This window comes from Hyperolius riggenbachi, chromosome 4 (genome assembly GCF_040937935.1).
Source record: "Hyperolius riggenbachi isolate aHypRig1 chromosome 4, aHypRig1.pri, whole genome shotgun sequence".
Lineage (NCBI taxonomy): Eukaryota > Metazoa > Chordata > Amphibia > Anura > Hyperoliidae > Hyperolius > Hyperolius riggenbachi.
The window spans coordinates 343,665,581-343,953,938 of NC_090649.1; positions in this window are offsets into that span (position 1 = coordinate 343,665,581).

Below are 288,358 nucleotides of genomic sequence, written 5' to 3' on the forward strand. Positions count from 1 at the left end.
TGGGTTCCTATACTGTCCTGGCATTTTAGGGGCCCTAAACCGTGAGGAGTAGTCTTGAAACCAAATGTCTCCAAATGACCTGTGAAATCCTAAAGGTACTCATTGGACTTTGGGCCCCTTAGCGCAGTTGGGGTGCAAAAAAGTGCCACACATGTGGTATCGCTGTACTCGGGAGAAGTATTATAATGTGTTTTGTGGTGTATTTTTACATATACCCATGCTGGGTGGGAGAAATATCTTTGTAAATGGACAATTGTGTGTAAAGAAAATCAAAAAATTGTCATTTACAGAGATATTTCTCCCACCCAGCATGGGTATATGTAAAAATACACCACAAAACACATTATACTACTTCTCCTGAGTACGGCAATACTACATGTGTGGCACTTTTTTTGCACCCTAACTGTGCTAAGGGGCCCAAAGTCCAATGAGCACCTTCAGGCTTTACAGGGGCGCTTACAATTTAGCACCCCCCCACTTGCCAGGACAGTTAACAAACCCCCAAAATACCCCATTTTGGAAAGAATACACACTAAGGTATTCCATGAGGGCCATGGTGAGTTCATAGAAAATTTTATTTTTTGTCACAAGTTAGCGGAAAATGACATTTTGTGAAAAAAAAAAAAAAAAAAAAACAATTTCTGCTAACTTGTGACAAAAAATAAAATCTTCTATGAACGCACCATGCACCTCACGGAATACTTTGGGGTGTCCACTTTCCAAAATGGCATCATTCGTGGGGTCTGTCCTGGCATTTTAGGGTCTCTGCAATCATTACATGTATGGCCAGTATTATGAATTTCTGCTATACTCCTTATATTGGGCATACGGGTAATGCACTCTGGGCTGAAAGGAAAAATGACCGTCAAACAATCAATCAATCAATCAATGTGGATGAAAAAATATCTGGCAAAAAAGTGAAAAAAAAAGAGGCAAAGGCGTCTGCCAGGACATAGGAGCTGCCAACCAAAAACGTCAACCCACTCAGCTCGTATGCCCTGGCAAACCCGATTTATCCATTCACACCGATCAATGTGGATGAACAAATCATTGCCAGAGTTCTTTTTTCATACAAAGTGATTGCCAAAGCATAGGAGCTCCAACACCGCCCCTCAGCTCATATGCCTCAGCAAACGTATCTTTTTTACCGTGGAGGAGTAATCTCGTCCTGCAGCGCTGCATGCACCAATTTTGTGTAACGTGCAATGCTTCTGTCAGGATGCACCATCAGTGCTGCAGCTGGTTTGTTCGGTCGCTTGGTCCACCTGGAAGGGTAATGGATGGAAAAAAAGAGAAAACAAAAAAAAACAAGCAAGCAGCAAAGCAATAACTTCATTAAAATTTATAAACTTCTTCAAACAAAACCTTGATATTGTGAACCAAAAATTAACTTTTTTGCTCACCTGTTTTTTGTTTTTTTTTAACTCACCTTCCGAGAATAAATCTCTCCTCCCCCATGGGACAATGTGCAAAGTGCAAATCACACAGAGTTGTGGTGAAGTACATTATGCATTTTGTCCCAAGTGAAAGGAGAGGTTTCCGGCAACCCTGTGTATTACGGCCTCTCGAAACCAGATGTTTGGTTTTACACTGCATATTGACATATCCGGTGGGTCGAGCCCACCGCACCGTATCGTCCAAAACAGACCATCAGGGAATACCACAAGAGTAGCATTCGACCTAGTAATGAACTGCGTCGCCATAGACTAACATGACTTCCGGGCCGACCGAAATTGCTGCAGAAGCCACGCTGTAACGTAGGCATGCACTAGCATTAAGTCAAGCACTTCCGGCGTAGGGGGGGGACCGCAAAGTGTGACTTTGCTAGGCATTTTGCCCTAACACATCGCAGCAGTGTGAAATAGCACTGAGAGACCCTTGTGTGCCTACCGCTGTGTCTGGAGTTCCCTACTCTCTAATAGTGTACCTGCTCGTGGTACCTCTCAAAACACTCCCCTAGGCATAGGCCAGGCTGGTCAGGGCAGGTAGGACAATAAACAGTGGTGTCACATCTTATTCCAGCCCTGCTGCAGACACAACAAAGTTTTCTTCGGATACGGTGACCTGGGGTACTCGGAATTGGATAGGCGTAATGCCTTCCATGCAGCCGGCTAGTTGCATCTTGGGGTTGGGCCACGGCACCTCCTGGATACAGGAGATCCATCACGATCTGTTTCTGAAATCGAAGAAATGATCCAGTTCTCCCAGCCTTACTGTAGAGAACAAAGCTGTTGTAAATTGCCAATTGAATGAGGTAAAAAGACACTTTTTTATACCAGCGTCTTGTTTTTTGGGAAATTAAATAGGGCGTTAACCTCTGGTCATTGAAGTCCACACCCCCCCCCCATGTTAGTATTATAGTCGTGGACGACAAGGGGTTTTATCAATTACCTCAGTTCGCCATTGAATTTCAACTGTCGTGTCTGCGTGAATGGTGGACAGAAAGTAAACGTCCCTCTTGTCCTTCCATTTCACCGCGAGCAGGTCGTCAGCACACAAGGCGGCCCTCTGCCCCCGTTCAAGTCTGGTGGTAATGAGCCGTTGGGGGAAGCCCCGGCGACTAGGCCGCACGGTGCCACAGCATCTGATTTGTTCTATTTTTAAGTGCTGAAAGAGGGCCACACTTGTGTAATAATTGTCCACAAAAAGATGGTACCCCTTCTGGAACAAGGGTGACACCAAGTCCCACACAACCTTTCCATAGTGTTTGGCGAACACCTGGATGTTCGCCGAACATGGCCGCGATGTTCGGGTGTTCGCGCCGAATTCCGAACATAATGGAAGTCAATGGGGACCCGAACTTTCGTGCTTTGTAAAGCCTCCTTACATGCTACATACCCCAAATTTACAGGGTATGTGCACCTTGGGAGTGGGTACAAGAGGAAAAAAAAATTAGCAAAAAGAGCTTATAGTTTTTGAGAAAATCGATTTTAAAGTTTCAAAGGGAAAACTGTCTTTAAAATGCGGGAAATGTCTGTTTTCTTTGCACAGGTAGCATGCTTTTTGCCGCCATGCAGTCATAAATGTAATAAAGATAAGAGGTTCCATAAACAGGGCCTGGAAACGCTAACCCAGCAGCAGCACACGTGATGGAACAGGAGGAGGCGCAGGAGGAGAAGGCCATGCTTTCAGACACAACAACCCAGGCCTTGCATGAGGACAAGAAGCGTGCGGATAGCTTGTATTTTGCCGCCATGCAGTCATAAATGTAATAAAGATAAGAGGTTCCATAAACAGGGACCGGAAACGCTAACCCAGCAGCAGCACACGTGATGGAACAGGAGGAGGAGCAGGAGGAGAAGGCCACACTTTGAGACACAACAACCCAGGCCTTGCATGAGGACAAAAAGCGTGCGGATAGCATGCTTTTTGCCGCCATGCAGTCATAAATGTAATAAAGATAAGAGGTTCCATAAACAGGGACCGGAAACGCTAACCCAGCAGCAGCACACGTGATGGAACAGGAGGAGGCGCAGGAGGAGAAGGCCACGCTTTGAGACACAACAACCCAGGCCTTGCATGAGGACAAAAAGCGTGCGGATAGCATGCTTTTTGCCGCCATGCAGTCATAAATGTAATAAAGATAAGAGGTTCCATAAACAGGGACCGGCAACGCTAACCCAGCAGCAGCACACGTGATGGAACAGGAGGAGGTGCAGGAGGAGAAGGCCACGCTTTTAGACACAACAACCCAGGCCTTGCATGAGGACAAGAAGCGTGCGGATAGCATGCTTTTTGCCGCCATGCAGTCATAAATGTAATAAAGATAAGAGGTTCCATAAACAGGGACTGGAAACGCTAACCCAGCAGCAGCACACGTGATGGAACAGGAGGAGGAGCAGGAGGAGAAGACCACGCTTTCAGACACAACAACCCAGGCCTTGCATGAGGACAAGAAGCGTGCGGATAGCATGCATTTTGCCGCCATGCAGTCATAAATGTAATAAAGATAAGAGGTTCCATAAACAGGGACCGGCAACGCTAACCCAGCAGCAGCACACGTGATGGAACAGGAGGAGGCGCAGGAGGAGAAGGCCACGCTTTCAGACACAACAACCCAGGCCTTGCATGAGGACAAGAAGTGTGCGGATAGCATGCATTTTGCCGCCATGCAGTCATAAATGTAATAAAGATAAGAGGTTCCATAAACAGGGACCGGAAACGCTAACCCAGCAGCAGCACACGTGATGGAACAGGAGGAGGCGCAGGAGGAGAAGGCCACACTTTCAGACACAACAACCCAGGCCTTGCATGAGGACAAGAAGCGTGCGGATAGCATGCATTTTGCCGCCATGCAGTCCTAAATGTAATAAAGATAAGAGGTTCCATAAACAGGGACTGGAAACGCTAACCCAGCAGCAGCACACGTGATGGAACAGGAGGAGGCGCAGGAGGAGAAGGCCACGCTTTCAGACACAACAACCCAGGCCTTGCATGAGGACAAGAATCGTGCGGATAGCATGCATTTTGCCGCCATGCAGTCATAAATGTAATAAAGATAAGAGGTTCCATAAACAGGGACCGGCAGCGCTAGCCCAGCAGCAGCACACGTGATGGAACAGGAGGAGGCGCAGGAGGAGAAGGCCACGTTTTCAGACACAACAACCCAGGCCTTGCATGAGGACAAAAAGCGTGCGGATAGCATGCTTTTTGCCGCCATGCAGTCATAAATGTAATAAAGATAAGAGGTTCCATAAACAGGGACAGGCAACGCTAACCCATCACAGATGGTCATTGTTCATGTTACTTGGTTGGGGTCCAGGAGTGTTGCATAGTCGTTTCCAATCCAGGATTGATTCATTTTAATTTGAGTCAGACGGTCTGCATTTTCTGTGGAGAGGCGGATACGCCGATCTGTGACGATGCCTCCGGTAGCACTGAAACAGCGTTCCGACATAACGCTGGCTGCCGGGCAAACCAGCACCTCTATTGCGTACATTGCCAGTTCGTGCCAGGTGTCTAGCTTCGATACCCAATAGTTGAAGGGTGCAGATGGATTGTTCAACACAGCTACGCCATCTGACATGTAGTCCTTGACCATCTTCTCCAGGCGATCGGTGTTGGAGGTGGATCTGCACGCTTGCTGTTCTGTGGGCTGCTGCATGGGTGTCAGAAAATGTTCCCACTCCAAGGACACTGCCGATACCATTCCCTTTTGGGCACTAGCTGCGGCTTGTGTTTGCTGCTCTCCTGGTCGTCCTGGGTTTGCGGAAGTCAGTCTGTCGGCGTACAACTGGCTAGAGGAGGGGGAGGATGTCAATCTCCTCTCTAAAGTCTCCACAAGGGCCTGCTGGTATTCTTCCATTTTGACCTGTCTGACTCTTTCTTCAAGCAGTTTTGGAACATTGTGTTTGTACCGTGGATCCAGAAGGGTATAAACCCAGTAATTGGTGTTGTCCAGAATGCGCACAATGCGTGGGTCACGTTCAATGCAGTCTAGCATGAATTGAGCCATGTGTACCAGAGTCCTGCCAGAATCCTCATCATCCTCTTGTGAGCGTTGTGATAGTTGTTGTGATGCATCATAGTCGTCACTTTCTTCCTGGTCTGCTTCTGCTGACCATTCGCGCTGAATTGTGGAAGTCCAACGTGCACCGCTCTGGCCCTCGTCAGTGGTGGCATGAAATTCCTGCTCCAACTCCAGCTGTTCCTCCTCCTCTTCTTCGTCATAGCTGCTGGGGCCAGCGTTTCCTGAGGCGGATGGCCTGATGTTGGTACCATCACACTGATCGTTTTCTCCTTCTGATTTCCCCCAGTTGCATCATGACAGCTGTTTCCTTGATTTTTAACATTAACTTCTTCAGTAAACACAGCAGTGGTATGGTAATGCTGACTGAAGAGTTGTCACTGCTCACAAGCAACGTGGATTGCTCAAAATTTTGGAGGACTTGGCAGAGGTCCAACTTGTTGGCCCAATCGGATCCACAGAAGCTTGGCAGCTGTCCGGATGCACCTCGGTACTGCGCCGTCATGTACTGGACCACTGCACTCTTATGCTCGCAAAAGCGGGCTAGCATGTGCAGCGTAGAATTCCAGCGCGTAGGGACATCACACAGCAAGCGATGGTGGGGGAGATTGAAGCGCTCCTGCATCTTGGCGAGTGCCCCCGAAGCAGTACTGGAATTTCCACAATGTTTGGCCACTCGTCGCACCTTCAACAGAAGATCGGCCACGCCTGGGTATGTCCTCAGGAACCGCTGAACTACTAGGTTCATCACGTGCGCCAGACAAGTGATGTGTGTCAGCTTAGCCAACCTTAAAGCGCGAATGAGATTACTCCCATTATCACACACAACCATGCCCGGTTTCAGGTCCAGCGGTGCCAGCCACAAATCCGTCTGTTCCTTTATTCCCCTCCAAATTTCCTCCCCTGTGTGCTGCTTATCCCCAAGGCAGATCAGCTTCAGCAACGCTTGCTGACGCATGCCAACAGCTGTGCTGCACTGCTTCCACGATCCTACTGCTGCTGGGTTAGCGTTTCCGGATGAGGTACAGCTTTGAGATGCGTTGGAGGAGAAGGAGTCAGAGAGGTAGGTGCTGCTGTTGTTATCCAGTGGGAGGGACGGCGGTGCAGCTGTTTGCGGCGTGGTCAACACCCGCGCTGTAGCAGGTGAGGAATCGCTGCCAGGCTCCACAAGGTTCACCCAGTGCGCGGTAAGGGAGATGTATCGACCCTGGCCGAACGCACTCGTCCAGGTGTCAGTGGTGAGGTGAACCTTGCAGGCAACGGCATTCTTCAAGCTTCGGGTTATTTTGCTGACCACGTGCTCATGCAACTCAGGCACTGCAGAGCGCGCAAAATGGTAGCGGCTGGGAACCACATAACGTGGGATGGCCACTGACATCATGCCCTTGAAGCTGTTTGTCTCCACCACTCGATATGGCAGCATTTCACAGGCCAGAAGCTTGGCTATGCTGGCTGTTAGTGCCACAGCCCGGGGGTCATTTGCTGGCAATTTCCTCTTGCGCTCAAGCATCTCCAAGACAGACAACTGAACCGTAGGGCTGCACACTGAACGGCTGTTGGTTGTTGTGTTTGATGACTGGGAGACCTCAAGAGCACTATTCCGGAAAGTGACAGTGTCAGCGTCGTCTGATGTTTGTGAATGTTGTTGTGAACCACGCAATGGCTGGGCTACTGCTGCTGCTGAGGAGGGTCTGGTGGTGAGTCTGGTGACCCCAAGAGAGGCAGTGTTGCTGCTGGTACCCTGTCCTGGCGGCCACAGAGTGGGATGTTTGGATACCATGTGGCGGGTCATGCCGGTGGTGGAGAGGTTGTTAATATGTTTCCCCCTGCTTAGGCGGGTCTTGCACACCTTGCAAATCACCATGGTACCATCCTCACTGCAGTCTTCAAAGAAAGGCCAGACTTTGGAGCACCTGCCTTGCTGGCGATTTCTGTTTGCGCCTCTTTTTTGTCTCACTTGAGACAAAAAACGCTTGTGGTGCCTGAAATTTCGCGCCGCCTACCTTGTGGCACAAGTCGAACTCGTGCAGCAGTGGGTTCTTCAACAGACTCATCTGTGCTGCTGCTACGATGGCGATGTTCTCCTTCACATACAAAATCTGGGTCTCTGTCAACATTGTCCATACCCTCCTCCTCCTCTTCCATCTCCTCAAACTCGTCATATGTGATTGTGGGCCGCCGCCGTGGAGTAGAGCTCCCCACAACAACCTCTGCACAGCACACTCCAACATCGTCTTCAAGATCTTCTCGGCCGACCTCCTGCAATTGAAACCCCTCCTGCCCAACTTGCTCTGGGATTTGGGTTTCCGAGTCCTCCTCGGACTCGCCTTGCATTTCAGTGCGCGGTGCATTTTCCAAAGTCAATGGTTGTGAATCTGGGCACAAAATTTCTGGCAGATCCATTGACCTTTGAAAGGTGGAAGTTTGTTGGGCTGGGAATAGCTCCTGCGAATACCCCATTGTGTCCTGAGGAAATTCTTCGGACTGGTTATTTGGCAGTTGTGTGCGTGGTGTCGCTGCCGGTTGGTTTCTGCTTTGTGCCCACTGGCTCCTTGTAACTGGCTGAGGACTCGGACCTCGTGCGTGATGTGCTGGTGCTACTTAACCCACTGCTGGATGCTTGAGAGGTCATCCAATTATTTATCTGGTCCTGTTCTTTTGGATTTGTGAGGGTTGATTTCCTGGACAACATGGGCGGTATTGAGTGGGTTTTCTTCGGTGCTCCACTGTGGCCTGTACGTGAACCGTCAGGGGGAACACCTCTTCCCTTGCCCCTACCTCTTTCACAGGATTTCTTCTTCATTTCACTTATCCTTAAAGTACACGCTGACTGGCAGCAGTACAGTGGCAGTACAGAAATGCTATACAGTGGCGGGTGAGCGGTGTACTACTATTCCCAGCAGCGACACAGAGCACAATGCTATACAGTGGTGGGTGAGCGGTGTACTACTATTCCCAGCAGTGACACAGAGCACAATGCTATACAGTGGTGGGTGAGCGGTGTACTACTATTCCCAGCAGCGACACAGAGCACAATGCTATACAGTGGTGGGTGAGCGGTGTACTACTATTCCCAGCAGCGACACAGAGCACAATGCTATACAGTGGTGGGTGAGCGGTGTACTACTGTTCCCAGCAGAGACACAGAGTGGCAGTAAACACAATGCTATATAGTGTGGCTGAGCGGTGTACTACTGTTCCCAGCAGCGACACAGAGCACAATGCTATACAGTGGTGGGTGTGCGGTGTACTACTGTTCCCAGCAGAGACAAAGAGTGGCAGTAAACACAATGCTATACAGTGGTGGGTGAGCGATGTACTACTGTTCCCAGCAGTGACACAGAGTGGCAGTAAACACAATGCTATATAGTGTGGCTGAGCGGTGTACTACTATTCCCAGCAGCGACACAGAGCACAATGCTATACAGGGTGAGCGGTGTACTACTATTTCCAGCAGCAAAACAGAGCACAATGCTATACAGGGTGAGCGGTGTACTACTGTTCCCAGCAGACACACAGAGTGGCAGTAAACACAATGCTATATAGTGTGGGTGAGTGGTGTACTACTATTCCCAGCAGCGACACAGAGCACAATGCTATATAGGGTGAGCGGTGTACTACTGTTCCCAGCAGAGACACAGAGTGGCAGTAAACACAATGCTATATAGTGTGGGTGAGCGGTGTACTACTATTCCCAGCAGCGACACAGAGCACTATGCTATACAGGGTGAGCGATGTACTACTGTTCCCAGCAGAGACACAGAGTGGCAGTAAACACAATGCTATATAGTGTGGCTGAGCGGTGTACTACTGTTCCCAGCAGCGACACAGAGCACAATGCTATACAGTGGTGGGTGAGCAGTGTACTACTGTTCCCAGCAGAGACACAGAGTGGCAGTAAACACAATGCTATACAGTGGTGGGTGAGCGATATACTACTGTTCCCAGCAGCGACACAGAGTGGCAGTAAACACAATGCTATATAGTGTGGCTGAGCGGTGTACTACTATTCCCAGCAGCGACACAGAGCACAATGCTATACAGGGTGAGCGGTGTACTACTGTTCCCAGCAGCGACACAGAGTGGCAGTAAACACAATGCTATATAGTGTGGCTGAGCGGTGTACTACTATTCCCAGCAGCGACACAGAGCACAATGCTATACAGGGTGAGCGGTGTACTACTGTTCCCAGCAGACACACAGAGTGGCAGTAAACACAATGCTATATAGTGTGGCTGAGCGGTGTACTACTATTCCCAGCAGCGACACAGAGCACAATGCTATACAGGGTGAGCGGTGTACTACTGTTCCCAGCAGACACACAGAGTGGCAGTAAACACAATGCTATATAGTGTGGCTGAGCGGTGTACTACTATTCCCAGCAGCGACACAGAGCACAATGCTATACAGGGTGAGCGGTGTACTACTGTTCCCAGCAGACACACAGAGTGGCAGTAAACACAATGCTATATAGTGTGGCTGAGCGATGTACTACTATTCCCAGCAGCGACACAGAGCACAATGCATACAGGGTGAGCGGTGTACTACTGTTCCCAGCAGAGAGACACAGAGTGGCAGTAAACACAATGCTATATAGTGTGGCTGAGCGGTGTACTACTATTCCCAGCAGTGACACAATGACCGGGGGACCCTGGCTAGCCTGGCTGGAGAGAGAACTACCCTGCCTGCCTACCCAAAGCTAAACCCACAGACAAATGGCGGAGAAATGACGTGGATCGGGTATTTATTTACCCGAACCACGTGACCCGTTCGGCCAATCACAGCGCTAGCCGAACGTTCGGGGAACGTTCGGCCATACGCTCTTAGTTCGGCCATATGGCCGAACAGTTTGGCCGAACACCATCAGGTGTTCGGCCGAACTCGAACATCACCCGAACAGGGTGATGTTCTGCAGAACCCGAACAGTGGCGAACACTGTTCGCCCAACACTACCTTTCCACTGCTCCCTCATAGACCCTAAAATAAGATGTATAGCCTGTGGCCCTTTCACAGAGCTTATACAGTGTCACCCCATACCGGGCGCGCTTGCTTGGGATGTACTGTTTGATGCAAAGGCGCCCGGTAAAACGTATGAGGGACTCGTCTACACAGATGTCCTGTTCAGGGGTATAAGTACCTGCAAATCTGGATGACAGGTGGTCTATGAGGGGCCGAATTTTGTGGAGCCGGTCATAAGTAGAGATGTTGCGAACCTCCGATTTTCGGTTCGCGAACTTCCGCGGAAGGTTCGGTTCGCGGAAAAGTTCGCGAACCGCAATAGACTTCAATGGGGAAGCGAACTTTGAAAAATAGAAACATTTGTGCTGGCCAGAAAAGTGATGGAAAAGATGTTTCAAGGGGTCTAACATCTGAGTTTTTGCATGGATGAGTGGGATATATACCAAAAGGGAAAATCTGGATGTGACGCAAAGCAGCATTTTAAGGGCAGAAATCACATTGAATGCTAAATTGCACGTCTAACGTGCTTTCAAACATCTTGCATGGGTATACATCAATCAGGGAGTGTAATTAGAGTTCTCCTTCACACTGACACACCAAACTCACTGTGTAACGCACCGCAAACAGCTGTTTGCGTAGTGACGGCCGTGCTGGAGTGGTGCGCACCGTGGCCAGAGTGTAGGCCGTGGTGTTTTTCAAGCCCATATGGTCGCCGGGCTGTGGTAGCTCAATGATAGAACAACAGTGACTGTCCAGCTGATCAAATTTGGTCTGACCACAATGAAGCAACAACCTTATTATCTTTGGTGTGCCACCCCCACCCGAGACACTCAAATAGCCGGCGGTCATTGCTTCATTGTGATACGCAAGCCCCTTCACCGCGGCAAGGTAATGATCACGAAGGGGGATGGGCACATGTACATGCCTTTTGTGTTTTTGTTGCAGCCGCCCACAGTGCAGCCAGAAAAATTAGGCAGGCATGTACACGCACCAGAAAAATTTGTCAGCGGCCTTAAAAATTCAGGAATCCGCCTAGAGTCCTGGACCCTGTTGGCGGTGGCGGAGAAGGCAGTCAAGCGGCCTGCAGGCAGAGAAGCTGTGTGTGGGGACTGAATTAGTCTTCGGTCATGCAGTAGCCCTCCGTGATCCATTCCTCATTCATTTTGATGAAGGTCAGGTACTGAAGGTACTGAACACTGTCGTGACTTAGGCGACTTCTCTTCTCAGTAACTATGCCTCCAGCTGCAGTGAAGGTCCTTTCTGACAGGACGCTTGCGGCAGGGCAAGAGAGAAGTTGTATGGCAAATTGGGACAGCTCTGGCCACAGGTCAAGCCTGCGCAACCAGTAGTCCAAGGGTTCATCGTCGTTTTTCGCAGAGTCTACATCCACACTCAAAGCCAGGTAGTCGGCTACCTGCCGGTCTAGGCGTTGGTGGAGGGTGGATCCGGAAGGACTATGGCGAGGAGTTGGACTAAAGAACACCTGCATGTCCGACATCACCCTGAGATCGCTGGAGCGTCCTGTCCTTGCCTGTGTGGACTTGGGAGGAGGAAGGTTACTGCCAGTGGTACCTTGATTGCGTTGTGCAGCCACATCACCCTTAAACGCATTGTAAAGCATCATCGACAGCTTGTTCTGCAAGTGCTGCATCCTTTCCGCCTTGTGTTGACTTCGTAACAGCTCCGCCACTTTGTGCCTGTACCGAGGGTCTAGTAGCGTGGCCACCCAGTACAGGTCATTCGTCTTGAGTTTTTTGATACGGGGGTCCCTCAACAGGCTGGACAACATGAAAGAGGACATCTGCACAAAGCTGGATGCAGACGTACTCTCCATCTCCTCTTGCTCTTCCTCAGTGACGGGATGCAACTCCTCTTCCTCCCCCCAGCCACGAACAATACCACGGGAACGTGGAGCAGCAGAAGCCCCCTGTGACGGCTGCTGCGGTTGTTCTTCTTCCGCCGCCTCTTCCTCCTCCACAGAAACACCTTCCTCATCATCACCATCATCAGAGTCTGACTCCTCTCCTTCCCCACACGACTCCTCTTCTTCCTCCTCCTCCTCCCCCCTCTGTGCTGCCGCAGGTGTTGTGGGAACATCGGGTTCGTGTGTAAATGGCTCCCACGACTCCTGCTGCCGTAACTCTTCTCGTTCACGCTCCTCCACAGCTGTATCCACCACTCTACGCACGGCACGCTCCAGGAAGTAGGTGTAGGGGATCAAGTTGCTGATGGTGCCCTCATCGCGACTCACCAGTTTGGTCACCTCCTCAAAGGGCTCCATGACCCTGCATGCATTTTGCATCAGTGTCCAGTTGTTGGGCCACAACATCCCCATCCTCCCAGATTGTGTCCTTGTACTGTAATGATACAGGTACTGGGTGACGGCTTTCTCCTGGTCTAGCAGGCAAGAGAACATCAGCAGGGTGGAATTCCAGGGAGTCGGGCTATCGCAAATCAGGCGTCTCACCGGCAAGTTGTTTCTACGCTGAATGTCTGCAAAGCGTGCCATGGCCTTGTAAGAGTGCCTGAAATGCCCACACAACTTCCTGGCCTGCTTCAGGACGCCCTCTAAGCCTGGGTACTTGGACACAAATCTTTGCATGACCAGATTCAGCACATGTGCCATGCTGGGTATGTGTGTCAGCTTTCCCAAATTCAACGCAGCAATGAGATTGCTGCCGTTGTCACACACCACGTTGCCGATATCAAGCTTGTGCGGGGTCAGCCATTGCTCCACCTGTTTGTTAAGAGCAGCCAGGAGAGCTGCTCCAGTGTGACTCTCCGCTTTCAGGCAAGACATGTCTAACACTGCGTGACACTGTCGTACCTGGCATGCAGCATAGGCCCTGGGGTGCTGGGGCTGTGTAGCTGGAGAGGAGATTGTGGCACCAGCCAAGGAGGAGGAGGAGGATGACGACAGCGAAGCGGTGGTAGCAGGTGGAGAGGAGGTGGCTGGAGGCCTGCCTGCAAACAGTGGAGGTGTGACAAGTCGGTCCGCTGCGCAGCCACGTACTCCCTGCTTGCTGCCATCGCTCACCAGGTCGACCCAATGGGCTGTGTATGTAATGTAGTGGCCCTGCCCGTGCTTGGCAGACCAGGCATCCGTGGTCAGGTGGACCCTTGACCCAACGCTGTGTGCCAGAGATGACACCATTTGCCTCTCAACTGCACGGTACAGTTTGGGTATGGCCTTTTGTGAAAAATAATTGCGGCCTGGTATCTTCCACTGCGGTGTACCAATGGCCACAAACTTACGGAGAGCCTCCGACTCCACCAGCTTGTATGGTAATAGCTGGCGAGCTAATAGTTCCGCCACGCCAGCTGTCAGACGCCGGGCAAGAGGGTGACTGGCAGACATTTGCTTCTTACGCTCAAATACTTCCTTCACGGACAGCTGGGTACTGCTATGGGCAGTGGAGAAGGAACCGTTGAAGGGAAGAGGTGGTGTGGAGGAGGGTGGCTGTGAAGGTGCAAGGGAGAAAGTGGATGAAGACGATGCACCTGAAGGAGGAAGAGGAGAAGGAGGGTGGCTTGTCTTTTGAGGGGTGCTGCTTTTCCTCAGGTGTTCTTGCCATAGCTGTTTGTGCCTTCTCTCCAGGTGCCTTCGTAAGGCACTTGTCCCTACGTGAGAGTTGGCCTTTCCACGGCTCAATTTTTGCTGGCAGAGACAACAGATGGCTTTGCTCTGATGTGAGACACACACGTGAAAGAATTTCCAAACCGCTGAGCCGCCCTGGGCTGATGGCGCTACGGTGGCATCAGCAGCTGACGTTGAAGGGCATGTGTGCTGGCTGGCCATAGCTGGCGATACATGGCGCCGGACACTGCCCCCAGCTGTTTCTGAGGACGAGCTCCCTCTGCTTCTATCATGGAGTCGTCTCCTCCTACTCCTCTCTGACTCCTCCTCTGAACTGTCCCCCTGGTCATCTCCTCTACCGGGAACATATGTGGTATCCGTATAATCGTCATCATAATCCTCCTGGCCAGCTGCGCTTTCCTCAGACACCTCCTCAAGTGCACCAACTTCAGGTGGCCCACCATCATCCCCATCCATACACGTTACGTCCATACTATCGCCACCTAACTCAGACGTATGAGGTGGTGTACCTGCGCCTTCTTGTTGTTGTGACAGTAGTGGCTGGGAATCAGTGATTTCACCACCACCACCAAATAACTCCTGCGAAGTGTCAAATGCAGCAGATGTGGTGCTTGTTGTAGTGCTGGTGGCTGCGGGAGATGAGGTGTTCTGTGTTAAATATTATCAAAAAAGTTTAAGGATAAAAAATTGAGGGATTATGAGTCAAAACGACCACAAAAGTTTTTTTTATATATATATATAAACATATCAAAAAAGATTATTTATTGTTATTCAAAAAACATACACAAACACTAACATACATATATATAGAAGAACTTGCCAGGTGGCCACCCAACCTCCCCAGGCGCCGTCAAACACACCGCTCACTCATGCAACTAGCCAAACTTATTGTCATATGTAGATCTAAAGAGTCCAGCGAATAACACAGGTAATGTCCGAAGCAATGTAATGATGCTGGGTTGACCGATAGCAAGCTGGTATCGTCAATTAAGATAATGAGCAAAAGATAACAATAGCACATAGACATCTATAGCACATACAGGCCGCAATGGCAAAGATGAATCAGTTCAAGGGTACTCCATGCAGCATAACAGGAAAAATTCACAGTGCAAATGAAGCAAACATGCAGCAGCCCATATGGAGGTAGTGAGATGCAAAGCGGGCAGACAGCAAAGCAAAGCTGATAATGTTCAATCTGTATGCTATGCAAACAGCATAGCTCTTACCCTCCGTTGGTATATCGGACTGTATCAAGGTGGTATTCAGAAAGTCATTGTATTCAGAATTCCTGTGGTTGCCTGTGCATGGGATCCAGCCATAAATGGCTACCGTCCAGGTGGATTATCAAGCAGTCCTGTGTGTAGACATCAGGCTACAGTTACAAAAATTCCCATCCAGCTGGTCGGTGGTCCGTGCAGAGAATCTGGAGCACCCAATGGTAATGCAGTGAGTGGTCTGTGGCAGCGATGGGGGGGAGGAGGTGCCAGTAGCAAGTTCAGAGTCACCACGCCGGGAGACCCGACATGTTTTGCTGGCAAGCGGCCAGCTTTCTCAAGGGAGGCGTGGTAAATGCAACAACATAGCCGGTGAGCTATCTTATAGGATGCCGTCAGGTGTCCGTAAATGCGCACAGCACGCTCCATGTGTCGCCGCCCACCAGCTCCCACCCGACCCAGACGCGAGGAACAATGGACACAACGTGGCTAGGAAGGGCAGGAGCCAGGGAGAAAAGGCGAGAAAGACCCCATCCGTATACTTCCACCGCGTGGAACGCAGGAAATACATCCACCTGCGCACACACCACGGGGGAAGAGGAGACCGTCCCTGAAGCTGAGGCGCCTATAAACGTAACAGTAAATACATGTTTAAACTTATATGGATCAGACAGAAAACACTAATAAGATGTATATATAAATTGTAAAAGGCTATAGATCTATTTTGCTTGCAGACAGCATAATTTGGGACAATTATTATAAACCTGGAGTGACAAAAAACCAAACCAGAACGCAGCGTGCAGACAAGCTGCTAAATAACCCTTAAAGGGGCCCCCATAGGGAAAAACCAAAGTACATGAAAATGGGACCCGGAGCAATGCAAGCACATATATAGAACATGGCATGCAGATACATGCGCAGCGCACATATAATACAGTGGGACGTCCTAACACACACACACGTGGAGAGGAGCTCCCCAGATCACATTAAACAGGCAGGAATGGTGAAAAGCCAAAAGAATCGTTTAGGCCAGGTGGGATGGTTGCTCGAAGTTCATAGATCCACTTGGCCTCTCTCTGTAAGAGGAGGCGATCAAAGTTGCCTCCCCTTATATTTGTGTGGATCCGATCAAGGCCAATAAAGTGTATCTGGTCATATCTGCCTCCATGTACGGCCCTGAAGTGCCGAGCCACCGGAGTTAAGGCAGTTAGGTCCTTCTTTTTTTTATTTGTTTTACTAGAGATGCTCGTAATATGTTCACCAATTCTTGAACGTAGCTCACGCTTGGTTTTTCCAACATAAAATGCACCACAAGGGCAGATCAACAAATAAACTACCAAAATTGTCTCACAATTGACGAAATGCGCCAAGGACCACATTCTGCCATCCGGTAGCTCCACACTCTTACCAACCTGTACGTAGCGGCAGACTGAGCAGCCCCCACAGGTGTAGGTTCCTGTGAGGCGGCAATGTTTAGAGCCAGGGCCCGAGCCCCGGAAGTGGCTACTGACCAAATGATCCCTTAATGACGGTGCTTTGTGAAATGTTAAGAGGGGTTTGGGTGCCAACAAGGGACCCAGATAAGGATCGTTGAGGAGGATGTACCAATGTTTTTTCAAAATATGCTGAACCTCTAAATGCTCGGCACAATAACGCGTCACAAATCGCAACGCATTATCGTGAGATTGTTTCCGAGCAGATGATTTGCAGATCAAGGAATCTCTATTAGAATGGCGTACCCTTTCATATGCCCTCCTCAGGCCCCTATCGCCGTATCCCCTCTCCCTGAACCTGGAACGAAGCCGATTGACTTCTTGTTGAAATGATTTCTCGTCAGAGCAATTCCGTCGTATCCGGAAATATTGACCGGTTGGAATTCCCCTGATTGTATGCGGTGGATGGAAGCTATCAGCTCTTAGAAGTGAGTTGGTAGCAGTACTTTTCCTAAATAAGGTAGTGGATATCTCACCCTTCATATCCACTGAAATCAACAGGTCGAGAAAGGGGATACGGCGACATGAGAAATCGGAGGTGAAACGCAGGTTTCGTTCATTTATGTTGAGAGTCTCGATGATCGCGTTGAGAAGAGTTGTGGTACCTGACCACAGAATGAGGATGTCATCTATGTACCTGTGCCACGAGAGTATGTGGCACAGGTACATAGAGAGACCCTCACTAGAAAAAATCTCTCTCTCCCACTCCCCCAGGTACAGGTTAGCATATGACGGGGCACCTCAAGCACCTCCTCACGATTTTGGGAAGTGATGGCACGTGCCTTCTTCTGAGCACTGTATTTTGGGGCATGTCCGCACGAAATCAGAGCAACACCACTTCGCACAGACCTGCCGGTGCCTGGTGGCCTTCCTCTGGGTCTGCCTCTACCTCTTCCTCTACCTGGTTTGTCCATTTTGTCCATCTCGGGGGGGTGCTAGCTATATGCAGTGAGGTGGGTTCTCACTCAACACAACAGCTAGTTAGATGCAGTGAGCTGGGTTCACTCAACACAACGCTAGGTATATGCAGTGATGAGGTGGGTTAAGTATACACAACAGGTACTGGGTAGTTAGATGCAGTGAGCTGGGTACACTGAACAGTAAAGGTACTTAAGATGCAGTGAGGTGGGTTCTCACTCAACACAACAGGTAGTTAGATGCAGTGAAGTGGCCAGGTGGGTTCTCACTCAACACAACAGCTAGTTAGATGCAGTGAGCTGGGTTCACTCAACACAACGCTAGGTATATGCAGTGATGAGGTGGGTTAAGTATACACAACAGGTACTGGGTAGTTAGATGCAGTGAGCTGGGTTCACTGAACAGTAAAGGTACTTAAGATGCAGTGAGGTGGGTTCTCACTCAACACAACAGGTAGTTAGATGCAGTGAGGTGGCCAGGTGGGTTCTCACTCAACACAACAGCTAGTTAGATGCAGTGAGCTGGGTTCACTCAACACAATGCTAGGTATATGCAGTGATGAGGTGGGTTAAGTATACACAACAGGTACTGGGTAGTTAGATGCAGTGAGCTGGGTTCACTGAACAGTAAAGGTACTTAAGATGCAGTGAGGTGGGTTCTCACTCAACACAACAGGTAGTTAGATGCAGTGAGGTGGCCAGGTGGGTTCTCACTCAACACAACAGCTAGTTAGATGCAGTGAGCTGGGTTCACTCAACACAACGCTAGGTATATGCAGTGATGAGGTGGGTTAAGTATACACAACAGGTACTGGGTAGTTAGATGCAGTGAGCTGGGTTCACTGAACAGTAAAGGTACTTAAGATGCAGTGAGGTGGGTTCTCACTCAACACAACAGGTAGTTAGATGCAGTGAGGTGGCCAGTTGTGTTCTCACTCAACACAACAGCTAGTTAGATGCAGTGAGCTGGGTTCACTCAACACAATGCTAGGTATATGCAGTGATGAGGTGGGTTAAGTAAACACAACAGGTACTGGGGTATATGCAGTACTGGGTAGTACAATGTGCAGCACACACAGGTAGTCACTGAATGTGCTGGGCTGCTGGCTGTGGCACACACACTATCAATTAGCAATGTGCATGCAACAAAAATGTCAGTTTGACACACAGAAAAAAAAAAAAGTACAGGATGAGCTCTGACAAGAGCTATTGAGGGGTGCTATAAAAGCAATAACTATCAGCCAGGAGCAAGCTAAGCAGCCAAGAACCTAACTAGAAGAACAAGTCTGCAGCAGTTCTCCCTAGTCTGTCTAATAGCAGGCAGACGAATGACTGTAATGGCCGCCGGAGGCTGCCTTATATAAGGGGGGGGGGGGGAGGGGCTTCAGGGCTTAGTGTAGCCTGAATAGGTACAATGTGCCTGCTGACTGTGATGCAGAGGGTCAAAGTTGACCCTTAAAGTGCATTATGGGGCGAATCGAACTTCCGCAAAAGTTCGCCTGGTGCAGGCGAACGCGAACCCCCGAAGTTCGCCTGGAACCGTTCACCGGTGAACCGTTCGCTACACCTCTAGTCATAAGCAGGGTGGTCACTTCGATGACAGGTTTCATTGTTATTGAAGTGCAGGAAGCGCAGGATGTTCTCAAATCGTGTCCTGGACATGGCAGCAGAATACAAGGGAACATGATATGCTGGGTCCGTAGACCAATAAAACCACAACACATTCTGCTTTACTAGTCCCATGTGAAGGAGAAGGCCCAAAAAAATTTTAATTTCGGAAACTTGGACTGGTTTCCACCGAAAAGGCTGGGCAAGGAACTTATTCGGATTGGCAGTTATATATTGTGTGGCCTTACGGTTGGTCACTGCCACAATTAAGTCTAAGAGATCCTGGGTGATGAACAGATAGAAAAAGTCTAGGACTGATCTTAGATTATCTGTCTCCACCTGGACTCCAGACTGGGCGGTGAAAGGGGGAAGTACGGGTGCGGCGGAATCAGGGGATTGCCAATTTGGATTTGCCAGCACCTCTGGTAAACTAGGGGTAGTACAGGCCCGTCTTCTTGGTGGTTGCGACTGGGATCTTACTGCACGTGCCACCGAACCAGTTTCAACTTCCATGCTGGTGCTCGCCACTTCACCAGGGTCTACAGAAGTACTGGTGCTAGGTCCAGGAGATGCTGTGCTGCTGGTGCCTGCCCCACCATGAAATCTCAGACCAGCACTAACACCACTCTGCTGCTCTTGAGGCTGATCCTGCGCCACCTGCGGTCCAACAACATGGGGTGTGGTACGCCTGGCTCTAGCCGGGACCTCAACCTCGTCATTACTATCGGTCAGTGAGCCACTGCTCCCTACAGGTTCAAACTCTGACCCAGAAGATTCGTCGAATGAGACGTCCCAATCGTCCTCATCCGACTCGACCATGTACCTGTACGCCTCATCATCGGAATACCTCTTTCTTGCCATGGTGGACTGCTAAATTTAGGGGGTATTCCTCTGAGACTACCCAGAAAAAAAGCAAAAGCTAGCAAAAGGGAGTATTTGAGAGGTAGAAAGCTGCGGTCACTGAGTTTTGATTAAAAAAAAAATCAAAACTGATCTTTACAGTGCCACAGCTATTGTACAGTGTTTTTTGCAGTGATCAGAAAAAAAATTCTGTCACTGCGGAGGGGCGGGCTGAACGCAAGTGCAGGCGAACAATCAGGCCTGATCGGGCAAACACTGTGTTTTTATGTGGATCCTAGTGACCCTAATATAGATCTATCTGCGATCAGTAATGATCACTTACAGATACTATATAGTACTAATGTTGATTAGCGACAGTGATGACGCTAATTAGTGACTGTGGTGCAGTGGGCTGAGCACTAACTGACACTAACAAAGGGGCCTAACTGCTAACACTAGTGATACTAAAAAAGTGACAGTTTTCACTAATCACTGTTTTTAGATCACTAGGATAGTGACAGGGGGGTGGTGGCGAGTGGGGAATCAGAGGCAATCAGAAACAATCACAGGACAATCAAAGCCAATCACGAGAAAACAGAGCCAATCAAAGCCAATCAAAGGGCAATCGCAGGCCAATCACGGGACAATCACAGGCCAATCACGGGACAATCAAAGCTAATCACAGGCCAATCAAAGCCAGTCACAGGCCAATCACAGGGCAATCACAGCCAATCACAGGGCAATCAAAGCCAATCACGGGACAATCAAAGCCGATCACGGGACAATCGAACCAACCACAGGCCAATCAAAGCCAATCACAGGGCAATCACAGGGCAATCACGGCCAATCACAGGGCAATCACAGGGCAATCAAAGCCAATCACGGGACAATCAAAGCCGATCACGGGACAATCAAAGCCAACCACAGGCCAATCAAAGCCAATCACAGGGCAATCACAGGGCAATCACGGGACAATCAAAGCCGATCACAGGACAATCAAAGCCGATCACGGGACAATCAAATACAATTACAGCACAATCAAATACGATGTCAGCACAATCAAATACAATGTCAGCAAAATCGAATACAATGTCAGCACAATCAAATATGATGTCAGCACAATCAAATACGATGTCAGCACAATCAAATACGATGTCAGCACAATCAAATACAATGTCAGCACAATCAAATACAAGGGGCTTGATTCACAAAGCGGTGCTAACCTACTTAGCACGTCTAAAGTCTTTAGACGTGCTAACCAGTGTGCTAAGTAGGTTAGCACCGGATTTCTCAATCAGATCGCGCACTAACTTTGCGCGCGTAAAGTTTTACGCGCGCAAAGTTTTAAGCGCGCTAAGTCCCATAGGCTTTAATGGGCACTTCGCGCGGTGCGCCCTGCGCTCTGTGCAGTACGCGCGTAAACTTTTACGCGCATAAAGTTTTGCGCGCGTAAAGTTTTATGCGTGAAAAGCTTGTTTAGACGTGCTAAGGGGCTTTTCACAGGCATGCTAACAGTTAGCACCGCTTTGTGAATCAAGCCCAATGTCAGCACAATCAAATACAATGTCAGCACAATCAAATACAATGCACTGGGAAGGTGATGGGGGGGGGGCGGGTTTGAGGGCTATCTGAGGGTGTGGGGGGTTGATTAGGTGCCCGCATGGGGCAGACTGGGTCCTGATCTGATGGGTGGCAGACACAGGGGGTGACGATGGGAGATCAGTGAGGGATTACAGGGGAGAATAGATGTAAACAATGCACTGGGGAGCTTATCAGGAGGGGGGGGGGGGGTGACGCCAGGCGATGCCCAGTCGTCCAAAACGCACAAAAATCGCAGATCCAGCAGTCGTTTCTGATCACCTCAATCAATCGCACATCTATTGCAGGGCTCAGAATGACAAACTTTGGTTTTAAGGTAGACAGTTCTGGGAAAGGAAGTTAATTGCGTTTAACACCTAGCTGTAACAAGCTGGTTCCCCGGCCCCCGGGAGAGCTAATGGCCCCTTTCAGAGGATATGCCAGCTGTTTCAGCTCTGATAAGGAGGCCTAGATTCAGCCTGGCAGGCTACGAATCCCCGGAAGGTCTTGACACCTTGCTCCCTGGGAAGGATCAAGGGGAGCCAGTTGCCAGCACACACACTGAATGACCTGAGGCTCATAGCATAATCCATAACTTCCCAGATCTGTCATATTTCTGGGGTTCCTGAGATGGCAGCTTCGCCAAACGTGGGGAAAGTGTAGCATGAGTCCCGGTGCTGGTTCTGTGAAATTCCCAGAACTCTGTCCCCTAAACTCTCATAGCAATATGCGTTTGAAGAGACGTGGGGGTAAATTCTCATGATAGACCTGTCATATTTCATGTCCTAGGATTCGTACAATCATGCTGCATGTTGCAGTATAGGTTTTAACTGCCCCCACGTGCACCCCAAGATGGGCCGAACTAGAATTCTGCCAGTCTGAGGGTCTGTAAGGATGGGACAGCCCCTGCTCCATCCTCCTGAGGCTGGACTTGTGCCTGTCATAGCCACTTCCCGCAGCGAGGGGTGATAAAACTAGTGACAGGCTGAAACGCAAGGGTCCTCCACCTTGAAACTCCATCTTGATCACATCTGTGCCAGCTTGAGGATATGCTGGCATCCACCTGGTCTGAATTCTGAACTTTGAACTGAAACAAAAGGACTTTACCAAGGACTTTATGATTCTTCCCACAAAAGGACATCTTTCCATGAAACTAAGTATTTTTTCTCCCGTTCTTTTATTTTTCATACTGGCTATTAATGTTTCAATAATTGTTGATTTTAATAATTGTCTGTATATATTAATTATTTATATTGCCCGTGAATAAAGATTTTATCAAAGTCATTCACTGTTCCGCTACCCTGTTTCTCAGCCGCACAAACTGAACCAGACTTCTGAAGAAACGCTACTGTTGTTACTAGCCAGACAGAATAGAGTGTGTTTAACCGTTTTTATTTGCAGGACCAGTCAGTCAGTCTGGTCCACTGGTCCATACCAGTGGTGGTGGCAGATACCCTGAGATAGTGTGTAAGTTGTAATTACCGTAACCTCACAGGCTCCCTTCTGGTCGGGCTGCTGCCCAAACTTCTGTCGGTTTCTGCGCAAAGATCGTGACCACAATTTGCATGGTCTGTGTGCTGAAACCGATTGGAAGGCAATTTGCGGTCTGACCACTAGGGCTCCTGTGAAAGGGGGGTCTGAGGGCAATCTGAGGGTGTGGGTGGGTGATCAGGTGCCCCCAAGGGACAGTTTAGGGTCTGCTCTGATGGATGGTGGTGACAAGGGGTGATAGACAGGTGATAGATAGGTGATAGACAGCAGGCACGTGCAGAGGGGGGTGCTCTGGGTGCCCAGGCACCCCCCCTTTTTAAAATCAGCAAAAAAGGCCCCTCTGATCGCGCAAAATAAGCCCCGCTCCTACCGCGGTAAGCCCCGCCCACCCGCGAGAAGCTCCGCCTGAGGCACTTTCAGGTGAAGAGGCCTGGATAGGAATCCTAGTGTGGCATACTGACCTCACCCTCCACCTAGGACCCATACTGACCACTACCTCCCCAAGCACTCATAGTGACTTCTCCCTCACCCACAGGGGCCTCACCATCCACCTAGCACCCACAGTGACTTCTCCCTCCCCAGCACCCACAGTGACCTCTCCCTCCACCTAGCACCCACAGTGACCTCTCCCTTCCCAGCACCCACAGTGACCTCTCCCTCCACCTAGCACCCACAGTGACCAATCCCTCCACCTAGCACCCACAGTGACCTCTCCCTCCACCTAGCACCCACAGTGACCTCTCCCTGCACCTAGCACCCACAGTGACCTCTCCCTCCACCTAGCACCCACAGTGACCTCTCCCTCCACCTAGCACCCACAGTGACCTCTCCCTCCACCTAGCACCCACAGTGACCTCTCCCTGCACCTAGCACCAACAGTGACCTCTCCCTCCACCTAGCACCCACAGTGACCTCTCCCTCCCACAGTGACCTCTCCCTCCACCTAGCACCCACAGTGACCTTTCCCTGCACCTAGCACCCACAGTGACATCTCCTTTCCCAGCACCCACAGTGACCTCTCCCTCCCCCAGCACCCACAGTGACCTCTCCCTCCCCCAGCACCCACAGTGACCTCTCCCTCCACCTAGCACCCACAGTGACCTCTCCCTGCACCTAGCACCCACAGTGACATCTCCTTCCCCAGCACCCACAGTGACCTCTCCCTTACTCATCACCCACAGTGACCTCTCCCTCCACCTAGCACCCACAGTGACCTCTCCCTCCACCTAGCACCCACAGTGACCTCTCCCTCCACCTAGCACCCACAGTGACCTCTCCCTCCACCTAGCACCAACAGTGACCTCTCCCTCCACCTAGCACCCACAGTGACCTCTCCCTCCACCTAGCACCCACAGTGACCTCTCCCTGCACCTAGCACCCACAGTGACCTCTCCCTCCACCTAGCACCCACAGTGACCTCTCCCTCCACCTAGCACCCACAGTGACCTCTCCCTCCACCTAGCACCCACAGTGACCTCTCCCTGCACCTAGCACCCACAGTGACCTCTCCCTCCACCTAGCACCCACAGTGACCTCTCCCTGCACCTAGCACCCACAGTGACATCTCCTTCCCCAGCACCCACAGTGACCTCTCCCTCCACCTAGCACCCACAGTGACCTCTCCCTCCACCTTGCACCCACAGTGACCTCTCCCTCCACCTAGCACCCACAGTGACCTCTCCCTCCACCTAGCACCCACAGTGACCTCTCCCTCCACCTAGCACCCACAGTGACCTCTCCCTGCACCTAGCACCCACAGTGACATCTCCTTCCCCAGCACCCACAGTGACCTCTCCCTCCACCTAGCACCCACAGTGACCTCTCCCTCCCCCAGCACCCACAGTGACCTCTCTTTCCACCTAGCACCCACAGTGACCTCTCCCTGCACCTAGCACCCACAGTGACCTCTCCCTGCACCTAGCACCCACAGTGACATCTCCTTCCCCAGCACCCACAGTGACCTCTCCCTCCACCTAGCACCCACAGTGACCTCTCCCTCCCCCAGCACCCACAGTGACCTCTCTTCCCACCTAGCACCCACAGTGACCTCTCCCTCCACCTAGCACCCACAGTGACATCTCCTTCCCCAGCACCCACAGTGACCTCTCCCTTACTCAGCACCCACAGTGACCTCTCCCTCCACCTAGCACCCACAGTGACCTCTCCCTCCACCTAGCACCCACAGTGACCTCTCCCTCCACCTAGCACCCACAGTGACATCTCCTTCCCCAGCACCCACAGTGACCTCTCCCTCCACCTAGCACCCACAGTGACTTTTCCCTCCACCTAGCACCCACAGTGACATCTCCTTCCCCAGCACCCACAGTGACCTCTCCCTCCCACAGTGACCTCTCCCTTCACCTACCACCCACAATCACCTCTCCTTCCCCAAATCTAGCAGTGATCCTGCCTACCCCAGCACCCACACTGACCTATCCTTCCCCCAGCACCCACAGGGACCTCTCCCTCCAATTAGCACCCACAGTGACCTCTCCCTCCCCAGCACCCACAGTGACCTCTCCCTCCACCTAGCACCCACAGTGACCTCTCCCTCCACCAGCACCCACAGTGACCTCTCCCTCCACCTAGCACCCACAATGACCTCTCCCTCCACCTAGCACCCACAGTGACCTCTCCCTCCACCAGCACCCACAGTGACCTCTCCCTCCACCTAGCACCCACAATGACCTCTCCCTCCACCTAGCACCCACAGTGACTTCTCCCTCCACCAGCACCCACAGTGACCTCTCCCTCCCACAGTGACCTCTCCCTCCCACAGTGACCTCTCCCTCCACCTAGCACCCACAGTGACATCTCCTTCCCCAGCACCCACAGTGACCTCTCCCTTCACCAGCACCCACAGTGACCTCTCCCTCCACCAGCACCCACAGTGACCTCTCCCTCCACCTAGCACCCACAGTGACCTCTCCCTCCACCTAGCACCCACAGTGACCTCTCCCTCCACCAGCACCCACAGTGACCTCTCCCTCCACCTAGCACCCACAGTGACCTCTCCCTCCCACAGTGACCTCTCCCTCCCACAGTGACCTCTCCCTCCCACAGTGACCTCTCCCTCCACCTAGCACCCACAATGACCTCTCCCTCCACCTAGCACCCACAGTGACCTCTCCCTCCACCAGCACCCACAGTGACCTCTCCCTCCACCTAGCACCCACAATGACCTCTCCCTCCACCTAGCACCCACAGTGACCTCTCCCTCCACCAGCACCCACAGTAACCTCTCCCTCCCACAGTGACCTCTACCTCCCACAGTGACCTCTCCCTCCACCTAGCACCCACAGTGACATCTCCTTCCCCAGCACCCACAGTGACCTCTCCCTCCACCAGCACCCACAGTGACCTCTCCCTCCACCAGCACCCACAGTGACCTCTCCCTCCACCTAGCACCCACAGTGACCTCTCCCTCCACCTAGCATCCACAGTGACCTCTCCCTGCACCTAGCACCCACAGTGACCTCTCCCTGCACCTAGCACCCACAGTGACCTCTCCCTCCCACAGTGACCTCTCCCTCCCACAGTGACCTCTCCCTCCCACAGTGACCTCTCCCTCCACCTAGCACCCACAGTGACCTCTCCCTCCACCAGCACCCACAGTGACCTCTCCCTCCACCTAGCACCCACAATGACCTCTCCCTGCACCTAGCACCCACAGTGACTTCTCCCTCCACCAGCACCCACAGTGACCTCTCCCTCCCACAGTGACCTCTCCCTCCCACAGTGACCTCTCCCTCCACCTAGCACCCACAGTGACATCTCCTTCCCCAGCACCCACAGTGACCTCTCCCTCCACCTAGCACCCACAGTGACCTCTCCCTCCACCAGCACCCACAGTGACCTCTCCCTCCACCTAGCACCCACAGTGACCTCTCCCTCCACCTAGCACCCACAGTGACCTCTCCCTCCACCAGCACCCACAGTGAACTCTCCCTCCACCTAGCACCCACAGTGACCTCTCCCTCCCACAGTGACCTCTCCCTCCCACAGTGACCTCTCCCTCCACCTAGCACCCACAATGACCTCTCCCTCCACCTAGCACCCACAGTGACCTCTCCCTCCACCAGCACCCACAGTGACCTCTCCCTCCACCTAGCACCCACAATGACCTCTCCCTCCACCTAGCACCCACAGTGACCTCTCCCTCCACCAGCACCCACAGTAACCTCTCCCTCCCACAGTGACCTCTCCCTCCCACAGTGACCTCTCCCTCCACCTAGCACCCACAGTGACATCTCCTTCCCCAGCACCCACAGTGACCTCTCCCTCCACCAGCACCCACAGTGACCTCTCCCTCCACCAGCACCCACAGTGACCTCTCCCTCCACCTAGCACCCACAGTGACCTCTCCCTCCACCTAGCATCCACAGTGACCTCTCCCTGCACCTAGCACCCACAGTGACCTCTCCCTGCACCTAGCACCCACAGTGACCTCTCCCTCCCACAGTGACCTCTCCCTCCACCTAGCACCCACAGTGACCTCTCCCTCCACCAGCACCCACAGTGACCTCTCCCTGCACCTAGCACCCACAGTGACCTCTCCCTCCCACAGTGACCTCTCCCTCCCACAGTGACCTCTCCCTCCACCTAGCACCCACAATGACCTCTCCCTCCACCTAGCACCCACAGTGACCTCTCCCTCCACCAGCTTCCACAGTGACCTTTCCCTCCACCTAGCACCCACAATGACCTTTCCCTCCACCTAGCACCCACAGTGACCTCTCCCTCCACCAGCACCCACAGTGACCTCTCCCTCCCACAGTGACCTCTCCCTCCCACAGTGACCTCTCCCTCCACCTAGCACCCACAGTGACATCTCCTTCCCCAGCACCCACAGTGACCTCTCCCTCCACCAGCACCCACAGTGACCTCTCCCTCCACCAGCACCCACAGTGACCTCTCCCTCCACCTAGCACCCACAGTGACCTCTCCCTCCACCTAGCACCCACAGTGACCTCTCCCTGCACCTAGCACCCACAGTGACCTCTCCCTGCACCTAGCACCCACAGTGACCTCTCCCTCCCACAGTGACCTCTCCCTCCCACAGTGTCCTCTTCCTCCCACAGTGACCTCTCCCTCCACCTAGCACCCACAGTGACCTCTCCCTCCACCAGCACCCACAGTGACCACTCCCTCCCACAGTGACCTCTCCCTGCACCTAGCACCCACAGTGACCTCTCCCTCCCACAGTGACCTCTCCCTCCCACAGTGACCTCTCCCTCCACCAGCCCCCACAGTGACCACTCCCTCCCACAGTAACCTCTCCCTCCACCAGCCCCCACAGTGACCACTCCCTCCCACAGTGACCTCTCCCTTTACCTACCACCCACAATCACCTCTCCTTCTCCAAATCTAGCAGTGATCCTGCCTATCCCAGCACCCACACTGACCTATCCTTCCCCCAGCACCCACAGGGACCTCTCCCTCCAATCAGCTCCCACAGTGACCTCTCCCTCCCCAGCACCCACAGTGACCTCTCACTTCACCTACCACCCACAATCACCTCTCCTTCCCCAAATCTAGCAGTGATCCTGCCTACCCCAGCACCCACACTGACCTATCCTTCCCCCAGCACCCACAGTGATCTTTCCCTCCCCCAGAGGCTACCCTCCTGTCCCCTGCAGCACTTACAGGGACCTCCAATCCCAAAAGCAGCGCCCACACTGATCTCTCCCAACACACAGCATCCACAACTACTCCCTCCTCCAATAACTACAATGACCTCTCCCAGCACCCACAGTGACCTCCCCTTCCTCCAGCACTCATACTGACCTCTTCCTTCCACAGAACCCACAGTGACCTACCCTTCCCCCAGCACCCACACTGACCTCTACCTCCCCCAGCACCCACACTGACCTCTACCTCCCCCAGCAGCAACTATGCTATTCATAGCAGTACCCACAGTGACCTCCCACTCCCTGCACCCACAGCAATCCCACCAATATTCAGCGACCACATTACACTCAACCAGTAACCCCCACTATAGCAAGCACCCAGCACTTGCACCAAGCAACTTTCACCCAATACTTATATCCGACCTCCATATGGCACTTAGTACTTGCATCATTCACCCTATAGCTGGCACCCAGTACTCACACCCACTTGGCACAGTACTTGCACATTATCTGAACTCACATAAACCAGTACTAGCACCCAAAGTACCTGCACTCAGAATCCACATGACACACAATGCCCACCCATAGCTAGCACCTAGTGCAGGCAATGCACCAAGTAGTCGCACCAATGTACCTGCACCCAACACCCACATGTTTCATCTGCAGTAGTTCCAGTTGCACTAAGCCACCACTTGGTGCCCAGCACAAACACCAAACACTCACATATGACATCCAGTACTTGCACCCAGAACTCACAAGGGCTTGAGTAACTGCAATCAACACCTACATGATGCTTGACACCAACCCATACAGCCAGAATCCACATGACACCCTGTGTCAGCACCCAGAACCCACATGGCACCCAGCATCTGCATTTAGCACTCACATGACAACAAATACCCCACTAGCCAGCACCCATTACCCAGATGTTACCATGTACTCGCTCCCAGTACCCACTTGGCACTCAGTATTTGCACCTAAGACCCACATGACACCCTATAACCCCCATAATCAACACCCACATGGCATAGTACTCACACAGCACAAAGTTCCAAAGCCATTATATGCACCTAGTACCCATCCATGGCCAGCACTCAAATAGCAACCAGTACCCACCCTTGGTCTGAACCCATATGAGACTCAGCTCTCTCCCATGGCACACATCCAGACCACACATGGCACTCCCTGCTCACTCATGTCCAACACTCACATGGCTCCCTGTACCAATTAGCACTCACATGGCACCCACTATTGTTTATCGCCTTCTGCTACTCATTCAGCACCCAATACAGCATAGCATCCACTGCAAATAAAAACACAATACAAACTGGACCTTGGTACCCACAGCAGCTTGACACGGACTGTACTTTGGCAAATCGGCACCCACTGCAAATTAGCACAAACTGGACCTTTGCGTCTTACCACCCACTGCATCTGTGCACCCACTCCACCTTGGCACTTACTGCAGTTTTGCATCTACTAATGCTTAGCAACCACTGCATATTGGCAACCACTGCTTCTTTGCCTGAAAAGAAGCTTGGGTGCTGATCTAGAGGGACAGAGGTCCCAGTAATGAAAGGTGAATCCATGCCTACATCAGGCTCCACTGTGCCCACACTAATAGTGCGCACCTATGACTGCTGATTTGAGGGTGGTGGCACCAAAGAAGTTGGTTGGAAGAAGACACAAACGCTGCCTGATACTTCTATAAAGGTGTGTGTGTGTGTGGTGGGGGGTTAAGACTGCCTAGTGCTTTCTGGAGAAGGGGTATGACATACACAATTTAGCACGATTTATCGATTAGGGCCCCTTTTTCAAATTTGAGCACCCCCCCCCCTTGAGAATCCTCTGCACGGCCCTGCTGGTCTGCCAAGCACGGTCAGGGCCGCTACATTACTTACACAGCCCATTGGGTCAACCTGGTGACCGATGGCAATTAGGGAGTACGTGACTTTGCAGCGGATCAACTTGCGACACCTCCACGGCTTGCAGGCAGGCCTCCTGCCACCTCCTCTCCACCTGCTACATCCTCTTTGCTGTTGTCATCCTCCTCCTCCTTGGTTGGTGCCGCGATCTTCTCTCCAGCTACACAGCTCCAGCTCCCCAGGGCCCATGCTGCATTCCAGGTACGACAGTGTCAGGCCATCTTAGACATGTCTTGCCTCAAAGAGGAGAGTTTCACTGGACCAGCCCTCCTGGCTGCTCTTAACAAACAGGTGCATCAATGGCTTACCCAGCACCAGCTGGAGATCGGCAACGTGGTGTGTGACAACGGCAGCAATCTCCTTTCCGCTTTGAATTTGGGAAAGCTGACACATGTACCCTGCATGGCACATGTGCTAAATCTAGTCATTCAAAGATTTGTGTCAAAGTACCCAGGCTTAGAGGACATCCTGAAGCAGGCCAGGAAGTTGTGTGGGCATTTCAGGCGGTCTTACACGGCCATGGCATGCTTTGCAGACATTCAGCGGAGAAACAACTTGCCGGTGAGATGCTTGATATGTGATAGCCCGACTCGCTGGAAATCAACCCTGCTCATGTTCTCTCGCCTGCTAGAACAGGAGAAAACGTCACCCAGTACCTCTACAATTTCAGTAGGACACAATCTGGGGATATGGGGATGTTGTGGCCCAACAACTGGACACTGATGCGAAATGCATGCAGGCTTCATGCAGCCGTTTGAGGAGGTGACCAACCTGGTGAGTCGCAGTGAAGGCACCATCATCGACTTGATCCCGTACGCTTACTTCCTGCAGCGTGCCATGCGAAGAGTGGTGGATCAAGTTGTGGAGGAGCATGAAGAGGAACAGTTACGGCAGGAACAGTTGTGGGAGCAATTTACATCAGAACCAGATGTTTCCTCAACACCTGCGGCAGCACAGAGGGGGGAGGAGGAGGAAGAGTCATGTGGGCGAGAGGAGTCAGACTCGGATGATGAGGAAGGTGTTTCTTTGGAGGAGGAGGAGGCAGCGGCAGAAGAACAACCGCAGCAGGCATCCCAGGGGGCTTGTGCTGCTCAACGTTCCAGTGCAGTAATGCACCACTTCGGGGGCACCCGATGCGCCGTTATCGTCACACCGGGTGCAACATTTATGGGCAATTTGAAGTCTGCAAGATTCCAGGGCAAGGGTGGGAAGGATAAAAAGCTAGGTGGCCATGCAACCCTTCCTGCTAGGGACGGCCTTGCCTTTTGTGTGCAACAGTTGTCCGAAGAGAACCCCAGATAGCCATTTAGAAGCAACTACATACACACAGTCTCAGTGACACAATTGGTTAGTGCGTTTGGGTGTTAACCGAAAGGTTGGTGGTTCATGCTCACCCATGGGTGGCCTTACTTTTTGTGTTCAATAGTTGTCCGAAGAGAACCCCAGATAGCCATTTAGTAGCAACTGCATACACACAGTGTCTGTGGCACAATTGGTTAGTGCATTTGGCTGTTAACTGAAAGGTTGGTGGTTCAAGCCCACCCAGGGATGGCCTTGTGTTTTGTGAAGGGAATGTACCCTTCTTAAACTTGAAGATTGTATACAGATGTAAGCAGACTGCAGAGTGGCGCAGCAGAAGTGTGCTGGGCCCATAACCAAGAGGTTGATGGATTGAAACCATCCTCTGCTAGGCATGATTTCATTTTTGCACCTCACTTTATCGCATGGGCAAAACAGTTTCCATAGCCCTGTAAGAGAAAGTGTAATAAGGGCCCTGCCGTAACATAGATATTACGGTAGCTAAGACTACTCCTGGGCCTTTCTTGTAGTTGAAGAGATGAGTGAAATGGCTGGCTTCAGCCTGTAATGTTAGTTGACATGGGTTTGATTCCTGGCCAATGGTGGTATAGTGGTGAGGAGAGCTGCCTTCTAAGCAGTTGATCTGGGTTTGATTCCTGGCCAATGTATGTAAGCTTGCTTTTTAAAGCCTACACATCCCTGGAAGACAAAATCAGAGAGAGAGAGGGGAAGAGGATAGAAGGCGTTTTTAAAGGTTAGAAACGTTTTAAAGCATTTTAAAAGGCACTTCCGGTTTCTCTATCCGGATATCCGAATAGGTCGGATATCCGCCGATAATGCGTTCGTATATCTGCGGATAATGTGTTCGGATATCCGAGTTCAAGCGGATATCTAATCTGGATATCTGGATCCGGATGAATTCGTATTTTAAAAAGTACTATCCGAGCATCCTTGCGCATGCAGGTTCATGCGGCCGTTTGAGGAGCTGACCAACCTGGTGAGTCACAGTGAAGGCACCATCAGCGACTTGATCCCGTACGCTTACTTCCTGGAGCGTGCCATGCGTAGAGTGGTGGATTAAGCTGTAGAGGAGCATGAAGAGGAACAGTTACGGGAGGAAGCGTTGTGGGAACAATTCTCATCCGAACCAGATGTTTCCTCAACACCTGCGGCAGCACAGAGGGGAGGGGGAGGAAGAGTCGTGTGGGGAAGAGGAGTCAGACTCGGATGATGAGGAAGGTGTTTCTTTGGAGGAGGAGGAGGAGGCGGCAGAAGAACAACCGCAGCAGGCATTGCAGGAGGCTTGTGCTGCTCAACGTTCCCGTGGTATTGCTCATGGCTGGGGGGAAGAGGAGGACTTACCTGACGTCACTGAGGAAGAGCAAGAGGAGATGGATAGTACGTCTGCATTCAACTTTGTGCAGATGGCGTCTTTCATGCTGTCCAGCCTGTTGAGGGTCCCCCTTATGAAAAAAACTCAAGGGGAATGAGCTGTACTGGGTGGCCACGCTACTAGACCCTCGATATAGGCACAACGTGGCGGGCATGTTACCAACTCACCTGAAGGCAGAAAGGATGCAGCACTTGCAGAACAAGCTGACAACTATGCTTTACAGTGCGTTTAACCACTTGCCGACCGCGCACTCATACCGCGCGTCGGCAAAGTGGCAGCTGCAGGACCAGCGACGCAGTATTGCGTCGCCAGCTGCAGGCTGATTAATCAGGAAGCAGCGGCTCGGGCGATCGGCTGCTTCCTGTCAATTCACGGCGGGGGGCTCCGTGAATAGCCTGCGGGCCGCCGATGGCGGCTCGCAGGCTGAATGTAAACACAAGCGGAAATAATCCGCTTTGTTTACATTTGTACGGCGCTGCTGCGCAGCAGCGCCGTAAGGCAGATCGGCGATCCCCGGCCAATCAGCGGCCGGGGATCGCCGCCATGTGACAGGGGACGTCCCGTCACTGGCTGCACAGGACGGATAGCGTCCTGTGCAGCCCTGATCTCCGGGGGGGAGCAGGTAGGAGAGGAAGGGGGGAATTTCGCCGCGGAGGGGGGCTTTGAGCTGCCCCCCCCGCCAGCCACATGCAGGCATGAGAGATCGGACCCCCCCAGCACATCATCCCCCTAGTGGGGAAAAAAGGGGGGTGATCTGATCTCTCTGCCTGCTACATGATCTGTGCTGGGGGCTGCAGAGCCCACCCAGCACAGATCACTCAGCACAGCGCTGGTCCTTAAGGGGGGGTAAAGGGTGGGTCCTCAAGTGGTTAAGGGTTATGTCACAGCACAACACAATAAAGGTACCACTGCCAGTAATCCTTCTCCCATGTCCACACAGGCAAGGACAGGACGCTCCAGCGATCTCATGGTGATGTTGGACATGTGGACATTCTTTAGTCCAACGCCTTGCCTTAGTGCTTCCGGATCCACCCTCCACCAATGCCTGGACCGGCAGGCAGTTGAATGCCTAGCCTTAAGTGTGGATGTAGCCGCTGTGAGCAGCGATGAACCCATGGACTACACGGTGCGCAGGCTTGACCTGTGGCCAGAGCTGTCCCAATTTGTCATCCAACTTCTGTCTTGCCCTGCCTTAAGCGTCCTGTCAGAAAGGACCTTCAGCGCAGCTGGAGGCATTGTCACTGAGAAGAGAAGTCGCCTGAGTCGCAAAAGTGTTCAGTACCTCACCTTTATCAAAATTATTGAGGCATGGATCCCGGAGGCCTTTTGCCCACGCCAAGACTAAGTCAGTCTACACACACAGCATCTTTGCCTGTACGCCGTGTGATTGCCTGCCTCAAGACTAAGTCGCTCCCCACATAGCACCTCTGCCCGCAGTGCGCTTGACTGCCTTCTCTGCCACCACCAACAGGGTCCAGGACACTAGGTGGATTCCTGAATTTTTAAGGCTGCTGCTATCAGGGCCGCTACAATAATTTTTCTGGTGTGTGTACATGCCTGCCTAATTTTTCTGGCTGCACTGCAGCTGCAACAACAAAACAAAAGGCATGTACATGTGCCAATTCCCCTTCATGATCATTACCTTGCCACGGTGAAGGTCACAATGAAGCAATGACCGCCGGCTATATGAGTGTCTTGGGGGGGGGGGGACTCCCAAGATAATAAAGTCGTTGCTTCATTGTGGACAGACCAAACTTGATCAGCTGGACAGTCACTGTTCTGTCATTCAGCTACCTCAGCCCAGCGACCATATGGGCTGGAAAGCTGCCATCACCTGCACTCTTGTCATGGTGCGCACCAGTCCAGCACGGCCGTCACTGCACAAACAGCTGTTTGCAGTCACTACATACCTTTCACTGCATCTGTGACTGCACATTGTATTATACCTGGCAGTCAGTGCATACCTTTCACTTGAAAGGCTGGCAGGATAGTGTACTGGTTAAGGGCTCTGCCTCTGACACAGGAGACCAGGGTTTGAATCTCGGCTCTGCCTGTTCAGTAAGCCAGCACCTATTCAGCAGGAGACATTAGGCAAGTCTCCCTGCCACTGCCAATAGAGCGCGCCCTAGTGGCTGCAGCTCTGGTGCTTTGAGTCTGCCAGGAGAAAAGTGTGATATAAGTGCTTGTCTTTGAATGGATGGCAGACTTGCCCTCCATGACATATTCTCGTTACAAGTAGTAAGTCGATCAGTGTCATATACAGCAGGGCCTCGAAAGTCCTCCTGTATTGTAATTTTTGGTCACTACTTCAGGACGTGCATGCCATGCCTGCTACCTTCCTTGGATGTGTGGTGGTGGTAGTCGTTTCTTAGGCTCCCACTCTGGACCGGAATCGAACCCTGATTCCCCGGCCATTACCCGTGGTCACCATGCTACTGAGAAAGTACCATAGAAAGTTTCACACAGTTGAATGAATGGCAGACTTGCCCTCCATAACACATTTTTGGCAAATGCTTTCGATTTGGTTCGTCTTGCACTGGGTCAAGGGTCCATCTGACCACAGATGTCTGGTCTGCAAAGCACGGTCAGGGCAGGTACATTACTTATACAGCAAATGGGTCCTTACTTGGATGTGCGGTGGTGGTAGCCAGTTCTCAGTCTCCCACTCCGGACCGGAATCGAACCCTGATTCCCCGGCCATTACCCGTGGTCACTCACAATGGCAGACTTGCCCTCCATAAAAGATTCTCGTTGCAGGTACTGAACAGCAAGCAGAACAAGTATTTAAAAAAATAGATGCAAGCTTTAACAATAGTAGAGAAAGAACCATCGAAAGCAGGGGTGCCTCTAGCCATTTTGTCACTCCAGGCGGGAAAACCTGTGCCCCCCCCCCCCCGCGCCAACCCCCCCTCCCCATGGTGCCAACCCTTAATGTAGCCACCCCCCCCCACACACACACACACACACACATGCTATATTATACAATAATGATTATGTTCCACGTTTTATATTTTTTCTATACTTTTCACGTTTTATATCTAACATGTTCCTCACAGATCAAATGCAGATATGTCAGCACAGATCAAATGCACATTACACGTCCCCCACAGATCAAATGTAGACATGTCCCCATACATCATATGCACATAACACGTCCCCCACAGATCAAATACACATAACATGTCCCCATAGATCAAATGCAGATATATCCCCATACATCAAATGCACATAACATGTCCCCCACAGATCAAATGCAAATAACACGTCCCCCACAGATCAAATACAGATATGTCCCCCACAGATCAAATGCACATAAAATGTCCCCCACAGATCAAATGCACATAACATGTCCCCATAGATCAAATGCACATAACACGTCCCCTACAGATCAAATGCAGATATGTCCCCATAGATCAAATGCACATAACATGTCCCCATAGATCAAATGCACATAACACGTCCCCCACAGATCAAATGCAGATATGTCCCCATAGATCAAATGCACATAACACATCCCCCACAGATCAAATGCACATAACACATCCCCCACAGATCAAATGCACATAACACATCCCCCACAGATCAAATGCACATAACATGTCCCCATAGATCAAATGCACATAACACGTCCCCCACAGATCAAATGCAGATATGTCCCCATAGATCAAATGCACATAACACATCCCCCACAGATCAAATGCACATAACATGTCCCCATAGATCAAATGCACATAACACGTCCCCCACAGATCAAATGCAGATATGTCCCCATAGATCAAATGCACATAACACGTTCCCCACAGATCAAATGCACATAACACGTCCCCCACAGATCAAATGCACATAACATGTCCCCATAGATCAAATGCACATAACACGTCCCCCACAGATCAAATGCAGATATGTCCCCATAGATCAAATGCACATAACACGTCCCCCACAGATCAAATGCACATAACACGTCCCCCACAGATCAAATGTACATAACATGTCCCCATAGATCAAATGCACATAACACATCCCCCACAGATCAAATGCAGATATGTCCCCATAGATCAAATGCACATAACACATCCCCCACAGATCAAATGCACATAACACATCCCCCACAGATCAAATGCACATAACACATCCCCCACAGATCAAATGCACATAACATGTCCCCATAGATCAAATGCACATAACACGTCCCCCACAGATCAAATGCAGATATGTCCCCATAGATCAAATGCACATAACACATCCCCACAGATCAAATGCACATAACATGTCCCCATAGATCAAATGCACATAACACGTCCCCCACAGATCAAATGCAGATATGTCCCCATAGATCAAATGCACATAACACGTCCCCCACAGATCAAATGCACATAACACGTCCCCCACAGATCAAATGCACATAACATGTCCCCATAGATCAAATGCACATAACAAGTCCAGATAGATCAAATGCACATAACACATCCCCCACAGATCAAATGCACATAACATGTCCCCATAGATCAAATGCACATAACACGTTCCCCACAGATCAAATGCAGATATGTCCCCAAAGATCAAATGCACATAACACGTCCCCCACAGATCAAATGCACATAACACGTCCCCCACAGATCAAATGCACATAACATGTCCCCATAGATCAAATGCACATAACACGTCCCCCACACATCAAATGCAGATATGTCCCCATAGATCAAATGCACATAACACATCCCCCACATATCAAATGCACATAACATGTCCCCATAGATCAAATGCACATAACACGTCCCCCACAGATCAAATGCAGATATGTCCCCATAGATCAAATGCACATAACATGTCCCCATAGATCAAATGCACATAACCCGTCCCCCACAGATCAAATGCAGATATGTCCCCATAGATCAAATGCACATAACACATCCCCCACAGATCAAATGCACATAACACATCCCCCACAGATCAAATGCACATAACACATCCCCCACAGATCAAATGCACATAACATGTCCCCATAGATCAAATGCACATAACACATCCCCCACAGATCAAATGCACATAACACATCCCCCACAGATCAAATGCACATAACACATCCCCCACAGATCAAATGCACATAACATGTCCCCATAGATCAAATGCACATAACACGTCCCCCACAGATCAAATGCAGATATGTCCCCATAGATCAAATGCACATAACACATCCCCACAGATCAAATGCACATAACATGTCCCCATAGATCAAATGCACATAACACGTCCCCCACAGATCAAATGCAGATATGTCCCCATAGATCAAATGCACATAACACGTCCCCCACAGATCAAATGCACATAACACGTCCCCCACAGATCAAATGTACATAACATGTCCCCATAGATCAAATGCACATAACACATCCCCCACAGATCAAATGCAGATATGTCCCCATAGATCAAATGCACATAACACATCCCCCACAGATCAAATGCACATAACATGTCCCCATAGATCAAATGCACATAACATGTCCCCATAGATCAAATGCACATAACACATCCCCCACAGATCAAATGCACATAACATGTCCCCATAGATCAAATGCACATAACACGTCCCCCACAGATCAAATGCAGATATGTCCCCAAAGATCAAATGCACATAACACGTCCCCCACAGATCAAATGCACATAACACGTCCCCCACAGATCAAATGCACATAACATGTCCCCATAGATCAAATGCACATAACACGTCCCCCACAGATCAAATGCAGATATGTCCCCATAGATCAAATGCACATAACACATCCCCCACTTATCAAATGCACATAACATGTCCCCATAGATCAAATGCACATAACACGTCCCCCACAGATCAAATGCAGATATGTCCCCATAGATCAAATGCACATAACATGTCCCCCACAGATCAAATGCACATAACATGTCCCCATAGATCAAATGCACATAACATGTCCCCATAGATCAAATGCACATAACCCGTCCCCCACAGATCAAATGCAGATATATCCCCATAGATCAAATGCACATAACACATCCCCCACAGATCAAATGCACATAACACATCCCCCACAGATCAAATGCACATAACACATTATGTGCATTTGATCTGTAGGGGACGTGTTATGTGCATTTGATCTATGGGGACATGTTATGTGCATTTGATCTGTGGGGGACATGTTATGTGCATTTGATCTGTGGGGGACATATCTGTATTTGATCTGTGGGGGACGTGTTATTTGCATTTGATCTGTGGGGGACATGTTATGTGCATTTGTGTTATAGGCGTTAAAAACCGGCGTTACAACACAGGCACAAAGAGAGTTGTGAGAGGAAGTAGGTAAGGACTAAAAAAAAAAAAAAAAAAAAAAAAAAACCTTCAACCAATATTGCGGTTTTTTGCATTGGTTAGAATGTGCTAGGCACGTTGTGGTGTAGTCTTTAAATTTTGAGGACTCCACCCCAACTTCACTCACTCCACCTCCACTCCTCCACCCCTCCCGCCCCTCCTCCCCCTCCCCCCCCCCCTCCCCCCCCCCCTCCTCCTCCCCTCACTCCCCTCACTCCCTAACTTTACTTACTCTCCCTTTCCTCCTCCCCAGCTACACTCAATCTCCCGTTTCATCTTTTACCGCCACAGTTTACTTTAAATAATTTTTCCCCACACAAAAGTCATCATGTTGGACTATGCTGTACAGTGTACATCCTGCAACATGTATGCATGCCTTGATCAGCGGATTGAGGGTGTTTACTGTTGCCCTGGGTGTGTGCGTGTTGCTCAGTTAGAGGCGGAAGTCGCAGAGCTAAATAAGCATCTCGCAACACTGAGAAGCATACACAACATGGAGAAGAGCTTGGATCTCACGATCCAGACACTGGATGGAACCGTTGAAGATGAGGAGGGTGGAGTACAGCCGGACCAAGAAGCAGAGGCAGCCGCTAGTTGGGTCACAGTTAGAAGGGGTAGGGGAAAAAGTCACAGGGAGGCTAGTCCCGAGTTGTCCCTCACTAATAAGTATGCTTGTTTGCGTAATATTGGGGAGGATGATTCAGGAGTAGCAATGCTGCAGCAGGATGTGCTCCTTAGCAACCAAGGGGCAGACTGCTGTAACGAGAAAGGGAATAGGAGTGCAGCTAAGGCTAGACAGGTACTGGTGGTAGGGGATTCAATTATTAGGCGCACAGATAGGGTAATCTGTCGAAGAAACCGTGAATGCCGTACAGTCTGTTGCCTCCCGGGTGCTCGGGTTCGGCATGTAGCGGAAAGAATTGACAGATTACTGGGTGGGGCTGGGGAAGACCCGGCTGTCATGGTACACATTGGCACCAATGACAAAGTTAGTGGGAGATGGAAGGTCCTCAAAAATGATTTTCAGGTACTTGGAGATAAACTTAAAGCAAGGACCTCCAAGGTGGTGTTTTCTGAAATACTGCCAGTGCCACGTGCTACATCTGAGAGACAGAGGGAGCTTAGGGAGTTAAATAAGTGGCTGAGAAATTGGTGTAGGAAGGAAGGGTTTGGGTTCCTGGAGAACTGGGCAGACTTTGCAGTCGGCTACAGGTTCTACAGCAGGGATGGGCTGCACCTTAATGGGGAGGGTGCAGCTGCATTGGGGGAGAAGATGGCTAAACGGTTGGAGGAGATTTTAAACTAGGATCTGGGGGGAGGCGGAAGGATAAAGTCTCAATACGTAGACAAGATGAGGTAAAAAGACAGTGGGAACCTATCATTATGGAGGGTGGAGAGGGGGGTGGGGACAGTGTAAAGATTAAGGAGGTTGGTAAAAATTCAAGTAGCCATTTCATGTAAACAAAATTGGTAAATGTGGTGGTAAAAATATAAAGTGCATGGTAACCAATGCTCGGAGCCTTGCAAATAAAATAGACGAACTAGAGTTCATTCTGAATGACAAAGGCTATGACATTGTGGGAATAACCGAGACATGGATGGATGAAAGCCATGACTGGATGGCTAATTTACATAGTTACATAGTTACATAGTTATTTTGGTTGAAAAAAGACATACGTCCATCGAGTTCAACCAGTATAAAGTACAACACCAGCCTGCTCCCTCACATATCCCTGTTGATCCAGAGGAAGGCGAAAAAACCCTTACAAGGCATGGTCCAATTAGCCCCTAAAGGGAAAAATTCCTTCCCGACTCCAAATGGCAATCGGATAAAATCCCATGATCAACATCATTAGGTATTACCTAGTAATTGTAGCCATGGATGTCTTTCAACGCAAGGAAAGCATCTAAGCCCCCTTTAAATGCAGGTATAGAGTTTGCCATAACGACTTCCTGTGGCAATGCATTCCACATCTTAATCACTCTTACTGTAAAGAACCCTTTCCTAAATAAATGGCTAAAACGTTTTTCCTCCATGCGCAGATCATGTCCTCTAGTCCTTTGAGAAGGCCTAGGGACAAAAAGCTCATCCGCCAAGCTATTATATTGCCCTCTGATGTATTTATACATGTTAATTAGATCCCCTCTAAGTAGTGTTGGGCGAACACCTGGATGTTCGGGTTCGGGAAAGTTCGCCGAACATGGCCGCAATGTTCGGCATGTTCGGGCCGAACCCCGAACTCCCCGAACATCCCGCTTTTGGGGGCCCTATGGGGTCGCAGGCATAAGGGGGGAGCATGCCCCGATCGCGGGGGGGGTCGGAAATTCCCCCCACCCCCTCCGCTAGCGCTCCCCCCTCTGCCCGCTTCCCCATTCAAAAGTTAGGAAGTGAAACTGTACCTGTGCGGCCGGTAGTGGGTGGCTGGCAGTGGGCGGCACTATGGAGAGACTGAGGAGGAGGAGGAGTCCGGAGAGTGACGCGTTGAGGGAGGCCGGGCAGCGGGCGGTTCAGCAGTAGTACCGTACTACTGCTGATCCGCCCACTGCCCGGCCTCCCTCAACGCGTCACTCTCCGGACTCCTCCTCCTCCTCAGTCTCTCCATAGTGCCGCCCACTGCCAGTCACCCACTACCGGCCGCACAGGTACAGTTTCACTTCCTAACTTTTGAATGGGGAAGCGGGCAGAGGGGGGAGCGCTAGCGGAGGGGGTGGGGGGAATTTCCGACCCCCCCCGCGATCGGGGCATGCTCCCCCCTTATGCCTGCGACCCCATAGGGGGCCAGTATTCGGGCGAACAGGGCCCTGTTCGTGCCGAACAGGGGCCCTGTTCGGCCAGGCAATGAGCCGTTCGGGCGAACCCGAACAGTTTGGCCGAACACCACCAGGTGTTCGGCCGAACGCGAACATCACCCGAACAGGGTGATGTTCTGCAGAACCCGAACAGTGGCGAACACTGTTCGCCCAACACTACCTCTAAGGCGTCTTTTCTCTAGATTAAATAAACCCAGTTTATCTAACCTTTCTTGATGTAACGATCGGTGAAGCACAGAGAGAATCTGATTACCGGTGATCTGCAGTATCACTGGGAATACAGATTATTAGTGATCTGCAGTATCACCGATAATCCGATATACCAGCTAACCTCTGTTCACCTGAGCAGCTATATCTATTCTGCCTTTCCGCGCGCACGCGCGTCCTCCTGAAACTGAAGGGACTACGAGTCCCAGCCACAGCAGCCCCGCTCTGCCCATTTGTCTGTGGGTGGTAGCCTGACGAGAAAGACAATTTCATGCCCATTTGGTGGCAAAATGTCCTCCAGAATCCAGACACAAATTGGACTCCCCTATCTGACACAATGTCTTCCGGAATGCCATGCAGCCGGAAGACGTGAATGATAAACAATTCGGCCAGTTCTTGAGCCAAGGGGAGTCCTTTCAGGGGCACAAAATGGGCCATTTTGCTAAAACGGTCGACTACCACCCAAATGACCGACATGCCTTCAGACCTGGGCAATTCCCCCACAAAATCCATGGACAAGTGGGTCCATGGCTCACTCGGGGTGGGCAAAGGCTGCAACCTTCCTACAGATGCCAGCCGGGAGGGTTTACTCTTGGCACATACTGCACACTCCCTGACAAACTCCTTGCAGTCTGTTGCCAAAGAAGGCCACCAAGCACACCTGGCAATCAGATCCTGCGTTCTGGCAGCTCCTGGATGACCAGCATTCTTATGGCCGTGAAAGAGTTGCAGGACTTGTAAACGAAATGGCAGTGGGATAAACATGACCCCTTCGGGTTTTCCTTCAGGAACATCCTGCTGAAAGGGACCCAAAACCTCTGTCCAATCCTCCCAAGTCTCCATGGCGGCTAACACTAGTTTCTGCGGGATGATGGACTCAGGAGCGGGGGGGCTGTGCTGTCTCTGGTTCAAAACACCTGGAGAGGGCATCTGCCTTGACGTTTTTGCTGCCTGGAGTGTACGTGATTATAAACCTGAACCTCGTAAAAAATAAAGACCACCGGGCCTGATGGGGACTTAGCCTCCTAGCCCCCTCGATGTATTCCAAGTTCTTGTGGTCGGTGTAAACTGTGATCGTGTGTTCTGCCCCCTCTAACCAGTGGCGCCATTCCTCAAACGCCAATTTAATGGCCAGACGTTCCCGGTTGCCTATATCGTAATTTTTTTCTGCAGGTGAAAACCTACGGGAAAAGTAAGCGCACGGGTGTAATCTGCCCTGCAACCCAGACCGTTGAGACAGCACCGCCCCCACCCCAACTTCTGAGGCATCAACCTCTACGATAAAGGGAAAGGACGTGTCCACATGCCTCAAAATTGGTGCTGAGCAAAATAATTCCTTCAAATGAGAAAATGCTGCCACGGCTTCAGGGGACCAGTGGTTGGTATCTGCCCCTTTTTTCGTGAGACTGGTAAGGGGGGCAACTAACGTGGAGTACCCCTTAACCACTTGCCGACCAGGGGATTTTACACTGATCGGTGCTGCGTGGGCTCTACAGCCCGCAGCACCGATCAGGAGTGCAGCAGGGCGATCAGACTACCCCCCTTTTTTCCCCACTAGGGGGATGTCCTGCTGGGGGGGTCTGATCGCCGCCGGCTGCAGTTGCTTAGCGGGGGGGGGGGCTCTTCAAAGCCCCCCTCCGCAGCGCTTTCCGCCCTCTCGCCAGCTCCCTCCCTCTCCCTTCCCCTGTGTGCTGCGCAGGACGGATTTCCGTCCTGCGCATTGAAGGATAGGCTTCAGCCTATCATATGCCGGCGATCCCCGGCCAATCAGAGGCCGGGGATCGCCGATCTGCCTTACGGCGCTGCTGCGCAGCAGCGCCGTATGATGTAAACAGCGGGGATTTCTTCCCCGCCTGTTTACATTTTGCCGGCGAGCCGCCATCGGCGGCTCTCCGGCTGTTCACGGAGACACCCTCCGTGAACTGACATGGAAAGGATCGAGCGGCCGTTTCCATGGTAACCCACAGACGACCAGTTTACGCCAATCGGCGTTAGCTGGTCGTCAAGAGGTTAATGAACCTCCTGTAATACTTCGCAAAACCTAAAAATCTGTGTAGGGCCTTCAACCCCACTGGCTGTGGCCACTCCAACACAGCTGTGACTTTGGCAGGATCCATTGAGAGACCCGAGGTGGAAATTACGTACCCTAGGAACGTGACAGTGGTCACCTCGAAAATACACTTCTCCACCTTAGCATAAAGCATATTTTGTCTTAATTTGTTAAAGACAAACTTCACGTGGACCCAGTGCTCGGAGAGGTTATTGGAATAGATTAGTATATCATCAAGGTATACCAGCACGAATCTACCCAATACCTCCCGGAATACCTCATTGATTAATTCTTGGAAGACGGCTGGCGCATTGCACAACCCGAAGGGCATCACTAAGTACTCATAATGCCCGTCGGGTGTGTTGAAGGCCGTCTTCCATTCATCGCCCTTCCTAATGCGGATTAGGTTGTATGCCCCCCTCAGATCCAACTTAGAGAAGATCTTTGCAGTTGTGACTTGTGTGAATAAATCGTCTATCAATGGTAACGGATAGCGATTTTTCACCGTGATCTTATTGAGACCCCGGTAATCGATACAGGGTCGAAGACCCCCGTCTTTCTTCTTAACGAAAAAGAAACCGGCCCCAGCAGGTGACCGGGAGGGCCGGATGAACCCCTTGGCCAAGTTGTCACGAATGTATTCCTGCATAGCCATCTTCTCTGGACCGGACAAGTTATACAGATGACCCCTAGGGGGCATACAACCAACACGGAGATCGATGGGGCAATCGAACGGGCGATGAGGAGGTAATTGATCAGCAGCCTTGGGACAAAATACATCAGAAAACTCAGAATATTCCTCGGGCACACCCTCCACGCAAATCTTGGTCTGACCCAATGTCACCTTCCCTAAACACTGTTGGTGACAATGATCGGACCATCTGGTTACCTGACCCGTAGCCCAGTCTTTTTGTGGAGAATGGATTTGTAACCACGGCATGCCTAGGATGATAGTGGAGGTTGACATATGCAATACAAAAAACTGTAGTTGTTCCCCATGCAGTACCGCTATCGTGACCTTCACCTGCGGGGTCTGTGACAGGGGACGATTCCGTTGCAGAGGGGAATCGTCTACTGCCGTGACCTGAATGGGGGGACTCACAGGAGTGAGAGGAATACCCAACTCCTGAGAAAATTCAACGTTCATAAAGTTAGCCGCTGAGCCAGAATCAATAAAAGCCTCAGTGGCTACAGACTTATTACCCCATGTAATCGTACAGGGGAGAAGCAATTTTTTCTCTTTTTGGGGTGAGAATGGTGTGCCTAGGGTGTCACCCCCCACTACTCCTAGGCAGACCCGTTTCCCGGCTTGTTAGGGCAGTTTCGCACTCTATGCCCCGCTTCTGCACAGTACAAGCACAGTTGTTCAGTTATTCTCCGCCTTCGTTCCACCTGGGTCAGTTTTGATCGACCAATCTGCATTGGCTCTGGTGGAGGTAGGGCCGGAGAGGGTGTTACTAAGGGTGCAGCGGAAGGTGCCACATAAGATGTCACCCTGACACGTTGACTGCCCCTAGTCAGTTTCTGATGGCGTAGCCTACAGTCGACTCGAATGGCCGATGAGATGGCCTCATCGACTGTCTTGGGCTCGGGTAAGGTTAACATTAGGTCGGAGACCTCCTCCGATAACCCAGACAGGAAGTAATAGATCAGGGCATAGGTGTCAAATCTGGCGGTAACTGACCACCTACGAAATTCGGCCGCGTACTCTTCGACTGGACCTGTGCCTTGCCGTAGGAGCTTGAGTTTCCGCTCCGAGGTCGCAGCAAGGTCTGGGTCGTCGTAAATTATGGCCATGGCCTTAAAGAATTCCTCTACTGAGGTCAGAGCTGTATCAGTGCGGGGCAGGTTGTATGCCCAGGACTGGGAGTCACCAGTTAGCAAGGTTTTAATAAAAATGACCCGTTGGGTCTCAGTCCCCGAGGATCGGGGTCTCAACTCGAAATATGATAACACTCTACTCTTAAAATTCCGGAAGTCAGACTTGTGGCCGGAAAATTTATCAGGTACGGGCATACGTATGTCATCACTAGGAGGAGATCGCACCGAATCAACTGACGTCTGAAGGGTTCGCACAGAGCCTGACAGGGCATCAATTAAAGCTTTGTGCTGGCCCAGTGCTTGATGGATGTTATCCACCGAAGTGGCAAGCACATTCAGAGGGTCAGCGCGTGCGTCCATCTGTTTTTTGGTCTGGCATTCTGTAACGATCGGTGAAGCACAGAGAGGATCTGATTACCGGTGATCTGCAGTATCACTGGGAATACAGATGTATACCAGATTATTAGTGATCTGCAGTATCACCGATAATCCGATATACCAGCTAACCTCTGTTCACCTGAGTAGAGTGTAGTGTTTGGTGTAACGGTAACACTAGAGGACTAAGCCTCAGCGCAGTAAGGCGTACTGCACGGATTCCTTCCGAAGACCTGGGCTCCCCAAGACGGGAGGAGTCAGGCTGAGAGTAGGAAGGATTGTCTGAAAGTAACACTCTAGAGGAAGTGTCACAAACAGAACGGGGAACCGCCTCTAACAGTAAGGTCGGTTCTCGAGGTCGGACAAGCCAGGTCGCACACACACGGACAGATAAAGTACAGTATCAGGAGGCAAAGGCGGAGTCTGGGTACAGGCAGGGTTCTGCAACAGGGTATCAGAATTATTGAGGTACAAGATCAGAGTTCAGGAGGATAGTCAGGCAGGCAAAGAGTCATAACAGATAATCACAATCAAACTAGTGCTTTAAGCTATCAACAGAATCTAGCTAAGTGTAGGATTACAGCTCCAGCTGGTCCCGGCACACTTGCGGATCTGACTATGGATCTGGGTGCTTCCACATATGTGATCGCAACACCAGACACCAGAGAAATGACCAGCCAGCCGTATATATACACAACCCTCTTCCCAGCACCTCCCTAATTGCTGAACCAATGAGGAGAGGGAAAGAGTCAGCTGACCAGCCTGGTCAGCTGACTCACTTCTGGCAGCTATATCTATTCTGCCTTTCCGCGCGCACGCGCGTCCTCCTGAAACTGAAGGGACTACGAGTCCCAGCCACAGCAGCCCCGCTCTGCGGTGTCTCCGCAGCGGGGACATCCGCGCTCCGCCATGCTCTGCACGGGGACAGCCGCCTCAGCCTGAGTGGAGGCGGCAGCCTCCCCGTGCTTGGCCCCATCCAGTGCGGAAAGAGCCGCCTGCCGCTGACTCATGGCGGGGGCTCTTCCGCGATCTCTGACACTTGATAAGTGAGACCTTCCATCCCACGTATCAATTTTGTTGCTCGTCTCTGCACCTGCTCTAAAACTGCAATATCTTTTTTGTAATGTGGTGCCCAGAACTGAATTCCATATTCCAGATGTGGCCTTGCTAGAGAGTTAAACAGGGGCAATATTATGCTCGCATCTCGAGTTTTTATTTCCCTTTTAATGCATCCCAAAATTTTGTTAGCTTTAGCTGCAGCTGCTTGGCATTGAGTACGATTATTTAACTTGTTGTCAATGAGTACTCCTAAGTCCTTCTCCAAGTTTGATGTCCCCAACTGTATCCCATTTATTTTGTATGGTGCTAGTCCATTAGTACATCCAAAATGCATGACTTTACATTTGTCAACATTGAATTTCATCTGCCATGTATGTGCCCATATAGCCATCCTATCCAGATCCTGTTGCAATATGACACTATCTTCCTGAGAGTTGATGATTCTGCACAATTTTGTATCATCTGCAAAAATAGCAACATTGCTCACTACTGCATCTACTAGGTCATTAATAAATAAATTGAAGAGCACTGGACCCAGAACAGACCCCTGTGGGATCCCACTGCCAACAGTCTCCCATTTTGAGTACAATCCATTGACCACAACTCTTTGTTTTCTGTCCATTAGCCAGTTCCCTATCCATTAACACAGACTCTTCCCCAGTCCTTGCATCCTCAACTTTTGCACCAGACTTTTGTGGGGAACAGTGTCGAAGGCCTTTTCAAAGTCCAAGTATATCACATCTACAGCATTCCCAATATCCATATTAGCATTCACTACCTCATAAAAGCTGAGCATGTTAGTCAAACAGGACCTGTCTTTAGTAAACCCATGTTGATGCTGAGAAATAAGATTATTTTCTACTATGAAGTCATGTATAGTATCTCTTAGTAACCCCTCAAATAGTTTGCATACAACTGATGTTAAGCTTACAGGTCTATAATTTCCTGGATCTGATTTTTTGCCCTTCTTAAATAATGGGAAAACGTGGGCTGTACGCCAATCCACTGGGACTCTGCAAGTTGCAAGAGAGTCACAAAAGATAAGATAAAGGGGTTTAGCTATAACTGAACTTAATTCCCTTAGGACCCGAGGATGCATGCCATCCGGGCCAGGTGCCTTGTCTATTTTTAATTTATTTAGTCTTGCCTTCACTTCTTCCTGCGTTAAGTATTTAATATTACAGTTAGAAGATTGAGACTCTTCCGCCTCTGTAGTTTGCAACAGTGCTGTTTCTTTTGTGAAGACAGAAGCAAAGAAAGCATTTAATAACTCTGCCTTACCTTGGTCATCCACCATTGAGTCCCCCCCCCCCCCTCATCCTTTAGGAGTCCTATACAGTCAACCTTTCTTTTTTTAGAGTTAATGTACTTGTAAAACTTTTTTGGGTTAGATTTGATATCCTTAGCGATTTGTTTTTCAGCTTCAATCTTTGCCTGCCTAATTTATTTTTTACAATTTTTATTGCACTCCTTATAATTGCTTAGTGCAGCCTCGGACCCCTCCTGTTTTAAGACCTTATAGGCATTCTTTTTCCTTTTCATTTTATTTTTAACCTTTCTATTCATCCATAGAGGCCTTTTTTTATTCCTAGACATTTTGTTTCCATATGGGATATACATACTACAATATTGATTGAGTATAAGTTTAAAAGCTTGACATTTCCCTTCAGTGTCTTCCCCTTGTAGTACATTATCCCAGTTCACCAAACTTAGTGCCTGCCTAATTTGATTGAACTTTGCTTTTCTAAAATTCATAGTTTTAGTGGTCCCGCTGCCCCGTGGCCTATCAGTCACCAGATCAAACGTTACCATGTTGTGATCACTATTTCCCAAATGTTCTTGAACCTGCACATTTGATACATTATCTGGTCTATTAGAAATGATCAGATCCAGTAACGCATTCCCCCTAGTTGGTTCAGTTACCATTTGAGTCAAGTAATTGTCCTGTAGTGCTGCCAGAAATCTGCTGCTTTTACCAGAATGGGTAGCCTCAATACTCCAGTCAATGTCTGGAAAGTTGAAGTCGCCCATAATTATGACCTCATTTTTACTTGCAGCTTTTTCAATCTGCTGTAGTAATCACAGTTCTGCAGCTTCATTAATTAGAGGTGGCCTGTAGCATACCCCAATAAGCAATTGGCAACTTTTATTTCCACCATGAATATTTACCCAAACGGACTCCACATCTTCGCAATCTTCCTCCATCTCATCGTTGAGGACAGCTGTAAGAGAATTCTTAACAAAGAGACAAACCCTCCACCTTTTTTCCCTGTTCTATCCCTCCTAAACACATTGTATCCTTTTAAATTAGCCATCCAGTCATGGCTTTCATCCATCCATGTCTCGGTTATTCCCACAATGTCATAGCCTTTGTCATTCAGAATGAACTCTAGTTCGTCTATTTTATTTGCAAGGCTCCGAGCATTGGTTACCATGCACTTTATATTTTTACCACCACATTTACCAATTTTGTTTACATGAAATGGGCTACTTGAATTTTTACCAACCTCCTTAATCTTTACATTGTCCCCACCCCCCTCTCCACCCTCCATAATGATAGGTTCCCACTGTCTTTTTACCTCATCTTGTCTACGTATTGAGACTTTATCCTCCCGCCTCCCCCCAGATCCTAGTTTAAAATCTCCTCCAACCATTTAGCCATCTTCTCCCCCAATGCAGCTGCACCCTCCCCATTAAGGTGCAGCCCATCCCTGCTGTAGAACCTGTAGCCGACTGCAAAGTCTTCCCAGTTCTCCAGGAACCCAAACCCTTCCTTCCTACACCAATTTCTCAGCCACTTATTTAACTCCCTAAGCTCCCTCTGTCTCTCAGATGTAGCACGTGGCACTGGCAGTATTTCAGAAAACACCACCTTGGAGGTCCTTGCTTTAAGTTTATCTCCAAGTACCTGAAAATCATTTTTGAGGACCTTCCATCTCCCACTAACTTTGTCATTGGTGCCAATGTGTACCATGACAGCCGGGTCTTCCCCAGCCCCACCCAGTAATCTGTCAATTCTTTCCGCTACATGCCGAACCCGAGCACCAGGGAGGCAACAGACTGTACGGCATTCACGGTTTCTTCGACAGATTACCCTATCTGTGCGCCTAATAATTGAATCCCCTACCACCAGTACCTGTCTAGCCTTAGCTGCACTCCTATTCCCTTTCTCGTTACAGCAGTCTGCCCCTTGGTTGCTAAGGAGCACATCCTGCTGCAGCATTGCTACTCCTGAATCATCCTCCCCAATATTACGCAAACAAGCATACTTATTAGTGAGGGACAACTCGGGACTAGCCTCCCTGCCACTTTTTCCCCTACCCCTTCTAACTGTGACCCAACTAGCGGCTGCCTCTGCTTCTTGGTCCGGCTGTACTCCACCCTCCTCATCTTCAACGGTTCCATCCAGTGTCTGGATCGTGAGATCCAAGCTCTTCTCCATGTTGTGTATGCGTCTCAGTGTTGCGAGATGCTTATTTAGCTCTGCGACTTCCGCCTCTAACTGAGCAACACGCACACACCCAGGGCAACAGTAAACACCCTCAATCCGCTGATCAAGGCATGCATACATGTTGCAGGATGTACACTGTACAGCATAGTCCAACATGATGACTTTTGTGTGGGGAAAAATTATTTAAAGTAAACTGTGGCGGTAAAAGATGAAACGGGAGAGTGTAGCTGGGGAGGAGGAAAGGGAGAGTAAGTGAAGTTGGGGAGTGAGGGGAGTGAGGGGAGGAGGGGGAGGGGGGGAGGAGGGGGTGGGGGGGGGGAGGAGGGGGTGGGGGAGGGGAGGAGAAGGGGTGGAAGGGGTGGAGGAGTGGAGGTGGAGTGAGTGAAGTTGGGGTGGAGTCCTGAAAATTTAAAAACTACACCACAACGTGCCTAGCACATTCTAACCAATGCAAAAAAACGCAATATTGGTTAAAGGTTTTTTTTTTTTTTAGTCCTTACCTTTTTTCCTCTCACCACTCTCTTTGTGCCTGTGTTGTAACGCCTGTTTTCAACGCCTATGCCACTTGTGTCGCAGCCACTTAGTGAGCAAGCCACAGACTGAGAAAGCTCAGTGCTGAGTCCTGAAGCTGACCAAATACCTCCTGTTACAGCTTGTTCCTCCCCCTAGCTAATTGCCTGCTGCAAAGCAAACTAGAGGGAAAAGAAAAAGAAATTGTACTTTTAAAAACTGACACTTGCTTGCTTAATATCAGATGAACCACAATAGACAATCCACCAGATATCGCAGCAGCAAAAAACAATATACAAATAGCAATGTAATATAATTAGTGCTCACAATTCCCAGCAGTGAAGTGAAGCAGCCCTCCACCAAGATTAGAGCTTTGGCCTACACTTCCTGTTTAATTTAACACCTGTGTTGCAGCTAGTCCCTCCCCCTAGCTAATTGCCTTGTGACGATGATTGTCATTGGACCATAAGGAAGGACAGTCAGTGACATCTCTGACAGTGACAGACAAAGGGAGAGCATACAAACTCTGCGTAGATAGCACCCTTGCTAGAATCAAACCAGGAACCTAGTGCTGCAAGGCGAGAGCGCTAACCACTACACCCCTGCGCTGCCCCGTAAATAAACATAGAGTGAAGGGAAGCCTCAGGAGCCCATTGAAGCCTGATGTCCCCTGACAAGACATTGCCATTAATCATATCGGGGTGGCGCACCTCCTCTTCCTTCAGCATGGCTGCGCAGTGGCCACAAGAGCACACCAGCGAATGCGCAGTAAGCTAGAGCCGTGGGCTTCATGCTACTGCACATGTGCGGCCGTGCTTGCGTGGCTACTGCACGGCCACGCTCATAACAGAGGACGAGTGCAACACTGATCTGCAGGGGGCCCCACTCAGCAACGGGGGACATTGGACCACCTCTAGTGACAGCTCACTACACCCCCAGTGACAGTTCATAGCCTCCAGACACAGGTTACTGCTACCCACAGTTTACTGACCCGTGCACTATGAAGGCTAACCATAAGACATTGTTGGACTGTTTTAAAATGACCCAGAGATCACGAATTTCAAAGTTTTATACTTCCTCCAGCCTCTTAAGAATGGATGCGTCCCTCACCGTCCTCCCGTTGCCCTCCATTCAGCAGTAATCAGCCCCGGTAACTCACTGAGTCGGGTCCAGTCTGAGTCAGCCGGGGTCTTCCGCACATGCGTGGACCTTCTTTGCATGCGCAGAAGACCCCAGCTGACCTCACTGAGCTGAATACTGGAGCTGACTACCGCTAAATGGAGGATGGCGAGGGACGCATCCATGCTTATGAGGCTGGAGGAAGCCCCGGGTAAGTAAAAAACCGTAATTTGTGATCGCTGGTACACTTTAAAGTGAACCTGAACTCAGAACGTCTTCTCTGCTCTTAAAGGACTTATGAGGTGATAAGTGACATGATGAGATGGAGGAAGATTGCGAAGATGTGGAGTCCGTTTGGGTAAATATTCATGGTGGAAATAAAAGTTGCCAATTGCTTATTGGGGTATGCTACAGACCACCTCATATTAATGAAGCTGCAGAACTGCAATTACTACAGCAAATTGAAAAAGCGGCAAGTAAAAATGAGGTCATAGTTATGGGCGACTTCAACTTTCCAGACATTGACTGGGGTATTGAGGCTACCCATTCTGGTAAAAGCAGCAGATTTCTGGCAGCACTACAGGACAATTACTTGACTCAAATGGTAACGGAACCAACTAGGGGGAATGCGTTACTGGATCTGATCATTTCGAATAGACCAGATAATGTATCAAATGTGCAGGTTCAAGAACATTTGGGAAATAGTGATCACAACATGATAACGTTTGATCTGGTGACTGATAGGCCACGGGGCAGCGGGACCACTAAAACTATGAATTTTAGAAAAGCAAAGTTCAATCAAATTAGGCAGGCACTAAGTTTGGTGAACTGGGATAATGTACTACAAGGGGAGGACACTGAAGGGAAATGGCAAGCTTTTAAACGTATTCTCAATCAATATTGTAGTATGTATATCCCATATGGAAACAAAATGTCTAGGAATAAAAAAAGGCCTCTATGGATGAATAGAAAGGTTAGAGATAAAATGAAGAGGAAAAAGAATGCCTATAAGGTCCTAAAACAGGAGGGGTCCGAGGCTGCACTCAGCAATTACAAGGAGTGCAATAAAAATTGTAAAAAAGAAATTAGGCTAGCAAAGATCGAAGCTGAAAATCAAATCGCTAGGGATATCAAATCTAACCCAAAAAAGTTTTACAAGTACATCAACTCTAAAAAAAGAAAGGTTGACTGTATAGGACTCCTAAAGGATGAAGGTGGAAACTCAATGGTGGATGACCAAGGTAAGGCAGAGTTATTAAATGCTTTCTTTGCTTCTGTCTTTACAAAGGAAACAGCACTGTTGCAAATTACAGAGGCGGAAGAGTCTCAATCTTCTAACTGTAATATTAAATACTTAACGCAGGAAGAAGTAAAGGCAAGACTAAATAAATTAAAAATAGACAAGGCACCTGGCCCGGATGGTATGCATCCTCGGGTCCTAAGGGAATTAAGTTCAGTTATAGATAAACCCCTTTATCTTATCTTTTGTGACTCTCTTGCAACTGGCAGAGTCCCAGTGGATTGGCGTACAGCCCACGTTTTCCCATTATTTAAGAAGGGCAAAAAATCAGATCCAGGAAATTATAGACCTGTAAGCTTAACATCAGTTGTATGCAAACTATTTGAGGGGTTACTAAGAGATACTATACATGACTTCATAGTAGAAAATAATCTTATTTCTCAGCATCAACATGGGTTTACTAAAGACAGGTCCTGTTTGACTAACATGCTCAGCTTTTATGAGGTAGTGAATGCTAATATGGATATTGGGAATGCTGTAGATGTGATATACTTAGACTTTGCTAAGGCCTTCGACACTGTTCCCCACAAAAGTCTGGTGCAAAAGATGAGGATGCAAGGACTGGGGAAGAGTAGTCTGTGTGCTTGGATAGGGAACTGGCTAATGGACAGAAAACAAAGAGTTGTGGTCAATGGATCATACTCAAAATGGGAGACTGTTAGCAGTGGGGTCCCACAGGGGTCTGTACTGGGTCCAGTGCTCTTCAATTTATTTATTAATGACCTAGTGGATACAGTAGTGAGCAATGTTGCTATTTTTGCAGATGATACAAAATTGTGCAGAATCATCAACTCTAAGGAAGATAGTGTTATATTGCAACAGGATCTGGATAGGATGGCTATATGGGCACATACATGGCAGATGAAATTCAATGTTGACAAATGTAAAGTCATGCATTTTGGTCGTACCAATGGTCTAACACCATACAAAATAAATGGGATACAGTTGGGGACATCTAACTTGGAGAAGGACTTAGGAGTACTCATCGACAACAAGTTAAATAATCGTACTCAATGCCAAGCCGCTGCAGCTAAAGCTAACAAAATTTTGGGATGCATTAAAAGGGAAATAAAAACTCGAGATGCTAGCATAATATTGCCCCTGTTTAACTCTCTAGTAAGGCCACATCTGGAATATGGAATTCAGTTCTGGGCACCACATTACAAAAAAGATATTGCAGTTCTAGAGCAGGTGCAGAGACGAGCAACAAAATTGATACGTGGGATGGAAGGTCTCACTTACCAAGAAAGGTTAGATAAACTGGGTTTATTTAGTCTAGAGAAAAGACGCCTTAGAGGAGATCTAATTAACATGTATAAATACATCAGAGGGCAATATAATAGCTTGGCGGATGAGCTTTTTGTCCCTAGGCCTTCTCAAAGGACTAGAGGACATGATCTGCGCATGGAGGAAAAACGTTTTAGCCATTTATTTAGGAAAGGGTTCTTTACAGTAAGAGTGATTAAGATGTGGAATGCATTGCCACAGGAAGTCGTTATGGCAAACTCTATACCTGCATTTAAAGGGGGCTTAGATGCTTTCCTTGCGTTGAATGACATCCATGGCTACAATTACTAGGTAATGCCAATGATGTTGATCCAGGGATTTTATCTGATTGCCATCTGGAGTCGGGAAGGAATTTTTACCTTGTAAGGGTTTTTTCGCCTTCCTCTGGATCAACAGGGATATGTGAGGGAGCAGGCTGGTGTTGTACTTTGTACTGGTTGAACTCGATGGACGTATGTCTTTTTTCAACCAAAGTAACTATGTATGTAACTATGTATGTAACTATGTATGAGATGGACATGGGTATGTACAGTGCCTAGTACACAAATAACTATGCTGTGTTCCTTTTTTTCTTTCTCTGCCTGAAAGAGGTAAAAATCAGGTATGTAAGTGGCAGTTCCTGTCCGGGTCGGGATCGGGTCGGACTCTAGCGTAACCCTCTCTGATAAGCAATTGCAGCAATAAAACATTTTTGTGGCAGTAAATGGCTTTTAGGAGCAGGAAAGAGATAAACAGGATCAATAGTTCATATACTTTAGCCCAGGCATACGTCAATTAATGTGTCATTGAGAAAAGGCCATGAAACAGTAAGGCCCCGTTCACATTACAAACGCGGACGGGCACGCACGAGGAACGCAACGCGTACGAACGCACGCCATCCGCGTTTGTATGCGTTGCGTGGCTGATCCCATCACTGTTAGCGCTTTGAGTCCGCAAGGAGAAAAGCGCAATATACATGTTATTTGTCTTGTCTTGTCTTGTCTTGAAAAGTGAATGGGACAGCCATGCGTTTTGGTAAAAAATGCGTGCAGCATGCGTTCCCGGACCGCACAGGTCCGGAACGCATGCAGTGTGAACATCAGACATTGCACTCTATGCAATGTCTGATGTCGTGCGTGTCGGCCACCTGCACGTGTTTCCAAAACGCGGCTGGAAACGCGTGCAGTGTGAACGGGGCCTCAAAGCTTAAAACGTTGATTTAAATATAAAATAAAACTGTGGGATACCTTTAAAAGTCATTTTTAGAAGTAGGACAGATACAATGGTTTATCTCAGCTTTTTTTTTTTTTTGCCTCGGATGTCCTTTAAAGATATGTGGCTGCATAAGAACCTTAACATTGAACCTGAGACGAGAAGAGTCTTAAGTTCTATACTTACCTGGGGCTTCCTTAAGCCCCGTTAGAGCTGGTCGTCCCTCACAGTCTCCCTGGGTGACTCCTGTCACCTGCAGTTGTCCCTTAAAACATGGTCGAGTTGCGCTCCATTGCACATGTGCGGCCCCACCAGGTGTGCTCCAGTCCCTGTACTTGTACTGCGCATGCGCAGATAGCTCGCCTAACAGAGCGCGACTCGGCCAGTCAATTGCGGGTGACAGGAGTCACCCAGGGAGATGGCAAGGGATGAGCAGCCCTAACGGTGCTTAAGGAAGCCTCAGGTAAGTATTGTACAAAAGATGCTTCTCGTCTCTGGTACACTTTAAACAAAAAATATTTCTTTGTTACAGGTGACACAAATCTAAAAATAAATCCGCACTATTTCTACTTCCTGCTTTCATGAAAGGGAAGCAGACATAGGGCCTGATTCACAAAGCGATGCAAACTTTTTCGTGGACTTTTGCGCGCGCAATTTGCCGCGATTCGCGCGATCGCGACAAATTGCGCGCGCAAAAGTCCGCGAAAAAGTTTGCACCGCTTTGTGAATCAGGCCCATAGTGTCAACATCCTGTGCTTTCAAAAGTGCTGATCTGCGACCGCCATGGCAGTCAGATGCAATTAAAAACAAATGAGGGGGGGGGTGTATATATATATATATATATATATATATATATATATATATATATATATATATATATATATATATATATATATACTGTATATATGATACAGGGGGCATTTCATTGTTTTTTCTTTCTGACCCGTGCAAGAGTTCAGGTTCATTTTTTTGAATACATTTATTTTTTTCCTGGGATGTGGGGGGCTTACCTTAGGCTGCCTGCACTCAGGCTGCAGCCACTTGTTTGGGAAGGCGGGGGGAGAGGGGAATGCACGCACACACACCCGCAGCGGCAGGGCCAAGAGGGGGAAAGGGGGCACAGTCAGTGTCTCGGTCGTTCTCCCAGTATTCAGCACCTGCCGGATAGTCACGCTGCCTTCAGGCGGGGGGCGGAGTTAGAGGCGGCGCCGCACGGACGCAGAAAACAAACCGCGCGGCTGCTGCTATGGAGGGGGGTGGGCCAGGCGATGAGGAGGAGGTGGAGTGGGTTGGAGCTAGTGACATGGGAAAGCAGTGTGCTTCACTACATTTCCTGTCTATTGGCTGAGCGAGGGGGGCGGGCATAGAGGCAGCGGCACGTGGTGTAAACAAATCACGATCCCAGGATATGACAGGACAGAAGGAGGCAGCGCAGCTAATAGTAGTAGCGGTGGTCAGCCGCAGTCTCCCCGCGCGGCAGCGCCCACCCCTTTCATGCCGCTCCAAGCCGCTGCTTGTACCGCCAGGCGGTTAAGGCATTCCTGATTGAAAGCTGATAAGGCAGTCAGACAGTACCTGATTTCACTGAGGAAGAGCAATCTCGCCATGGTGCGCACCAGTCCTGCACGGCCGTCACAACACAAACAGCTGTTTGCAGTGCGTTACACAGTGAGTTTGGTGTGTCATTGTGAAGCACTACTCTAATTACACTCCCTGATTGATGTATACACATGCAAGATGTTTTAAAGCACGTTAGGCCTGCAATTTAGCATTCAATGTGATTTCTGCCCTTAAAACGCTGCTTTTCGTCAAATCCAGATTTGGCATTTATCTCACTCCGCCATGCCCCCTCCAGGTGTTAGACCCCTTGAAACATCTTTTCCATCACTTTTCTGGCCAGCATAAGTGTTTCTAATTTTCAAAGTTCGCCTTCCCATTGAAGTCTATTGCGGTTTGCAAAAGTTCGCACGAACTGAACTTTTGTGGAAGTTCGTGAACCGAAAATCGGAGGTTCGGGCCATCTCTAATGGTGTGTGACAACGGCAGCAATCTCATTTCGCCTTTGAATTTGGGAAAGTTGACACATGTACCCTGCATAGCACCTGTGCTTAATCTCGTAATCCAGAGATTTGTGTGTAAGTACCCAGGCTTTCAGGAGGTCCTAAAGCAGGCCATGAAGTTGTGTAGGCATTTCAGGCGGTCTTACACGGCCTTGGCATGCTTGGCCAATATTCAGCGAAGAAACAACTTGCCGGTGAGACGCTTGATTTGCGATAGCCCGACTCGCTGGAAATCAACCCTCCTGATGTTCAACCGCCTGCTACAACAAGAGAAAGCAGTCACCCAGTATCTCTACAACTACAGTAGAAGGACATGCTCTAGGGAGATGGGGATGTTCTGGCAGAAGAACTGGACACTCATGCGAAATGCATGCAGGCTGACGTGAGTCGCAGTGAAGGCGGCATCAGCAACTTGATCACGTATGCCTTCTTCCTGGAGCGTGCCATGCGTAGAGTGGTGGATCAAGCTGTGGATGAGCATGAACAGGAACAGTTACAGGAGGAAGAGTTGTGGGATCAATTCTCATCAGAACCAGCTGTTTCCTCAACACCTGTGGCAGCACAGAGGGGGGAGGAGGAGGAAGAATCGTGTGGGGAAGAGGAGTCAGATGATGAGGAAAGTGTATTTTTTGAGGAGGAAGCAGCAGAAGAACAACCGCAGCAGGCGTCACAGGGGGCTTGTGCTTCTCAACCCCCCCGTGGTATTGTTCGTGGCTGGGGGAGGAGGAGAACTTAACTGACATCACTGAGGTAGAGCAAGAGGATAGTACGTCTGAATCCAACTTTGTGCAGATGGCGTCTTTCATGCTTTCCAGCCTGTTGAGGGGCCACCATATGAAAAAACTCAAGGGGAATGAGCTGTACTGGGTGGCCACACTACTAGACCCTCGGTATAGGCACAAAGTGGCAGACATGTTACCAAGTCACCTGAAGGCAGAAAGGATGCAGCACATGCAGAACAAGCTGGCAAGTATGCTTTACAGTGCGTTTAAAGGTGATGTCACAGCACAACGGAATAAAGGTACCACTGCCAGTAAACCTTCTCCCAGGACCCGACCATCGGCCCTGCTCCACGAGGTCCCAGCCACCCGACCACCGGCCTGGCAACACGTGGTCCCAGCCACCCAGCCGCCCGTCTGCCCGCACCGGTCTCCCCCTCTCCATCGTCTCACCCTGCCTCTGGCGTTGCCGCTCGCCCTCTGCTGCAGCTACGCGTCTGGGCCACTGCCTGCATGCGGGAGGGCTGTCCCGGCTCACACCATCGGCAGGCGGGAGGACCTGCCCTTCTTGCCGCACGGAACTCCGCCAAGAGGGGATGACCAGCCAGCACAGCTGAGCAGCCGACACCGCAAACGGACCACCTCCGGGCAGCACGGCCTCCTGCCGCGCTGCTCCCTCTGCAGTACCGCCGGGTAACCTGCTCCTCTGCCACTGGTTGTGGCCTCTGCACGCGGCCGCAGAAGTGAGGTGGACGCCTGCTCCTCCGCTGCTAGCTGTTTTCGGCGCTGACCTCAGGCTTCACCGCTACTGCACACGTCCCCTGGCCTCCTTTTTAGGCAGGGAATCTCTGATCCAGCCACCCCACCACTGCTGCCAGGACGCTGCAACCAACCACCAGGTGAGAGCTCTGCTCGCTGGGCCCAAATTCCAGGCGATGATGCTTTATTGCACTGCTAACGGATAGGACTGTGTTGCACTGCCATTGGGTCAGGCTGTATTGCACTGCACACATGATGGACTGTATTACACTGCACACACGATGGACTGTATTGCACTGCACTGCTCATGAAATGGACCGTATTGTATTGCATATATGATGGACTGTTTTGCACTGCTCATGTGATGGTCTGTATTGCGCTGCTCATGTGTTGGACTGCATTGCACTGCTCATGTGTGGGACTGTATTGCACTACTCATGTGTTGGACTGTATTGCACTGCTCATGTGATGGACTGTATTGCACTGCTCATGTGACGGTCTGCATTGCGCTGCACACGTGAGGGACCGTATTGCACTGCACATGTGATGGACCGTATTGCACTGCACATGTGATGGACCGTATTGCACGGCACAGGTGATGGACTGTATCGCACGGCACAGGTGATGGACTGTATTGCACTGCACATGTGATGGACTGTATTGCACTGCACATGGGACGGACTGTATTGCACTGCACATGGGATGGACTGTATTGCACTGCACATGGGATGGACTGTATTGCACTGCACATGGGATGGACTGTATTGCACTGCACATGGGATGGTTTATACGGCATCACACAAGGGACGGCTGTCTTGTGCGGCTCACAGGAGGGACTGTATTGCACTACTACTTGCTGATCGATTATTGCACGAGGCCACAGCGACCGCGAGGTGACTCTACACCCATGCCTCCCATGCCCCCTCAACCCACACGCATCACCTACACCATGCCCCCTCAACTCACACGCACCACCCACACCAGATCACAGCTCCTAAAATGGTAGCCTAGCGCAGCCCTGCACCCAGAGGATAGGCTCCTGTTTGACTCTGTCTGGAGCCACGTCCAAAAAATCACTGCCCCTGGGTCAGGGCCCCGCTGGGGCCAGCGACGGAGAGGCTGTCGTGCCGGCGTCCATGCGAGACTGAGAAGGAATTGACTGCGATCAGCCATCCCCGCTGTCCTCCTGGCAAATGTCTGTTCTCTCCCAAACAAGTTGGACGAACTGCGGCTCCTCAGCAGCAAGAGGGAACTTCGCAGCAACACCCCAGTCCTCTGCTTCACAGAATCATGGCTGCACGACAACATCCCTGACAGTGCCCTCCATCTCCCTGGCTTCAGCATCATCCGGGCAGACCGGGACAGCGCACTCTCTGGGAAAAGCAAAGGGGGTGGCATCTGCTTCTACATCAGCTCTGCCTGGTGCCCCAACACCTCTGTTCTTGCCAAGAGATGCTCCCCAGATCTGGAACTCCTTCTGGTTAACTGCAGACCTGTATACTCACCCAGGGAATTTTCCTCCTATGTCCTTGTTGGGGTGTACATTCCTCCTGACGCTGAAGTCAAAACGGCCCTGCGCGTGCTCAGCGACACCATCACACAGTGGGAGTCGTCCCTTCCGGACTCGTTATTCATTATCTTAGGGGACTTCAACAAGGCCAACCTATGACATGAACTTCCGTGCTACCACCAGCACATCACCTGCCCCACCAGGAACGCCAACACTCTGGACCACTGCTATACGTCCTGAAAGATGCCTACAAGGCAACCCCGCGAGCTGCACTGGGCTCATCGGACCACTGCATCATTCACCTGATACCCACCTACAGGAGATGCCTGGAAACTGCAAAACCAGTCCTAAGATCCAGCAAAGTCTGGTTGGAGGAGGCTAAACAACAACTTCAAGCCTGCTCCGACTGCACGGACTGGAAGGCTCTGGAAACACCGAACTTAGATGAGTGGGCAGACGTTGTATCCTCGTACATCAGCTTTTGCGAGGAGCAGTGTGTACCAACAAAAATCCGCAAACACTACCCGAACGACAAACCTTGGTTCTCCAATAAACTTCGGCATCTGCGCAGAAGCAAGGAACTGGCATTCAAGTCTGGCAACCAGGAGGAGTATAGGAGGGCAAAAAACACCCTAAACAAGGAACTGAGGGCCGCCAAAAAGAACTACGCTGTAAAACTGTAACAGAACCTCTCCTCAAGGGACACACGAACTGTCTGGAAGGGGCTCAAGGCTGCCACGAACTACAAGCCCCCTCCGCAGCATGCAACTCCCAGCATCGAGCTTGCTGAGAGCCTCAGTGAGTTCTATTGCAGATTTGAGAATCCAGCAAGGTCCCCAGAGCCTCCAGCCACCTCCTCTGACTTAGAACCTCCACATCCAAGCCCCCCCCCCCCCACAGCGGTGTATGAGGAGGATGTCAGGAAACACCTGTCAGGGATTAATGCAAGGAAAGCCTCAGGCCCAGATGGAGTGTCACCAGCTTGTCTGAAAATCTGCGCACAGCAGCTTGCTTCTATTCTCTCATCCATCTTCACCAAATCCATCCAGGAAGGCAGGGTCCCTGCTTGCTTCAAGAGGTCTACAATCATCCCGTTCCCCAAAAAACATGGTGTCTCAGACCTCAACAATTTCAGGCCGGTGGCTCTCACCTCGGTCATCATGAAATCCTTTGAAAGCCTGGTTTTGCCTTCCCTCAAGCAATCAACCGAGTCCCTGCTGGACCCGTTTCAGTTTGCATATAGAGCAAACAGGTCTACTGACGACGCCATAAACATCTGCCCGGAGCTTGTAAATGAACACCTGGACAGACCTGACTCATACGCCAGGATCCTTCTACTTGACTTTAGCTCGGCGTTTAACACCATCAGCCCCCTAATACTTCAAGAAAATCTTGCTGCCCTTGGGGTCCACCCCACCCTCCACCTCTGGATCACAGACTTCCTAAGTAATAGATCCCAGGCCGTCAAGCTGGACACTATCATCTCTCAACCAAGGACCACCAATACAGGAGTCCCCCAAGGATGCGTACTGTCGCCGTTCCTATTCTCCCTATACACCAACAATTGCAGGTCCACCGCGGACTCCGTCAAAGTCCTCAAGTTCGCTGACGACACCACCATCATTGGCCTCATCTCTGGGAATGATGAGCAGGAGTATCGCCACCAGATTGACAGAATTTGCCACTGGTGTAGGGAGAACGGGCTGGTCCTCAACACTACAAAAACGGTTGAGATGATTGTCGATTTTAGGAAACGCACTACCACTCCACCCCCGATCAGCATTGACGGCACGGTAGTTGAGAACATCCCCTGGGCACGCCTCCTTTGCACGACAATCTCTAAGGACCTGACTTGGAAAGCCAACACTACCTCAACCCAGAAAAAAGCCCAGCAGAGGCTATTTTTCCTACACCAACTAAAGAAGTTCGGTATGGCCCGTGAGCTTCTGACGAGCTTCTACACTGCCACAATTGAATCTGTCCTCTGCTCCTCCATCCTGGTCTGGTATGCTGGCTCCTCCGCCAGCGACAGACACAAACTGCAGAGGGTCATCAGATCAGCAGGGAGAATCATCGGGAAACCACTCCCCTCTCTTGACCAAATTTTCAACTCTAGACTGCGCTCCAGAGCTAAAAAAATCGCTAATGACCCGTCCCACCCAGGTTTCCGATTATTTAGTAGGCTCCCCTTAGGCCGGAGATTCCGATCCATCTACACCAGGACCACAAGGCACAGGAACAGTTTCTTCCCCTCAGCCGTAAACTATCTTAATTATCTGAACTCTTAGAACTCTCCTCATCCAACCACGACAAGTCTGGTAGCCTCTAGCCTGACTGCATGGCTGCACACTTCATATATACGTGTTCAAATGTGTCCAATGCTGTAACTGTATCCTTTATATTGTCTGTCTGCTTACATGTATGTACTGTATGCCCTGCTCGTTCTCTCACTAGCCCTGTACTTGCCAAACCCAATTCCGGGCACGGCCCAGTCGTGCTTGGTGAAATAAAAGATTCTGATTCTGAGGACAGGACGCTCTAGCGATCTCATGGTGATGTCGGACATTCTTTAGTCCAACGCCTCGCCTTTCCCGGAGGGCTACTGCCCGCCCGAAGACTAAGTCAGTCTCCACACACAGCATCTCTGCCTGCAGGCCGCTTGACTGCCTTCTCCGCCACCACCAACAGGGTCCAGGACTGCAGACGGATTCCTGAATTTTTAAGGCCACTGCTAGCAGCGGCCGCTATAATAATTTTGCTGGTGCATGTACATGCCTGCCTATTTTTTCTGGCTGCACTGCAGCTGCAACAACAAAACAAAAGGCATGTACATGCAGAGCAGGGACAAGGTCCTCCGGCACCCAAGGCTGAGACACCAAAGTGCGCTCCTCCATCCCTCCCACCTCAGCTGTCACACACGGATTGCTATTAGACTAAGAGGGCCACAGGGCCCACAACCTCCCCAACACCTTAATATCTAGTTATCTGGCTTGCAGGCACTGCTATGTATCCCCTTTTCTTATTTCTTTCTGCTTCATACACAATTAGGAATGACAGCTGAATGAATTGTGCGCCCCCTCCTACACTGCGCCCTGAGGCTGGAGCCTCTCCAGCCTATGCCTCGGCCCGGCCCTGTGTACATGTGTCAATTCCCCTTCGTGATTGTTACCTTGCCGCAGTGAAAGGGCTTGCATATCAGTGCAGTGCAGTGCAGTGCAGCCAGAAGCAATGACCGCCGGCTATATTGGTGTGTTGGGGTTGGGGGGCACACCTGACCCAAGAAGATAGATAATAAGGTCATTGCTTCATTGTGGACAGACCAAATTCAATCAGCTGGACACTCAGTCACTGTTGTTCTGTCATTCAGCTACCTTAGCCCGACCATATGGGCTTGAAAACCGCCATCGCCTGCACTCTGGCCATGGTGCACACCAGTCCAGCACAGCCGTCACTACACAAACAGCTGTTTGCGGTGCGTTACACAGTGAGTTTAGTCTTTCAGTGTAAAGCAGTACACTAATTACACTACCTGATTGATGTATACACATGCAAGATTTTTTAATGCACTCTAGGCCTCCGATTTAGCAATAAAATGTGATTTCTTCCCTTAAAACGCTGCTGTGCGTCAAATCCTGATTTTTCCCGGGGACTTTTGGCGTGTATCCCACTCCGCCATGCCTCCCTCCAGATGTTAGACCCCTTGAAACATCTTTTCCATCACTTTTGTGGCTAGCATAAATGTTTCTGGTTTTCAAAGTTCGCCTTCCCATTGAAGTCTAATGCAGTTTGCGGAAGTTCGCATGTTTGCAAACTTTTGCGGAAGTTCGCATTCGCGGTTTGCGAACCGAAAATCAGAGGTTTGGACCATCTCTATATAGTAATAGGCCAGTCAAAGATATATTAATAAACCATGGTCAATTAAAAAAAAAATGTAACCAAAAGGAAAATCAAATCACACAGTAATTTACTGATCATCAAGCACAAAATGAATATATAATAGGGATGGTCGGAAATGGCAATTTCCGATTCCTCAGAAATTCCGATTTCCACCAATGCCGATTACTGATTTCACGGATTTCCAATCGGTTTCCGATTTTCAAGATTAGAGTCTCAATTATTATTATTATTATTATTATTATTTTTTATTTATATAGCGCCAACATCTTCCATAGCGCTGTACATAGTACAAACAAATAATGGGGAACAAATATACATAAGAAATACAAGACACTGTACCGTCATGACATTGAATAGAGTAAATACAGATACATACATAGTTGATATGTGGTTGGTACATGTACATATGTTAAAATAACAGCAGTATGAGAAACACTAGGAGGAGGTCCCTGCCCTTGCGGGCTTACAATCTAGAGGGTAGTGGGGAGGAAACAAAAGGGAAGGAAACACAAGGATTAGTGGGTGAGCCAGTGTGCCTTCAGTGCTGCCTATAGCAAATTATAGGCTTGTCTGAACAGGTGTGTTTTCAGAGTACGTTTGAAGGTTTCCAGACTTGAGGCATGATGAACCGGCTGAGGGAGAGAGTTCCAAAGGAGAGGGACAGCCCGTGAGAAGTCTTGGATGCGAGAGTGAGACCAGGTGACTAGGCTGGAGGACAAAAGGGTCTCCTGTGAGGAATGGAGGGTCCGGGCGGGGAGGTATCTGGAGATTAAAGAGGAAATGTATGCAGGCGATAGCTTGTATAGAGCTTTGTATGCAAGTGTGAGAAGTTTAAACTGGATCCTTTGGGCAACTGGTAGCCAATGGAGGGATTGGCAGAGAGGGGCTGCCTCAGAGAATCTAGAAGAGAGGTGGATGAGACGGGCCGCAGAGTTTAGTAGGGATTGGAGAGGTGCCAGTCTGCTTTTTGGTAGACCACAGAGTAGGGTGTTGCAGTAGTCAAGGCGGGAGATGATTAGGGCATGTACAAGCATTTTAGTTGCTTCTTGTGAAAGGAAGGGACGGATTCTGGAAATGTTTTTGAGATGGAAGAAGCAGGAGGTAGTTAAAGTGTTAATATGTGGTTTAAAGGAAAGCTCAGAGTCCAGAGTTACCCCTAGGCAACGAGCTTTGGGGGTTGATGCTATTGGAGTGTTATCTACATTGATTGTGACAATGGGAGGTGGAACAGAGAGCGAAGGTGGAAATATCACAATCTCCGTTTTGCTCATATTGAGTTTAAGGAAGCGGGATGACATAAATGTAGATACAGCGAATAGACATTCGGGAACTTTTGATAGTAGTGTGGAGAGGTCTGGGGCAGAACAATACATTTGGGTGTCATCAGCATACAGGTGATATTGAAACCCAAAAGAGCTTATTATCTGTCCCAGGCCATGGGTGTAAATGGAAAAGAGAAGGGGTCCAAGGACGGACCCTTGTGGTACTCCCACAGACAGTGGGCGTGGAGAGGAGTTGGTATTGGCATAGGAGACCATGAAAGAACGTCCAGACAGGTAGGAGTTGAGCCAGGAGTGTGCTAGGCCCTTGATTCCCAGTGTTGAGAGGGTCTGGAGAAGTAGGGTATGATCAACAGTGTCGAAGGCAGAGGACAGATCTAGGAGTATTAGTACCGAAAATCTGCCTTTCGCTTTAGCAGCTAGGAGGTCATTGGCAACCTTAGAGAGAACGGTTTCCGTAGAGTGTTGAGGGCGGAAGCCAGACTGGAAGGGGTCCAACAGGGAATTAGCAGAGAGAAAGTTAGACAACTCTGAGTAAATGTGGCGTTCCAGCAGTTTGGAGGCAAAGGGAAGGAGAGAGACTGGGCGGTAATTAGAAAGGGCCGTAGAGTCTAAAGAGGGTTTTTTGATTAGTGGTGTTATGATAGCTTGTTTAAATGAAGAAGGGAAAGTGCTAGTTGAGATGGAAAGGTTAAACAGTGTTGTTAAAGCAGGAATGAGGGGGGAGGAGACCTGGGGGATAAGATGAGAGGGAATAGGGTCTGAGGCGCATGTAGTAAGATGAGCTTTAGAGATTAGTGAAGAAAGACGCTGTTCAGTTAAGACTGAGAAGATTGTTAGCGGGGAGGAGGTATGAGTGCGTGAGTGGTTATGTGGAGAGGGATAGTTGATAGTAGGGGAGCTGCCGGAAAGAGAGGAAAAAGGAAGAGGTGATTGGACCTGTGAAGAGGGTTGCTTTAGAAAGCTGTTCTGTAGTGTTTCAATTTCGCTCACAAAATATGCTGCAAAGTCTTCTGCAGACAAGCTTGTGGTTGTAGGGGGAGGCGGGGGTGGAGAAGAGAGCTGAAGGTGTTGAAAAGTTGTTTAGGGTTATGGGATTATGAAGAAATAAGTGTAGAGAAGTATGACTGCTTTGCAAGTGAGAGAGCGTCCCTGAGCTGGAGCAGCGTGTTTTTATAGTGGGCGAAGTTATCTGCATTGGTGCTTTTCCTCCACTGCCGTTCTGCTGCCCTGGACTGTCTTTTCAGTTGTTTGATCGGTTCAGTCAGCCAGGGCTGTCTGTTGATGCGGCAGGGGCGGAAGTTGGTGAGAGGGGCGGCTGTGTTCATGACAGCGGTGACTGTGGTGGAGTAGTAGATGGATGCTGACTCCGGGTCAGTGTAGGATGACAGGGAGCTCAGGGGTTTTAGAGAGTCAGCTAGGGAGCAGAGGTCGAGGTTGCGATAATTCCTGCATAAGCGTGATGGCTGCACTACTGTAGTTGGAGGAGGCAGGGAGGGGAGTTGGAGTTTTTTTGGGTCATTTTTTGCGTTCTCTGATTGGCTAAATACTTCCAAGTTGACTCTGCATTCTCTGATTTGTCCAGTGCTTCTGAGTTCTGTGATTGGGCTAAAATTACTGAGTTGTGGTAATGCAGTATTTCTGCAGAAATCCGATTTCCGAGTTCGGATTTCCGAGTATTGTTTTTTTGTCATTATTTGCATTCTCTGATTGGCCAAATACTTCCGAGATGTTTTTGCATTCTCTGATTGGTCCATTGATTTCCAGTGCTGTAATTGGGCTAAAATTACCGAATTGCAGTAATGCAGTATTTCTGCAGAAATCCGATTTCCGAGTTCCGTTTTCCAATTTCCGAGTTCCGATTGGAAAATTTGGAGATTTCAACTCCGTGAAATCCAAATGAGCATCCCTAATAATGAGTAAAGTAAATAGATGATAGATGATACAATCAATTACATGAAAAAATAGTGTGGCGGCATGCCGGTACTGCAGACCCAATCACCTAGCTAGCCACAAACAGGGAGGTGCTCAGGTATGGATGGGCCAGGGTCAGGGACACACAAACAGCTGAGTCAGGATGCACTGCCGAGTGCTATTTAGATTGTTGCGGCAGCGTGCATGTTAAACGCTATACAAATTACCCTGTTGGCACACTCTGCCACAGGGTGAATTAAACATGAACTAGTGCGCAGGCTCCTCTGAAATGTAAGCAACATTTTTCATTTGTATTTTTTCCCTGTCTACAATATCCATTAGACTCCTGTATGCTCCACATTTGCTCAGAGTGCTCTATCTGTTTGACCCCTAAGTAAATATAAATGATGTCTTTACATTTACTGAACCATTATAAAATGGCCTCAAATTAAAATGTCATTTTTTTAAGTCATGTGATATGCAGTGATGTCAATATGTGAAGGGAACACACTTTCTCTAAAGTAATATGCCTTTTTTTTATTTCACAGAAAGAAATTCTAATATCTGACCTTATAATCTGCTCAGTGATTGCTGTTTTAATATTTGCAATCAGTGCCAGCACTGTATTTCTTGTTGTAAAGGTAAGTGATGTGAATGTCTATGTTTTAGTGGAGGTGTGCCAGTTGACTCAATGCCAGAGAATGTAGTATGGAAAGGTCAAGTGTTTCTTAAGGTGAAGGTCCAACATCCAAGCTAAAAAAAAATAAAAAAAAAATTCCACTTACCTGGGGCTTCCTCCAGCCGCTGGCAGTCATTCTGTGCCCTCGCCGCAGCTCCGGTAGCTCCCGGTCTTCCCTGCTGCAGAAGCCGACCTCGCAGGTCGGGTTCCGGGTCGGCTTCTTCGGCTTCTTCTTCGCTCCATGGTGCGGGTCACGTGGTCTGCCCGACGTCACCAGGATTATACTGTGCAGGCGCATAACTATTACGCCTGTGCAGTACAACCCCGATGACGTCGTCTGGACCACGTGGCCCGCGCCGTGGAGCACACAAGAAGCCAACGGAAGCTGACCTGGCAAGGCTTCTGCAGCGAAGGACACCGGGAGCCACCGGAGCTGCGGCAGGGGCACAGAATGACTGCCAGTTGCAGGAGGAAGCCCCAGGTAAGTGGAGTTTTTTTTTTTTTTTTTTTTTTTTTTAGCTTGGATGTTTCCTTTAAGTGTATTATGTATAAATGGTGATGGTCATAATTTAATAAGTTATGCCCCTGAATGTAGGTCCAAGTCCAGAAATGCAGCCGCTCATGCTGTCTGGACATAGGACCTACATGCAAGGTTAAAATTGGCGCTGCATATCCACGGCAGCACCAGTTGAGGGAAGGGAACATGTAGTCCCTGAATCTGAGTTAACCCACAGTGCACAGCATGATGACGAGCAGAGCACCCGTCATCTGGAGTGTCCATCTAAAAATGGCGCAGAGAGAAAAATGGCACACCGTTCTGCTAATAAATGTATTATAAAATGCTATTTACTGTTTTAATGTAAGTACATTAAAACAGTAAATAGTGTTTTCTGATACATTTATTTCAGAACGGCGGGCCATTAAAAAATGCAGGGGGCTGGCTAGTGTTAGAGATGGCCCGAACGGTTCACCGGCGAACGGTTCCAGGCGAATCTCGGGTGGTTCGCCTTCGCCGGCGAAGGCGACCTTTCTTGGAAGTTCGATTCGCCCCATAATGCTCTATGAGGGTCAACTTTGATCCTCTACATCATAGTCAGCAGGCACATTGTAGCCAATCAGGCTACACTCAGTCCTGTAGCCACTCCCCCACTCATATAAGGCAGGCTCCGCCGGCCATTACACTCACTCGTGTGGCTGCAATAGTCAGAGTAGGGCGAGCTGCTGCAGATTGTTTCTCCTAGGGAAAGATTAGTTAGGCTCTTGGCTTGTTAGCTTGCTCCTGGCTGAATCTTATTGCTTGTAATGATTTGCTCTGCTGTCTGCACAGGTAGACAGCTTTTTGACAATTTTTTAGGTCTGAGTGCTGCAGGTCTCTGGAAAAGAGACCTGTCTTCACTCTGCAAGTTTCAGAGTTGCTCTGCTGGTGAGGAATTTGCATCCACTTGTCATGCAAATTGCTTAGCTGCTTCCTTTGATGGCTTGCAGTATAAATGCCATTTCCTCCCAGAATTCCCTGCTGGTCATGATGGTTTGTTCCTGCTAACTTGCCTGGAGTCTCAGCCCTCTGCTCATTGTTGGCTATTATTGCTAGCTTAGAGTAGATACCCTTTGGGAGTGCGCCTTGCATTCCTATTAGTGCAGTCAGAATTGTGTGTATTTGTACTGCCTATTCTGTCATGTCTTGTCCTTGCGATTGCACTGTCGCCAGCGGTTGGCGGTAGTGAATCGTTCTGTCTGTTTGGATCACACGCGCCCTAGCGTTAGAGGTGGTGGATCTCTCCGTATTCTGTCTTGGAGTTTAACCTCGGCTGCGGTAGCTGCTGGTTACTCCTTCTGTCTGTCTTGTTGTACGGATGACACTCGCTCTTGCGGAAGAGCAGTGGATTCTTTCAGTCCTGTTCCTGTGTACGGATCGCACTCGCTTTTGCGGAAGAGCAGTGGAGTCTTTCAGTCCTGTTCCTGTGTACGGATCGCATTCGCTCTTGCGGAAGAGCAGTGGATCCAATCTGACTTGTTCCTGTTGTCTGTTTGTCTGAAGCAAACACTTGCTGTTGCCTGAGGTAAGGCAACCGATTAGCAAGCGTTTCTGTTATTTGTTTGTGTTTCTGGGTTCATTTGTGTGAGAAAACGTGGAAAAGCCGCCGCGTGTACTCTGCACAAGGCGGCTGATTCCGCGTCCAACGCGGCGGTTGGCACACGTAGGCCTACATCTAGTAGTATGGCCAAACGCGGAGAAACCGCCGCATGCCTTGATAGCGGTGCGGCGGTTTCCGCGTCCAGTGCGGCGGGTGCTTTACATCACATGTCTGGTGTGGCTGGGACTGATAGTCCACACAGGTTCAGAAGGACGTGCGCGCGCGCTGAGAGGCAGAACTTATATGATAGCCAGAAGGGAGTCAGCTGACCAAGCCAGTCAGCTGACGGCAGTACCACTTCCCATTGGTCCAGCACTTAGGGGAGGCGCTGGAGAGCGCTTTGCTATATATACTGGGTGCTGGTCATTCTCTGGTTGTCTGCCGTTGCAATCACTACGTGGTAGCATTCAGACCTGTTTGTCAGTATCTGTGTTATTCTCTAGACTAGTTCCAGGGTGTTGATGACTACGGAGCTCACACCCAAGACTAGGAATACTGTGTATTATCTGTGTTATCATTCAGACTAGTTCCAGGGTGTTGATGACTACGGAGCTCACACCCAAGACTAGGAATACTGTGTATTATCTGTGTTATCATTCAGACTAGTTCCAGGGTGTTGATGACTATGGAGCTCACACCCAAGACTAGGAATTAGCTTTACCATCCTGTTATACTTCAGACTAGTTCCAGGGTGTTGATGATCAAGGAGCTCACACCCATAGACTAGACATTGTTGATTATTTGTTATGACCTTCTGCTTTCCTGACCTCTCTTCTGATTTCTGATTTGGTACTTCACTTTATCTGATACTCTGTTGCCAAACCTTGCTAGCCTTAGGATCCCGAGTCTGTCTCCTTCCTCTGTACCTTATCTGTCTGTCTGTTGCCGACCTGGCTTGTCCGACCTCGAGAACTATCTCCTCTGTTTAGAGATAGTTCACAGATCTGTCAGTGACACTCCACCATTGGTGTCACTCACACTCTGGTCCTTCCCATTCTCAGCCTGACTCCTCCCCTTGGGGAGCCTCAGGCTTTTGGAAGGAGCCTGTTCTTTGGGCAGTACCCTTACTGCCTTGCACCCTCAATACGGGTGCTCTCCTCAAAGTATTACTGTTGCACCAAACACTCAACTTACTCAGGTGTCCAGAGGTTAGAGATATATCTGATTATCGGTGATACTGCAGATCATCAATAATCGGGTATATATCTGTATTCTCGGTGATACTGCAGATCATCGATAATCAGATCCTCTCTGTGTTACACCGATCGTTACTGAACGGCAGACCAAACGCAAATGGACGCACTCACCGGCCGTCTGGGCACACTTACTACTTCGGTGGATAACATCAACCAAGTGCTGGGTAGTCACCGGGCGTTAATTAACGCATTGTCCGGGTCTATACAAACCCTCCAGACGGCTGTGGATGAAGTGCGATCTCCTCCTAGCACAGACATACGTATGCCTGTACCTGAAAAGTTTTCTGGTCACAGATCTGACTTCCGAAATTTTAGGAGTAGAGTGTTATCATACTTTGAGTTGAGACCTAAATCCTCAGGAACCATGGCCCAAAGGGTCACATTTATTAAAACTTTGTTATCAGGTGATTCTCGGACCTGGGCGTACAGTCTGCCCGCCGGAGACTTAGCCCTAACCTCTGTAGAGGATTTTTTAAAGCCATGGCTATAATTTACGATGATCCAGATATTGCCTCGACTTCTGAGCGGAAGCTCAAACTGTTACGTCAAGGCAAGAGTCCGGTTGAGGAGTATGCTGCTGAATTTAGGAGGTGGTCAGTATCAGCCAGGTGGGATACCTTTGCCCTTTTAGATTGTTTCCTATCAGGGTTGTCAGATGAGGTCTCTGATCTTATGTTAAGTCAGCCTGAACCTAAGTCCATCGATGAGGCCATTTCATCGGCCATCAGAATAGATCGCTGGCTGCGCTATCAGAGACAGACCCGGCGTAGAAACTATGTGAGAATGGTGTCCCACGCTGCGCCCCCTGTGACTCCACCTCTTCCCGTTTCGCCTCCACCTGAACCAATGCAGATTGGCTGGTCAAAGGTGTCTCAAGTGGAGCGGAAACGCAGGATAGCCGAGCAGCTTTGTCTTTATTGTGCAGAGGGTGGTCATAAAGTACAGAATTGCCCTAAGAAATTGTGAAACGCTACTAACTAGGAGTAGTTGGGGGTAATACCCTAGGCGTACAATTTTTACCCCTAGATGATGAACGATTGCTTCTTCCTTAAAGTATTTCATGGGAGGATAAATCTGAAGTCACTGAAGCCTTTGTTGACTCAGGCTCAGCGGCCAATTTTATGGATTACGAATTTGCAAAAAAATTGGGTATTCCGCTCACCCCGATAAAACCACCTATCCAAGTCACGGCAGTGGATGATTCTCCTCTGCAGACTAACAGTCCTTTGTCGCAGACTCCAGAGGTGGGAGTCACTATAGGGGTGCTGCATAGGGAGAGTTTGCATTTTTTGGTGTTACACATGACAACCTCCACGATCATTCTTGGCATACCCTGGTTAAAACTTCACTCCCCTCAGATTAATTGGGCCACTGGTCAGCTAACGAGCTGCTCGTCCCATTGCTTTCATCATTGTTTAGCAAAGGTAACCTTGGGCCAGACCAAGATTCACATGGAGGGAGTGTCGGATCAGTATTCTGAATTTTCAGGCGTGTTTTGTCCAAAATCAGCCGATAAACTTCCTCCACATCGCCCTTTCGATTGTCCCATCGATCTCCGGTCTGGTTGTATGCCCCCTAGAGGTCATCTCTACAATTTGTCTGGGCCGGAAAAAATGGCCATGCTTGATGTGTGATTGGTGACCAAGTGTGGCTTTTTGGCAGGTTACATTTGTGCTTTTTTAATATGTTTAATTATGATATTAATAAATTTTTGTAAATTTTCACTTATTCTTGGATTTCGTTATTTGTGGCATATGCTCCCCGACCCTCCCTTTTTCCTTACATTTACGTTATACTTTATTTGGGGGGCAATGTCACTTAATATTATTTTTTTTTCTCGTGCGGCCGCATGTCCTCCATTGAGGAAATAATACCTTTTTGAGATAGGTTAAGCAGGGCAATTAGCCCTGGTGGACATGTTGCATGCATGATTAATTAGATTTACTCTGACTATTGCTGTCTTTGCTCTGAGTCTTGCTGTGCGGCGATGCTGCAGTGGGATGACCTGGTCTCGCAGGTCGAGAGTGATTGCTCGCAGACGCGGGGGGCGAGAGATTCTGAGCAGCAAATTAATGGGGCCTTTCGCAGACTTACCAGATTGTACGAGAAAAAATCTCGTCTTTGGTGGAATGTGAAATATAACAAAATTTATTTAGAGGAACATTACAGTCCCATGTGGCTCCGCTTTCAAGTTTTTCCTCACAGAAAAAATATTTCTGAGGATTTTAAAAAACGTTGGGAAACTAACTTTGAGAGCTGTGCGAGGGTCTGTCTGGGTCTAATGAATGAATTGGACGGAACTGACCTTACCAGCACAGAAGCCGAGATAGTTAAGACAACCTTATCAATTGAACCTTTCAAAACCGATCCCTTATACAAAAAGCGTAACCAAGAGCTTGAAGCTCATATTAAAAAATTCAATAAGGATCTTGTGATCCAACGCGATCAGAAATTATTGAGAGATCGTGTGGCTTACAAGACAGGTTCTGCTTATAGGTGGGGCTACCGCCCATCTAAACCATCCAAACCTAAGGGTGGCAAACCTATCCCTGTCCGGGTGCCTCCTGTGCAACCGGCCCCCGTTGAATCCGATTCCTCAATTGCGAGTGGAAGCTCTGCTCCAGTAGGAGATACGGTTCCTCCTCCCCGTAGAAGTCCTAAAAAGTACAATCTTAGACAGAACAACACTAAAAGGGGCCAACGCCCCAAACAGAACAAAAACCCACCTGGAGGAGCTACCGGTGGGATATGTGGCGAGGGCTCGGACCTCACCCCGGCGGAGGACGAGGGAGACTGCCCTTCTTCTGGGCCCTCGTCTTCGCCTTTTTTGGGGTGAGTGGGCTGACGGAGGGGGACGGTCGGGTTGTTGATGCTCCTGATGGGGGTGGTACTGAGTTGCAGGTCTTCAATCTTACAGGCGAAATACTCTCCGAGTCTGTGCGTTCACTCTTGGCCAGAGGCCTGGGGTTCTGCCCGACATATGATTCTGACATTTTCGAAGTTATAACAGATATACACATCTTTGGACGCAAGATCCTTATGAAATTGCTCCATGATGGTTCTACGAGAGATGTCATACCGTCTCCGCCTAGAATTGAGTTGTCGGGTCAGGACCGGCGGGCACTGGCCGATTTGATCGATTTACAGACTGATGAGGACCCCCAATCTTTGGGCGAAGGCTCTTTCAGCTCTCTACCTGATACATTACCTGTAACATACCAACCCATTTTAAATGAGCTTGAGCTTAGGAATAGGTCGCACCGATTCCCGCCCTTCTCCGTCAGCCCTAGCCTAAGGACGTTCATCTCTGTGGTCGAACGTGATATTAAACGCCTTTCTGGCAGAAGCTCTCGCTCCCATAACCTCTCTGCCGAGGAGCTGGCAGCGTTGGGTGAGCTGGGGCGGCAGACTAGGTGGGAGATTAAGCCCTCTGATAAGGGGGGCAACGTTGTTGTGATGGATGTGCAGGCCTACAGGGATATGTGCCTTGACATACTAACTCGGCAGGAGTGTTATGTGCGCGTCTCCGCGTCCAGGGTCGCAAGGTGCCAAAAGCAACTTTTTACCATCATTGATGACGCCCTTAGGCGGAGTGTTATAGGGGAGGATATTGTACAGTTTTTGAAAGTCACACACCCCATAACACCCACTTTTTATGCTTTACCAAAGATTCACAAGTCCAGGACAAATCCCCCTGGCCGTCCCATCGTTTTTGGCCGGGGTTCCCTGACTGAGCGGGCGAGCGTGTACATTGACCGGCATCTTCAGCCTCATGTGCAGGCTCTGCCCTCTTATGTCAGGGATACCATGCATCTGCTGAGGATTTTGGAGGGGGTGTTCGTCCCCCCTGGTGCATACCTTGTTGCTCTGGACGTGGAGGCGCTGTACTCTAGCATTCCACACGACCTTGGCATTGCTGCTGTTGAGACCTTCCTGTGTGAGCTCGACATTAGACAGACGGCCCACAATATCTTTCTATTGGATTTACTGAGATTTTTACTTTTGAATAATATTTTTGTTTTCGACGGGTCGCACTACCTCCAGGTGCAGGGGGCAGCTATGGGGACCACCTGTGCCCCCTCTTACGCCAACCTGTACCTGGGGGAGTGGGAACGTGTCACCTTCTCGGATGATGGTCTCTCGATGTACCTGTGCCACGTGTTGATGTGGCACAGGTACATCGATGACATTTTTATCGTCTGGACGGGGACCTCCTGCGAACTTAGACAATTCGTCGATATCCTCAATAAAAACACAAGGAATTTACGTTTTACGATGACTTTTGACTGTAGTAGGATCTCGTTTTTGGATATGTGGATCATCATTGATGATCATGGCTGTCTGTCCACGGGCTTGTACAGGAAGGAGACTGCTACGAATGCCCTTCTTAGGGCCGATAGTTTTCATCCTGGACATACTGTCAGGGGCATCCCTGTAGGCCAATACCTCCGCGTTAGGAGGAACTGTTCCTCTCTTGAGAACTTTGAGGAGGAGGCTGTGACTTTAAGATCACGATTTAGGGATCGGGGATACCCCGATCGCATTTTGCGACAGGCGTACCAACGGGCTCGGATGGCTGACCGAAGTGCCCTACTGGCCTCTGGCGGGTCTCGGAGAGATGTGGCGGAATGTGCACGCCTTTGCGTGCGCTATTCTGCGCAGTTTAAAGAAATCACACGCGTTTTACAACGCCATTGGTATATTCTTACCAATGACCCTAAAATTGAACCATTAGTGACACCGGAACCCAAGATCACGTGCAGGAGCGCGCCGTCTCTCCGCGACCTGATCGTCAGGAGCCACTTCCGGGGCACTGAGATCACGCGCCCCCATTGCACGGTTACCGGGACATACGGCTGTGGTGGATGTACTGTTTGCCGCTTTTTACTTATTGGGAGGGAGGTTGTCCTCCCCAACGGTCATCACTGGCGTTTACAACATTTTGTGAATTGTAATACCAAATTTGTGGTCTATCTCCTATTGTGTCCCTGCGGCGCATTCTATATAGGGAAGACCGGACGTGAATTGAAGTCTAGAATTGGCGAACATATCGCCAATATCAAAAGCATTGCATCCACCACACCCGTTGCGAGGCACTTTAGATCTGAGCACGGCGGTAGGCCCTCTGGTATACGTTTTGTCGGTCTCGACCGTATACATACTACGATCAGAGGGGGCAACTTTGATCGTTTACTGTTACAGAAAGAATCCAGGTGGATCTACGAGTTAGAGGCCACTGAATATCCTGGCCTTAATGAAACGGTCGGTTTTGCGGCCTTTCTGCCTAACTGATGCTTATCACTTTTTTTCTATTGGTCCTGCTGTCCCCTTTCCCTGCCCCCTTCCGCTGCTCTGTTCCTCCACTGCCCCCTGTGTCTGCGGGCTTGTACATGCTCCGAACTGTTGCCTCCATGTGTTCTCCCCTGTGACATTCGCCGTCTATAGCTGGCATATGTTGTTGCTCAGTTTTCTTGCTCTTTGAGTGCGCTGATTTCTCGCACGGTTTGGATCTTGGCACTGTGTTCTCACAGTCTCCCCTGACCCAACCTCTTTAGTCGCTGATGTTAGTAAGATAATATTTGCTGACTCTGAGCTATGTGTTATATATATATATTTTTTCTTGTTTGCTTGCGTTTGTTGTGTTTGCATGATTTTGCACTATTTTATTTTTTGTTTGTTTACATATATATAAAGAAACTCTTGTATCCTTGTGTGCCGCCATATGGCCCCCTTGCCCCTCGCCCCCGCCTTGCCCTCTCACGTAATTTTTCCATCTTACGCATCAGGCCGACCTAGTTGTCTGGCCTGCCTATTGGGCTCTGGTGGGGGCGAGGCTGCAGCTGCGTGTCCGTCGCCGCGTTAGTGCGCATGTGTACGCGTGCGCGTCGGTTGACGCGTACATAATTACGCATGCGTGCTTGCGCGCGGCTGATGACGCGGCCCTATAAGGAGCCCTCGGCGGCACACATCTCTAGCCACGCCTCCCTTCAAAAAAGCCGGTAGACCCGGCGAAACATGTCAGGGCTGCCGGCGTGGTGATAGCACATGACTGCCTTGCTCTGCCACCCGTCCACCCTCCGCATCCACCCTCTGCTGGCCTGAGGCACTTTTTTGTTCTCCACCCGGAAAGGCTATCCAGCTTCCTGCACACATGGGACTTTGCCTTATGGGACTCTGCTTGATCATCACAGCCATCACAGCCTGCTATACCAGCATATTGGACCTGACCTCTCTACTGGATTCTTAATCGCTCCCCCTGCCTTGGGCTTCTACATAGGGGGCTGAGCGACCAGACAACCTGCAGGAGCTAACTGGACTCCGCATCGCTGTACCAGGATTGGGTATAGTATGGCTCATGCTTCATGCCATTCCTTTTTGATCTGTGCTTGTTGCTACTTGTTGCTACTTGCATTTCATCTCTTCATGCTGACTGTGCTGTTTCATCTGAACTATTGATTTGCAGATGCCATATTGGCTTTCTAGCCTCTGCTGGATGCACTGACTCTTTTTGCTTCTGTTATCTGTACCGGCTTGCTTCAACCATCTTTTTCCCATTACCCTCATTTTTTTGACTAGACACTTGTTTAGGCCTATCTTTTATTTGGGATCCCCGACCACACTAGGTGGTCTCAGGCAGTGGTGTGTTTGATGTGTGATTGGTGACCAAGTGTGGCTTTTTGGCAGGTTACATTTGTGCTTTTTTAATATGTTTAATTATGATATTAATACATTTTTGTAAATTTTCACTTATTCTTGGATTTCGCTATTTGTGGCATATGCTCCCCGACCCTCCCTTTTTCCTTACATTTACGTTATGTGAGAATGGTGTCCCACGCTGTGCCCCCTGTGACTCCACCTCTTCCCGTTTCGCCTCCACCTGAACCAATGCAGATTGGCTGGTCAAAGGTGTCTCAAGTGGAGCGGAAACGCAGGATAGCCGAGCAGCTTTGTCTTTATTGTGCAGAGGGTGGTCATAAAGTACAGAATTGCCCTAAGAAATTGTGAAACGCTACTAACTAGGAGTAGTTGGGGGTAATACCCTAGGCGTACAATTTTTACCCCTAGATGATGAACGATTGCTTCTTCCTTAAAGTATTTCATGGGAGGATAAATCTGAAGTCACTGAAGCCTTTGTTGACTCAGGCTCAGCGGCCAATTTTATGGATTACGAATTTGCAAAAAAATTGGGTATTCCGCTCACCCCGATAAAACCACCTATTCAAGTCACGGCAGTGGATGATTCTCCTCTGCAGACTAACAGTCCTTTGTCGCAGACTCCAGAGGTGGGAGTCACTATAGGGGTGCTGCATAGGGAGAGTTTGCATTTTTTGGTGTTACACATGACAACCTCCACGATCATTCTTGGCATACCCTGGTTAAAACTTCACTCCCCTCAGATTAATTGGGCCACTGGTCAGCTAACGAGCTGCTCGTCCCATTGCTTTCATCATTGTTTAGCAAAGGTAACCTTGGGCCAGACCAAGATTCACATGGAGGGAGTGTCGGATCAGTATTCTGAATTTTCAGACGTGTTTTGTCCGAAATCAGCCGATAAACTTCCTCCACATCGCCCTTTCGATTGTCCCATCGATCTCCGGTCTGGTTGTATGCCCCCTAGAGGTCATCTCTACAATTTGTCTGGGCCGGAAAAAATGGCCATGCAGGAGTACACCCGTAAAAATTTAGCGAAAGGGTTAATTCGCCCTTCCCGGTCACCTGCTGGAGCAGGTTTCTTTTTTGTAAAGAAAAAAGACGGAGGCCTACGGCTATGCATTGATTATCGGGGTCTGAATAAATTCACAGTAAAAAATCGCTATCCTCTGCCTTTGATAGACGATTTATTTACTCAGATCACCAATGCTAAGATTTTCTCAAAATTGGATTTGCATACAACCTGGTGCGGATCAGAGAGGGCAATGAGTGGAAGACAGCCTTTGACACACCCTATGGGCATTACGAGTACCTGGTGATGCCCTCCGGGTTGTGTAATGCTCCGGCCATCTTGAGGTGTTCAGGGAGGTTTTGGGTAAATTTGTCCTGGTATATCTGGATGATATACTAATCTTCTCAGATAACCTCTCAGAGCACAGGGCTCATGTCAGATTTGTGTTACACAAGCTAAGACAGAACATGCTTTATGCTAAATTGGAGAAATGCATTTTTGAGGTAACATCTGTCGCCTTTCTGGGGTACATAATTTCTACCTCGGGCCTTTCTATGGACCTTGCCAAAGTCTCTGCTGTCCTGGAGTGGCCTCAGCCAGTGGGACTGAATGCTCTCCAGAGGTTCTTAGGGTTCGCAAATTACTATAGAAGGTTCATAAAGGGGTACTCCACAGTCATTGCACCCCTCACCAGTCTCACTAAGAAAGGGGCAGATACCAACCACTGGTCCCCCGAAGCTTTGGCTGCTTTCTCCACTCTGAAAGAACTATTCTGTTCTGCACCCATTTTGAGACACGTCGACACATCCTATCCCTTTATCGTAGAGGTGGATGCCTCAGAGGTCGGGGTGGGGGCTGTGCTGTCTCAGCGTTTTGGGTTGCAGGGAAGATTACACTCGTGTGCCTATTTTTCTCGTAGGTTTTCACCAGCAGAGAAAAACTACGATATAGGCAACAGGGAGCTCCTAGCCATTAAATTGGCCTTTGAAGAATGGCGTCATTGTGTTAAGCTTGGAGGTGTAATCTCCACAGTCAGCATACAACACATAAGCTGACGTGAAGGAGGTACACACACCAGCACAAGGGATCAGGATATCCCCAGTTTAGTGGAGGAGAGGACTGACTCCAATAGGAGATTGTGGTGCACAGAGCCGGTGCAGATCCGAACAGCCACAAACAACACTTTCGTAATAACGTCTCAGCGCAAAGTAGCGCTGAGCGCATAAACCAGGACTGAGGAGATCAGGACAGGTAGACAGAGTGAACGCTTGCTTAACTAGCCACTACTTAGTGACAGCAAGCGTCCACAATAAAACAGACTGGAATGAGGTAGCCAATGCGTTTGCAGCAATGGCGTGCCTCACAAAGACAGGACAGGATAGTCAGGAAATAGCAGGATCAAGATAGATGAACGAAACACAGATAAATATACAATAAGTATGATTTCCTAGCGTATTACAATTACAGCTATCAATGAAACTATTTGTAACGTCTGACTAACATATGTATATATCGGCAATGAACCGATATATGACATAAGCAGGAACTCTGACTAAGACTGGAGTAATACAGGGAACAGGACTCAGAAGGATTCACTATCTCTTCGCAGAGATGAACGCAATCCACAAACAGGACCAGGAACAGGATAACTAGCTCAGCGTGCTGGAACGCTGACTAACGGAACACAGGATATAAACAGTTCGTGTACGTATATATCAGCGACACTGATGTATCAACGTAACACGAATACAAGGAAAATAATAAACGTGCAAGTATGCGTATATATTGGCGATGAACCAATATATGACACAAGACAAGCAAAGTAACAACTTCTAGAAACAAGAGCAGAACTAGGAGGACTCGCTGACCCCTTCGCAGGAGTCAGCGCAGTCCACACGGACCAGGAACGAGGTGGGGCACGAGCAGAGTAACAGACTGAATCTGAGACTATGGTAGCCCATCAAGCATTGCAGGAAGCAGTTCTTCATACTGAGGTCATCCAATGGGAGCAGACCTGCAGATTCCCACACAAGTGAATGGTAATTAATCACAGGCTGACAGCAGGAAAAGGCAGACAATGATATGCAGCCTGCAGGAAAGGGACTTCCCCTCCACTGCAGCAGACAAAGTCCGTTTACACAAAAGCACATTAAACTGTCATTAACTTCAGAGCGACTGCAGATGGAATCAGCAACTAGTTTAAGTGCAAACCAAACTATGCAAGAAAATGTATGTAATGACATCAGAACTGCTTGGGTTACAATACCACTGCAGCCAGCAGTAAACGCTGCAGACATGATCATAACACATTGGCTAGAAGGAGCAGAACATACAATTACAGTTTACACTGATCACAAAAATTTGGAATACATTGAAGGGGCTAAAAGATTGAGTCCCTGTCAGGCCCGATGGTCACTGTTTTTCTCGAGATTCAGATGTGTAATTACGTATACTCCGGGTAGTAAAAACATTAAAGCAGATGCTTTGTCCAGATGCTTTGAGCCAGAGACAGCACAGAACTCAGACCCAGAGACTATTATCCCACAGAAAGTGGTATTGGCAGCCACAGAGACCTGGAAGAAATGGATGGAGACTTTAAGTCCCTTCCAGCAGGATGTTCCTGAGGGGAAGCCTGAAGGGGTCATGTTTGTACCATTGCCGTTTCGTCTCCAGATATTGCAGATGTTCCACTCCCACAAAAATGCTGGACATCCTGAGGCCGCCAGAACAAAGGACCTTGTTGCTAGGTGTGCTTGGTGGCCTTCATTGGCAACTGACTGCAAGGAGTATGTGAGAGAATGTGCAGTGTGTGCAAAAAGCAAACCCTCCCGTCTGGCACCTGTGGGAACATTGCAGCCTTTGCCCACCCCGAGTGAACCATGGACTCACTTGTCCATGGATTTTGTGGGTGAGCTCCCGAGGTCTGAGGGCATGTCGGTCATTTGGGTGGTAGTCGACAGATTCAGTAAAATGGCCCATTTCGTGCCCCTGAAAGGACTCCCCTCGGCCCAGGAGTTGGCCGATCTTTTCATCATGCACATTTTCCGGCTACATGGCATCCCGGAAAATATAGTGTCAGATCGGGGAGTCCAATTTGTTTCTAAATTTTGGAGGGCATTTTGTCATCAATTGGGCATGGGACTGTCGTTTTCGTCGGGCTACCACCCACAGACCAATGGTCAGACCGAGAGAATTAACCAGTCACTGGTACAGTTTTTAAGGTGTTATGTCGCGGATGCGCAAAATGATTGGGTCAAGTTCTTGCCGTTTGCAGAATTTGCACACAATAATTTGAAAAGCTCTACCTATGGATTCTCTCCATTTCAGGTGGTAACTGGAAAGTTGCCTAAGTTCTCCCCACTGCCAGTAGCTTCCACTCCGTTTCCAGCTTTGGAGGCCTGGCAAGAGTCATTTAAGAAAGTTTGGGGAATCGTGAAAGAAAATCTAGAGAAGGCTTTTCAGAGTCAGAAAGGTCAAGCTGACAAGAAACGTTCCATAGAGTGGAAGTTCCGGCCAGGAGACTTGGTCTGGGTGTCCACTCGTCATTTGACTTTAAAACAGCCTTCGCCCAAGTTAGGACCCAGATTTGTGGGCCCTTTTCCAGTAACCAGGAAAATCAACAATGTTACTTATGCCATTGATCTCCCTGCCAGCATGCGTGGGGTAAGATCGTTCCATGTATCCCCGCTTAAGCCAGCAGTACATGTAGGTTCCACTCCTCCTCCTCCTGTGATGGTGGATGACCAACCTGAGTATGAAGTGGAAAAGATTTTAGACTCACGTATAGATACAGAACACGGTACAGTATTTGGTTCACTGGAAGGGTTATGGCATAGAGGAAAGAACACGGGTACCTGATTGCCGCATGCATGCGGATGAATTAAAGAAGGAATTCCACACCCTACATCCTGAGAAGCCGGGTAGGAGCTGTCCGGAGTCCACTCCTCGGGGGCGGGGGTACTGTGAGAAAACGCGGAAAATCCGCCACGTGTACTCAGAACAAGGCGGCTGATTCCGCGTCCAACGCGGCGGTTGGCACGCGTAGGCCTACATCTAGTAGTATGGCCAAACGCAGAGAAACCGCTGCATGCCTTGATAGCGGTGCGGCGGTTTCCGCGTCCAGCGCGGCGGGTGCTTTACATCACATGTCTGGTGGGGCTGGGACTGATAGTCCACACAGTTTTAGAAGGACGCGCGCGCGCTGAGAGGCAGAACTTATATGACAGCCAGAAGGGAGTCAGCTGACCAAGCCGGTCAGCTGACGGCAGTACCACTTCCCATTGGTCCAGCACTTAGGGAAGGCACTGGAGAGCGCTTTGCTATATATACTGGGTGCTGGTCATTCTCTGGTTGTCTGCCGTTGCGATCACTACGTGGTAGCATTCAGACCTGTTTGTCAGTATCTGTGTTATTCTCTAGACTAGTTCCAGGGTGTTGATGACTACGGAGCTCACACCCAAGACTAGGAATACTGTGTATTATCTGTGTTATCATTCAGACTAGTTCCAGGGTGTTGATGACTACAGAGCTCACACCCAAGACTAGGAATTATCTTTACCATCCTGTTATACTTCAGACTAGTTCCAGGGTGTTGATGATCAAGGAGCTCACACCCATAGACTAGACATTGTTGATTATTTGTTATGACCTTCTGCTTTCCTGACCTCTCTTCTGATTTCTGATTTGGTACTTCACTTTATCTGATACTCCGTTGCCAAACCTTGCTAGCCTTAGGATCCCGAGTCTGTCTCCTTCCTCTGTACCTTATCTGTCTGTCTGTTGCCGACCTGGCTTGTCCGACCTCGAGAACTATCTCCTCTGTTTATAGATAGTTCACAGATCTGTCAGTGACATTCCACCATTGGTGTCACTCACACTCTGGTCCTTCTCATTCTCAGCCTGACTCCTCCCCTTGGGGAGCCTCAGGTTTTGGAAGGAGCCTGTTCTTTGGGCAGTACCCTTACTGCCTTGCACCCTCAATACGGGTGCTCTCCTCAAAGTATTACTGTTGCACCAAACACTCTTATTACTCAGGTGTCCAGAGCTTAGAGACTAGGGCTGATCGGAACAGCTGAATTCCGATTTCGTCAAAATTTCGTGTACCGCATGCGAAAACCGAGTTTCGTGCTCCGAATTTTTGTGTTCCGAGTGCATTTCTATTGAATTAAATAGTGTTAACTTCTGCAGTTAATTGTAAAGCCCCCGTACATGCTATCATCACCAAATTTGGCATGTATGTTAAGCAGATGAGTAGGAACATGGAAAAAAAAAATTGTGAAAAGAGCTTATAGTTTTTGAGCAAATCGATTTCAAAGTTTCATAAGAAAAATGTTTTTTAAACTGTGTAAAATGACACTGCTGCAGAACAGGTTACTGCATTCCGAGTTCTGTATATATATTGTATACATTTCATGAAAACAGACAGCGTGGGGTCCCCCTTCCCAAGCCTCCTTAACCCCTTGTCCCCATGCAGGCTGGGATAGCCAGAATGCGGAGTCCTGGCCACGTGGGGCTTCGCACCCTGAGCTATACCAGCCCGCATGGTCCATGGAATTGGGGGGCTCTGGAGGAGAGGGGCGGCCAACCTCTTCCTCTCCCCCAGAGCCCTTGTCCAATCCATGGACAAGGGGCTCTTCCCCACCTCCGGTGCCCCAGGAGGAGGTGGGGGCCGCCAACGTCCTGGGGGTTCATGGTGCCATCTGGGGTTCCCCTTTAACAAGCGGACCCCGGAAGCCGCCCCCTCCCCAGGAGAAATGAGTATAGGTGTACACGGTACCCCTTACCCATTTCAGCAGAGTTAAAAAAATAAATAAAAACACGACAACGAAAAAAGTCCTTTATTGTTCTAAATTAACCAGGGATACTTACCTTGGGATAATCTCACGCCAGTAACCTCAGGAGTGGTCCCACGCCAGTATCCTCTTAGGACATCTCACCACCCTCCCACACTGACGAACTCCCACCACTGAATGGTCACAGTCAGCCTCTGCATCTGTATAGCAGAGGCTGAGAACACGAAAATTTTGCCTTTAAAACAAGAAATTTCGGCAAACAGTGATGCAATCAAAATGGCCACTGGGAAATCCCCGATCGCTGGAGGCCACACTAGAGTGGCGAAACCAGTGATTTTTCACATAGATGGTGGGTCCAGGTGACCAGAGCAGGAGGTGCCCTAATCCCCTGGACCCACCCATTCATGTGAAATAACGCGTATTCTGACACTCTGAGGTGGCCTCCGGGGGAACGGGGATTCCCCAACAGCCATTTTGTTTATGACACTGTTTGCCGAAAATTCTTGTTTTAGCAAACAATTTTCGTGTTTCTAGCTTATGCAATACAGATTGCAGAGGCTGTCTACAGCCATTCATCCCCAGGAGTTCTGCAGGATCGGCAGGTGCGCGGGACCTCCTAAGAGGATAGAGGGGGGCACAGCGCAGGAAGGTGGGAAAGTGGGCACAGAGCGGCGTGGAGGGGGGGAAGCCTCCCCTCCCTCACCTAGGGCCCCCCCTTGCGCACTCCCCCCCCCCACCTCCAGAATTCCAGTCAGCCAGCGGAACGGCTTACCGAGAGCGATAGCTCTGTGTGCCGCTGGTCTGGTATACTGCACTGACACTGTCCAATCACGCTCTCGCAGTACTTCCTGTGAGAGCGTAATTGGACAATGCAATGCAGGAGACCAGACCAGCAGCGGCACACAGAGCTCTTCTCTCGTTAAGTGATTCCCGCTCGCTGCCGCTGCTGGCTGCAATTTGTTTTGTCGCTGTTGCGCTTTTCATGCAGGGACCGCGCTTAGCGAGTGTGTTTGTTATTTTCCTTGGTGTTCTGATCATTATTGTTTGTTGTGTCTCTCTTACTACACTTATGCTCTGTCTTTGCTCGGTCTTGTGTCGCTGTTAGCAATCACCACTCTTGTAATTGCTTTCCCACTTGGTTTTCGCTGTTGTGTGTTCTCCGTCGCCAGGTGGCGACTGGATTGGTGGACATACATACATTCTATCTCTGTGCTCATTCAGTCTTGTGTCACTGTTTGCAATCGCCATTCTTGCGATTGCTTTCCCACTTGGTCTTCACTGTTGTGTGTTTGCCATTGCCGGGTGGCGACTAGATTTGTGGACATACATACATTCTGTCTCTGTGCTCATTCTCTTTCACAGGGGGCTATCTTGCCCTGTATTGCTTCCCCTCGTACAATTCCTATCTGGCGTCTGTGGTAGTACAGAGGCTTTGTTCCTCTGCACTCCACAGCTCCATCTGCCGGTGGGAATTCCCCTCTACGGGTGCATTGCACCACAGCTGGGTTCTGTTATTCAGGCGTTTGTGGAGGATTTCCACGGAGATATTCCACAATCGTTACATTGCTGTAATAGCACCCCACAACAGCTCTTTTCAGAGCTAATCCTGTTCTTGTGATCTCTTTTTTTTTCCTTCTGTGTGTCCCACTGACACTTGTGTTGCATACACAGCCTTGATAATTCATACTGTGTGTGTGCCACTGCCAGCGGCCCAGCACATTCAGTGACTACCTGTGTGTGTGACAGGGAGCTGCACATTGTAATATCCAGTACTGCATATACCTAGTACCTGTTGTGTTTAGTTAACCCACCTCATCACTGCATATACCTACCTTTGTGTTGATTGAACCCACCTCACTGCATCTACCTAGCTGTTGTGTTGAGTGAACTTACCTCACTGCATCTACCTACCTTTTGTGTTCAGTGAACCCATCTCACTGCATATAACTACCTTTTGTGTCGAGTGAACCCACCTCACTGCATATAACTACCTTTTGTGTCGAGTGAACCCACCTCACTGCATATAACTACCTTGTAACGATCAGTGTCAGCAAGATTACAGCTCTCTAATTATTTCCAGTTTACAAGATAGCGCTCAACTGTATTCTGAATCCACCACCATGCACCCCGTGAGGGATAAAACTCACCCAGCCAATTTGACCACTGTCAGACTGGTCAATAAGCGTCCAGCAATGTGCGACTCCAGCACTTTAGGGTTGCCAACTCCTTTTAAGTCACGGTGTCCTGAATGGTGTATGCTGATAGATGCGTCCTCACATAAAAAGAAAAGCTTCCATAGCGTGATTCAGCATAAAAGTTTTAAATTTTATTAAAAGTTTGCACTCACAATTTAGTTGCAGGTAACAAGGCACAGAGTTTGAAAACGGGCTCTCCCCAGTTTCCTCCCGGGCAGGCTAGAAGGTGTAATCCCACTCTCGCCGCTGCTACTGCATCAACGTGGTTTCCTGGACGTCAGGCAAGCTCCACCCTACGAGGTTCGTCACTACGAGTGACTCATCAGGGGCGTGGTTAGCTTGCCGACATCAGATCTTATACAGATTCGTAGCTCCCCCCCTTCCGCTTATGCTCAATGTGAGCTATGCGGATCCAGCTTCCGTGCGCTCCATCGCATGGAAGCACAGAATCTCGATTCAGCAACACCCAACTTTATTAAAAACATTACATCATACTGGCAGTCTTAGTTTTTAAATAAAAAAACGAAAAACATTTTTAAAACATTTTTAAAAACGGAATATAGAGGAATATAGAGGAAATAAAAAAAATGAAATTAATGAGGTATTATTGTCTATATGCAGATGGGGGCCATTACGCCACATACCCCTGCCAATCCCAAGAGGCATCAGGTAGATCACCCATTCGCTAGAGTAGCACATTCACACATAACTCAATACGAGTGCCATCTAGTGGTTCATAGTTATATTACAGTTAGCTCCCCACATTATTCCCATACAGTACATAGAATCATCAATAGCATAACTGTGCAATACCAGAGTCAGCCATTCGCAATATAGCAATTTAAGTCTATGTCTATATTCAGTCCCCTGGGTTTCAGGGTGTTCATTTTATATATCCAGCGAGTCTCCATTTGAGAAATCATCCCAATTCTATTGCACCCCCTCCATGAGTACCTGGCCTTCTCTACACCACAGAATTGTAGACAGCTAGGGTCTTGGTTGTGGGACTTTCTAAAATGGTCTGATACACTATGATACACTAGAAAGTGCCACAACCAAGACCCTAGTTGTCTAAAATTCTGTCCCATACCATGTCTCCTGGGTTAAAGTCCCATTCAGGTGAACGCTTCCTATCAGCCTGCCTTTTTTGTACATTAAAGGCTTTTTCCAGAGTGGCTTTTACCAACTACCAAGTTCTCTTACATGATTTCTGCCAGTCGTCTAATGCTGGCAAAATTTAGGTGACTTTCCAGTAACCACCTGAAATGGAGAATACCCTGAGGAAGCGTTTCGGAGATCATTGTGGGCAAACTCCGCAAAGGGAAGGAACTTTACCCAGTCCTGCTGCGAATCAGCCACATAGCATCGGAGAAACTGCTCCAGTGACTCCAGTGACAGCAGTGCCCGCCAGAACTTAGACACAAATTGCACCCCTCTATCTGAGACTATATTAACCGGTATTCCATGTAAACGGAAGACATGAGTGACAAAAAGATCTGCCAACTCCTGGGCTGAGGGAAGCTTCCTTCCTACCATTTTGCTAAAACGATCTACAATAACCCAAATCACTGTATTCCCCTCAGAATTGGGGAGTTCTCCCACAAAATCCATGGATATGTGGGTCCATGGTTCTGTGACTGTAACATACCCGCAGGGGCCTCTCTGGATGGCTTACTGCGAGCACAGATGGGGCAGGATGTAACAAACTCCTTACTGTCATTTGTCCATGAAGGCCACCACACACTGCGAGACAAGAGCTCCTCAGTCCTGCCTATTCCAGGATGCCCTGCGTTTTTGTGGCTATGAAACATCTGCAACACCTGCAAACGCAGATGCAATGGAACAAACAATATACCATCTGGCTTCCCCTCTGGAGCCTCAGACTGATACGGCTGCAGAGTGACTGTCAGGTCCCGCATGGTTTCTGTGGCTGCAATCACGATATGTTCTGGCAAGATGTTTACAGGGAGTGAGGGCTGTACTGTCTCAGGTTCAAAACAACGGGATAATGCATCGGCCTTCACATTTGTATTACCTGGTTTATACGTAATTATGAATCGGAACCGTGAAAAGAAAAGTGCCCACCGAGCTTGTCTCGGATTGAGAAAACAAAGACAAAAGACCGAGAGCCCAAATGGTGTAGTAAATCTAGACAATGTAGCCACAATAGATCGAAAGAATTTATACTCACAAAGGAGGCCTCCCGCTTATTAGATAACCCCCTACACTATGCCGTTTTGGATCATGACCCAACAGAGGAATATAACAACACATTGAAAGCTTTCATAAATGACAATTTTTTCAAGGGTATCCTTACTAAAAACGAGAGGAGCTTCCTTATCAACCAACATCCGAGAACCCCATTTTTTTATTACCTTCCTAAGATACATAAAACACTCAATAAACCACCGGGCCGTCCTATTATATCAGGCATTGAATCCACCACAAGTAATTTATCGGTCTTTGTTGATCATCACCTTCAGCCCCACGTTCGGACACTTCCATCCTACCTCAAGGACTCTCAGCACCTTATACAGCTGATAAAAGATATAGCTTGGCAAGAGAATTATCACTGGCTCACCTGCGATGTAACATCATTATACACCAACATTCCCCATGACTTTGGATTGACAGCCATTGACCAATTTTTAAGCAACAACGCACATATGCCCATAGCCCAGAGAAATTTCATTACGCAATGTGCCGAGTTCATCTTAACGCACAATACCTTCAGTTTTCAAGAAAAATACTACCACCAGCTCACCGGGACGGCCATGGGCAGTTCGTTTGCGCCGTCCTTCGCAAACCTGTCCATGGGCCTCCTGGAACGTCTAAAATTTCATCCGCAACACCCCTTCCAAAGTAATATTATATTCTATAAAAGATATATCGACGATCTTATCTTTATATGGCATGGTGATTCCAATAGCATCACAGATTTTGTTCACTACCTAAACAATAACACAGCTGGCCTTCAATTCACAGCCCAACACCATTGCACCACCATAGAATTTCTAGACTTGTCCTTATATGTTGATGGAGACAAAATAAAAACTAAAACCTTTTTCAAAAAGGTCGATGCCAACAATTATATTCATTTCAAAAGTCACCACCATAAACCCTGGACCACCAATACTCCCTACTGCCAATATAAACGCATCTTCCGTAACTGCACCGATTATAAAGACTTCCATTCACAGTCTGCGATTCTGACAAATAAATTTATTGAACGTAAGTACCCCAACAAACTGTTGAGAGATGCCAGGCGCAGAGCCACCTTAACAGACCCTACCAAACCGACATTAGCTACTACCCAGGAATCATCCTTTCCACGATTCATCACGAGATTCAGTGCCCAACACAACACTATCAGGTCAATATTACAAAATAGATGGGACCTCCTGCTCCAAGATCCCTATCTAAAATCGGCAATCCCCGATAGACCATCTTTAACATACAGGAGAGCCCCGAATTTACGTAACCTACTGGCCCCAAGTAAGCTTAAGAACATGCAGTTCAAAGGCCACACTAGACCCGGATCTTTTCCATGTAAAAAAGCCCCGTTGTACAGCTTGCCAGTTTGTAAGTGACACCAACACCTTCCAATCGGTTGTCACATCAAGTACATACCCTATTAAACAATATATCAATTGCGACTCCCGGTACATCATTTATCTCATATCCTGCCCTTGCGGCCTCCAATATGTGGGCCGGACGACCCAGGAGGCTCGCAGCAGGGTCGGCCAACATAAGAGGAACATTATCAACTGCCTGGCAACTCACAGTGTCTCTAGACATTTTGGCACGCACCACGATAGAGATCCCCGATTATTTCACATCACTTTCATAGAGGTGATTCCCCCGCACACCCCTAACATCTTTGAAGCGCTGCGCCAGAAGGAGATATACTGGATCAATATCCTAAAAAGTCTGGTCCCGAACGGTCTTAATGAGGTCCTAGAAAAAGCGTTCTAGACTAAATTATAGTTTTATACCCATACGATATTGTATCTATGGTGCTGTTAGTCGCACGACGATTGATAGTGATATTTGGTTTTAGTACACTTGTCCTCTCTTTTATCTATCTTAATCCATCAAGATTATGATGTTTTCCGCTGTTTGATGAATTTTTATAACAATCAATTTATATTTATTTTATGATTAATGATCTTATGTTAAGCATATGTATAGATTTTCTCTGTTTATTGTGCTAAATATGATTTTTATGTTTATGTAATATACCAAGAAAAATTTGAATGCTGGAATTGTTGTAGTAAAAATTCCTTGATTTTCCTATAATATTATGTTTTAAAAAACTCCTTCCCCTATTCCCCAGGCTACAGCGGCCATTATTCTCAACGTCCACTACATATAAAGGCAATTTAATGCCTTAGCGTTCTGTGAGTTGGTAGGCGCTTATAGCGCCAGCATTGTGCGTGTGGTCGCGTCACATGGACGCAGATAACTGACGGAAAACCGCGTACAAGCGGAGCCCTGTTTGCCAGCACTATACCACATCCAATATGGCGCCGATACCCTCCGGCGCATGCGCCAAGCGTCACTTCCGCACAGCGCGGCGGAAGTGATGCAGCCCATTGCGGAGACGGCGTTCTCCGCTCATTCAAGCTATTTCTAGGGCTCAGTGCACCTCGTTCTCCACTGAGGCGCTGAGCTCGTTTCAGACCCCCAACTGGTAAGTCCCCTCTTCATTTTTATGCACACTGTACTTGTTTTTTTATGCACATTGTATTGCAACATTATATCTGCATTATCCCGGGTCAAGGGAACCCAGACACTCTCACTACTGTTAAAGCCCAGCATATATTGTTTACAGCCATCACGATTCAGCCTGGCATGTTAATCATTTAGTTTTCACCTTCCCCAACAGTTTTATATTTATATTTTTACCTCTCCCCAACAATTTTACTTTTGCAGTATTGGCACAGGTAGATACTCGAATGAGTCCCAGTGATTGAGCTTTTTTAGATGATCATGTATTAAATACATTTACTTGCACTATGATTTGCACCTTGATCTGTGAAGCATGAATTTGGTTGTTAACTATTACAAGCTTTTGGGGTCTTTTATTTATGGATGTTTTTTGTTCTGTATCTTTTATAGCCTGTACTCCTGTATAATTGCCTGAGGAAGCGGGTTAATCCCGTGAAACGCGTAGCATCTGGGAGTATCAATAAATTGCTGATTTTTTGATCAAGCACTGTGTTTTCTATTGGTTTTTGGTCTGTTAGATGGGTGGTGAGCACGTCTCCCCCCATTTTTTATCCTTACATTGTTTTTACTCTTTTTGGCGCCTCTGGTCCTTATCCTCATCACATTGTCTCGGATTGAGCCTATTAGCACCCTCAATATATTCCAGATTCTTGTGATTTGTGTAAACTGTAATAACATGTTCCGCCCCCTCCAGCCAGTGTCGCCACTCCTCAAATGCCATTTTTATGGCCAAGAGCTCCCTGTTACTGATGTCGTAATTTATCTCTGCTGGGGAGAACTTGCAGGAAAAGAATGCACAGGGGTGTAAGCACCCTTGAGACCCTGAATATTGGGACAGTACAGCCCCTACTCCAACCTCTGAGGCATCTACTTCCACAATAAACGGGCGTGAGAAATCAACATGATGTAAGATGGGAGCAGCACAGAACAGGGACTTGAGCTGTGTAAAGGCCTCACAGGCCTCCTGAGACCAATTGTAAGTATCAGCCCCTTTTTTCGTCAAATTGGTGAGGGGTGCCACCACTGAAGAAAATCCCTTAATAAACTTTCTATAGTAGTTTGCAAAACCTAAGAAGCATTGGAGCGCTTTCAGACCAGCAGGCTGTGGCCACTCCAGCACTGCGGAAACTTTCTTGGGGTCCATTGGCAAACCATGCGAGGAGATGATGTACCCCAAGAAGGCGTTCTCAGACACCTCAAATAGACATTTTTCTAGTTTTGCATATAGGTGATTCTCTCCGAGTTTACTCAATGCAAATTTCACATGATCCCTGTGTTCCTCGAGGTTGCGAGAAAAAAATTAGGATGTCATCCAAGTATATAACAGCGAAGTGCCCCAGAACATTCCTAAAAATTTCATTGACAAATTCCTGGAATACCGCGGGGGCATTACACAACCCGAAAGGCATCACCAAGTACTCGTAATGCCCATCGGGTGTGTTGAACGCGGTCTTCCACTCATCCCACTGACCAATTTGAATCAAGTTATATGCCCCTCTCAGGTCCAGTTTGGAGAACACTTGCACCCCAGAAACTTGAGAAAACAAGTCGTCAATTAAGGGCAGCGGATAACGGTTGGGTATCGTAATTTTATTAAGCGCCCTATAATCAATACACGGGCGTAATCCACCATCTTTTTTCTGGACAAAGAAAAAACCCGCCCCTGCCGGTGACTTGGCAGGGGATAAACCCTTTCTCAAGGTTCTCCTTGATGTAATCTTTCATGACAAGTTGTTCTGGACCTGAGAGGTTGTACAAGTGCCCGCTGGGAGGCATTGTACCCGGCCTCAGATCAATAGGGCAGTCAAACTCTCTTTACGGGGGAAGCTTATCAGCAGCTTGTGGGCAGAAAACATCTGAGAATTCTAAATAGGGGAAGGAACACCTTCCATTTCAACCTCAGTGGAACACAAAGTAATTTTCTCAAGACAGGAAGATTGACAAGCGTGGGACCAGGCCAGTAATTGCCCTGTGTTCCAGTCAATCTTAGGTGAGTGTTGACGTAACCATGGGAGTCCCAAAACAATCATTGCGGACAACATCTTTAACACATAAAATTGCAGTTCCTCCCTATGCAAAACTCTCACATGACAGGTGAGAAGAGGAGTTTGCGAGAGGGGTTGCTTGTTCTGCAGTGGAGAGTCATCTATAGCGGTTACGTATATCTGCCTGTCTAAGGGAAGAATAGGAATTTCCCACTTAGAAACCAGACTCAAGTCAATAAAGTTAGCTGCAGAACCCGAATCCACAAAGGCCTGCGTACAAAAAACTTGACCCTTCCACGTCACAGAACAAGGCAATAACATTTTGGAAAACTTCGGAGGTAAAACAGGTTTGCCTAGGGTAGTACCTCCAACTACACCTAGGCGGAGAAGTTTTCCACCTTCTTGCTGCAATTTTGTATGAAATGCCCTTTCTCTCTGCAGTACAAACAAAAGCCCTCCTTGCGCCTTCGGGACTTCTCTGTCTCCAACAACTTTGAATGACCGAACTGCATTGGTTCATCCAGAGTAGTCATGACTTGTGGGTTAGAGACAACAGTTCTGGGAGTACCTCGTGACCTGCCTTGTTTATAGTACCGTACCCTGCAATCAATCTTTATTTCCAAAGCAATAGCTTAGTCTAACGTTTTGGGTTCAGGGTGACTGATCATGATGTCAGAAACTGAATCAGACAACCCTGACAAAAAACAGTCTAGTAAAGCGTAATGTTCCCACCTGGAAGAGACCGCCCACTTCCTGAACTGAGAGGCGTAATCTTCCATGGTACCATGCTTTTGGTGTATATGCAGAGCTTCTGTTTGGGTTCAAGGTGCGTTTGTAGTTCCTGGGGGGGCTCAGCGCACCTCTGATTGGAGGCCATTCGGGGGCGGCCTGGTGTTGCGCTGATCCACCTTTTGCGCAATTTTCGATTTTTTAAATTTACTTGGTAGCGCACCCAGGCTATGCATATACATAGGTTAGGATTTAGTTAGTGTTAGGCCCCTCCCATGGAGGATTGACTTCTTCGCAGTGGGAGGGACGAGTACTTAATAGGTTGCATGCAAGCTGTTACAGGAAACCAACATCCTCCAGTGGTAGACAGGTCATGTGTATGCTCGGTGTGTATTCGACCCCACAAGTGGGGCTTGCACTCTTTTGCAGGTAGGCACTTGTCTGTTTTTAAGTAGCGCTGCTCATTTCCTTGCTATGTACTAATTTAATTCGTTTTTGGTCAGCTGCTCCCACTTAACAGCCATGCTTTTGGTGTATATGCAGAGCTTCTGTTTGGGTTCAAGGTGCGTTTGTAGTTCCTGGGGGGGATCAGCGCACCTCTGATTGGAGGCCATTCGGAGGCGGCCTGGTGTTGCGCTGATCCACCTTTTGCGCAATTTTCGATTTTTTTATTTTACTTGGTAGCGCACCCAGGCTATGCATATACATAGGTTAGGATTTAGTTAGTGTTAGGCCCCTCCCATGGAGGATTGACTTCTTTGCAGTGGGAGGGACGAGTACTTAATAGGTTGCATGCAAGCTGTTACAGGAAACCAACATCCTCCAGTGGTAGACAGGTCATGTGTATGCTCGGTGTGTATTCGACCCCACAAGTGGGGCTTGCACTCTTTTGCAGGTAGACACTTGTCTGTTTTTAAGTAGCGCTGCTCATTTCCTTGTTATGTACTAATCAGTGGTAAAAGTCAGCCCCGCCTGGTCAGCTGACCGGCTGGTCAGCTGACCCGCCTCCTCAAAGCATAAAGGTCCTGTCTCCTGGTGCGTGCGAGGGCTGCCCTGCTTTGATGGACTCTGGAAAGGCCTGCTCTGCCTGGCTGGGATGACATGGCGGAAACTGCGGTGACGTCAGACGCGAGAGCGGCGTCCGCACCGCTCTCCACTACAGAGGTAATTCCATCACTCTTAACATACCTTTTGTGTTCAGTGAACCCACCTCACTGCATCCACCTACCTTTTATGTGCAGTGAACCCACCTCACTGCATATAACTACCTTTTGTGTTGAGTGAACCCACCTCGCTGCATATAACTACCTTTCATGTTCAGTGAACCCACCTCACTGCATATAACTACCTTTTGTGTTGAGTGAACCCACCTCACTGCATCTACCTACCTTTTGAGTTCAGTGAACCCACCTCATTGCATATAACTACATTTTGTGTTCAGTGAACCCACCTCACTGCATCTACCTACCTTTTGAGTTCAGGGAACCCACCTCACTGCATATAACTACATTTTGTGTTCAGTGAACCCACCTCACTGCATATACCTAGCATCCCCCAAAGATGGACAAAATGGACAAACCAGGTAGAGGAAGAGGTAGAGGCAGACCTAGAGGAAGGCCACCTGGCACCAGCAGGTCTGTGCGAGGTCGTGTTGATGTGATTTTGTGCGGCCCTGGGACACTTCCCAAGATTGTCAGGACGTGCTTGACTATTTAGCACAGAACACCTCATCTCTCGCAGCCACCAGCGCTACTACAAGCACCACATCCGCTGTATTTGACACTTCGTAGGAGTTATTTGGTGGTGAAATCACACATTCACAGCCAATACTGCTACAACAAGATGAGGGCGCTAAGCAAGTTACACCACCTCATACGTCTGAGTTAGGTGGCGATAGTATGGACATAACGTGTGAGGAGGGGGATGATGAAGTACCTGGTGTTGGTGCAGTTTTGGAGGTGTCTGAGGAAAGCGAAGCTGGGCAGGAGGATTATGATGATGATTATATGGATGCCACGAATGTTCCCAATAGAGGAGATGACCAGGTGGACAGTTCAGAGGGGGAGTCAGAGAGGAGTAGGAGGAGACGAGTCCATGAAAGAAGCAGAGGGAGTTTCCTCAGAAACAGCTGGGGGCAGTGTCCGGCGCCATGTATCGCCAGCTATGGACAGCCAGCCAACATGCCCTTCAACGTCAGCTGCTGTTGCCACCATAGTGCCATCACCCCAGGGGGGCTCAGCGGTTTGGAAATTTTTAACGTGTGTGCCTCAGATCGGAGCAAAGCCATCTGTTGTCTCTGCCTCCAAAAATTGAGCCGTGGAAAGGCCAACACTCACGAAGGGACAAGTGCCTTACGAAGGCACCTGGAGAAAAGGCACAAACAGCTATGACAAGAACACCTGAGGAAAAGTAGCACCCAAAGGACAAGCCACCCTCCGCCTCCTCTTCCTCCTTCACGTGCATCATCTTCAGCCGCTTTCTCCCTTGCACCTTCACAGCCACCCTCCTCCACACCGCCTCTGCCCTTGAGCAGTTCCTGCTCCTCTGCCCACAGCAGGTGTCCATGAAGGAAGTCTTTGAGTGGAAGAAGCCAATTTCTGCCAGTCATCCTCTTGCCCGGCATCTGACAGCTGGCGTGGCGGATCTATTAGCTCGCCATCTATTACCATACAAGCTGGTGGAGTCTGAGGCTTTCCGTAAATTTGTGGCCATTGGGACACCGCAGTGGAAGATATCAGGCCGCAATTATTTTTCAAAAAAGGCCATACCCAAACTGTACCGTGCAGTTGAGAGGCAAGTGGTGTCTTCTCTGGTGAAGTGCATTGGGTCAAGGGTCCACCTGACCACGGATGCCTGGTTTGCCAAGCACGGGCAGGGCTGCTTCATTATGTACACAGCCCATTGGGTCAACCTGGTGACCGATGGCAAGCAGGGAGTACGTAGCTGAGCGGCAGACCAACTTGTGACACCTCCACGGCTTGCAGGCAGGCCTCCTGCCACCTCCTCTCCTTCTCCTCCTGCTACATCCTCTTCGCTGTCATCCTCCTCCTCCTCCTTGGCTGAGTGTCAGTTCAACTCTAGTGGTGCTGCCATCTCCTCCTCTCCAGCTACTCAGCCCCATCTCCCCAGAGCCTACGTTGCATGCCAGGTACGACGGTGTCACGCCATTTTAGACATGTCTTGCCTCAAACCGGAGAGTCACACTGGACCAGTTCTCCTGGCTGCTCTTAACAAAGAGGTGGAGCTATGGCTGACCCCGCACCAGCTGGAGATTGGCAATGTGGTGTGTGACAACGGCAGCAATCTCCTTTCCGCTTTGAATTTGGAAAAGCTGACACATGTACCCTGCATGGCACATGTGCTGAATCTGGTCGTTCAAAGATTTGTGTCAAAATACCCAGGCTTAGAGGACGTCCTAAAGCAGGCCAGGAAGTTGTGTGGGCATTTCAGGCGGTCTTACACGGCCATGGCATGCTTTGCAGACATTCAATGGAGAAACAACTTGCCGGTGAGACGCTTGATATGCGATAGCCCGACTCGCTGGAATTCGACCCTGCTCATGTTCTCTCGCCTGCTGGACCAGGAGAAAGCCGTCACCCAGTACCTGTACAATTACAGTGGAAGGACACAATCTGGGAAGATGGGGATATTGTGGCCCAACAACTGGACAATGATGCGAAATGCATGCAGGATCATGAGGCCGTTCGAGGAGGTGACCAACCTGGTGAGTCGCGCTGAAGGCATCATCAGTGACTTGATCCCCTACGCTTACTTCCTGGAGCGTGCCGTGCATAGGGTGGTGGATAAAGCTGTGGAGGAGCGTGAAGAAGAACAGTTATGGCAGGAGTCGTGGGAGCAAATTTCATCCGAACCAGATGTTTCCTCAACACCTGCGGCAGTACAGAGGGGGGAGGAGGAGGAAGAAGAGGAGTCATGTGGGGAAGAAGAGGAGTCAGACTCGGATGATGAGGACGGTGTTTCTGTGGAGGAGGAAGAGGCGGCGGCAGAAGAACAACCGCAGAAGCCGTCACAGGGGGCTTGTGCTGCTCCACGTTCCTGTGGTATTGTTCGTGGCTGGGGGGAGGAAGAGGGTTTACGTGACGTCACTCAGGAAGAGCAAGAGGAGATGGATAGTACGTCTGGATCCGACTTTGTGCAGATGGCCTCTTTCATGTTGTCCAGCCTGTTGAGGGACCCCCATATCAAAAAACTCAAGGGGAATGACCTGTACTGGGTGGCCATGCTACTAGACCCTCGGTACAGGCACAAAGTGGCGGACCTGTTACCAACTCAACAGAAGGCGGAAAGGATGCAGCACTTGCAGAACAAGCTGGCAAATATGCTTTACAATGCATTTAAGGGTGATGTCACACCACAACGCAAAGGTACCACTGCCAGTAATCCTCCTCCCATGTCCACGCAGGCAAGGACAGGACGCTCCAGCGATCTCACGGTGATGTCAGACATGCGGACATTCTTTAGTCCAATGCCTCACCGTAGCCCTTTCGGATCCACCCTCCATTAACGCCTGGACCGGCAGGTAGCCGACTACCTAGCCTTGAGTGTGGATGTAGACACTGCGAGCAGCGACGATGAACCCTTGAACTACTGGTTGCGCAGGCTTGACCTGTGGCCAGAGCTGTCCCAATTTGCTATCCAACTTCTCTCTTGCCCTGCCGCAAGTGTCCTGTCAGAAAGGACCTTCAGTGCAGCTGGAGGCATTGTCACTGAGAAGAGAAGTTGCCTAAGTCACAAAAGTGTTCAGTACCTCACCTTTATCAAAATTAATGAGGCATGGATCCTGGTCCGGAGGGCTAGCCCGCCCAAAGACTAAGTCAGCCCTCACACACAGCATCTCTGCCTGTAGGCCGCTTGCCTTCTCCGTCACCACTAACAGGGTCCAGGACTCTAGGCGGATTCCTGAATTTTTAAGGCCGCTGCTAGCAGCGGCCGCTATACTAATTTTTCTGGTGCGTGTACATGCCTGCCTAATTTTTCTAGCTGCACTGCGGGCGGCTGCAACAACAAAACAAAAGGCATGTACATGTGCCCATTCCCCTTCGTGATCATTACCTTTCTGCAGTGAAGGGGCTTGCATATCACAATGAAGCAATGACCGCCGGCTATATGAGTGTCTCGGGTGGAGGTGGCACGCCAAAGATAATAAGGTCGTTGCTTCATTGTGGTCAGACCAAATTTGATCAGCTGGACAGTCACTGTTGTTCTATCATTGAGCTACCACAGCCCGGCGACCATATGGGCTGGAAAACCGCCAGGGCCTGCACTCTGGCCATGTTGCGCACGAGTCCAGCACGGCCGTCACTACGCAAACAGCCGTTTGCGGTGCGTTACACAGTGAGTTTGGTGTGTCAGTGTGAAGCAGTACTCTAATTACACTCCCTGGTTGATGTATACACATGCAAGATGTTTGAAAGCACTTTAGGGCCGCAATTTAGCATTCAATGTGATTTCTGCCCTTAAAACGCTGCTTTGTGTCAAATCCAGATTTTTCCCCGGGACTTTTGGCGTGTATGCCACTCCACCATGCCCCACTCCAGGTGTTAGACCCCTTGAAACGTCTTTTCCATCACTTTTCTGGCCAGCATGAGTGTTTCCAGTTTTAAAAGTTCGCCTCCCCATTGAAGTCTATTGCGGTTCGCGAAAGTTCGCGCTAACCGAACCTTCCGTGAAAGTTCACGAACCGAAAATCGGAGGTTTGTGACATCACTAGCTAGTATATGCAGGGGGCTTGGGGAGAGAGACAGCGGGGCACTGGAGGGAATAGGCATCGGGGGAGGATGTGTGTAATATGCATACATTACCTTGTCCTGGCCGCCGATCGATCCTTCCCTCCGCTCCTTCACTTCTTCCATTTGTTTGCTGTAGTCCTGCAGCCAGCCAATCACCATGTGGCTTCAGTCTCCGCATGGTGATTGGCCGGCTGCAGGACTACAGCAAACAAATGGAAGAAGTGAAGGAGCGGAGGGAAGGAGCGATCGGTGGCCGGGACATGGTAATGTATGCATATTACACACATCCTCCCCTGATGCCTATTCCCTCCAGTGTCCGCTGTCTCTCCCCCCCGCCTCGCCCGGCCCCCTCTGCATTTTTGAAGACATATAACGCTATTTAGCGTTATAAGTGTAAGGCACACTGCCTGCGCCATTTTTTAACACTTATAACGCTAAATAGTGTTATATAATGTAAGTCTATGCGGCGCCCTTTTCATTCCCCTGGCGATGTGCGCCATTTTTAACTGTCACGCATCTGGAGACCATAAACCAGGATTACAAGCTATTTCTACGTGGCACTGACATCTTGTTGCCATACATTATTATTATTATTATTATCAACATCATTATTTAGTATTTATAAACAGGGTTGGACTGGGACACGAGGAGAGTTTCTGCCTAGGACACCCCCCCTCCTCACACACACGCACGCGGTACAGGATCGCTCTCCACCATTTTGAGTTCACTCACGCATGTACTACAGAAATTTTGCACTATATAAATGCATCAGTTGTTAGGAGTCATTAGATTATGGTAGGGAATACATTGTGAGCACTTCTGAGGACAGTCCATAACAGGGAGACAGACACATACGGCGCGCGCAGCATACACAAATTAAGTAGCGGTGCTATTGACAGAGAGTGGGTCTGACCAGATAAACTTTAGATAAAACTAGCCAACCCGCGTCGTAGCATACGCCGCATCTATCTATCTAATAGAGTATGTGCCTCAACCTTGAAGCAAGAAGAAGTAGGCTTTCCATGAGAAAATGTATGCGTGCTCAAACACCAAGTTTAACCCTAGCAAGTCTGGCTTTGCAAATCCGGCCTAATTGGCTATTCATGAGGCAATGCTCATGCAAATATGCATTTGCTTTCGCATGCCAAACTATGCAGGGTCCAAAAACCAATACCGCAAAGCGATCGCCCTGCGGGTATTAGTTCATGCTACATTAGCACTATCCAGGAGCGCCACGGGGAGGATTCCGAATGCCCCCATACAACTGGGGGACTGCGGGGTCCCAGGCTCTCTTACTGCCTGGGAACCACAGCGGCACCCCGGAGGGGGAGGCTGGGTGGCGCAGCTGCCCCCCCCAAGCGTGGCCAGCGCTGGGGAGAGCCGTCCGCACCCACCTCCTAATATTAAAAACAGCCACTTACCTTAAAGTCCATTGGGTTCTGCTACATGCACATTAATTTTCTCATGAAAAGCATTTTGTGCAGTTTGTATCCTTTGGAGGCAGGTGGTGTGAACCCTGGAGTGAGTGCGCCTGCCCCCCCCCCCCTCCCCCTCTGGAGTGCTGTATGTGAGCCAGCCCTGAGCTCTAAAGCTCGGGGTGACCCATGCTTCTCTCCTTTCTCATGTGGTGCCCCCAAATTAATGTGCATGTAGCAGAACGCAATGGACGTTAAGGTAAGTGCCTGTTTTTAATATTGGGAGGTGGGTGCAGACGGCTCTCCCCGGCGCTGGCCACACTTGGGGGGGGTCGTCCACGCCACCCAGCCTCCCCCTCCGGGGTGCCGCTGTGGTTTCCAGGCAGTGAGAGAGCCTGGGACCCTGCGGTCCCCCCAGTTGTATAAAAAGGGGAATCCTCCCCGTGGCGCTCCTGGAGGCCTGGAGCACACCAAAAACTGCTAGCAGATCCGCAAAATGCTAGCAGATTTTGAAACGCTTTTTCTTATTTTTCTGTAGCATTTCACCTAGCATTTTGCGGTTTTGTAAAGCGTTTTTGGTGTAGTAGATTTCATATATTGTTACAGTAAAGCTGTTACTGAACAGCTTCTGTAACAAAAACGCCTGCAAAACCGCTCTGAACTGCCGTTTTTCAGAGCGGTTTGCGTTTTTCCTATACTTTACATTGGAGGCAGAAACGCCTCCGCAATCCAAAAAATGCCTCACCTCGGGAGTATGCGTTTCAGCAAAACGCCTCCCGCTCTGGTGTGCACCAGCCCATTGAAATACATTACCCAAGCGTATCCGCAGCCGCAAGTGGATCGCAAAACGCTGCCGAACCGCTCTGGTGTGCACTAAGCCGGATAGTGCTAATGTAGCATGTAGCAGGGTGACTGCTTTGTGGTATTGGTTTGTGCATGCATTTGCATGAGCATTGCCTCATGAATAGCCAATTAGGCCAGATTTGCAATGTCAGACTTGCTAGGGTAAGGCCTCTTTTCCATGGACTGTGAATAGGCAGTGAAATGGCTCTCAAACTCTCACAACTGCTCACTGCTGCCTGGTATCTGCTCACTGCTGCCTGGTAACTGCTTGTTGCTGCCTGGTAACTGCTTGTTGCTGCCTGGTATCTGCTCACTGCTGCCTGATAACTGCTTGCTGCTGCCTGGTAACTGCTTGTTGCTGCCTGGTATCTGCTCACTGCTGCCTGGTAACTGCTTGCTGAGCACACAGCTCAACAGTCCATGGAAAAGAGGCCTTAAACTTGGTGTTTGAGCATGCATAAATTTTCTCATGCAAAGTACTTCTTCTTGTTTGAAGGTTGAGGCACTTAGTCTATTATATATATAGATAATCAAGTAGTTACATGCCTCATGCTAATTCATGAAGTCAAATGCTGTTAAATAAAAATATTAAAGAGAACCTGTAACAAGAGAACCTGTAACAAGAGAATACCCTGAGGAAGCGTTTCGGAGATCATTGTGGGCAAACTCCGCAAAGGGAAGGAACTTTACCCAGTCCTGCTGCGAATCAGCCACATAGCATCGGAGAAACTGCTCCAGTGACTCCAGTGACAGCAGTGCCCGCCAGAACTTAGACACAAATTGCACCCCTCTATCTGAGACTATATTAACTGGTATTCCGTGTAAACGGAAGACATGAGTGACAAAAAGATCTGCCAACTCCTGGGCTGAGGGAAGCTTCCTTCCTACCATTTTGCTAAAACGATCTACAATAACCCAAATCACTGTATTCCCCTCAGAATTGGGGAGTTCTCCCACAAAATCCATGGATATGTGGGTCCATGGTTCTGTGACTGTAACATACCCGCAGGGGCCTCTCTGGATGGCTTACTGCGAGCACAGATGGGGCAGGATGTAACAAACTCCTTACTGTCATTTGTCCATGAAGGCCACCACACACTGCGAGACAAGAGCTCCTCAGTCCTGCCTATTCCAGGATGCCCTGCGTTTTTGTGGCTATGAAACATCTGCAACACCTGCAAACGCAGATGCAATGGAACAAACAATATACCATCTGGCTTCCCCTCTGGAGCCTCAGACTGATACGGCTGCAGAGTGACTGTCAGGTCCCGCATGGTTTCTGTGGCTGCAATCACGATATGTTCTGGCAAGATGTTTACAGGGAGTGAGGGCTGTACTGTCTCAGGTTCAAAACAACGGGATAATGCATCGGCCTTCACATTTGTATTACCTGGTTTATACGTAATTATGAATCGGAACCGTGAAAAGAAAAGTGCCCACCGAGCTTGTCTCGGATTGAGCCTATTAGCACCCTCAATATATTCCAGATTCTTGTGATTTGTGTAAACTGTAATAACATGTTCCGCCCCCTCCAGCCAGTGTCGCCACTCCTCAAATGCCATTTTTATGGCCAAGAGCTCCCTGTTACTGATGTCGTAATTTATCTCTGCTGGGAAGAACTTGCAGGAAAAGAATGCACAGGGGTGTAAGCACCCTTGAGACCCTGAATATTGGGACAGTACAGCCCCTACTCCAACCTCTGAGGCATCTACTTCCACAATAAACGGGCGTGAGAAATCAACATGATGTAAGATGGGAGCAGCACAGAACAGGGACTTGAGCTGTGTAAAGGCCTCACAGGCCTCCTGAGACCAATTGTAAGTATCAGCCCCTTTTTTCGTCAAATTGGTGAGGGGTGCCACCACTGAAGAAAATCCCTTAATAAACTTTCTATAGTAGTTTGCAAAACCTAAGAAGCATTGGAGCGCTTTCAGACCAGCAGGCTGTGGCCACTCCAGCACTGCGGAAACTTTCTTGGGGTCCATTGGCAAACCATGCGAGGAGATGATGTACCCCAAGAAGGCGTTCTCAGACACCTCAAATAGACATTTTTCTAGTTTTGCATATAGGTGATTCTCTCCGAGTTTACTCAATGCAAATTTCACATGATCCCTGTGTTCCTCGAGGTTGCGAGAAAAAAATTAGGATGTCATCCAAGTATATAACAGCGAAGTGCCCCAGAACATTCCTAAAAATTTCATTGACAAATTCCTGGAATACCGCGGGGGCATTACACAACCCGAAAGGCATCACCAAGTACTCGTAATGCCCATCGGGTGTGTTGAACGCGGTCTTCCACTCATCCCACTGACCAATTTGAATCAAGTTATATGCCCCTCTCAGGTCCAGTTTGGAGAACACTTGCACCCCAGAAACTTGAGAAAACAAGTCGTCAATTAAGGGCAGCGGATAACGGTTGGGTATCGTAATTTTTAATTAAGCGCCCTATAATCAATACACAGGCGTAATCCACCATCTTTTTTCTGGACAAAGAAAAAACCCGCCCCTGCCGGTGACTTGGAGGGACGGATAAACCCTTTCTCAAGGTTCTCCTTGATGTAATCTTTCATGACAAGTTGTTCTGGACCTGAGAGGTTGTACAAGTGCCCGCTGGGAGGCATTGTACCCGGCCTCAGATCAATAGGGCAGTCAAACTCTCTTTACGGGGGAAGCTTATCAGCAGCTTGTGGGCAGAAAACATCTGAGAATTCTAAATAGGGGAAGGAACACCTTCCATTTCAACCTCAGTGGAACACAAAGTAATTTTCTCAAGACAGGAAGATTGACAAGCGTGGGACCAGGCCAGTAATTGCCCTGTGTTCCAGTCAATCTTAGGTGAGTGTTGACGTAACCATGGGAGTCCCAAAACAATCATTGCGGACAACATCTTTAACACATAAAATTGCAGTTCCTCCCTATGCAAAACTCTCACATGACAGGTGAGAAGAGGAGTTTGCGAGAGGGGTTGCTTGTTCTGCAGTGGAGAGTCATCTATAGCGGTTACGTATATCTGCCTGTCTAAGGGAAGAATAGGAATTTCCCACTTAGAAACCAGACTCAAGTCAATAAAGTTAGCTGCAGAACCCGAATCCACAAAGGCCTGCGTACAAAAAACTTGACCCTTCCACGTCACAGAACAAGGCAATAACATTTTGGAAAACTTTGGAGGTAAAACAGGTTTGCCTAGGGTAGTACCTCCAACTACACCTAGGCGGAGAAGTTTTCCACCTTCTTGCTGCAATTTTGTATGAAATGCCCTTTCTCTCTGCAGTACAAACAAAAGCCCTCCTTGCGCCTTCGGGACTTCTCTGTCTCCAACAACTTTGAATGACCGAACTGCATTGGTTCATCCAGAGTAGTCATGACTTGTGGGGTAGAGACAACAGTTCTGGGAGTACCTCGTGACCTGCCTTGTTTATAGTACCGTACCCTGCAATCAATCTTTATTTCCAAAGCAATAGCTTAGTCTAACGTTTTGGGTTCAGGGTGACTGATCATGATGTCAGAAACTGAATCAGACAACCCTGACAAAAAACAGTCTAGTAAAGCGTAATGTTCCCACCTGGAAGAGACCGCCCACTTCCTGAACTGAGAGGCGTAATCTTCCATGGTACCATGCTTTTGGTGTATATGCAGAGCTTCTGTTTGGGTTCAAGGTGCGTTTGTAGTTCCTGGGGGGGATCAGCGCACCTCTGATTGGAGGCCATTCGGAGGCGGCCTGGTGTTGCGCTGATCCACCTTTTGCGCAATTTTCGATTTTTTTATTTTACTTGGTAGCGCACCCAGGCTATGCATATACATAGGTTAGGATTTAGTTAGTGTTAGGCCCCTCCCATGGAGGATTGACTTCTTTGCAGTGGGAGGGACGAGTACTTAATAGGTTGCATGCAAGCTGTTACAGGAAACCAACATCCTCCAGTGGTAGACAGGTCATGTGTATGCTCGGTGTGTATTCGACCCCACAAGTGGGGCTTGCACTCTTTTGCAGGTAGACACTTGTCTGTTTTTAAGTAGCGCTGCTCATTTCCTTGTTATGTACTAATCAGACCGAGCCGGTCAGCTGACCCGCCTCCTCAAAGCATAAAGGTCCTGTCTCCTGGTGCGTGCGAGGGCTGCCCTGCTTTGATGGACTCTGGAAAGGCCTGCTCTGCCTGGCTGGGATGACATGGCGGAAACTGCGGTGACGTCAGACGCGAGAGCGGCGTCCGCACCGCTCTCCACTACAGAGGTAATTCCATCACTCTTAACATACCTTTTGTGTTCAGTGAACCCACCTCACTGCATCTACCTACCTTTTATGTGCAGTGAACCCACCTCACTGCATATAACTACCTTTTGTGTTGAGTGAACCCACCTCGCTGCATATAACTACCTTTCATGTTCAGTGAACCCACCTCACTGCATATAACTACCTTTTGTGTTGAGTGAACCCACCTCACTGCATCTACCTACCTTTTGAGTTCAGTGAACCCACCTCATTGCATATAACTACATTTTGTGTTCAGTGAACCCATCTCACTGCATCTACCTACCTTTTGAGTTCAGGGAACCCACCTCACTGCATATAACTACATTTTGTGTTCAGTGAACCCACCTCACTGCATATACCTAGCATCCCCCAAAGATGGACAAAATGGACAAACCAGGTAGAGGAAGAGGTAGAGGCAGACCCAGAGGAAGGCCACCTGGCACCAGCAGGTCTGTGCGAGGTCGTGTTGATGTGATTTTGTGCGGCCCTGGGACACTTCCCAAGATTGTCAGGACGTGCTTGACTATTTAACACAGAACACCTCATCTCTCGCAGCCACCAGCGCTACTACAAGCACCACATCCGCTGTATTTGACACTTCGTAGGAGTTATTTGGTGGTGAAATCACACATTCACAGCCAATACTGCTACAACAAGATGAGGGCGCTAAGCAAGTTACACCACCTCATACGTCTGAGTTAGGTGGCGATAGTATGGACATAACGTGTGAGGAGGGGGATGATGAAGTACCTGGTGTTGGTGCAGTTTTGGAGGTGTCTGAGGAAAGCGAAGCTGGGCAGGAGGATTATGATGATGATTATATGGATGCCACGAATGTTCCCAATAGAGGAGATGACCAGGTGGACAGTTCAGAGGGGGAGTCAGAGAGGAGTAGGAGGAGACGAGTCCATGAAAGAAGCAGAGGGAGTTTCCACAGAAACAGCTGGGGGCAGTGTCCGGCGCCATGTATCGCCAGCTATGGACAGCCAGCCAACATGCCCTAACAACGTCAGCTGCTGTTGCCACCATAGTGCCATCACCCCAGGGGGGCTCAGCGGTTTGGAAATTTTTAACGTGTGTGCCTCAGATCGGAGCAAAGCCATCTGTTGTCTCTGCCTCCAAAAATTGAGCCGTGGAAAGGCCAACACTCACGAAGGGACAAGTGCCTTACGAAGGCACCTGGAGAAAAGGCACAAACAGCTATGACAAGAACACCTGAGGAAAAGTAGCACCCAAAGGACAAGCCACCCTCCGCCTCCTCTTCCTCCTTCACGTGCATCATCTTCAGCCGCTTTCTCCCTTGCACCTTCACAGCCACCCTCCTCCACACCGCCTCTGCCCTTGAGCAGTTCCTGCTCCTCTGCCCACAGCAGGTGTCCATGAAGGAAGTCTTTGAGTGGAAGAAGCCAATTTCTGCCAGTCATCCTCTTGCCCGGCATCTGACAGCTGGCGTGGCGGATCTATTAGCTCGCCATCTATTACCATACAAGCTGGTGGAGTCTGAGGCTTTCCATAAATTTGTGGCCATTGGGACACCGCAGTGGAAGATATCAGGCCGCAATTATTTTTCAAAAAAGGCCATACCCAAACTGTACCGTGCAGTTGAGAGGCAAGTGGTGTCTTCTCTGGTGAAGTGCATTGGGTCAAGGGTCCACCTGACCACGGATGCCTGGTTTGCCAAGCACGGGCAGGGCTGCTTCATTATGTACACAGCCCATTGGGTCAACCTGGTGACCGATGGCAAGCAGGGAGTACGTAGCTGAGCGGCAGACCAACTTGTGACACCTCCACGGCTTGCAGGCAGGCCTCCTGCCACCTCCTCTCCTTCTCCTCCTGCTACATCCTCTTCGCTGTCATCCTCCTCCTCCTCCTTGGCTGAGTGTCAGTTCAACTCTAGTGGTGCTGCCATCTCCTCCTCTCCAGCTACTCAGCCCCATCTCCCCAGAGCCTACGTTGCATGCCAGGTACGACGGTGTCACGCCATTTTAGACATGTCTTGCCTCAAACCGGAGAGTCACACTGGACCAGTTCTCCTGGCTGCTCTTAACAAAGAGGTGGAGCTATGGCTGACCCCGCACCAGCTGGAGATTGGCAATGTGGTGTGTGACAACGGCAGCAATCTCCTTTCCGCTTTGAATTTGGAAAAGCTGACACATGTACCCTGCATGGCACATGTGCTGAATCTGGTCGTTCAAAGATTTGTGTCAAAATACCCAGGCTTAGAGGACGTCCTAAAGCAGGCCAGGAAGTTGTGTGGGCATTTCAGGCGGTCTTACACGGCCATGGCATGCTTTGCAGACATTCAATGGAGAAACAACTTGCCGGTGAGACGCTTGATATGCGATAGCCCGACTCGCTGGAATTCGACCCTGCTCATGTTCTCTCGCCTGCTGGACCAGGAGAAAGCCGTCACCCAGTACCTGTACAATTACAGTGGAAGGACACAATCCGGGAAGATGGGGATATTGTGGCCCAACAACTGGACAATGATGCGAAATGCATGCAGGATCATGAGGCCGTTCGAGGAGGTGACCAACCTGGTGAGTCGCGCTGAAGGCATCATCAGTGACTTGATCCCCTACGCTTACTTCCTGGAGCGTGCCGTGCATAGGGTGGTGGATAAAGCTGTGGAGGAGCGTGAAGAAGAACAGTTATGGCAGGAGTCGTGGGAGCAAATTTCATCCGAACCAGATGTTTCCTCAACACCTGCGGCAGCACAGAGGGGGGAGGAGGAGGAAGAAGAGGAGTCATGTGGGGAAGAAGAGGAGTCAGACTCGGATGATGAGGACGGTGTTTCTGTGGAGGAGGAAGAGGCGGCGGCAGAAGAACAACCGCAGAAGCCGTCACAGGGGGCTTGTGCTGCTCCACGTTCCTGTGGTATTGTTCGTGGCTGGGGGGAGGAAGAGGGTTTACGTGACGTCACTCAGGAAGAGCAAGAGGAGATGGATAGTACGTCTGGATTCGACTTTGTGCAGATGGCCTCTTTCATGTTGTCCAGCCTGTTGAGGGACCCCCATATCAAAAAACTCAAGGGGAATGACCTGTACTGGGTGGCCATGCTACTAGACCCTCGGTACAGGCACAAAGTGGCGGACCTGTTACCAACTCAACAGAAGGCGGAAAGGATGCAGCACTTGCAGAACAAGCTGGCAAATATGCTTTACAATGCATTTAAGGGTGATGTCACACCACAATGCAAAGGTACCACTGCCAGTAATCCTCCTCCCATGTCCACGCAGGCAAGGACAGGACGCTCCAGCGATCTCACGGTGATGTCAGACATGCGGACATTCTTTAGTCCAATGCCTCACCGTAGCCCTTTCGGATCCACCCTCCATTAACGCCTGGACCGGCAGGTAGCCGACTACCTGGCCTTGAGTGTGGATGTAGACACTGCGAGCAGCGACGATGAACCCTTGAACTACTGGTTGCGCAGGCTTGACCTGTGGCCAGAGCTGTCCCAATTTGCTATCCAACTTCTCTCTTGCCCTGCCGCAAGTGTCCTGTCAGAAAGGACCTTCAGTGCAGCTGGAGGCATTGTCACTGAGAAGAGAAGTTGCCTAAGTCACAAAAGTGTTCAGTACCTCACCTTTATCAAAATTAATGAGGCATGGATCCTGGTCCGGAGGGCTAGCCCGCCCAAAGACTAAGTCAGCCCTCACACACAGCATCTCTGCCTGTAGGCCGCTTGCCTTCTCCGTCACCACTAACAGGGTCCAGGACTCTAGGCGGATTCCTGAATTTTTAAGGCCGCTGCTAGCAGCGGCCGCTATACTAATTTTTCTGGTGCGTGTACATGCCTGCCTAATTTTTCTAGCTGCACTGCGGGCGGCTGCAACAACAAAACAAAAGGCATGTACATGTGCCCATTCCCCTTCGTGATCATTACCTTTCTGCAGTGAAGGGGCTTGCGTATCACAATGAAGCAATGACCGCCGGCTATATGAGTGTCTCGGGTGGAGGTGGCACGCCAAAGATAATAAGGTCGTTGCTTCATTGTGGTCAGACCAAATTTGATCAGCTGGACAGTCACTGTTGTTCTATCATTGAGCTACCACAGCCCGGCGACCATATGGGCTGGAAAACCGCCAGGGCCTGCACTCTGGCCATGTTGCGCACGAGTCCAGCACGGCCGTCACTACGCAAACAGCCGTTTGCGGTGCGTTACACAGTGAGTTTGGTGTGTCAGTGTGAAGCAGTACTCTAATTACACTCCCTGATTGATGTATACACATGCAAGATGTTTGAAAGCACTTTAGGCCTGCAATTTAGCATTCAATGTGATTTCTGCCCTTAAAACGCTGCTTTGTGTCAAATCCAGATTTTTCCCCGGGACTTTTGGCGTGTATGCCACTCCGCCATGCCCCACTCCAGGTGTTAGACCCCTTGAAACGTCTTTTCCATCACTTTTCTGGCCAGCATGAGTGTTTCCAGTTTTAAAAGTTCGCCTCCCCATTGAAGTCTATTGCGGTTCGCGAAAGTTCGCGCTAACCGAACCTTCCGTGAAAGTTCACGAACCGAAAATCGGAGGTTTGTGACATCACTAGCTAGTATATGCAGGGGGCTTGGGGAGAGAGACAGCGGGCACTGGAGGGAATAGGCATCGGGGGAGGATGTGTGTAATATGCATACATTACCTTGTCCTGGCCGCCGATCGATCCTTCCCTCCGCTCCTTCACTTCTTCCATTTGTTTGCTGTAGTCCTGCAGCCAGCCAATCACCATGTGGCTTCAGTCTCCGCATGGTGATTGGCCGGCTGCAGGACTACAGCAAACAAATGGAAGAAGTGAAGGAGCGGAGGGAAGGAGCGATCGGTGGCCGGGACATGGTAATGTATGCATATTACACACATCCTCCCCTGATGCCTATTCCCTCCAGTGTCCGCTGTCTCTCCCCCCCGCCTCGCCCGACCCCCTCTGCATTTTTGAAGACATATAACGCTATTTAGCGTTATAAGTGTAAGGCACACTGCCTGCGCCATTTTTTAACACTTATAACGCTAAATAGTGTTATATAATGTAAGTCTATGCGGCGCCCTTTTCATTCCCCTGGCGATGTGCGCCATTTTTAACTGTCACGCATCTGGAGACCATAAACCAGGATTACAAGCTATTTCTACGTGGCACTGACATCTTGTTGCCATACATTATTATTATTATTATTATCAACATCATTATTTAGTATTTATAAACAGGGTTGGACTGGGACACTAAGGGCCCACGAGGAAAGTTTCCGCCTAGGACACCCCCCCTCCTCACACACACGCACGCGGTACAGGATCGCTCTCCACCATTTTGAGTTCACTCACGCATGTACTACAGAAATTTTGCACTATATAAATGCATCAGTTGTTAGGAGTCATTAGATTATGGTAGGGAATACATTGTGAGCACTTCTGAGGACAGTCCATAACAGGGAGACAGACACATACGGCGCGCGCAGCATACACAAAATAAGTAGCGGTGCTATTGACAGAGAGTGGGTCTGACCAGATAAACTTTAGATAAAACTAGTCAACCCGCGTCGTAGCATACGCCGCATCTATCTATCTAATAGAGTATGTGCCTCAACCTTGAAGCAAGAAGAAGTAGGCTTTCCATGAGAAAATGTATGCGTGCTCAAACACCAAGTTTAACCCTAGCAAGTCTGGCTTTGCAAATCCGGCCTAATTGGCTATTCATGAGGCAATGCTCATGCAAATATGCATTTGCTTTCGCATGCCAAACTATGCAGGGTCCAAAAACCAATACCGCAAAGCGATCGCCCTGCGGGTATTAGTTCATGCTACATTAGCACTATCCAGGAGCGCCACGGGGAGGATTCCGAATGCCCCCATACAACTGGGGGACTGCGGGGTCCCAGGCTCTCTTACTGCCTGGGAACCACAGCGGCACCCCGGAGGGGGAGGCTGGGTGGCGCAGCTGCCCCCCCCAAGCGTGGCCAGCGCTGGGGAGAGCCGTCCGCACCCACCTCCTAATATTAAAAACAGCCACTTACCTTAAAGTCCATTGGGTTCTGCTACATGCGCATTAATTTTCTCATGAAAAGCATTTTGTGCAGTTTGTATCCTTTGGAGGCAGGTGGTGTGAACCCTGGAGTGAGTGCGCCTGCCCCCCCCCCCTCCCCCTCTGGAGTGCTGTATGTGAGCCAGCCCTGAGCTCTAAAGCTCGGGGTGACCCATGCTTCTCTCCTTTCTCATGTGGTGCCCCCAAATTAATGTGCATGTAGCAGAACGCAATGGACGTTAAGGTAAGTGCCTGTTTTTAATATTGGGAGGTGGGTGCAGACGGCTCTCCCCGGCGCTGGCCACACTTGGGGGGGGTCGTCCACGCCACCCAGCCTCCCCCTCCGGGGTGCCGCTGTGGTTTCCAGGCAGTGAGAGAGCCTGGGACCCTGCGGTCCCCCCAGTTGTATAAAAAGGGGGCATTGGGAATCCTCCCCGTGGCGCTCCTGGAGGCCTGGAGCACACCAAAAACTGCTAGCAGATCCGCAAAATGCTAGCAGATTTTGAAACGCTTTTTCTTATTTTTCTGTAGCATTTCACCTAGCATTTTGCGGTTTTGTAAAGCGTTTTTGGTGTAGTAGATTTCATATATTGTTACAGTAAAGCTGTTACTGAACAGCTTCTGTAACAAAAACGCCTGCAAAACCGCTCTGAACTGCCGTTTTTCAGAGCGGTTTGCGTTTTTCCTATACTTTACATTGGAGGCAGAAACGCCTCCGCAATCCAAAAAATGCCTCACCTCGGGAGTATGCGTTTCAGCAAAACGCCTCCCGCTCTGGTGTGCACCAGCCCATTGAAATACATTACCCAAGCGTATCCGCAGCCGCAAGTGGATCGCAAAACGCTGCCGAACCGCTCTGGTGTGCACTAAGCCGGATAGTGCTAATGTAGCATGTAGCAGGGTGACTGCTTTGTGGTATTGGTTTGTGCATGCATTTGCATGAGCATTGCCTCATGAATAGCCAATTAGGCCAGATTTGCAATGTCAGACTTGCTAGGGTAAGGCCTCTTTTCCATGGACTGTGAATAGGCAGTGAAATGGCTCTCAAACTCTCACAACTGCTCACTGCTGCCTGGTATCTGCTCACTGCTGTCTGGTAACTGCTTGCTGCTGCCTGGTAACTGCTTGTTGCTGCCTGGTAACTGCTTGTTGCTGCCTGGTATCTGCTCACTGCTGCCTGATAACTGCTTGCTGCTGCCTGGTAACTGCTTGTTGCTGCCTGGTATCTGCTCACTGCTGCCTGGTAACTGCTTGCTGAGCACACAGCTCAACAGTCCATGGAAAAGAGGCCTTAAACTTGGTGTTTGAGCATGCATAAATTTTCTCATGCAAAGTACTTCTTCTTGTTTGAAGGTTGAGGCACTTAGTCTATTATATATATAGATAATCAAGTAGTTACATGCCTCATGATAATTCATGAAGTCAAATGCTGTTAAATAAAAATATTAAAGAGAACCTGTAACAAAAAAAAGTTCCCCTGGGGGGTACTCACCTCATGAGGGGGAAGCCTCAGGGTCCCAATGAGGCTTCCCCCACTCCTGTAGCTGCAGGCAGTCCAGCGCTGGCTCCCCGGAAGTGTCCCAAAATCCTCCCTCGACAAGCCTGACAAGCACTGATTTATTTACCTTTCCTGGCTCCAGCGGGGGTGCTGTTGCAGCTCTCCGCACGGAGATAGGCGAAAATAGCCGATCTCCGTCGGCTCCGCTCTACTGCACAGGCGCAGGAGACTTGCGCAGTAGAGCGGCCTGACAGCTATCAACTATTTACGCCTATCTCCGAGCAGAGAGCAAATACTGCACCTGCGCTGGAGCCGGGAAGGTAAATATTTACACCCCCGCTGTTCGGGAAGCTTTATCGCCGCCATCGTGGGACAGAGGAGGACGGGGAAAGCCTCAATAGGATCCGGAGTCTTCCCCCACCCGGGGTGAGTACCCCCCAGGGGAGGTTTTTTTCATTACAGGTTTTCTTTAAGTAGTCACACACCTCCAGATAAAATAATTAGCAATGACATAACAGCAGAGTTGTCAGTGGACCTGGGCAGTGTGAACGCAGACTTTAGTAGCGACTGAGTCAGGAGGACAAAGCAGCCGGTCAGTTCAGCAGCACAGAAGGACCATGGCAACTCACCGGTAGTAGCACAGTGTAATAGTGCTGCCCCAAAAATTAGATGCGCCCGGTGGCCCAGGCAGAGTGAACGCAGAGTGTAGTAGCAGCAACTTAGTCAGGAGGACAAAGCGGCCGGTCAGTTCAGCAGCACAGAAGGACCATGGCAACTCACTGGTAGTAGTACCACAGTGTAATAGTGCTGCCCCAAACATTAGATGCGCCCGGTGAACCGGGCAGAGTGAACGCAGAGTAGTACTAGTAGCGACTGAGTCAGGAGGACAAAGCGGCCGGTCAGTTCAGTAGCACAGAAGGACCATGGCAACTCACTGGTAGTAGTAGTAGTACCACAGTGTAATAGTGCAGCCCCAAAAATTAGATGCGCCCGGTAAGCCGGGCAGAGTGAACGCAGAGTAGTACTAGCAGCGGCTGAGTCAGGAGGACAAAGCAGCCGGTCAGTTCAGCAGCACAGAAGGACCATGGCAACTCACTAGTAGTAGTACCACAGTGTAATAGTGCTGCCCCAAACATTAGATGCGCCCGGTAACCCGGGCAGAGAGAATGCAGGATGCAGTAGCAGCGACTGAGTCAGGAGGACAAAGCGGCTGGTCAGTTCAGCAGCACAGAAGGACCATGGCAACTTTGTAGTATCACAGTGTAGTAGTGCTGCCCCAAACATTAGATGCGCCCGGTGACCCGGGTAGAGTGAACGCAGAGTAGTACTAGTAGCGACTGAGTCAGGAGGACAAAGCGGCCGGTCAGTTCAGCAGCACAGAAGGACCATGGCAATGGTCCTTCTGTGCTGCTGAACTGACCGGCCGCTTTGTCCTCCTGACTCAGTCGCTACTAGTACTACTCTGCGTTCACTCTGCCCGGGTCACCGGGCGCATCTAATGTTTGGGGCAGCACTACTACACTGTGATACTACAAAGTTGCCATGGTCCTTCTGTGCTGCTGAACTGACCGGCCGCTTTGTCCTCCTGACTCAGTCGCTGCTACTGCATCCTGCATTCTCTCTGCCCGGGTTACCGGACGCATCTAATGTTTGGGGCAGCACTATTACACTGTGGTACTACTACCAGTGAGTTGCCATGGTCCTTCTGTGCTGCTGAACTGACCGGCCGCTTTGTCCTCCTGACTCAGCTGCCCCAAACATTAGATGCGCCCGGTAACCTGGGCAGAGTGAACGCAGAGTGTAGTAGCAGCGACTGAGTCAGGAGGACAAAGCGGCCGGTCAGTTCAGCAGCACAGAAGGACCATGGCAACTTAGTAGTACCACAGTGTAATAGTGCTGCCCCAAACATTAGATGCGCCCAGTAACCCGGGCAGAGTAAACGCAGAGTAGTACTAGTAGCGACTGAGTCAGGAGGACAAAGCAGCCGGACAGTTCAAAGGCAGGCATGGTTAACACATTGCAGCAGCTACTTCATGTCCCCCTGTGTCCGACAATAGGGGCCAGGAACTCACCTTCCACCCAAGAATAGGTTGATTTTCAGGAAGGTGAGTTTGTCCACATTGGCGTGGGAGAGCCGAGAGCGCTTCTCGGTGACCACGCCACTGGCCGCACTGAAGCATCTCTCGGAGAGGACACTGGAAGGGGGGCAGGACAGGAGTTCGAGGGTGTACTGGGCAAGCTCCCTCCAGATGTCCAGTCTCTTGACCCAGTACTCCAAGGGGTCCACATGGCTGTCGGTGTCATTGAGCCCGCTTAATGACCCCATGTAGTCGGCCACCATGCTGGTTATTCGCTGCTGGTTGGAGGTGAAAGCTGTGGCTGGCACCTCTGCTCTGGGCAGCTGCACTGCATACAGGTTCTTGCTTAGGCTCTTCAAATCTCCGGGGCGCCAGTTGCTGCTGCTGGTGGTAGTTGTTCTGTTGCTGGTGTCGATGTCAGGCACCTGTTGCTGGGTTGGCAGAGCAGTTACAGTGGGGGTGGAAGGCTGGGGGAATGCTTCCAGTACTCTGTGCACAAGGGCCTCCTGCAACTCCCTTGTGTGTTGCTCGGTGGTGGATGGCATCATCAAGTCTCCCAGCTTCCCCTTCAGACATGGGTCCAGCATCAAGGTGATCCTGATGTCCTCCCTTGAATGCATCTGGATCACCCGGGGGTCCCTGCGAAGGCAGCGCAACATGTGCACACCCATGGGAAACAAGTGGGCCTTGGCAGCAAGATCTTCATCATCCTCGTCGTTGTCCCATATCCCATGCCTGTCCTTTTCCTGTGCCGTGTCGTCCTCCCGAAGCTGCCATCCCCGTACAACCTGCTCCTCCTCATCATCATTCAGGTTAGGGACCTCCAACTCCTCTACCTCCTCCACTACCCGTGAGCCCTCCTGTGCTGCCATCTGATCCTTTTCCAGCTGCCTCAGGGCTTCCTCCCCATGGTCAATTAAATTGCCCATTGCCTGCTCCAGCAGACAAACCATGGGCACCCACTGACACACAGAGGCCCACTCCTCGCTGACCATCTTGATTTCCCCCAGGAAGGGATTCAGCACCAGGCATATTTGCTGCATCAGTGTCCACTGATTTGCAGTGATGATGGGGACTTGCTGGTTGCTGGGGACACTTGGGTATAGCATGTAGGCCCTAAGAGCCAGCCTGTGCTGACACAGCCGCTCCAACAGAGTTGAATTCCACCGAGTTGGCATGTCAATAATCAGGCGGTGTGGCTTGCCATATTGCTGCTGTAAGGTGGACAGGAGTGCAGAGGCAGTGGCTGAGAGTCGGAAAAAGTGTACCACCGCCCGGGAATCTTGCAGCAGGTCGCTCATCCCCTCATAGGTGTGCAGGAAGCACTGGTCCACAAGATTGAGCACGTGGGCCAAGCAGGGGATGTGCTGGAGGTTTCCCTGCTGCACTGCAGCCACCAGGTTGGCCCCGTTATCGGCTGCCACATACCCAACTTCCAGGCCTCTGGGGGTCAGCCACCTCCGCTCCTGCTTCCTGAGGGCGGCCAGGATGTTGGCGGCCATAAGCCTCTCCTTCCCCAGGGTCACCAATTTTAGCAGCACTTGGCAGTACCGAGGCTTGGCGCTGCTGCTGCCGAGGCAGGCTTGCTTTCCGGGTGTTGAGGGAGTGGGATGAGAGGAGCCTGCTGCATCCCCCTTGATCCCGCGTGGTGGCACCACTAACTTGGCTGCTGCACTCTTGTCATCCCTCCCTTCCACCAGTGTCACCCAGTGGGCCGTAAAGGACAGGTAGCGAGCTGTCCCAAATTGGCTACTCCACGAGTCCATGGTCACGTGGACCCGCTCGCCCACAGAGTAGTCGAGCGAACGGGCCACGTTTTCCACCACAAACTTGTGGAGTGCTGGGATGGCGTTCCTGCTGAAATAGTGGCAACTGGGGATTTTCCACTCAGGGATGCCAAATTGGAGCAGCGTCCGCATATCGCTCCCCTCCTGCACCAGGGAGTAGGGAAGGAGCTGTGATGCCATGGCCCGGTCCAGCAAGCCATCTAGTTTGCGGATCCGCCTGTGGCTTGGAGGCAGAGGTTTGGTCAGACCCTGAAAGGTGTCGCTCAGCAGGGTCTGACAACGATGGGATGCAGGGGAGACAGGGGAGAAAGACGACTGGCTGCCAGCCTCAATGTCTGTGTCCGGAGTAGCTGAGGTGGATGAGCGCTTGCGTGCTAGTACTGCTGCTGCGACGGGGGATTCACGACCCTGAGGGGGGGATGCTGCTGCTACGGTGGTGGGCCTTGTGCTCTCAGCACCCCCTGCTTGCAGTACCTGCCTCCTCTTGAACTCCTCATACTGATGGCAGTGGCGGCTCTTCAGGTGGCCCTGGAGGGATGAGGTACCCATCTTGGACATATTTTTCCCACGGCTTAATTTTTTGCTGTATAACTTGCACACCGCATATTTTTTGTCGTGGCTCAACACCTCAGAATAGTTCCATACCGGTAACTTTAAATTACCGTGGCCCCCGCTAGCAGAGGGTGCAGCGGAACAATGTGTGCTAGTTGGGGGTTGCATGGTGGTGTCCTGGTGGTGCCGGCTGAAGCAGTGTCCTGTCTACTTCCTCCATGCCCACTGCTGCACCTGCCCCTGTCTGACATATGGCGATATCCTTGCCTAGGCCTAGGTGACTCGTCATCCTGCTCCGACCATTCTTCCCCGGACTCAGGCTGCACATACGGAGGGTCCACCACAGCGTCATCATCAGCATCATGGTCATCGTAATCAAGCTCTTCCTCTGACTCCCCTACATCCTCAGACACAGACCCCTCTTCATCAACATCATATAATAACAGTTGTGATTGTCGCCCAAGCACAATCTCTGCCATATCAGTCCCCATTATGTCCTGAGCTTCTTCCATCAGTATTTTCTCAGATGCCGGACTGAGGGACAGAACGCTGTCATCCTGGGAGGGCTGCTAACCACTGGGTGCTGGGGTGGATGTCACATCAAGCGTGGGGCGTTGGCTGCTGCTGCTGCTTGGAGTGCTGCTCACAGTAGAGGTCTGGGATGCAGTCATGATGTCCATCAACACCTCAGGTTTCATCTGCTCAACCACCACACGGGGACCAGAAACTTTAAAATATTGTGAAAACGGCGTCTGCTGCCTCGGCCCAGGCTGTGCTGCACTTTCTGCTTCATCACGGCCCCGTAAAGCTAGGTGTCCTCTCCCTGGCCATGGAGCAGTCCCAGAAGTGGCTGAGGCAATGGAACTCCCTTTCCTGACACCCCCACGAACCCTGCCAGACATGTTCCTAGTGAATCACTGGCTAATGAGATGATTAATATCAGTGAGCAGTGAGCACAGTAGTACAACCTAAGTATAGGGGATCACTGGGTAATGAGATGGTTAATACCAGTGAGCAGTGAACACAGTAGTACAACCTAAGTGAAGATATCACTGGGTAATGAGATGATTAACCACTTCCCAACTGAGGGGTTTTACCCTTTGACCACCAGAGCAATTTTCACCTTTCAGCGCTCCTTCCATTCATTCGTCTATAACTTTATCATTACTTATTACAATGAAATGAACTATATCTTGTTTTTTTCACCACCAAGTAGGCTTTCTTTAGGTGGGACATTATGCCAAGAATTATTTTATTCTAAATGTGTTTTATTGGGAAAATAGGAAAAAATGTGGGAAAAAAATTATTATTTTTTAGTTTTCAGCCTTTATAGTTTTTAAATAATGCATGCTACTGTAATTAAAACCCATGAAATTTATTTGCCCATTTGTCCCGGTTATAAAACCGTTTAAATTATGTCCCTATCACAATGTTTGGCGCCAATATTTTATTTGGAAATAAAGGTGTATTTTTTTCATTTTTGCGTCCATCCCTAATTACAAGCCCATAGTTTATAGAGTAACAGTGTTGTACCCTCTTGACATAAAAATTTAATTGTAATTTTTTTTTTATTACAAAAAAAAAATAAAAATTTGGGGAGTGTGGGAGGTAAGGAGTTAATTATTTGTGTAAAACTAATGTATTTGTATGTGAAAAATGCTTTAGGGTGTAATTTTACTATTTGGCCACAAGATGGCAACAGTAACTTTTTGTTTAATGCGACCTACTAACCTACTTTTGTTTAATGCGAAGTACTAGGAGGCAGGGAACTTTTTTTTTTTTTTCACAATGATCGCGCTGCTTATCGAAGAAGCAGCAGATCATTGCGGGGCTTAGATCAACGAACGGGAATGGATTTTCCCGTTCATTGATCTCCGGGAGAGCGGCTGGCGGTGTGTTTACGAGCGGGAGTGCGCGCTAGAGCGAGCGGGAGCGTGGGCTGCGGCGGGAGCGCGGAAAGTACGGATTTCTCCGTCCCTGGTGGTGAAAGGATGGAAAAAGGGACGGAGAAATTCGTACGCGTGGGGGTAAAGTGGTTAATACCAGTGAGCAGTGAACACAGTAGTACAACCTAAGTGAAGGGTATCCCTGGGTAATGAGATAATTAATACCAGTGAGCAGTGAACACACTACAACGTAAGTGAAGGGTATCACTGGGTAATGAGATGATTAATACCAGTGAGCAGTGAACACAGTACAATGTAAGTGAAGGGTATCACTGGGTAATGAGATGATTAATACCAGTGAGCAGTGAGCACAGTAGTACAACCTAAGTGAAGGGTATCACTGGGTAATAAGATGATTAATACCAGTGAGCACAGTAGAACGTAACTGAAGAGTATCATTGGGTAATGAGATGATTAATACCAGTGAGCAGGGAACACAGTAGTACAACCTAAGTGAAGGGTATCACCGGGTAATGAGATGATTAATACCAGTGAGCAGTGAACACAGTAGTACAACCTAAGTGAAGGGTATCCCTGGGTAATGAGATGATTAATACCAGTGAGCAGTAAGCACAGTAGAACGTAACTGAAGGGTATCACTGGGTAATGAGATGATTGATACCAGTGAGCAAATATCAAGGGGTGAGCAGCACAAACCAACTTTTAATGCAATTTTTTTGCAAAGCATGCACACAGCAGTGGAGACCCCAATCCCCACAAGAAATATATATAACATACAGAGGGGCTGCAGCACACAGGACAACAGGAAAACAGTGACAGGGGCTCTTGGTTATGGTTTAACGCGCTTAAGCTCACCAACTGAGCTAGAGTTCACTAGAGTTCATTCTGAATGACAAAGGCTATGACATTGTGGGAATAACCGAGACATGGATGGATGAAAGCCATGACTGGATAGCTAATTTAAAAAGGATACAATGTGTTTAGGAGGGATAGAACAGGGAAAAAAGGTGGAGGGTTTTGTATCTTTGTTAAGAATTCTCTTACAGCTGTCCTCAACGATGAGATGGAAGAAGATTGCGAAGATGTGGAGTCCGTTTGGGTAAATATTCATGGTGGAAATAAAAGTTGCCAATTGCTTATTGGGGTATGCTACAGACCTCATATTAATGAAGCTGCAGAACTGCAATTACTACAGCAGATTGAAACAGCTGCAAGTAAAAATGAGGTCATAGTTATGGGCGACTTCAACTTTCCAGACATTGACTGGGGTATTGAGGCTACCCATTCTGGTAAAAGCAGCAGATTTCTGGCAGCACTACAGGACACTTACTTGACTCAAATGGTAACGGAACCAACTAAAGGGGAATGCATTACTGGATCTGATAATTTCTAATAGACCAGACAATGTATCAAATGTGCAGGTTCAAGAACATTTGGGAAATAGTGATCACAACATGATAACGTTTGATCTGGTGACTGATAGGCCACGGGGCAGCGGGACCACTAAAACTATGAATTTCAGAAAAGCAAAGTTAAATCAAATTAGGCAGGCACTAAGTTTGGTGAACTGGGATAATGTACTACAAGGGGAGGACACTGAATGGAAATGTCAAGCTTTTAAACTTATTCTCAATCAATATTGTTGTATGTATATCCCATATGGAAACAAAATGTCTAGGAATAAAAAAAAGCCTCTATGGATGAATAGAAAGGTTAGGGATAAAATGAAGAGGAAAAAGAATGCCTATAAGGTCCTAAAGCAGGAGGGGACCGAGGCTGCACTAAGCATTATAAGGAGTGCAATAAAAATTGTAAAAAAGAAATTAGGCTGGCAAAGATTGAAGCTGAAAATCAAATCGCTAGGGATATCAAATCTAACCCAAAAAAGTTTACAAGTACATCAACTCTAAAAAAAGAAAGGTTGACTGTATGGGACTCCTAAAGGATGAGGGTGGGAACTCAATGGTGGCTGACCAAGGTAAGACAGAGTTACTAAATGCTTTCTTTGCTTCTGTCTTCACAGAGGAAACAGCACTGTTGCAAATTACAGAGGCAGAAGAGTCTCAATTTTCTAACTTTTTTTTCTTCAAATTTTCTAATATTAAATACTTAACGCAGGAAGAAGTGAAGGCAAGACTAAATAAATTAAAAATAGCCAAGGCACCTGGCCCGGATGGCATGCATCCTCGGGTCCTAAGGGAATTAAAGCGGATCCGAGATGAAACACTAACTATAACAAGTAACTTGTCTATATATCTTATCTAAAGTTTAGATAGTTTACACAGCATATCTAGCTGCAAAAGTTTAAAAAGTGTATGATTATTTATTCGCGTGATACAATGGAGGCAGCCATGTTCTTTTTGTCATATTGTCACAGGCTAAGAGCTGGAGATGGTATCAGATTTCTTGTGTGTAAATTCAGTCCCCTCTCCTCCTCCCTCCTCCCCTCTGCCTTTGAAATCAATGGCTAGTAACACCTCCCCCTCCTCCTGTCCAGACTGAACTCCTGTAAGCCCTTGCTATTGTCTGAAAGTGCCTTGGCACTCTGAGGGCTGTGGGCGTGGCTTTTTTAGTTTATAGGGAATTAAACTATTAAAACAAAAACAAAAAAGTATTTGGCTTGAGGAATGCCCTATAAACTATAGGAAAGGGACATAATTATGCAATGAGTAAAAGTTCATCTCGGATCCACTTTAAGTTCAGTTATAGATAAACCCCTTTATCTTATCTTTTGTGACTCTCTTTCAACTGGCAGAGTCCCAGTGGATTGGCGTACAGCCCACATTTTCCCATTATTTAAGAAGGGCAAAACATCAGATCCAGGAAATTATAGACCTGTAAGCTTAACATCAGTTGTATGCAAACTATTTGAGGGGTTACTAAGAGATACTATACATGACTTGATAGTAGAAAATAATCTTATTTCGCAGCATCAACATGGGTTTACTAAAGACAGGTCCTGTTTGACTAACATGCTCAGCTTTTATGAGGTAGTGAATGCTAATATGGGTATTGGGAATGCTGTAGATGTGATATACTTGGACTTTGCAAAGGCCTTTGACACTGTTCCCCACAAAAGTCTGGTGCAAAAGTTGAGGATGCAAGGACTGGGGAAGAGTCTGTGTGCATGGATAGGGAACTGGCTAATGGACAGAAAACAAAGAGTTGTGGTCAATGGATCATACTCAAAATGGGAGACTGTTAGCAGTGGGGTCCCACAGGGGTCTGTACTGGGTCAAATGCTCTTCAATTTATTTATTAATGACCTAGTAGATGCAGTAGTGAGCAATGTTGCTATTTTTGCAGATGATATAAAATTGTGCAGAATCATCAACTCTCAGGAAGATAGTGTCATATTGCAACAGGATCTGGATAGGATGGCTATATGGGCACATAAATGGCAGATTAAATTCAATGTTGAAAAATGTAAAGTCATGCATTTTGGTCGTACCAATGGTCTAGCACCATACAAAATAAATGGGATACAGTTGGGGACATCAAACTTGGAGAAGGACTTAGGAGTACTCATCGACAACAAGTTAAATAATCGTACTCAATGCCAAGCCGCTGCAGCTAAAGTTAACAAAATTTTGGGATGCATTAAAAGGGAAATAAAAACTCGAGATGCTAGCATAATATTGCCTCTGTTCAACTCTCTAGTAAGGCCACATCTGGAATATGGAATTCAGTTCTGGGTACATTACAAAAAAGATATTGCAGTTTTAGAGCCGGTGCAGAGACGAGCAACAAAATTGATACGTGGGATGGAAGGTCTCGCTTACCAAGAAAGGTTAGATAATGTGACGGATAGCGGAGAAACCGCCGCGCCTTCTGACAGTCAGGCGGCGGTTTCCGCGCACAGAGCGGCGGTTTCCCCGCAGCAACATGTGTCTGGTTTGGCTGGACCCAGTAGTGCACACAGATGGAGAGCTACGCGCGCACGCGTCGCAAGACAGGCTCTTTATACCAATAGGAGAAGGGTCAGCTGATCGAGGCGATCAGCTGATCCCAGCTCAGTTGCGGATTGGTTGATGGGAGCTGGGTGGCGCTGGAGAGCGCTCCACTATATATAACTCTTGCTGTTCAGTTGCTGGTTGTCTGGCGTTGCGAATACATATGTGTTAGCACTCAGACCTAGTCAGATCTTTCAGTGTGGTGGAACCAGGATGACCTGGGAATCCACACTTAGCCAGTTTACTGTGTATTATCTGTGTTATTCACTAGATCAGTTCCAGGGTGTAGAGACCATGGACCTCACACCTCAGACTAGAAATACTGTGTATCATCTGTGTTATTCCTTACACCAGTTCCAGGTGGTAGAGACCACGGACCTCACACCCCAGACTAGGAATACTGTGTATCATCTGTGTTATTCCTTAGACCAGTTCCAGGGTGTAGAGACCACGGACCTCACACCTCAGACTAGGAATACTGTGTATCATCTGTGTTATTCCTTAGACCAGTTCCAGGGTGTAGAGACCAAGGACCTCACACCCAGACTAGGGAACTTGTGTTATCATTCTGTTATACATCAGGCTAGTTCCAGGGTGTAGAGACCACGGACCTCACACCGAGACTAGGGAACTTGAGTTATCATCCTGTTATACATCAGACTAGTTCCAGGGTGTAGAGACCACGGACCTCACACCCAGACTAGGCATTGTTTGATATTTGTTATGACGTATTGCTTTCCTGACCACTTTGATCTCTGATTCAGTACCTTGCATTTCTGATATTCCGTTGCCAAACCCTGATTGCCTTGGATACCGAATCAGCTTACTGTTTTGTACTTTATCTGTCAGTGTGTTGCCGACCCAGGCCTGCCCGACCTTTCTGGCTGTCACCCACCCCTTGGGGGTTCAGCCTCCCTGCAGGGGCCCTCTGCCTCTCAGAGGGGGCACTGCAGCTAAACCAGTCAAGGTCTCCTTTTCCTGGAGTCCTTGACTGCAGTAGAGTCTGTCTCGACTTATTGGACCACCTGCTACCCCGGTGGTCCAATTTCTACTGTTACACCAAACAGTCACACGCTTCAGGTGTCCAGAAGTTAGCAATATATCTGTATTATCGGTGGTGCTGCAGATCATCAATAATCAGGTATATATCTGTATTCTTGGTGATACTGCAGATCACCAATAATCAGATTCTCTCTGCGTGCTGACACCAATCGTTACAGAATGCCATACCAAACCAATATGGACGCACTTAGCAGTCGTCCTGACACACTCACCACCTCGGTGGAAAATTTCATCAGAGTGATGGACGGTCAGCAGGCCCTGATCTCTGCTATATCTGGGTCACTACAAGTCCTTCAGACGACTGTAAATTCAGTGCGATCCCCTCCGGTTACAGACTTGAGAATGTCTGTACCAGAAAAGTTTTCTGGCCATAGATCTGACTTTCAGAATTTTAAGAATCATGTGATGTCATATTTTGAACTGAGGCCTCACCTGTCAGGGACAGAGGCACAGAGAATTGTCTTTATTAAAACCTTACTCTCAGGAGATGCTCAAACCTGGGCGTATAACTTAGAGTCAGAGCATGAAGCACTCAGGTCAGTTGAGGAGTTTTTTAAATCCATGGCCATAATCTATGATGATCCAGACATTTCCTCTACCGCAGAACGGAAGTTGAAAACCTTGCACCAGGGCAAGGAACCTGTGGAGGTTTATGCAGCGGAGTTCAGGAAGTGGTCGGTATCGGCCAGGTGGGGGGCTTTTGCATTGCTATATTGTTTCTTATCGGGGTTATCAGACGCAGTCTCTGGGTTGATGTTGGGATATCCTGAACCCAAAACCATTGAGGAAGCAATCTCTTTGGCAGTACGGGTTGATCGTAGGTTACGATATCAAAGACAAACCCGTGGTAGGGACCGAGTCAGATATGTCTCCTATACCACTTCTCCACCAGCCTCACCACCACCTGAGCCAATGCAAATTGGTCAGTCCAAATTAACACGGGCAGAACGGAATCGTAGAAAGACGGAGCAGCTCTGTTTGTACTGTGCAGAGGAGGGTCAAAGAGTGCAGAAATCGTCCCAAGAAGTCGGGAAACGCTGCCGCCTAGGAGTAGTCAGAGGTAATACCCTAGGCGTGCAGTCTCTACCTCTACATGACAATCGTCTGCTACTTCCCTGTTCTGTCACTTGGGAGGATCAGACTGTTTCCACTGAAGCTTTCATTGATTCCGGTTCAGCGGCTAATTTTATTGATTACGATTTTGCTAAAAAATTGGGAATTCCCATGCTCCCTTTGGATCAACCGATCCGGGTCACTGCGGTGGATGACTCTCCTCTGCAGAGTAGGCACCCTTTATCTCATACTCCTGATTTGCAACTCACAGTGGGGGTTTTACATGGGGAAAGTCTGCAATTTCTGGTTCTGCATATGGCAACCTCTACCATCATTCTTGGCATGCCCTGGTTACAAATTCACTCGCCTCAGATCGACTGGGTTTTAGGTCAGCTAACGAGCTGGTCATCCCATTGCTATCATCATTGTTTAGCGAAAGTAACCATGGGTAATTGTAACGATTGTGGAACTTTCTCCATGATCAGCGCACAACGCGTGCGCTGACACGGCGGAAATCCTCCACAAGCGTGTAATTGCAAACACCCAGCGAAAGGTGCTACGCACCTGTAGAGGGAAATTCCTGTCGGCAGATGGCGCTGGGGAGTGCAGAGGAACCAATCCTCTGTACCTCCACAAATGCCAGACAGGAATTGTACGAAGTGCAGAACGCAATCGCAAGAGAGGCAATTGCGAATGAGAACGAGCAAAGGGACAGGTTGTATGTGTGTGCGCCAATCCAGTCGCCACCCCACGACCGCGCACACACAACAGCAGATATGAAATAGGAACGCGATTGCGAGAGGTGCGATCGCCAGACGTGACACAAGGCAGATCAGAATAGAATACGAGGGTAGCAAAGGCACAGCAAATAATACAATGAGAATATACGGAAAATAACAAACGCTAGCTAACCGCGAACAACGCACTCATTCGCAACAGTGCACGCGGTTATGCACGTGATAAGCACAATAGAGACAAGCACGCCTAACTAACCATCGACAGACAAACATGAAACAGAGAATCAATTAACCCTTCGCACTCTCACATGCAAATGTTCAAACAAATGCATTCACAGATTTACTCATCCAGGCACAACTGTTATCCCTACAGCTAAATTAAAAGCCAGGGTTTTAGTTCACAGAAGAATGCATTCTTATGCTTAGTCACCTATACTGTGTAGAAGTACCCAGGTAAACATAGGTGTCCTAACTCTGGCCCTGTAACATGCATAGTGCAGACATGCAAACACATTCATTGCATCAAACCTATCAATGGATTAGGAGCACACATCCTAACTTCCTCTCCTGGGAAAGACAGTGCATCTTACCAATCGCACAAGGGAGCTAACTTTATGTGTCCATGTGCACCATGCGCATACACCAGCAAAAGCTGTCTGCATGCTGACAAACATACAGGGGAAGGGGGAGTGCACCGAATTGGACCCTGGACCTTGGCTTTTAATTTAGCTGTAGGGATAACAGTTGTGCCTGGATGAGTAAATCTGTGAATGCATTTGTTTGAACATTTGCATGTGAGAGTGCGAAGGGTTAAATGATTTTTGTTGTTTCTAGCCACACCCCCTTCAGCACCTCCCTTTCCCTATTAATTTATTTAATGTCCTAACTAGAGGCGATGTGCCTGGATATATGTATGTTTAAACATGAAACAGAGGACGGGAACGCTTGCTTAACGGTTACCTCACCGAGCCTCCAGCAAGCGTCCGTAGCAGACAAGACAGACACACGAAAACAGGGACAAGCGAGAGATAGGATCCACAGCACTAGCGAGAAGCGAGTGCGATCCAGGTACAGAGTAGCGGAAAAGAAGGATCCACAGCACTAGCGAAAAGTGGCTAGCGCGATCCCAGGAGACAGAACAGAAGGATCCCAAGCGCTAGCGAAAAGTGGCTAGCGCGATCCCAGGAGACAGAACAGAAGGATCCCCAGCACTAGCGAAAAGTGGCTAGCGCGATCCCAGGAGACAGAACAGAAGGATCCCCAGCGCTAGCGAAAAGTGGCTAGCGCGATCCCAGGAGACAGAACAGAAGGATCCCCAGCGCTAGCGAAAAGTGGCTAGCGCGATCCCAGGAGACAGAACAGAAGAGATAGCTGGTAGCAACCGCTGCACCAGCTATACTCCAAGAACAGAGATCAGAACCATTTCCTGTCAACCACCGCTGGGACAGGACAACAGCAACAGAACAAACAAACAGATAAACAATCCTAACTGCACTAGGAAAATCTGCCTAGCACAGTTTCCAGGAATTACTCTAAGATAACTTCAACAAGAAGTAGCATGGCTGACACTCTCTAGGAGTGTGTACTACAAACCCTGAAGGAATGACCAGCAAAGGACTGTGGGTAATCCCAACCTTTATACTGCCAGTCATCACAGGAGGCAGGTAGGGGATTTGCATAACGAATGTGTGCAAATTCCTCAGCAGCAAGCTGCAGAACTGACAAAATGTCTCTCTTAAAGAGACCTGTAGAATGCAGACGTGAACAGTGATCAAAACGCTGCCTGTCTGCACAGGCAGCTGAGCAGATTCTCACAGTAATACCAACATTCAGGTTGAAGGTGTACCAAAACAATACGCACAATTTGCTGACGTTTTCTGTCCCAAGTCAGCAGATAAGCTTCCCCCCCACCGTACCTTCGATTGTCCCATTGATCTGAGATCTGGTTGTATGCCACCCAGGGGTCATCTTTATAACCTATCTGGGCCAGAAAAATTAGCTATGCAGGAATACATCAGGGAAAACTTGGCGAAAGGGTTCATCCGTCCCTCTCGCTCACCAGCAGGGGCAGGTTTCTTTTTTGTAAAGAAAAAAGACGGAGGCCTCCGTCCTTGTATTTATTATCGAGGCCTGAATAAGATCACAGTGAAAAACCGCTACCCTTTGCCATTGATTGACGATTTGTTCACGCAGGTGACCAATGCCAAGATTTTTTCCAAGCTAGATCTCAGGGGTGCATACAATCTAGTCCGTATCAGAGATGGAGACGAATGGAAGACAGCCTTCAACATGCCCGACGGGCATTACGAGTACCTGGTGATGCCCTTCGGGTTGTGCAACGCACCGGCCGTCTTCCAGGAGTTAATCAATGAGGTGTTCAGGGAGGTGTTGGGAAAGTTTGTTCTGGTTTACTTGGACGATATACTGATCTTTTCGTCCAGTCTCTCGAACATCGCCAGCATGTCAGATGGGTGTTGAAAAAGTTAAGACAGAATCGACTTTATGCCAAACTGGAGAAATGCCTCTTCGAGGTAGAGTCAGTAGCCTTCTTGGGGTACATTATCTCCACTTCTGGTCTCTCGATGGACCCAGGGAAAGTTTCTGCTGTTCTGGAGTGGCCTCAGCCTGTGGGGTTGAAGGCACTTCAAAGATTCCTGGGGTTTGTTAATTACTACAGAAGGTTCATTAAGGGGTACTCCACTATCATTTCCCCTCTCACCAGTCTCACCAGGAAAGGGGCTGACACTCACCACTGGTTGCCAGAGGCTCAGCGGCCTTTTCGACTTTAAAGAAACTGTTTTGTTCTGCCCCAATACTAAGGCATGTTGCTGTCGCCTTTCCCTTCATCGTAGAGGTTGATGCCTCAGAGGTGGGGGTGGGAGCTGTGTTGTCTCAGAGGTCAGGGTTGCAAGGCAAGTTGCACCCATGTGCCTGCTTTTCTCACAGATTTTCACCCGCTGAGAAGAACTATGACATTGGCAACCGGGAGCTCCTGGCCATCAAATTAGCGTTTGAGGAATGGCGACACTGGTTAGAGGGTGCAGAACCTATTATCACCGTTTATAGAGATCACAAGAATTTGGAGTATATTGAGGGGGCTAAGAGACTTAGCCCTCGCCAGGCCCGATGGTCCCTGTTTTTTGCCAGATTCAGATTTGTAATCACGTATACTCCCGGAACCAAGGATGTTAAAGCCGATGCTCTTTCCAGGTGTTTTGAGCCCGAGTCAGTGCAGTCTGCAGCCCCAGAAACCATCCTACCCCCAAAGGTAGTTCTGGCAGCCACTGAGACATGGACAGATTGGATAACCACGTTGAGTCCCTACCAACAGGATGCTCCAGAGGGAAAACTTGAGGGGGTCATGTTTGTGCCACTACCTTTCCCATTACAAATCCTGCAATTCTTTCATTCTCACAAGAATGCTGGTCATCCTGGAGCCACCAGAACTCAGGATCTAGTAGGTAGTTGTGCCTGGTGGCCTACTTTGTTTACAGATTGCAAGGAATTTGTAAGAGAGTGTGCAGTATGTGCAAGGAGTAAACCCTCTCGTCAGGCCCCCGTTGGCACTTTACAGTCTTTGCCAGTTCCCAATGAACCCTGGACTCATATTTCCATGGATTTTGTGGGTGAACTCCCTCGGTCTGAAGGCAAGTCAGTCATTTGGGTGGTAGTGGACCGTCTAAGTAAGATGGCACACTTTGTCCCTCTGAAAGGACTCCCCTTGGCCAAAGAACTGGCTGATCTCTTCATCCTGCACATCTTCCGGCTGCATGGCATTCCGGAAAATGTAGTGTCAGATTGGGGAGTCCAATTTGTTTCAAAATTTTGGAGGGCCTTTTGCCATCAATTGGACATGGAACTCGCATTCTCATCAGGCTATCACCCACAGACCAACGGTCAGACCGAGAGATTTAACCAATCGCTGGAACAATTCCTCAGGTGTTATGTTTCTGATGCGCAAACTGATTGGGTAAAGTTTTTGCCATTCGCAGAGTTTGCGCACAACAACCTGAAGAGCTCTTCTTCTGGGTTCTCTCCATTCCAGGTGGTGTCAGGGAGGTCACCTAAGTTTACTCCTTTGCCGGTCGCATCTACTCCTTTCCCAGCTCTGGAGGACTGGCAAAGGGCTCTGAAAGAAATTTGGGGAATGGTTAAAAGGAAGTTAGGGAAAGCTTTCCAAAACCAGAAGAAGCAGGCCGATAAACATCGGTCAGTAGAGTGGAAGTTCTCCCCAGGAGATTTGGTGTGGGTGTCCACTCGTCATTTGGCCCTAAAGCAATTGTCACCCAAGCTGGGTCCTAAGTTTACAGGACCTTTTCCAGTGGCCAAGAAAATCAATAAAGTCACGTATGCCATTGATCTCCCACCCAGCATGAAAGGTGTGAGATCATTCCATGTGTCCCTGTTGAAGCCAGCAGTACAGGTGGACAACCAGAGTATGAGATTGAAAAGATTCTGGATTCTCGCCTGGTGCAGAATTCTGTGCAGTATCTGGTCCACTGGAAGGGATATGGCATAGAGGAGAGATCTTGGGTGCCAGATTGCCGCATGCATGCGGAAGAATTAAAGAAAGAGTTCCATGACTTACATCCTGGGAAGCCTGGTAGAAAGTGTCCGGATTCCACTCCTCGGGGGGGGGGGGGGAGCGGGTACTGTGACGGATAGCGGAGAAACCGCCGCGCCTTCTGACAGTCAGGCGGCGGTTTCCACGCACAGAGCGGCGGTTTCCCCGCAGCAACATGTGTCTGGTTAGGCTGGACCCAGTAGTGCACACAGATGGAGAGCTACGCGCGCACGCGCCGCAAGACAGGCTCTTTATACCAATAGGAGAAGGGTCAGCTGATCGAGGCGATCAGCTGATCCCAGCTCAGTTGCTGATTGGTTGATGGGAGCTGGGTGGCGCTGGAGAGCGCTTCACTATATATATCTCTTGCTGTTCAGTTGCTGGTTGTCTGGCGTTGCGAATACATATGTGTTAGCACTCATACCTAGTCAGATCTTTCAGTGTGGTGGAACCAGGAGGACCTGGGAATCCACACTTAGCCAGTTTACTGTGTATTATCTGTGTTATTCACTAGCTCAGTTCCAGGGTGTAGAGACCACGAACCTCACACCTCAGACTAGGAATACTGTGTATCATCTGTGTTATTCCTTACACCAGTTCCAGCGTGTAGAGACCATGGACCTCACACCCCAGACTAGGAATACTGTGTATCATCTGTGTTATTCCTTAGACAAGTTCCAGGGTGTAGAGACCAAGGACCTCACACCCAGACTAGGGAACTTGTGTTATCATTCTGTTATACATCAGGCTAGTTCCAGGGTGTAGAGACCACGGACCTCACACCCAGACTAGGGAACTTGAGTTATTATCCTGTTATACATCAGACTAGTTCCAGGGTGTAGAGACCACGGACCTCACACCCAGACTAGGCATTGTTTGATATTTGTTATGACGTATTGCTTTCCTGACCACTCCTTTGATCTCTGATTCAGTACCTTGCATTTCTGATATTCCGTTGCCAAACCCTGATTGCCTTGGATACCGAATCAGCTTACTGTTTTGTACTTTATCTGTCAGTGTGTTGCCGACCCGGCCTGCCCGACCTTTCTGGCTGTCACCCACCCCTTGGTGGTTCAGCCTCCCTGCAGGGGCCCTCTGCCTCTCAGAGGGGGCACTGCTGCTAAACCAGTCAATGTCTCCTTTTCCTGGAGTCCTTGACTGCAGTAGAGTCTGTCTCTACTTATTGGACCACCTGCTACCCCGGTGGTCCAATTTCTACTGTTACACCAAACAGTCACACTCTTCAGGTGTCCAGAGGTTAGCAATATATCTGTATTATCGGTGATGCTGCAGATCATCAATAATCAGGTATATATCTGTATTCTTGGTGATACTGCAGATCACCAATAATCAGATTCTCTCTGCGTGCTGACACCAATCGTTACAGATAAACTGGGTTTATTTAGTGTAGAGAAAAGACGCCTTAGAGAAGATCTAATTAACATGTATAAATACATCAGAGGGCAATATAATAGCTTGGCGGATGAGCTTTTTGTCCCTAGGCCTTCTCAAAGGACTAGAGGACATGATCTGCGCATGGAGGAAAAATGTTTAGCCGTTTATTTAGGAAAGGGTTCTTTACAGTAAGAGTGATTAAGATGTGGAATGCATTGCCACAGGAAGTCGTTATGGCAAACTCTATACCTGCATTTAAAGTGGGCTTAGATGCTTTCCTTGCATTGAAAGACATCCATGGCTACAATTACTAGGTAATGCCTAATGATGTTGATCCAGGGAATTTATCTGATTGCCATCTGGAGTCGGGAAGGAATTTTTCCCTTTTGGGTCTAATTGGACCATTCCTTGTAAGGGTTTTTTTGCCTTCCTCTGGATCAACAGGGATATGTGAGGGAGCAGGCTGGAGTTGTACTTTGTACTGTTTGAACTCGATGGACGTATGTCTTTTTTCAACCAAAATAACTATGTAACTATGTAACTGCGCCAAAGTGTCCCCGATCTGGTGAGTCCTACAATGCTAGTTTTTATCAGCAGTCTAGTGGGAACTAATCCAAAAAGCCAAGAGTCAACTAAATGGGAGAAAAGGAAATTAAAAACACCTCACCTTCCACTAGCTACCAAATGAACTCTCTGAACATGTGCAATCCACTCATTTATATGCTTAACTGTGCTAGAGGTGGGCGTGGTTATGCAGGCTCACAGGGGTAAAATTATAATCAAATATCAAGGGGTGAGCAGCACAAACCAACTTTTAATGCAATTTTTTTGCGAAGCATGCACGCAGCAGTGGAGACCCCAATCCCCACAAGAAATATATATAACATACAGAGGGGCTGCATCACACAACAGGAAAACAGTGACAATTGCACATGTTCAGAGAGTTCATTTGGTAGCTAGTGGAAGGTGAGGTGTTTTTAATTTCCTTTTCTCCCATTTAGTTGACTCTTGGGTTTTTGGATTAGTTCCCACTAGACTGCTGATAAAAACTGGCATTGCATGGTTAGAGTAGGACTCACCAGATCGGGGACACTTTGGCGCAGTTGGTGAGCTTAAGCGCGTTAAAGCGTAACCAAGAGCCCCTGTCACTGTTTTCCTGTTGTGTGCTGCAGTCCCTCTGTATGTTATATAATACCAGTGAGCAGTGAGCACAGTAGTACAACCTAAGTGAAGGGTATCACTGGGTAATGAGATGATTAATACCAGTGAGCAGTGAACACCAGGCATGTTCAGATGTACCAAAATTTGATTTGGGTACATGCGAATACGGGTCCGAAGGACATTCGGATTCGGAACCACCCACGAAATTCGGTTCGGAATCGGTTTGGGTGTCGGTAACAAAATTCGGTAAAAAATTTGTGTTCGGGAATTCGGATGCGTTTTCGGATTTTTAAAGGGAAATCACATTTAAATCTGTGTAATTAAAAAACAAAACAAAAAAAGTGACGTGTGGCAGCAGTCAATGTATTGTGTGGAACCTGGCGGTGGGACCACAGACCGCAGGAGGATAAATACAGCAGGAGGAGTGACGTGTGGCACCGGCAGCAGGCAATGTATTGTGTGGACGCTGGCGGTTGGACCACAGACAGCAGGAGGATAAATACAGCACGGAGGAGGAGTAGTGACGTGTGGCACTGGAAGCAGGCAATGTATTGTGTGGACCCTGGCGGTGGGACCACAGACAGCAGGAGGATAAATACAGCCGGAGGAGGAGTGACGTGTGGCACTGGCAGCAGGCAATGTATTGTGTGGATGCTGGCAGTTGGACCACAGACAGCAGGAGGATAAATACAGCAGGAGGAGGAGTGACATGTGGCACTGGCAGCAGGCAATGTATTGTGTGGACCATTGCGGTGGGACCACAGACAGCAGGAGGATAAATACAGCAGGAGGAGGAGTGACGTATGGCAGCAGGCAATGTATTGTGTGGACCCTGGTGGTGGGACCACAGACAGCAGGAGGATAAATACAGCAGGAGGATGAGTGACGTGTGGCACTGGCAGCAGGCAATGTATTGTGTGGACCCTGGCGGTTGGACCACAGACAGCAGGAGGATAAATACAGCACGGAGGAGGAGTAGTGACGTGTGGCACTGGAAGCAGGCAATGTATTGTGTGGACCCTGGCGGTGGGACCACAGACAGCAGGAGGATAAATACAGCCGGAGGAGGAGTGACGTGTGGCACTGGCAGCAGGCAATGTATTGTGTGGATGCTGGCAGTTGGACCACAGACAGCAGGAGGATAAATACAGCAGGAGGAGGAGTGACATGTGGCACTGGCAGCAGGCAATGTATTGTGTGGACCATTGCGGTGGGACCACAGACAGCAGGAGGATAAATACAGCAGGAGGAGGAGTGACGTATGGCAGCAGGCAATGTATTGTGTGGACCCTGGTGGTGGGACCACAGACAGCAGGAGGATAAATACAGCAGGAGGATGAGTGACGTGTGGCACTGGCAGCAGGCAATGTATTGTGTGGACCCTGGCAGTGGGACCAAAGACAGCAGGAGGATAAATACAGCAGGAGGATGAGTGACGTGTGGCACTAGCAGCAGGAAATGTATTGTGTGGACCCTGGCGGTTAGAGCACAGACAGCAGGAGGATAAATACAGCAGGAGGAGGAGGAGTGATGTGTGGCACTTGCAGCAGGCAATGTATTGTGTGGACCATGGCGGTGGGACCACAGACAGCAGGAGGATAAATACAGCAGCAGCAGCAGGAGGAGTGACGTATGGCAGCAGGCAATGTATTGTGTGGACCCTGGCGTTGGGACCACAGACAAGGAACACAAAATTGGGCAAGCACCATCCACTACACCATAAAATATGGGTAAATAATAAAGAGTGTGCAGAAAGGAACTCAAAAATCGTATACACATAACAAGAGCAAGTAGTTCCCTAAAAACCGCACCACTCAGTCGATATATCAAAAAATATAATAATCTTTATTCAGTACAAAAATCCATAAAAACACTAAAAAGGCAATGTATTGTGTGGACCCTGGCGTTTGGACCACAGACAGCAGGAGGATAAATAGAGCAGGAGGAGGAGGAGGAGTGGCGTGTGGCACTGGCAGCAGGCAATGTATTGTGTGGACCCTGGCGGTTGGACCACAGACAGTAGGAGGATAAATACAGCAGGAGGTGGAGGAGGAGGAGTGACGTGTGGCAGCAGGCAATGTATTGTGTGGACCCTGGCGGTGGGACCACAGGCAGCAGGATGATAAATACAGCAGGAGGAGGAGGAGAAGATGGAGGAGTGACGTGTGGCACTGGCAGCAGGCAATGTATTGTGTGGACCCTGGCGGTTGGACCACAGACAGCAGGAGGATAAATACAGCAGGAGGAGGAGGAGTGAGGTGTGGCAGCAGGTAATGTAGTGTAATTCTTTATTAAAAAGACTGCAACTTATATACAAAAATTACAAAAATAACCAAATAAATAACAAAAACGTTAGGCTAACCGCCTTAAGTACCTTAGTACTTTTAGTCTCTAATAAGTCCATACCTGCAAGAACTGAAATTTAAAAAATAACTTAAACCATGCCTCTTTGGTCCATGGTCTCCTCCACACCTCCACACTCCTCATGAGGACAACCACGATCCCTATCCCCAATGAACTTCAAGTTTCCTCTAACAAAGAGTCTGCCGTGAAAGTCCCTGAATTTGTTAGGAATCCTAGGAGAACATAGCAAGCACAAACCCTCCTCCATAATTGGGCTTGGGCAATCTCTCAGGGCCAATGGGTCTTGAAAGAAGGTCTCAATCACTCTCTCCTCCAGGGCTTTCCTAGGGATTGAAGTGATCTCCTCCCTCATCAGTTCCCATTGCCTCATCACTTTCAGACACGGTGCAACATAGGCTGGGAGATAATCAGGACCAGCTCTCAGTCTTTTCACTAAACCACCACTTTCCCACTGCCTGAGAAAAGGTTTAAACCAGGACTGGAAAATACTGTTACACATATGATGAATTAACTCCACAGTGCGATAGGGGTGGGTAGAGGCTGGGTGTTTATTGAGGATCAAACAATCTGAACAATCTGGAATGAGATGGAGGGCATTCTTTCATTAGGGCAGGGTCAGTGTAACTACATAAAATCTTACATACACAACATCATATTGCTCAGAAATAACATCAGTGCAAATACAGTGCAGCATATCACAGATAACAGCAATCTGCATAACATGTGCTCACTATGTCTGCCACATGCATTGTCCTAAAATCACTGAACTGAGTATCAGGGAAGCTGTCCTGAGTCTATACTGTTCTAACCTCTTTCCCTAGCATATGACAGATCATAAACCGTCTAACAAGTAAAGTTTAGCAAAACTATCACTTAGAAAAAGAATCATAATACCTGGAATGAGATGGAGGGCATTCTTTCATTAGGGCAGGGTCAGTGTAACTACATAAAATTTCCCCACCGACCTAGAATGTACAAGTGGTTCCCCCTAACACAGGAAGTGCTACAGCTATGCTGGGGAGAACTTGTGTGTCCTCTCTACAGAATCCCAGGGTTTCAAATCTGGATCTTTTATGATTATATACATTTATGAAACTGATAGGAAAACATTTATTTTGGGGGGTGCCTATTTTATACATACTTTACACTCTACCCCACAAAAGTTTATGTTGTCCCCAACATAAGCAAATCTGATATTCCAAAATGCATGAACACTGTTCTGTTGGAGTCTGACAGTTGTTTGGGAATTAAGCGTTTACTGAAGGAATTATCCTCTCTCTGTGATAAATTATTCCCATGTTACTTTAATCACAGGTTCTCACCAGGTCTATTGCACGCCATAGTTCCTAATGAGGTCTACCTGCTAATGTAGCAAGCTGTGCCTTCAAACCCCCTTCTTTTAAATCACAACTTTGTATGAAAATAAACTTTTATCAGACTCAAGGATGATGGTAAACTAGGGGACACTCTATTGGTTTCCTTGTCCCTTACTTTAATCTTAGAACAACACTTTGTCCTTGTACCTGTTTTCCTAGTTTCACTTTCGGCCAACTTTTCCACTTTCTAGTTTCATCATCCATTGGAATACTACTTATACTTCATAAACCATGAAACTTACATCAGTATACATTTACCAAAACATCATAAAATAATATTAACTGCATAGGTCCATGAAAGTCCTAAAATTCAAGGCATTAATACTCAAACTTTCAACATATTATTCTGTGTTTACCAGTCTCTGCAATCTCCAACAAAGTATTCTGGACTCAATACCATTCAGGGTAAACAGATGAAATATTACCACAGTCCATAGCATGTACTGTTGTGGTTCTTGGTACAAGTCTTGGTTCACCCAAAGAATCATAGAATTGAAGTCTTTGGCTGTCTTCTGTCTCTCGTGGGCTGTTTTCTGCATAAAGACTCTATGTCAGCATCATCCTCATTGTCACTATGCTCACTTTCAACATTGTCTTTGGAATTTTCAGATGTTGGAAGGAATCTCTTCTGCATTATTTCCTGATAAGCATTCCGGTGTTGGAGTCTGATCTTCATGAAGATCATCTCTTGAAGTATCCTCTGTAGGAAGTTCAGTCATATCCAACTCATGAGGATAAAATTCTTCTGCTTCTGGAATTAGTTGTGTGCTATCTTCCCTTATAAGGTCATCGGATAAAGGAATGAAAGTTCTCCAATGTTCTTGTTCATTGTCTGATTCATTTTCTGACTCCGCATCTGAGTTTAGCTCAGACTGATGTGTGTTCCTCTGGTTCTTGTCTGGTTTTGCTGTGACAACTTTTCTTGGCATGACTTTACTCAGGTCTGCTGGTAGAAAGTCACATGGCAATAGCGTATTTCTGTGTAGAATTCTTGATCGACCTTTGCCAGTCTCTGGCTTGACTTCATAAACTGGACTATCTTCATTCTGTCTTTTAAGAACTACATATACAGAATCTTCCCAGTAAGATCTCAATTTTCCTGGACCTCCTTTTTCAGTAAGATTTCTTACAAGTACTCTGCTACCTGGTAAAAGATCAGATCCATGAATTTTCTTGTCATAATGTCCTTTACTTCTTTCTGCTGCTGTCTTGGCAGTCTTTGAAGCAATTTCATAGGTTTCATTCATTCTCTTTGTCCAAGCTTTCACATATTCTGGGTAAGTCTTGTATTTTTCAGTTACAGGAGTATCAAACATGTTGTCAATTGGTAATCTGGGTGATCGTCCATAAAGTAGGTACAATCGAGAATGTCCTGTAGCTTCACTTCTAGTACAATTATAGGCATGAACAACTTTAGCTAGAGAGTTTTTCCAGTCTTTCTTTGACTCTGGTGATAGTGTACGGAGCATGGAAAGCAGGGTGCGATTGAATCTTTCAACTTGTCCATTGCCTTGAATATGGTATAGAGTTGTATGGGAATTTTGGATGTGACCATACTTGCTTAAGGCTGCAAATAGTTGATTCTCAAATTCTCTGCCCATGTCATGGTTAATTTTTGTAGGAAATCCAAATTTCAGAACATAGTCATTGAATATTTTATCTGCAACAGTTTTTGCTGATTTTTTCTTTGTGGCATATGCTTGAGCAAATCTGGTAAAATGATCTATTACAACTAGGATGTACTCATATCCACCCTTGCATATTTCTAGATGAAGGAAATCAATAGAAACCATCTCAAGAGGATATGTTGTTTCAATATTATTCAAAGGAGCTCGGGTTGGCTTGTTTGGACGTTTTGCCTTTAGACATTTACACTGACGTGTAATGTAATGTTCAGTATCACTTTGCATATGTGGCCAAAATAATCTTTCTCTGATGAGATTTACAGTTCTTTCAACTCCAAGATGCCCCATTTCTTCATGTAGCTCTTTGAATACTAAGTGATGATACTTCTTAGGCAACACTAATTGGGATCCTGAAGATGTTCTTCTTCTCAAAATTCCATCAGTGTCTAGGTACAACTTAGGCCATTGTCTCGTGAGTATAGACAGGTCAAGAGACTCACCTTGTCTCTCTTGTTTTGCTGGGAAATGGTTCTGACTCTTGTACTGCCAAATTTTCCCAATCACCGGATCTTCCTTCTGTGCTTTTCTGATTGTTCCTTTTGAAATCTGGATATCTCTTTGTACTGTATCTGTTTCAGAAGTTGTATCAGCTATTGTTAGAGGGCATAACCAAGGCATTTTGTCTTCCTGCTGAACTTGCATTGATTGAATGATAGTACTGATGACTTTGGGATCTACTTCCTGAGTACACTGTTGCATATATTGTACTGGACTCAAAGGTAACCTTGAAAGTACATCTGCATCCATATTTCTTTTTCCTGGGCGGTACTTGATAGTAAAGTTAAAGTCGGTTAATTCAGCAACCCATTTGTGACCTGTTGCATTTAATCTTGCTGTTGTGAGTACATAAGTAAGTGGGTTGTTATCAGTATACACCTCCAATGATGGACAATAGTACAAATAATCTCGAAATCTGTCACTAATAGCCCACTTCATTGCTAGAAACTCCAGTTTTCCTGAGTGCATGTGGTAGTTCTTTTCAGCTGGTGTAAGAGTTCTAGATCCATAAGCAATAACTTTGAGCTTTCCATCATTTTCCTGATATAACACCGCAACTAGGCCTTCTTGAGAAGCATCACAATGAAGTACAAAGGGTCTAGAGAAGTCTGGATAACCCATAACTGGTGGACGTGTCATGGTTTCAATTAGCTGGCTTAAAGTTGCTTGGTGGTGATCAGTCCATTCTATTGAACATTGAGAAGGGAGTTGACCTTTCCATTTTTGTATAGATTTTGGTTGCTTTCTAGATTTCTTAGAAGGTGTAGCTTCAGCAGGTTCTGAAGGTGCTGACAACAAGTCATACAAAGGTTTCGCTATTGGTTAGAAATTTTGAATGTATGGGAGGTAATAAGAGATAAATCCCAATAGTTTCCTGAGTTCTCCGACAGTCTTTGGTCTTTTATCTTTCAATGCAAGAACAGGGGCAATTTCTGCTGGATCCATGGAATGTCCATCTTTTGACACAACTCTGCCCAAGAACCTGACTTGATCTTTGAACAATTCACACTTTTTGGCTGTTATTTTGACTCCATGCTGTTGGTATCGCTGAAGAACTAGTCGTACATGTGCTACATGTTCAAGAAATGATTTACTATGCACAAGGTTGTCATCGAGATAAGACTGGCAAATCTCATCTCTCAATCCAGTTAAACAAGACTCCATACTTCTTTGGAATTCCGCAGGTGCAGAACTAAGGCCAAAGGGAATGCGGATCCATTCATACAAACCCCAAGGTGTGATAAAGGCTGTTAAGGGTCTACTGGATTCTTCCACAAAACCTTGATGATAAGCTTTACCTTGATCTAGTACAGAGAACCATGAACTTCCCCCTAGACTATCAAGCATGTCTTGGATTCTTGGAATTGGATGGTGATCAGGGATGGATTTTTGGTTCAGCTCTCTGTAGTCACAGCATAGCCTCAAGCTACCGTCCTTCTTTCTTACACAAACAATAGGTGAGGAATATGAAGATTTTGACTTTGTAATCCAACCACGGTTCAGCAGATCTTGCAGATACTCTTTTACTTCTGCATGAAGAGGCTTTGGAACTGACATATAGGTCCTCTTGACTGGCGTATTGTCTTTTAGATGAATCTGTAACTCAGTGGTGCTCACCGCCAGGTCGTGATCACGCTTACGCGTGGATTCACGACCATTTTGACGCATTCCGCCTCGGACACGCTAAGCCGTGAATAGATTTTCAACCACGAAAATCTACTTCGGCTTCGCGTGAATGCGGACAGAAATCCGCATTCACGCTCGTGAAACCCGGGGCTGAAGTCGTGGTTTGCGGAAATGCGTCAAACTATGCGGAAGTGACACATTGCAGGCCAATCAGAGTGCCCCAGCCAGGCCCTAGCAACCAATCACAGGAGGGGAGCTTCAGTGACCTTGTACTGTGGCCACTGCATCCTTCAGTGACCTAGTTGTATATCCAGTGCCCACTGCTGTGCCCACTGCATCCTTCAGTGACCTTGTACTGTGGCCACTGCATCCTTCAGTGACCTTGTGCTGTGCCCACTGCATCCTTCAGTGACCTTGTACTGTGCCCACTGCATCCTTCAGTGACCTAGTTGTATATCCAGTGCCCACTGCTGTGCCCACTGCATCCTTCAGTGACCTTGTACTGTGGCCACTGCATCCTTCAGTGACCTAGTTGTATATCCAGTGCCCACTGCTGTGCCCACTGCATCCTTCAGTGACCTTGTACTGTGGCCACTGCATCCTTCAGTGACCTTGTGCTGTGCCCACTGCATCCTTCAGTGACCTTGTACTGTGCCCACTGCATCCAGTGATTCATTACTAGCAACATGTCTGGCAGGGTTTCGCGGGGTGAGAGGAAAGGGAGTTCAATTGCCTCAGCCACTTCTGGGACTGCTCCACGTCCAGGGAGAGGACGCCCAGCTGTACGTGGTCGTGATGCAGCAGAAAAGGGGGCAGCAAAGCCTGGGCCGAGTCAGCGGACGCCATTGTCCAAATATTTTAAAGTTTCTGGTCCCCGTGTGGTGGTTGAGCAAATGGAACCTGACGTACTCATGGACATCATGACTTCCTCCCAGACCTCTACTGTGAGCACCACTCCAAGCAGTAGCAGCAGCAGCCAACATCCCACGCTTGTTGTGACATCCACCCCAGCACCCACTGGTCAGCAGCCCTCCCAGGATGACAGCGTTCTGTCCCTCAGTCCGGCATCTGGGAACCTGCTGATGCAAGAAGCACAGGACTTACTGGGGACTGATGTGGCAGAGATTGAGATCGGGCCACAATCACAAGCGTTGTTGAGTTCTGGTGATGAAGAAGAGGGGTCTGTGTCTGGGGATGTAGGGACAGAAGAGGAGGCGGGGGAGTCAGAGGAAGAGCTGGATTATGATGATGCTGCTGATGATGACGTTGTGGACCCTAACTATGTGCAGCCTGCTGAGTCCGTGGAAGAATGGTCAGAGCAGGATGATGAGTCACCTCGGCCTAGGCAAGGATATCGCCATATGTCAGGCAGGGGCAGGGGCATCGGCAGCAGTGGGCGTGGAGGAAGTAGACAGGACACTGCTTCAGCCGGCACCACCACCATGCAACCCCCGGCAACTACTACCACACATTGCTCCGCTGCACCCTCTGCTAGTGGGGGCCGCAGTAAATTAAAGTCACCAGTGTGGGATTGCTTTGAGGAATGTACTGATGACAAAAGGTATGCGGTGTGCAGGTTATGCAGCAAAAGATTGAGCCGTGGGAAAAGTCTGAGCAAGATGGGTACCTCATCCCTCCAGGGCCACCTGAGAAGCCGCCACTGCCGCGAGTATGCGGACTTTAAGAGGAAGCAGGCACTGCTGGCAGGGGTTCCTGAGAGCAGAAGGCCCACCAGCGCAGCAGCATCCTCCCTCCCTCAGGGTCGTGAATCCCCCACAGCAGCAGCAGCAGTAGTAGCACGCAAGCGCTCTTCCACCTCGGCTGCTCAGGACACAGACATTGAGGCTGGCAGCCAGTGTTCGTCTCTCTCCTCTGTCTCCCCTTCATCCCAGCGTCGTCAGACCCTGCTGAGCGACACCTTTCAGGGTCTGACCAAGCCTCTGCCTCCAAGCCACAGGCGGATCAGCAAACTAAATGGCTTGCTGGCCCGGGCCATGGCATCACAGCTGCTTCCCTACTCCCTGGTGCAGGAGGGGAGCGCCATGCGGACGCTGCTCCAATTTGGCATCCCCGAGTGGCAAGTCCCCAGTCGCCACTATTTCAGCAGGAGCGCGATCCCAGCACTCCACAAGTTTGCGGTGGAAAACGTGGCCCGTTCCCTGGACTACTCTGTGGGCAAGCGGGTCCACGTGACCATGGACTCGTGGAGTAGCAGATTTGGGACAGGTCGCTACCTGTCCTTTACGGCCCACTGGGTGACACTGGTGGAAGGGAGGGAGGACAAGAGCGCATCAGCCCAGCTAGTGGTGCCACCACGCGGGATCAGGGGGGATGCAGAAGGGTCCTGTCACGACACTCCCTCAGCACCCGGAAAGCAAGCCCGCCTCGGCAGCAGCAGCGCCAAGCCTCGGCACTGCCAAGCCCTTTTAAAATTGGTGACCCTGGGGAAGGAGAGGCTTACGGCCACCAACGTCCTGGCCGCCCTCAGGAAGCAGGAGCGGAGGTGGCTGACCCCCAGAGGCCTGGAAGTGGGGTATGTGGCAGCCGATAACGGGGCCAACCTGGTGGCAGCAGTGCAGCAGGGAAACCTCCAGCACATCCCCTGCTTGGCCCACGTGCTCAATCTTGTGGTGCAGCGCTTCTTGCGCACCTACCAGGGGATGAGCGAGCTGCTGCAGGATGCCCGGGCGGTGGTACGCTTTTTCCGCCTGTCAGCCACTGCCTCTGCACTCTTGTCCACCTTACAGCAGCAGTATGGAAGGCCACAACACCGGATGATCATCGACATGCCAGTTCACTGGAATTCGACTCTGGCCATGTTGGAGCGGCTGTGTCAGCACAGGCTGGCTCTTAGGGCCTACATGCTAGACCCAAGTGTCCCCAGCAACCAGCAAGTCCCCATGATTACTGCCACTCAGTGGACACTGATGCAGCAAGTATGCCTGGTGCTGAGTCCCTTCCTGGAGGCAACCAAGATGGTCAGTGAGGAGCGGGCCTCTGTGTGCCAGTGGGTGCCCTTGGTTTGTCTACTGGAGCAGGCAATGGACAATTTAATTGAGCGTGGGGATGAAGCCCTGAGGCAGTTGGAAGAACAGGAGCAGATGGCAGCACAGTCCAGCTCAGAGGAGGGCTCACAGCAGGTAGTGGAAGAGTTGGAGGTCCCTAACCTGAATGAGGAGGAGGAGGAGGAGCAGAGTGCAGCAGGCGTTGTACGTGGATGGCGGTTTGAGGAGGACAACGACATGGCACAGGAAGAGGACAGGCATGCGTTATGGGACAATGGCGAGGACGAGGGAGATCTTGCTGGCAGGGCCCACTTGTTTCCCATGGCTGTGCACATGTTGCGCTGCCTTCGCAGGGACCCCCGGGTGATCCAGATGCGTTCAAGGGAGGACATCTGGATTACCTTGATGCTTGATCCCCGTCTGAAGGGGAAGCTGGGAGACTTAATGACGCCATCCACCACCGAGCAACGCACAAGGGAGTTGAAGGAGGCCCTTGTGCGCAGACTACTGGAAGCATTCCCCCAGCCTTCCACCCCCACTGTAACTGCTCTGCCAAGCCAGCAAGAGGTGCCTGCCATTGCCACTAGCAGCACAACAACAACCACCAGCAGCAGCAGCAGCAACTGGCGCCCCGGAGACCTGAAGAGCCTAAGCAAGAGCCTGTATGCAGTGCAGCAGCCCAGAACAGAGGTGCCCGCCACAGCATCCACCACCAACCAGCACAAGCAACGACTGACCACCATGGTGTCTGACTATATGGGGTCATCCAGCGGGCTCAATGACACCGACAGCCCCGTGGACCCCTTGGAGTACTGGGTCAAGAGACTGGACATCTGGAGCGAGCTTTCCCAGTACGCCCTGGAACTCCTATCCTGCCCTCCTTCCAGTGTCCTCTCAGAGAGATGCTTTAGTGCGGCCGGTGGCGTGGTCACAGAGAAGCACTCTCGGCTCTCCCACGCCTCTGTGGACAAACTCACCTTCCTGAAAATCAACCAGGCTTGGGTGGAAGGTGAGTTTCTGGCCCCTATTGTCGGACACAGGGGGACATGAAGTGGCTGCTGCATGTGCTGTTGTTAACTATGCCTGCCTTTATAAAGACATTTACTACCTGCCTAGTGCCTACCTTGGTTAATTTTTTGGTGTTATGGTACTACTACCAGTAAGTTGCCATGGTCCTCCTTCTGAGCTGCTGAACTGACCGCCCGCTTTGTCCTCCTGACTCAGTCGCTACTACACTCTGCGTTCACACTGCCCGGGTCACCGGGTGCATTTAATTTTTTGGCCAGCACTATGACGCTGTGCTACTACTACTGTGCTGCTGCTGCTGCTGAACTGACCGCCCGCTTCGTCCTCCTGACTCAGTCGCTACTACACTCTGCGTTCACACTGCCCGGGTCACCGGGTGCATTTAATTTTTTGGCCAGCACTATGACGCTGTGCTACTACTACTGTGCTGCTGCTGCTGAACTGACCGCCCGCTTTGTCCTCCTGACTCAGTCGCTACTACACTCTGCGTTCACACTGCCCGGGTCGCTGGGTGCATTTAATTTTTTGGCCAGCACTATGACGCTGTGCTACTACTACTGTGCTGCTGCTGCTGCTGAACTGACCGCCCGCTTTGTCCTCCTGACTCAGTCGCTACTACACTCTGCGTTCACACTGCCCGGGTCACCGGGTGCATTTAATTTTTTGGCCAGCACTATGACGCTGTGCTGCTACTACTACCACCAGTATGTTGCCGTGGTCCTTCTGTGCTGCTGAACTGACCGCCTGCATAGTCCTTCTCCTGACTCAGTCGCTACCACCACTGCACTCTGCGTTCACACTGCCCGTGTCCACTGACAACTCTGCTGCGATGTCATTGCTAATTGCTGCAAAAAAAAAAATTACAAAAACCTCTCTGGAGCCTTTTTGCCGTCAGCCACTCATCCTCCTCCAGCGGTACCTTCGCCGCCAAGTGCCATTGGAACTCGCCTTCACCTCTTTGACTGCTTAACGCGTATATCCCTTTTTAAAACCACTTATTACCAATTAATAGCCCCATTTAAAGTGTTGATTTCACTTTAAAATCCATTTTCTCTAGAAAAAAATTTTGGGGGGGAATTTTTTATGTTGAAGTTATGTTGCCCCTTATCACCTCGATAATCCATGCTATTTGGGGGACTGTAGCATGTATGGGGGCTTTGTTATTAACGTTAAAAGAAAATCCGCCTCCGGGCGTGAATCCGCGCGTGATTACGCCATTCACGGGAAAAAATCCGCGTGGTTGCGTGGACGCGGACGAAAATCCGCATGCGGCGGGGCCGAATGCGGATTTTTTTTTGCAACCACGCGGATTTCCGAATTCGTGGATGAGGCACATCCGAGCATCCCTGCGTAACTGTAATGAAGGAATACATCCAACATCTAAGCCATCTTTTGCTAAGGCATTGCATTCTTCTCTCAACATTTGTTTCACTATTTGTTGTTGCTCATTGGTCAAGTGCTCTAGAGATACTGGTGGATCCCATGATTCTTGATGAGTCGGTTCTCTGGTGCAGTAACTTTGGCTGTCGATCATACTTTCTAGTTCCAGTTGAGAGAGATGGCTCATGGAAGGGATAGGTACCTGCTGTACTTGTTTCATCTTCAGTGGTGCAGGGTAAGTTGTCTTTATCTGCTCTATATATCCAATCTTGGTTTTGCCTGATAAAATTATGTCTTTCTTAGATGAGTTCCATACTGGTATCTTTAACTTGGAGAATTGTCCTTGTTGTGTTGTTACTAAAACTTCATTGATACACAGTCCATTAGACCACTGACAAGCATTATCTGGGGTAAAGAGTACTTCCTGCTTTTGCATCACAGGCTGTGTATGAACATGACACCTGATACTGGTAACTGTGTTCGCAGGGATTCTTTAGCTCTTCGCCGTAGTCCTAACTAATGGATTGCTGGTCTCAATACAATCAGACTGCAGTAGTTTAACCAGGAGCTCTGCTGTGTTTGATTACACTGGCATAGCTGTTGCTAACATTGCTGCAATATCAGAGGTAGAATGCTTTCCTTCTTCTGATGCTTCTTTAAATAATTCCTGAATCACATTATAGCCAATGATTGGTTGCTCAGCGACTCTGGGATCTTCTGATACAATTACTGGCACCAGTAGCTCTTTGATGCGGTTGCTGTTAGAAGTTAACTGGAAGGTTACTTCAATCCATCCATGGAAAGGAATGTCTGTTTTGTTTGCTGCTTTTACACATAAAACTCCAGGGCCTAGTAACTCTTCTAGTGATCTGAGTACTGTATGTGGGAGAACTTTCTGCCTCCAGGCTTCATTGACCAAACTAACCTGTGATCCTGTGTCCCATAAGGCAACGACTGGAATATTGTCAATCTTGCAATTCACATGGCATCTCCTTCCAATAAGATCCAGTAACTTTCGTTGGTGTCTTGATGTCAAATTCTTCACTTTTAGTTGCGGTCTACCAACTTTACTAGGTTGGTTCTGCGGATTATAACCTTGTACCTCTGGTGAATGATCTAAACATAGACTGTCCTTTACAGTGCTTGTTGCTATAGATGGTATCCTTTCACTGGCTTCTTGGGACTCTGTTGTGTTGCAGGTTACTGTCTGTCCCTTGACAGCAACCCTCTGCCTTTTCCCTGGTCCTGTTTATTCACTCTGCATCCTTTTGCTAAATGTCCCAACTGACCACATTTGAAGAAGTGATTACATGCAGTTTCTTGATCAGAACTTTCACAATATTCACAGAGCTTCCTTCTAGTTCCTTGTGTGACTGTCAGTCTTTTATATGCAGGTTTCTGTCGTTCTGTGCCATGTAGGAAAAGTGCTTTCATTTCTTCTATCTCTTTTTGCATCTGTAGAATTGCTTTTTCTAGATCAGGTTTTCTGTTTTGGAGCAGCTGATCTGTTGGGGTACAGATGGTTGGCTGTGCCATTGGCCCTACTGAGGTAGTATTGGCCACAGAGACTGGATTTGGAGGCTGGCATAGAGAATTAGCTTGACACTCAGTTCGTTTCACAGGCTTGCTGAGTTGACATCTCTTCTGTTTTTGTTCTCTTTCCATCTCCATGTTAGCTGCTTCATTCATTTTTTCTATTAATAGCTCATCAGTCACAGAAACATCCTCTAAATATTGTTTTAGCTGGAACTTTATATAATCACTTATCAGTCCAGTGCTTACTGATCTCAAGAATTTATTTTGTACAAGTTCAGCTCCAAACTGCTCATCCCTGTCTGCTCCCTCAGATACAAACAAAAGTTGGTCTTTCAATTCAATTGCCCTGAATAGAAAGTTCTGAGGCGATTCTTTGTTATCTTGTGAGATGTTAATTAGCTGCTGGTACAAGTTAGAAGCGTTCTCCTCCTTGTAGTGACTTTTTAAGATAATTCTCAGTTGCACTAAGGTCAGTTCACTCTTCATTTCTAGCATGCCTCTAAGACTCAGTCCAGGACTGATAGCTTTGACTACTGCTTCTACAATCTCTGATTCAGTATATCCTCTTTGCAGTCCTGAGTAGTGTTGGGCGAACAGTGTTCGCCACTGTTCGGGTTCTGCAGAACATCACCCTGTTCGGGTGATGTTCGAGTTCGGCCGAACACCTGACGGTGCTCGGCCAAACCGTTCGGCCATATGGCCGAACTAAGAGCGCATGGCCGAACGTTCCCCGAACGTTCGGCTAGCGCTGTGATTGGCCGAACGGGTCACGTGGTTCGGACCCGAACGCGCTCTGATTGGCCGAACGGTCACGTGGTTCGGGTAAATAAATACCCGAACCACGTCATATCTCCGCCATTTGTCTGTGGGTTTAGCTTTGGGTAGGCAGGCAGGGTAGTTCGCGCTCCAGCCACGCTAGCCAGGGTCCCCCCTGTCATTGTGTCACTGCTGGGAACAGTAGTACACCGCTTGCTCAGCCACACTATATAGCATTCTGTTTACTGCCACTCTGTGTACCTCGCTCAGCCACACTATATAGCATTCTGTTTACTGCCACTCTGTGTCTGCTGGGAATAGTAGTACACCGCTTGCTCAGCCACACTATATAGCATTCTGTTTACTGCCACTCTGTGTACCTCGCTCAGCCACACTATATAGCATTCTGTTTACTGCCACTCTGTGTCTGCTGGGAATAGTGGTACACCGCTCGCTCAGCCACACTATATAGCATTCTGTTCACTGTTCTGTGTCTGCTTGGAATAGTGGTACACCGCTCGCTCAGCCACACTATATAGCATTCTGTTTACTGTTCTGTGTCTGCTGGGAATAGTGGTACACCGCTCGCTCAGCCACACTATATAGCATTCTGTTTACTGTTCTGTGTCTGCTGGGAATAGTGGTACACCGCTCGCTCAGCCACACTATATAGCATTCTGTTCACTGTTCTGTGTCTGCTGGGAATAGTGGTACACCGCTCGCTCAGCCACACTATATAGCATTCTGTTCACTGTTCTGTGTCTGCTGGGAATAGTGGTACACCGCTCGCTCAGCCACACTATATAGCATTCTGTTTACTGTTCTGTGTCTGCTGGGAATAGTGGTACACCGCTCGCTCATCCACACTATATAGCATTCTGTTCACTGTTCTGTGTCTGCTGGGAATAGTGGTACACCGCTCGCTCAGCCACACTATATAGCATTCTGTTCACTGTTCTGTGTCTGCTGGGAATAGTGGTACACCGCTCGCTCAGCCACACTATATAGCATTCTGTTCACTGTTCTGTGTCTGCTGGGAATAGTGGTACACCGCTCGCTCAGCCACACTATATAGCATTCTGTTTACTGTTCTGTGTCTGCTGGGAATAGTGGTACACCGCTCGCTCAGCCACACTATATAGCATTCTGTTTACTGTTCTGTGTCTGCTGGGAATAGTGGTACACCGCTCGCTCAGCCACACTATATAGCATTCTGTTTACTGTTCTGTGTCTGCTGGGAACAGTAGTACACCGCTCGCTCAGCCAGAGTATATAGCATTGTGTTTACTGCCACTCTGTGTACACCGCTCAGCCAGACTATATACCATTGTTTACTGACACTCTGTGTACACCGCTCAGCCAGACTATATACCATTGTTTACTGACACTCTGTGTACACCGCTCAGCCAGACTATATACCATTGTTTACTGCCACTCTGATTCTGCTGGGAACAGTAGTACACCGCTCGCTCAGCCAGACTATATAGCATTGTGTTTACTGCCACTCTGTGTACACCGCTCAGCCAGACTATATACCATTGTTTACTGACACTCTGTGTACACCGCTCAGCCAGACTATATACCATTGTTTACTGAAACTCTGTGTACACCGCTCAGCCAGACTATATACCATTGTTTACTGCCACTCTGATTCTGCTGGGAACAGTAGTACACCGCTCGCTCAGCCAGACTATATACCATTGTTTACTGACACTATATAGCAGACTATATAGCATTGTGTGTACACCGCTCAGCCAGACTATATACCATTGTTTACTGACACTCTGTGTACACCGCTCAGCCAGACTATATACCATTGTTTACTGCCACTCTGATTCTGCTGGGAACAGTAGTACACCGCTCGCTCAGCCAGACTATATACCATTGTTTACTGACACTCTGTGTACACCGCTCAGCCAGACTATATATCATTGTTTACTGCCACTCTGATTCTGCTGGGAACAGTAGTACACCGCTCGCTCAGCCAGACTATATAGCATTGTGTTTACTGCCACTCTGTGTACACCGCTCAGCCACACTATATAGCATTGCGTACTCTGCCAGTCAGTGTGTATATTGCTGGGATCAGTAATACTCCACTCACCGTCAACCACTATATGAGCTCAACATGAGTTCCCCAGAGACCTCCGCTGTGAGCAGCACTCCCAACAACAGCAACAGCCAACGCCCCACGCAAGCTATAACATCCACCCCAGCAGCCAGTGGTCAGCAGCAGCCCTCCCCGGAGGAGAACGTTGTGTCCATCAGTCCGTCGCCAGAGCGATTAATGAGGGCTGCCATTGAGGAGATGATGGGGCCTGATGTGGAGGAGGAGGTCTGGCTCAGGCCAGCATCCCAAGTTAATGTTGAGGACGATGAGGGGTCTGTGTCTGGGGATGTTGGGGTGGCAGAGGTGGTGGGTGGGTCAGACTCAGGAGAAGAGTTGTATGATGAGGATGATGATCGGGACCATCTGTATGTGCCTCAGAGTCCGACCCCGGAAAACATGTTGTATCGTGTGTTTAGGTACTAAAATCTGCGTTCCCTCCCAGTAGTGTTGGGCGAACAGTGTTTGCCACTGTTCGGGTTCTGCAGAACATCACCCTGTTCGGGGTGACTATATAGCAGACTATATAGCATTGTGTTTAATGCCACTCTGTGTACACGGCTCAGCCACACTATATAGCATTGTGTTTACTTCCACTCTGTGTCTGCTGGGAACAGTAGTACACCGCTCACCCGCCACTGTATAGCATTGTGCTCTGTGTCACTGCTGACAATAGTGGTACACCGCTCACCCACCACTGTATAGCATTTCTGTACTGCCACTGTACTGCTGCCAGTCAGCGTGTACTTTAAGGATAAGTGAAATGAGGAAGAAATCCGGTGAAAGAGGGAGGGGCAAGGGAAGAGGTGTTTCCCCTGACGGTTCACGTACAGGCCACAGGGGAGCACCCAAGAAAACCCACTCAATACTGCCCATGTTGTCCAGGACAACAACCCTCACAGATCCAAAAGAACAGGACCAGATAATTACTTGGATGACCTCTCAAGCGTCCAGCAGTGGGTTAAGCAGCACCAGCACATCACGCACGAGGTCCGAGTCCTCAGCCAGTTAAAGTCTGGGCTTTCTTTGAAGACTGCACTGAGGATGTTACCATGGCGATTTGCAAGGTGTGCAAGACCCGCCTGAGCAGGGGGAAAAGTATTAACAACCTCTCCACCACCAGCATGAGCCGCCACATTCTATCCAAACATCCCACTCTGTGGGCAAACGCGGCAGGACAGGGTACCACCAGCAACACTGCCTCCCTTGGGTTCACCAGACTCACCACCAGACCCGCCTCAGCAGCAGCAGTAGCCCAGCCATTGCGTGGTTCACAACATTCACAAACATCAGACGATGCTGACACTGTCACTTTCCGGACTAGTGCTCTTGAGGTCTCCCAGTGTTCATCAAACACAACAACCAACAGCCCTTCGGTGTGCAGCGCTACGGTTGAGTTGTCTGTCTCTGAGATGTTTGAGCACAAGAGGAAATTGCCAGCAAATGACCCCCGGGCCGTGGCAGTAACAGCCAGCCAGCATAGCCAAGCTTCTGGCCTGCGAAATGCTGCCATATCGAGTGGTGGAGACAAACAGCTTCAAGGGCATGATGTCAGTGGCCATCCCACGTTACGTGGTTCCCAGCCGCTACCACTTTGCGTGCTCTGCAGTGCCTGAGTTGCATGAGCACGTGGTCAGCTAAATAACCCGAAGCTTGAAGAATGCCGTTGCCTGCAAGGTTCACCTCACCACTGACACCTGGACGAGTGCGTTCGGCCAGGGTCGATACATCTCCCTTACCGCGCACTGGGTGAACCTTGTGGAGCCTGGCAGCGATTCCTCACCTGCTACGGCACGGGTGTTGCCCACGCCGCAAACAGCTGGATAACAACAGCAGCACCTACCTCTCTGACTCCTTCTCCTCCAACGCATCTCAAAGCTGTACCTCATCCGGAAATGCTAACCCAGCACCAGCAGCAGTAGGATCGTGGAAGCAGTGCAGCACAGCTGTTGGCATGCGTCAGCAAGCGTTGCTGAAGCTGATCTGCCTTGGGGATAAGCAGCACACAGGGGAGGAAATTTGGAGGGGAATAAAGGAACAGACGGATTTGTGGCTGGCACCGCTGGACCTGAAACCGGGCATGAAGCTAGACACCTGGCACGAACTGGCAATGTACGCAATAGAGGTGCTGGCTTGCCCGGCAGCCAGCGTTATGTCGGAACGCTGTTTCAGTGCTGCCGGAGGCATCATCACAGATCGGCGTATCCGCCTCTCCACAGAAAATGCAGACCGTCTGACTCAAATTAAAATGAATCAATCCTGGATTGGAAACGACTACGCAACACTCCTGGATCCCAACCAAGTAACATGACCGATGAACATCTGGGATGGTTTAGCGTTTCCGGTCCCTGTTTATTGAACCTCTCATCTGTATTACATTTATGACTGCATGGCGGCAAAAAGCATTGCTGCTATATCCGCACACTTTTTGTCCTCATGCAAGGCCTGGGTTGTTGTGTCTCACAAAGCGTGGCCTTCTCCTCCTGCGCCTCCTCCTGTTCCATCACGTGTGCTGCTGCTGCTGCTGCTGCTGGGTTACCGTTGCCGGTCCCTGTTTATGGAACCTCTTATCTTTATTACATTTATGACTACATGGCGGTACAAAGCATGCTATCCGCACGCTTTTTGTCCTCATGCAAGGCCTGGGTTGTTGTGTCTCACAAAGCGTGGCCTTCTCCTCCTGCGCCTCCTCCTGTTCCATCACGTGTGCTGCTGCTGCTGCTGCTGCTGCTGGGTTACCGTTGCCGGTCCCTGTTTATGGAACCTCTTATCTTTATTACATTTATGACTACATGGCGGTACAAAGCATGCTATCCGCACACTTTTTGTCCTCATGCAAGGCCTGGGTTGTTGTGTCTCACAAAGCGTGGCCTTCTCCTCCTGCGCCTCCTCCTGTTCCATCACGTGTGCTGCTGCTGCTGCTGGGTTAGCGTTGCCGCGTGGTCCCTGTTTATTGAACCTCTTATCTTTATTACATTTATGACTACATGGCGGTACAAAGCATGCTATCCGCACGCTTTTTGTCCTCATGCAAGGCCTGGGTTGTTGTGTCTCACAAAGCGTGGCCTTCTCCTCCTGCGCCTCCTCCTGTTCCATCACGTGTGCTGCTGCTGGGTTAGCGTTGCCGCGTGGTCCCTGTTTATTGAACCACTTATCTTTATTACATTTATGACTGCATGGTGGTACAAAGCATGCTATCCGCACGCTTCTTGTCCTCATGCAAGGCCTGGGTTGTTGTGTCTCAAAGCGTGGCCTTCTCCTCCTGCGCCACCCTCCTCCTGTTCCATCACGTGTGCTGCTGCTGGGTTAGCATTACCGGTCCCTTTTCCTGGAACCTCTTATATGTATTACATTTATGACTGCATGCCGACAAAAAGCATGTTACCTGTGCAAAGAAAACAGACATTTCCCGCATTTAAAAGACAGTTTTCCCTTTGAAACTTTAAAATCGATTTTCTCAAAAACTATAAGCTCTTTTTGCTAAATTTTTTTTCCTCTTGTACCCACTCCCAAGGTGCACATACCCTGTAAATTTGGGGTATGTAGCATGTAAGGAGGCTTTACAAACCACAAAAGTTCGGGTCCCCATTGACTTCCATTATGTTCGGAGTTCGGGTCGAACACCCGAACATCGCGGCCATGTTCGGCCTGTTCGGCCCAAACCCGAACATCTAGATGTTCACCCAACACTAGTCCTGAGTCAATCTGGTGCATCAGATTAGTGTAGGATAGTTTGTCTTTCTGTCCCCTTTCACCAATCTGACCTGAGATCTTAAAGTCTTTTCGTATTGCAACTTCTGGCAGTTTGCTGAAGTGATGTGTTTTAGTAACTGTCACTGGTCCTTGTGCGGAACTATCTGTAGATTCTTTATTTTTCATGCTGAGTTCCTTTATATGCTCTTCCATCAATCTAGTAGTCTCTTGAAACTTTTCCTGCATAATGCGGTACTGTCCCTTTAAATTCTCTATTTGCTGTGATTCACTCTCAGATTGTTCCTTACTATCACATGTTACATTCTTCAGTAATTCTGAGATGAACTGCTTGGTTTCCTGCAGAAAGAGCATAGCAGAGTCTTCCTCCTCAGTCTCTACCAATTCATCCAGCACATCTTCAATTACTCTCCTAAAATGGCGGTGCGTTTTGCCTCTCGCCATACTCTGTTCTGGTGCTTTCACAAATTGGCATGTCAGAATTCTAGCGGTTTTATTTACGCAGGAAAAGATGTCATAAGTGTATGGTTTTAAGTTTTAATGTTCTATGCAAAATTTCATTGTAAACTGTAAAGTTGGGTTACTTCTTTAAAATATTGCTATGTGACATCTGAGCATATTTTAGACTGTAAAGCTTATGAGATTATTTTAACTTGCAAGCTGGCAGATAATAGACGTACTGGTTACAAAAAGCCAGAGCATTATTGTTTATGCTAGTGCGTAGCCTTGACATATAAAGAGGCTTCTGTGTGAAGACAGAAAAGCAAGTTAAACTTACATTACTGCAGTAATTATAAATGCACATATTTATTATACACAGATATTATTCATCTAAATATTAATGATCAATACAGTCCTTCTAAAGAAAGGAATAGTTATTGTTAAACCCTATATAATAGAATCTATTACTTTGAAACATGTAAGCTGTATTCTACCCGTGAAAGATGAGACAGTAAGACATTCTCGTGAGATTGTTATGGTTCTGGAAGAATTGTTGACGTGCTCTAGTCTCAGAAAGCTGATAACACATGGTGTTTTGGGAACAAGTTATATAAATATTAAACAAAGAAGTTGTTTTCCCAATTAGTTAAAGATGACAATGATGCCACCTAGTGGTCTCATATTCTTATGAAATCAACATTATTAATAGATTGTTATGAAATGCTGACCTCTGCCGGTGGACATTATATTTATTTTATAAGAAAGACAAAAATATAGACATTGATTTTATATTATTAAGATTTAATGTGCAATTATTTCTTTTATGATTAATTGTTTTAAGAAGAATTATATAATAAGCTTTATATTTAAATAAGTATATTAGAAGCCGTATATGTTTCAATAAGCCTTAAATTGCTGAAGGCTCTCACAGGTCTGGTTACAGTGTCAACCTGACCAATCTCATGTCTGGGGAAGTACCAAGACATTCCAACATAATTAGCAGCGAACACTTTATCAGAAATGCGTCATAAATGACATTGTTTAGTCTCCATGTCTGGGTCAGCCAACAGACAAGATGGCTGACGTCCATTTTTAATTAAGTGCGTCAGAAATGACCCTATATCAAATGTCAAGCACTCCAAATGACGTAAATTCCCACAAGATAAGGTAATTAAGAATTTATAAACAATAATATTGTGACTTAGGAAATCAAAACATGATAAAGCATTGACGCACGAAAGCTTTAGCCAATCAGAGCCTGGGATTCAGGGAAAGTCCAGATTAGGCAGCCATATTGCCTCCAGCCCCTATAAAGGTAGGAGCTGTAAGCTCATAGTTTGCAGAAGCCCAACAATCTCCTGAGAAGACACATGAGGCAGAAGCTACCTTCCCACAAGTGGTTCTAGATGCTGAAGAGATGACAGAGAAGGGGTAATATGCTTAATATTCTGGTGATTTACTTTATTAATTTTTCAGCATTAAGTTTTATTAAGATGTTAGCAAGAAGTTTTTTAGAAGCTATTTTTTATGTTATTTCTTTAAGAAGATTACTACAAGTTTTACACAGCTACTAGATACATAGCTATTGATACAGATGAGACTACTTTTGATCTTATTCTACATAACACAACCGTTATATTACTTTTTGAATGTACTTAGAAGATTGATAATTGCTTGGCTCTAAAGCCTTGATAAGATGGAATACTGTTATAAGGAAACACTACTTGGAACTGTTCATATTTTGTATATATGCTGTATGATAAGCAAATACAATTTTTTATATAAAATCATATACTGAGTGCTCTGATTCATTTCAAGGTATACCGTCAATCTATAATTACTGTTATAGAGGGTTCAGACCACACTATGCCGGATTTATATGATAGCAACGCTTTAAGGGCTGGTCCTTTACTGAGTTAGCAATCATGAAAAAGGCAAAACCCGCTCGGGTTTTTGACAGTTGGCGCCCAACAGTTGATGGTTATCTTGATTGTTATCTTGAAGTATACTTTCTATGGTGGAAATATAGACCATAGTTTTCTATCGCGATAAGAGAATAAAAAAGTACTTATATACTCAAATATAGAGTTGGAAATGCATATGAAGCATCCAAAAATCTGAAGCAAAGAAGGAAGATATTCTTATGTTTTAAAATCTCATAGAAGAGAATTACTAGTGAGCACACTCAGTTTATAGTCTATGAAATGACTTAGAAGAGAAAATAAATACTTTGGCCTAAGAAAAGGAATAGCGCTACATGTACTTTTCTGACAAAATGAAGCAGATTATGTTGGATCAGCATACTGAAGCAGAGTATATAGCTATACATTATGAAAATGGCTACCTTAGAAGTGCAGAAAACGTTTTGAGACAAGCTCAGTGAAAAAAGAAAAATGAGAGAACAGTTTTTGTCAAACAAAGAACATTTTTTTATATATATGAAGAGATCCTACTATCAAGAGAATTAACATTGTTTTTTATACTAGAGAATTGAACAGACTTTGTGATGAAAGCAAAAGCTCCTATAACTATTTTTTTTTAAAGAAAAGGAAAAATCCTGTTTTAAAGAGGTATGGCTCTTTAAAAGTAGAAGACTACAGATACAAGACAAGTTACAGCAGACATAAATGAGATGTAAGAAGAAATTTTTATTTTTATTTTTGTATTTATATGAGAACAAGAATCTTTAGTGTGTGGCCAGCACTATCAGATGCCGACACAGGAGAAGACAAGACAATCCTCCAACTGACAGCAACACAACATGCATTCAGAGATAGACTTAAAGAGATATGACACTTGATTTCTTTTTCTCTCTCAAGATTACAAATTAAAGATTTTTTTTATATGACTGCTGATCTCAGTTTTTTTGTTGAAGATAAGAAAGAAAGAAAAAAAAAAGCCTACTACAGTCTTTTTATACAGACATTAATAAGCTATTATGCCAATAAGTAAAAGAAGAACGCACTAGTGAAGATTCAAGTAGTGAAGATTGAAGTGTTGTTTTTTTTTAATTTATTTATTTATTTTTATCATGAGAAGCTAAAAGAGTGATGAAGACTCATATATAGCAGCTGCCATGTTGAGATGTAACAGATGAACATACAGAAGTGACCGTTAAAGAAGATTTTTAATTTTTATAGTCCTAGCCTCAAGGGGGGAAATCTCTACTCATTTTTGAGGCTAGATCCTATTAAGAAGCATCAAGAGACTCTATTTTTGTGATACATTATACTAAGAAGGTTTCACTAAAGAAGAATTGAAAATGCTGCTATTGAAGCTTGGAAGTCTCACAAGATAATCTCCTTTGTCTGAACCAAAGAAGACTCCAAACAAGCATTCCTTGCAGGCACCCAGAAGAAACCCGCTAAGATAAAGCGATGAAAGCCACATGCTAGAAGACTATGCAAAGATATCAACATGAAGACAAGCCATTTGATGAGGCTATGTTATAAGAAGCTCTGATCTGAAAACAGCTGAAGAAGAAACAATTGGAACTGGAGTAACCAGAGAAGTATGAGGACCAAACCATACCTTTACTTCTTTAACAACTCCAACCACTGGTTGACGCACCAGCTGAGAGAAGATCGAGACAACACTAAGAGAAAAGTGGGCCTGAAGGAATACAAGAAAAAAGACCAGACAGAAGAAGACACCAGGTTAAAAGATAAATGAGATTATCAGGTGGGTGAAGAGAGAGCATTAGAAGATGAGGATGGAGATATTCAGGTTTTACAGATAAATCAGATGAACTAGAAGAGGACAAGATTTTTGACATAGAAAATACCAGAAGATGAGTGAAAGAAGACTTTGATAGACATTTGAAACTACAATAGAGACTGTTACATCATATCAAGATTTCAAGATCAAGACTAAGATGTCAAGATTATCCAGTTATAGAAGAAGACAGCCAATGTAGAAGTTTTTGAAAAAGACTGATAGATATTCTATTTTTGATTCCGTATATGAAGAAGATGTGGAAGATATAGATTTTTCTACCTATGCAGCGATATACTGACATGCTACAAATACAGAAGCAGATGCAATAAAGACTTATGAAAAGTTACAGGAAGAAAGCCATACTACATGAGAAACAAGGAGATAACTGTTCACAATAATGACATACAGCAATCAAGCTGGTACTACAGAAGACTGCACTAAACTACATTACATGTACAAGATGATTAAATGCCTAATGTGAAGAATGAAGCCTAGATTGATGAAGACTTTTAAATACATGAAGGAGAAAAGAAGTTATGTACACCAAGAGACTGGAAGAGAAAACCATGCCTTAGGTAATCTACTGACGAAGTTTAGGAAGAACAGTTTCAAGATGATACTCTATTCAAGAAATGTAACGCTGAGGACAACAGTTTATTAAAGTGATGAACAACCGATGACAAGAGAAAATGTTTTTGTAAATGGACAAGTATTTACTTACGGATGTCAAGCTAGGAAAAAGCCATGACACACATGAAGCTACAAATGAAGACATGTATGATATGCTACTGTTGGATTCTGGTACACAGCTTAAACATGAACGTTTTTTTATTTCAGAAGAAGAAAATGAACACTTTTCAAAGAGAAGACATATTTCAACATTTACAGAAAATGGATAATACTACTTTGATTTTTAAAAGACAAACTAAGATGAACTTAAGAAAAGACATAAGCAAGAAGAGAAGGAACCTGCTGTTATAATTTTGAACACTAGAGCAAACTAATAAGAATGCACCCAGCACCATATAGCATCAATAATATTTTTCTTTTTGAACCACAAGTGGGAAGGTAGTAGTTAGTTTAGTTTTTTATGCTGAAAATTCACCAGAATGTTGCATATTACTTTTTTTGTGTTTTGCCTCTTCTCTCCTCTTCCTTTTTATTTTTTCTCAAAGGTGCTGAGGACAATATCAATTATCCGCAAAAATGCCCATACAATGGAGTTTGCTGTACCTGATACATTTGATGACTGCAAAAGCTGAACTTTGCAACTTACAAGGAAGACTTCAAAAGAAATTGAACTTGATGCATCAACAGTATGCCCAGCGCCTGAACAAGAGTGACTGCTGGATTTGCTCATACAGCCTTTATCCTTGAAGATGATGCCCAACCTAGCCATTCCAGTACTATCTGAAGAGTTGGAAACCAGAGTGTCCGGAGGAAACCCACACAGACACCGAGAGCACATACAAACGTCTTTCAGAACCAGCACTGCAAGGTGAGAGCACTAACCCCTACACTACTGTGCTGTTCACATGAAGTTCAGAAGAATATTTTTCAGAAACATTCAAATATGCAATACATGGACAATTAAAAGAGAAAATCCAATTCACCTGAATAAAGGACAGTTTAACATTTGTTTGAATTCCAAGGGCCATATGCAATTCACTTTTTCACCTGACTTTTCTCCTAGGAGATATTTTTTTATCTTCAAATTAAAATAACTTTCCAGCACTTTTTAACTAAAAAAGTACCAAATAGCAAATGAAAACGTACTATCAAAATTATTTTGAGCATTTTCTTGCTTTATGATGGCTTAAAATGCATTTTATTGACAATTTTAAAAATATCACCTAGGAGAAAACTCAGGAGAAAAAGTGAATCGCATATGGGCCCAAGAGATATGAAAATATCCTAAATGATGAAAAGATATGTTTAGCAAGGGACTATCGTAAATCTGCACATAGCTCTGCACAGTGAATGGCAACTGTACTAAATTGCAACCCGACTGATAGGGAAAACAATACGACGTTCCGTTTAAAATACAACTTGTAGATGACTGTTGTTACTCATCCTTTTCAAGTTTTCAAGAAAGCATCCTGGGACAAATAAAATTGCCCTATGACTGGTTCTAGCATTGCGTGATGGTGGAAAAAGAAGATGCACCATAACAAGAGGAACACCTGCTACATGACCTAAAGAGCAAGAACAGTTCAAATATCAATTAAATACCTAATCCCTAAATATAAGAGAAGTACTGAAGAAACTAAGAGAGTGAAACGCCTTCAAATGCCATGGTATGCAAAGACTGTCCTACACACTAGACGTATAGATGCAAGATGTCTAACCATAGTCAACTCAGAAAATATAGAGTTAAATGCGAGACTATTTGACAATATTACAGATGAAATGTTCTAAACAACCTGAACTGTCAATAATGCGTTAAAGTGGCAGACTTAACTTCTAGTAAAACACTGGACTGATACTAGAATGCTACAAAGCGGCACAAGGGGGGATCCTATCATGTTATCATGAGAACTGCATGTTGTATACAAAAATTACAGACACTTGACTGAAAGCTATATGAAACATATGATACCTGTTAAAGAAGTTTCCAGAAAAGAAAATTCTGAATGACTACTGATTCCAATACTAATGAATGATTATTGCGGAGAACTACTTCAATCAGAGAGAAGATCTACACATGACATATCCAGGATCAAGCGTGTAACTACATTAAATATTGCCATCAGAAGAGACTGTGCTTAACAAGAAAATAATCGTATATATCACACTTAATCTACAGAATAATCTATCACATTTGACTTTTTGAGAAAATAAACATGCCAAGATTTACATACAAGAATGCTGACAGTCTACAACATAAGTTTCAAGAGACTTTTAATTCAACAGTAAAGATCCTGATTAATTCAAGAGAGAGAATTACTCCTAAATATTGGAAACATGAAGTGGAGAAGCAACTTCAACAATGAGATGTTAATATATATGTTTTATTGAGAATATATTTGAAAACAGCTACTGCAACTAGTTAGCTTGCAATTTGAATTGCTAAAGAGCTTTTCCATGCCTACATTTTGATATGATATCTATATTTAAATAGAAAAATGATATTTTATGGGATTCTGCTGGTAAACTACACATACTTTATTTTACTACATACCATTTGTGAAAGAAACCTTGTGGTATAAGAAAGGTGTAATTAACTGTATTAATACATAATACTAACCAACTAACTAATTAACCTGTTGTAAGCTAACAATAAAATGTTGAATGTATTGTGTTCAAAAGAACCTAGGGGCCACATGAACGGCATAATTCCTGTTTATACATTTTGAACTTTAAGTTTTACCACATGTCTTAATGGGTGACAAATATTGCCTAGAATTTTTCTACATATCTACACAAGCTACCACAGTGATAGAAATTACAAATTCAAGGGTGAATCCATACATATGTTATATACAAAGACTATAGCCATATCTAGACCAGCAAAAAATGTTTATTGGAGAAGATATTAATCTTACTATTGAGTCTTTTGTCAGGCAGGCAACACAGCTGACAACGCTACTTAATGAACAAGGTTTTCCAAGAATGAAAGATTGCATTACTTTTAATTTTGATTATACAATTCTTTTTTTTCTGGAGAAATATAACAACTACGAAGATCGCTAATCATCTGCCATCATTTCCCTGCAAGGGGGGATGTCAGAATTCTAGCTGTTTTATTTATGCAGGAAAAGATGTCATAAGTGTATAGTTTAAGTTTTAATGTTCTATGCAAAATTTCATTGTAAACTGTAAAGTTGGGTTACTTCTTTAAAATATTGCTATGTGACATCTGAGCATATTTTAGGCTGTAAAGCTTATGAGATTATTTTAACTTGCAAGCTGGCAGATAATAGACGTACTGGTTACAAAAAGCCAGAGCATTATTGTTTATATGGAATGAAGAGATTGAACCATCCGGCACTGCATGTCCAGGTTTAGCATATTAATCATTTATTGTATCCATTAGTCCGATCACACAGACAAATCCATCAATAGTACATATGCATTGACATACCCTTCCTGTTCCTAGCTGTGGGGTAGTGTGGGAGCAGCGGTCCGCCTGACAGCTGTTTCGCTCTGAGCTGAGCTTCTTCTGAGGCTCCGTGCGCGGTGTTTCACCGATTCTCGGGTACTTTTATAATGCCGGGCACCTGCTCTGGCTTCCGCATACGTCACGCCGCTGAACGTCACTTCCTTTCCTTACTGTTTACATTCCATGCGCATGCGTCTATATCTCCGCGTGACGCATAAAAAATGCAGTTGCGCATGCGTATGACCGTTCGCCTATGACGCGAAACTTCAAAACATTTGATACGGAAATAAGAAGTGTTTTTGCGCTCCACAGTGGCTCTCCAATTCCAACCTACTTGGTGGACATTTGGAGAGCCACTAGATGGTGCTGAATCCAGCTAGAGGTTGTCTGTTTAGGTAACTCAATGAATCCTGTCTTAAAACCACATTTTTATTATTAAACCATTCTTAAAAAATATATGTATATTCTGAATCATAAAAGGTATTATTATTAAAAGAAAGGGGAAAGAAAAAAGAACGGGGAGGTGTATATGTATATTCTTACATTATTCCAGATGGATGGGGACAGAGGGCAAAGGGCAAGGAAGGCTAAATCTAATTGAACATTCAATTTGTCCTATGGATATTTCAGACTCATTTTTACTCGTATATTCTACCTTAAGTATGCTAGATTCAGCACCTTCAATAGATCTCCACGTCCCACATTACCCCATCCATATACACCCCCCAAAATCCATTCCCCAATTTTTTAAAAACAATCACAAAGATAAATTCTGGGCAGCAAGGGAGAGAGGAAAATATTGTTTTCAAAACTGACTAATTTCCCTATTTCTCTATTTCTCTACACTGCAGGCCTAGGGGTCCAGAAAGCAGGCCATCTCGACATTATCGTTGCGGCCTAATGTCCCCATTGCATCAGTGTTGATTATCCATCTGCTTTCTTGTCTCAATTATCTCTGTTCCCTATTTCCTCCTCTTGATGGGATTTGGACCTGTTCTAGACCTGCGAAGAATAAACAAGTCGTATCTCCTCCATGTTCCATCCGGAAATGTTCGATTAACCTTGTACATCCTTTCCCAGTTTCCACTGATTTAATGTGTTCTCGTACACGTTCCCTCATCTCTCGTGTTGTCATTCCGATATAAAATCGCTGACACGGGCACCATACTATATAAACAATATACCTCGTTCTGCAAGTAATGAAATCCTTCACTTTGTTCTCCACTGGTCCCACTTTTAAATATTTCCCTGTTTTCATATGTGGACACTGGGGACAATGGCCACATCTATAGTTGCCTTTTGGTTGTCCCTGATCTAACCATGTGGTTTTCTTTGGACTTCTGAATTCACTCGATGTAAGTTTGCTTCCTAATGTAGGTGCCCTTTTAAAGGTTATCAGTGGTGGTTGGTCATAAATACCTTTTAGAACTGGATCCCTTTCGATCATTTTCCAATTTTTCATAATGCTTTTTCTTATCTCTCGATACATTGGTGTATACTCAAAGGAGAAGGTTAATCTATCACTATCTACATCTTTTTGTTGTCGTTTTATCTTTTCTTTTTTATTATTATTTCTTCCTTCTATTAGACAACTTCTTTCCACATCACTGGCACGTTGCAGGGCAATATCCAAGTCCTTTGGTTCATATCCTCTTCTCTCTAAATTCTTTTTCAGTTCCATTGCTTGATCCTCAAAGTCCTTTTTCCGGGTATTATTTCGTCTTAGCCTTAGGAACTGCCCGTAAGGAAGGGATTTAAAAGTGTACCGAGAGATAAGAAAAAGCATCATGAAAAATTGGAAAATGATCGAAAGGGATCCAGTTCTAAAAGGTATTTATGACCAACCACCACTGATAACCTTTAAAAGGGCACCTACATTAGGAAGCAAACTTACATCGAGTGAATTCAGAAGTCCAAAGAAAACCACATGGTTAGATCAGGGACAACCAAAAGGCAACTATAAATGTGGCCATTGTCCACAGTGTCCACATATGAAAACAGGGAAATATTTAAAAGTGGGACCAGTGGAGAATAAAGCGAAGGATTTCATTACTTGCAGAACGAGGTATATTGTTTATATTATATGGTGCCCGCGTCAGCGATTTTATATCGGAATGACAACACGAGAGATGAGGGAACGTGTACGAGAACACATTAAATCAGTGGAAACTGGGAAAGGATGTACAAGGTTAATCGAACATTTCCGGATGGAACATGGAGGAGATACGACTTGTTTATTCTTCGCAGGTCTAGAACAGGTCCAAATCCCATCAAGAGGAGGAAATAGGGAACAGAGATAATTGAGACAAGAAAGCAGATGGATAATCAACACTGATGCAATGGGGGCATTAGGCCGCAACGATAATGTCGAGATGGCCTGCTTTCTGGACCCCTAGGCCTGCAGTGTAGAGAAATAGAGAAATAGGGAAATTAGTCAGTTTTGAAAACAATATTTTCCTCTCTCCCTTGCTGCCCAGAATTGGAGAGCCACTGTGGAGCGCAAAAACACTTCCTATTTCCGTATCAAATGTTTTGAAGTTTCGCGTCATAGGCGAACGGTCATACGCATGCGCAACTGCATTTTTTATGCGTCACGCGGAGATATAGACGCATGCGCACGGAATGTAAACAGTAAGGAAAGGAAGTGACGTTCAGCGGCGTGACGTATGCGGAAGCCGGAGCGGCTGCCCGACATTATAAAAGTACCCGAGAATCGGTGAAACACCGCGCACGGAGCCTCAGAAGAAGCTCAGCTCAGAGCGAAACAGCTGTCAGGCGGACCGCTGCTCCCACACTACCCCACAGCGAGGAACAGGAAGGGTATGTCAATGCATATGTACTATTGATGGATTTGTCTGTGTGATCGGACTAATGGATACAATAAATGATTAATATGCTAAACCTGGACATGCAGTGCCGGATGGTTCAATCTCTTCATTCCATGTATATTTGATGTTTGCTTCAGCATTCAGTGCATGCATAAGGTGAATACCCTGATTCCTCCTGGTTTAACTGTCGCCTCCAAGTCAGTCCCATGACCGCAGTGCCAGTCTGCATTGTTTTTTCTTTGTTTTTTTGGCATTATTGTTTATGCTAGTGCGTAGCCTTGACATATAAAGAGGCTTCTGTGTGAAGACAGAAAAGCAAGTTAAACTTACATTACTGCAGTAATTATAAATGCACATATTTATTATACACAGATATTATTAATCTAAATATTAATGATCAATACAGTCCTTCTAAAGAAAGGAATAGTTATTGTTAAACCCTATATAATAGAATCTATTACTTTGAAACATGTAAGCTGTATTCTACCCGTGAAAGATGAGACAGTAAGACATTCTCGTGAGATTGTTATGGTTCTGGAAGAATTGTTGACGTGCTCTAGTCTCAGAAAGCTGATAACACATGATGTTTTGGGAACAAGTTATATAAATATTAAACAAAGACCTAGTGGTCTCATATTCTTATGAAATCAACATTATTAATAAATTGTTATTTGTTATGAAATGCTGACCTCTGCCGGTGGACATTATATTTATTTTATAAGAAAGACAAAAATATAGACATTGATTTTATATTATTAAGATTTAATGTGCAATTATTTCTTTTATGATTAATTGTTTTAAGAAGAATTATATAATAAGCTTTATATTTAAATAAGTATATTAGAAGCCTTATATGTTTCAATAAGCCTTAAATTGCTGAAGGCTCTCACAGGTCTGGTTACAGTGTCAACCTGACCAATCTCATGTCTGGGGAAGTACCAAGACATTCCAACATAATTAGCAGCGAACACTTTATCAGAAATGCGTCATAAATGACATTGTTTAGTCTCCATGTCTGGGTCAGCCAACAGACAAGATGGCTGACGTCCATTTTTAATTAAGTGCGTCAGAAATGACCCTATATCAAATGTCAAGCACTCCAAATGACGTAAATTCCCACAAGATAAGGTAATTAAGAATTTATAAACAATAATATTGTGACTTAGGAAATCAAAACATGATAAAGCATTGACGCACGAAAGCTTTAGCCAATCAGAGCCTGGGATTCAGGGAAAGTCCAGATTAGGCAGCCATATTGCCTCCAGCCCCTATAAAGGTAGGAGCTGTAAGCTCATAGTTTGCAGAAGCCCAACAATCTCCTGAGAAGACACATGAGGCAGAAGCTACCTTCCCACAAGTGGTTCTAGATGCTGAAGAGATGACAGAGAAGGGGTAATATGCTTAATATTCTGGTGATTTACTTTATTAATTTTTCAGCATTAAGTTTTATTAAGATGTTAGCAAGAAGTTTTTTAGAAGCTATTTTTTATGTTATTTCTTTAAGAAGATTACTACAAGTTTTACACAGCTACTAGATACATAGCTATTGATACAGATGAGACTACTTTTGATCTTATTCTACATAACACAACCGTTATATTACTTTTTGAATGTACTTAGAAGATTGATAATTGCTTGACTCTAAAGCCTTGATACGATGGAATACTGTTATAAGGAAACACTACTTGGAACTGTTCATATTTTGTATATATGCTGTATGATAAGCAAATACAATTTTTTATATAAAATCATATACTGAGTGCTCTGATTCATTTCAAGGTATACCGTCAATCTATAATTACTGTTATAGAGGGTTCAGACCACACTATGCCGGATTTATATGATAGCAACGCTTTATTTTAAGGGCTGGTCCTTTACTGAGTTAGCAATCATGAAAAAGGCAAAACCCGCTCGGGTTTTTGACAGGCAGATCTTCATCAAATCATTAGTTGTCATCTGAGTTAGACATCTGCTAATTTTTTCCTGTACACACTCCATGTTCATTCCTCTGATCCCTGTGCAAACAGAATGTCTCCTCTTGTCACTACTAACTTTTTATCTTCACCCAGCCCCACGTTGGGTGCCAAAATTGTAACACATATGATGAATTAACTCCACAGTGCGATAGGGGTGGGTAGAGGCTGGGTGTTTATTGAGAATCAAACAACCTGAATAATCTGGAATGAGATGGAGGGCATTCTTTAATTAGGGCAGGGTCAGTGTAACTACATAAAATCTTACATACACAACATCATATTGCTCAGAAATAACGTCAGTGCAAATACAGTGCAGCATATCACAGATAACAGCAATCTGCATAACATGTGCTCACTATGTCTGCCACATGCATTGTCTTAAAATCACTGAACTGAGTATCAGGGAAGCTGTCCTGAGTCTATACTATTCTAACCTCTTTCCCTAGCATATGACAGATCATAAACCGTCTAACAAGTAAAGTTTAGCAAAACTATCACTTAGAAAAATAATCATAATACCTGGAATGAGATGGAGGGCATTCTTTCATTAGGGCAGGGTCAGTGTAACTACATAAAATTTCCCCACCAACCTAGAATGTACAAGTGGTTCCCCCTAACACAGGAAGTGCTACAGCTATGCTGGGGAGAACTTGTGTGTCCTCTCTACAGAATCCCAGGGTTTCAAATCTGGATCTTTTATGATTATATACATTTATGAAACTAACAGGAAAACATTTATTTTGGAGGGGGTGCCTATTTTATACATACTTTACAATCCCCATCCATCCAGGCAGTTCCTCTGCATACATTTTACCAAGATTGTGCTTAATAAATAACAGAGAAAGGAAAACCACTGGGTTGACCATTCCTAAGCCACCCTTCTGCCTTGATTGATAAGTGACATTCCTCTTAACGTGGTTCATCTTATTTCCCCAGAGCATCTGGAAAAACAAGCTGTAGATTCTTGTGTGAAGAGACACTGGCAAAATACAGAGAAAACTGACATTCAACATGTTTGGAATCAGATAGGTTTTGATTATGTCAATTCTTTCTCTGAAAGTCAATCGCCAACCTTTCCAGTGGACCACCTTATCCACGGCACACTTTAGTCTGCTTTTCCAATTTTGGTGACCATAATCACCCAGGCCGAATTCTATGCCAAGTATTTTCATATTTTCCTTTGGTGCTGGAAAAGAGACCGGAAGCAAGAAGCTCTCATTTTCCTTACCCGTCCAAAAAGCCTCACACTTACCTGATTGATCTTGGACCCTGATGCCAATGAGTAACAGGCAATCTCTGCACAAACGCCTTCTGCCTCCTCCTGCCCAGAGATCACCACAGTCACATCATCAACATAAGCCACAACCCTGAGAGGAGGTACACCAGCAATGCCCGACGGAACCCCACACAAGGCTCCACCCACAATCCTTCTAATAAAAGGATCAATGGAAAATGCATATAGCAGGGGACTCAAGGGACACCCCTGGTGCACCCCAGATCTAACCTCAAAGGATTGTCCAACCCAACCATTGACAACCGGGAAACTTTTAGCACCTTTATGCAAAACTTTCAGCCAATTGATAAACCTCCCCGGCAGACCAAACTTACTAAGGAGCATCCACAGATACTCATGATTGACACGACCAAAAGCCTTTGCCTGATCCAACGCCAGTAAATACTTTCCCCAACCAGCAGCCCTGCATCTCTCCAGAATCTCCCGGACTGCTAATACGGCTGAAAAAGTGCTCCTCCCCTGAACAGAACAATGCTGCTGGCGAGAAAGCATCTCATTTGCCACCTGGCTCAGACGCCAAAAAATTATTTTAGCCAGAATCTTTTGATCAACATTGAGAAGGCTGATGGGCCGCCAATTCCCAATCATTGAAGAATCTTTACCCTTTGACAGAAGAATAACTGCTGATTCTCTCATAGAGGGAGGAAGCTCATCCTCTGCAAGGCTGCGATTGTAAACCTCTGCTAACTCAGGAGCCAAAATGTCTTTGAAGGCTTTATAAAATTCTGCTGTCAATCCATCTGGACCCGGAGTTTTCTTAACAGCAATGTATTCTATGGCTTTCACCACTTCCTCAGCAGAAGCTCTTTCCGTCAAAAACGCAATAGGAACATCTAAATTCTCCAGTCCTGGAATTTCACACAAGAAAGACTCCATCACTGTCTCATCAAGAGGCCTGCTACCCAACAGTCCAGCATAAAAGGATCTCACAATCTCCAGAATCCCTGCTCTGGACTGCACCAGAGATCCTGTACTGTCCTTGAGACCATAGATGACCTTAACTGCTACACTTTGTTTGAAATTCTGATAAGGGTCCGGCAAGTGATTTTTACCGTAATCCCTTTCCAGAAGCAAAGAAGCATGCCGGTCATACTGACTCTTGCGCAACAACTCCTTGATTCTTTTGATCTCCCCAGGATCACCATCCCCCGAGACAGCGATTTCAAGTTTCCGCCTCAGGCGTTGGTAGGTAACATATCTACCAAAAGCTCTCTTTTTTGCTATGTTCTTGAAAAGACCAACTGTCCGCCTTTTGACCATCTCCCACCACTCAGACCTACTGCTGCAACAGTCCAGCGAAGTAACCTGTGCCTGAAAAAACACTTACACTTTCCTCTTCCAACAGCAACGAATTTAATCTTTAGATACCCTTTCCTTTTGGAGGGACATCTGCAACATTCAACACCATAGACAGAATACAGTGATCAGAGAACTCCACCACCTGCACTCTTGGGGATGAGGTAGCAGAGCTCTCCTTAACAAAAAACCTATCTATCCTCCTCCTACGCTCACCACTGAAATAAGTGAACCCTGTGACATGTGGAGTGTGTTTTATATGCACATCTACCAGACCAGCATCCCTAACCATACTATTAAAAAAATTACTATCGTAGCCCAGGTGGGTCTTGGTACCTCTCCTGTCCCTTAACCTGACTACGGTATTGAAATCACCACCAAAGACCACCTCCTGGTGAATGGTTTGATCTCTGTGAAGAGGCGTTTCCTTTCCCTCTCAGATTGAGGTCCATAAATGTTAATCAACCTTAAATCTTGCCCCCTCACAGAGACGTCCATGACCAAGCATCGCCCCATCTCAACCTCACTTACTCCCTGAAAAGTTACCATGTCGGTCTTAAAAAGGACCGGCACCCCAGTGTAAGGCTCAGCCGCAAGAGACCAATAAGAGGGACCATAGGGCCAATCCCTCTTAGCTTCATGAATGTCACCCAACGTTTGTAGCCTGGTCTCTTGCAAAAATGCAAATGAGTTTGCTTAACTTTCCTTAAACTGTACCAGAGGATACTTCCATACCCACTGCCTCAACCTCATCATCACTATTTACAACATTCCCCTCAGACGTGTCAGATTGGTCGGACAATGCATCAAATTTATTCTTAACAAGAACAGATTTTTTCTTTTTAATCTCTTCCAGTTTATCATTTACTTTTTTCTCTGTTAGGAGCTTCCTCCTTTCTTTCCTCCTCTCTTTTGCGGACTTAACTTCTATAAATTCTTCTGCATCCTCTACCTCTCTCTCTTTCACCTCCCCACTTTGTTTGTTCTTCCCCCTCCCACCACCGACACCTTCTGTTTTTGCTTCTTTTGGGGTTCTGTTATTATTTTTTTTCCCCTTTTCACCATTTTCCACCTTTTTAGTTTTAGGAGCATTCCTCTCCTCTTTTTCACTCTCAGAAGCAGTCTCCCTTCCATCTGCAGAACCTCCTTCCTTGTATATCGAGAAAATGTTTTTGCCATCTCCTGGCGCAACAATTTTTAAAATAGCATCCGTACCCAGAGTTCCCGCTGGTAATTTTGCAACCACCGGTACCAAGGAAGGGGGGGGTGGAGGCATTGACCATAATACCGATGAAAACATCGGCACTTTCACCTGTGACTCCAAGGCGGTGGACTCTGGACATGACGGCCCACCATCAGTGACCTCCCCTTCTTCACAGTTCTCCTATAGAATTTTTTCCATTTCATTCACCACCTCCTCATCCACATTGGCCCATGCCTCAGGGCACTGCACATACGGATGTCCCAACTTGAGACATGTACTGCACCGTATATCTTTGCAATCTTTAGCTAAGTGCCCCAAGGCATGGCAACATGAACATTTCACCTCCTTGCAGGAAATGCTGTAATGGCTCCGAAAACCGCATTTATAGCATGCACGAGGCGGTCCCTGATAGTAGACAATCACCCTGTCCTTTCCAATAAAGACAGACGTAGGGATGTGCTTAACCACTCTGTCTAATTTTACCATTAGCTCCCAACCTCCCCCCCAGATCCCAAACTCATCCATCACCTTTCTTGGCTCATTTAATGGTTTCCCATAGTTCCTGAGCCATACCATAAGATCGTGCACAGGGATGGATTCATTTGGGACCACGATCGTCACCTTTTTGTCCAAAGACCATCCAGACACAGGCTGGGGAACTAACCAAGCCCACTCCTCACTTGCTTTCCAGATTTTCTCATACTTCTCCCAGAATGTGTCCAGACCGGTCGGGGACAAAAAGCTGACATCGAAAAAGGAGGGGGGGCTTTCAGGAGCCAAAATGGCATAAAAATCCACCGCCTTGAAGCCCATCTTCAGCAAAAGCTGAATAAACGTTTTCCGTGTATATGTTACGCTATTTTCTCCTGGTTTGTAACTCACTCGTACAACATTTCTCCTATTCGCTGCTGACTGACCAGCCACATCAGGCGCAGTTTGCTTTAGTACTTCATTGCTCACATTTTTTTTAACCATGCCTGCATAAGAAACATTTTTCATACCAGTCACAGAACCTTAATTTTGCTTGTTTACAGACACATTACCACCTGGCTTGAGATTCCTCCCACCCTCATTCTCTCCCTGCACATTTTCCACACCAGTCACAGAACCTTCATTTTGCTTGCTCCCAAACACATTATCACCAGACTTGAGATTCCTCCCACCCTCCTCCCCCTGCACATTTTTCACACTCCTTCCATCCCCCTTCTCCAGCCCCTCCTCCCTCCTTCTTTTAGCAGCCTGTGTACCCCTGGCTGAGTTACCTTCCATATCACCAGAGGTTCAGCTGCAGCATCCATTCTGCTGACCCCCTGGGACTGATCTGAGCCTCTAGGATGCAATATCGGCGAACCGGAAGTGGCGCTGATGTCACTTCCGGTTTCACCGCCGCCTTCCGCCGCTGACTCTGCCGCAACCAGGGCACTGAGGGAGCTCTGACCACCTTTGCCCACCTCCACAGATGCTCCCCCAGCCCCCCAATGCACACATTTTGCACATTTTCGCCCCTGCCGCTGCCACCGCTAAGCCCCGCCCCCACGCCGACTCCAGGCCCAGGGGCCATCTTTAGTGAGGGCAAGCTTTGCCCAAAGAAACTGCCAGACAATACTGGAGGGGGACACACAGGGGAAGGACTGACAAGGTAGGTATTTGACACATTTGGGGTATTTACACTGGGGAAAAGGTTTGGGGACACACTAGGAAAAGGGGAAGGGGATTGGGATAATGACAAACTCTGCTGCAAAAACGGATTATTCATATTGTTAGCATAACTTTGGTAGTGTAAATTGGGATACATTCCATACTGTTGCAACTGCCCGGGAAATTGCTGCACATTTTGTCCATACTGCGGGGAGAAGAAGCTGTTAAAACTCTGCATATTGCTTAAACCAGCAGTTTCTTGCACAACCTGCTCCTGCATATTGCTACATCCAGGCACTACAGGTGAACCAGTTCCTTCCATTCTGCTTGTATTCTGTGCTGTACTTTGTTCCTGTACACCTCTCGGACTCTGCATATTTGCATCCAACTCTAATCCAGCTCTGTCACTTTCAAACCGCATTTGATTCTTAAATCCCTCAGCATACATTCTGCCATTTAGTATTAATTCCTCCAGCTTCCTTTTTTGCAACACAATCTGCTCCTGCAGTTTCAGCAACTGCGGGTTGGGTCTTAAAAAAGCCGGCTTTCATGGCTGACCGTACTTATTTATATGCTTCTTTAAGTCAAACTGTAATGAGTTCAATGTTTCTTGCACCAGTTTAACACTTTTGTGCCATTCCACAACATTACTCACAGTCTCATCAACCATTGATCTACTGTCCATAGATTTATGAGCCTCCATCCTTCTCAAGGCCCAGGCCCCCCAGAGCTGTCCAGCCCAGGGGAGCCCAAAATCTCCACACAAAGTCCTACTCCCTCCTTAGGTGCTCTGCCTGGACAGGTTCCTGGATCCTGGATGAAGTTATTATTATTATTATTATTTATTTATAAAGCGCCAACGTATTCCGTGGCGCTGTACAATGTAAGAAAACAAACAAGGCCTGGCTGAGTTACCACACACACAATGACCTCCAAGGGGTGGGGCAACGTATTGTGTGGACCCTGGCGGTGGGACAATAGACAGCAGGAGGATAAATAAAGCAGCAGCAGGAGGAGGAGTGACGTGTGGCAGCAGGCAATGTATTGTGTGGGCCCTGGTGGTGGGACCACAGACAGCAGGAGGATATATACAGCAGGAGGAGGAGTGACGTGTGGCACTGGCAGAAGGCAATGTATTGTGTGGACCCTGGCGGGTGGACCACAGACAGCAGGAGCATAAATACAGCAGGAGGAGGAGGAGTGACGTGTGGCACTGGCAGCAGGCAATGTATTGTGAGGACCCTGGCGGTTAGACCACAGACAGCAGGAGGATAAATACAGCAGGAGGTGGAGGAGGAGGAGTGACGTGTGGCAGCAGGCAATGTATTGTGTGGACCCTTGCAGTGGGAATACAGACAGCAGGAGGATAAATACACCAGGAGGAGGAGGAGGAGTGACGTGTGGCAGCAGGTAATGTATTGTGTGGACCCTGGCGGTGGACAACAGACAGCAGGAGGATAAATACTGCAGCAGCAGGAGGAGGAGTGACGTGTGGCAGCAGGCAATGTGTTGTGTGGACCCTGGCGGTGGGACCACAGACAGCAGGAGGAGGAGTGACGTGTGGCAGCAGGCAATGTATTGTGTGGACCCTAGCGGTGGGACCACAGACAGCAGGAGGATGAATACAGCAGGAGGAGGAGTGACGTATGGCAGCAGGCAATGTATTGTGTGGACCCTGGCGGTGGGACCACAGACAGCAGGAGGATAAATACAGCAGGAGGAAGAGTGACATGTGGCAGCAAGCAATGTATTGTGTGGACCCTGGCGGTGGGACCACAGACAGCAGGAGGATGAAAATCAGTGCGGCGTCATATGTTGGTGCTTTATAAATACAATAAATACATAAATAAATTCATAAATAAATACAGCAGGAGGAGGAGGAGGAGGAGTCACGTATGGCAGCAAGCAATGTATTGTGTGGACCCTGGCGGTGGGACCACAGACAGCAGGAGGATAAATACAGCAGGAGGAGGAGTGATGTGTGGCACTGGCAGCAGGCAATGTATTGTGTGGACCATGGCGGTGGGACCACAGACAGCAGGAGGATAAATACTGCAGAAGCAGGAGGAGGAGTGACGTGTGGCAGCAGGCAATGTATTGTGTGGACCCTGGCGGTGGGACCACAGACAGCAGGAGGATAAATACAACAGGAGGAGGAGTGACGTGTGGCAGCAGGCAATGTATTGTGTGAACCCTGGCGGTGGAACCACAAACAGCAGGAGGATAAATACAGCAGGAGGAGGAGGAGGAGTGACGTGTGGCAGCAGGCAATTTATTGTGTGCACCCTGGCGGTGGGACCACAGACAGCAGGAGGATAAATACAGCAGCAGCAGGAGGAGGAGTGACGTGTGGCAGCAGGCAATGTATTGTGTGGACCCTGGTGGTGGGACCACAGACAGCAGGTGGATAAATACAGCAGCAGTAGGAGGAGGAGTGACGTGTGGCAGCAGGCAATGTATTGTGTGGACCCTAGCGGTGGGACCACAGACAGCAGGAGGATAAATACAGCAGCAGCAGGAGGAGGAGTGACGTGTGGCAGCAGGCAATGTATTGTGTGTATCCTGGCGGTGGGACCACAGACAGCAGGAGGATAAATACAGCAGGAGGAAGAGTGACGTGTGGCAGCAGGCAATGTATTGTGTGGACTCTGGCGGTGGGACCACAGACAGCAGGAGGATGAAAATCAGTGCGGCTTAATATTTTGACGCTTTATAAATACAATAAATATATAAATAAATTCATAAATAAATAAATACAGCAGCAGCAGGAGGAGGAGGAGGAGGAGTCACGTATGGCAGCAAGCAATGTATTGTGTGGACCCTGGAGGTGGGACCACAGACAGCAGGAGGATGAAAATCAGCGCGGCGTCTTATGTTGGCGCTTTATAAATGCAATAAATACATAAATAAACTTAATAAATAAATACAGCAGCAGCAGGAGGAGGAGGAGGAGTCACGTATGGCAGCAAGCAATGTATTGTGTGGACCCTGGCGGTGGGACCTCAGACAGCAGGAGGATAAATACAGCAGGAGGAGGAGTGACGTGTGGCACTGGCAGCAGGCAATGTATTGTGTGGACCATGGCGGTGGGACCACAGACAGCAGGAGGATAAATACTGCAGAAGCAGGAGGAGGAGTGACGTGTGGCAGCAGGCAATGTATTGTGTGGACCCTGGCGGTGGGACCACAGACAGCAGGAGGATAAATACAGCAGGAGGAGGAGTGACGTGTGGCAGCAGGCAATGTATTGTGTGGACCCTGGTGGTGGAACCACAAACAGCAGGAGGATAAATACAGCAGCAGCAGGAGGAGGAGTGACGTGTGGCAGCAGGCAATGTATTGTGTAGATCCTGGCGGTGGGACCACAGACAGCAGGAGGATAAATACAGCAGGAGGAAGAGTGACGTGTGGCAGCAGGCAATGTATTGTGTGGACCCTGGCGGTGTGACCACAGACAGCAGGAGGATGAAAATCAGTGCGGCGTAATATTTTGGCGCTTTATAAATACAATAAATACATAGTTACATAGTTACATAGTGATTTTGGTTGAAAAAAGACATACGTCCATCGAGTTCAACCAGTATAAAGTACAACACCAGCCTGCTCCCTCACATATCCCTGTTGATCCAGAGGAAGGCGAAAAAACCCTTACAAGGCATGGTCCAATTAGCCCCGAAAGGGAAAAATTTCTTCCCGACTCCAGATGGCAATCAGATAAAATCCCTGGATCAACATCATTAGGCATTATCTAGTAATTGTAGCCATGGATGTCTTTCAACGCAAGGAAAGCATTTAAGCCCCCTCTAAATGCAGGTATAGAGTTTGCCATAACGACTTCCTGTGGCAATGCATTCCACATCTTAATCACCCTTACTGTAAAGAACCCTTTCCTAAATAAATGGCTAAAACGTTTCAGAAGGCCTAGGGACAAAAAGCTCATCCACCAAGCTATTATATTACCCTCTGATGTATTTATACATGTTAATTAGATCCCCTCTAAGGCGTCTTTTCTAGACTAAATAAACCCAGTTTATCTAACCTTTCTTGGTAAGTGAGACCTTCCATCCCACGTATCAATTTTGTTGCTCATCTCTGCACCTGCTCTAAAACTGCAAATCTTTTTTGTAATGTGGTGCCCAGAACTGAATTCCATATTCCAGATGTGGCCTTACTAGAGAGTTAAACAGGGGCAATATTATGCTAGCATCTCAAGTTTTTATTTCCCTTTTAATGCATCCCAAAATTTTGTTAGCTTAAGCTGCAGCTGCTTTGCATTGAGTACCATTATTTAACTTGTTGTCAATATAAATAAATACATTCATAAATAAATAAATACAGCAGCAGCAGGAGTAGGAGGAGGAGAAGAAGTCACGTATGGCAGCAGGCAATGTATTGTGTGGACCCTGGCGGTGGGACCACAGACAGCAGGAGGATGAAAATCAGTGCGGCGTCATATGTTGGCGCTTTATAAATACAATAAATACATAAATAAATTCTTAAATAAATACAGCAGCAGCAGGAGGAGGAGTCACATATGGCAGCAGACAATGTATTGTGTGGACCCTGGCGGTGGGACCACAGACAGCAGGAGGATAAATACAGCAGGAGGAGGAGTGGCATGTGGCACTGGCAGCAGGCAATGTATTGTGTGGACCATGTGGGTGGAACCACAGACAGCAGGAGGATAAATACAGCAGCAGCAGGAGGAGGAGTGACGTATGGAAACAGGCAATGTATTGTGTGGACCCTGGCGGTGGGACCACAGACAGCAGGAGGATAAATACAGCAGGAGGAGTGACGTGTGGCACTGGCAGCAGGAAATGTATTGTGTGAACCCTGGCGGTTGGACCACAGACAGCAGGAGGATAAATACAGCAGGAGGAGGAGGAGTGACGTGTGGCACTTGCAGCAGGCAATGTATTGTGTGGACCATGGCGGTGGGACCACAAACAGCAGGAGGATAAATACAGCAGCAGCAGGAGGAGGAGTGACGTATGGCAGCAGGCAATGTATTGTGTGGAACCTGGCGGTGGGACCACAGACAGCAGGAGGATAAATACAGCAGGAGGAGGAGTGACGTGTGGTTCTGTTAGCAGGCAATGTATTGTGTGGACCCTGGCGGTTGGACCACAGACAGCAGGAGGATAAATACAGCAGGAGGAGGAGGAGGAGTGACGTGTGGCAGCAGGCAATGTATTGTGTGGACCCTGGCGGTGAGACCACAGACAGCAGGAGGATAATTACAACAGCAGCAGGAGGAGGAGTGACATGTGGCAGCAGGCAATGTATTGTGTGGACCCTGGCGGTTGGACCACAGACAGCAGGAGGATAAATACAGCAGGAGGAGGAGTGACGTGTGGCAGCAGGCAACCTCTTGGACAGCACGCTGGAAGAGGGGCAAGACAATACTTCCAGGGCATACTGCGCCAGCTCACTCCAGATGTGCAAACGCTCCACCCAGTACTTCATGGGGTCCCCAGACTCCGCACTGCCGTTGTCAAGCCCACTGAAGGACCCCATGTAGTCGGCCACCATCTGGGTCATGTGCTGGCTGTGACTTTCAGAGAAGGTGGCTGCTGCACGCACCTCCTCTCTTGGCTGCTCTACCGTCATGTAGAATGCCTGCGTCAATGACAGCAGGTCTCCTGGGCGCCTGACCCGCAGGCACCGGCTGCTGTGCTGGCCGCTGGACAGGGACAGAGGGGGTGGAAGGCGGGGGGGAAGGCTTCCTCCAGTCGCCGAACAAGGATCTCCTGCAACTCCCTTGCTCGCTGCTCATGGTCTCTAGCAGGCAGAAACTGATCCCACCTCCCCCTCAGCTGTGGTTCCAGGATCATGCTGATGCAGGCGTCCTCCCTCGCTTGCATCTGCTTGACCCTGGGGTCTGTGCGCAGGCAGTGCAGCATGTGCGCTGCCATGGGGAACAGGGTGGACCGTCCAACAGAGACATCAGGGTCAGCATCCTCCTCCTCCTCTGGCCCCTGAGCCTCTTCCTCCTCTCTCCACCCTCGCACCACTGCTGCTGCACTCCAACGTCCCCCCCCCAGCAGCAACGTCCAGCACCTCCAACTCCTCCTCATCCTCCTCCAGGGACTTAAATACCTGCACAGCAGTGGACTGCGCAGACGGCTGCTGTTCCAGCTGCTTCAGGGCCTCCTCTCCCAAATCCACCAAATCGCCAAGTGCCCTGTCCAGCAGACAAACAAAGGGCACCCACTGGCAGAGGGATGCCCGTTGTTCGCTCACCAGGTTGGTTCCCTGCAGGAAGGGAGCCAACACCAAGCAGACCTGCTGCATCTGCCCCCACTGTGCGTTGGTGAGCAGCTGGAGTTTGGTGGTGCTGCCGGTGCCGGCGACAGTGGCATCATAGATGTAGCGTTGGACAGCCCTCCTCTGCTCAACCAGCCGCTCCAACATTGCCAGGGTGGAGTTCCAGCGAGTTGCCACATCTATGACGAGGCGGTGTCGTGGCCGGCCCTCGAGCTGCTGGATGTCTGCCAGTTTTGCTGTGGCAGAAGATGAGCAGGGTTGCTTGAATGTACCAAAATTCGATTCGGGTACATTTGAATTCGGGCCCACGGAAAATTTGGATTCGGATGTGATCGCCGAATTCAGTTCGGATTCGAATTCAGTTCGGGTTGCATAAAAAGATTCGGGAAAAATTTGTGTTCACGAATTCGGATGTTTTTTTTTTTAAAGGGAAATTACATGTAAATAGGTCTAATATACAAAAAAAAAGTGATGGAAAACTTTTTTTTCAGCATTTCTTGTTTATTCATCGTCACCGTCTTCTTTTTTTCTCTCCATCTTTTTCTTCACCATCTTCTTTTTCTGTTTTACCCTCTTTTTGTTTCTCGTCATCAATCATTCATTACTATCATCCTAATCAACTTTTTCTTCACTGGCATCTGGTTCTTTAAGTTCTTCTTCTTCTTCACCTGGTTCATCTTCAATTGTTTTTTCATCTTCTTATTCACCTGGTTCTGCTTCGTCTTCTTATTCTCCTTCTTCATCATCATCATGTGGTTCTTCTTCACCTTGTTCTTCTCTTCTTCTTCTTCACCTGGTTCTTCTCTTCTTCTTCTTCACCTGCTTCTTCTCTTCTTCATCTTCACCTGGTTCTTCTCTTCTTCATCTTCACCTGGTTCTTCTCTTCTTCATCTTCACCTGGTTCTTCTCTTCTTCTTCTTCTTCACCTGGTTCTTCTCTTCTTCTTCTTCACCTGGTTCTTCTTCATCTTCTTATTCTTCGTCAACATCATCTGGTTCTTCTTCACCTGGTTCTTTTCTTCTTCACCTGGTTCTTATCTTCTTCACCTGGTTCTTCTTCTTCACCTGGTTCTTCTTCTTCTTCTTCACCTGGTTCTTCTTTTTCTTCTTCTTCACCTGGTTCTTTTCTTCTTCACCTGGTTCTTATCTTCTTCACCTGGTTCTTCTTCTTCTTCTTCACCTGGTTCTTCTTCTTCACCTGGTTCTTCTTCTTCTTCGTCGTCAACATCATCTGGTTCTTCTTCACCTGGTTCTTTTCTTCTTCACCTGGTTCTTATCTTCTTCACCTGGTTCTTATCTTCTTCACCTGGCTCTTCTTCTTCTTCTTCACCTGGTTCTTCTTCTTCTTCTTCACCTGGTTCTTCTTCTTCTTCGTCAACATCATCTGGTTCTTCTTCACCTGGTTCTTTTCTTCTTCACCTGGTTCTTATCTTCTTCACCTGGTTCTTCTTCTTCACCTGGTTCTTCTTCTTCTTCTTCACCTGGTTCTTCTTTTTCTTCTTCTTCACCTGGTTCTTTTCTTCTTCACCTGGTTCTTATCTTCTTCACCTGGTTCTTCTTCTTCACCTGGTTCTTCTTCTTCTTCTTCTTCATCATCTGGTTCTTCTTCTTCACCTGGTTCTTCTTCCTCTTCTACTACTTCTTCTACTACTTCTTCACCTGATTCTTCTTCTTCTTCTTCACATGATTATTCTTCTTCTTCACCGTCCACCACCAACATTCTTTGTTTTTTCCCTTACAGAACTGTATTGTTGTAAAATGTTATCTTCAACACCAGCATAGCTATTGTAGTGGCGTAATAGCTAGTTGTGCATGGCAGCAGTGTATAATTCTGTTGACCCTGGCGGTGGGAACACAGACAGGCAGGAGGATAACTATAGCAGAAGCAGGAGGAGGAGAAGTAGTGACGTATGGCAGCAGGCAATGTCACAGGCCAATGGTACCTAGCGTTGGTACCATGGCTGAAAATAAACACCAAAGAGCAGGAGAAGGTTCCGGACAGCAGTCGTGCAGCCCACATTGTGCCCAATGCACAACTGGGACAGCACAGTTTTCAACCCAGACACCTCAGAATTTGTTTTTTTTAATACAACAGTATAGCTATTGTAGTGGCGTAATAGCTAGTGGCACATGGCAACAGCGCATAATTCTGTGGACCCTGGCAGTGGGAACACAGAAAGGCAGGAGGATAAACTCCGCAGGAGGAGGAGGAGTGGCGAATGGCAGCAGGCAATGTCACAGGCCAATGGTACCTAGCGTTGGTACAATGGCTGAAAACAAACACCAAAGAGCAGGAGGAGGTTCCGGAAAGCAGTCGTGCAGCCCACATTGTGCCCAATGCACAACTGGGACAGCACAGTTTTCAACCCAGACACCTCAGAAATTTTTTTGTATACAACAGTATGGCTATTGTAGTGGCGTAATAGCTAGTGGCGCATGGCAGCAGCGCATAATTCTGTGGACCCTGGCGGTGGGAACACAGACAGGCAGGAGGATAAACTCAGCAGGAGGAGGAGGAGTGGCGAATGGCAGCAGGCAATGTATTCTGTGGACCCTGGCGGTGAGAGCACAGACAGTAGGATAACTACAGCAGCAGGAAGAGGAGTGACGTCTGGCAGCAGCAGGCATGCATTGTGTGGTGAACAGCAGGAGGATGAAAATCAGCGCTTCGTAATATGTTGGCGCTATATAAATACTATAAATAAATAAATACACAAATAAATAAATTCATAAATAAATCAGTAAATTCATAAATATATAAATACATCAGCAACAGCAGCAGGAAGAGGAGTGACGTGTGTCAGCAGCAGGCATGTCACGGGCCATGGTAGCTAGCGTTACTACCACAGCAAGTGAAGAAACACCAGGCCAAATTATCAGGACCACGGGAATGAAGTTTTATGTTGTCAAAGAATGATTCCCAGGCACCTCATGTCCTCCTCTCGCCGATAGTAGGTGCCAGGAACGTCCCTTCAATCCAGGCCTGGTTGATCTTCAAAAATGTCAGTCTGTCCACTCCCACTGTGGACAGACGAGAGCGCTTCTCGGTGACCACGCCACCGGCCGCACTGAAGCACCTCTCGGCCAGCACGCTGGAAGGGGGGCAAGACAGGACTTCCAGGGCGTACTGCGCCAGCTCACTCCAGATGTGCAACCGCTCCACCCAGTACTCCATGGGTCCACACTGCCGGTGTCAAGCCCACTGAAGGACCCCATGTACTCAGCCACCATCTGGGTCATGCGCTGGCTGTGGCTTTCAGAGGAGGTGGCTGCTGCATGCACCTCCTCTCTTGGCTGCTCTACCGTCATGTAGAGTGCCTGCGTCAATGACAGCAGGTTTCCTGGGCACCTGACGCTGCTGCTGCTGGCCGCAGGCACCGGCTGCTGTGCTGGCTGGACAGGGACAGAGGGGGTGGAAGCCTGGGGGAAGGCTTCCTCCAGTCGCCGAACAAGGAGCTGCTGCAACTCGCTTGTGCACTGCTCACGTCCTGTAGCAGGCAGAAACTGAACCCACTTCCCCCTCAGCCGTGGATCCAGGATCATGCTGATGCAGGCATCCTCCCTCACTTGCATCTGCTTCACCCTGGGGTCTGTACGCAGGCAACGCAGCATGTGCGCTGCCATGGGGAACAGGGTGGTCCGTGACACAGAGACATCAGGGTCAGCGTCCTCCTCTGGCTCCTGAGCCTCTTCCTCATCTCTCCACCCTCGCACCACTGCTGCTGCGCTCCACTGTTCCCCCTCAGCAGCGACGTCCAGCACCTCCAACTCCATCTCATCCTCCTCCAGGGATTCAAATTCCTGCACAGCAGTGGACTGCGCAGGCGTATGCTGTTCCAGCTGGTTTCGGGCCTCCTCCCCCAAATCCACCAAATCGCCAAGTGCCCTGTCCAGCAGACAAACAAAGGGCACCCACTGGCAGAGGGATGCCCGCTCCTGGCTCACCAGGTTGGTTCCCTGCAGGAAGGGAGCCAACACCAAGCAGAAATGCTGCATCTGCCCCCACTGTGCGTTGGTGAGGAGCTGGAGCTTGGTGTTGCCTTCCAGAGTGGCCTCCACGATGTACCGGTTGACAGCCCTCTTCTGCTCAACCAGCCGCTCCAACATCGCCAGGGTGGAGTTCCAGCGAGTCGCCACATCGTTGACAAGGCGGTGTGGTGGCAGGCCCTCATGCTGCTGGATCTCTGCCAGCTTTGATGCAGCAGCATCTGAGCGGCGGAAAGTGCGCACAATTTTCCTCCCCGCTTCCAACAGCTCCTCCATCCCCTGGTAGGTGCGCAGGAATTTCTGCACCACCAGGTTCAGGACGTGGGCCAAGCAGGGGATGTGGGATAAGTGTCCCCTGTTGATGGCAGCCAGCAGGTTGGCGGCATTGTCGGACACCACCAATTTGACTCGGAGGCCTCTGGGGGTCAGCCACGTCTTCTCCTGCTCCCTCAGGTAGTTGAGCACATTGGCTGATGTCAGACTGTTCTTCCCAGGCTCACCATCTCCAGCAACGCTTGGCAGTGGCGGGCCTTCACGCTGCTGTTGCGTTGTCGCTTGGCGGCGGGAGCTGCTGCTTCTCTCCTGACCCCGCGTGGTGGCACCACATAGTGGGCGACTGGTGCCGCTGCTGCTGATGCGCCCGAGGGTGGACCTGCTGCTTCTTAGCTCGGGCTTTCCACCAGGCTGACCCAGTGTGCCATAAAGGACAGATAGCGTTCTGTCCCAAAACGGCTGCTCAATGAATCCATGGTTATGTGGATCCGCGCACTCACAGTGTGATCGAGTGCGCGGGCCACGTTCGCCAAGGCCAAACCGGTGCAGTGCTGGGATCGCCGTGCGGGAGAAGTAGTGGCGGCTGGGGACTTGCCACTCCGGGATCCCAAAATGCAGCAGCGCTCTCATGTCACTCCCCTCCTGCACGAAGGAATATGGCAGGAGCTGGGAGCACATGGCCCGGGCAAGCAAACCGTTCAGCACCCGGATGCGCCTCTGAGCGGGAGGCAACACCTTGGTCACACCGGGAAAGGACTCGCTGAGCAGGGTCTGGCGGTGTTTGCCTGTGCGGGAGGATGAGGAGGCCACTGTGGAGGGAGCTGATGAGGCAACTGAGGACTGGCTGCCCGGGGGGGGGGGGAGGAGTGAGTTGCTGCTGCTGTGCTCCTGCTGCTGCTGCTGCTGTTGGGTGGGATGCTGCTGCTGCTGCTGCTGCTGCTGAAATCTGTGCAGTGGCTCTCTGGCTCTGACCACTGCCTGCGCCACTTTGCATCAGCTTCTCATACTCACAAAAATCCTCAAGATGCCTGGTCTCTAAGTGGGTCGACAGGCACGAGGTACTCAGCTTGAGGAGATCGTGACCTCTGCTGAGACTGACCTTGCAACTGTTGCAAATTGCACGGGTCGGGTCCTTGGTGCACTTAGTGAAGAACCGCCAGACTGGGGACTTCAACCTGCCCTTTGAGCTTGAGGGCTGGGTTTTTTTGGTGGCCTTTGAGGCTTGTGCCTTTTTTGGTTTGGTTGGAGATTTGCTGCGGGTGGTGGTAGCGGCTGAAGTAGCAGGCTGTGGCTCCTGCCTTCCACGCCCTGTGCTTGCCGCCTTGCTGCTGCCATGCCTCTGCGCCAGAGACACCTCCTCCTTCGATGACTAGCTGCCTTCAAGCAAGTGTGCTGGTGGTACTGGTGGTGGCACATAGGGAGGATTCAGCATGTCACCATCATCCCCAAACATGTCCTCTGAGCCCGCCTCAACCACATCCAGTGGCCCAAAATCCCCTGCATCACGCCCCTCCTTATCAGCGCCAACAACAAACTGCTCCACCTCCAACTCCTCCTCCTCCTCCTTGCATGATGATGTCCCCATTATCTCCTGCTCAAACTTCTCCACAACATCCCTGTACACGGCTGCAGTCACTGGGGTGAAGACCGAGCTCATTGAGGGCAGGCTGGTCAATGGGGTCACCGTGACCTCAAGCGGTGGTGGAGGCCTGCTGCGGACCGGAGTGCTGGTAGTGGTGGCACTGGTCTCGCTGCTGCTGGAGGCCTGGCTGGAAACGATGGCTTCCTGCTCCACCATCAGTTCCACCACAGCCTGCGCCTGACTCTCCTTAATGGGCCAGGGGCGACGACCCGTCTCAAAGATGGGCGCAACGTGCTGCTGTTGCGCCTCTGCTCCCTCCTCCAAAACTCTGCGGTCAGTGGCTGGCGGCGGACCAGTCACAGACCTGCTGCTGCTGCTGGCAGTGGCCGCTGCAATGGCGATGCCTGTCCTGGTGGTGCCTCGTCCTCTACCTCTGCCAGTCATTTTGCACTTTTATATACGAATAAACAAATGTGTAGAAAACGACGGGAAAGGGTGTAAACTTTAATAGTCTGGGTTGGTGGTGGTGGTGAGTGACTGACTGGTGGTAAGTATCAACAAAAAATGAATTTTTTTTTTAAGTAGTAGTAGTACTACTAACAGTGAGTCTCTACAGTACTAACTCGTGTGACAGTGGGTGACAATTACGGTCGGTCACGCACGGTCAGACACAATCAATAGGGTGCGCCGGCAAATGACAGTCGCAGCAGGTGACAACAAGGGATGTTGGCCTGCGAATGTAACAATTTACTACAGAAAGGTAATAAATCACACAGTAACAAATGAAAAAAATTAAATGAAGGGGTGGGTGGTGGTAGTAGTAGTGGAAGACTACCACCTACCTAGTGGTAGTACGGTTGTACGCGCAGGTAGTAACTATTGAACGCCTGCTGTACTAAACATTAAACAATATAACTAACTGCCAGACAGTGGGTGACCAATTACAGTCGGTCGGTCACACACGGTCAGACACAATCAACAGGGTGGGCCGGCAAATGTCAGTCACACAGCAGGTGACAACAAGGGATGCTGGCCTGCGAATGTAACAATTTACTACAGAAAGGTAATAAATCACACAGTAACTGTGATGAAACGTGGAAAAGCCGCTGCCTCTCAAGGTGAGGCGGCTGTTTCCGCGTCCAGCATGGCGTCACAACGCGGAAAAAACGCCGCATGCCGCATAGGCAGAGCGGCAGAATCCGCATCGGTAACGGCGGAATCTGCATTGGTAACGGCGAAATCCGCATTGGAGGCGGCTCCCACACTCGGTTCACTGGATACATTGCAAAACAGTACTGGTGTGGCTGGGACTGATAGTCCACCTAGATTCAGAGTGACACACGCGCGGAGGCAGAGCTTAAATAACAGCCAGAAGGGAGTCAGCTGACCAGGCGGGTCAGCTGACATTTTCTCCTACTCTCATTGGTCCAGCAATTAGGGAGGTCCTGGAGAGGTCCTTGTGTATATATACTGCTGGCTGTTCACTTGCTCTTTGTCTGGCGTTGCGAACACATACGTGGGAGCACTCAGACCCGTAGTCAGATCTTAAGTGTGCCGGAGCTGTAATCCTACACTTAGCTAGATTCTGTTGATAGCTTAAAGTACTAGTTTGATTGTGATTATCTGTTATGACCTTCTGCCTGCCTGACCATCCTCTTGTATTCTGATCTTGTACCTTGCTATTCTGATACTCTGTTGCCGAACCCTGGCTCGTCCTTAGACTCTGCTTCTGCCTCTTGATCTTGTACCTCGATATTTCTGATACCCTGTTGCCGAACTCTGCCTGTACCTAGACTCCGCCTCTGCCTTCTGAATCTGTACTTTATCTGTCCGTGTGTTACGATCTGGCTTGTCTGACCTCGAGAACCAACCTCACTATTGGAGGCGGTTCCCCGTCCTGTTAGTGACACTTTCTCCTGAGTGTCACTCTCAGACTTACCTTCCTACTCGCAGCCTGACTCCTCCCGCCTTGGAGAGTTCAGGTCTTCGGAAGGAAGCCGTGCAGTACTCTCCACTGCACTGAGGCTCAGTCCTCTTAGTGTTACTGTTACACCAAACACTACACTCTACTCAAATACAGAGGTTAGCTGGTATATCGGATTATCGGTGATACTGCAGATCACTTATAATCTGGTATACATCTGTATTCCCAGTGATACTGCAGATCACCCGTAATCAGATCCTCTCTGTGCTCCACCGTTCGTTACAGAACGCCAGACCAAAGACAAAATGGACGCACGCACTGGTCCTCTGGGTGAACTTGCCACCGCAGTGGATAATGTCAATCGAGTGCTGGGTGAATACAAAGCATTGATTGAGGCTCTGACAGGGTCCGTCCAAACCCTCCAGACGTCAGTGGATGAAGTGCGATCCCCTCCTAGCGCAGACATACGCCTGCCCATTCCAGAACGGTTCTCTGGCCACAGATCTGACTTCCGCAATTTTAGGAGTAGAGTGTTATCATATTTTGAATTAAGACCCCGATCCTCTGGTACTGAGGCCCAGAAAGTCACGTTTATCAAAACTTTACTGGTCGGTGATTCTCAGACCTGGGCATATAACCTGTCCCCTAGAGACACAGCTCTGACCTCAGTAGAGGAATTCTTTAAGGCCATGGCCATAATTTACGACGACCCAGACCTTGCTGCGACCTCTGGGCGGAAGCTCAAGCTTTTACGGCAAGGCAAGGGTCCAGTCGAAGAGTACGCGGCCGAATTTCGTAGGTGGTCAGTTACCACCAGATTTGACACCTATGCCCTGATGGATTACTTCCTGTCTGGGTTGTCGGAGGAGGTCTCCGACCTAATGTTAAGTATACCCGAGCCCAAAACATTCGATGAGGCCATCTCATCGGCCATTCGAGTCGACCGTAGGCTACGCCATCAGAGACAGACTAGGGGCAGTCACCGTGTCAGGGTGACATCTTACGCGGCACCTTCCGCTGCACCCCTAGTAACACCATCTCCGCCTGTCTCACCCTCTCCGGCCTTGCCTCCACCCGAGCCAATGCAGATTGGTCGATCAAAACTGACCAAGGTGGAACGAAGGCGGAGAATGACTGAACAACTGTGCCTGTACTGTGCAGGAGCGGGGCATAGAGTGCGAAACTGCCCTAACAAGCCGGGAAACGAGTCTGCCTAGGAGTAGTGGGGGGTGACACCCTAGGCACACAATTCTCACCCCATAAAGAGAAAAGATTGCTTCTCCCTTGTACGATTACATGGGATAATAAGTCTGTAGCCACTGAGGCTTTTATTGATTCTGGCTCAGCGGCTAATTTTATGAACTTTGAATTTGCTCAGGAGTTGGGTATTCTTCTCACTCCAGTGAGACCCCCCATTCAGGTCACGGCAGTAGACGATTCCCCTCTGCAATGGAATCGTTCCCTGTCACAGACCCCGGAGGTGAAGGTCACGATAGGGGTACTGCATGGGGAACAACTACAGTTTTTCGTATTACATATGTCAACCTCCACTATCATCCTAGGCATGCCGTGGTTACAAGTTCATTCACCACAAATAGACTGGGCTACGGGCAGGGCCGGATTTCCCATAAGGCACTATAGGCACGTGCCTATAGGCGGGCTTATAGGACAGGGGCGGGTCCTGAATGTGCCCCTACGCAGAGAAAGAGCGGCAGAGCAGTGAGCGCAGGAGATAATTAATCGGCCCGCCCGCATCACGTCAGTTTCACAGCGAGCGTCCACTGTATAAATTACTACACACAGGGAGTGAGGGAGTCAGGACGCAGCATTGCCTTTCAGCTGCGAGCAGGCTACAGGCGGGGGTGTCAGGGAGATGAGAGCGGCTCTGTGCACTGTGTCTCGGCTGGCTTTATTTATTTTGCACGCTCTGTAGCAGCCGGGAGCTATTAGGGGAGAAAGTTTGTTACTTCAAAGTGTGTAGGGGGGAGGGAGGAAGAGAAAACAGAGCTAGGCTAAACACAAAAAGCTCCGTCCCCCCTCCTTCTCACATGGTGCAGGCTAAGGTCTGGCTAGTAACGTGACAGCCGAGTGGTGGGAGAGCAGCACGGAATGCTCATGCTGCAAACAAATGGCTTTAGGATGATTGCTGCAGCAGCTACAGCTCTGCCCCCATTGGTTCAGCCTGTGCCCGGGACATTTGAAGATGCCAGTGCTACTATGCTATTCCTATCACAGGACAGCGTACAGCTACACAGACCTGCGTTGCAGCCAGTGAGATCTGCATCCAGGTACAGGGACAAAGTGAGTGACTGATCATGCAGAGAGACTGAGAGAGGCTTGGGACCCTAATTGATCTTCCTCCCTCCTTTTCCTAGCTGACACTGTAATTCCCCCCCCCCCCCCTCCTCTCTGAACAGTATCCCCTGCTGAGACAATCCTGTGATGCTTTCCAGTGTTTCCATAGGGTGACACCTCAGCTATGTCCAGTTGTCACCTGACCTGATCAGATGTCATTGCTGCTGTAATCAGGTCAGGTAACAGCTGGTCGGTGCTGAAGTGTTGCCCCATGGAAACGCTGCTGAAGGCCAGGTTGAAGGTGTCAGATGGGGGGGGGGGGGGCGCACTTGAAAGAGTAAAGGGAAGCATAGGATTGCCTCATCAGGGGACATGGTTCAGAAGGGGGGAGTAATGTAGTCACTCAGCTAGAGAAGTAGGGATATCAGTAGTTAGTGAGGGTTAAAGAAAATATCAGGTTTTTTAAAAAAAATGTGATCTACTTACCTGTTGCTTCCTCCAGCCCCTGGAAGACTGTGTCCCTCACCGCAGCTCTGCTCCCAGCCAGTCTCCCGGGGTCACCTCGGTTGCAGATGCCGACCCGGCGAGGTCGGTATCTTCTGCGCCTGCGGGGTCACGCTCACGTAGCTGGGAGCGTTCTGTGCAGGCGCAGAAGATACCGACCTCGCCAGGTCAGCATCTGCAACCGAGGTGACCCCGGGAGACTGGCTGAGAGCAGAGCTGTGGTGAGGGACACAGTCTTCCAGGGGCTGGAGGAAGCAACAGGAAGCAAATGCCTGATATTTCCTTTAAAGGATACTTTAGTCCGAAACATATCCTCAAATTGACGCTCTGTGTGTGAGGGGATTTGTACATATGCTTACTGCACCTCCCAGCGTCTGCCTCTGTTTGCTTGTTTCCCTCCCCATTCTAAGTGTCCTGGTCGGTATCCTCTGACCCAGACATACTACACTGTGTATGCACAGTATGTCCGCTTGAGCGTCTTGTGACCGCGCTTGCTGGGAAGTGGAACCCCAAGTGCTTTACGTGCGCACTCCCAAACCAAAACGTACCCGGCGGATACACTGCACATGCACAGCATAGTATGTGAGGGTCACAGGGTGCCGACCAGGACCCTTTGAATGGGGAGGATAACGGGCAAACAGATGCAGACACTGGGAGATGCTGTAAGCATATGCTCAACTCTATCTCTCTCTCTCTCTCTCTCTCTCTCTCTCATTTGATATGTTTAGGATTAAAGTATGCTTTGAGGACTGATGTGTCTCCTATTATAATAAGTGTCACCCGTAAGGATTAGGCCCCATTTACACTTAATCAGTTGCACTCAGTTAAAACTGAAAGGTCAACTGATTTTCAAAGTAATGCCCATGTTTCCCTATGGCTCAGTTCACACTATACACATTTTAACTGAAAGATTTTTCATAATGCACTGCTGTGGAGAAGAAATAAAAATGTGTACCAACTGATTAAGTGTAAACGGGGCCTCAAGCTCAGTCCTTATTGCGACATCACCTGAACAGTGTGCTGTTTCTATGTGGGGAGGCATGACACAGCTGCTTTCCACTAGATGGGAGGAGGGAAACAATGCACCAATGTACTGCCTGCAACTAGAACCGACCAATTACTGTCTGCCAGTCACTACAATCAACCAACCAACCTCTACCAGCCTAGCACTAGGTTCAACAAATCACTGCCTGTCTGCCACTAGGTTTGACTGATCACCACCAGCCTGGCACTAAGAATGTCGATCACTCCATGTCTGTCACCAGATTTGACTGATCACTACCAGTCTGGCGCTAGGATTAACCGAATACTACCAGCCCGCCACAAAAATCAACCAAACACTGTCAGCCTGCCAATATATTAGACCGATCAGTACCTTCTGGCCCTTAGAATTGCTAGCGCTCTGTAGTGGTGCCGCACAACTCAGCCTCTGGTCTGAAAGAGGCCACACCGATTTAAATTTGACCAATCAAATACCCCTGCAACTAATTTTGATTTGGCTCACTTTCAACATGCAGACTAATTGTAACCAAATTTTCAACAACTCACAGGCCATCCATATTGCCTACCACCACCTTCCTATCAATAGAATCTACCCATCACTAAAATCTACATCTGCTTGTTGCTGGTAGTAGCCTACATTTGGTAAATTCTGCATGTCATTGGCAATATCTGCATATTGTTGGTATTCTCTAATTGCCTTTGTTAATATTTATATTAGCTTGCGTAAGAAAAGGGGGCGTGAGTTGGGGGTGTGGCTGGTGCTGATGGGTGGGGCTTAGGGCGCCAGAACATCAGTGCCTATAGGCTCCTGAGCTGTAAATCCGGCCCTGGCTACGGGTCAGGTAACCAGCTGGTCCGATCATTGTCGCCAGCAGTGTTTAGGGAAGGTGACATTGGGCCAGACCAGGGTTCAGTTGGAAGGGGTTCCAGTACAGTATTCTGAGTATGCCGATGTGTTCTGTCCTAAGGCCGCTGACAAGTTACCGCCGCATCGCCCATTTGATTGCCCCATTGATCTCCAAACTGGTTGTATGCCCCCTAGGGGTCATCTTTACAATTTGTCCGGGCCAGAGAAACTGGCCATGCAAGAGTATATTCGTGAGAATTTAGCTAAGGGGTTCATTCGACCATCCCGGTCGACCGCAGGTGCAGGGTTTTTCTTTGTTAAGAAAAAAGACGGGAGTCTGCGACCGTGCATAGATTACCGGGGCCTGAATAAAATCACGATAAGAAATCGTTACCCCTTGCCCCTAATAGATGACCTTTTCACTCAAGTTACCAACGCTAAAGTCTTTTCAAAATTAGACTTGCGGGGCGCATACAACCTGGTGAGGATCAGAAAGGGCGATGAATGGAAGACGGCCTTTAACACACCCGACGGGCACTATGAGTACTTGGTGATGCCCTTCGGGTTGTGTAACGCCCCGGCCGTCTTCCAGGAATTGATTAATGAGGTATTCAGAGAGGTGTTGAGCAGGTTCGTGTTAGTATACCTGGACGATATACTTATCTTTTCCAACAACCTCTCTGAGCACAGAACACATGTCCGAATTGTACTGGACAAACTGAGGCGGAACTCGCTTTATGCAAAGTTGGAAAAATGTATTTTCGAGGTGACATCTGTTTCTTTTTTGGGGTACATTATTTCCACTTCGGGTCTGTCAATGGATCCTGCCAAGGTCTCTGCTGTGATAGAGTGGCCCCAACCCGTGGGGTTAATGTCTTTGCAGAGATTCTTAGGCTTTGCTAACTACTATCGGAGGTTCATAAAGGGGTACTCCACTGTTATCTCACCCCTCACTAGTCTCACAAAAAAAGGGGCAGATACTAACCACTGGACCCCAGAAGCCCTACAAGCGTTCTCTACCCTGAAAACCTTGTTTTGTTCAGCACCCATCCTGAGGCATGTCGACACCTCTTACCCCTTTATTGTCGAGGTGGACGCCTCGGAGGTTGGGGTGGGGGCTGTGCTGTCTCAGCGGTCAGGGTTACAGGGAAGATTACATCCTTGTGCTTATTTCTCTCGTAGGTTCTCCCCGGCGGAGAGAAACTACGATATCGGCAACAGAGAGCTCCTGGCCATTAAACTTGCCTTTGAAGAATGGCGTCACTGGCTGGAAGGAGCAGAGCATACCATTACAGTGTACACTGATCACAAGAACCTGGAGTACATGGAGGGGGCTAAGAGGTTAAGTCCCCGTCAGGCTCGATGGTCATTGTTCTTTTCGAGGTTCAGGTTCATTATTACGTACACCCCGGGCAGCAAGAACATCAAGGCAGATGCCCTGTCCAGATGTTTTGAGCTGGAGACAGCCCAGCCCTCTGACCCAGAATCCATTATCCCACAGAGGTTAGTGCTAGCGGCAACTGAGACTTGGAAGGACTGGACAGAGAACCTGAGTCCCTTCCAGCAGGATGTCCCCGAGGGGAAACCGGAAGGGGTTATATTTGTGCCCTTACCCTTTCGTCTCCGCATTTTACAGATGTTTCATTCCCACAAGAATGCGGGACACCCGGGGGCAGCCAGAACTCAGGATCTGGTATCCAGGTGTGCTTGGTGGCCTTCTCTGGCAGCAGACTGCAGGGAGTTCGTTAGGGAGTGTGCTGTATGCGCAAAAAGTAAACCCTCCCGGCTGGCGCCTGTGGGTACCTTGCAGCCTTTGCCCACCCCGAGTGAACCATGGACTCACTTGTCCATGGATTTTGTAGGTGAGCTTCCCAGGTCAGAGGGTATGTCGGTCATTTGGGTGGTAGTCGACCGCTTCAGTAAAATGGCCCATTTTGTGCCCTTGAAAGGACTCCCCTCGGCCCAGGAATTGGCCGACTTGTTTATCACACATGTTTTCCGGCTACACGGCATTCCGGAAAACATAGTGTCGGATCGGGGAGTCCAGTTCGTTTCTAGATATTGGAGGGCATTTTGCCAACAAATGGGCATGAAGCTGTCGTTTTCATCGGGCTACCACCCACAGACCAATGGTCAAACGGAGAGAACCAATCAGTCTTTAGAGCAATTTTTGAGGTGCTACGTTGCAGAGGCGCAGAACGACTGGGTCAAATTTCTGCCTTTCGCGGAGTTCGCGCAAAATAATTTGAGAAGCTCTTCCACCGGATTTTCTCCATTCCAGGTAGTGTCTGGAAGATTGCCCAAATTTTCACCATTGCCAGTGGCCTCCACCCCGTTTCCAGCTCTGGAGGCCTGGCAAAAGTCTTTTAAAAACATTTGGCGCACGGTGAGAGATAGTTTGCAAAAGGCGTTTTTGAATCAGAAGGGTCAAGCTGATAAAAGACGTTCGGTGGAGTGGAGCTTCCAGCCAGGAGACTTGGTGTGGGTATCCACACGTCATTTGACCCTGAAACAGCCCTCAGACAAATTGGGCCCCAAGTTTGTCGGTCCGTTTCCGATAGTGAAAAAGATTAACAACGTTACCTATACCATTGATCTTCCCGCCAGCATGCGTGGGGTAAGGTCATTTCACGTATCCCTGCTCAAACCTGCAGTCCATATGGGCCCTACTCCTCCTCCCCCTGTCCTGGTAGATTGTCAACCTGAGTTCGAAATTGAGAAAATTTTGGACTCACGCATTGTCCAGAATTCGGTACAGTATCTGGTACACTGGAAGGGGTATGGCATTGAGGAGAGACAATAGGTACCAGGGACTCGCATGCATGCGGATGAATTAAGGAAAGAGTTTCATGCCTTACACCCCGAGAAACCTGGTAGGAGTTGTCCGGAGTCCACTTCTCGGGGGGGGGGGGGGGGTGTACTGTGATGAAACGCGGAAAAGCCGCTGCCTCTCAAGGTGAGGCGGCTGTTTCCCTGTCCAGCATGGCGTCACAACACGGAAAAAATGCCGCATGCCGCATAGGCAGAGCGGCGGAATCCGCATTGGGAACGGCGGAATCCACATTGGTAACGGCGGAATCCGCATTGGAGGCGGCTCCCGCACTCGGTTCACTGGATACATTGCAAAACAGTACTGGTGTGGCTGGGACTGATAGTCCACCTAGATTCAGAGTGACACGCGCGCGCGCACAGAGGCAGAGCTTAAATAACAGCCAGAAGGGAGTCAGCTGACCAGGCGGGTCAGCTGACATTTTCTCCTACTCTCATTGGTCCAGCAATTAGGGAGGTCCTGGAGAGGTCCTTGTGTATATATACTGCTGGCTGTTCACTTGCTCTTTGTCTGGCATTGCGAACACATACGTGGGAGCACTCAGACCCGTAGTCAGATCCTTAAGTGTGCCGGGACCAGCTGGAGCTGTAATCCTACACTTAGCTAGATTCTGTTGATAGCTTAAAGTACTAGTTTGATTGTGATTATCTGTTATGACCTTCTGCCTGCCTGACCATGCTCTTGTATTCTGATCTTGTACCTTGCTATTCTGATACTCTGTTGCCGAACCCCGGCTCGTCCTTAGACTCTGCTTTTGCCTCTTGATCTTGTACCTCGATATTTCTGATACCCTGTTGCCGAACTCTGCCTGTACCTAGACTCCGCCTCTGCCTTCTGAATCTGTACTTTATCTGTCCGTGTGTTACGATCTGGCTTGTCTGACCTCGAGAACCAACCTCACTATTGGAGGCGGTTCCCCGTCCTGTTAGTGACACTTTCTCCTGAGTGTCACTCTCAGACTTACCTTCCTACTCGCAGCCTGACTCCTCCCGCCTTGGAGAGTTCAGGTCTTCGGAAGGAAGCCGTGCAGTACTCTCCACTGCACTGAGGCTCAGTCCTCTTAGTGTTACTGTTACACCAAATACTACACTCTACTCAAGTACAGAGGTTAGCTGGTATATCGGATTATCGGTGATACTGCAGATCACTTATAATCTGGTATACATCTGTATTCCCAGTGGTACTGCAGATCACCGGTAATCAGATCCTCTCTGTGCTCCACCGTTCGTTACAGTAACTAATGAAAAAAATTAAATGAAGGGGTGGGTGGTAGTAGTAGTGGAAGAGAGACTACCACCTACCTAGTAGTAGTACGGTTGTACGCGCAGGTAGTAACTATTAAACGCCTGTTGTACTAAACATTAAACAATATAACTAACTGACAGACAGTGGGTGACAAATTACAGTCGGTCGGTCACACGCGGTCAGACGCAATCAACAGGGTGGGCCGGCAAATGTCAGTCACACAGCAAGTGACAACAAGGGATGCTGGCCTGTACACAGTCAATCAGTAACTAACTGGTATTAACTAACAGTACTGAAGCTATAAACTAACAGACTACAGCAAACAGCAGCAGTACAATTTAACTAAACTTCTATAGTACACAACTAACTAGAATCCCTAACCTACCTAAGCTAGTAGTAGGCTAAGGCTGCCCTAGGCTAGCAGGCCTAGCCTGCACACAGACTAACACTAGCCTAGCACAGTATACAGTACACACTAGCTGACTACAAACAATCAAATTACTATCTATCTATATAACAGTACAATGCATGTGTTTAGGAGGTGTTTAGGAAGCAAAACGCTAGGTTTAGCACAGAATACACTTGATCAGACACGCAGCACAGCACTGGAGATGCTCTCAGTACCAGCTCAGTCACACAAGTGCGTAGCTCCGCAAAATGGCCGCCGCCTTATATAGAGGAGGGGAGGGCCAGGCTCCCCTCCTCTGATTGGTTGCTAGCGTTGCCAGGGACTCGGTTGGAGGAATTCTGATTGGCCCAAATCACTCCTGAATCCCGAAGCCGAACCCAACGCGTCATCCGGCCGAATTCAAATGCGCACATTCGGCCGCCTTCGGCTTTGGGTCCGGCGCATTCGGCTTCGGCTTCGACTTCGGGAACGGTGAAATTTACCTGAATAATTTGGGTAAATTCGCATTCGGGAGTCCTGGAGAGCAAGCCTGCAGATGAGCGGCGGAAAGTGCGCACAATTTTCCGCGCCGCTTCTAACAGCTCCTCCATCCCCTGGTAGGTGCGCATTAACTTTTGCACCACAAGGTTCAGGACGTGGGCCAAGCAAGGGATGTGGACCAAGTCTCCCCTGCTTATGGCAGCCAGCAGGTTGGCGGCATTGTCGGACACCACCAATCCGACAGTGAGGCCCCTGGGGGTCAGCCACGTCTTCTCCTGCTCCCTGAGGTACCGGAGCATGTTGGCTGCCGTCAAGCTGTTTTTGTCCAGGCTTTTCATCTCCAGCAGCGCAGTGGCAGGCCTTCACGCTGCTGTTCAGACGGGATCGCTTGGTGGCGGGAGCTGCTGCTTCTCCCCTGACCCCGCGTGGTGGCACCACATAGTGGGCGACTGGTGCCGCTGCTGCCACTGATGCGCCTGAGGGTGGACCTGCTGCTTCCTCGCTCGGGCTTTCCACCAGGCTGACCCAGTGGGTCGTAAAGGACAGATAGTGGTCTATCCCAAAACGGCTGCTCCATGAATCCATGGTGACATGGATCCACGCACTCACGCCGTGATCGAGTGCGCGGTCCACGTTCGCCATGGCCAAGCGGTGCAGTGCTGGGATCGCCCTGCGGGAAAAGTAGTGGCGGCTGGGGACTTGCCACTCCGGGATCTTAACCTGCAGCAGCACTCTCATGTCACTCCCCTCATGCACAAAGGAATATGGCAGGAGCTGAGAGCACATGGCCCGGGCAAGCAACCCGTTCAGCACCCGGATGCGCCTGTGGGCGGGAGGCAGCACCTTGGTCACACCGGGGAATGACTCACCGAGCTGTGCTCCTGCTGCTGCTGCTGCTGGATGGGCAGGAGGGTCAGATGCTGCTGCTGCTGAAATCTGTCACTGTCTGCCACTCTCCGTCAGCTTCTGATGCTCACTAAACTCATCCAAATTATGAGCTGCCTTCAACCAACTGTGCTGGTGGTACTGGTGGCACATAGGAAGGATCCAGCACGTCATCATCATCATCATCCCCAAACATCTCCTGTGAGCCTGCCCCAACCAACTCTTCTACCCCAACATCCCCTGCATCACGCCCCTCCTCCACAGCGCCAACAACAAACTGCTGCACCTCTAACTCCTCCTCCTTGCATGGCCCCGTCATGTCCACCTCAAACTGCTCCAAAACATCCCTGTAAATTCTCACAGTCTCTGGGGAGAGAAACGAGCTCAGTGAGGGCAGGCTGGTTGATGGGTTCACCGTGACCATGGCCTCAAGTGGTGGTGGAGGCCTGCTGCGGATCGGAGTGCTGGTGGTGGTGACACTGGTCTCGCTGATGCTGGAGGCCTGGCTGGAAACGGTGGCTTCCTGCTTCACCATCATTTCCACCACAGCCTGCGCCTGACTCTCCAGAATGGGCCGAGGGCGACGACCCGTCTCAAAGATGGGCGCAACGCGCTGCTGTTGCGCCTCTGCTCCCTCCTCCACAACTCTGCGGTCAGTGGCTGGCGGCGGACCAGTCCCAGACCTTCTGCTGCTGCTGGCAGTGGCTCCTGCAATGGCGCTGCCTCTCCTGGTGGTGCCTCGCCCTCTACCTCTGCCAGTCATTGTGCAATATACAAATACAGTACAAAAAAATGTAGAAGAGGGCGGGAAAGAGTGTAAACTTTAATAAAGCCTGTGTTGGTGGTGACTTGGTGGTGACTGCTGGTGGTGGTGACTGGAGTTGAGTGATAAGAAAAAATGAAAGTTTCTTTTTTATTTTTATTTAAATAGTAGTATTAAATAGTAGTAGTAGTACTGCTAACAGCAGTAGTGTAGTCTACTACAGTACTAACTAACTCGTGTGACGGACAGTGACAATTAAAGTCAGTCACACACGGTCAGACGCAATCAATAGGGTCGGGCAGATGACAGTCACAGGTCAGTCACAATGGATGCTGGCCTGTGATGTAACTATTATTTATTACACAGTACAGAAGCTACTAAAATCACACACTAACAGTGGAAAAAATTAACTGAATGGGTAGTAGTAGTAGTAGTAGTAATAGTACGCAAGTAACTAATAAATCCCTAGCGTACTACAATAACTAAGTCGTGCGGCAGACAGTGACAATTGAAGTCGGTCACACAAGGTCAGACGCAATCAATCAATAGGGTCGGGCAGGTGACGGTCACAGGTCAGTCACAACGGATGCTGGCCTGTGATGTAACTAACTATTATTTATTACACACAGTACAGAAGCTAATAAGATCACACACTAACAGTGGAAAAAATTAACTGAACGGTAGTAGTAGTAGTAGTAGTAGTAGTAGTAGTAGTAGTAGTAGTAGTAGTACGCAGGTAATTAATAAATCCCTAGTGTACTACAATAACTAAGTCGTGCGTCAGACAGTTAGTGACAATTAAAGTCTGTCACACACGGTCAGATGCAATCAATCAATAGGGTCGGGCAGGTGACAGTCACAGCTCACATTCACAGGTCACTCACAACGGATGCTGGCCTGTGATGTAACTAACTATTATTTATTACACACAGTACAGAAGCTAATAAAATCACACACTAACAGTGAAAAAAATTAACTGAACGGGTAGTAGTAGTAATAGTAGTAGTACGCAGGTAACTAAGTTGTGTGGCAGACAGTTAGTGACAATTAAAGTCGGTCACACTTCCCTGAATGGTTGCTAGGGTTGCCAGGTCCTCGGCTGGAGGACTTCTGATTGGCTCAATGACGTCATCCCCGAATCCCGAAGCCGAACACCGAACCCACCACGTCATCCGGCCGAATTCAGGTGCGCACATTCGGGAACCTTCAAATTCGTATTCGGCCTGATTTTAACCATTCTGATTCAACTTCGACAAACCTGAAAAAACACCCACATTTTTGGGTAAAATTTGCATTCAGGGGACTCGGAGAGCACCCCTGGTGAACACAGTAGTACAACCTAAGTGAAGGGTATCTCTGGGTAATGAGATGATTAATACCAGTGAGTAGTGAACACAGTAGTACAACCTAAGTGAAGGGTATCACTGGGTAATAAGATGATTAATACCAGTGAGCAGTGAACACAGTAGTACAACCTAAGTGAAGGGTATCAATGGGTAATGAGATGATTAATACCAGTGAGCACAGTACAACCTAAGTGAAGGGTATCAATGGGTAATGAGATGATTAATACTAGTGAGCAGTGAACACAGTAGTACAACCTAAGTGAAGGGTATCACTGGGTAATAAGATGATTAATACCAGTGAGCAGTGAACACAGTAGTACAACCTAAGTGAAGGGTATCAATGGGTAATGAGATGATTAATACCAGTGAGCACAGTACAACCTAAGTGAAGGGTATCAATGGGTAATGAGATGATTAATACTAGTGAGCAGTGAACACAGTAGTACAACCTAAGTGAAGGGTATCACTGGGTAATAAGATGATTAATACCAGTGAGCAGTGAACACAGTAGTACAACCTAAGTAAAGGGTATCACTGGGTAATAAGATGATTAATACCAGTGAGCAGTGAACACAGTAGTACAACCTAAGTGAAGGGTATCAATGGGTAATGAGATGATTAATACCAGTGAGCACAGTAGAACGTAACTGAAGGGTATCACTGGGTAATGAGATGATTAATACCAGTGAGCAGTGAGCACAGTAGAACGTAACTGAAGGGTATCACTGGGTAATGAGATGATTAATACCAGTGAGCAGTGAACACAGTAGTACAACCTAAGTTAAGGGTATCACTGGGTAATGAGATGATTAATACCAGTGAGCAGTGAACACAGTAGTACAACCTAAGTGAAGGGTATCACTGGGTAATGAGATGAATAATACCAGTGAGCAGTGAGCACACAATGTCACTTACTAAATAAACTGCACTGGCAGTGTCTGTAAGTAATAGTTGAAGTGTATGACTGGCTAGCTGAATACAAGTGAGCAGTACACTCTGACCCTGCCTGCCTGCACCACACACACTAATCACCACCAGTACACTCTGACTACACTGACTACAGCAATGACTCACTGGCTACCTAACTAAATACAACTGACAACTACAATATAACAGTACTGTTGGCATTTAAACGCTGGGTTTTCACACACAAAACGCTCTTGCTTTAGCTACAATGGCCTGGAGATAATCCTCTCAGTGCCACAGTCTAGCAAGGATGGAGCTTTCCATCATGGCCGCCGCTTTATATACAGGAGGGGAAGGCATAGCCTCCCCTCCTATGATTGGTTGCTAGGGCCTGGCTAGGAGCCTCTGATTGGCCAGGGAAGCCACTTCCGCCAATTTCTACGCATTTCCGCTAACCACAGCTTCTGTGCCGGATTTCACAAGCGTGAATGTGTTTGAATGTACGCATTCACGGTCTGCCGAAGCGGATTTTAGTGATTGAAATTTGGTCCACAGCGACGAATACCCATGGCGGATAGCATAAACATGGTTGCGAAATCATGGCAACTCGTGATCACGACCTGTCGGTGAGCACCACTGGTGACTGGTATAATACATTGTGCAGTCACACAGATGCAGTGAGAGGTATGCACTGACTGGTATAATACAGTGTGCAGTCACACAGATGCAGTGAAAGGTATGCAGTGACTGGTATATAAAACAGTGTGCAGTCACACAGATGCAGTGAAAGGTATGCACTGACTGGTATATAAAACAGTGTGCACTCAGAGATGTAGTGAAAGGTATGTCAGTGGCACACACATAAAATAACGCAAACGCAAACCGCTCGGATTGGCGCAAACAAGTTTGCCGACGCCATCTCTAGTGTAGGTTAGATAGGTAGGTGACACCAGTATAGATTAGATTGGTAGCTTCCCCCAGTATAGGTTAGATAGGTAGCTTTCCCCAGTGTAGGCTAGATAGGTAGCTTTCCGCAGTAGAGGTTAGATAGGTAGCTTCCCCCAGTATAGGTTAAATAGGTATAGCTTTCCCAAGTATTGGTTAGATAGATAGCTTCCCCCAGTATAGATTAGATTGCTTCCCCCAGTATAGATTAGATTGCTTCCCCCAGTATAGGTTAGATAGCTTCCCCCAGTATAGATTAGATAGATAGCTTCCCCAGCGTAGGTTATATAGGTAGCTTCCCCTAGTGTAGGTTAGATAGGTAGCTCCCCAGTGTAGGTTAGAGAGTGAGGTGTCCAGAGTAAGGAGGCGGGGCACTGGGTGGAGCGGCCAGGGGGGAGCGGGCAGTTAAAAACTCACCTTCCTCCAGATCAACGCAGGCAAAGCTTCCATTTGCTGACATCGGTCACGTCATCACGGGGGGGGGGGGGGGCGCTGTAACCATGGCGACGGACGCCTGGGGAGGAAGTCGGAAGCACATGGAAGCTGTGCCTGCGTCGATCTGAAGGAAGGTGAGTGTTTAACTGCTCGTCCCCCCCCCCCCCGCTGCTCTGCCCAGTGCCTCTCCTGCTGCTTAATCTGATCTGGGGCACCATGGCAACAGGTTTGGGGGCAGTGCCCCAGATCAAAGGCCCGAGCAACGCACCTGGATGCAGAAGTTGCACAAAAAGCTGTCAAATATGCTTTACACTGTGTTTAAGGGTGATGTCACAGCACAATGGGAAAGAAGTGCTAGTAATCCTCCTCCTCTTCCCATGTCCACGCAGGCAAGTACAGGACGCTTTAGCGATCTGATTGTGATATTGCACATGCAGACATTCTTTAGTCCAATGCCTCACCTCAGCCCTTCGGGATCCACCCTTCGACAATGCCTCGACCGGCAGGTAGCCGACTACTTGGCCCTAAGTGCGAATATAGACACTCTGAGCAGCGATGAACCCCTGGACTACTGGGTGCACAGGCTTGACCTGTAGCCAGAGCTGTCACAATTTGCCATCAAACTTTTGGCGTTCCCTACCTCAAGCGTCCTGTCAAAAAGGACCTTCAGTGTAGCAGGAGGCATTGTCACTGCCAAGTGACGTCGTCTAGGTCAAAAAATTGTTCAGTACCTCACCTTTATTAAAATGAATGAGGCATGGATCCCGGAGGGATACTGCCCACCCAAAGACTAAGTCAGCCCCCATACAGCATCTCTGCCTGCACACCACTACTGCCTGCCCGAAGACTAAGTCAGTCCCTACACAGCATCTCTGCCTGCATGCTGCTACTGCCTGTCTGAATACAAGTCAGTCCCCACACAGTATTTCTGCCTGCAAGCCGCTTGACTGCCTTCTCCACCACCACCAACAGGGCCCAGGACTACAGGTGGATCCTGAATGTTTAAAGCGGTTTAACACCCAGCATTACAACTTTGCTTTAAAAGATTGTTTACAGCTTACAAACTATTATGCCAGAAATTCACTGAATGGGTTAAGCATGACATTTTAGTGTTGGATTTAACTAGGAATCCGCATCCGTTCTTATCTTTAGTTACAAAATGTATCTTTATTTGGAATACAAATAGACCTTTGAAAAGCCTGCCAGGGAAGACCTCTTTGTTCTCTCAGAGCAGTGTTTGTTTGTTACATTGTAGATAGATACATTTGTAACTAAACAAGCAAGCACGGAGGAGAATTTCTAGCTAAATGCAGCACTAAAATGTCATGTTTAATCCATTCAGTGAATTTCTGCTAAAAAAAAAAATCTGGCATAATAGTTTATAAGCTGTAAGCAATCTTTTAAAGCAAAGTTGAAATGCTGGGTGTTGGACCACTTTAACCACTTGCCGACCGCCTACTTCATATTGGCGGCGGCAAAGTGGCAGCCCCAGGACCACGTAACGCAGATTGGCGTCAGGTCCTGGGGCACTCTCTGGCCGGGGATCGCGCGCTGGGATGCGCGCGCATCCACCGGCAATAGGCTCCGCCCACCCGCGACGTCAACCCGCCGGCCAATCGGAAGCGCCCGGCGGGTTGTTAACCCGACGATCGCCGGATAGGAAGCGTATAATACGCTTTGTAATGTTTACAAAGTGTATTATACAGGCTGCCTCCTGCCCTGGTGGTCCCAGTGTCCGAGGGACCACCAGGGCAGGCTGCAGCCACCCTAGTCTGCACCCAAACACACTGATCTGCCCCCCCCCTGCCCCCTGATCGCCCACAGTACCCCTCAGACCCCCCCTGCCCACCCCCCAGACCACCGTTTGCACACAATCACCCCCCTAATCACCCATCAATCACTCCCTGTCACTATCTGTCAACGCTATTTTTTTTTTAGTCCCTAAACTGCCCCCTGCTCCCTCCTGATCACCCCCCCACCCCTCAGATTCTCCCCAGACCCCCCCAGACCCTCCCCCCCCCCCTGTGTACTGTATGCATCTATCCCCCCTGATCACCTGTCAATCACCTGTCAATCACCTGTCAATCACCCGTCAATCACCCCCTGTCACTGCCACCCATCAATCAGCCCCTAACCTGCCCCTTGCAGGCAATCTGATCACCCACCCACACCAATAGATCGCCCGCAGATCCGACATCAGATCACCTCCCAAATCCATTGTTTACATCTATTCTCTCCTCTAAACACCCACTAATTACCCATCAATCACCCATAAATCACCCCCTATCACCACCTGTCACTTTTACCCATCAGATTAGACCCTTGCGGGCACCCAATCACCCGCCCACACGCTCAGATTGCCCTCAAACCCCCCCTTATCGATTCACCAGTGCATTATTTACATCCGTTCTTCCCTGTAATAACCCACTGATCACCTGTCAATCACCCCCTGTCACTGCCACCCATCAATCACCCCCTGTCACTGCCACCCATCAATCAGCCCCTAACCTGCCCCTTGCGGGCAATCTGATCACCCACCCACACAAATAGATCGCCCGCAGATCCGACATCAGATCACCTCCCAAATCCATTGTTTACATCTATTCTCTCCTCTAAACACCCACTAATTACCCATCAATCACCCATCAACCACCCCCTATCACCACCTGTCACTGTTACCCATCAGATTAGACCCTTGCGGGCACCCAATCACCCGCCCACACGCTCAGATTGCCCTCAGACCCCCGCCTTATCAATTCGCCAGTGCAATATTTACATCTGTTATTCCCTGTAATAACCCACTGATCACCTGTCAATCACCCATCAATCACCCCCTGTCATTGCCACCCATCAATCACCCCCTGTCACTGCCACCCATCAATCAGCCCCTAACCTGCTCCTTGCGGGCAATCTGATCACCCACCCACACCAATAGATCGCCCGCAGATCCGACATCAGATCACCTCCCAAGTGCAGTGTTTACATCTCTTCTCTCCTCTAAACACCCACTAATTACCCATCAATCACCCCCTATCACCACCTGTCACTGTTACCCATCAGATTGGACCCTAATCTGCCCCTTGCGGGCACCCAATCACCCGCCCACACCTCAGAACGCCCTCAGACCCCAGCCCTGATCACCTCGCTAGTGCATTGCTTGCATCTATTTCCCCCCTCTAATCACACCTTGAGACACCCATAAATCACCTCCTGTCACCCCCTAGCACACCTACCCATCAGATCAGGCCCTAATTTGCCCCGTGTGGGCTCCTGATCACTCGGCCAAACCCTCAGATCCCCCTCAGACCCCCTTCCGATCACCTCCCCAGTGCATTGATTGCATCTATTTTCCCCTCTAACCGCCCCCTGAGACACCCATCAATCACCTCCTGTCACCCCCCTAGCACTCCTATCCATCAGATCAGGCCCAATACATCCTGTCATCTAAGAGGCCACCCTGCTTATGACCGTTTCCACAAAATTTGCCCCCTCATAGACCACATGTCATCAAAATTTGCAGATGCTTATACCCCTGAACAGTCATTTTGAGAAATTTGGTTTCCAGACTACTCACAGTTTTGGGCCCGTAAAATGCCAGGGCAGTATAGGAACCCCACAAGTGACCCCATTTTAGAAAGAAGACACCCCAAGGTATTCTGTTAGGTGTATGATGAGTTCATAGAAGATTTTATTTTTTGTCAAAAGTTAGCGGAAACTGGATTTTTATTGTTTTTTTCACAAAGTGTCATTTTTCACTAACTTGTGACAAAAAAATAAAATCTGCTATGAACTCACCATACCCCTAACGGAATACCTTGGGGTGTCTTCTTTCTAAAATGGGGTCACTTGTGGGGTACCTATACTGCCCTGGCTTTTTAGGGGCCCTAAACCGTGGGGAGTAGTCTAGAAAACAAATGCCTCAAAATGACCTGTGAATAGGACGTTGGGCCCCTTAGCGCACCTAGGCTGCAAAAAAGTGTCACACATGTAGTATCGCCATACTCAGGAGAAGTAGTATAATGTGTTTTGTGGTGTATTTTTACACATACCCATGCTGGGTGGGAGAAATCTCTCTGTAAATGGACAATTGTGTGTAAAAAAAAATAAAAAATGTGTCATTTACAGAGATATTTCTCCCACCCAGCATGGTTATATGTAAAAATACACCACAAAACACATTATACTACTTCTTCTGAGTACGGCGATACCACATGTGTGACACTTTTTTGCAGCCTAACTGTGCTAAGGGGCCCAAAGTCCAATGAGTACCTTTAGGATTTCACAGGTCATTTTGAGACATTTGGGTTCAAGACTACTCCTCACGGTTTAGGGCCCCTAAAATGCCAGGGCAGTATTGGAACCCCACAAATGACCCCATTCTAGAAAGATGACACCCCAAGGTATTCTGTTAGGTGTATGATGAGTTCATAGAAGATTTTATTTTTTGTCAAAAGTTAGCGGAAATTGGATTTTTATAGTTTTTTTCACAAAGTGTCATTTTTCACTAACTTGTGACAAAAAATAAAATCTTCTATGAACTCACCATACCCCTAACGGAATACCTTGGGGTGTCTTCTTTCTAAAATGGGGTCACTTGTGGGGTTCCTATACTGCCCTGGCATTTTAGGGGCCCTAAACCGTGAGGAGTAGTCTAGAATCCAAATGCCTCAAAATGACCTGTGAATAGGACGTTAGGCCCCTTAGCGCACCTAGGTTGCAAAAAAGTGTCACACATGTGGTATCGCCGTACTCAGAAGAAGTAGTATAATGTGTTTTGGGGTGTATTTTTATACATACCCATGCTGGGTGGGAGAAATCTCTCTGTAAATGGACAATTGTGTGTAAAAAAAAATCAAATAATTGTCATTTACAGAGATATTTCTCCCACCTAGCATCTGTATGTGTAAAAATAAGGAGTATGGTGAGTTCATAGAAGATTTTATTTTTGTCACAAGTTAGCGGAAAATGACACTTTGTGAAAAAAAAAACAATTAAAATCAATTTCCGCTAACTTGTGACAAAAAAAAAATCTTCTATGAACTCACCATACTCCTAATGGAATACCTTGGGGTGTCTTCTTTCTAAAATGGGGTAATTTGTGGGATTCCTATACTGTCCTGGCATTTTAGGGGCCCTAAACCGTGAGGAGCAGTCTTGAAACGAAATTTCTCAAAATGACCTGTGAAATCCTAAAGGTACTCATTGGACTTTGGGCCCCTTAGCGCAGTTAGGGTGCAAAAAATTGCCACACATGTGGTATCGCCGTACTCAGGAGAAGTAGTATAATGTGTTTTGGGGTGTATTTTTCCACATACCCATGCTGAGTGGGAGAAATATCTCTGTAAATTGACAATTGTGTGTAAAAAAAATAAAAAAATTGTCATTTACGGAGATATTTCTCCCACCCAGCATGGGTATGTGGAAAAATACACCCCAAAACACATTATACTACTTCTCCTGAGTACGGCAATACCACATGTGTGGCACTTTTTTGCAGCCTAACTGCGCTAAGGGGCCCAAAGTCCAATGAGCATCTTTAGGCTTTACAGGGGTGCTTACATTTAGGCACCCCCCAAAATGCCAGGACAGTGAACACACCCCACAAATGACCCCATTTTGGAAAGTAGACACTTCAAGGTATTCAGAGAGGAGCATAGTGAGTCCGTGGCAGATTTCATTTTTTTTTGTCGCAAGTTAGAAGAAATGGAAACTTTTTTTTTTCTTTTCTTCCTGTCACAAAGTGTCATTTTCCGCTAACTTGTGACAAAAAATAAAATCTTCAATGAACTCACCATGCCTCTCACTGAATACTTTGGGATGTCTTCTTTCCAAAATGGGGTCATTTGGGGGGTATTTGTACTATCCTGGAATTTTAGCCCCTCATGAAACCTGACAGGTGCGCAGAAAAGTCAGAGATGCTTGAAAATGGGAAAATTCACTTTTTGCACCACAGTTTGTAAACGCTATAACTTTTACCCAATCCAATAAATATACACTGAATGGTTTTTTTTTTTATCAAAGACATGTAGCAGAATAACTTTCGCGCTCAAATGTATAGGAAATTTTACTTTATTTGAAAAATGTCAGCACAGAAAGTTAAAAAAGTCATTTTTTTGACAAAATTCATGTCTTTTTTGATGAATATAATAAAAAGTAAAACTCGCAGCAGCAATCAAATAGCACCAAAAGAAAGCTGTATTAGTGACAAGAAAAGGAGGTAAAATTCATTTAGGTGGTAGGTTGTATGACTGAGCAATAAACCGTGAAAGCTGCAGTGGTCCGAATGGAAAAAAAGGCTCTGGTCCTTAAGGGGTTTTATGACTGCAGTCCTTAAGTGGTTAAGGCCGCTGCTAGCAGTGGCCGCTACCTAACAGAATAACCTTTCTGGTGTGTGTACATGCCTATTTTTTCTGGCTACACTGTGACTGCAACAACAACAAAATAAAATGCATGTACATGTGTCAATTCCCCTTCGTGATCGTTACCTTGTCACGGTGAAGGGGTGGGTGACCTATATGAGTGTGTTGGGGGCACAGACCCAAGATAATAAGGTTGTTGCTTCATTGTGAAAAGACCAAATTCAATTAGCTGGACAGTCACTGTTTTTCTGTCATTGAACTACCTCATCCCCACCTTAGGGTTGCAGCTAAGGTTTTGGTGGCCTCAAGCAGTCCATAACTTGAGGCCCCCATCCACGAAAGAAGCAGCGCGCGAAGCGCGCCACGGTGAACAATGGTTAGCCACACCTCAAAACAAAGCGTGGTGGAAAATGGGCGTGGCCAAAACATTATGTGGGTGGGGCCAAATACTAGCAGTTTGTAGGTTAAATTGCACCCAGGTATAGGTGCCCGAAGTATAGGTAGTGCCCCCAGTATAGGTTAGATAGGTAGGTGCCCCCATATAGGTTAGATAGGTAGGTGCCCCCCGTATAGGTTAGATACAGTGGCTTGCAAAAGTATTCGGCCCCCTTGATGTTTTCCACATTTTGTCATATTACTGCCACTAACATGAATCAATGTTATTGGAATTCCACATGAAAGACCAATACAAAGTGGTGTACACATAAGAAGTGGAACAGAAATCATACATGATTCCAAACATTTTTTACAAATCAATAACTGCAAAGTGGGGTGTGCATAATTATTCAGCCCCCTTTGGTCTGAGTGCAGTCAGTTGCCCATAGACATTGCCTGATGAGTGCTAATGACTAATGTCAGTAGAAATACAGCTGCTCTGTGACAGCCTCAGAGGTTGTCTAAGAGAATATTGGGAGCAACAACACCATGAAGTCCAAAGAACACACCAGACAGGTCAGGGATCAAGTTATTGAGAAATTTAAAACAGGCTTAGGCTACAAAAAGATTTCCAAAGCCTTGAACATTCCACGGAGCACTGTTCAAGCGATCATTCAGAAATGGAAGGAGTATGGCGCACCTCTAATCCTACCAAGACAAGGCCGTCCACCTAAACTCACAGGCCGAACAAGGAGAGCGCTGATCAGAAATGCAATCAAGAGGCCCATGGTGACTCTGGACGAGCTGCAGAGATCTACAACTCAGGTGGGGCAATCTGTCCATAGGACAACTATTAGTCGTGCACCGCACAAAGTTGGCCTTTATGGAAGAGTGGCAAGAAGAAAGCCATTGTTAAAGCGGAATATAACCCTGCATTTCAACTTTGCTCTAAAATATTATTTACAGCATATTATATGCAAAAAGCATTTTTTTTTTACTAGACCAGCATTGGAAGGGTTAAACACAGAGGATTAAAGTTCCGTGGAAAGATATGCAGAAGTTCAGATAGATACATTCTATTTAGTTGAATGTATCTATTGAGAAATGTTACACACTTGGCTGTCCTCCAAGCTCCTTCTCAGTGAGAGAGAGTGAGTCACATTCAACACTTAGATACATTTATCTAAACAAAATGTATCTATTTCAGCTTCGGATGCGTCTGCAGAAATCCCCAGGAACTTTAAAGCCTTGTGTAACCCTTCCAATGCTGGTCTAGTAAAAAAAATGCTGGTTGCATATAATATACTGTAAATAATGTTTTAGAGCAAAGTTGAAATGCAGGGTTATTGTGAGAATCCGCTCAGCTGCCTGCGCAGGCAGGCAGCCTTTTGACCATTGTTTAGGTTTACATGCTGCAGGACTCTGGAACAGAGACCTGTCTTTCCATTGCAAGTTTTGGTCTGTTCTCTTGCTGGGGAATTTGCATACATTCGTTATGCAAATCCCCTACCTGCCTTCTTTGATGACTGGCACTATAAGAGCTTTATGTTTCCCAGAAGGCTTGGCTGGTCATTTCCTTTCCATGGTCTGTTCCTGATGGACACTGCTGGAGTGTCAGCCATTGCTATCTAGTATAGTTAATTCCTGGGGGTTGCTTTGGGCTCCCCTTCTAGCCCAGTCAGGTTGTATTATCTGTATTGCCTGTTCTGTCTTGTCTTGCCTGTTGCCATTGTCCTGTCCCAACGGTGGTCGACAGGAAATGGTTCTGATCTCTGTTCTTGGAGTATAGCTGGTGCAGCGGTTGCTACCAGCTATCTCTTCTGTTCTGTCTCCTGGGATCGCGCTAGCTACTTTTCGCTAGCGCCGGGGATCCTTCTGTTCTGTCTTCTGGGATCAGGCTAGCTACTTTTCGCTAGCGCTGGGGATCCTTCTGTTCTGTCTTCTGGGATCGCGCTAGCCACTTTTCGCTAGCGCTGGGGATCCTTCTGTTCTGCTACTCTGTACCTGGATCGCGCTAGCCACTTTTCGCTAGTGCTGTGGATCCTATCTCTCGCCTGTCCCTGTTTTCGTGTGTCTGTCTTGTCTGCTACGCTTGCTGGAGGCTCGGTGAGGTAACCGTTAAGCAAGCGCTCGCGCCCTCTGTTTCATGTTTGTCTGTCGATGGTTAGTTAGGCGTGCTTGTCTCTATTGTGCTTATCACATGGAGATCGCGCATAACCGCGTGCACTGTTGCGAATGAGTGCAGTGTTCGCGGTTAGTTAGCGTTTGTTGTTTTCCGTATCTCCTTATTGTATTATTTGCTGTGCCTTTGCTACCCTCGTATTCTATTCTGATCTGCCTTGTGTCACGTCTGGCGATCGCACCTCTCGCGATCGCGTTCCTATTTCATATCTGCTGTTGTGTGTGCGCGGTCGCGGGGTGGCGACTGGATTGGCGCACACACATACAACCTGTCCCTTTGCTCGCTCTCATTCGCAATCGCCTCTCTTGCGACTGCGTTCTGTGCTTCGTACAATTCCTGTCTGGCATTTGTGGAGGTACAGAGGATTGGTTCCTCTGCACTCCCCAGCGCCATCTGCCGACAGGAATTTCCCTCTACAGGTGCGTAGCACCTTTTGCTGGGTGCCTGCAATTACACGCTTGTGGAGGATTTCCTCCGTGTCAGCGCACGCGTTGTGCGCTGATCACGGAGAAAGTTCCACAATCGTTACAGTTATATTCCGCTTTAACAGAAAAGCATAAGAAGTCCTGTTTACAGTTTGCCACAAGCCATGTGGTGGGACACAGCAACTATGTGGAAGAAGTTGCTCTGGTCAGATGAGACCAAAATGGAACTTTTTGGCCAAAATGCTAAACGCTATGTGTGGCGGAAAACTAACACTGCACATCACTCAAAACACACCATCCCCATTGTCAAAGATGGTGGTGCCAGCATCATGCTCTGGGGGTGCTTCTCTTCAGCAGGGACAGGGAAGCTGGTCAGAGATGATGGGAAGATGGATGGAGCCAAATACAGGGCAATCTTTGAAGAAAACCTCTTAGAGTCTGCAAAAGACTTGAGACTGGGGCGGAGATTCACCTTCCAGCAGGACAACAACCCTAAAGATAAAGCCAGGGAAACAATGAAATGGTTTAAAACAAAACATATCCATGTGTTAGAGTGGCCCAGTCAAAGTCCAGATCTAAATCCAATCGAGAATCTGTGGCAAGATCTGAAAACTGCTGTTCACAAACGCTGTCCATCTAATCTGACTGAGCTGGAGCTGTTTTGCAAAGAAGAATGGGCAAGGATTTCAGTCTCTAGATGTGCAAAGCTGGTAGAGACATACCCTAAAAGACTGGCAGCTGTAATTGCAGCAAAAGGTGGTTCTGCAAAGTATTGACTCAGGGGGCTGAATAATTACGCACACCCCACTTTGCAGTTATTGATTTGTAAAAAATGTTTGGAATCATGTTGATTTTCGTTCCACTTCTCACGTGTACACCACTTTGTATTGGTCATTCACGTGGAATTCCAATAAAATTGATTCATGTTTGTGCCGATCTCCAGCTGGTGTGGGGTCAGCCACTGATCCACCTGTTTGTGGATCCACCTGTTTGTTAAGAGCAGCCAGGAGAGCTGCTTCAGTGTGACTCTCCGCTTTGAGGCAAGACATGTCTAAGATGGCGTGACACCGCTGTACCTGTCATGCAGCATAGGCTCTGGGGAGATGGGGCTGTGTAGCTGGAGAGGAGATGGCAGCACCAGTAGAGTTGAACTGCCACTCAGCCAAGGAGGAGGAGGAGGACGACAACGAAGAGGATGTAGCAGGAGGAGAAGGAGAGGAGGTGGCAGGAGGCCTGCCTGCAAGCCGTGGAGGTGTCACAACAAGTTGGTCCGCTGCACAGCCACGTACTCCCTGATTGCCATCATTCACCAGGTTGACCCAATGGGCTGTGTAAGTAATGTAGCGGCCCTGACCGTGCTTGGCAGACCAGGCATCCGTGGTCAGGTGGACCCTTGACCCAACGCTGTGTGCCAGAGATGACACCACTTGTCTCTCTACTTCATGGTACAGTTTGGGTATTACCTTTTTAGAGAAATATTTGCAGCCTGGTATCTTCCACTGCGGTATCCCAATGGCCACTAATTTACGGAAAGCCTCAGAGTCCACCAGCTTGTATGGTAACAGCTGGCGAGCTAACAGTTCCACCACGCCAGCTGTCAGATGCCGGGCAAGGGGTGACTGGCAGAAATTGGCTTCTTCCACTCAAAGATTACCTTCACAGACACCTGGCTGCTGTGGGCAGAGGAGCAGGAATCGCTCAAGGGCAGAGGTGGAGTGGAGGAGGGTGGCTGTGTCTGTGAAGGTGCAAGGGAGAAAGCGGCTGAAGATGCTGCACCTGAAAGAGGAAGAGGAGAAGGAGGGTGGCTTTTCTTTTGTGTGCTGCTTTTGTTCAGGTGCTCTTCCCATTGCAGTTTGTGCCTTTTCTCCATGTGCCTTTGTAAGGCACTTGTCCCTACATGAGTGTTGGCCTTTCTACGGCTCAATTTTTAAAGACAGAGAGAACAGATGGCTTTACTCCGATCTGAGGCAGAGACACATCAAAAAATTTCCACACACCGCTGAGCCACCCTGGAGTGTGGGCACCAGTGGTGCTCAGCAGAGCTCGAATATTCGAGTAGCTCGAATATTCGAGCTCTTTTTTCAGCTATTCGAGCTCGAATACCGAGCTCGAATAGCTGCAGCTACTCGAATGGGCTATTCGAGTGAACTCGAATAGCCCATTCACTATTCGAGCTATTCGAGCTAACAGCGCTATTCGAGCTCGAATACCGAGCTCGAATAGCGTCATAGCACAGATTGATGTCCTTAGAGCCAATCAGAGGGCTCCCAGGCCCTCTGACGGCAGCCAATCACAGAGGGGGACCCTGGCCAGCCCCTACCCTATAAATAGCGGCCGCCATGTTCCGTTTTTCCGTCCTTGCCTGACTTAGTACAGAGAGAGATCTGCTCCTTTGTGCTTTGGCTTAGCAAGAGCTTTATTGTGGTCAACTACCTAGCGTTTTTGCTCACATACACCTCCTATACACACCTATATTGTTGTTAGTTAGATAGACATTGTATTTTAGTTAGTAGCTTGTGTGTTACATAGAGACAGACACAGCTGCTGCAGGCAAGCTCACACTGCTTTAGGCCTCAGGGCCTTGCCTGTGTGGGCAGCTGTCCTCCTGTCCTCTGTTAGTTTATTATACCAGTGTTTCTGCTGTCCTACCTTTACTACTGAGTGATTGTATTTTGTCGTAACTGTACTAGGACACTCACTGTCACTGTTTGTTCATAGCTCCTGCGTGTGTGCGTGCACAGTACACACACTCTATTTCCTTCTGATTACTATTGATTATTGTAATTTCTAGTTGTACTTACTAACTACTCACTACTAGGGACACTCAGTCACTGTTCATAGGCTAGCTCCTGCGCTGCCCGTGTGTGTGCGTGCACTGTCAGTACACACACTCTATTTCCTTCTGATTACTACTGATTATTGTAATTTCTAGTTGTACACTTACTTACTACTTACTACTAGGGACACTCAGGCACTGTTCATAGGCTAGCTCCTGCGTGTGTGTGTGCGTGCATTCACTGTCTGTAGTGTACACACACTCTATTTCCTTCTGATTACTACTGATTATTGTAATTTCTAGTTGTACACTTACTTACTACTTACTGCTAGGGACACTCAGTCACTGTTCATAGGCTAGCTCCTGCGTGTGTGTGTGCGTGCACTCAGTACACACACACACTCTATTTCCTTCTACTTAATCTGATTACTACTGATTATTGTATTTTCTAGTTAGTGTACTAGGGGACACACTCACTGTTCACTGTTCTCACTTATACTGATTACTGAATTATTGTATTTTGTATTAGTACTGTACTAGTAATCACTTAGCGATCTAATCACTTAGTGATTAGTGTCACCTCACCCACCAACCCACTCCATTAAAGTACCCAACTTTTTCACCCGCCCTTTTAAAAACTTTTTTGTTTACGCCCAAAACATCAAAGATGTCTGGAAGTGGCAGCCAGCGCGGTTTGGGCAAGGGGAAGGGCAGCAAGGGAATCAAGAGGAGAGGGAGCAGCATTGTGGCAAGCCGCGGCCGCGCCACCATGCACAGTTCTGCAGCAGCAGCAGCTGCGTCAGTGGCTAACATTCCTCCTATAGCCACTGGCCGTGGACGCCTTGAGCGCCGCCCAGCAGGAGCAACTCACGCTGCAGAGACACAGCAGCAGCAGCGTGTAGTACCTGCTCCTATTTTCCTCCAGCCGGGTCGGAAACGTCCCATTGAGGAAAAGGATGCAGACACTGTGGTGCAACTGATGACGGAGGATGAGCAGCCCGCCATCAGCTCTGCATCCGAGGCCTCCACCCTCACCACCACCACCACCCCTGTTCGCAGCAGCCGCCCAGCAGGGCATGGGGAGGAGGCCAGTTCACCGTCACAAGTTGGCGACCTGTCACTCAGCAGTATTTTTACCCCAGGCACCATCAGGGTATTGTCTGCTGTTGTTGGCGATTTGGAGGAGGAGATGCTGATGGGCACTTTGGGGGATGAGGGATTGGACAGCAAGACTGTGGCGACAGTCAAGCAGCCCATCCATGCATCAGGAGAGGAGTTTGGGGGGTCATCATCCCAGCAGGACATGTTTCAGGAGGGGGAGGATGATGATGATGATGATGTGGTGACAGACAAAGACTGGGTGCCGCCACCACCAGCACCTGGGGATGTCATCATCAGCAGCTCTGAGGAGGAGGAGGAGGATGCGCTCGTGGGCCTTGCAATGAGGCGCATCATTGCAAGCATTGGCAGCAGTAGGCAGGTCCCACAGCCTGCTGGTGTCTCAGGCTCAGCAGCAGCAGCATCTGCCAGTACCACCACCAGCCGCACCCAAGCCCCCGCCCCAACCACCACAGGGAGACAGGCAGCAGTGGCTCCAGGCCGTAGGGGGTTGTTTTTGTCACCAATCTGGTGATTTTTCACCATGCCCACAGTGTACAGCAAGTACGCCACTTGCAACCACTGTCAGCGGAAGTTGAGCAGAGGTGCAGACCCCTTAAAGTTCAGCACCAGCTCGCTCATCAACCACCTTGCTGCGAAACATTTCCACCAGCATGAGGAGTTCCAGAGGCTGAAGGCATCTGGTGCTGGCAGTGGCGTGAAGGCCCGCCACTGCCAAGCGCTGCTGCAGTTGGTCAGCCTTGGGAAGACCAAATTGACGACAACCCATGTGTTGGCCAAACTCCAGGAGCAGGAGAGGATTTGGCTGACCCCCAGAGGCCTCAGAGTCGGAGAGGTGGTGGCCAACAATGGGGCCAATCTGGTTGCCGCAATTGACAGGGGAAACCTGACCCACATCCCCTGTCTTGCTCACGTGCTGAACCTGGTGGTGCAGAAGTTCTTGCACACCTACCAGGGGATGGGCGAACTGCTGGAAACGGCAAGGAACGTTGTGCGTCACTTCCGGCGCTCGGCTGCAGCCTGTGCGAGCCTGGAAGACGTGCAAAAGGAGCTGGAGCTGCCACGCCATCGGCTGATCCTTGACGTTCCAACTCGCTGGAACTCCACCCTGGCGATGTTGGAGCGTCTGGTTGAACAGAAGCACGCTGTCAACCAGTACCTTGCCCTGGCCACTGTTTCCGCCGCTCAGAGAAGGGACAAGACCAGCAACATCCCGTCCATCGTCCCCGATGATGACTGGAGGCACATGCAGCAGGTGTGCTTAGTGCTGGCTCCCTTTCTGCAGGCCACTAACATGGTGAGCAGGGACCATGCTATGGTCTGCGAGTGGGTGCCCCTGGTTTGTCTGCTGAACAGGGCCCTTGATGCTTTGCTGGAACAGGTAGCGGCAGCCTTGGACCAGCAGGAGCGGCAAGCAGCTGCACAGTCCACCTCTGAGGGGGAGGAGGAGGAGGACTTGGTGGAGGTCCCTGACCTTGCTGCTGATGAGGGGGATCAGCACAGCGCAGCTGAGCTGGTGCGGGGGTGGAGAGAGGATGAGGCTGAGGAGGCAGAGGAGGAGGATGAGGACAGCACTGCCGTCGATGTGCCAGCACACGTGGCCCGCCTCTTCCCAATGGCAGCGCACATGCTGACGTGCCTGCGCAAGGACCCCAGGGTGATCCAAATGAAGCAGAGGGAGGACATCTGGATCAGCATGATGTTGGACCCACGCCTCAAGGGGAAGTTGAGCCAGTTCCTGCCGCCTGCAGGAGGAGACCCAGCGCAACAAATAAGGAGCTTGCAGCAGGCCCTTGTTGAGCGCTTGGAGGAAGCCTTCCCCCAGCCTTCCACCCCCACTGTCCAGCCAGCACAGAGGCAGCAGCAGGTGCCTGCATCCAGCAGCAAACGCCCCACAGACCTGCTGTCTCTCAGCAACGAGCTCTACAGGACTGTAGAGGCTCCGGCAGCAGTGACTAGAGAGGAGGTGCATGCAGCAGCATCCTTCTCCGGTCACAGCCAGCGCCTGACCCGAATGGTGGCTGACTACATGGGGTCCTACAGCGGGCTTGACAGCGATGCCCCTGTTGATCCCATGGAGTATTGGGTCAAGCGCCTGGAGATCTGGAGCGAGCTGGCGCAGTACGCCCTGGAAGTGCTGTCCTGCCCCCCTTCCAGCGTGCTGTCCGAGCGCTGCTTCAGTGCAGCTGGTGGCGTGGTCACCGAGAAACGCTCACGTCTGTCTCACAAGTCTGTGGACAGACTGACGTTTCTCAAGATGAACCAGGCGTGGGTGGAAGGCGAGTTCCTGGCCCCTGTTGTCGGCGAGAGGGGGACATGAACTGGCTGCCGGAAGAACCATCGTTAATGTGCCTTACCACCCTTTACCACCTCCTGGCTCCTGTTCACTAAGCCAGCCTGGTTCACTTTGACTATTACGTCGCCTGCAGCCACACATTTTACATCTACAGTGGGCTGCTGTGTACTGCCCTTCTGCTGTCTGACTGTCTGTGTTTCCCACTGCCAGGGTACACAGATTTACCTTCTGCTGCCGCTCTGCCACCAGCTATTACGTCCAACAATAGCTATATCTGTGTAATTTGCTGTAAAAAAAAGTAAATCATTAAAAAAAAAAAAGGTTTAATTTTTCTGAGGTGCCCGGGTTGAAAACTGTGTTGTCCCAGTTGTGTATTGGACACGATGTGGGCTGCACGACCGCTGTCTGGGACCTCCTGTTGTGTTTATTTACAGCCCTGGTATCAACGCTAGGTACCAGGGCTATTATGTCACGCTGCCTACCTACCTGCTGCCACACTCACACTACAGTCTCCTCCATTCCTCCTGCTGCTGCTGCTGCCTGTCTGTGTTTCCCACTGCCAAGGGTACACAGATTTACCTTCTGCTGCCGCTCTGCCACCAGCTATTACGTCCAACAATAGCTACTCTCATTACTCCTCCATTCCTCCTGCTGCTGCTGCTGTCTGTCTGTGTTTCCCACTGCCAGGGTACACAGAATTACCTTCTGCTGCCACTCTGCCACCAGCTATTACGTCCAACAATAGCTATATCTGTGTAATTTGCTGTAAAAAAAAAAGTAAACCATTAAAAAAAAAAAAAAAAAAAAGGTTTAATTTTTCTGAGGTGCCCGGGTTGAAAACTGTGTTGTCCCAGTTGTGTATTGGACACGATGTTGGCTGCACGACCGCTGTCTGGGACTTCCATTTGTGTTTATTTACAGCCCTGGTATCAACGCTAGGTACCAGGGCTATTATGTCACGCTGCCTACCTACCTGCTGCCACACTCACACTACTCTCCTCCATTCCTCCTGCTGCTGCTGCTGCCTGTCTGTGTTTCCCACTGCCAAGGGTACACAGATTTTACCTTCTGCTGCTGCCACTCTGCCACCAGCTATTATTACGTCCAACAATAGCTACTCTCATTACTCCTCCATTCCTCCTGCTGCTGCTGCTGTCTGTCTGTGTTTCCCACTGCCAGGGTACACAGAATTACCTTCTGCTGCCACTCTGCCACCAGCTATTACGTCTAACAATAGCTACTCTCATTACTCCTCCATTCCTCCTGCTGCTGCTGCTGTCTGTCTGTGTTTCCCACTGCCAGGGTACACAGAATGACCTTCTGCTGCCACTCTGCCACCAGCTATTACGTCCAACAATAGCTACTCTCATTACTCCTCCATTCCTCCTGCTGCTGCTGCTGTCTTTCTGTGTTTCCCCCTGCCAGGGTACACAGAATTACCTTCTGCTGCCACTCTGCCACCAGCTATTACGTCCAACAATAGCTATATCTGTGTAATTTGCTGTAAAAAAAAAAAAAAGTAAACCATTAAAAAAAAAAAATGTTTTTAATTTTTCTGAGGTGCCCGGGTTGAAAACTGTGTTGTCCCAGTTGTGTATTGGACACGATGTGGGCTGCACGACCGCTGTCTGGGACCTCCTGCTGTGTTTATTTACAGCCCTGGTATCAACGCTAGGTACCAGGGCTATTATGTCACGCTGCCTACCTACCTGACTGCCTGCTGCCACACACTCATCCTCCTCCTCCTGCTGCTGAATTTACCTCCTGCTGTCTGTGTGTTTCCACTGCCAGGGAGCACATACAATGGCGCTTCCAACATGCGTGCGCCACCAGCTATTTATTACGCTCAAAAATAGCTGCATTTTTTTTTTAAATATATATAAAAGAGAAATAAGTGAAGAAGAAGAAGACGATATAGAAGAAGAAGAAGATATAGAAAAAGAAGAAGACGAAATAGAAAAATAATAATAAGAAGAGGATATAGAAAAAGAAGATATAGAAAAAGAAGATATAGAAGAAGAAGATGAAGAAGAAGAAGATGAAGAAGATGAAGAAGAAGATGAAGATGAAGAAGATGAAGAAGAAGATGAAGAAGATGAAGATGAAGAAGAAGAAGAAGACGATGAAGAAGAAGAAGATGAAGAAGATGAAGAAGAAGAAGAAGAAGAAGAAGACGAAGAAGAAGAAGAAGAAGAAGAAGAAGAAGAAGAAGAAGATATAGAAGAAGAAGAAGATATAGAAGAAGAAGATATAGAAGAAGAAGAAGATATAGAAGAAGAAGATATAGAAGAAGAAGAAGAAAATGAAGAAGAAGAAGATATAGAAGAAGAAGAAGAAGATATAGAAGATAAAGAAGAAGAAGAAGAAGTATATACACTACTGAACAGAATTTTGGACACAACTTCTCTTTTCTTTCCACCTTTTTTTTTAAAGGAACATCCCCACATAATCACTTGCTGTTGTTACTTGGGAAAAAAGATGTTTCTTGCATCATTCACCCTCAAAACAAGTGTTGGAAGCTATTTAAGGCCAATTCGAATAGTCAGCTCGAATAATGAGCTCGAATACCGACTCGAATAGTGAGCTCGAAGTCCGAGGTCGAATCGAATAGTAAAAAATATTCGACTCAAATATTCGACCGAATTCGAATAATTTACTATTCGAATTCGACCAAACTCGAATAATAAAAAGGGGTATATGAGCATCACTAGTGGGCACTATGGTGGCCTCAGCAGCTGAAGTTGAAGGGCATGTTGGCTGGCTGTCCACAGGTGGCGACACATGGTGCCGGACACTGCCACCAGCTATTTCTGACGACGAGCTCCCCCTGCTTCTTTCAGCAACTCTTCTCCTCCTACTCCTCTCTGACTCCCCCTCTGAACTGTCCTCTTCTTCATCTCCTCTCTTAGGAACCCATGTGGGATCCGTATCATCAAAATCATCCTGCCCAGCTTTGCTTGCCTCAGACAACTCCAAAACTGCACCAACAGCAGGTACTTCATCATCCTCCTCCTCACACGTTACGTCCATAGAGTCGCCACCTAACTCAGACGTATGAGGTGGTGTAACTTGCTTAGTGCCTTCATCTTGTTGTAGCAGTAGTGGCTGTGAATCTGTGATTTCACCACCAAATAACTCCAGCGAAGTGTCAAATGCAGCAGATGTGGTGCTTGTAGTAGCGCTGGTGGCTGCGGAAGATGAGGTGTTCTGTGTTAAATAGTCAACCACGTCCTGACAATCTTGGGAGGTGATGGGACGTGCCTTCTTCTGAGCACTGTACTTTGGGCCAGGGCCGCACGAAATCACATGAACACGACCTTGCACAGACCTGCCGGTGCCGGGTGGCCTTCCTCTGGGTCTGCCTCTACCTCTTCCGCTACCTGTTTTGTCCATTTTGTCTATATCGGGGGGGTGTGAAGTGAAAGGTATGCACTGATTTGACTAATACAAAGTGCAGTCACACAGGTGCAGCAGTTAACAGGTATGCACGGAGTGGTATATCAAACTGCGTGCACTCACGTAGGTAGGTGGGTTCACTGAACACAGCAGCTAGGTATATGCAGTGATGAGGTGGGTTCACTCAACACAACAACTAGGTATATGCAGTGATGAGGTGGGTTCACTCAACAAAACAGCTAGCTATATGCAGTGATGAGGTGGGTTCACTCAACACAAAAGGTAGGTAAGTATATGCAGTGATGAGGTGGGTTTACTGCACACAAAAGCTAGGTATATGCTGTGATGAGGTGGATTCACTTAACACAAAAGCTAGGTATATGCAGTGATGAGGTGGGTTCACTCAACAAAACAGCTAGGTATATGCAGTGATGAGGTGGGTTCACTCAACACAAAAGGTAGGTATATGCAGTGATGAGGTGGGTTCACTGAACACAAAAGGTAGGTAAGTATATGCAGTGATGAGGTTGGTTCACTGAACACAACAGTTAGGTAAATACAGTGATGAGGTGGGTTCACTGAACACAACAGTTAGGTATATACAGTGATGAGGTTGGTTCACTGAACACAACAGTTAGGTATATGCTGTGATGAGGTGGGTTCACTGAACACAACAGTTAGGTATATGCTGTGATGAGGTGGGTTCACTGAACACAACAGTTAGGTATATGCTGTGATGAGGTGGATTCACTGAATACAACAGCTAGGTAGGTATATGCAGTAATGGGTATTACAATGTGCAGCTGCCTATCACACACAAAGGTACAGTAGTCACTGAATGTGCTGGGCCTGGGCTGGCAGTGGCACAAACACAGTATGAATTACAAAAGCAGTCTATGCAACGCAAGTGCAGTAATGGGTGTTACACAATGTGCAGCTGACTGACACAGGTAGTCACTGTCTGATTGTGCTGGGCCTGGGCTGCCTGGCACTGGCAGTGGCACTCACACAATATGAATTACAAAAGCTGTCTATGCAACACAAGTGCAGTAATGGATATTACACAATGGGCATCTGACTGACACAGGTAGTCACTGTCTGATTGTGCTGGGCCTGGGCTGCCTGGCAATGGCAGTGGCACACACACAGTATGAATTACAAAAGCTGTCTATGCAACACAAGAGCAGTAATGGGTATTACACAATGTGCAGCTGACTGACACAGGTAGTCACTGTCTGAATGTGCTGGGCCTGGGCTGCCTGGCACTGGCAGTGGCATACACACAGTATGTGTAATGATCAGTAATAGCTCTAACAGCGCAAAAGTCAGTATTTTATTCAGAGTGTGATCACACATGTTTTTGTGCACAATATAACACATGAATACTCCTATGTGATAGCCCTTGGCTGTAGGGACTATCACTGGAAGAGTGGTCGTACAGGCAGAGTCGGTAACAGGTCGGTCAGGCAGCAGTACAGAATCGTCAGGCAAAAACGTAGAGAGTAAACAGGCCGGGGTCAGCAACAGATCAGATGAGCAGAGGTACAAAATCAGGAGGCAATATCGGAGTCGAGGTCGGGCCGAGGTTGGCAACAATCAGATAGTGTAACAAACGTGGCAGAGGCAGCTGCGGTGAACAGCGCTACCACCGCAACTGCCTCCAGCTCCCTGCCTAGCAATCTATCCGTGCCTCGAGCATCTAGCACGCTGAGGACGGGTCTGTCAGCCGCACATAGGGTTGCATTATCACGGGCACGCGCGCACAGACAGGACCTTTATGCGGGGAGGAGGCGCGTCAGCTGACCGGCCGGTCGGCTGACGTCAGAGGAGACGCTCGCCGCTCCTCAATGGCTGATAGGAGGGGGCGTGCTGGAGGGGTCTCCTCTGCTTCATAAGCCTAGCTGAATCACTCGCAACTTGTCTGCTGTTGCGAATACTTGGTGTTAGCGCTCAGACCTTACATGGTACTGGTGTGCTTTGATCCGGGAGGAAACCGGGGATTTCACACAAGATATGATTTGTTTGATAACCTTAAAAGTTTATTCATTACTGTGTTATTATCTGTGCATGACTCTGGCTCGTTCTGACTACTCTTCTGCTCAGTGATTCTGTACCTCTGCCCATCTGACCTTGCTGCCGACTCTGCCTGTTTATATCTTTCTGTCTCTGCCTTCCGATTTTGTACTGCATCTGTCTGTCTGTTGCCAACCTGTTTAGTCTGACCACTCTACTCTCACCAGAGGTCCCTTGACTCTGGTGAGGGGCGCTATACTGATAGTACCCACCAGCTCCTCTGGTGAGGTATAGCGAAAGCTTTCAGTACTACTGTTGCACCAATCACTATATTGCTATTTGTTGTCACATCAGCTTTCTGATATACCTGTATTATAGGTGATACTGCAGATCACCTAATAATCAGAATTCTGTTCCTTGCTGACACAAATCGTGACAGAACAGCAGACCAAAATGTCTATGGACGCACTGTGTAACCAGGTTGAGGCTTTGACCACAGCGGTGAACAATTTAACCGTATTGGTCAATACCCAAGAGACTCAGATCACCCAGCTGTCTGGCTTGGTCCGCACCCTCCAGACTGCAACGGTACCAGTGCAGTCCCCTCCAGTTATAGAGCCTAGAATGCCTATGCCGGGAAGATTTTCAGGGCACACATCTGATTTTCAGAATTTCAGAAACCGCTGCCTTTCTTACTTTGAGATGAGACCTGTTTCATCAGGGACTGAGAGTCAGAGGGTAACCTTCATTAAAACACTGTTATCAGGGTATTCACAGACATGGGCTTACAGTCTTCCGAGTGGTCATGGGGCTTTGACCCCGGTTCAGATTTTTTTCAAATCAATGGCTATCATATAAGATGATCCAGATATCGCAATCACTGCTGAGAGGAAACTTAAAAGTCTCAGGCAGGGACATAACACCGCTGAGACCTATGCTGCAGAGTTTAGGCGATGGGCAGTATTGGCTAGATGGGGACAGTTTGCCTTATTAGACTGTTTCTTGTCAGGGTTATCGATCCCGTTGTGGATGTAATGCTAAATCATCCTGAACCCAAGACTGTTGATGATACGATCTCACTAGCAGTAAGAATAGATCGCCGTATTCGTTATCAAAGGCAAACTCGTGGTAGACACTCCGTGAGGTTTGTTCCCGTCACCTCTCCTTCTCCTCTTCGGGATGAGCCAATGCAGATCGGACATTCAAAATTTTCAGAGGTCGAGAAAAACCGGAGACGGTCGGAGGGGCTCTGTCTATATTGCGCAGAAAAGGGTCATATAGTACAGAACTGTCCTAAAAAGGCGGAAAACTCTGCCACCTAGGAGTAGCCAGAGGTAAAAGACAAAAGACAAAGCTTTTCTCCTGGTGGACTCAAAGCGCCAGAGCTGCAGCCACTAGGACGCGCTCTATAGGCAGTACCAGTGTTAGGGAGACTTGCCCAAGGTCTCCTACTGAATAGGTGCTGGCTTACTGAATAGGCAAAGCCAGTGTTACCTCTACTTGATAATCGGTTACTACTCCCTTGTTCTATTTCCTGGGAAGACCAAGTCCGATCTACCCAGGCATTTATAGACTCTGGTTCAGCCGCCACTTTTATAGATTATGAATTTGTTAAGAAATTGGGGATTCCCCTACTCCCCTTAGACAGACAGATTGTTCTCACTGCAGTGGATGACTCTCCACTTCAAGGGAGTCAGTCCCTGTCTCAAACCCCGGGGTTGTTATGTCATGTGGGGGTATTGCATACAGAACAAATACAGTTTTTCGTGCTTAAGATGGCCACTTCTACTGTAATCCTTGGGATGCCGTGGCTGCAAAAGCATTCTCCTCAGATAGACTGGAGCTCCGGCCAGTTGCTAAGCTTGTCCTCCTTTTGCCATCATCATTGTATGGAGAAAGTTGCTGTTTGCACCACCAGGATTCAGGTGGAAGGGTTACCTGCACAATACGCCGAATTCGCTGATGTATTTTGTCCTAAGTCGGCGGACAAACTTCCCCCACACAGAAGTTTTGACTGCCCCATTGAGTTAAGGCCTGGTTGTATGCCCCCTAGAGGTCATTTGTATAACCTGTCCGCTCCTAAAAAAACTCGCTATGCAGGACTACTTAAAAGAAAACCTCGCCAAAGGTTTTATCCGTCCTTCTAAGTCTTCGGCCGGAGCAGGGTTCTTTTTTGTTCAGAAAAAGGACAGTGGGCTTTGCCCCGGCATAGATTATCGAGAATTGAATAAAATTACCATAAAGAATCGTTACCCACTCCCATTAATTGATGACTTGTTCTCCCAGGTTACTGATGCATGTGTCTTTTCTAAACTCGATCTAAGAGGGGCATACAACCTGGTACGCATAAGGGAGGGTGACGAATGGAAGACGGCATTTAACACACCTGACGGGCACTACGAGTACCTTGTTATGCCCTTCGGTTATGTAATGCTACTGCCATCTTCCAGGAGTTGGTCAATGAGATTTTCCGAGAGGTCCTGGGGAGATTCGTCTTGGTATATCTGGACGACATACTGATTTTCTCACCCAGTCTAGTCAAACACAGGGAGCATGTGAAGTTTGTCCTGAAAAAACTGAGACAGAATTCTTTATATGCAAAAATTGAGAAATGTCTTTTTGAGGTGTCGGAAGTTCCTTTCTTGGGGTATATCATTTCAACCTCAGGACTCTCTATGGACCCCAAAAAAGTAGCTGCCGTTTTGGAGTGGCCGCAGCCCATGGGGCTGAAGGCACTCCAAAGATTTCTTGGCTTTGCCAATTATTACAGAAATTATTTTTTTTTGTAACACTAATTTTTATTTTAGTATAGATAAAAGTCAAACAGATCTTCATACAAACAGATATTGAAGTAGGGACAAACAATGTATGATTTTTTTTATCATATATCATGAACAGGTAATCACGTAACATCTAAATTATATTGTCTGGACTTATCTCTGTAGGCATGGTGTGATGGAGAGACTAGTACAAAGTACCTTTAACAGTCTATGGACCTCAGTTTGAGGTGTATTTCCTTTTGTATTGAATTGAGTCACGTTTAAGTAAGCGTGAAGGGATTATAGGGCATCAATCCACAAAGTCCAGGTTTTATAATCGTGAAAATGAATAATAGTAGAGATATCGTAGTCCTGTTGTTTAAGCTGTTTTGAAGATGCAGAAGATATTCTAATAATTAAGTAATATTAGCAGTAAAATAAAATAAAACAGAACAGTTAAACATAAAAGTCATAGTATAGGAATGGGTCACAGTGGTTCAAGCCAGAATAATTCAAGAATCTTCATATGGTTAAGGGTAGTTGCAAGGGCCTATCTTTTATAGAAATACTTGCCCATTATGGGGGATTGTGATCCGCAGTGGTATATACCCATGGGTCCCAAACCCTATGGAAGTTAATTTCTGTGTCTCTAAGTGTGGCAGTCATCTGCTCCATGGTTTTAGTCCACTCTATTTTATTTTTAATTTTGGAGATAGTAGGTGGAGCTATGTTCTTCCATGCTGTGGCTATCGCAAGCCTTGTGGCTGTTAAGACGTGGGTTATGAGCCTTGAGGTGTGTCTGTTAACGTTTAGAGGGGGTTTACCCAGTAACATTAGTAAGGGGTCCATGGGGACTTAAGTGCCTGTGACAGATAGGATTAAATCTTGAACTTGTTGCCAAAGGGGTAGGATCAGTGGGCAGTGCCAGAAAATGTGTTCTAGGGTTCCTTTCTCACCACACCCTCTCCAGCATAAATCAGAGGTGCCCGGGTAAATTTTTGCAAGTATGGAGGGAGTCAGGTACCACCTGTATAGAATCTTATAAATATTTTCTTTAATTTGTACACACATTGAGGAATGTTTTGCATTCTCCCAGATGTCTTCCCAATCTTCTAGAGGGATAATGTAACAATTGTGGAACTTTCTCTGTGAGCAGCGCACAACGCGTGCGCTGATACGGCGGAAATCCTCCACAAGCGTATAATTGCTGGCACCCAGCAAAAGGTGCTACGCACCCGTAGAGGCAAATTCCTGTCGGCAGATGGCGCTGGGGAGTGCAGAGGAACCAATCCTCTGTACCTCCACAAATGCCAGACAGGAATTGTATGACGCGCAGAACGCAATCGCAAGATAAGCGATTGCGAATGAGAACGAGCAAAGGGACAGGTTGTATGTGTGTGCTCCACAACAGCAGATACGAAACAGAAACGCAACCGCAAGAAAGGCGATTGCCAGAAGTGACACAAGGCTACAGCAAGGCGGAGCACGAGAGTAGCAAAGGCACAGCAAATCATACAATGAGGAGATACGGAAAATAATAAATGCTAGCTAACCGCGAACACCGCACTCATTCGCAACAGTGCACACGGTTATGCGCGGTCTCCACGTGATAAGCACAATAGAGACAAGCACGCCTAACTAACCATCGACAGACAAACATGAAACAGAGGACGCAAACGCTTGCTTAACGGTTACCTCACCGAGCCTCCAGCAAGCGTCCGTAGCAGACAAGACAGACACACGAAAACAGGGACAAGCGAGAGATAGGATCCACAGCACTAGCGAAAGTGGCTAGCGCGATCCAGGAAGACAGAACAGAAGGATCCACAGCACTAGCGCAGGATGCCAGTGCGATCCAGGTAGACAGAACAGAAGGATCCACAGCACTAGCGCGAAGCGAGTGCGATCCAGGCAGACAGAACAGAGTAGCAGACCAGAAGGATCCACAGCACTAGCGCAAGGCGAGTGCGATCCAGGAAGGCAGAACAGAAGGATCCACAGCACTAGCGGAAAGTGGCTAGCGCGATCCAAGGAGACAGAACAGAAGGATCCACAGCGCTAGCGCAAGATGCTAGTGCGATCCAAGTGAGACAGATCAGAAGAGATAGCTGGTAGCAACCGCTGCACCAGCTATACTCCAAGAACAGAGATCAGAACGATTTCCGGTCGACCACCGCTGGGACAGGACAATCGCAACAGAACAAACAAAACAGATAAACAATCCTAACTGCACTAGGGAACCTGCCTAGCACAGTTTTCAGAAATTACTCTAAGCTGATCTTCAAACAAAGAGCATGGCTGACACTCTCCAGAGTGTTTCACAGGAAGACTCCTTATGAACAGCCAAGCATTGTGGGAAACACATAGTACTTATAGTACACGCCTCCAATGAATGTGGCCAGGCAATTTGCATGACAACGTATGCAAATTCCTCTGCAAGCACAAGCTGCAAAACTGACAGAAACTCTTCTTTCCAGAGTCCTGCAGCATGCAAACCTAAACAATGGTCAAAAAGCTGCCTGCCTGCACAGGCAGCTAAGCGGATTCTCACAGATAAGTATGGATAAAGCTTTTTCCCATTTTTGCATATAGGGGTGGGAGGGAATTATTGTGCCTGATTTATTATGAAGCATATTATATATTTGCGATATAAGGTTTTTTTGGTGCCCTCTATGTAGGCAGATGGTGTCAAAAAGGGTTTGTGAAGAGTTATGGGTGGATTTACAGGCCCTGTATCGTTGCTGGAGGTAGTGTGAGATCTGGTTAAATTGCAATAGGGTTTGGGAGTTGAATTGTATCTTATCTTCTAGTGTGGATCTATTTAATAGTTTATCAGTCTTCAGATCTGTCCAATCGTGGAAATTGAAAAAGCCTAGGTTAAACCATTTTGTCATAAAGTTTTTTGAGATACCTGGGGGAAAAGATGGATTTCCTAAGATTGGAAGAAGTGGCGAGGGGTTAGATTTTAAATGGGCTGTGTAGGCAATAGATGTCCAGATGTGTATTGTGAAAGTAATGGTAGGTAGGAGTTCAGATTGGGTTAATTTGGGGGGAATATTTGAACATATAAGTGAGGCGAGTGAGAGGGGGAGTAGACTAGTAGCTTCCAGAAGGCCCCATTTAGTAAACACTTTGAAATTAGTCCATTCTTTTATTTGTCTAAGGTGTGCAGCTAGGTAGTAGTATTTTATGTGTGGGAGACTGAGCCCACCCATCTCCCTTGGAGAAAGTAAAACTGATTTAAGAACCCTGGGGCGCTGGTGGCTCCATATAAATTTGAGAAATTCTGATTGTAGCCTTTTTAATTGTGCTGAGGGTACAAAAAGGTATAAAAGGCGTGGTAGGATATTATAGCCGGCCTAGCAATGAGATCTTATAGGCAGTCCATTTGTGAAGGTCTTGAAGGATTTTTTGAAAAAGGGAAGGAAAATTCTGCTTATATAGTGTAGAATATGAGGGGTTGATATGTACACCTAAATATTTGAGAGCCTGAGTTTTCCATGTGTAAGGATAAGAGGCTTTTAGAGCAGCCAGTAGGTTTGGGGGAATCTTGATTGGTAGAGCCTGCGTCTTGTCACGGTTTAGTTTAAAGTTTGAGAAGGATTCGAATTCAGATATGGTGGCATGTATGGCAGGGAGCGATGTTATGGGTTGCGTAATAAGATAAGAGGATGTCATCTGCAAATAGGGAGATTTTGTGTTCAAATGTATTTTGTTTTATTCCTTGGATGTTTGGATTTAATCTAATTGCTGAGGCTAGGGGTTCAATGCTAATAGCAAACAGAAGGGGGGAAAGGGGGCAGCCCTGCCTTGTGCCATTGTTTATAGTAAAGGGTGATGGGGAAGCAAAGGGGAGTTTAACTGTAGAGGTGGGGTGGGAATAGAGGAATTGTATTAGAGAGATGAATGGGCCTGTGTATCCTTGGAAGTCCAATAATTTGAAAAGAAAGGGCCAGGAAAGTCTGTCAATAGCCTTCTCTGCATCCAAACTTAGGAGCAGAGAAGGCTTTCCAGAATTATTCATCAGTGAGACAAGGTTTATGGCCCAATTATTACAGAAAATTTATCAAGGGATTTTCTTCTGTAGTGTCACCTCTCACTAACCTCACCAAAAAGGGAGCTGCCTGACACTTATAATTGGTCACCCGAAGCACATTCTGCTTTCTCATCTCTGAAGAACTTGTTTTGCTCTGCCCCTATTTTGCAGCATGTTGATGTCACTTGTCCCTTTATAGTTAAGGTGGATGCATCAGAGATTGGGGTCAGGGCTGTACTATCTCAACACTCGGGGTTCCAGGGCAGATTGCATCCATGTGCCTTTTTTCTCATGTAAATTCTCTCCCGCGGAGAGAAATTACGATATCGGTAACCGTGAGCTGTTAGCCATTAAACTTGCGTTTGAGGAATGGCGTCATTGGCTCGAGGGGGCAGAACATATGATTACAGTCTATACTGACCACAAAAATTTGGAATATATTGAAGGGGCCAAGAGGCTTAGTCCTCGACAGGCCCGCTGGCCATTATTCTTTTCGAAATTTAGATCATTATGTATAAGCCAGGGAGTAAAAATGTCAAGGCAGATGCCCTGTCTAGATGTTTTGAGCCCGAGACAGTACAGTCACCAACTCCCGAGAACATACTGCCCGAAAAAGTTGTCGTGGCAGCCACCGAGACATGGGAGGATTGGTCGCTTACTTTGGGGCCCTATCAACAGGATGTTCCCGAGGGGAAATCTGACGGAGTTCTATTTGTGCCACTTCATTTTCGTCTACAAATTTTACAATTGTTTCATGCACATAAAAATGCAGGGCATCCTGGGGTGGCCAGAACACAAGATCTACTGTCTAGGTGTGTGTGGTGGCCATCACTGGTCCTAGATTGTAGGGAGTTTGTCAGAAACTGTGCAGTTTGTGCCAGGAATAAGCCATCCAGACAGGCTCCTGTGGGCACCCTTCAGTCATTGCCAGTACCTGAGGAACCATGGACCCATTTGTCCATGGACTTTGTGGGCGAACTCCCCACGTCTGAGGGGAAAACAGTTATATGGGTGGTAGTCGACAGGTTCAGCAAAATGGCTCACTTTGTTCCACTGGACGGACTCCCCTCTGCCCAGGAACTGGCGGATCTCTTCATTCAACACATTTTCCGCTTACATGGCATACCAGAAAATGTGGTGTCAGATAGGGGAGTCCAGTTTGTGTCCAAATTCTGGAGAGCCTTTTGTCATCATCTTGGAATGAACCAGTCATTTTCCTCTGGCTACCACTAGTGATGGGCGAACATCTGGATGTTCGGGTTCGGTGTGGTTTGGCCGAACATGCCCCTGATGTTCGGCATGTTCGAGCCGAACCCCGAACCCAACCCGAACATGTCCCTTTGGGGCCCCCTATACGGTCCCAGCATAAAGGGAGTGCATGCCCCGAGCGCGCGCGGGGGGGGTCGGAAATGCCCCCCACCCCTCCCCGCTAAGCTCTCCCTTCTGCTGGACCCTATAAAATTAAATCTAAGTCCCCTGAAGGTACCTTGCAGGCTGGCAGGAGGAGGGCAGGAAGCGGGCAGCCGGAGAGCATAGGCGCTAGTACCATCTGATACTTCCGCCCTCTCTCTGACGCACTTCCTGTTTACATTTGTAAGTCAGGTCAAGAGAGAGCAGAAGTACCGCGATGACGCGTACGAGGGTACGTGTCATCTGATAGTACCCACCAGCTCCTCTGGTGAGGCATAGCGAAATCTTTCAGTACTACTGTTGCACCAATCACTATATTGCTATTTGTTGTCACATCAGCTTTCTGATATACCTGTATTATAGGTGATTCTGCAGATCACCATATAATCAGGTATATATCTGCATTATAAGTGATACTGCAGATCACCTAATAATCAGAATTCTGTTCCTTGCTGACACAAATTGCGACAGATAGGCAGAGTACAGAATCAAGAGGCAGAGAGAAGAGTCAAGATTTCAGGCAAAGAGTCATACACAATAAACAATATACAATGATATGGTTTTCCTAAGCTAAGTGTGAATCCCCGGAGTCCTGCCGGATCAAACACACACGGAACTGACTAAGATCTGAGAGCTTAACCGCAAAGTATCAGCAACAGCAGACAACAATCCACTGAAGATCCAGGTCTTAAATACGGACTGGTAATCCCCAGGCTCCGCCCAGCGAACTTCAACCAATCAGCAGCGGTGATCAGTCCCGCACTGTCGGCTGACCGGCAGGTCAGCTGACCCGCCTCCTTCAAAGCATAAATGTCCCGTCTCCTGGCGTGCGCGTGCGCTGCTCTGCTCATATGTACCCTGGAGAGACCTGTACTGCCTGACGGAAATGACTGAGAGGATGAGGCGAGATCCGCGGTCGCGTCAGACGCGGAAGCGGCGGCCTCACCGCTCCCCTCTGCCGAGGTAACTACCACACTCCTAACATTACCCCCCCCCTCGAGGTGTGGCCTCCGGACACGCCCCCGATGCACTTTGAGGATGTGAAGAGTGAAACTGTCTTTTTAACTCGTCTGCATGCAGATGATGATCTGGGACCCATGACCTCTCTTCAGGACCATACCCTCTCCAATGAACCAGACACTGCAAAGAATTCTGCACCCTGCGAGAATCCAGAATCTCTTCAACCTCATATTCCGGCTCTCCATTAATAACCACAGGGGGGGGGGGGGGGGGAGAGGAATCTGCATATACCGCAGGCTTAAGCAAAGATACGTGAAAGGATTTTACCCCTTTCATATGGCTGGGAGCGCCACTCTGTAAGCTACCTCATTAATTTTTTCATTAACCTCCTTGGCGGTATGAAAAATACCGCCAGGAGGGAGCGCAGCAGTTTTTTTTTAAAAAAAATTTTTTTTAATCATGTAGCGAGCCGAGGGCTCGCTACATGATAGCCGCTGCTGAGCGGCATCCCCCCGCCCGCTTCGATCGCCTTCGGCGATCTCCGATCAGGAAATCCCGTTCATAGAACGGGATTTCCTGGAGGGCTTCCCCCATCGCCATGGCGACGGGGCGGGATGACGTCACCGACGTCACTGACGTCGGGACGTCATTGGGAGTCCCGGGCCACCCCTCGGCGCTGCCTGGCACTGATTGGCCAGGCAGCGCTGGGGTCTGGGGGGGGGGGGGCGCGCCGCAGCAGATAGCGGCGATCGGGCAGGGGCCGGCGGCGATCAGAGTGCTGGCGCAGCTAGCAAAGTGCTAGCTGCGTCCAGCAAAAAAAAAATTATGAAAATCGGCCCAGCAGGGCCTGAGCGGCACCCTTCGGCGGCTTACCCCGTGTCACACACGGGGTTACCGCCAAGGAGGTTAATAGGGTATGGACCAATGTACTTGGGTCCCAGTTTGGCTGAAGGCTGTCTCAGGGTGATGTGCCACACCATATCACCTGGAGTAAAACTACACTGCGGGGAACGCTTCCGATCAGCCTGTCTCTTTTGGTCATTAACCACTTCCCGACCGCCGTATTGACAATTGGCGGCCGGGAAGTGGACCCCGCAAGGACCGCCGTATTGACAAATGGTGGCGGTCCTTGTAGGGGCATGGGCGGAGCGATCGCGTCAGCCGTGCCGCGATCCTCCGCCTGATTCCGCTCGCCCGCCGCAACATCCCGCCGGCCATACGAAAGCGCCGGTGGGATGTTAACCCGACGATCGCCGCATACAAAGTGTATAATACACTTTGTAATGTTTACAAAGTGTATTATACAGGCTGCCTCCTGCCCTGGTGGTCCCAATGTCCGAGGGACCACCAGGGCAGGCTGCAGCCACCCTATGTCGCACCCAAGCACACTGATTTCCCCCCCCCCCCTGCCCCAGATCACCCACAGCACCCCTCAGACCCCCCCTGCCCACCCCCCAGACCCCTGTTTGCACCCAATCACCCCCCTAATCACCCATCAATCACTCCCTGTCACTATCTGTCAATGCTATTTTTTTTTATCCCCCCACCCCCTGCCTCCTCCTGATCACCCCCCCCACCCCTCAGATTCTCCCCAGACCCCCCCCCAGACCCTCCCCCTCCTGTGTACTGTATGCATCTATCCCCCTGATCACCTGTCAATCACCTGTCAATCACCCGTCAATCACCCATCAATCACCCATCAATCACCCCCTGTCACTGCCACCCATCAATCAGCCCCTAACCTGCCCCTTGCGGGCAATCTGATCACCCACCCACACCAATAGATTGCCCGCAGATCCGACGTCAGATCACCTCCCAACTGCAGTGTTTACATCTATTCTCTACCCTAAACACCCACTAATTACCCATCTATCACCCATCAATCACCCCCTATCACCACCTGTCACTGTTACCCATCAGATTAGACCCTAATCTGCCCCTTGCGGGCACCCAATCACCCGCCCACATGCTCAGATTGCCCTCAGACCCCCCCTTATCAATTCGCCAGCGCATTACTTACATCTGTTCTTCCCTGTAATAACCCACTGATCACCTGTCAATCACCCATCAATCACCCCCTGTCACTGCCACCCATCAATCACCCCCTGTCACTGCCACCCATCAATCAGCCCCTAACCTAATCTGATCACTCACCCACACCAATAGATCGCCCGCAGATCCGACGTCCGATCACCTCCCAAGTGCAGTGTTTACATCTATTCTCTACCCTAAACACCCACTAATTACCCATCAATCACCTCCTATCACCACCTGTCACTGTTACCCATCAGATCAGACCCTAATCTGCCCCTTGCGGGCACCCAATCACCCGCCTACATGCTCAGATTGCCCTTAGACCCCCCCCCCCTTATCAATTCGCCAGTGCAATATTTACATCTGTTCTCCCCTGTAACAACCCACTGATTACCTGTCAATCACCTGTCAATCACCTATCAATCACCCATCAATCACCCATCAATCACCCCCTGTCACTGCCACCCATCAATCACCCCCTGTCACTGCCACCCATCAATCAGCCCCTAACCTGCCCCTTGCGGGCAATCTGATCGCCCACCCACACCAATAGATCGCCCGCAGATCCGACGTCCGATCACCTCCCAAGTGCAGTGTTTACATCTATTCTCTACCCTAAACACCCACTAATTACCCATCAATCACCCCCTATCACTGCTACCTATCAGATTAGACCCCTATCTGCCCCTAGGGCACTCAATCACCCGCCCACACCCTCAGAACGCCCTCAGACCCCAGTCCTGATCACCTCACCAGTGCATTGCTTGCATCTATTCCCCCCTCTAATCACACCTTGAGACACCCATCAATCACCTCCTGTCACCCCCTAGCACACCTACCCATCACATCAGGCCATAATTTGCCCCGTGTGGGCTCCTGATCACTCGGCCAAACCCTCAGATCCCCCTCAGACCCCCTTCCGATCACCTCCCCAGTGCATTGATTGCATCTATTTTCCCCTCTAACCACCCCCTGAGACACCCATCAATCACCTCCTGTCACCCCCTAGCACTCCTATCCATCAGATCAGGCCCAATACAACCTGTCATCTAAAAGGCCACCCTGCTTATGACCGGTTCCACAAAATTCGCACCTCATAGACCACCTGTCATCAAAATTTGCAGATGCTTATACCCCTAAACAGTCATTTTGAGACATTTGGTTTCCAGACTACTCACGGTTTTGGGGCCGTAAAATTTCAGGGCGGTATAAGAACCCTACAAGTGACCCCATTTTAGAAAAAAAGACATCCCAAGGTATTCTGTTCGGTGTATGACGAGTTCATAGAAGATTTTATTTTTTGTCAAAAGTTAGCGGAAATTGATTTTTACACCTAACGGAATACATTGGGGTGTCTTCTTTCTAAAATGGGTTCACTTGTGGGGTTCCTATACTGCCCTGGCATTTTAGGGGCCCTAAACCGTGAGGAGTAGTCTAGAAAACAAATGCCTCAAAATGACCTGTGAATAGGACGTTGGGCCCCTTAGTGCACCTAGGCTGCAAAAAAGTGTCACACATGTGGTACCGCCGTACTCAGGAAAAGTAGTATAGTGTGTTTTGGGGTGTATTTTTACACATACCCATGCTGGGTGGGAGAAATCTCTCTGTAAATGGACAATTGTGTGTAAAAAAAATCAAACAATTGTCATTTACAGAGATATTTCTCCCACCCAGCATGGGTATGTGTAAAAATACACCCCAAAACACATTATACTACTTCTCCTGAGTACGGCGGTACCACATGTGTGGCACTTTTTTACACCCTAAGTACGCTAAGTGGCCCAAAGTCCAATGAGTACCTTTAGGATTTCACAGGTCATTTTGCGACATTTGGTTTCAAGACTACTCCTCACGGTTTAGGGCCCCTAAAATGCCAGGGCAGTATAGGAACCCCACAAATGACCCCATTCTAGAAATAAGACACCCAAACGTATTCCGTTAGGAGTATGGTGAGTTCATAGAAGATTTTATTTTTTGTCACAAGTTAGCGGAAAATGACACTTTGTGAAAAAAAAACAATTAAAATCAATTTCCGCTAACTTGTAACAAAAAAATAAAAACTTCTATGAACTCACCATACTCCTAACGGAATACCTTGGGGTGTCTTCTTTCTAAAATGGGGTCATTAGTGGGGTTCCTATACTGCCCTGGCATTTTAGGGGCCCTAAACCGTGAGTAGTAGTCTTGAAACAAAAATGACCTGTGAAATCCTAAAGGTACTCATTGGACTTTGGGCCCCTTAGCGCAGTTAGGGTGCAAAAAAGTGCCACATTTGTGGTATCGCTGTACTCAGGAGAAGTAGTATAATGTGTTTTGGGGTGTATTTTTACACATACCCATGCTGGGTGGGAGAAATATCTCTGTAAATGACAATTTTTTAATTTTTTTACACACAATTGTCCATTTACAGAGTTATTTCTCCCACCCAGCATGGGTATGTGTAAAAATACACCCCAAAACACATTGTACTACTTCTCCCGAGTACGTCGATACCACATGTGTGGCACTTTTTTGCACCCTAACTGCGCTAAGGGGCCCAAAGTCCAATGAGTACCTTTAGGATTTCACAGCTCATTTTGAGAAATTTTGTTTCAAGACTACTCCTCACGGTTTAGGGCCCCTAAAATGCCAGGACAGTATAGGAACACCACAAATGACTCAATTTTAGAAAGAAGACACCCCAAGGTATTCCGTTAGGAGTACGGTGAGTTCATAGAAGATTTTATTTTTTGTCACAAGTTAGCGGAAATTGATTTTTATTGTTTTTTTTCACAAAGTGTCATTTTCCGCTAACTTGTGACAAAAAATAAAATCTTCTATGAACTCACCGTACTACTAACGGAATACCTTGGGGTGTCTTCTTTCTAAAATGGGGTCATTTGTGGGGTTCCTATGCTGTCCTGGCAAATTAGGGGCCCTAAACCGTGAGGAGTAGTCTTGAAACTAAATTTCTCAAAATGACCTGTGAAATCCTAAAGGTACTCATTGGACTTTGGGCCCCTTAGCGCAGTTAGGGTGCAAAAAAGTGCCACACATGTGGTATCGCCGTACTCAGGAGAAGTAGTATAATGCGTTTTGGGGTGTATTTTTACACATACCCATGCTGAGTGGGAGAAAGATCTCTGTAAATGGACAATTGTGTGTAAAAAAATTAAAAAATTGTCATTTACAGAGATATTTCTCCCACCCAGCATCGGTATGTGTAAAAATACACCCCAAAACACATTATACTACTTCTCCTGAGTACGGCAATACCACATATGTGGCACTTTTTTGCAGCCTAACTGCGCTAAGGGGCCCAAAGTCCAATGAGCACCTTTAGGCTTTACATGGGTGCTTACAAATTAGCACCCCCCAAAATGCGAGGACAGTAAACACACCCCACAAATGACCCCATTTTGGAAATTAGACACTTCAAGGTATTCAGAGAGGGGCATGGTGAGTCCATGGCAGATTTCATTTTTTTTTTTTGTCGCAAGTTAGAAGAAATGGAAACTTTTTTTTTTTTTTTGTCACAAAGTGTCATTTTCCGCTTACTTGTGACAAAAATTAATATCTTCTATGAACTCACTATGCCTCTCAGTGAATACTTTGGGATGTCTTCTTTCCAAAATGGGGTCATTTGGGGGGTATTTATACTATCCTGGAATTCTAGCCCCTCGTGAAACATGTCAGGTGGTCAGAAAAGTCATAGATGCTTGAAAATGGGAAAATTCACTTTTTGCACCATAGTTTGTAAACGCTAAAACTTTTACCCAAACCAATAAATATACACTGAATGGGGTTTTTTTGATCAAAAACATGTTTGTCCACATTTTTCGCGCTGCATGTATACAGAGATTTTACTTTATTTGAAAAATGTCAGCACAGAAAGTTAAAAAAATCATTTTTTTGCCAAAATTCATGTCTTTTTTGATGAATATAATAAAAAGTAAAAATCGCAGGAGCAATCAAATAGAACCAAAAGAAAGCTTTATTAGTGATAAGAAAAGGAGCCAAAATTCATTTAGGTGGTAGGTTGTATGAGCGAGCAATAAACCGTGAAAGCTGCAGTGGTCTGAATGGAAAAAAAGTGGCCGGTCCTTAAGGGGGGTAAAGCCCACGGTCCTCAAGTGGTTAAAGGCCCTCTCCAGATTGGCTCTTACCAATGACCAAATTCTCTTAGATGAATTTTGCCAGCCCTCTAATGGAGGAAAAAGAGAATTAGTCGCTGGTAACGGACAAAATTTGGGTGCCTTTCCTGTAACCACCTGAAACGGAGAAAAACCCGAGGAGGCATGCCGGAGATTATTATGGGAAAACTCAGCGAAGGAGAGAAACTTCACCCATTCATGTTGGGACTCAGCCACATAACAACGCAGAAACTGCTCTAATGACTGGTTCATCCTTTCAGTCTGGCCATTGGTTTGAGGGTGGTAACCTGAGGAGAAGGACAAGGTTAGGCCTAGATGTTGGCAGAATGCTCGCCAAAACTTAGACACGAACTGTACTTCCCTATCAGAGACTATATTAACTGGTATCCCATGTAAGCGGAAGATGTGGTTAATAAAAAGGTCCGCTAGCTCCTGAGCTGAGGGAAGCTTCTTCAAAGGCACAAAGTAAACCATCTTGCTGAAGTGGTCCACGACCACCCAAATCACTGTGTACCCTTCTGAGGCAGGGAGTTCCCCCACAAAGTCCATGGATATGTGGGTCCATGGCTCTGTGGGCACTGGCAAGGATTGCAGTGTTCCTGCAGGTGCCTGTCTCGAGGCCTTGCTGCGAGCACAGACCGTACAGGAATTTACAAATTCCTTGCAATCGTTTTTTAACGGAGGCCACTACACACTGCGAGACAATAATTCTTCCGTTCTGCTACTACCAGGATGCCCTGCATTTTTGTGATTGTGAAACATATGCAAAACTTGGAGATTCAAATGTAGAGGACAAACAATACCCCATCTGGCCTACCCTCAGGAGCATCAGTCTGATAAGGCAGCAGAGTGGCTGTCAGGTCTTCTATGGGTTCAGTAGCTGAAATCACCACTTTTTCTGGCAAGATATTAACTGGGAGTGAGGGCTGGACTGTCTCAGGTTCAAAACATCGGGACAGAGCATCGGCTTTAACGTTCTTAAGAACGTTCTTAAGAAGAAGAGTGCCCACCTAGCCTGTCTTGGGTTGAGCCTCTTTGCTCCTTTGATATGTTCCAAATTCTTATGGTCGGTGTATACCGTAATCACATGTTCTGCCCCTTCTAAACCAATGTCGCCACTCCTCAAACGCCATATTTATGGCCAGAAGTTCCCTGTTACCGATGTCATAGTTCTTTTCTGCTGGTGAAAACTTGCAAGAAAAGAACGCACACGGATGCAACCGTCCCTGCGAACCAGAATACTGAGAGAGTACAGCCCCCACTCCAACCTCGGAGGCATCTACTTCTACAATAAAAGGGCGGGTTACATCCACATGGTGTAAAATGGGAGCAGCACAAAATAGTGTCTTAAGTTGCACAAACGCTTTACAGGCTTCTTCTGATCAAGTATAGGTATCCGCCCCCTTTTTGGTCAGGTTGGTGAGAGGAGAAACCACAGAGGAGAAGCCCTCAATACATTTTCTATAATAGTTAGCGAACCCTACAAAACGTTGCAGGGCCTTCAACCCAATGGGTTTGCGGCCAATCCAATACTGCAGTGACCTTTTTGGGATCCATAGAGAGACCATTAACAGAGATAATGTATCCCAAAAGTGCAACTTCTGACACCTCAAATAAACATTTTTCAAGTTTTGCATAGAGACAATTCTGTCTAAGTCTTTCCAGAACATATTTAACGTGCTCCCTGTGTTCCCTGAGGCTCTTGGAGAAGATCAGGATGTCGTCTAAATACACGACAATAAAACGACCCAAAACCTCTCTAAAGATTTAATTTATAAATTCCTAAAAAACTGCGGGGGCATTACACAACCCGAAGGGCATCACCAAGTATTCGTAATGCCCATCAGGTGTGTTGAAGGCTGTCTTCCATTCATCCCCTTGCCTAATTCGAATCAAGTTGTATGCCCCTCTCAAGGCCAATTTAGAGAATACTTGCGCGCCAGAAACTTACATAGTTACATAGTTACATAGTTACATAGTTATTTTGGTTGAAAAAAGACATACGTCCATCGAGTTCAACCAGTATAAAGTACAACACCAGCCTGCTCCCTCACATATCCCTGTTGATCAAGAGGAAGGCGAAAAAACCCTTACAAGGCATGGTCCAATTAGCCCCTAAAGGGAAAAATTCCTTCCCGACTCCAGATGGCAATCAGATAAAATCCCTGGATCAACATCATTAGGCATTACCTAGTAATTGTAGCTATGGATGTCTTTCAACGCAAGGAAAACATCTAAGCCCCCTTTAAATGCAGGTATAGAGTTTGCCATAACGACTTCCTGTGTCAATGCATTCCACATCTTAATCACTCTAACTGTAAAGAACCCTTTCCTAAATAAATGGCTAAAACGTTTTTCCTCCATGCGCAGATCATGTCCTCTAGTCCTTTGAGAAGGCCTAGGGACAAAAAGCTCATCCGCCAAGGTATTATATTGCCCTCTGATGTATTTATACATGTTAATTAGATCCCCTCTAAGGCGCCTTTTCTCTAGACTAAATAAACCCAGTTTATCTAACCTTTCTCGATAAGTGAGACCTTCCATCCCACGCATCAATTTTGTTGCTCGTCTCTGCACCTGCTCTAAAACTGCAATATCTTTTTTGTAATGTGGTGCCCAGAACTGAATTCCATATTCCAGATGTGGCCTTACTAGAGAGTTAAACAGGGGCAATATTATGCTAGCATCTCGAGTTTTTATTTCCCTTTTAATGCATCCCAAAATTTTGTTAGCTTTAGCTGCAGCTGCTTGGCATTGAGTACGATTATTTAACTTGTTGTCAATGAGTACTCCTAAGTCCTTCTCCAAGTTTGATGTCCCCAACTGTATCCCATTTATTTTGTATGGTGCTAGACCATTAGTACGTCCAAAATGCATGACCTTACATTTGTCAACATTGAATTTCATCTGCCATGTATGTGCCCATATAGCCATCCTATCCAGATCCTGTTGCAATATGACACTATCTTCATGAGAGTTGATGAGTCTGCACAATTTTGTATCATCTGCAAAAATAGCAACATTGCTCACTACTGCATCTACTAGGTCATTAATAAATAAATTGAAGAGCACTGGACCCAGAACAGACCCCTGTGGGACCCCACTGCTAACAGTCTCCCATTTTGAGTACGATCCATTGACCACAACTCTTTGTTTTCTGTCCATTAGCCAGTTCCCTATCCATGAACACAGACTCTTCCCCAGTCCTTGCATCCTCAACTTTTGCACCAGACTTTTGTGGGGAACAGTGTCGAAGGCCTTTGCAAAGTCCAAGTATATCACATCTACAGCATTCCCAATATCCATATTAGCATTCACTACCTCATAAAAGCTGAGCATGTTAGTCAAACAGGACCTGTCTTTAGTAAACCCATGTTGATGCTGAGAAATAGGATTATTTTCTACTATGAAGTCATGTATAGTATCTCTTAGTAACCCCTCAAATAGTTTGCATACAACTGATGTTAAACTTACAGGTCTATAATTTCCTGGATCAGATTTTTTGCCCTTCTTAAATAATGGGAAAACGTGGGCTGTACGCCAATCCACTGGGACTCTGCCAGTTGCAAGAGAGTCACAAAAGATAAGATAAAGGGGTTTATCTATAACTGAACTTAATTCCCTTAGGACCCGAGGATGCATGCCATCCGGGCCAGGTGCCTTGTCTATTTTTAATTTATTTAGTCTTGCCTTCACTTCTTCCTGCGTTAAGTATTTAATATTACAGTTAGAAGATTGAGACTCTTCCGCCTCTGTAGTTTGCAACAGTGCTGTTTCTTTTGTGAAGACAGAAGCAAAGAAAGCATTTAATAACTCTGCCTTACCTTGGTCATCCACCATTGAGTTCCCATCCTCATCCTTTAGGAGTCCTATACAGTCAACCTTTCTTTTTTTAGAGTTAATGTACTTGTAAAACTTTTTTGGGTTAGATTTGATATCCTTAGCGATTTGTTTTTCAGCTTCAATCTTTGCCTGCCTAATTTCTTTTTTACAATTTTTATTGCACTCCTTATAATTGCTTAGTGCAGCCTCGGTCCCCTCCTGTTTTAAGACCTTATAGGCATTCTTTTTCCACTTAATTTTATCTTTAACCTTTCTATTCATCCATAGAGGCCTTTTTTTATTCCTAGACATTTTGTTTCCATATGGGATATACATACTACAGTATTGATTGAGTATAATTTTAAAAGCTTGCCATTTCCCTTCAGTGTCTTCCCCTTGTAGTACATTATCCCAGTTCACCAAACTTAGTGCCTGCCTAATTTGAGTGAACTTTGCTTTTCTAAAATTCATAGTTTTAGTGGTCCCGCTGCCCCGTGGCCTATCAGTCACCAGCTCAAACGTTATCATGTTGTGATCACTATTTCCCAAATGTTCTTGAACCTGCACATTTGATACATTATCTGGTCTATTAGAAATGATCAGATCCAGTAACGCATTCCCCCTAGTTGGTTCAGTTACCATTTGAGTCAAGTAATTGTCCTGTAGTGCTGCCAGAAATCTGCTGCTTTTACCAGAATGGTTAGCTTCAATACTCCAGTCAATGTCTGGAAAGTTGAAGTCACCCATAAATATGACCTCATTTTTACCTGCAGCTTTTTCAATCTGCTGCAGTAATCGCAGTTCTGCAGCTTCATTAATAAGAGGTGGCCTGTAGCATACCCCAATAAGCAATTGGCAACTTTTATTTCCACCATGAATATTTACCCAAACGGACTCCACATCTTCGCAATCTTCCTCCATCTCATCGTTGAGGACAGCTGTAAGAGAATTCTTAACAAAGAGACAAACCCCTCCACCTTTTTTCCCTGTTCTATCCCTCCTAAACACATTGTATCCTTTTAAATTAGCTATCCAGTCATGGCTTTCATCCATCCATGTCTCGGTTATTCCCACAATGTCATAGCCTTTGTCATTCAGAATGAACTCTAGTTGTGCAAACAAATCGTCAATCAGTGGCAGGGGGTAGCAATTAGGAATAGCCATCTTGTTCAAAGCTCTATAGTCAATGCATGGATGGAGTCCACCATCCTTTTTTTGAACAAAGAAGAATCCCGCCCTGCTAGGGATTTGGAAGGACAGATGAAACCTTTCTCCAGGTTCTCCTTAATGTATTCTTTCATGGCTACCTGTTCTGGACCTGAGAGGTGTCCCCAGGGAGGCATGGTACCTGATCTTAAATCAATGGGACAATCAAATTCCCGATGAGGAGGAATTTTATCAGCAGCTCTGGGACAAAAACCGTCAGAATAGGTTACATACGGAGGAGGGACACCTTCTACCTGAACTTCAGTGGAACACAGGGTAAATTTCTCTAGACAAGTATCTTGACAAGCGGGAGACCAAGACAACAAGTGTCCGGTGTTCCAGTCAATCTGAGGTGAGTGCTGACGTAACCACGGGAGCCCCAGGACAATCATAGAGGTAGACATTTTTAAAACATAAAATGATAATTCCTCCCTATGCAATACCCCAATACGACAGGTGAGAAGAGGAGTTTGTGAGAGTGGTTGCTTGTTCTGTGGGGAATCATCAATTGCAATCATCAATGGGGAATCATCAATTGCTGTAACATAGACCTGTCTCTTAATGGCAAGAATGGGAATTTCCCACTTAGAGGCCAGATCCAAATGAATAAAGTTAGCTGCAGAGCCAGAGTCGATGAAGGCCTGAGCAGAAAAAACTTGATTCCTCCATGAAATAGAACATGGCAACAAAATCTTAGAAATGTTAGTAGGTAGAACAGGTTTGCCTAGGGTAGTACCTCCAACTACACCTAGGCGGAGAAGTTTTCCGCTTTCTTACTGCAGTTCTGAATGAAATGACCTTTCTCCCCACAGTATAAACAGAGACCCTCTTTCCTTCTTTTGGTCTTTTCAGCTTCCGACAATTTCAAATGGCCGATCTGCATAGGCTCATCCGAAGTAGTCATGACCAAAGGAATGGAAGAAACTGTTCTGGGGATAGTACGAGATCTGCCCTGTCTATGGTAATGTACCCTGCGGTCTTTCTTGACTGCCAAAGAAATGGCCTCATCAAGTGTTTTGGGTTCGGGGTGGCTGAGCATGATGTCAGAAACTGACTCAGATAGCCCCGAGAGAAAACAATTGAGTAAGGCGTAATGTTCCCATCTGGAAGAGACAGCCCACTTCCTAAACTCTGAGGCATAATCTTCCACCGTGCCATGCCCCTGGCGGAGTCTCTTTAACTTTCTTTCTGCCGTGGCGGCCACATCAGGGTCATCATATATGACCGCCATTGCCTTAAAGAAAGTCTGAAAAGACCCTAAGGCCTCATGATCAACAGGGAGATTGTAAGCCCAGGTTTGCGAGTCCCCACTTAAAAGTGTCTTAATGAGCGTTACCTGCTGTAATTCAGAACCTGACGAAATGGGCCTCATTTCAAAGTATGACAAACATCAATTTCGAAAATTTCGAAAATCCGACTTGTGACCTGAAAATTTCTCAGGGAGTGCCATCTTGGGCTCACGGACAGGCGAGGGAGGCAATGATGATTCAACTCTCTGAGGTCTATTTACAGTCTCAGACAAGAGATTTATCTGAGCCTGCTGAGATGCCACTGTGGCAGTTAACTGTTTGACAGCTACAGTTAACGCCTGAACCTGCGCCTCCATTGACATTTTTGGTCTGCTGTTATGTAATGATCAGTAATAGCTCTAACAGCGCAAAAGTCGGTATTTTATTCAGAGTGTGATCACACGTGTTTTTGTGCACAATATAACACAGGAGTTCTCCTATGTGATAGCCCTTGGCTGTAGGGACTATCGCTGGAAGAGTGGTCGTACAGGTAGAGTTGGTAACAGGTCGGTCAGGCAGCAATACAGAATCGTCAGGCAAAAACGTAGAGCGTAAACAGGCCGGGGTTGGCAACAGATCAGATGAGTTTAGGTACAGAATAAGGAGGCAATATCGGAATCGAGGTCGGGCTGAGGTCGGCAACAATCAGATAAGCAGAGTACAGAATCGAGAGGCAGAGAGAAGAGTCAAGATTTCAGGCTAAGAGTCATACACAATAAACAATATACAATGATATGGTTTTCCTAAGCTAAGTGTGAATCCCCGGGGTACTGCCGGATCAAACACACACGGAACTGACTAAGGTCTGAGAGCTTAACCGCAAAGTATCAGCAACAGCAGACAACGAACCACTGAAGATCCAGGTCTTAAATACAGACTGGTAATCCCCAGGCTCCGCCCAGCGAACTTCAACCAATCAGCAGCGGTGATCAGTCCCGCACTGTCAGCTGACCGGTAGGTCAGCTGACCCGCCTCCTCAAAGCATAAAGGTCCTGACTCCCGGCGCGTGCGTGCGCTGCTCTGCTCAGATGTACCCTGGAGAGACCTGTTCTGCCTGATGGAAATGACTGAAAGGACGCGGCGAGGTCCACGGTCGCATCAGACGCAGAAGCGGTGGCCTCACCGCTCCCCGCTGCGGAGGTAACTACCACACTCCACAGTATGAATTACAAAAGCTGTCTATGCAACACAAGTGCAGTAATGGGTATTACACAATGTGCAGCTGACTGACACAGGTAGTCACTGTCTGAATGTGCTGGGCCTGGGCTGCCTGGCACTGGCAGTGGCACACACACAGTATGGATTACAAAAGCTGTCTATGCAACGCAAGTGCAATAATGGGTATTGCTATTGTGATCTATTTTTTTTTCTGTGTGTCCCACTGACACTTGTGCTGCATAGACAGCTTTTGTAATTCATACTGTGTGTTAGGATCCGCTCAGCTGGCTGCGCTGGCGGATAGCAATTTCAGCTCTCAAAAGAGCTGTTGTTGGGTGCTATTTTAGCAATAAGAATCAGCCAGGAGCAAACTAACAAGCCTACAAGAGCCTAACTAATCTTTCCCTATGAGAGTCTGCCAGCAGCTTGCCCTTCTCTCACTATTGCAGGCACACGAGTGAGTGTAATGGCCAGCGCTCCCTGCCATATATACGGGGGGGGGGGGGGGTGCTCCAGGACTGAGTGTAGCTGTAACAATGTGTGTCAGCACAACTTCCGATATCTGATTATTCGACGATCTGCAGTATCGTCAAATAATACAGATATACAAACAGGAAATGTAAAACTTTATTGCACAAGTGTAGTGATTGGTGTAAACAGTAATTCAGGAGTACTCCTTCGGTGATAGCCCTTGGCGACTGAGGCTATCACCAGACAGAGAGTGGTCGTACAAGCAAACTCGGCAACGGGTCGGTCAGCAGCGGTACAGAATCATAGTTACATAGTTACATAGTTATTTTGGTTGAAAAAAGACATACGTCCATCGAGTTCAACCAGTATAAAGTACAACACCAGCCTGCTCCCTCACATATCCCTGTTGATCCAGAGGAAGGCGAAAAAACCCTTACAAGGCATGGTCCAATTAGCCCCTAAAGGGGAAAGTTCCTTCCCGACTCCAGATGGCAATCAGATAAAATCCCTGGATCAACATCATTAGGCATTACCTAGTAATTGTAGCCATGGATGTCTTTCAACGCAAGGAAAGCATCTAAGCCCCCTTTAAATGCAGGTATAGAGTTTGCCATAACGACTTCCTGTGGCAATGCATTCCACATCTTAATCACTCTTACTGTAAAGAACCCTTTCCTAAATAAATGGTTAAAACGTTTTTCCTCCATGCGCAGATCATGTCCTCTAGTCCTTTGAGAAGGCCTAGGGACAAAAAGCTCATCCGCCAAGGTATTATATTGCCCTCTGATGTATTTATACATGTTAATTAGATCCCCTCTAAGGCGTCTTTTCTCTAGACTAAATAAACCCAGTTTATCTAACCTTTCTCGATAAGTGAGACCTTCCATCCCACGCATCAATTTTGTTGCTCGTCTCTGCACCTGCTCTAAAACTGCAATATCTTTTTTGTAATGTGGTGCCCAGAACTGAATTCCATATTCCAGATGTGGCCTTACTAGAGAGTTAAACAGGGGCAATATTATGCTAGCATCTCGAGTTTTTATTTCCCTTTTAATGCATCCCAAAATTTTGTTAGCTTTAGCTGCAGCTGCTTGGCATTGAGTACGATTATTTAACTTGTTGTCAATGAGTACTCCTAAGTCCTTCTCCAAGTTTGATGTCCCCAACTGTATCCCATTTATTTTGTATGGTGCTAGATCATTAGTACGTCCAAAATGCATGACCTTACATTTGTCAACATTGAATTTCATCTGCCATGTATGTGCCCATATAGCCATCCTATCCAGATCCTGTTGCAATATGACACTATCTTCTTGAGAGTTGATGATTCTGCACAATTTTGTATCATCTGCAAAAATAGCAACATTGCTCACTACTGCATCTACTAGGTCATTAATAAATAAATTGAAGAGCACTGGACCCAGAACAAATACAAGCCGAGGTCGGCAGCGGGTCGGACATGTAAGGTACAGAACCAGGAGGCAAAATCAGAGTCAGAGGTTCAGGCTAGAAATCGGCAACAGGTCAGATAAGCGGAGTACAGAATAGGAAGGCAGGAGAATAGTCAAAAGTACAGGCAGAGTTCAAAACACAAGAGGAAATACAATGGAATTGAATACTACTGATTACAGCTATCAAAGGTCTGAGCGCTAACACGAAGTATTCACAACAACAGACAAAGAACAACTGACAGGCAGATCCTTATATGCTAAGGATCATTCAGCAGTACCATCCAGAAGCTCAGCCAATCAGAGTGCTCACCAAGGTCAGCTGACCGGCGGGTCAGCTGACTCTTCTTCTCAAACAATAACGGTCCTGCCGCTGGGCACGCACACGCGTAGCCCTGAGTCTGTGAGCGGCCGAAGGACCTGACTGAGGCGTACTGTATGCCTGCGAGGCGGGGACCGCCGCCAGCTGAGATGCAGATGCGGCGGACATGCCGATCTCTGCCATGGCGGTGTCCCCGCCACTCGTAACAGTAACCCCCCCCTTGAGGAGTGAAATGACTTGACTCCTTTCATACTAGCCGGCAGAGTCACTTTGTAAGTTACATTATTAATCTTCTCAGACACGGTATGGGCCTATGAATCTGGGTCCTAACTTGGCTGAGGGTTGCCTTAAGGCAATATGCCGTGTAGAGACCTACACCATATCACCTGGTTCGAATTCCCATTCTGAAGAACGTTTCTTGTCTGCCTGTTTCTTTTGAATCCCAAAGGCTTTTTCCAAATTGGCCTTCACTAAAGTCCAAATTCTTTTCAAAGACCCCTGCCAGTCTTCCAGAGCAGGGAACGGAGAAGCCACCACCGGCAAGGGAGAAAATGTAGGTGTTCTACCAGTGACTACCTGAAAAAGAGTGAACCCTGAGCATGCGTTTCTAAGATTATTATGTGCAAATTCCGCAAATGGAAGGAATTTTGCCTATTCATGTTGTGAATCAGACACATAACACCGAAGGAACTGTTCCAAAGACTGATTAACTCTTTCAGTCTGCCCATTTGTCTGTGGATGGTATCCAGATGAAAAATGACAGATCCATCCCCACATGTTGACAAAATGCCCACCAGAATCTTGATACAAATTGGACTCCTCTGTCTGACACCCCGTTTTCTGGAATCCCGTGCAAACGGAAAACATGATGCACAAACAGATCTGCCAACTTTTGAGCCGACGGGAGACCTTCCAATGGAACAAAGTGGGCCATTTTACTAAAACGGTCTACCACGACCCAAATGACAGTCATCCCTTCAGATCGGGAAGTTCACCAATGAAGTCCATGGATATGTGCGTCCATGACTCCTCAGGTACAGGAAGTGTGTAATGATCCGCTCAGCTGTCTGCACAGGCAGACAGCTGTTTGACCATTCCTTAAGTCTGAGAGCTGCAGGTTTCTGGAAAAGAGACCTGTCTTCACTTTGCAAGTTTCAGACCTGCTCTGCTGCTGAGGAATTTGCATATACTTGTCATGCAAATTGCCTAGTTGCCTCCTTTGAAGGCTTGCAGTATAAATACCATGTTCTCCCAGAGTCCTTTGCTGGTCATGATGGTTTGTTCCTGCTAACACCTGGAGCAGGCTTTCTCAACCAGGGTTCCCTGGAACCCCAGGGTTCCTTGAGGACTCTGCAGGGGTTCCTTGGCATTTTTCCCCATCGTGGAGGAAGTATAATAAAGCACATTATAATAGGGGGCACTGTAAAAAGAAACACTAAATTGGGGGTCAGAATAATAATAAACACAGTGTAATGAGTGGCAGTGTAATAGGAGTTAGTGAAATTAACAGCCTCAACTACTTTTAAAGACCATGCCTCCGGAAAAAATAAATGCAGGGGTTCCTAGAGATTAAAAAAATGCTTGCAGGGGTTCCTTGAGATCCGAAAGTTATTTGCACGGTTCCTCCAGGGTAAAAAGGTTGAGAAAGGCTGACCTGGAGTGTCAGCCTTTGCTATTGTTTGCTAAGATTATCTTAGAGTAATTCCTTGGGACTGCACTAGGCATCCCTTCTAGTGCAGTCAGGTTGTATTATCTGTTTTGTCTGTGCGATTGCACTGTCGCCAGCGGTTGGCGATTGTGAATCGTTCTGTCTTGCGATTGTCTTGTCACCAGTGGCGGTCGACAGGAAATTGTTCTATCTGTTTGGATCGCACTCGCCCTAACGGTAGTGGCAGTGGTTCCTTCTGTATTCTGCCTTAGGGGTGGTAACCAGAGCAGCGGTTGCTACTGGTAGCCCCATCTGTTTGTCTTCCTGGATCATTTAGCAAGCGTTCACGTTCTCTATTTCGTGTTTGTGTTTCATTGGTTAGTTAGGGTGGCACGCTTATCACTGGGCGCCTAACGCGCGGTGATCGTGCTTAAACGCGTTCGCTGTTGCGAATGAGTGCGGTGTTTGCGTTTAGCTAGCGTTTGTTATTTTCCTTGACGATCTGATCATTGTTATTGTTATGTCTTTCCTGCTACACTTGTGCTCTGTCTAATTTGGTCTTGTGTCTCTATTGGCAATCGCCACTCTTGCGATTGCGTTCCCACTTCGTTTCCGTTGTTGTGTGTTCACCGTCGCTGGGTGGCGACTAGATTGGTGGACACACATACATTCTATCTCTGTGCTTATTCAGTCTTGTTTCCCTGTTGGCAATCGTCATCTCTTGTGATTGCGTTCTCACTTGGTTTCCGCTGTTGTGTGTTCGTCGTCGCTGGGTGGCGACTAGATTGGTGGACATACATACATTCCTTCTCTGTGCTTATTCAGTCTTGTGTCGCTGTTAGCAATCGCCATCTCTTGCGATTACTTTCCCACTTGGTCTTCACTGTTGTGTGTTCATCATCGCTGGGTGGCGACTAGATTGGTGGACACACATACATCCTGTCTCTGTGCTCTCTCTCTTTAAGGGCTATCTTGCCCTGCATTGCTTCCCCTTGTACAATTCCTATCTGGCATCTGTGGCAGTACAGAGGGGTTGTTCCTCTGTTCTCCACAGCTCCATCTGCCGGCAGGAATTCCCCTCTACAGGTGCATAGCACCATTGCTGGGTTCTCTCAGATTATACGCTTGTGGAGGATTTCCGCAGTGTCAGCGCGCATCCTGTGCGCTGACCACGGAAATAATTACACAATCGTTACAAAGTGGCTGTAAAGTACCTGCAGGCGCCTGTCTGAAAGGTTTGTTTTTAGCACAGACAGTACATGCTATTACAAACTACCTACAATCCAGTCCAATTGATGGCCACCAAACACATCTTGACAATAGTTCTTGTGTTCTAGCAATTCCTGGGTGTCCTGCATTCTTATCGTTATGAAACAACTGCAAAATTTGAAGCCGTAAATGCAGGGGTACAAACAACACTCCTCAGGTTTTCCCTCTGGGGAATCCTGCTGAAATGATTCCAGAATGGCCATCAAATCTTCTCTAGTTTCTGTGGCGGCAAGCACAACATTGTCTGGCAAAATGTTCACGGGTTTTGAAGGTTGAACCATCTCGGGTTCAAAACACCTGGACAAGGCGTCAGCCTTAACATTTTTGCTCTCTGGTTTATACGTAATTATAAATCTGAACCTGGAGAAAAATAGGGAGCATCGAGCTTGTCTAGGATTGAGTCTTTTAGTCCCCTCAATGTACTCCAGGTTCTTATGATCTGTGTACACCGTAATAACATGCTCAGCTCCCTCCAGCCAATGCCGCCACTCCTCAAAGGCCAATTTAATGGCTAACAACTCTCTGTTCCCGATATCGTAATTCTTTTCTGCAGGAGAAAACTTGCAGGAAAAGAATCCGCATGGGTGCAAACGGCCCTGATATCCCAAATGCTGGGACAGAACTGCCCCTACCCCTATCTCAGACGCATCCACCTCCACAATAAAGGGACAGCTGACATCCACATGACGGAGAATAGGAGCGGAGCAAAATAATTTTTTCAACAATGAAAAAGCAACATGGGCCTCCTTTGACCAATTGTAGGTGTCAGCCCCTTTCTTAGTGAGGTCAGTAAGTGGAGACACCACTGAGGAAAAGCCCTTAATAAATTTCCTGTAATATTTGGCGAACCCCAGAAATCTCTGGAGTGCCTTCAACCCAGTGGGCTGAGGCCATTCCAGCACTGCAGAAACCTTTTCAGGGTCCATAGTCAAGCCTGAGGTAGAAAGGACGTACCCCAGAAAGGGTACCTCAGTCACTTCAAAGATACATTTTTCAAGTTTAACATACAAACTGTTTTGCCTGAGTTTCTGTAAGACGAATCTAACATGTTCACGATGTTCCGATAAACTCTTAGAATAAATCAGTATGTCATCTAGATACACTAGAACAAAGCGGCCCAAAACCTCCCTAAAGATCTCGTTAACAAGTTCCTGAAAAACTGCCGGTGCATTACACAACCCGAAGGGCATAACAAGGTATTCATAATGCCCATCGGGTATGTTGAATGCCGTCTTCCATTCATCACCCTTTCAGATACGAACAAGATTATATGCCCCTCGCAGGTCCAGTTTAGAAAAAAATACTAGCGTTGGTGATTTTTGAAAACAAATCACCAATGAGAGGAAAAGGATAACGTTTTTTTATAGTGATTTTATTTAATTCCCTGTAATCAATACATGGGCGTAACCCACCATCCTTTTTCTGTACAAAAAAGAATCCTGCCCCTGCAGGGGACTTAGAAGGGCGAATAAAGCCTTTAGCAAGATTCTCTTTGATATAATCTCGCATAGTGACCTTTTCTGGACCTGAGAGGTTATAAAGGTGGCCTCTCGGGGGCATGGTACCAGGCCTCAGTTCAATTGGGCAATCAAAACTCCGGTGTGGGGGAAGTTTGTCTGCCGATTTTGGACAGAATACATCAGAAAACTGAGGTGGTACACCCTCTACATGAATCTTGGTAGCACATACAGCAACTCTCTCCATACAATGATGATGACAATATGGAGACCAGCTTAACAATTGGCCAGAGCTCCAGTCTATCTAAGGAGAGTGTCTGCACAACCAAGGCATTCCAAGAATCACTGTAGAGGTGGCCATTTTCAGGATATAAAATTGAATTTCTTCCTTGTGTAACACCCCCACATGACATGAAAGAACAGGAGTTTGAGAGAGGGGTTGTCTATCCTGTAAAGGGGAATCATCAACTGCGGTGACAAAAATTTGCCTGTCCAATGGGAGATTGGGAATCCCCTACTTATGAACAAAATCCAAATCAATAAAATTAGCTGCTGAGCCTGAATCTATAAATGCTTGGGTAGCTAAAACTCGATCGCCCCAAGTTATAGAAGAGGGCAGTAATAATCTTTCATCAGGTAGAGGTAGAACTGGCTTGCCTAGGGTAGTACCTCTAGCTACGCCTAGGCGGAGAAGTTTTCCAACTTCTTGGGACAATTTTGCACAAGATGCCCCTTCTCAGCGCAGTACAGGCAAAGACCCTCTTTCCTTCTCCTGTTCTTTTCCAATTCCGACAACTTGGAATGACCGATCTGCATCGGTTCATCTTGAGGAATAGGAGTGGGAACAGATAATGGGAACAGTTTTAACAGAGATTCTAGATCTACTCTGTTTCTGGTAGTGGATACGGCGATCAATTTTGACAGCCAAGGAGATCGCTTCATCCACCGCCTTTGGCTCAGGAGGACTAATCATCACATCTGATACTGGGTCTGACAGACCTGTCAAAAAACAATCTAACTGAGCAACTTGTCCCCATCTAGCCGAAACCGCCAACTTCCTAAACTCCGCTGTGTAGGTCTCCACAGTGTTATGTCCCTGCCAAGGGTTTTTAATTTCCTTTCAGCTGTAACCGCAATATCAGGGTCGTCATAAATTATCGCCATTGTTTTAAAAAACTCCTGCACTGAAGTCAATGCATCATGACCGTCTGGTAGACTGTAGGCCCAAGTTTGGGAGTCCCCAGACAACATGGTTTTAATAAAGGTTACCCTCTTTCTTTCTGAACCTGAAGATATGGGTCGCATTTCAAAATACAACAAACAACGATTCTTAAAGTTCCTAAAATCTGAATTGTGACCTGAGAATCTCTCTGGGAGAGGCATTCTCGGTTCCACAACAGGAGAGGGTTGCACTGGTAATGTAGGAGTCTGTAAAACGCGTATCTCTTCAGACAGTTGATTGAGTTGCATCTGTTGTGTATTGACCGTGGCAGTTAGGTCGTTTACTGCCATGGTCAAAGCCTGGACCTGATTACACAGTGCTTCCATAGACATTTTGGTCTGTTGTTATGTAACAATGTGTGTCAGCAGTGCACGACTTCTGATTATTTCACGATCTGCAGTATCGTCAAATAATACAGATATACAAACAGGAAATGTAAAACTTTATTGCACACGTGAAGTGATTGGTGCAAACAGTAATTCAGGAGTACTCCTTCGGTGATAGCCCTTGGTGACTGAGGCCATCACCAGACAGAGAGTGGTCATACAAGCAAAGTCGGCAACGGGTCGGTCAGCAGCGGTACAGAATCGTTCGGCAAAATCGTGGTCAAATACAAGCCGAGGTCGGCAGCGGGTCGGACATGTAAGGTACAGAACCAGGAGGCAAAATCAGAGTCAGAGGTTCAGGCTAGAAATCGGTAACAGGTCAGATATGCGGAGTACAGAATCGGAAGGCAGGAGAATAGTCAAAAGTACAGGCAGAGTTCAAAACACAAGAGGAAATACAATGGTATTGAATACTACTGATTACAGCTATCAAAGGTCTGAGTGCTAGCACGAAGTATTCGCAACAACAGACGAAGAACAACTGACAGGCAGATCCTTATATGCTAAGGATCATTCAGCAGTACCGCCCAGAAGCCCAGCCAATCAGAGTGCTCACCGAGGTCAGCTGACCGGCGGGTCAGCTGACTCTTCTTCTCAAACAATAAAGGTCCTGCTGCTGGGTGCGTGCACACATAGCCCTGAGTCTGTGAGCGGCCAAAGGACCTGACTGAGGCGTACTGTACGCCTGTGAGGAGGGGACCACCGCCAGCTGAGATGCGGAAGCTGCGGACATGCCGCTCTCCACCGTGGCGGTGTCCCCACCACTCGTAACAGTAGCCTGATTGGCTACAATGTGCCTGCTGACTGTGATGTAGAGGGTCAAAGTTGACCTTAATGGAGCATTATGAGGGTAAACCGAAGTTCCGGGAAAGTTCGCCTTCGCCGGCGAAGGCGAACCACCCAACATTCGCCTGGAACCGTTCGGCGGCGAACGGTTCAGGCCATCTCTATAATACACGGAAAAATGTCAGCAAATGCAGACTCCAGTGCCCATTTTTAGTAGTCCTATACTAACTTCTTTAGGACTACAGAAAATGGCCATAAAAGTCTTGATCAGAGTGGTGAGGAGGAGTGAAGGAGGAGGCAGAACTTCAGACAAAGCGAGTGAAGAGAGGGAGAAAGAGAATGTGCATGTGGATATACAGTATATGGAGTGTGTTTATGCTTATGGAGTACGTGTGGAGTATTATTTTACCTTAATTACCATGTTTACCAATTTTGTATTATATATCAGTGTCTACCCTATATTTCGAACAATAAAACACACTTTTTTCCTCCATTGAGTGGGGTGAAAAAATGGGTGCATCTTATTGTCTGAATGTACATCATTCGGACTTAAAGTAAACCAGAGCTGAAGATATAAGAAAAATCGCTACTTACCTGCTGCTTCCCCCAGCAGCATAAACACGTGAGTCCCTCACCATCCTCCCGTGGTCTGCTGTTCAGCCGTGACGAGCCCCAGTAACTGTCTCAGTCGTGTCCAGTCTGGGTCTTCTGTGCATGTGCGGGAGGTCCACACATGCGCAGAAGACCCAGACTGGATGCGACTGAGATACATGGCCGTTTTTAGCTACGTGCGGGGCGTGCAATCGCCCGGGGCGCAGTGTGGCAGTGAGGAGAAGGAGGGCGCAGGCAGAAGTAGGACTCCTCCCTGGCGTCCTGTTGCCTTGGCTGCTGTGATCGTGTTCTACGTCAAGTGAACACCACATGACCAGCGTGTGGTGACACTGATGTACAGCAGCGGTACTGCAGCTGTAGGGGTGCCCTAGGAGGAAGATAGGACTTGTTGCAGACCACGTGTGGTTTCCTGCCCAGGTTCCTGCTGCTTCTTCTCTCCTGGTCAGTAGTTAGCCCAGCTCTTCTCCGATACGGCTGCTCTCAGTGGGAAGGGGGGAGGCGCAGGTTCCAGCCGGAATGAATGATAGTGTGGTTGGGTAGCGCTTCTTTCAAAATGCAGGGAAGCTAGGTGGCCAGTTATAACTCACATGGTGGCGAGCAGTGAATAGAGCAAACACAGCTGCAGAAATGACACTTGCCTGCAGCTCACACAGCCTGGCCCGGGATAACTTCCTGCAGAGAGGGTCACAGGCTGCTTCTCCCCTCCCCCCTGAGAGTCCGAGTCCAGACAGCAAAGCATGGTGTCGGGGGAAGGGGAGAGTGCTCATCTGAACGGGCAGGCTGTATCTGTGTCTCTGCTGCCTGTGTCCCCCTGGCCTGCATGCTGTGAGTACTTGCTCTGCTCCTCTGTCCTGACAACCCCTCCTCCACCCCACAGCATTAGGGGGCCCATTTATTATCTTTGTCCTCCATCACAGTACCACTGCTCCCAGCAAGCCCCCCTCCCCTTTCTATAAAGGTACCACTGCTCCCAGCAAGCCCCCTCCCCTTTCTATAAAGGTACCACTGCTCCCAGCAAGCCACCCTCCCCTTTCTATAAAGGTACCACTGCTCCCAGCAAGCCCCCCTCCCCTTTCTATAAAGGTACCACTGCTCCCAGCAAGCCACCCTCCCCTTTGTATAAAGGTACCACTGCTCCCAACAAGCCACCCTCCCCTTTGTATAAAGGTACCACTGCTCCCAGCAAGCCACCCTCACCTTTCTATAAAGGTACTACTGCTCCCAGCAAGCCACCCTCTCCTTTGTATAAAGGTACCACTGCTCCCAGCAAGCCCCCCTCCCCTTTCTATAAAGGTACCACTGCTCCCAGCAAGCCACCCTCCCCTTTGTATAAAGGTACCACTGCTCCCAGCAAGCCACCCTCACCTTTCTATAAAGGTACTACTGCTCCCAGCAAGCCACCCTCCCCTTTGTATAAAGGTACCACTGCTCCCAGCAAGCCCCCCTCCCCTTTCTATAAAGGTACCACTGCTCCCAGCAAGCCACCCTCCCCTTTGTATAAAGGTACCACTGCTCCCAGCAAGCCACCCTCCCTTTTCTATAAAGGTACCACTGCTCCCAGCAAGCCCCCCTCCCCTTTCTATAAAGGTACCACTGCTCCCAGCAAGCCCCCCTCCCCTTTCTATAAAGGTACCACTGCTCCCAGCAAGCCCCCCCCCCTTTCTATAAAGGTACCACTGCTCCCAGCAAGCCCCCCTCCCCTTTCTATAAAGGTACCACTGCTCCCAGCAAGCCCCCCTCACCTTTCTATAAAGGTACCACTGCTCCCAGCAAGCCCCCCTCCCCTTTCTATAAAGGTACCAGTGCTCCCAGCAAGCCCCCCTCCCCTTTCTATAAATGTACCAGTGCTCCCAGAAAGCCCCCCCCCCCCCATGTCTTAAAGGGAAACTAAACTGAGAGGGACATGGATGTTTCCTTTTAAGCAATGCCAGTTGCCTGGCAGTCATGCTGATCTCTTTGGCTGCAGTAGTGGCTGAATAACACACCTGAAACAAGCATGCAGTTAACCCAGTCTGACTTCAGTCAGAGCACCTAATCTGCATGCTTGTTCAGGGCCTGTGGCTAAAAGTATTAATCTAGAGACACAGGGTCAGCAGGAGAGTCAGGCAACTGGTATTATTTTAAAAGGAAAAATCCATATCCTTCTCAGTTTAGGTTCCCTTTAAATTGTCCCTCTTTCTCATCTCAAAAAGTTGGGAGGTATGACTGCAGCTTCTAGCATCCCTTGCCCAACACCCCTCCGCTTGCAGGCAGGAGCCAATCACCACGTGTGTTGATTTCTACCTTCACGCAATGCTGTGCTTGCCCACAACACATCACTGAAGAGGTGGGAACAGTGTCAGCGGCCCTAACTCTTTAGCACCTGCACATACCAGTGCACTTCTGTCCGCTTTTCAGCAACACGTAACAATCTGTAACATTGATGTGCTGATAAAAAGCAGACAGAGGCGCACCAAGTGCAGCTGGCAGTGGGTTTGTGGGGGTTTTTTGGCTGGGGGGGGGGGGGGGCGTATTTTTTATACTCGCCCTGGGAGCAATTTAATCTAGAAACTGCACTGCTGAGATAGTTACTGGGGCCAATCACGGCTGAATGGTAGACTGCAGGAGGACGGTGAGGGACTCATGTCTATGCTGCTGGATGACGCAGCGTGTAAGATTTTTCTTATATCTTCAGCTCTGGTACACTTTAAGTTTTCATTAGATCCAGATATCCGAATCCAAACTTTTAGCATGAACGTGGATATCCGAACACATTATCCGTGGATATCCGACCTATTAGGATGGAGAAACCGGAAGTGCCTTTCAAAATGCTTTAAAACCATTTCTAACCTTTAAAAACACCTTCTAGCCTCTTACGCCTCTTACCTTCCTCCCTTCCTTTCCCTCCTCCCTTCCTTTCCCTCCTCCTCCTCCGGAGGAGGAGTATCTTGTCTTCCCGGGATTTGTAGGATGACAAAAGCAGGAAGAGGAGTATCTTGTCTACCCGGGATTTGTAGGATGACAAAAGGACACTCACATACATTAGCCAGGAATTGAACCCAGGTCAACTGCATGGAGGGCAGCTATGCTCACCACTATACTGCTAACACTACAGCACACTCACATACATTAGCCAGGAATCAAACCTAGGAATTGAACCCAGGTCAACTGCGTGGAGTGCAGCTATGCTCACCACTGTACTACCAACACTACAGGCTGAAGCCGGCTTAGCTGGCCTGGGAAGGATGAAAAGCTAGGTGGCCATGCAACCATTCCTGCTAGCCTAAAGCTTACTTGTGTCTTACAACACATTGGCGTAAGACTTTACCAAATCCAATGCTCCAATATGGGGAAGCTTCTCTGTTTGCTGTTTTTTTGTTTTGTTTTTTTTAAGTGTCTCATCTCTTCAACTACAATAAAGGCCCAGGAGTAGTCTTAGCTACCATAATATCTATGTTATGGCAGGGCCCTTATTACACTTTCTCTTACAGGGCTATGGAAACCGTTTTGCCCATGCGATAAAGCGAGGTGCAAAAATGAAATCATGCCTAGCAGAGGATGGTTTCAATCCAACAACCTCTGGGTTATGGGCCCAGCACACTTCCACTGCACCACTCTGCAGTCTGCTTACATTTGTATACAATCTTCAAGTTTAACCTCCTTAGCGGTCTGGACGAGCTCAGCTCATCCATTACCGCCGGAGGGTGCCGGTCAGGCCCTGCTGGGCCGATTTTGCTCAAATAAAAAGGAGCACACGCAGCCGGCACTTTGCCAGCCGCGTGTGCTACCTGATCACCGCCGCAGCGCGGCAATCCGCCGCGTGCAGCGGCGAAAGAGGGTCCCCCTAGCCGCCTGAGCCCAGCGCAGCCGGAACAAACAGTTCCCGCCAGCGGAGGCGCTGACGTCAGGACATCGGCTGACGTCCATGACGTCACTCCGCTCGTCGTCACGGCGACGAGGAAAGCGATGGCTGCATGTAATCGTTTTTTTTTTTAATTAAAAAAAAACTCTCCCGCAGCCGCCCTGGCGATCTTAATAGAACGCCAGGGAGGTTAAGAAGGGTACATTAGTTCCTTTCACAAAACTGCAAGGGTGTCCCTGGGTGGGCTTGAACCACCAACCTTTCGGTTAACAGCCATATGCACTAACCAATTGTGCCACAAGGACTTTATATAGATTGTGGCTGCTAAATGGCTATCTGGGGTTTTCTTCGGACAACTGTTGAGCACAAAATGCAAGGTGATCCCTGGGTGGGCTTGAACCACCAACCTTTCAGTTAACATCCAATTGCACTAACCAATTGTGCCACAAGGACTATGTGTAGGTCAGCATCTGGGGGGGCGCTTTGCCAATGTTGGGCGACTGGAGAACGGCAGCAGTTGTTTCTCAGTATTCAGCTTGCTGCTGCGCTGTTCTCCAGTCTCTCCTGCCTGTGTGTATACAGAGGAGAGCGCCCCTCCTCTTCTCTCCTCTGTGACACTGAGCGAGGGGCAGGGCTGAGCCAAACAGACCGGGTAATTCAAGCCGAGCAGAAAGAAAGGAGATAGCTGGCTTCTAGCTAATGAGTGGAGGAGATGCTGCTGTCAGAATGGAGGAGGTAGAGAACCAGCGTGTGAAAAGTCTGCTGGCATTTAGTTTACTTTAGCTGCCTGGTCCTGAGCTATTGTGGAGAGCGAGTGACCAGCGGGGGAGGCTATACTTGAATGATTGCAGAGCAATGTTAATGGAGTATGATTTCAATGATAATGGTCTGGAGTATGTTTTCTTACTTGTACTTAACCACTTCCCGACCGCCGTATATACAATTGGCGGCCGGGAAGTGGACGCCGCAAGGACCGCAGTATTGACAATTGGCGGCGGTCCTTGTATGGGCATGGGCGGAGCGATCGCGTCATCCGTGACGCGATCCTCCGCCTCCGCCTGGCGCCGCTCACCCGCCGCAACATACGGAAGCGCCGGCGGGATGTTAACCCGACGATCGCCGCATACAAAGTGTATAATACACTTTGTAATGTTTACAAAGTGTATTATACAGGCTGCCTCCTGCCCTGGTGGTCCCAATGTCCGAGGGACCACCAGGGCAGGCTGCAGCCACCCTAGTCTGCACCAAGCACACTGATTTCCCCCCCCCCTGCCCCAGATCGCCCACAGCACCCATCAGACCCCCCCTGCCCACCCCCCAGACCCCTGTTTGCACCCAATCACCCCCCTAATCACCCATCAATCACTCCCTGTCACTATCTGTCAACGCTATTTTTTTTTTTATCCCCCCCTGCCCCCCGCTCCCTCCTGATCACCCCCCACCCCTCAGATTCTCCCCAGACCCCCCCTCCCGACCCCCCCCCCCATGTACTGTATGCATCTATCCCCCCTGATCACCTGTCAATCACCTGTCCATCACCTGTCAATCACCCGTCAATCACCCGTCAATCACCCCCTGTCACTGACACCCATCAATCAGCCCCTAACCTGCCCCTTGCGGGCAATCTGATCACCCCCCCACACCAATAGATCGCCCGCAGATCCGACATTAGATCACCTCCCAAATCCATTGTTTACATCTATTCTCTCCTCTAAACACCCACTAATTACCCATCAATCACCCATCAATCACCCCCTATCACCACCTGTCACTTTTACCTATCAGATCAGACCCTAATCTGCCCCTTGCGGGCACCCAATCACCCGCCCACACGCTCAGATTGCCCTCTGACCCCCCCTTATCAATTCACCAGTGCATTAATTACATCTGTTCTTCCCTGTAATAACCCACTGATCACCTATCACCCATCAATCACCCCCTGTCACCCCCTGTCACTGCCACCCATCAATCAGCCCCTAACCTGCCCCTTGCGGGCAATCTGATCACCCACCCACACCATTAGATCGCCCGCAAACCCGCCCTCAGATTACCTCCCAAATGTATTGTTTACATCTGTTATCTTCTCTAAACACCCACTAATTACCCATCAATCACCCCCTATCACCAACCGTCACTGTTACCTATCAGATCAGACCCTAATCTGCCCCTTGCGGGCACCCAATCACCCGCCCACACGCTCAGATTGCCCTCAGACCCCCCACCCCCTTATAAATTTGCCAGTGCATTAATTACATCTGGCCTTCCCTGTAATAACCCACTGATCACCTGTCAATCACCTGCCAATCACCTATCACCCATCAATCACCCCCTGTCACTGCCACCCAACAATCAGCCCCTAACCTGCCCCTTGCGGGCAAACTGATCACCCACCCACACCAATAGATCGCCCGCAGATCCGACATCAGATCACCACCCAAGCGCAGTGTTTCCATCTATTCTCTCGTCTAAACACCCACTAATTACCCATCAATCACCCATCAATCACCCCTATCACCACCTGTCACTGTTACCCATCAGATCAGACCCTAATCTGCCCCTTGCAGGCACCCAATCGCCCGCCTACACGCTCAGATTGCCCTCAGACCCCCCCTTATCAATTCGCCAGTGCAATATTTACATCTGTTCTCCCCTGTAATAACCCACTGATTACCTGTCAATCACCTATCAATCACCCATCAATCACCCCCTGTCACTGCCACCCATCAATCACCCCCTGTCACTGCCGCCCATCAATCACCCGCTGTCACTGCCACCCATCAATCAGCCCCTAACCTGCCCCTTGCGGGCAATCTGATCACCCATCCACACCAATAGATCGCCCGCAGATCCGACGTCCGATCACCTCCCAAGTGCAGTGTTTACATCTGTTCTCTACCCTAACCACCCACTAATTACACATCAATCACCCCCTGTCACTGCTACCTATCAGATTAGACCCCTATCTGCCCCTAGGGCACTCAATCACCCGCCCACACCCTCAGAATGCCCTCAGACCCCAGCCCTGATCACCTCGCCAGTGCATTGCTTGCATCTATTCCCCCTTCTAATCACACCTTGAGACACCCATCAATCACCTCCTGTCACCCCCTAGCACACCTACCCATCAGATCAGGCCCCAATTTGCCCCGTGTGGGCTCCTGATCACTCGGCCAAATCCTCAGATCCCCCTCAGACCCCCTTCCGATCACCTCCCCAGTGCATTGATTGCATCTATTTTCCCCTCTAACCACCCCCTGAGACACCCATCAATCACCTCCTGTCACCCCCCTAGCACTCCTATCCATCAGATCAGCCCAATACAACCTGTCATCTAAAAGGCCACCTTGCTTATGACCGGTTCCACAAAATTCGCCCCCTCATAGACCACCTGTCATCAAAATTTGCAGATGCTTATACCCCTGAACAGTCATTTTGAGACATTTGGTTTCCAGACTACTCACGGTTTTGGGCCTGTAAAATGCCAGGGCGGTATAGGAACCCCACAAGTGACCCCATTTTAGTAAAAAAGACACCCCAAGGTATTCTGTTAGGTGTATGACGAGTTCATAGAAGATTTTATTTTTTGTCAAAAGTTAGCGGAAATTGATTTTTATTAGTTTTTTCACAAAGTGTCATTTTTCACTAACTTGTGACAAAAAATAAAATCTTCTATGAACTCACCATACACCTAATGGAATACCTTGGGGTGTCTTCTTTCTAAAATGGGGTCACTTGTGGGGTTCCTATACTGCCCTTGCATTTTAGGGGCCCTAAACCGTGAGGAGTAGTCTAGAAAACAAATGCCTCAAAATGACCTGTGAATAGGACGTTGGGCCCCTTAGCGCACCTAGGCTGCAAAAAAGTGTCACACATGTGGTACCGCCGTACTCAGGAAAAGTAGTATAATGTGTTTTGGGGTGTATTTTTACACATACCCATGCTGGGTGGGAGAAATTTCTATGTAAATGGACAATTGTGTGTAAAAAAATCAAACAATTGTCATTTACAGAGATATTTCTCCCACTTAGCATGGGTATGTGTAAAAATACACCCCAAAACGCATTATACTACTTCTCCTGAGTACGGCGGTACCACATGTGTGGCACTTTTTTTTACACCCTAAGTACGCTAAGGGGCCCAAAGTCCAATGAGTACCTTTAGGATTTCGCAGGTCATTTTGCGACATTTGGTTTCAAGACTACTCCTCACGGTTTAGGGCCCCTAAAATGCCAGGGCAGTATAGGAACCCCACAAATGACCCCATTCTAGAAAGAAGACACCCAAAGGTATTCCGTACGGAGTATGGTGAGTTCATAGAAGATTTTATTTTTTGTCACAAGTTAGCGGAAAATGACACTTTGTGAAAAAAAAAAACAATTAAAATCAATTTCCGCTAACTTGTGACAAAAAAATAAAAACTTCTATGAACTCACCATACTCCTAACGGAATACCTTGGGGTGTCTTCTTTCTAAAATGGGGTCATTAGTGGGGTTCCTATACTGCCCTGGCATTTTAGGGGCCCTAAACCGTGAGGAGTAGTCTTGAAACAAAAATGACCTGTGAAATCCTAAAGGTACTCATTGGACTTTGGGCCCCTTAGTGCAGTTAGGGTGCAAAAAAGTGCCACACATGTGGTATCGCCGTACTCGGGAGAAGTAGTATAATGTGTTTTGGGGTGTATTTTTACACATACCCATGCTGAGTGGGAGAAATACTTCTGTAAATGACAATCTTTTGATTTTTTTACACACAATTGTCCATTTACAGAGGTATTTCTCCCCCCCAGCATGGGTATGTGTAAAAATACACCCCAAAACACATTGTACTACTTCTCCCGAGTATGGCGATACCACATGTGTGGCACTTTTTTGCATCCTAACTGCGCTAAAGGGCCCAAAGTCCAATGAGTACCTTTAGGATTTCACAGGTCATTTTGAGAAATTTCGTTTCAAGACTACTCTTCACGGTTTAGGGCCCCTAAAATGCCAGGGCAGTATAGGAACCCCACAAATGACCCCATTTTAGAAAGAAGACACCCCAAGGTATTCCGTTAGTAGTATGGTGAGTTCATAGAAGTTTTTATTTTTTTGTCACAAGTTAGCGGAAATTGATTTTAATTGTTTTTTTTCACAAAGTGTCATTTTCCGCTAACTTTTGACAAAAAATAAAATCTTCTATGAACTCACCATACTCCTAACGGAATTCCTTGGGGTGTCTTCTTTCTAAAATGGGGGTCATTTGTGGGGTTCCTATACTGCCCTGGCATTTTAGGGGCCCTAAACCGTGAGGAGTAGTCTTGAAACGAAATTTCTCAAAATGACCTGTGAAATCCTAAAGGTACTCATTGGACTTTGGGCCCTTTAGCGCAGTTAGGGTGCAAAAAAGTGCCACACATGTGGTATCGCCGTACTCAGGAGAAGTAGTATAATGTGTTTTGTGGTGTATTTTTACACATACCCATGCTGAGTGGGAGAAATATCTCTGTAAATGGACAATTGTGTGTAAAAAAAATTAACAAATTGTCATTTACAGAGATATTTCTCCCACCCAGCATGGGTATGTGTAAAAATACACCCCAAAACACATTATACTACTTCTCCTGAGTACGGCAATACCACATGTGTGGCACTTTTTTGCAGCCTAACTGCGCTAAGGGGTCCAAAGTCCAATGAGCACCTTTAGGCTTTACAGGGGTGCTTACAATTTAGCACCCCCAAAATGTCAGGACAGTAAACACACCCCACAAATGACCCCATTTTGGAAAGTAGACCCTTCAAGGTATTCAGAGAGGGGCATGGTGAGTCCGTGGCAGATTTCATTTTTTTTTGTCGCAAGTTAGAAGAAATGGAAACTTTTTTTTTTTTTTTTCTCACAAAGTGTCATTTTCCGCTTACTTGTGACAAAAAATAATATCTTCTATGAACTCACTATGCCTCTCAGTGAATACTTTGGGATGTCTTCTTTCCAAAATGGGGTAATTTGGGGGGTATTTATACTATCCTGGAATTCTAGCCCCTCATGAAACATGACAGGGGGTCAGAAAAGTCATAGATGCTTGAAAATGAGAAAATTCACTTTTTGCACCATAGTTTGTAAACGCTATAACTTTTACCCAAACCAATAAATATACACTGAATGGGTTTTTTTTTATCAAAAACATGTTTGTCCACATTTTTTGCGCTGCATGTATACAGAAATTTTACTTTATTTGAAAAATGTCAGCACAGAAAGTTAAAAAAATCATTTTTTTGCCAAAATTCATGTCTTTTTTGATAAATATAATAAAAAGTAAAAATCGCAGGAGCAATCAAATAGCACCAAAAGAAAGCTTTATTAGTGACAAGAAAAGGAGCCAAAATTCATTTAGGTGGTAGGTTGTATGAGCGAGCAATAAACCGTGAAAGCTGCAGTGGTCTGAATGGAAAAAAAATGGCCGGTCCTTAAGGGGTAGAAAGCCCTAGGTCCTCAAGTGGTTAATATTGTGCGAAGGTCTGCTATATCCCTGTGTTATATTATATACAGTGCTGCAGATTACTTTCTGCCCATACAATTGTATATAGGTTTACACTGCAGCTGGCTGGCTTCTATCAGTTCTCCTATATTCATGCAGCCCTGTCTCTCTTATCAGGCAGCTCTTCTCCTCCCCCAGTCATCTCCCTTTACATTCTCACACACACTCTAAAAACTATTCACCTGGGTTCATGTAAAGGTGAAGCCACAAAATAGCGATCTGTTTCCAAAATTTTTCTTTCACACTTTATTATATTCACAAAAAATTATTTTTCTTCTTCAAAAACGTAGAAAAATTCTTTGTAAAGCAGCAGAAAAATTTGTGGTACAGACATAAAAAGCAATACAAAAAGCAGATCATAGACACAGTGTGCTTTGTTTGATGAATAAAGGTAATTTTAGTTCAGGCGACGACACTAGTTCGTTTCGGGTTATTGACCCTTCGTCAGGCCTTTACAAAGCATAGAGAATTATCTATAAATTAAACAAATACATATACATTAAAATCAATAAAAATCACTTTCAATGTGATTTAGTAACAGCACACCAGAAAAGAATATATGAACGAAGGTGGAAAATAAGAGAGCAGGAAAGATAAAAGAAAACAAGAAAGAGCCAACGTGAGGAAAAAGTTACCCATTAGTATTCTAAAGAAGAGAAAACTATGCAAATCAAATGGCTCATCACCAATTATGAGCCACATGACTGTAGTGAAACACAAAAGCATAATAGCCATCCATCAGCAAGATGTCATGTGGCCAATGCAAGAAAAAGGAAAAAGCCATTGTGTAAAGATAGGTGTTCCACACAACTAAGCAAAAGAAAAAATATATATGTGAAACAGTCTAACACTAACCTTGACCAGAGGATATATACAGTCATAAAAATGAATTTAATTAGTAAAGAGGTATCTGTCCCAACCAGACACAGCCCGGCACCTGTTGGTAATAATGAAAAAATGAACTGTAAAAAATAGTAAATGCAGTATTCAACCGCAGCACATGAGATGGCGAATGGTAGCTACAGGCAAAAGAAAAACAATATCCTATCAAAAAGACACTAAGGACTTTAAAAAAAAAAAAAAAAAAAAAAAAAAAAAGGGATGGGACCCCAATATGTTACTATGTAACTGAAGTAGATAAAAAAGGTGGTCAAAAATACAATATTGATGGGGCTAAAATATACATCAATATACCACCATATAGCTAGTACAAATAGGAAAATGTATACTGCAATAGATGCAATATTAATCCAAACAACATGCTGGTATTATGCTCAATTGTCTAAGGAATATACTAAAAAAAGTTTAATACAAACCAGCAACAGCCATAAAGGACTGAGACATAGTTATGCAAAGCTCCTATTAGCAACAATAAACCAAAAATATGGCCAAGAAAAAGTGTACAACAAACATGCCATACCAAAAACTTCAACAAGGATAGGTCAAAGTTGCCTAGCTATACTAATAAATAACACAGCTGCACATATATAGATCCAAGATTCAGCAATACTATATTCACAAAAAATAACCAACACAGCATACTTTACCTGACTGATGGCTGGCATAGGGAGACTCAGCTGCAAACACAGTGTGCAATAGAGGATGGCTAATAGGAAGTTTATAAAGGCCACCTCACAGCTGATTTCACTCAAAGGCTAAATCGCTGATAGGTCTCCAAAGTCATGTGGCTAATAGGGTGGAACACAAACAGGTACAGAAGCCAACAGAGGACAAAATGCCAAAAATCTATATGAATCATGCTCGGACGCATACTGAAGTATCGCGTGAGACCTCCAAAAAACGCGAATGGGCGTGCTGCGATGAGTAAAATGTGCGCACAAAAACCAAAGCGCAAAGAGGCCACACGCCAAAGGACAAGCTAGGATGCATACCGAAATATCATGAGAGACCTCCAAAAGAAACGCAAATAGGCGCGATGCGTAAAAGTGAACGCACAGAAACAGGACACGCGAAGAGGGCCATGCGTCGGTGCAGAAAAAGACAACCTGGAACGCAAACCAAAATATCGCGAGAAACCGCCAAAAAAGACGCAAATAGGCGTGACGCGTAAAAATGTACGCACAGAAACCCCACATGCGAAGAAGACCGTGCGCCTGCACTGAAAAATACAGGCTGAAATGCATACCGAAATATCGCAAGGGACCTCCAAATTACACAAATAGGCGTGCCGCGATGTGTAAAAACGTACTCACAGAAACCCAACACGTGGAAAAAAAAAAACGTGCACCAGCGCTGAAATAGACAAACTAGAACGCATACCGAAATATCGCGAGAGACCTCCAAATAACACAGAAAGGCATGATGCGTAAAAGTGAACGCACAAAGCCCAATACGCGGAAAAGGCCGTGCGTCAGCGCGGAAAATGAGAAGCTGGGACGCATACCAAAATATCACGAAAGACCTCCAGATAACGCGAACAGGCGTAACGCGTAAAAGTATATACGCATAAAAACCCAAGATGCGAAAAAGGCCACGCGTCAATGCTGCGCAGTGACATGTAGTTTATTAACTTTTTGTAACCTTTAGTAGTTTCATCGCAAATTCGCACTTACACCCATTCCCTTCTCGCACCGACGCATGGCCTCCCCCGCGCACCGAATCTCCACGCGCACATACAAAAAAGTAAAAAATATAAATGCCACATATACAAATAGGACCCAACAGCGATACCAATAACCAACCAATCAGCCAATGTTACACAGATAGCAATGCAAGTAGCTAACAGCGCCATCGGGAGAGCTGGAGAGACCGCAAAAAAAAAAAAAAAAGGGAATTACATCACCAACATCCACATAATGGAACGGGCAAAGGGTGCGTCCGGTTCGAACAAACTGGCTCTAGAAGTGCCTAAAAAACGAACAAAAACAGAAAAAGGTTACAAAACCTAGAACGTACACAGGTATATAGTACAAGCAGTATTACATAGGTTTATAATCAAGGTTCATGCCCAATGGAGATAAAGTTTGCAAGTGTCTTATCCAATAAGCCTCTCTGTGTAATAACAGAGTATCTCTATTGCCTCCTCGTCTTGATCTTTCCACTATTTCTAACACAAAAAATCTAAGTTGGTTGGCCATATGTCCAGCTTCAAAGAAATGTGCTACTGGAGATTCAACATCACCATTGCTATCTTTATTCTTCCTTATAAGTACATTAATTCTAGATTTATGTTCTATTATTCTGTCTTTCACAGGTCTGGTAGTTTGTCCTACATATAATTTGCCACAAGGGCATTTAATGCCATAAACAACGGACGAAGTAGTACAAGTGGCAAAATGTTGGAATGGTATGGTGTACCCTTTCATTGGATGGTTGAAAGTTTTGCCTTTTAGAACTAATTGGCAGCAGCTGCAATGAAGACAGGGAAATGTACCTTTTCTCCATGGAGCCAACAATCTTTGTTGGCTGAAGGCTAGTGGGCCAATATCTGCTTTAACCAGCTGGTCACGGATAGAACGCGCTTTTTTAAAGGTAACAATAGGAGGCATCTTGAAGGATACAGTGTTGGTATTAGACGATGCCAAAATATGCCAATGTTTTTTTTACAATTTCCGTAATTAGGGGTGAGAGGGTATTGAATGAAGTAGCAAAAATTAAGCGATTGCCAGTTTTATTAGAACGGTCGGTCTTAGATTTTAGTAGGGTGTCACGATCTAAAGCCATGACTTCCCTTTGAGTTCTTTTGACTAGTTTCTTGGGATAATGCCTAGCAATGAATTTGTTGGCCATAGAGTCCATGCTAATTTTACTTTGTTCTTGATCACTCACTATTCTTTTAACCCTCATGAATTGAGACCTAGGGAGCGACTCCCGTAGGTTTTTTGGATGAAAACTTCTAAAATCCAGGAGGGTATTGCGATCTGTGGGCTTAGAATAAAGGTCATATGTCAGAAGTCTTTTTTCCTTTTGCACTTTTACGTCCAAAAAGGAAATGGATTGACATTCAATATTATATGTAAATTTCAAGTGAGGAGAAGCTTGTTGTAAATAGCTATGTAACACTTCAAAAGCTGATCTAGACCCTTTCCAAATTAAAAAAGATATCATCTATATATCTTTTTCATATACAGACAGACTGTAAATACATTTCATTCTGATAAACATATTCCCTCTCAAATTGATCAACATAAATATTGGCATAAACAGGAGCAGCGTTTGAGCCCATCAAGGTACCCTGTAATTGTAAAAAGAAAGTATCTTGGAACAAAAAATAATTTTTCTCAAGGACCAACTCTAGAAGGGTCATAATAAAGTTAATCTGAACATTAGAAATAGTATGGTCCAATCTCAGCATTTCTCTAACCGCTTCCTTACCTCCTTCATGAGGAATACTTGTATATAATGACTCAATGTCCATAGTTATTAGGAGACAATCTTCATGAGGAAGAATAAGTTCTTTAGTTTGATTGATAAAATCTGACGTATCTTGAAGATATGAATGTTGGCTAATCATGTATTTTCTCAAGGCTCTATCAAGAAAAATTGCTACTCTACTAAACAAAGAGTCGCAGCCTGCTACTATAGGTCTCCCTGGGGGATTATTGAGTCTCTTGTGTATCTTAGGCAAGCAGTAGATAATTGGTGTAATAGGATTATCATTTAATAAATAATCATAGAGTTTTTGATCAACAAGACACTCACTCAGAGCTTCATCCAATATGGACTTTAACCCATTCAGGTTCCGTCGTTTTCACGTGAGAAATGTTCACCTCCCATTCATTAGCCTATAACTTTATCACTACTTATCACAATGCACTGATCTATATCTTGTTTTTTCCGCCACCAATTAGGCTTTCTTTGGGGGGTACATTTTGCTAAGAGCCACTTTACTGTACATGCATTTTAACAGGAAGAATAAGAAAAAACAGAAAAAATTCATTATTTCTCAGTTTTCAGCCATTATAGTTTTAAAATAATACATGCCTCCATAATTAAAACTCACGTATTCTATTTGCCCATATGTCCCGGTTATAACACTATTAAAATTATGTCCCTATCACAATGTATGGCGACAATATTTTATTTGGAAATAAAGGTGCATTTTTTCCGTTTTGCATCCATCACTATTTACAAGTTTAAAATAAAAAAAAATAGAAATATTTCATCTTTACATTGATATTTAAAAAGTTTAGACCCTTAGGTAAATATTTACATGTTTTTTTTTTTTATTGTAATGTTTTTTTTTTTATTGTAAACATTTTATTTGGGTAGTTTTGGGAGGGTGGGAGGTAAACAATAGATTGATAATGTAAATGTGTGTTAATTTTAAAAACATTTTTTTTACAGGTGTAGTATTACTTTTTGGCCACAAGATGGCGGCCATGAGTTTGTTTACATGACGTCACTCTAAGCGTAACACACGCTTAGAGTGACTCATCGCAGAGGGAACGGCCAGAAAAGGCGCAGCTTCCAAGAGAAGCTGTCGCTTTTTCAGCGGGGGAGAGGAATCAATGATCGGTCACCGTAGACCGATACATTGATTCCCTGGCTGCCGAATCCACGGCCGGGAGTGCGCATGCACGCGCGCGATCGGCAGCGGGGGCGCGCGGTAGCGCGCATGGTTCCTGGACGTAGAAACTACGTCCGGGAACCAAAATAGGTTAAGTAACCATAAAATTGTTGAGTTGGATCACAGTCTAGTCTTCTGTACACATTTTCGTCTCCTAATTGACGTTCAATTTCTGTAATGTAGTCTTTCTTATTCTGAATAACTACTGCACCACCCTTATCAGCTGGTTTTACAACTATATATTTGTTCTTTTTTAGATCTGATAGGGCTTTCTTTTCTGAATGTTTAAGGTTATGATGTACAAATGATAGTTGTCCCTTCTTAAAGCGATCTTCTAATAGCTTTAGGTCTCTCCTGACCAGTCTAATAAACGATTCAATGTGAGCATCCTCATGTGGTGGTCTATTTTTAGTGGGCAAAAAGAGATCAAAATCTTTTGCATTATATACACAATTTGTGGTTCAACTTCTAGTGATAGATGGTTGTTTAGACCAAAAAGATTTCCATCTGATCTGATCACAGAATTTTTCAAATTCAATATCCAATACAAAAAAATCAGGTGCAGCTGTGGGACAGAACGACAAACCCTTTGACAGAACAGATATTTCATCAGTGGTTAAATTATAGTCAGAAATGTTCACAACAGGAGATGGAATTAGATCTAACGGTATCGATTGCGAAAATTGTAATGGCTCTTTGGAGTGTACCTTGGAGGTCTTTGTTTGGGGGCCGGTTCTCTGGGAAGACCCTGAGAACCCACTGTTTCTAAAAAAGATGATCCCGATGCTGATGAACCAGTAGATGGTGTAGGTGAGCCTACTGGGGCTGGATCTTGTTTTTTAAGTTTGCGTCGTGGCTTTGTTCTCTGGCGTGGTCGAGCACCTATTGGAGTGCGAGGATCGTTTGATCTCTGCCATCTATAGACGTATCCTGAAGTATAGTCTTTATAGTCTCTAATGAATTTCTCTTTTTTAATTACTTCAATTTCTTTCTTATATTTAAGTAAATTATCATCCAAGATTTTGATCTGTTTAGTAAATTCCTCCTTAGGCACTGAGTCCAAGAACTTTAGACGAATATTACTGGCTTCCTGTTTATAGTCTGGTAGTTTTTTATAGATCCATTCAATATACAAAAGAATGATGTCAAAAGAAGATTTATTTAATATACCTTCAAAGCGTCCAAGGAATTCTTTACCATCTGAAAAAATCGTGGGCCGGATTTGTGATCTAACTCCTCTTGGGATACGTGTGTCCTTGTAATACTTAGCAAGAGTCTGTGCATGTAGTTCCAGATCTATTATATGTCTCTCAATTTTTTCCAGTTCTTTCAAGTCAACTGTATTACTGTCTACATCTGCTAGAAATTGGCAATCGTCTTCCACATAGTTCAGAATGTGTTGGATATCAACATCTAGATAGGAAAATTGAGGGACAACAAGGTTTGTGGTTTCTTCCTCCACTGCAGACAGATTGTTAGAGGACATTTATAACCAGAACAAAGACAAAAAAAGACAAAAAATTATCAAAATATGTCTCCAAAAATTCAAAAAAGAGAAAGGACTTCCCCAGTGGTAATCATATGTTTCAATATGGTTGGGAATGAGTCCCAGGTAACAAAAAGGAACTCTTGTTAGTATAACGATCCACACTTGAGCACACCACTATGCTCAAATAGTACCAGGTTTCTTTATAGGAGGATCGATTTACATCAAGTGAAGCCACAAAATAGCGATCTGTTTCCAAAATTTTTGTTTCACACTTTATTATATTCACAAAAAATTATTTTTCTTCTTCAAAAAGGTAGAAAAATTATTTGTAAAGCAGCAGAAAAATGTGTGGTACAGACATAAAAAGCAATACAAAAAGCAGATCATAGACACAGTGTGCTTTGTTTGATGAATAAAGGTAATTTTAGTTCAGGCGACGACACTAGTCCGTTTCGGGTTATTGACCCTTCGTCAGGCCTTTACAAAGCATAGAGAATTATCTATAAATTAAACAAATACATATACATTAAAATCAATAAAAATCACTTTCAATGTGATTTAGTAACAGCACACCAGAAAAGAATATATGAACGAAGGTGGAAAATAAGAGAGCAGGAAAGATAAAAAGAAAACAAGAAAGAGCCAACGTGAGGAAAAAGTTACCCATTAGTATTCTAAAGAAGAGAAAACTATGCAAATCAAATGGCTCATCACCAATCATGAGCCACATGACTGTAGTGAAACACAAAAGCATAATAGCCATCCATCAGCAAGATGTCATGTGGCCAATGCAAGAAAAAGGAAAAAGCCATTGTGTAAAGATAGGTGTTCCACACAACCAAGCAAAAGAAAAAATATATATGTGAAACAGTCTAACACTAACCTTCACCAGAGGATATATACAGTCATAAAAATGAATTTAATTAGTAAAGAGGTATCTGTTCCAACCAGACACAACCCGGCACCTGTTGGTAATAATGAAAAAATGAACTGTAAAAATAGTAAATGCAGTATTCAACCGCAGCACATGAGATGGCGAATGGTAGCTACAGGCAAAAGAAAAACAATATCCTATCAAAAAGACACTAAGGACTTTCAAAAAAAAAAAAAAAAAAAAAAAAAAAAAGGGATGGGACCCCAATATGTTACTATGTAGCTGAAGTAGATAAAAAAGGTGGTCAAAAATACAATATTGATGGGGCTAAATACATCAATATACCACCATATAGCTAGTACAAATAGGAAAATGTATACTGCAATACCTATCCAATACCTATCCTTGTTGAAGTTTTTGGTATGTGTCAATGGTATGTTTGTTGTACACTTTTTCTTGGCCATATTTTTGGTTTATTGTTGCTAATAGGAGCTTTGCATAACTATGTCTCAGTCCTTTATGGCTGTTGCTGGTTTGTATTAAACTTTTTTTAGTATATTCCTTAGACAATTGAGCATAATACCAGCATGTTGTTTGGATTAATATTGCATCTATTGCAGTATACATTTTCCTATTTGTACTAGCTATATGGTGGTATATTGATGTATATTTTAGCCCCATCAATATTGTATTTTTGACCACCTTTTTTATCTACTTCAGCTACATAGTAACATATTGGGGTTCCATCCCTTTTTTTTTTTTTTTTTTTTTTTTTTTGAAAGTCCTTAGTGTCTTTTTGATAGGATATTGTTTTTCTTTTGCCTGTAGCTACCATTCGCCATCTCATGTGCTGCGGTTGAATACTGCATTTACTATTTTTTACAGTTCATTTTTTCATTATTACCAACAGGTGCCGGGTTGTGTCTGGTTGGAACAGATACCTCTTTACTAATTAAATTCATTTTTATGACTGTATATATCCTCTGGTCAAGGTTAGTGTTAGACTGTTTCACATATATATTTTTTCTTTTGCTTGGTTGTGTGGAACACCTATCTTTACACAATGGCTTTTTCCTTTTTCTTGCATTGGCCACATGACATCTTGCTGATGGATGGCTATTATGCTTTTGTGTTTCACTACAGTCATGTGGCTCATAATTGGTGATGAGCCATTTGATTTGCATAGTTTTCTCTTCTTTAGAATACTAATGGGTAACTTTTTCCTCACGTTGGCTCTTTCTTGTTTTCTTTTATCTTTCCTGCTCTCTTATTTTCCACCTTCGTTCATATATTCTTTGCTGGTGTGCTGTTACTAAATCACATTGAAAGTGATTTTTATTGATTTTAATGTATATGTATTTGTTTAATTTATAGATAATTCTCTATGCTTTGTAAAGGCCTGACGAAGGGTCAATAACCCGAAACGGACTAGTGTCGTCGCCTGAACTAAAATTACCTTTATTCATCAAACAAAGCACACTGTGTCTATGATCTGTTTTTTGTATTGCTTTTTATGTCTGTACCACAAATTTTTCTGCTGCTTTACAAAGAATTTTTCTACCTTTTTGAAGAAGAAAAATAATTTTTTGTGAATATAATAAAGTGTGAAACAAAAATTTTGGAAACAGATCGCTATTTTCTGGCTTCACTTGATTTAAATCGATCCTCCTATAAAGAAACCTGGTACTATTTGAGCATAGTGGTGTGCTCAAGTGTGGATCGTTATACTAACAAGAGTTCCTTTTTGTTACCTGGGACTCATTCCCAACCATATTGAAACATATGATTACCACTGGGGAAGTCCTTTCTCTTTTTTGAATTTTTGGAGACATATTTTGATAATTTTTTGTCTTTTTTTGTCTTTGTTCTGGTTATAAATGTCCTCTAACAACCTGTCTGCAGTGGAGGAAGAAACCACAAACCTTGTTGTCCCTCAATTTTCCTATCTAGATGTTGATATCCAACGCATTCTGAACTATGTGGAAGACGATTGCCAATTTCTAGCAGATGTAGACAGTAATACAGTTGACTTGAAAGAACTGGAAAAAATTGAGAGACATATAATAGATCTGGAACTACATGCACAGACTCTTGCTAAGTATTACAAGGACACACGTATCCCAAGAGGAGTTAGATCACAAATCCGGCCCACGATTTTTTCAGATGGTAAAGAATTCCTTGGACGCTTTGAAGGTATATTAAATAAATCTTCTTTTGACATCATTCTTTTGTATATTAAATGGATCTATAAAAAACTACCAGACTATAAACAGGAAGCCAGTAATATTCGTCTAAAGTTCTTGGACTCAGTGCCTAAGGAGGAATTTACTAAACAGATCAAAATCTTGGATGATAATTTACTTAAATATAAGAAAGAAATTGAAGTAATTAAAAAAGAGAAATTCATTAGAGACTGTAAAGACTATACTTCAGAATACGTCTATAGATGGCAGAGATCAAACGATCCTCGCACTCCAATAGGTGCTCGACCACGCCAGAGAACAAGGCCACGACGCAAACCCAAACAAGATCCAGCCCCAGTAGGCTCACCTACACCATCTACTGGTTCATCAGCATCGGGATCATCTTTTTTAGAAACAGTGGGTTCTCAGGGTCTTCCCAGAGAACCGGCCCCCAAACAAAGACCTCCAAGGTACACTCCAAAGAGCCATTACAATTTTCGCAATCGATACCGTTAGATCTAATTCCATCTCCTGTTGTGAACATTTCTGACTATAATTTAACCACTGATGAAATATCTGTTCTGTCAAAGGGTTTGTCGTTCTGTCCCACAGCTACACCTGATTTTTTTGTATTGGATATTGAATTTGAAAAATTCTGTGATCAGATCAGATGGAAATCTTTTTGGTCTAAACAACCATCTATCACTAGAAGTCGAACCACAAATTGTGTATATAATGCAAAAGATTTTGATCTCTTTTTGCCCACTAAAATAGACCACCACATGATGATGCTCAGGTTGAATCGTTTATTAGACTGGTCAGGAGAGACCTAACGCTATTAGAAGATCGCTTTAAGAAGGGACAACTATCATTTGTACATCATAACCTTAAACAGTCAGAAAAGAAAGCCCTATCAGATCTAAAAAAGAACAAACATATATATAGTTGTGAAACCAGCTGATAAGGGTGGTGCAGTAGTTATTCAGAATAAGAAAGACTACATTACAGAAATTGAACGTCAATTAGGAAACGAAAATGTGTACAGAAGACTAGACTGTGATCCAACTCAACAATTTTATGGTTACTTAAAGTCCATATTGGATGAAGCTTTGAGTGAGTGTCTTGTTGATCAAAAACTCTATGATTATTTGTTAAATGATAATCCTATTACACCAATTATCTACTGCTTGCCTAAGATACACAAGAGACTCAATAATCCCCCAAGGAGACCTATAGTAGTAGGCTGCGACTCTTTGTTTAGTAGAGTAGCAATTTTTCTTGATAGAGCCTTGAGAAAATACATGATTAGCCAACATTCATATCTTCAAGATACGTCAGATTTTATCAATCAAACTAAAGAACTTATTCTTCCTCATGAAGATTGTCTCCTAATAACTATGGACATTGAGTCTTTATATACAAGTATTCCTCATGAAGGAGGTAAGGAAGCGGTTAGAGAAATGCTGAGATTGGACCATACTATTTCTAATGTTCAGATTAACTTTATTATGACCCTTCTGGAGTTGGTCCTTGAGAAAAATTATTTTTTGTTCCAAGATACTTTCTTTTTACAATTACAGGGTACCTCGATGGGCTCAAACGCTGCTCCTGTTTATGCCAATATTTATGTTGATCAATTTGAGAGGGAATATGTTTATCAGAATGAAATGTATTTACAGTCTGTCTGTATATGGAAAAGATATATAGATGATATCTTTTTAATTTGGACAGGGTCTAGATCAGCTTTTGAAGTGTTTCAAAGCTATTTACAACAAGCTTCTCCTCACTTAAAATTTACATATAATATTGAATGTCAATCCATTTCCTTTTTGGACGTAAAAGTGCAAAAGGAAAAAAGACTTCTGACATATGACCTTTATTCTAAGCCCACAGATCGCAATACCCTCCTGGATTTTAGAAGTTTTCATCCAAAAAACCTACGGGAGTCGCTCCCTAGGTCTCAATTCATGAGGGTTAAAAGAATAGTGAGAGATCAAGAACAAAGTAAAATTAGCATGGACTCTATGGCCAACAAATTCATTGCTAGGCATTATCCCAAGAAACTAGTCAAAAGAACTCAAAGGGAAGTCATGGCTTTAGATCGTGACACCCTACTAAAATCTAAGACCGACCGTTTTAATAAAACTGGCAATCGCTTAATTTTTGCTACTTCATTCAATACCCTCTCACCCCAAATTACGGAAATTGTAAAAAAACATTGGCATATTTTGGCATCGTCTAATACCAACACTGTATCCTTCAAGATGCCTCCTATTGTTACCTTTAAAAAAGCGCGTTCTATCCGTGACCAGCTGGTTAAAGCAGATATTGGCCCACTAGCCTCCAGCCAACAAAGATTGTTGGCTCCATGGAGAAAAGGTACATTTCCCTGTCTTCATTGCAGCTGCTGCCAATTAGTTCTAAAAGGCAAAACTTTCAACCATCCAATGAAAGGGTACACCATACCATTCCAACATTTTGCCACTTGTACTACTTCGTCCGTTGTTTATGGCATTAAATGCCCTTGTGGCAAATTATATGTAGGACAAACTACCAGACCTGTGAAAGACAGAATAATAGAACATAAATCTAGAATTAATGTACTTATAAGGAAGAATAAAGATAGCAATGGTGATGTTGAATCTCCAGTAGCACAACATTTCTTTGAAGCTGGACATATGGCCAACCAACTTAGATTTTTTGTGTAGAAATAGTGGAAAGATCAAGACGAGGAGGCAATAGAGATACTCTGTTATTACACAGAGAGGCTTATTGGATAAGACACTTGCAAATTTTATCTCCATTGGGCATGAACCTTGATTATAAACCTATGTAATACTGCTTGTACTATATACCTGTGTACGTTCTAGGTTTTGTAACCTTCTTCTGTTTTTGTTCGTTTTTTTAGGCACTTCTAGAGCCAGTTTGTTCGAACCGGACGCACCCTTTGCCCGTTCCATTATGTGGATGTTGGTGATGTAATTCCCTTTTCTTTTTTTTTTTGCGGTCTCTCCAGCTCTCCCGATGGCGCTGTTAGCTACTTGCATTGCTATCTGTGTAACATTGGCTGATTGGTTGGTTATTGGTATCGCTGTTGGGTCCTATTTGTATATGTGGCATTTATATTTTTTACTTTTTTGTATGTGCGCGTGGAGATTCGGTGCGCGGGGGAGGCCATGCGTCGGTGCGAGAAGGGAATGGGTGTAAGTGCGAATTTGCGATGAAACTACTAAAGGTTACAAAAAGTTAATAAACTACATGTCACTGCGCAGCATTGGCGCGTGGCCTTTTTCGCATCTTGGGTTTTTATGCGTATATACTTTTACGCGTTACGCCTGTTCGCGTTATCTGGAGGTCTTTCGTGATATTTTGGTATGCGTCCCAGCTTCTCATTTTCCGCGCTGACGCACGGCCTTTTCCGCGTATTGGGCTTTGTGCGTGTTCACTTTTACGCGTCATGCCTTTCTGTGTTATTTGGAGGTCTCTCGCGATATTTCGGTATGCGTCCTAGTTTGTCTATTTCAGCGCTGGCGCATGTTTTTTTTTCCACGTGTTGGGTTTGTGTGCGTACATTTTTACACATCGCGGCACGCCTATTTGTGTAATTTGGAGATCCCATGCGATATTTCGGTATGCATTTCAGCCTGTATTTTTCAGTGCAGGCGCACGGTCTTCTTCGCATGTGGGGTTTCTGTGCATACATTTTTACGCGTCACGCCTATTTGCGTCTTTTTTGGCGGTTTCTCGCGATATTTTGGTTTGCGTTCCAGGTTGTCTTTTTCTGCACCGACGCATGGCCCTCTTCGCGTGTCCTGTTTCTGTGCGTTCACTTTTACGCATCGCGCCTATTTGCGTTTCTTTTGGAGGTCTCTCATGATATTTCGGTATGCATCCTAGCTTGTCCTTTGGCGTGTGGCCTCTTTGCGCGTTGGTTTTTGTGCGCACATTTTACTCATCGCAGCACGCCCATTCGCGTTTTTTGGAGGTCTCACGCGATACTTCAGTATGCGTCCGAGCATGATTCATATAGATTTTTGGCATTTTGTGAATATAGTATTGCTGAATCTTGGATCTATATATGTGCAGCTGTGTTATTTATTAGTATAGCTAGGCAACTTTGACCTATCCTTGTTGAAGTTTTTGGTATGTGTCAATGGCATGTTTGTTGTACACTTTTTCTTGGCCATATTTTTGGTTTATTGTTGCTAATAGGAGCTTTGCATAACTATGTCTCAGTCCTTTATGGCTGTTGCTGGTTTGTATTAAACTTTTTTTAGTATATTCCTTAGACAATTGAGCATAATACCAGCATGTTGTTTGGATTAATATTGCATCTATTGCAGTATACATTTTCCTATTTGTACTAGGTGGTATATTGATGTATATTTTAGCCCCATCAATATTGTATTTTTGACCACCTTTTTTATCTACTTCAGTTACATAGTAACATATTGGGGTCCCATCCCTTTTTTTTTTTTTTTTTTTTTTTTTTTTGAAAGTCCTTAGTGTCTTTTTGATAGGATATTGTTTTTCTTTTGCCTGTAGCTACCATTCGCCATCTCATGTGCTGCGGTTGAGTACTGCATTTACTATTTTTTACAGTTCATTTTTTCATTATTACCAACAGGTGCCGGGTTGTGTCTGGTTGGGACAGATACCTCTTTACTAATTAAATTCATTTTTATGACTGTATATATCCTCTGGTCAAGGTTAGTGTTAGACTGTTTCACATATATATTTTTTCTTTTGCTTAGTTGTGTGGAACACCTATCTTTACACAATGGCTTTTTCCTTTTTCTTGCATTGGCCACATGACATCTTGCTGATGGATGGCTATTATGCTTTTGTGTTTCACTACAGTCATGTGGCTCTTAATTGGTGATGAGCCATTTGATTTGCATAGTTTTCTCTTCTTTAGAATACTAATGGGTAACTTTTTCCTCACGTTGGCTCTTTCTTGTTTTCTTTTATCTTTCCTGCTCTCTTATTTTCCACCTTCGTTCATATATTCTTTTCTGGTGTGCTGTTACTAAATCACATTGAAAGTGATTTTTATTGATTTTAATGTATATGTATTTGTTTAATTTATAGATAATTCTCTATGCTTTGTAAAGGCCTGACGAAGGGTCAATAACCCGAAAAGAACTAGTGTCGTCGCCTGAACTAAAATTACCTTTATTCATCAAACAAAGCACACTGTGTCTATGATCTGCTTTTTGTATTGCTTTTTATGTCTGTACCACAAATTTTTCTGCTGCTTTACAAAGAATTTTTCTACGTTTTTGAAGAAGAAAAATAATTTTTTGTGAATATAATAAAGTGTGAAACAAAAATTTTGGAAACAGATCGCTATTTTGTGGCTTCACTTGATTTAAATCGATCCTCCTATAAAGAAACCTGGTACTATTTGAGCATAGTGGAGTGCTCAAGTGTGGATCGTTATACTAACAAGAGTTCCTTTTTGTTACCTGGGACTCATTCCCAACCATATTGAAACTTCATGTAAAGGTGACCATACATCAGGCGACTTTGCGGCAAATCGACCATCCGATTAGATCATTACAACCTTATTGGAAAAAATTTGTGCCGCTAAGAGCATGCTTGATTGACAATGCAACCAATTTCAGGTTTCTGGAAACTGGTTACATGTAAACTTGCTTGATCGGGTACATGGCAATAACGGCGTACAATATCAGGACGAACGCGACGGAACGCGCTGACCTCCCTAATGTAAAATGTTCCCCCTGGTGCAGTATATTTTACTTGTCTGTCACTGGCTTTGGGCTCTGTCTACATAAAGGTGCCCCATCTGGTTGCCAGACATTACGTGGGTGACGCCACACACGTGTCCAAGTATATGCTGGCAATCACATGGGGCGCATGTGTGTAGACAAAGCCAAAACCAGCGACTGACAAGTAAAATATACTGCTCCGGGCACTGGGAGGGCATTTTACATTAAGGGGACAACGTGGAGGCAGTGAGATGGTGGATGCGGCGTCACAAGGCTGATTCCCGAGAGATTTATGCTGAAATCTATCAGGAATTTACCTGTGGTGTATGGGCAGGCAGCAGATTAGATGAGAGAGAGATCTGTCTCTTGGTCGATCTGCCCATACATCTTCTGATGTATGGGCACCTTACAGGATACCTGATGTGACATGATGAGATAGACATGTGTATGTACAGTGCCTAGAACACAAATAACTATGCTGCGTTCCTTTTTTTTCTTTCTCTGCCTGAAAGAGTTAAATATCAGGTATGTATGTGCCTGACTCAGACAGCAAGTGACTACAGTGTGACCCTCACTGATAAGAAATTCCAACTATAAAACACTTTCCTAGCAGAAAAAAACTTAACAGTGAGGGTCACACTGTAGTCACTTCCTGTCTGAGTCAGGACTGAGTCAGCCACTTACATACCTGATATTTAACTCTTTCAGGCAGGGAAAGAAAAAAAAAAGGAACGCAGCATAGTTATTTGCATGCTAGGCACTGTACATACACATGTCTATGTCACATGTCACTTTGGGTATCCTCTGGGGGGGGGGGGGTTTGAAAGTAAAAACAGACACTTACCTGGGGCTTCTGTAGCTGTAATGTCCCATGCCATCCTCCAACGATCATCTGTTCCCCGCTGCCGGCCCCGGTCTAACGTGGCATCTCATCACACTGCGGCTGCACACGTGCTCGCTTTCGCTCGTGTCATCGGAAGCTTACTGCGCAGGCGCAGTACAAGAAAACTTCGTACTGCGCCTGTGCAATAAGCTCCCGATGACGCGGGCGAGAGCGCTCATTATTCGTCTTATTAGACGAATAATTAGTCTTATTAGACAAATAATTAGTCTTATTAGACTTATTCCCGGCAGGGAACGGGTGATCGGAGGAGGAAGATGCGGGGCATGACAGCTACAGGGGGCCAGTAGAAGCCCCAGGTAAGTGTCAGATTTTATTTCCAAAACTCCCCCCAGAGAACCCCTTTAAGTTGGTTCCTTTGTTATTGCATTCTGAGCACAGTGGTTCACACAGCTGTTTGGAGTACCAGCACTTTTTCTCTTTCTGCAGCAGCCCATTAATGTGTCACCCTAATTATTATAAAGAATTTATATTATGCTGATGTCCTCCATAGTATGTTACAGAGTACATAGTCATGTCACTGACTGTCCTCCAAAGGAGCTCACAATCTAATCCCTACCATAGTCCTAGTCTAATGTCCTACCATATTATTATTATTATGTATTTATATAGCACTGACATCTTCTGCAGCACTGTACAGAGTATATAGTCATGTCACTGACTGTCCTCAAAGGAGCTCACAATCTAATTCTACCATAGTCAGTCTAATGTCCTACCATATTATTATTATTATTATGCACTTGAGTGAACCTAACTTGCCTAATCTCCATGCCCCCATCTAGTGACTGACTAAGCATTACCTCATACTGTGCTGTGTGATCTGTTTTTCTTGTATTCCTGTATTGTCATATTGCTGTATGTCACCCTAAATATTGTCTGTAACCTAAATTAATGTTCAGCGCTGCGTTATATGCTGGCGCTTTATAAATACAATAAATAATAATAATATATAGCACTGACATCTTCTGCAGTACTTTACAGAGTCCATAGTCATGTCACTGACCTTCCATAGTCAATTTAATCACCCTAATCTTGTGATCATTAACCCTAACCTGATACTTTTCTTTATATTTTTTCCCATAATCCTATTGTCTAATTCCTAGTCTTACCCTAAACGGCCAAAAAGTCTTGTCAATACCCAATATCCTGATCTATTAGTATCTCTAACATCCCCCTCTCCTACTTCTGATAACCCCTGGTGCTGTTCCCCAAGTGTATAAATGTGCATGTACATGTATGCATTTATACATTACCTGTCCTGTGTTGCGGTGCCTGTCCGTCTTCCAAATCCACCACTCTTCTATTAGCCTCATACATGCCACTGGCACATAGCATGCGGCACGTGTGTGAAGTCACACCCGAGCCACACCGGTGACGTGTATAGTGCTAATGGAAGAGCGGCGGATTTGGAAGACGGATGGGCACAGCGATACAGGGCTGGTAATGTATAAATGCATACATGTACATGCACATTTATACACTATGGCAGATGCGGCGCACTTCAGCATGAAATTGATAGTGAATCAGTATGTGGTCTATGGGCAGCCAACAGATCTCTCTCTAATCAGATTAAATTACAGAGATTTGTCTCTTGGTTGAATCTGCCCATCATCGCTAGATGTACGGCTACCTTAACTAACCTAAAGGCTGTTGCACAGAACGCTATTTCCTGTCAGATCAATGGGTCAGAACAATAATTTTCATCATTTCCAATCTACACCTGATTGATTTTAGGATCACTACTTCATAAAATCTTGTTCTTCATCGGGAACAGGTCGGACATACCGGAAATTATTGATTTGACCTGTCGATCTGACGGGAAGTAGCATCATGTGTTCCAGACGTAATGTTTTCCCTTAATTGTACCCCTATCCCCATTATCCTTATCCTTAACCTATATTGTCCAAAATACCTACATTGCATTGCCTAGGCATCTCCAGGGGGGGGCGCAAAAATGGTCTTTGTCCCCAGGTGCTGAAAACCCTAGCTACGCCTTTGGGCTTGAACCACCAACCTTTCAGGTAACAGACAATTGCACTAACCAATTGTGCCGCAAGGACTGTGTATAGGTCATGGCTGCTAAATGGCTATCTGGGGTTTCCTTCGGACAACTGTTGAGCACAAAATGCAAGGCCATCCCTGGGTGGGCTTGAACCACCAACCTTTTGGTTAACAGCCAATTGCACTAACCAATTGTGCCGCAAGAACTGTGTATAGGTCATGGCTGCTAAATGGCTATCTGGGGTTTCCTTCGGACAACAGTTGAGCACAAAATGCAAGGCCATCCCTAGCAGGAAGGGTTGCATGGCCATCTAGCTTTTCATCCTTCCCACCCTTGCCCTGGAATCTTCCAGACTTCAAATTGCTGTCCTTTGTTGTGTGTGTTACACCAGCATCCTCATCCAGGGGGGCCCATGATCTTTCTGATTCTGAAGTCTTGAATTGAATCTTGTAAGCAGTTTCACCATGTGTCCCACTGCTTTCATCTAGCAAATTAGGCAAATAAGCAAGCTCATTTTTCTCTTGGGTATATCACAATGGTACATGCTAGGCTGGCTTCAGTATGCAGTGCTGTTGGTAGTATAGTGGTGAGCATTGCTGCCTTCCAAGCAGTGGCCTGGGTTCAGTTCCCGGCCAATGCATGTAAGCTGGCTTTTGACATCCTACAAATCCCAGAGAGAGAGAGAGGGAGGAGGTGTGTCTGTGTGTGTCTCTTTTTGCCATTGAATCTGTAATCCGGATTCGGATATCCGGGTGAAATCCGCGGATATCCGGGTTGGACGCGGAATCAGCCGCCTTGCTCTGAACACTCGCAGTGGCTTTTCCGCGTTTTCTCACAATAACACAGATGATATCACAGATACTGACAAGGTCTGAGTGCTACCACATAGTGATCGCAACGCCAGACACCAGAGAAATGACCAGCACCCAGTATATATACACCAGCGCTCTCCAGCGCCTCCCCTAAATGCTGGACCAATGAAACCTGATAGAATTGTCAGCTGATCGGCTAGATCAGCTGACACCCTTCTGACTGCCATAAAGGTTCTGCCTCTCAGCGCGCGCGTGCGTCCTTCTGAATCTGTGTGGACTATCAGTCCCAGCCACACCAGACATGTGTTGTAATGTATCTGTTGGTTTGAACGCGGGACCAGCCGCACCGCTGTCAGAGCATGCGGCGGTTTCCCCGTGTTCAACCATACTGCTAGTGGTAAGCCTATGCGTGCAAACCGCCGCGTCGGACG